A 288,358-nucleotide genomic window follows, 5' to 3' on the forward strand; every position below is an offset into this window, starting at 1 on the left:
ATCCTGATTTGGGGGTTTAAAAAAGAGCCCTGTAAATTGTAGTTCATTCCAAACAGGTTGCCCTACCCATACCCCAAGATTACAGTCCTTTAAACAGCTTACTTTGGAGTGGTTCCATATTAATCCCTTTGTATGAAATGTTTTGGAGGACTTGAGATTATATTAAGCTGCAGTTGGTTTAAACAAATCTGCAGAAAACTCTGGATAAACCTGCATGGAATGGCTATTTCTGATTTTAAATAAGTAAGTAAAGTCTCTGAGTTTAGATCAACTCAAAGTGACTTCATGTAGATCTCTTGACAAGACTGAAGATGCTCACCACTGCCTTCTTCCCAGTCTAACCTATATCCCTAGAGTTTTGCCTTCAAATACAAACCATACTTGATTTGGCTTAGCTTCTGAGAGGATAAGTTCAGCCAGGTGTTGCCACCTGCTGACACATTACAAGACATTCAGCTAAAAAGACATTTCATAACTTGGTTGCTACAGCTTAAATCTTCTTTTCACCTGTTATCAGTCCTAATATCTTTATAATGGGTTGAACTGAAACTATTACTCCAAGGGTTTACCAAAGGGGAAGCTTTGTCAGGCAGAGACCTTACACATCATTAGATAAGGGTATTGTGAAATTGTGCATAATGTAGGTGTGTGCAATTCCAACTAGGGCATGACAGACAGGGATAGACTGGAAAGAAAAAAAAAGAGTATGCTCCATTCCAGAGGAGTCAAAATAGCTCGCAGGAATGTTGCCAAGATCCTCCTACTAAAGACAATTAAAGTAGCCTAGCCAATGTGGAATGTGCTTAGAGCAACCACTGGCTGGTTATAAGGGATGGAAGAAATGCACCCTGATTTTCCTTACTGAAGTTTGCTAGGAGTCGGCACATATACTTCTCTCTCACATTCCATGGAAACAAGATTGTGTTCTACTCCATCTGAAATCAGGTTATATTGACTGGATTCACTCTTCACATTAAGCAATGGCTGTTATAACCACAAATTATTAAATATATCAGAGTTGGTTGGGTTTGCGCAACATGCTAAGCCAGGGTCATGGAATTTCTATAGGCTCAAGGCCCACACCAGGAGATATACTGTGGGCTGCATTCCACAAGTGGGTGAGGCCAGGACCTATTTGGAGAGAGGTGTTTTAGGGGGTATCTGTAAGCTTGAAGTATGTATTTTGCCTCCCAACTGCTACAAAGGACTCAGAGGTTTGACCCCACCTACCTGGAGGGCCATAAAAGGGACACTGGCAGATCATACTCTCTGCACACTTGTAATGAGCCTAAACCATGATTCACAAGTCATAATGACTGGTTTCCCATAACAGGTCAAACCAAAATCATACAAACCACATTGTGGCTGTGTGAATCCAGTTGAATCCAGTAACAGCTTTTGCCTTCTTTCAACAGATCTGAGAGTAGCCATCCAGAACTCTCTTAATGCTGCCTTCATCGCTTTGTTTTATGTGGTTACCAAGTGTGAAAATAATCTATTCCAAAATGCCCACATACAAATTCTGTAATTGTTTTACATTAAATCCCAGCAGAGGCCCTCAGGCACCCGCATTTCCTCGTGGGAAATACACCTGCCTCTTTGTGCTGTGCTGAATCATAACTCAGCAACTTGATTGCAAAGCCCTTAGCAGCAGCAGCAGCGCATTTCCTGTTATTGGTACTTTGTGAGGCCCTGTCACCCAGGAACTGTGTTTTCATCAGCTGGCTTTAGGTATCTCTTAAGAGCTATGGAAAAAATAACTACTGTATTGTATAAGCGAAACAGTTTTAAAACAATGTTTAGTTCACGAGGCCTTATTGAGAGCAGAGTTACGTATTACAAAGCAGACTTGCTAATCTTTGGGTTTTCCTGGTAATGCTGACTTAACAGCCCAAAGGATTTCCAAGAACAATCGGCAGGTGGGAGGGACACTTAACCCTTTTTCTGACCTTTAATTCTCTTGTTCAAAACTGGTGGACTGAACAGCGTATGAAGGCCACCTACTAGATTCATGGCAGAGGAGAGAATTAAAGGTGTTTGTTTGGTTTAGCCACTATATGAAATTAGTTTCCATAATACATTTGTGATTAATGTAACTACAGTTTACTCAGTTAACCCACTTTTCTGGGTTTGCATGAGACAGAGCTATTAACTAAGCTACACTGGATGGATTCATACACCGTAATAGGCTAAAATGCAGCAGGCAAATTTGTGGTTTCATATTAAGTCAGATGAAAATATTTGAAAACAATCTAGGGAAACACAGGAAGGAAGAGTTAAGCACCACCCCAGTCACAATAGAATGTAGGTCTGCCCTTAACTCTCCTAATTTATAAAACAGCAGTAAAACATCTAGCTAACTGTATTCAGAGAACAGATTCCCAGAAGAGAGAGAGAGATTAAAACAAAGTATTTTGAAATCCTTTGTATTTTGGTCAAGAAAAAGCTGATGATGCATTTGGTCCTTGTAAAATTAAAAAAAAAAAATTAGATTATATAAATCTTCAAACTGGTTCTAATTCAGTGCAAATTACAAAACCCATCTACCAGTTGTAGGTTAAAAACAATGTATTTTGTTGTTGTTGTTTATTCATTTAGTCGCTTCCGACTCTTCGTGACTTCATGGACCAGCCCACGCCAGAGCTTCCTGTCGGTCGTCAACACCCCCAGCTCCCCCAGGGACGAGTCCGTCACCTCTAGAATATCATCCATCCATCTTGCCCTTGGTCGGCCCCTCTTCCTTTTGCCTTCCACTCTCCCTAGCATCAGCATCTTCTCCAGGGTGTCCTGTCTTCTCATTATGTGGCCAAAGTATTTCAGTTTTGCCTTTAATATCATTCCCTCAAGTGAGCAGTCTGGCTTTATTTCCTGGAGGATGGACTGGTTGGATCTTCTTGCAGTCCAAGGCACTCTCAGAATTTTCCTCCAACACCACAGTTCAAAAGCATCGATCTTCCTTCGCTCAGCCTTCCTTATGGTCCAGCTCTCACAGCCATATGTTACTACAGGGAACACCATTGCTTTAACTATGCGGGCCTTTGTTGTCAGTGTGATGTCTCTGCTCTTAACTATTTTATCGAGATTTGTCATTGCTCTTCTCCCAAGGATTAAGCGTCTTCTGATTTCCTGACTGCAGTCAGCATCTGCAGTAATCTTTGCACCTAGGAATACAAAGTCTTTCACTGCTTCTACATTTTCTCCCTCTATTTGCCAGTTATCAATCAAGCTGGTTGCCATAATCTTGGTTTTTTTGAGGTTTAGCTGCAAGCCAGCTTTTGCACTTTCTTCTTTCACCTTCATAAGGCTCCTCAGTTCTTCTTCACTTTCAGCCATCAAAGTGGTATCATCTGCATATCTGAGATTGTTAATGTTTCTTCCAGAGATTTTAACTCCAGCCTTGGATTCCTCAAGCCCAGCTTGTCGCATGATGTGTTCTGCATACAAGTTGAATAGGTAGGGTGAGAGTATACAGCCCTGCCGTACTCCTTTCCCAATCTTAAACCAGTCCGTTGTTCCGTGGTCTGTTCTTACTGTTGCTACTTGGTCGTTATACAGATTCTTCAGGAGGCAGACAAGATGACTTGGTATCCCCATACCGCTAAGAACTTGCCACAATTTGTTATGGTCCACACAGTCAAAGGCTTTAGAATAGTCAATAAAACAGAAATAGATGTTTTTCTGAAACTCCCTGGCTTTTTCCATTATCCAGTGGATATTGGCAATTTGGTCTCTAGTTCCTCTGCCTTTTCTAAACCCAGCTTGTACATCTGGCAATTCTCGCTCCATGAATTGCTGAAGTCTACCTTGCAGGATCTTGAGCATTACCTTACTGGCATGTGAAATGAGTGCCACTGTTCGATAGTTTGAACATTCTTTAGTGTTTCCCTTTTTTGGTATGGGGATATAAGTTGATTTTTTCCAATCTGATGGCCATTCTTGTGTTTTCCAAATTTGCTGGCATATAGCATGCATTACCTTGACAGCATCATCTTGCAAGATTTTGAACAGTTCAGCTGGGATGCCGTCATCTCCTGCTGCCTTGTTATTAGCAATGCTTCTTAAGGCCCACTCAACCTCACTCTTCAGGATGTCTGGCTCTAGCTCACTGACCACACCGTCAAAGCTATCCCCGATATTGTTATCCTTCCTATACATGTCTTCTGTATATTCTTGCCACCTTCTCTTGATCTCTTCTGCTTCTGTTAGGTCCTTGCCATCTTTGTTTTTGATCATACCCATTTTGGCCTGGAATTTACCTCCAATGTTTCTAATTTTCTGGAAGAGGTCTCTTGTCCTTCCTATTCTATTGTCTTCTTCCACTTCCGCGCATTGCTTGTTTAAAAATAATTCCTTATCTCTTCTGGCTAACCTCTGGAATTTTGTATTTAATTGGGCATATCTCCCCCTATCACTGTTGCCTTTTGCTTTCCTTCTTTCTTGGGCTACTTCTAGTGTCTCAGCAGACAGCCATTTTGCCTTCTTGGTTTTCTCTTTCTTTGGGATGTATTTTGTTGCCGCCTCCTGAACAATGCTGCCAACTTCTGTCCATAATTCTTCCGGGACCCTATCTACTAAGTCCAGTCCCTTAAATCGATTCCTCACCTCCACTGCATATTCCTTAGGAATGTTAGTGAGCTCATATCTAGCTGATAAAAACAATGTATATACCAATGCATTTCATTAATTAAAATTAATAGATACATATTATAATGTTCTTCAGGCTCATTATACATTTGCCATTTTGTTATTAGCTGTTTATCAGGTTGTCATGACATGGGCTATGGAAGTTTTTGCATCTCATGGTGGCTTTTGCCATTAACCAGGTTTCCTAAATTATATATAGGAGTTTATATAATGATTTAATTTATATAATGATATCCTGTTGGGCATCAGGGTTTTTAAAAATGCTTTTTCTAACTCAGCTTCACAGAAATTGCTCTAACTATACTAAAGTTGATTTCTTTATTAATAGGGCCTTCAACCAAATTCAGAAATGTGAAATGAGCCTTCTCAGGATTCTAACTAGTAAGCCACACAACTCTTCTAATACAATCAGTTCCATTCCTTCTCCCTTTCAGGCTAACTGTTCTGAATTGGAAGGTCAGAAAGATGCTCTCTCATCACTGGATTTGAGAGCCTGCACTAATATATTTTTGTAAAGTTTTTTTAGGGTGGTCACTTCTACAAATTTGGAAGGCCACTGATACCATTGCCTATGAATGGTGACATTTGGCTCCAAAAGAATTTCTGTTTAGAGAACGAATTTGCAATTAGTAAACAGAAATATACCTTATTAACTCATGATCATTAGCCAGAAAACACGACTTGCTCATGTTGAATCAAGTACAGATGGATTTAAGAAACCTTCCTTGAGCTGAATTCTATATAATTTTGTTAATGAGAATTTCATTTCATTCATTCAATTTATATGACCATCCACTCACCAAGTAACTTTTATATATAATATGACTCCCTACAATTATTCTTCCCCCTCTCCAGCAAAACCAAACAGCCATATCTACTACATACAGGAACAAGAGTTATTCTTACTCTTAAGAACCTCTAGAGAATAGGCAATGTGTCACTACTGAATCAACCAGTTTCTACTTAATCAGTAGGATCAATAGCAACAAACAGGAATGCAATCCAAACACTGTTCATTCTTGATTTTCTTCCTTTCTATTTTGCATTGGTCCAGCCTATATTTATACAGCAGATGTGGGCAATCTATAGCTGAACAGATGTGGTTGAATTACATCTCCCAGCATCCTTTCCTACTGGCCATGCTGGCTGGGGACATTGAGAATAAAAGTTCAGCAATATCTGGAAGGCTGTGGATTGGAGCTGCAGTTGGAAATGGTTGTGCTAGGGAACAAGTAAGCCCACTAGGAAGAGAACCTCGAAAAGCTGGGCTGTGAAGAAATAAACCAAGAAAGAAGGAGCAGAACAATGGCATTGTATAGATGAACCTGTAGTCCCAACTCACACTGCACCATAACTCCCAAGACTGCTTTTTAGATCAGGGCAAGAAAAGCTCAGGATTTGAAAACCTTCACTGGAAAGAGTAGAAATGCAACTGGACTAAGCAAATATTTTTTGGTTCATCTAGAGTCAGACTTGCTTATTGGATGGTACTTTAGAGAGGGCAATAAATCACTAACAGAACAGTGACACAGAACATGATTATTTTCAGCTGTCACTGAAGCAATGTGGCTACTACCTGAGAGAGACTCTTGAAGATCAGGATGTTTGGGAAAAGTGCTCACACAAATTGAGGAAAGGCATGTAGGAAAACTGAGATAGCAGGATGGGTGCAAAAGAATTTGGAGTTATGAGCTTGGGAGCATCAGGTGTATGGCTGCCAAGATGAGGTTCTTAAACAGGTGATTTCCTACAAAGAAGGAAAAATTCTGGAGGCAAAAAGACAAGAAAGGAATGGAATTATACATATTCTCCTAATCTGCAGTGTTAGCTTTAGGCTTCTGCTCTTTTTGCTACCATGAAACTTCATAACCTATGCTGTCCCTAGTTAAGTATAATTAAACATATATTAAGATATATGAGTAATTGACTGATAGATACAGGAAACTATTGTGATGAAACAGAGCTCCCAAACTATCAGCAGTGGCTGAAATGGCTGTAGGGAGTAAGGATGATGACCTTGACCATATGTAGGAACTATTACCTAGGCAAAAAGGCTGAAAGTCCAGAATGAGGTAACATTCAGAAATGGCCTAGACAGACACCTCCCTAAGGGAGGGATAGCACAGTCAGACCTGTAATATTGTGTTATTAATGCCAATCTCAATAAAAGTAGTTTCAGCCTTCATGTGGAGTGGATTCCCTGGTCTGGTCCACCTAGTGGGGCTGACAGTGGGCCTGCCATTATTTTGTGGTGGTAACCTTGGAGTAGAGAGAATTACCTACAGTATGTCTGGAAAGTTTCCATGATATGATGTTGAAAGAACAGGGAACTTAACACAGTCAAAGTCTTGCTAAGCATTGTCAGAATGGCTATCCCGATACCTAAATTGAAATGGTTAGCATTGGGTACTCAACTCAGCTCAACTCTTTGGTGGGGTTGCTACTATTACATAAGGATTATAAAAAGTGTGGTTTTGAAGATTAATATTTGTTGTAAATTGTGGCTTAAGGAGCTGCATTTCTGAGATCCTGCAACTTTACTGCCTTGTTGATTTTTTTAAAAAAGGAATGCAGGTTTATGGAATTCGTTTATTTATTTATTTGTTTGTCATATTTCTCTACCGCCCATCTCGCATACGACAACTCTGGGCAGCTAATGTTTATGTCTTCAAACATTACAAGTAAAATAAGCTGTTCTGGAAACAGGATTGTCATTTCTGTTGTTATGGAATAGCTGAAGTTGTAAAAAGGAAAATGATTCTTCCCACTACTGATAATAGGATGTGCATCACATGAGAGACACTTATTACACTACCATTAAAAAAAAGGACCAAAGTAACAGTATTTGCCCAAAGAGCTCACTTAAAGCAACCACCACATTCAAATAGATTTTTCTCTATCTCACTATAAAGTAGAAGATCAATCAGATGGCTTCAGTGCATGTCATTCAGGCGCAAAGTGTTGATGGCCAACTTCCAAATCCCAGCTGTCTGTCCTTAGGAAGATGACATCTTCTTGTGCGGTGATGACAGACTTGACTATTAACCATAGTCAAAACTTCCCGTATCTAGTGATGGAAAAAATGTATTAAGATTACTGTATGGCAGGGTTCAGATACTACCCTAAATTATGAACCATAGTTTATAAAACACAGTGGCTGGATTTAGATTATAGTTTAATGCAATATGAGAAACCAGGAATAGTCAGGGCTAAGCATGCTGGGTTTTCGGCTTCAAAATTAAGTGCTATATGAATGTTCCCTGTTGCTAATGCACTTAGGATATAAAAAGAATTAAGAAAATTAGGATAATCTTTAATCATTGCATACATAGGTCAAACAATACTGTTTGAAGTCACAAATCACCCCAAGCTTTTGCTTACCCATATTTTGTTGTATGAGTTAACAGTTGGCTGGGTTCATACATACACTAAAGCCATAACTCACATCAAGCCAAGCCCAGTGGCTGGATTCACATGTTATACAGGAAAAACAAACCACATTATACCTTAGCACAAATGTATTGTTCAATAGGTTTGCATGAAACTTGTACTATTGTATATTCTGCATAGCAGTTTTCAAGATACACAAGCAGAACTGGGAGGTTTTTTTTTTAAGTGACAAAACCGGTGGTATCTGCAGGGGTTAAAAAATTCAAGATGGTGGCCACAACTGTGCAATCCAAGTCCCACCCTTTTTTACACGTATTATGATGGTTGTGGTGGACACTCCTGGACAAAATTGTGAGAATTCAGTTCCCTAAAACTGGGAGTATATCTAGATCTGAGTATTATTGAGGAAAAAGTCTTAAGAAACTAGTAAGAATTCATTCCAGGTTTATTACTATAAAACTATCTGCTGGGAGACTAGAGGGTTTCCTTGTGCAGTTGGTTGGCCACTGTGAAAACAGACTGCTGGACTAGATGGGCCAGGAGTCTGATCCAGCAGGGTCCTGCTTATGTTCTTATTCCAGAAGACCCTATTTATCTTAGAGTAAGATTACACAAAACTTACATTTCTTCTCTGGGAAAAGAAACAAGACAGTTGTGTTATGTCCTTAGCACCTTTAAGGCCTCATTCAGACTTGATTTCTGATTTCTTTAGAAACTGGGAACTATCCATGACTTGCTCACTTCATTTCCTTCTCCCCACTCTGCCAAGAATTCCCCCTCCTTTTCCTTCCGTAGACAACACTATGGATAAATTACAAATATTTACTCAACCCAACTCTCTGGCTTCACACACAACAGACTGAACTATACACTAAACGCATGGGCTGGATTTGCATTAAATACTATGCTTCAGTGTAGTGATCTAAATTATGGCTCATGCATTGTCCAGCACAGCCAGCATTAATCATGATGTTTGCTTTTATATACATTGAGCTCCACTAAAGGATCTAGTTTAGGACTGCTGCTGCCGAGACACTTGTGTAAAACAATAGTCTCTGGGGTTTTTTTGTGGTGGTAATAATACTATTTGAGACAGGAAAGGGGTAATTCAGTCAAACAGTTTAAGAATCACTGGTTTGTGTTCATAATGTTAAAATATTTCCTATTTGTGCTTAAGTGAAATATGTGTTTGATAAGCACTGAAACCAAACATTAAGGAAGTATCCATGGGTAAACACTTGCTTTCCTTTCTCCTTCCCAGTTTCCATTCTCACAAGTAGGCTCAGTATCCCCTGCCAACAGTAGATCATGTATGGAGAACAACCCATGATTAACTTAATTATAATTTTGTTAACTCAAGTTTTAGTTTGCATGATACACTGAGCCCTAAATTAACCAGGTGAACTTAGTTTGCACAGCATGCTAGTTAAATGTTAACCTTAGATTAACTCTTCTGTCTGCATTTGAACCACACAAGGAACTAAGGTTGAGGGAAATAAACTTTATAAAACTTAGTTGCACATTGTGGTTAAGCCTCTCTGCTCTAGCAAGAGATTCCTATACCATCAGATTGGCTAGACACTCCTTTGTCTCATATCAGAAGCTGAGCAAAAGTCTCTTCATATCAAATCAAATATTTACTGTCCCAAACAATAAAGCTGCAAATCTTAATGTAGCAATTTTCATCATTATCTAGTGCAAAAGACACAGCACTTTAAGTTCCAAGAGCATCCCTGACTGAGGGTGGCTCATTTACAGCTGCATTATAAGAGCCCAGTTGGCTGCCATCTTGCACTGAAGCAACAAAGTTGTATAAGCTTTTCTGTTCTTGCGCCTCATTTTCTAAGCGCCCAATCACCAAATTTCTAATTGGGTTCATATATCGAAGTAAAGCATTGTTTATTCCCATGCTGGTTAGGCATACTGAGAGATGAACTCAAACAAATCTAGGTTCCAGATTAAGAAAAAATGTTTAAGGTGATTTACTTATACTGATCAGTAATAATTATATTGAAGGATTGTCTGACACAAGTAAGAAGCCAATCTTTTTCTCTTAGCTTTTCTTGACTTCTACTGAAATTCTAACCACTGATCATAAATTAACACTTTGTTTACATTTTATTTGGAAAGTTGTTCCACTTTATCCTTGCAGTGAGGTAATTGTAAAGGAATTTTAGCAAACACTTTCAAAAATTGATTTGCATAACAATGAACCACATTGTCCTTTGTTATCTGGTATGCAGTGCTTAGCGCTAGATTTTACTTAATGCACAGATTTTGCTCTATTCAATAATCCCTAATATTTACAACTCTCACTAATATGTCTCTTTGTTACTGCAAGATTGATTCACATTTTCCTCTTATAAGCTTTCCATGGATTTAACAGCGACTCTGCAACCAATTGCGGTTTGGAGCAGCACTATCATGCTTGACAATGTCCATCTTTTCCCTTGATCACATGATGTTGACTTCATTTTGCCTTTAGGGCATGAGTTAAACAGCCTTATGTTTTGTCTGTGTGTGTTTTTTTTCTCTGTTTAATCTGACATTGCTCCATCACGTTTCTAGATGTGTCAAAGCTATAATGCTTTGCCACTCATCTTAGAACGTGGGTCTGATGACCTGTAGTAGGTGTAAGTAGAAGTATGTTTGTGCAACCTCTGCTACAATATTTGCCCTTTCAATGAATGTTTTCTTTCCAACTCTCTCCTGGCAATGGGTTAGGGACAACTTCCACTATTTTATTTGGGGAAGAGGAGAGACTGTATTTGTGCATCTCATTATTTGTGCAACTCTTGATACCATGTCAATAAGGAGACCTTTTCTTTAGCTGCAACAGCCCCACTTTTCCTGAAAATCAGGTATGCTTAACTGAACTTCCCTGATTATTTGCCAGTTTCCCTGTATTTCTCTATTGCAGTCATTTTATTCTTCCTCCTTCCCCAAAGAAGTGTAATTGTCTAGTAGTTGATCAGTTTCCTTTGCTATTTAGCTCTATGAAAACTAGCTAGTTGCACAATTATAGCAAGATCTCTCTCCCTGTTCTCTGGAACTATTAGTGCTTGATATCTCCCTGGATCTCTTCAATTATAAATTCTAATTGTCCACCTTATAATTTCTTTGGTGTTGTTTGTGTGAAAGGTCCCCTGTGCAAGCACCGAGTCATGTCTGACCTTTTGGGGGGATGCTGCTTTTGTGACATTTTCTTGGCAGACTCTAGCGGGGTGGTTTGCCATTGCCTTCCCCAGTCGTCACATTCCCCAGTGAGTTGTGTACTCATTTTACCAACCTCGGAAGGATGGAAGGCTGAGTCAACCTGAGCTGGCTACCCGAGAATTCAGCTTTCGCTGGGATCGGACTCAGGTCGTGGGGAGAGTTTCAGTTTGTTGTTGTTTAGTTATGTTAAAAATGTGTATAGACACATGCTTATGATTGCTGAGAAGCCCAGGCAGAATCCCCAAATTGCAGAACTGTGCAGTCATGTCAGATCTACCCCATTCAGCCTGCAATGCCCTAAGTAATGTGTTTTCTTGCTGGCTGGTGATGCACTGAACGGGGATGACAATGAAGCCAGAGCAGAAAAACAATAATACAATAGGCTAAATTTCTGCCTATGATACAATTATTAAAATAAATATGAGCTCTACTGTCAACCTTCTCTACCCAGCTTTTATAGAGAAAAGCCGTTACTATATACTCCTTGTATTTCCCTGAAATAGCCACCCCTTGGCATCTTTTAAATGCTTCTCTTTCATTTTTGTCAAGAATCCCCATGCACTTCTCGGCATTCTGCTCTGAAGCTGAGTCTCGACATGTGATCTAGGTAAATTTTAAGAATTTTGATTTTCACACAATTTCATACCATTATAATATCCAAATGCCACTGAAGTCAGGATTGATACATCAGGCTAAACCATGGCTGGTTTTAAGGATGATTTTAAAAAATCTTTCCTGAATAAAATAGTAAAATTCACAAGTATTGCTAAGTAAAAGAAAATACAGCGGTTAGGTTCACACATCACACAAAGCCAAAATTAATACATCACTATCAGTCCATTACCATGGACAGATCACTGTCTGGTTTCCCTCCGGCTTGCTGGTGCCCACTCACTCGCGCAGTGTGAATCTGCCCCAGGTAACTGATGGTCTCTGTTGGGTTCCAGAGGGAGCTTGGAGTTTTCCCTGAGGATCTGCCTGACAGCTCAGTGAGATCTCGGTGGCAGCCTGGAATAGGCAGGTGCCTGAGGCCTGGACTGGATTGCAGCTATGTAGCCTCTCTCTGTGCACTGATCCCTAACCCTGCAGATGGTCAATCATGCCCTGGTTGCCTCACAACTGGGTTATTGCAGTGTGCTCTACATGGGACTGCTTTTGAAGACTATCCAGAAGTTACAGCTGGTTCAAAATGCAGCGGTGCAAGCAATAGTGGGCACTTCTTGTGGTGCCCTCATGTCACCACTCCTATGCGAACCTCAGTGGCTACCCAATGGCTTCAGGTAAAATTCAAAATGCTGATCGTTAAAGCCCTTTGAGGTGAGGGCCTGTTTATCTGAGGGACTGTCTCTCTCCCCTTGTTTCTGCCCAGCTAGCATGTTTCGCAGAGTAGGTGTGCTCCAGGTCCTTTCTATTAAATGTTGTGGGACCTAGGAAGTGTGCCTTCTCTGTCACAGCCCCCACCCTCTTGAATAGCATCCCACTGTCCTGGGGTTCCAGAAAGCCCTTAAAACCTGGCTTTGGTCCCAGGCCTGAGGTTAATGTATTGTGGGGGCTGTCATGCTTGGTTTTAAGGCTGTTTTTAGTCCAGATAGTTTTGTTTTGTCTATGTTTTTGTTTTAACTTGGCAATGGATTTTGTAAGCCTCCTGGAATGAGTGGCTATAAATAAATTTAATGAAATAAATAAATAAATAACTACTGTAAATGCCACAGTATGACTTCATATGACACGTGACGAGACAGTGGCAACAACACAGCTTTGTAGGAAAGATCTGTGTGGATCTAAACACACAGACATAACTAAGTATGTATGTAAAGTAGGAGATTGCTTATATTTAACTGGAACGAGTTGCTCTTTTACTGTATCTTACATCTGGGATTTGAGCACATTTTAGATTATATAAGGAATTCAGACCCTCCTGAAGCCTAGACAGAAATTTGCCTGTATTACAAGCTGGGCTATGCTGGGTTGCAAAAATCTAGATGACAGCAAAGGAATTGGGAAAACCATCCAGTGACAGGCTACTTGGACATGCATGAATCTAGCTATGTTATAAGCACAACCCAGAGTTTAATACACTGAGGTCATAGATGTGGTATTTTTGCTTAACAGCAGAAATATTAACATGCTAGCCTGCCCCTTAGTTACTGTTCTGTTTGTGCATGCTCCAGCACAATATTGAATCCTGGCAAAGAATCTGAGGATGAATGCCAAACAAAATAGTTGAGATTGGCGTAAAAAAACAAGACTTCTTACTGCATGTTTTGTCTTGACCTCCCCCATCCTGCTCCCACAAATCAGTTTTATGTGTGTGTCCATGTGTACATAAAAGAACAAAAAGAAGGGTCATTTGTCAAATTGGCATTTGTCTTTCAGCTTTCCCCATTTTTGTGGTTTCACGTTCACTCCAACATAGGATAAGTATATAGGGGGACTATAGGTGTAGGGGAACTCTGATGCCTCCAAATAAATAATAAATTGATGCAAAATGGAGCATGCTGTTTGAAGGAGGAAATACCATGCTGCTTTTCTATCTTTTGCTTTCTGTATCTTTATTTAAATGGTATGGGCTGTGGGTTTCAGAAAAATATGTAAAAAAAAATTAATTCAGCAAAATCTACTGTGGGGCTTCCTTGCACAAATCTTGTGCAAATTATAGGAGTGGTCTTAGGCAGGGTTCCTCAACCTTGGCAACTCTAAGCTGTGCAGACTTCAACTCCCAGAATTCCCCAGCCAGCAAAGCTGGCTGGGGAATTCTGGGAGTTGAAGTCCATACAGTTTAGAGTTGCCAAGGTTGAGGAACCCTGGTCTTAGGTGTATCCTGTTCATGTGAACCAGTCTTTTATAACCTAGCACCCCTCATATGCTCTGGATTCCCAGAAGTCAAGGAGTTGTAGTCCCCATAAATCTGGAGGGCATCTGGTACAGGAAAACCAAAGTACATAGTTTTGTGCAAGGAACTTTTCCAGTCTTTGTGTTCTGATCAAAATTTCTCTTGCACCACCAAGTGAGGAAAACTGCTCCTTGACACCCACTGCCAAAAGGTATATTTAACATTCTCTACAAACAGAGATTAGTTTATGGTTAGGGCTGGAATTCCTTAACAGCTCCACAGAATGTAAAAATGAGATGAAAAACTGGGCACACACCAGGAAGCCAGGGTTTATGATTTGTGAAACCTATATATTAAAAATGTATCTGACCATATTGGGGATGATTTTTATGGGGGCATTTTTTTTCTTAATTACTATGTATATATTCAGCATTCAGAAATAAGTAACAAGGTGAACCAAATGCCCAGAATGTTGGAAGTCCTGGCAAATCCAGCATGCCTCATTAGTATGTCAATTAGCATGTAAATTGAGTTGTCCCACAATGCAACTCTGAGGAAGCTGTTTGTTGCCACTCCCACTTCCTGTCTCCCTCTCTTCCTTCTTCTTCCACTGATCAAGCAGGCAGCATGGATGCTGCTCTCTTCATCAGGGCTATGTGCTCGGGCCTTGATGAAGGATTCAGCCCCTTTCTTCAACACAGCCCTTGGCAGCAAAATAGGGCTGAGGGTTTAGGGCAAAACTAAGTATTTAGAAAGAAAAGAAGAACAAAGGAACTTCATCTTTTCCACTAAGATGGATGTAACAAAAGCAACAATAAAGTCAGTAAGAAATTCTTTTTCTTATCTTAACCTAATCTGTCTAAGCGTGTAATTCTTTATGCTTGGCAGGGCTGAATGTGGAAGATCAATAACCTGTGTTTCTCTGACGTGCTCACTGTAGCTATTTTAAGATAATTTTCTTTTTCTGTGCCAGCTTCTCAACTGTGTTTTAAGTGCTGCTCCATTTTAGTGGCTCTAGCAGGCCACTAAATTGGCTTCACAGAGTATAATATGGGTAGAAAAATACAATATATTTATTAAAAGAATATAATCTCTTCTAGTTCCATGTTTCCCAAAGTAGAAAAACAGATTTTGAAAACCCCATAAATACATCATTACAGAACTACTTATATTATTAATTTCCATTGTGTTTTATATATCTCAGCCAGAAACCAGTACTGCCATCCCATAAGGTTCTTTCCTATTAAAGCTTTTTGACATAATGACTAATATTTCATTCTGTGGCAGCAAATCCCATCAATTAGTGGTTCACTGGCAAAGTTCATACATAGCGTAAGCCATGGATTATTGAATACACCACTATAGTTGTGTTCATACATTGCATGGATTCCAAACTGTGATGGCTCGGTTCACACAGTATGCTAAGCCAAAAACTAAGCAAACCACATTATGGCTTAATGTAATGTATGAAGCCTGTTACAGTGGGAAGGACTGCTTTCTTGAATCAAGTGCATTTCATGATCAATAGTAAACATGAGATCCTCTTGCAAAAGTTTAGAAAAATATGAAAAGGTATCTAAAGTGTATAGCATTATTTTATTTGGGAAACATGTTTAAGAAGCTAGAAGTACTTCCTGAAAGGTAAAATACATCAGGCTTAGCAAATGTATGATTGGGCAGTGAACCTGCTGCCAGAATAGTGGACTACACTACAGGAGAGCTGAATTTGAAAAAAAAAATGGGCAAAAAGGAATAAAATATTTGGGATCATAAAAGATACTTGGTTTCCAGAACAGGCTGAATTTGTAATGCTGCTCCCTCATCCCATCTCTTTCTTCTCTATCCTCTGCTATAATGTAATTGTGTAGTGTATTTCTCATTGGCCAGCCTCACATTACTGGTTGTGGAAACAGACCCAGAGTGATGATGTTGCATCATGCACTGACTTATAACAGACATAGAAGAAACAAAGAGTAAAAAACCATGGACTCTTGCAAAGTATGAGAAATGAAGATTTGCTGGCATTTTTGTAATAATTTAATGAAATTCCTATTAACTCCTCCTTGACATTTTTTAAATACCAAGCACAGCTTCTAGTATCATTCTTGCTTCCTTTCTTAACATTTTACTTACCTGAAGTGCTACTATTTTAAGTACTGCAATAAAGTTCCATATCTACCCAGATTTGTCCATGATCAAAAAAATCAAATTGAGATGGAATATTTCTGAAATCGAGTAAGGCTGTTAACATGTTTTGACTACCCCTCTCCCCCAAACCCTCATCTACATCCATGATTCATCCTTGCTTGTCCGCCCCCACTCAAATGTCTTATTATGACCATGTTGGTAAGATGACCATGTTATTTTCATGGTGAGATCCATATTTGCTGCTTGCCCCATTGCCAGGATAGGCAATCCACTCTTTCCTGAGTGCAGGAACTGACAAATCAGCTTCCACCCACCCCTAGCCTACCACAAATGCACTCCCCATCTGGGTTTTGAAATTCCACTTAAAAATACTGCTTTCTATCCTGAGCCATCTTTTTTTAAGATTTTTTTTATCCCACCTTTATTATTTTTATAAATAACTCAAGTGGCGAACATATTGTACCTAGTGCTCCTTCCTCCTTCTATTTTCCCCACAACAACAACCCTGTGAGGTGAGTTGGGCTGAGAGAGAGGGACTGGCCCAAAGTCATCTTAAGACCTTTCAAACAGTTAGATGAGAACATTCTAATCTAGTGTCATCCCTAATTCCAAGTGCCTATACACCCTCTCCTTTCTAGTGTGTGATCCTGTATAGCCATTTCATCCTGGGTTGCTATGTCAATAGTTTCCTTTTTCTGTTGTCCTTCCAGCTGATCCAGCAATGGCCCATAAGGGCCATGCAGTCCAGTCAAGTCCCCTGGCTACCATGTTTTCCCCACCTGTTCTTCTAGAACATCTCTATTCCACCATTAGCTATCCTACTAGGTACTCTTTTTGCTTTCTGCCCAGGCTGGGTAACACATCTTTTCTTTTTTCTTTTCTTTCCTTTTCTGTGTCTACTATCTTACAATGGCTCCCCCCCTTTTTTAATTCAGTTGCAACATAGGCATGTTAGAATGAAGCTGTGAAGTTTCAACAAATATTACTTCTTTGCTTCTATAAACCTGAACCATCAGTTCTTCATTGCCACAAAGTTTCTGTGGACCCACAGTGGAACATATCCCCTCTGCTGTAAGATAATCATTGTAGGATTGAAGCAACAATCATACAATTTGGGAGGGATGGGGGGAATCAAGCCTGCACTGGCCATAACTGGAATAAGCACCAACTCAGCTGTGTTGCCAACCCAGTACAATCTGGACAGGAATCAGCTTCTGGTACAACCAGGAGCAACATTGGAAACAAGCAACTTAGCCTGCCATGCTGAATTGTCCCATGTGCCTTCTCCCATAAATTATGACTAGAAAACTAGTTTGTCTGGGAATGTAATTCAGGCAGGCCCTACAAGGTGATGTGAAGTGATAGAGGAACTGATGAAGAATGTCATCAGCAAGGACACAATATTAAGCCTCACCTCCTGAGAGTAACCATTTCCTCATGCCAAAGGAAAAGAAATTGGGGAGCTCTATAGCCCTGTGTTCTTTGAAATAGAGCACAACTGTTCATTCAGAATGCATCTTTTTTCATCATGTACCACACAAATTGTCAATATCTGCCTTACTACTGAAATAATTTATGCTATTGAAGCATGGAGGGGGCCGATTCAAAAGTATGCTTCAGGATTTCAGATGATCAGATGATGGATATTTTTCTTTTGAGGCAGTAAAAGTACTCAGTTTTATAATCCTGAGTTATTTCAGTATTAAGGGAAACAAAAATAGGATGCAATGAGAATAAAGGGTGTTCTCAAATTGACATTTGCCAGTGAATCTCTCAAGGTCTTTGAAAAGGTCTCCTTCTTAAAACAAGTCAGGATCACCATCTTCAGGCTGTATTTGACTGAAGAATTCCATGCTTATCATGGTGCACTAAGAGGGAGGCAGGAAGGGATGGTATAAATGCAGTCAGAATACCCACATGTGATCGTTTTAATTAACCTGTTATCTGTTAGAGACAAAACTGCTCAATTAAAGAGAGATTTTGTGTTTTATTATTTTTTACCATTGTATAAGTTCAAGTCTCTACCATACTTACTTTTTTGTCTGAAAAACTAACTGAAATTTCAGCATGGAAAAATTAAAGCTAGGGGATTTTCTTCCCTAGCCTTTCAAGTCTTGGACAGAAGACACTTGGGTGTTGATGGTTGATCTTCAGAAGCAGAAGCCATCTACCACTTTAATAGCTTCACTGTCAGTTCTAAGGCTGGTTTTTGTTGTCATGAGTTTGATCTTCTTTATAGTTAATGTTAGTCCCATTTTTTTCATTGTGCTCCTTGACTTTTATTACTAGAGCTTGCAGATACTTTGCATTTTCTGCTATCAGGGTAGTGTCATCAGCATAGTGCGGGTTATTGATGTTTCTTTCTCCAGTTTTAAAACCATGTCCATCTTCCAATCCGGCTCCCCTTAATATATATTCAGCGTATAGGTTGAATAAATAAGGGGAGAGCATACAGCCTTGTCTCAACCAGCCTGCAGCCAGTCTGCTTCACTATGTTCTGTCCATACTGTGGCTTCCTGACTTGTGTACCAGGTAGTCCTCGCTTAACGACCCTAACTGGGATTGGCACATCCATTGCTAAGCAAAGCAGTTGCTAAGTGAGAAATCATGTGACCGGGACTGTGCTTTCCATTTGGAAAGAGACAAGACTACTCAGTATCACACCTATGGCTTTTGTTTGCCTCCTAACCACTCCCCCGCCCTTTGGAATGCTCGAGTGCCTGCTTACTGTCTTGTACACATCGAGAGCAATGCAATCGCACCAGCCGCCTGGGGCTGGGAGCTGCGGGTGCGCTACTCAAACAGCTTACGGTACTCTCTTGAAATCTCTTCCTCTCCAATCTCTCTGCTCTGTGAGGGGGTAGGAAGAAAAAAAGCACGCAATTTCTATAGGCAATCTCTCCATTGCCTGACCCTTTTCTGCTGCTGGCGGGATGATGCGTACTGACTGTAATGATGATCATGTGACTGAGGAATGCTGCAAAGGGCCTAAATGGTCATAAATGGGCTGTAAAGTTTTTTTTAGCACTGTCATAACTTCAAATGGTCGTTGAACGAATGGTCGGTAAGTGAGGTATATCTGTATAGGTTTCACATGAAGGCAATAAGATGTTCTGGGATTCCCATTTTTCAGAGCACATTCTATAGCCTGACATGATCGACACAACAGAAGGCCTTTCTATAATCAATGAAGCACATACTGACTTCATTTTGGTATTCTTTGGCTTTCTCAATTATTCAGCATGCATCAGCAATAATGTCTTGTGTTCCTTGGCCTTTTCTAAAGCCATCTTGAACATCTGGCATCTCTCTTTCCATGTAGGGCTCTAATCTGCGTCGGATGATCCTGAAAATTATTTTGCAGGCATGTGAAATTAAGAATACAGGTAGTACTCGTGTTACAACCATTCTTTCAGTGACCATTCAAAGTTACAACGGCACTGAATGGACTTATGACTGGTCCTTCAAGTTCCAGCCATTGCAGCGCTGCCGCAGTCACGTGAACAAAATTCGGGCACTTGGCAACCATCTCACACTTAGGACTGGTTGCAGCGTCCCACAGTCACGTGATCGCCGTTTGTGACCTTCCTTGCCAGCTTCCCACAAGCAAAGTTAATGGGGAAGCTGGCAGGGAAGGTTGCAAGTCGCTCGGGTAATTCTCCACTTCCAGCCTTTGCTTGCTCACATGCACTGCGCCCCCCTTCCCTCGCATCCACCAGCGCCCTCCTTCCCTGGGCCTCCCTGCACTCGCATACACCCCATGCCCTCCTTCCTGGGCCTCCCTGCACTCACATGCATGCACACACTGTGCCCTCTTTCCTCCTTTGCTTTCATACATGCACCACACCCTCTTTCCCCCTGCTCACATGCACACACTGCTGTCCTTCCCCCCTTCGCTTGCATGCACGCACCCATGAGTGCCCTCCTTCCCTGTACCCACGCTACTCATGCCACTTGTGCCATTCTGAAACACCCCCTCCCCCAACTTGTGCACGGCCTGTGCCAGGCCTCCTTGGGCCTCCCCCACCCTGCAGCACCCCTGCACTCCTTATCTGGGACTCCTGCTGCTTCTCACTTAGCGACCTGTGCGTCTTGGGTTACGATGGCAACTGGGACTGCCTGGGTTGTGGTTGCTAAGCAATGTGGTCGCTAAGCAATGCTGTCCTGGTCCCAATTGCTGTCATAACTTGAGGACTACCTGTACTGTTTGCACACTCTCTTAAGTCTCCTTTTTTGGGTATTGGAATGTAGATGGACCTCTTCCGATCTTTTGGCACTGTGTCATTCTCCAGATTTGCTGGCATGGCTTGATTAGAACTTCTACTGATTCTTCTTCCGTTGCTTGCCATATTTCTGTGGGTATTCCACCAGTCCCTGTTGCCTTCTGACTTGGTAATGATCAGTGGAAAGGAAGGAGAAGAAAAGTTGGGTCCCTCCCCCCACCCCGTTCCAATTTAAACCTACATCAATCAAGCCACTCTAGGCATTTGATGAAATGAGCCACAGCTCCCAAAAGCTTATGCCTTTTAATAACATCTTTTGGACAGAAAAGATGCTATAGACTCCTGATTTTTTGCTTCCATAGACTAACGCAGTTCCTACAATGTGTTATATAGAGACATAAAAATGTATCCTCCCCACATATTCAGGGAAGACTGGTAAGTACTAAAGTGAATGCACAGAGAGAGATGCTCAACTACTCCCCATATGGAAAATGTTTTTCCAGGTTGGAAGAGGCTTCTATAATGCCATAAAGGTGCATAGTGCTTTATAGATTGATTTCAAGGAAATACCTTGCCCCAGTTAACTTACTGTCCAAAATTCAACCTAGGAAAGTCAATAAAGAATTGAGACCAAAGGGATTTGAGTATCAGCACTAAACAGAAGTCACAGTCCTTCCACACACAAATTCATCTCTAGATAATCTTGGCTTTCTTCATTTCTGAAGTTCATTACGGAGTTCAACTGATGATCCTGGTACCTCATTAGAAGAAAACCTTACTGGGAAACCAGTAAACCCATCTTCTGGTCATCCCTTGCTCAGCAGCAGAAAATCAGAGAAGAAAGTTGTTGAGTTCACATAGTGCAACTAGTCATAGTTAATTTAATCAGCCATAATTTTCTTGGTTGACACATCATGATATGTTTGGTAATGGCTTAGTGTGATACAGGGAGCCAGCCATAGTGTGTGAAGCTAGCCACAATGGCTCATTGAAGAACCATGGCTTTATGCAATGTGTGAACTCAGCTCATAGGTGAGCTTTGGCTTCAAGGGGTTTATCTTATGACTGAACTAGGAGGAAGAGGCTGGGTAAAATGGGCTATTCTTTGTGCTTTAGAGCAAACTGTACAGTACCAGGCATTGGGGTCAGGATGTTAGTATGGGGGCTCTGGTATGCGTGTATGTAATTAGTGGTTTTACTCAGCCTCCATGTAGTTTTATGTGGTTTCTTTTCGTTTAATGGATTCTCTTGTTTTTGTTTTGCCCAGAATTTCTTGGATAGATGGGTGGCCATATAAATTGGATAAATAAATAAATAAATGTATATTAACTGACTGATATTATTAATAAAGGCTTTCTTTAACAACTGTAATTTTGCTCTTCTTTTGCTGTAAGAAAGACCTGGCAGTTAGCTCTTTCTGTTTTGTCTAAATTATATGCTGCTAGTAGCTCTTGGAGAAAGGCAATACTGGGCTTTCAGGCAGGCTTGTTTCAAGCAAGTCCTACTGTGGAGCAATCTTTACCTACCCAATCTCCACTGATGCATGACCAGCGCAGCCATCAATGCTGATGTAATAACCTCCCAAATACAAACACTCCTTTTATTATTGTTAAACAGTCCCACTATTCACTACTTAGGTGGTCAGCCTGTTCCAGCCTTTGACCTTTCACCACAGGCCCCTTTTATTCAATTCATGCTGATACTCTGAATGTCTTTGCCCTCTGTCCAGACTTGGGCATTTAAGTTTATTGTGACGTGCAAGGGTTTCACTGGCATCTTGAGACACAGCAGTCTTACAGATGAATTACTGCAGCCTTCCTTAACCATGGTGCTGCTGGCTGTGCTGGCTGGGAACTCTAGGAGTTGAGATCCAACACATCTGAAGGACCCCAGTTGAGGAAGGTTGAACTACATTCTTTTAAATATAGCTCTGGATGTTATGAATAACTATTAGTTCATAGGCGGACCCAGCTCTAATTAACTCTTGATAAAATAAAGCAAAGCAGAAATCAGACCTGATGCATTTAGTTAAAGCTTGCAGGGTGGATTCCAGCGTACAGCAAATTTCATGAAAAGGAAATGAAAGATGTAAAGTCTATTACAAAAGGACTCAACAATAATAAAAATGTTTACTGGAATAAAGGGCAATTATCCCCATCTCTTCTCTGCTAATAAATTAGAAATTCTTCTGGGGAGTCAAACCAAATTGTTGTGCAAAAGCAGAGTGAAAAGATTCCTTTCATATTTCTTGCTGTGCTCCACATAAAGCATTGTTCATGACAAGCAGCAGATTCATGAGACCAGTAACTTTTAAAAAAATACAATTAATGTTGAAAGCTTCAACTTAGCAGAAAATCTGGTCATTGTTCAACTTTAGGGAGGGGGAAATCCACAGAAGACCTCCCCAGATGGCTGGGCAAACTTTCATGCATTATAATTAGACGTTACCTACCACAATGGCTGGTACTTCTTATAAAACCACTAGCTAACTCCAGGCTCAAGAGGAATATATATTAGGAGGTTGCAGCCTCCAACTTTTAATCAAAATATGGTAATACTTTTGAAGAATGTGTTGAAAGGAGAGCGATCATAAATATAAATATTCCACATGTAAATCTTACATAATGTGGAAGTATTTTTTTTAATGTAGGTATATTTACAAACTTGCATTACTTGATGAACAAATACCCTAACCTGGTATAATGTATCTCCTTTTCTATGAAGCCTATCTACACACTAATGATTTAATTTGCATGCAAAATAAAATACTGATTTCAAATAATGTCTTGGGATATTATTCTAGCCAAGGCCACCTATCCTTCCAAATAATTAAAATATGTACATAGCTATAATAAAATAGTCCCCGATTCTTTGGTAGCTACGTATGCTGTGGAAACTGTGATGGAATAAGAATACAGAGTAGAGGTGGGGATCGTGTGGCCCTCCAGATGTTGCAACTCTAAATCCCCCAAAGCCCTAGCCAGCATGGCTGATGGTGAGAGATGCTGAGATGGGCTGTTCAACAATATCTGAAGGGTTACAGTTTACCCATTCCTGATCTACAGGATCTTTCCATATCCTGAGTGTTGCCTGAGAAAAAAATGGAATAGTTGGAGATACTTGCAACTCTGGCACCAGCCAATTTCAGGCCTTGTCTCCTGTTGGATGGCATGATGATGCCCAGAGAACACCAATTTTCTCCCTTGTGGTTGCCCTCAACTCTGTCCTATGAATGAAATGCCTTTGTCTGTCAGCGTATAGGTTTTCAAATGTCCTTTTCCTCCTTAAACTAATGCTAACTAGGTCCCAGACATAAAGCACTTCCTTCTTGTTGGACTTAAGAGACACACCTTCTCAATAGTTGTGGAACAGCACCCCCCCCAGATCTGTATGTGCCAACCCTCCTCACCAAATCCTGCTCCCACGACCCTGCTCTGCACCTGTGACCTGTTAGTAGAGCTATTTCTACTGAAGTAGTAGTATTCTTCTGAAGGAAGGGTGCACGGTGAAGCAGAATTTCATTTTAATGAAAGCTTCAGATTCTGTAGATGCCTCTAGGAAAACCTGTGATGTTTGATAGTGTGTAAGAACTAGCAACACAGAGCTGGCAGAACCAGGCTCTCTTTTCTTGTTTAAATCGACCTTCTGTACAGCAAGGACCTGCACGCTTTGAAGAGAGTCCTAATCCTGAATTTTAAACAGAGGTCTAGCTCTTAGTGCTTAACCTGTGTGTAAAAATCAAAAGTAGCATTCTTTCAAAAGAGCATTACATTTGTGTTTATAAGGGACCCATGTAAAACGACCTGACAGGTGCTTTGGAAAGTGCTGGTCAGACCTTGCCCGTCTTTGGTGCAAAATGGCCATGGAGGGAGGAGGGGGAGGAAGCATGCCCAGAGCAGCTTAAAGTGGCAAATAGAAGCTGGGGCAGAGCCTAATCTCTGACCATGTCAGCAACCACATGGTTGGTGAAGCATGTCAGATTGCACCCAAGGCAAAAATTGTGTCAGGAAAAGGAAGAAAACTACTAAGGATGACTTTAAGCTGCCTTGGATACCAGCTGGGGATTAGTCAAAGGCAGTGTCATGAGGCCATGGAAGAAAAAAAATGTTACTGAGGCATGTTTGTTCTCCCATTAGGGGAGATGAGGAAGCACACATGGAGTCTGAATGCCTTATTAATTAAAAATTTCTTGCCTGCCATGCACTAAAGAGACCAGCCACGCACTAAAACGCAGGATTGCTGTTCTAGAAAGATGGTCGGACTCTTTTGCATAGTTGACCATGGGTAAGAGAGTATTTCTGGATTTTTTGAGCCCTGGGGAAGTGGAACGAGCTAGCCGGTCTGCAAGGCTCCTTGAAATCGTGTTCGACATTCTCCAAAGACTAAATGACTGACTCCACTACCAGATTTTAATCTCCAAATGTGAGGGAGGGAGATAAACTTGGAAGACTATGAGCAACAGTTAATATTAACTTATTAAAAAAACAGTTCATGTACCACAAAACAGCAGATAATCAGGGCGGTCTTGAATCAGCTGCAGGCACTGGAACTTGTGCTCTCGCCGCCCAGGAGTTTGCATTCCGACGAGAAATGAACAAACCCCGACCCCCTGTATTTTCATCCTGACGTTTCCTAGCTTGGCAGATTGTTTCCGCCAGCGTACTGACGGGGTTCATGAAAACTGTACGAACCAAGGTAGGGAAAGGCTGTTCCGCACACGTTCTGAAATCTGACAAGCACTCTTATTTTTCTCCCTTACTGAAAGCCAAGAGTCTGACGAACCCGCTCGTACCTGCTGCCGCTTTCGCAGAAGCCACGCCCCGGGGTGGAAGGCGCCCAATGGGAGACGGCTCTTTGAAGGGGCCTCCCGCCAAGGGCGGGGCTGAGGAGCGGTTGGCGGCGGCGGCGTTGTTGTTAGTCAGTCTAGCAGGCCGTCGTGTGAAGGGAAAGAGGAGAGGGCGAGTTCAATGGACGGAGGGGATGTGGCAGCTCCTGAAGCTGCTTCCCTTGCCCGCAATTCCGAAGGCACCGACCCCCTCCTCGCGCCGGCTATAGTGTCGTCTCCCCGCCACGCCTCGCCTCGCCTCGCCTCAGCCGGTCTGTCGGGTAAGGAAAGAGCCGAGTGGGCGCGTGGCGGGGGTTGGGTCGGGCGAGTCCGCGAACGACGCCTGTCAACGCGCCCCCGTCCCTTCAGCGGCGCGAGATAAACGGCGGGGGGATCAGAGCGGAGGGAGAGCCTTGCGAGGAGTCGCCAGCTCCTTGGCTCCGAGTTGTGCCTCTGCTGCTTCTCGGGTCGGGGGCAGTTCTTGAGAATCTTCCGCCGCTGGTTTCGGGGGTGTTTTTAACATCAACGCTACCACCCCACCCCGCCGTCCGTCTAGAGGAAGGGGGCGTATTCCCAACTCACCCCGGTTAAGAGTTTTCCGCTCCCCTCTTCTCTTCCCGCAGTCTGTTTAGTTACTACCTGATAGCTTTATGGCTCTTCCCCTCCCCTGCCTTGGCTGAGCGTCTCCTTTCGATTGTATTTAAATCCTGGGCATGAACCGCAGTAGGAGGAGAGGAACGTGCGGTTTGGCAGCTGGCTGCACATGCACAGGCCGGGGAGGGGGCCCTTGACGGCCTGCGGCGGCTGGGAAAAAGGGGAATTGCGGAGGGCGTGCGCGCGCGCGCGCCCGCCCGTCCCGCGAGGAATGCCAGCTATTTCTTTGAAGGGGCGGGTGTACTCAGGCGCCTCCTCCCTTGCTCAAACCGGGAGGTTTACCCCTCGTTCGTGCATATATTTGTCAACAACCTTTTTGCCAGGTTTTCGCTGCCTCTCTTGCCCTTCGTTTAATAAAAGCCCTGGTGCCAGATTCTCCCCTTGTTGTACGGTACCGGGCAGGCACGTTTGAGACCTCGTGTTAGAAACCTTGTTCCTTCAGAAATCTGCCTCAACTTCTGCTTTTGCCAAAGTTACTGTGATTGCGGGAACTGGGAAGTAAGCCTGTGGGTATTGTGAAGAGTCGCGTTGAGAGAACGCATATTCTAAGTAAACAAGCAGATAATCGGTCCGATGCTGATTAGACGTTATTACTTTGGAAGGAATGAAGGCTTTTTCAGTGATGGGCGGTACTGTAGTTGCGTTCCTGGATGATAAAAAGTAAGGGGGATTTTTTTCCCCCCTAAATAAATATACCGATCAATGTCTAGGGCCTTAAAAAGCTAAGAAAAGGGATTATATTGTAAAAACAAAATTGTATTTTATTATAGTCACTGTTCTTGCTTGGATAATTATAGAAAAGTTATTAATATATAATGTAGCTATGGAAATGAGATTCTAAAGCACGTTTGTGTATCTTAAAATTAATTGTCTTTTATAATGTGGGTGAGAGCAGGTTCCAATTAACAAGTATGAGAGGAAGCATTTTAAATATTTTAAAATGAGCGTGATTCTAAATATGACATGCTTCAGGATACAAACCCACAAGAGTTCTCTACGTTTAGCAAGTTTTGCTTGTCTCACTAGTAGTCATTATGCTTTAAAAGAGGGAAATAGTTAAGTGGAACGATAAGATTGCAGAATATTATTCTGGCTATGAAAACAAATAGAGGCAGTTAAGAAATTTGCACAGTTTTTGCACAATATAGTTTAAAGAGAGCTCCTATCTACCATGATCTTCCCATAGAGTTCAGTGCATCAGGATATGATGTTAACGCGGTGTATTTTCATATATTAGGGTATGGTATTATGCATGTGCCTAAGAAACAGGCATAATACCATGCATAAAAAACAAAGATTAAATAAGTGCAAAGCACTTGACATTAAAATGGTCAGTGGAAATTTTAATTGTCCAGAATATTACTTTTTCTCAGAGAATGAGAATGCACATATTCAAGTATTAACTGGAAAATACTTGAAATTTCTATTTAAGCCTCTTTCTCTATAATATTAATTATACATTTGTAACCCTTAAACATTTTAATTGAATTGTAATTTAAAATACTGCCTTCTTGGTAAAACTGGAAGAGTGGCATATTGAAGCATTGTAATTTAATTTGTTACTTTTGTTAACTCAAACTGAATGCCTTGAATTAGAAATAAGGTTTGTAAATTACTATATATTAAAAAATAAAAATATGCTTTATAATTGTGTATCTTAAATGTTGTTTGTATGCTTGAAGATGTTCATAGGAATAAACTGAATTGAATCACATTGGAAATGGGAGAAATCATGATTTAAAGGTTAATAATTTTGTCTTTCATGAAATGTATAATTTTAGGTTTTTGCAAGTGCTTCAAGTGACCACTTGAATGAGTATTTCTTAAACTTTGAGATATGCCTTCTAAAATTGTAATTTTAGAGATATTTATGCTTGAATGTAGAAACACATTTAAAATGGCTTTATAAGGGTATAAGCTGGGTATCACATATTTTGTCAAAATTTTCGATGGGACTGCTCATTGTCTTAAACTGAAAAAAATGTTTTTAATATTAAAGGCTTACCAATAATATAGCATTTTAATAATGTTCAAAATCATCTTTTATTTTTATTCTGATTTTTATAGCTGACTCAGGTTTGTTTTTGTTTTTCTTTTCTCAGGGCTCTTTTGCTTGGCAGATGGACCCTAAGTAACACCGAACGTTAGCTGTGGAAATTTCATAAGCTCTGCAGTGGCTGGGATGTTGCGACAGAACGGTGGCAGCAACAAGCGTGGTTTAGGATTAACTAAACTGTCTACCTCCAATTTCTTCACCATCTCTAATACAGGAAACTGGGGGATGGGGCGCAGCACCAAAAGTAGTTCTCTGAGCAGCATTAGCTCAAACTCTGACTGCTATGACAGCACTATTGTGGACCCAGAATATATCATGCAGCTGGTGAACGATGTCAGAAAATTTGCAGATGTTCTACTTTATTTGAAAGAAGCCATTCTTTCAGAAGGTGTGTCAGCTGCTTCTTGGTAACTTCTCATTTGATATGTACACTTGCAGAAGATGGTTTAGTAAAATTTGACTCTAGGAATGTTAAGTTGGAACAGTGGTAAGCTTATCTTGGGTATGTTTGCCATTTACAGGAAATTGTGGTTTTTACTTTGCTAACTTCCTGTGTGAAACATTGCATAAGAACTGAAAGTCAGCAATGAAGGTTTTGATTTAAATGGATTGCACATTGCTTTTCTTGCTTAGTAGTAGTTTCATATGTGAATGGCTTTCCCTTGGTATCACAGTTTTGGCAGTTTTTTTGGACTGACTATCTTTCTTAAAAAGAACTACTTTTCCAAAACAAAACTGGGTGAGACATTTTTGCCACTTATTACCAGCATATGGAAACAGCAGATTGGTTTGCACAGACTCTCTTAATTGTGTTTTCTTCTTAGGGGGAAGTAGCATATTGTTTTGCTAAGCAGAAAGGAAGGATTTCACACAGTTTGGGCATAATGCTAACCTGTACTTTAGTAACTCGTACAAACTGGGCTATAGGCAAGTTTTTTTTATTTTTATTTTGAAGAATATAAAACGTTTATCACTGGTTAGTTCCATTCTTCAGTATTCTGATGTTAGGTGTAATAACTTAAGTGATAATGCTTCTCTGGGCTTTTGCATGTGCTATAGAACAGTAAGTAGTTTTCCTGTCAAATAAGTGAAGAAAGATGGTTAAATGCAGTCTTTATGTGAAAAGATAAAAACAACCTACAGTAGGAATTTATAGATGTATGTATGTATGAATATAATTCAGTTGTTGAGGCTTCCAGATTGAAATACCTTATTGCATTCCTTGCAAAGTAATTAATGAATTCTTTAGACTGAGCAGTATAAATATTTAATGGAATATAATTTTACTAAGAATATATCCTCTTTGTGCAGCAGGCACCTCACAGGGTTGTTGTTGTGGGGAAAATAGAGGCAGGAGAATTAGGTATGTTTGCTGCCTTGAGTTATATATAAAAAGGAAGGATAAAAATATAATAATAATAATAATAGCCTTTTGTTGACCTTCTGTAATTTTGAAAGGGCTGTCAGTGACCAATAGATTACTTTTGAGCTGTTATAAATTGTCTATTTGATACAATTGTCAATAAACAAAGAGAAATATAATCTCAGAATATGTTTACACAGTGTTTTAAGCTGTAACCAATAGTTTTAAATCTTAGTGGATAAGTTCAAATAACAAATCAAGTTAAATCCACATTATGGCTTAGAATAGCATGTGACTCCTATCACAGCATTTGATACAAATTTTAAATTCCATGGTATAGTATAGCTTTTGCCTGTTACACTAAACAAGACAAACATTGATTAGACAAACGTAATTTTAAATCATAATTGTACGATGTACATCTTAAGCAACTCCGCAGTATCTTTAAAAATATTATAAAAATTGTATATTAGTAAAATAATTGCCTCACTAGCTAGAGATAAGACCTAACAAAATTTCTAATAAGTTTTGACTATGTCCTTGGAGACTGTGTTACTTCTGTTTATAGGATGTTTAGGCTGAAACCAATAGATACCTTGCAATTTGGGGAGCTGTTCTATCTCAGAGAGAAAGTCTTCATGTTGAGGTGAGAATCATAATCAACCATGAATTTTCCATAGAGAAAATTTGAGCCTTTGGGCAAATCTGAATATGGCATAAATATTCAATATTTCTGTGCATTGGTTTCCATGAGGCTTGGATTCTGAGAGGTTTAGATTATGATCCTATATGCTCAGATCAATAAAAATTGCAGACAAAAGGCATAGTTGTATAAAAGGAATTATCTTCTGGATCTAGTAATGGCAAAAATTCAAGAATAGAATGATACATGAACTAATTTGAAGTATATATAAGGAGGTTTTGTGCTAACCCTGGTTTAGTAAGATGAGATTGAGTTGCAGTTAGCTATTTCTCCTTCATATTATATAGCTGCAAAGATTAGTTCAAAAGATTTTCTTTGAATGCCATTAAATATAACAAAAATGCCTGTTGGAAATCTTTTTCGGTAGGCTTATTTCAGATAAACTATAATGAGCATTAACCACAATTTGGTGATATGGATGCTATGAGAAACTGTGATTAAGCAAAAATAGAAGCAGGCATTTCTGAGCAAACCTTTGCAATGAACTAGAAGACCGGAGAGTGTGAGTGCAAACAGAAAGAAAAGTGCAATCAAATTGGTGTGTAATTTAATACAGATTTCTTCAATCTGGATCCCTCTGGATGTTTTGAACTACAGCTGCTGTTGTTGTGGTCAGCATGGCAAATGGTCAGAGATTACTAGAGTTGTAATAGCAGTCTGTTCCTAGTTTGCAAATTTTATTTGTGGTTGGGTATTTTTTTCTATCTTATTCTGCAGTGTTATCTTAAAACATTAAAATGCGCAAAGTTTTCCTAAAGCCATGCATTTTGAACTGAGAATTGCATCATAAAATTTATTAATGTTTGGAATCTGAATATATATATTATTTGAATCCACTATTAATGGACCTGTAGGAGAAATTGCTTTGGTAGTTTGCCCATCTGTGATTACAGTCAAATATTATATATGATGATCCTAACATTATTCTTATGTATATGATTTTGGCAACATTGGCTATGGCTGACTATATCTTAAAAGTATGAAGAAATTTAATGAAGCACTTTGTGCATTTTCAATTGCTAAGGTAAAAGTAACCAACATGATATATATTGAAGTTAGAATTTACCATAGAATGGAAATGATTGCTTTTATAAAGCAAATAAAGGTCAATTTGTGAGAGTGTTTTTTTGGGGGGGGGGTCATGAATAGCAGTATTTTTTCAGGCTAGAAAAAAGTACTTTGGAATTTGTGTTTCTCGTTTGCTGTCAGGGAGCTCAAAGCAGTTCTGCAATTTGATAGCTTTATAAGGTATATTTAACATGGAATATAATGACTTTATTTACTTAAGGCCACTTAGAAAACTTCATAAGTAAATGAAGAATTCAACATTGCTTTCTTATATCCAAGTGGATGCTTTGGTTGGTGCATATCAGTGGTGCTACACATTAGGCCTTTGATTAAGGTGACCAAATAATTTGATAAGGTAGAAAAACTTATAATGGCTTTAACCATTAATTTTCAAATTAAAAAATTAAACATCAGCTTAGTGAAACTAAGTAAAATGTTAGTATGCTTTCAACTTTAACATATGAAGCAAGTGAATCTTAATTTTATACTGTATTAGTAACTCCTTGGTATAGAGTAATACTACTGAACATACACAAATGAAACCAATGAATGTATATGATAACCAGTATATTTCTCCCAGTGTTGTGTTGTGTTTAACTATATTAATATCCTGTGCTAAAAAGAAAAAATATTTGATTTTTAATTTGATTCAGTATTACTACAAACAGTTATTTTTGTTCGCATAGCACTAATGGGTTTTGTTGGAAATTAGAATAATTTAGGCTGGTGATAGCTGCAAGTAGGTTTGCCCTTCTCTACAATTCATTCTCTTCCTCTCATATTCATGGGGAATGAAGGGACTTTCAGTCCATCATTCAGCTATTCCATAGACTGGAGGTTAATGTACATTAATCTGACATTGCTTGGAGAGGTTATCACCATATGCTACTTTCTCCAGGAGACTAGCAGGATTCTCAGCCTGCTGAATTGTAGACATGGAGTAAATGCAACATTTGGTGGCAGTTGTGGAGATGGTATCTTGGGTTCCACTCTATACTCTGTGGTTTGCACACCTGTATTCTAAGTAAATGATGAGCTTTCCAACCTTTTGGTTGTGCTGAATACATTATTGTGAAATGGGTATAAACCTAAAAATATTTTCCAAAGAATCTGTACGAGACAGCAGTATGCAGGATCCCATGTTTCAACTCTCACACAGCACCTAATTTTAAAAATACAAATGGGATGCTGAGAAAACTACCCATGCCAAATTAGTCCTATATGCAGAAATACAGAAAGGTGCATTGCATCAAACTGCATTAAAATAACAAAAGACACACACATATAAACAGCACATGTAGAAAACCTTTGCACATGATAATCCCTCAGATATTGCTTTACAGATAGTCCTCAATCATTCATTTAGTGATGGTTCAGAGTTATAATGGTGCTGACTGGTCCTCACACTTCTGACTGTCGCCGTGTCCCTACAGTCACATGATCTCGATTTGGGTGCTTGGCAACCAGTTTGCATTTATGACCATCGCAGCATCCCAAGGTCACATGATCACAATTTTTTACCTTCCTGGCTGGCTTCTGGCAAGCAAAATCAGTGGAGAAACCACATGATTCACCTAACAACCATGTGGTTCGCTTAATGCCCACAGTGATTCACTTAACAAACACTGCAAAAAAGGTAAAATTGGGTCAGATTTGCTTAATGACTGCTTTGCTTAGCAACCAAAATTCTGGTCCCAATTGTGGTCATTAAGTGATGACTGCCTGTACAGCATGCCAACCTCTAGTTTAAAGTCAGATGAATCAGGGAATTTATTTGATGCCAAGAGGCTTGCCTATTAGCAATAATCTGCATGTGCATCCAACACATTTATTACAGTTGATCTTCATTGTCAGAAAATCTAAGACTAAGGAAACCTCAGTATATCAATTTTTCTGAGGTAATGGAGAACATAATTCTAATCAGAGACAGTAAACAGGGAAGAAGGGTGTACCTATTTCGAAATGGAATCTGTGTGTAACTTGTAGTGGGATATAGCGACTCTGGTTACAAATATGCATACACATTCCCACCAGTAATCTGTTTCATCATCAAACAACAAATATAGAAGAGCCACACTTGCCATTCTGAAGCTGTGATCATGAATGTCAAATCTTGCTGGCTACCCAAGATAATATGTGGCTCCTAACCCTAGCAAACCTTTTTGATTTCTGTGGGGGGGATTATCTGTGCTATTAGATTCCTGTACAATTAGGTAAAATATCATGCTGTATAATCTAAGTTCAGATATTTAAACGATTATAATATAGTCTTTCTGACCCCAAAATTGTAAAAAATCTAATGAGCAGTATTTCAGTGGGTCAGTAAATGTATATGAAAACAAAATCCTGTAAATTAAATGCAATGTATATTTAATTCAGTTAGTAATCTGTATTTCTTTGTGAAGTCTATCCAACTGATTTAAAATTATGACCACATCCCCTCCCCATCACATACTTTGCATTCCTTCAGAACAAATGTTCACTTGTTGCTATAGTGTCAAAGATCAACAGTTGGTTAGGGGTATGTTTCTTGAGCAAGTGCACAGAGCGTTCAAATCAACTACTGTGGAGGAACTTTAATTTTTGTTGAATTTAAAATAGCTTGTTAATCAGAAAAATACGTATTTTTAAATCAAACTCCTCCCTGTTTTTGATTTTACAGTGGACGAAATGGTGGTGGTGATGGTACTAGTCTTTCTCCGTGTCCTATTGGAATAGCATTGCATATTGCCTATATTACATGTGTGGTAACAATTCCCAAAGAATAGCTTGATAACTTAAAAAAGCAGAACATTATATGTAGTGCACTCTAATTATCTTTGGCTTTTTTTTCTATACATATCTATGGGACTTGCAATTTCTGTAAAATACAGCATATTCTGAAACCGCTCAGTTACTCAGTACAGTCAGCTACACCACTGAAATTTATCAATTTCCTGGAAAGAAACAGTGATATGATTTACTGCCATTTTTAGGCAGAAAAGGAATAATAAGTTTAAATATATTTAATAAAGTTGGGGAAAATACCCCTTTCCCCAAATTGCAAAAAAGATAATCCCTGTTTTTTTTTGTTTATATGAAACAATTTGCCTACTGCAGCCCTTGGGTGGCTGGGGGGGGACCAACCTATCCAAAGTGTGATTCTGTAGCCTGCAAAAGAACGATTTTTTGGTTCGAAATGTCCTATCTATCTATCTATCCATCCATCCATCCATCCATCCCATAGTATTAAAATATATTTTATGTATTTTCATTAGGGTAAACAAGGACAATAATATACATAATCTCTCTGAAATATTAGCTAGAGGGGTTGTCTGTGGATATCAGTATATCTGGTTGCAGTATTCTAATTTGCTTACCTGAGAACTAACCCCAGTGAATTCAGTAGGGGTTACTGAATGGGTTGTTAAAAAAATAATGTGGTTGAAGTTCAATATGTTCAGAGTGCTTGCAGAGAAAAATATAAACATATACTTAATTCCCCATTTGAATCCAGTGTGATTTAGAAGTACTTAATTTTAAATGGATTATTCCAATGAATGTTGAATACTAGAAGATGAAATAAGTTCTACTGTACTTACTTTAAATTAAAAAGTAACTGTATACATTATACTAAAATCTTGGAAAATATGACACTGCAAACTTGATATTCCTGCTAAGTATGATGAATTGACATTAATAACATTTGGGTTGTGTGCCAGTTGTGCCCATTCCTGGACAGGGAGGCTCTGCTTACAGTTATTCATGCCGTTGTGATCTCCTGTCTTGATTACTGCAACACGCTCTACATGGGGCTGCCCTTGAAGAGCATTTGGAAGCTTCAGCTGGTGCAGGATGCAGCTGCACAGGTAGTAAATGGTGTTGGATATTTGACATGTGTAACACTACTGCTTTGTGAACTCACTCTCTCTTATGTTTGGATTTGGTTTTAACTGATTTTATGATTGTTCACCACCCAGAGTCACTTGTCTGACATGGGCAGTATAGAAATTGAAATAAAAAAATAAGCAAGCCTATCTTAGATATAACTAAAACCTGAGTATGTTTTCATCCAAACACTGATCAAGCAGTTAATTTCCTGAAAAAAGAGTTATTGGCTAAATATTTGTAGTGTAATTTTTTGCCCCGGATTAGATAGGTAATTGGGAGGTAATTTTATATGTATAATTTCAAAGGCAGGACATGTTGTCTGTCCTGATCTTTTGATAGACTGGACAATATCTAAATAGAAAAGTGGGAGGGCTGATAAAATATTCTATAAGCTATTGATCTTTGTCCAGTGGAATTGAAAATAATGAGTCAACCTTAGTTCATTAAATGTAACTTATCAGGAATATAACCGTGTTTACATTATATTGGCTAACTTTCTTTAGTTTGTAGCAGAATGAAAATCTGAAAATAGTATAAATGCAGTAGTTGTAAGAAGAATTTTATGAAATAAAGTTTTAAACAACTTTAAAAATACTTTAAAATTTTGAAGTTGAGGCTAGTAGAGGTAAATATTTATGATGTTGGTATTATTTGAAATAAATGGGGATAGGTCTCTCTTGTGATACAGCTGCATGTTATAGATACATGTAGCTTGATGCTGCTCCTTCATAAATAAATTATTTGGAAAGAGATACAACAAATGGGGGATATGGAGGTCAGTTATTTTTATGGGTTTTGCTTCCTTGCCACAGATTTCCTTTTCCTAATAGCTTTCTCTCTCTCGAGCACAAGTTGGGAACATGTAATTTTTCAAAAGTTTCTGAACTGCCAACAGTCCCTCACTATTGGCTATGTTGGCTGGGCCTGTTCCAACATATTCAGCAATATTTTCACTTCTGGTCCAGAGAGAAGCCTTTTCCCTTTGTTTGGTGAATGCTTATGTATGCTATTTATATTAAAAAACTTAAGCTGAAATGGAAAATTAAATTGGGGTTGTAGGAGGTAGATGCAGCCTTCCAAACCCAGATGGGTTATTCTGCCTTGGCTTCTTTAGAAAATGAAGAACAAGACTCTTGAGATCTTGGAAATACTGTGTCCATAATTGACTATTGTAGAGTTCCTTTAAAATAAATACTAATATTAAAATGAGCCTAATGCTATATAGCAGAACTTCTCAAAGTGTGGTCTGCAGACCCCATGGGGTCCCCAAGACTTTTTCAGCAGGCCCCGAGGTCAAAACTATTTTCACAATAATCCTAAGATGTTATTTGCGTTTTTCACTCTAATTGTCTCACAAGTGTACAGTGGAGTTTTCCAGAAACTACATGATGTGTAAAGATGCCACAGTTCTGATGGCTAATGGAATGCGTGTTTGTGTATTTTTGTGTTTTCTAGAATTTTCTATGGTGGTAGAAAATTTAGGTAATAAATACGTGTATTTTCAGAGATAACTAAGTTTGTTTAGTATTTCTACTGTGCACTTATTAGGTATCTTCAGTTATACCTTCCATAATCTCTGTAACTTCATTATCATCCAATAATGGTGGTTTTGAAATCCTGAAGTTTTCCTTGCACCTATGTGGAAACACAACAAGAAGTAAAATACTTTGTTGTCTTATTTTGCAATAATATTTTTTTAAAAAATTCAAAAACTAAATTTTTAAATTTGAAGATTCACTTTCTCAACCTACAGCTGCACTGTCTACATCTGAAGATGCTGAAAAAGATGAAACTGACAGAGAGTTCTCTGACTCATGGAAGGGAGGAATCTACTCCAAAGAAACTGGGCAAAACTGTAAATAAGAAACTAAAGTATGATGAAACCTATTTTTCCCTCATTTTATACATGTTGATAATTTACCTTATTGTGTCTTCTGCAACAGAACGTTTTTGAATAGTATTATGATGCAGTTAAGTTGCAGTGTCATTTTGAGATTCAGAGTTTAAAGAAAAAGGAATTGAATATTTTCAATGTAGACATGATGAGCTCATCAAAAGCCAACATTTGTTACAGCTTTTCAAATTAGAAATTGAAAAGCCACTTAAGCATCTTATAGAGTAAGTTACCATATTGTATTGGCTGGAGAAGCATACATAATTGCTGAAAGCCTTGTAGAGTTAATATTGCTGAATGCCTGCTGGATGAAAAGAAATCATGGCAATGCCAATTTCCAACAATACAGTAACTCGTCAAATTAAAGATTTAGCTGCAAACATAAAGACTGAGTTAAATCTAGTCTGCAGAACTATACTTTTGCCTTACAAATGGACAAACCTACAGATGTGGCTGGACTTGCCATTTTGCTTGTGTTAATCAGGTATCTGCACAAACTAATAATCAAAGAAGATCTTTTATATGGATGGCAACAAGCGAAATAGTGCTAAAATATTCTAAGGCTTGAATAATTTTTTTGAATCTCATGGTTTATGGGAAATCTATGTTGACATTTACACTGATGGTGCAAATGCAATAGTGGGTAAAACTGCTGAGGCCTTAGCACAAATCAAGGCAGTGGCACCAAACTATATTATTAGTCATTGTATTCTTCATCACCACACTTGCAGGAAAAAAAAGCTAGTTTCATTTAAAAATGTTCTTGATGAAGCAGTAAAATTACTAATTTTATTAAATCTTGACCCCTGAGTATGTGTCTTTTTAATACTCTATGTGATGGAATGGGAAGTACACATGAAGCACTTCTGCTGCATACTGAAGGACAATGCTTGTTTTGAGGAAAAGCACTTGTGTGATTGCGTTGTGAGCTGAACTAGCTGGGCTTTTCTTCATGGAACATCATTTTTACTTGAAAGAACAACTGACAAACTGTGGTTATTCAGACTTGGTATTTAGCAGACATTTTCTCAAAAATGAACAAAATGAGCCTGTCACTTCAAGGAAAACAGCTGACAGTATTTGTTACTAATGATAAAATTTGAGCTTTCAAGAGAAAATTGGAATTTAGGAAAGCTTGTATCTGCCACTATGAATTTGACAGCTTCCCAACACTTTAAGACTTTTCTGATGACATGAGTGATGATATTATTGGATGTGATTTTTTGGTATGATATTATGAAAGGTGACAACATTTGGAAGATCTGCTTAACTCAGTGAACTAATATTTTCCAGATGACCAATGAATGATGTTACAAAACCATGCACGGATAAAAGATCCATTCAAAGCACAAAATAGACCAATGGATTTTAATGCAGCAGACTATGACAAGCTCATTAATATGGTTTCACATTCCACATTGCAACTAACCTGTAAGAAACTACCACTTGTCGAGTTTTAGTGTAGGATCAGAGAAGAATATCCACAATTATCTGAAAAGGCTGTTAAAATGCTCTCCTCTTTTCCAACTACATATCTGCATGAGGCCAGATTTTCTTCATATATTTCAACCAAAACAACATACTTATTTTACTTATTTTTCAAATTTCTATCACCGTCCATCTCTCCTGAAAAGGGGACTCTGTATCGTAACAGATTGAATGCAGAAGAAGAAATGAGAACCCAGCTGTCTTCTATTAAGCCAGACATTAAAGAGATTTGCAAAAATGTAAAACAATGCCAGTCTTCTCACTATTTCGGGTGTGTGTGTGTGTATTTATCTTGAATTAAACATGATTTATGTTAACATGTAATAGATTAATTATTATTACTTTTAAATGAATAAATAAATATTTCTATAATTTCTCACTTTTGTCAGTCCCTCGGTGCAGACCAGACCAAGAAATCAACCCTGAGCCACTTTTGCATACTTTCCACTTGTTTTAGACTTAAACCATGTTTTTCCCCTTGTTGTTTTGGTGATGGATCTGGCCTATCTCAAAGTCATCTTCCATACACTCTACACTTTTAATTCCTAATACAGTAAATATTGATAGATATAACCCACATAAACAAAAGCTCTTTGTGGTCCTCAATAATTTTTAAGAATGTAAAGAGGCCCTGAGAGCAAAAAGTTTGAGAACTACTGCTATATAGTATTCTCACTCAGGAATCAAAATAAACCTTGCCCTCTAAAGAACACTTTTGTGCTCTAATTCCTGACATGATATCAATAATTGAAACAAGGGTTTTTTAAAAAAAAAAACCCTAATAATCACCTCTTGGTAATAGCGTTATTTTTAAATCTAGATTTTTAATGGTGAAACTGGATTATATTGCTATCTTCCCAAATGTATCTGGGCTAGGTGAGACTGTTACTTACTTATTTTATACACCACCCATCTCACTAATTTCAAGGCTTGAAAAAAAAAGTTGAAGGAATGAAGGACAGAGCATATCGACATTGATTGATGGAAACTGCTTTCTGGCAATGCTTATTTTTAAATTCCAAAGACTTCCCAGCTAAGAGCTACTTCATTAATTTAAATGTGAATGTGTAAAAACTTGCTTGCTGATGTCAGAGAAATTGCTGAAGGAAAACCAAGAATGAATCTGTTTGCGAATGATAAACGTAATACATTTAGGTGGTCTATATGTAATTCTTTATTATTACATCTTTAAAATGTTTAATTATTGTCTTTAGCTGGAATACTATTGAGGAGTTCCAAAGTTTTGATCCAGATAATTTTCTCACTTTTCCTTACAATTTTATATAGTTGTGAAAAAGCAAAATAAATTCTAAATTCATGTTTCATTGCTATGCTTTTAGCCAGCTGGATAGTGCAATGTAACAATTTAAGCAATGCATAACATATAAACATTTTATTATTGATTTGTCAAGTTATATTTTTAATGTTCTTTGTAAGCCTCCCTGAGTCCATCGGGCAGCCCTGTAAAGCAATAAATAAATACAACCTTCCAAAAAGGCCTGGAAATTTATATCATAGATAAAACAGCTAAAGGATATATGATCAGATAGTGTGGAAGTTCTCTTCCTCACATCTCTATGGGAAAAAAAAGACTAATTCAAATCTTAGGAAAATATATCAGCAATCTATTATTGTAAATCAAGTGTAGATTTCTCATTCCAGAGTTACATATTTATTCTAGCTACGTCCGTCTTCTAAGAGTCCATAATACTGTGTGCTTGTTAAATTCTAAATAGTGAGATATAACTAAGGATATTATAGATGTCTTTGACAAAGCTGGCTAATTAATATTGCAACTTCTCCTATTGTATCTCCTCCTAGAAAAATACCTTAGGTGCCCCACATACAAAAACAATTATTTCTGTAGTATTAACCACATTTTGAGATCAAAAGAAATCATTTTCAGAGGTTTTAAACAGCCTGCTACTAGATTATAAGAACAGGACAATCAATTTTGTTATTTCAAAGTTGTGCAAGAAGTAGCAATTTAATTCCTTCAAAATGGTTAAAACGGTTAAAAAATGTTAAGTTACTTAGAAGTTAATTCTTTCACAACCTTTAACAAATACAAGAATATCAAAAGGAGCAATGTAGAAGACAAAAGAATTCAGATATCAAGTGCTTAAATTGAACTTTCTAGCAGCCTTCTTGAGGTAAATCCACAATCCGTAACTATAGTTGGAAAGAAATAAAATCTTATTGATCCAGCATGCCTTAACTGCCATCATTTTCCATATACAGAATACTTGCTGACAGCCAAGTTGATTTATTTCCAGCAAGAAATCTACAAGATTTGGATGCTGAACTCATTATTGTTGGCCTGTATACAAATGCTTATATGATTTCTAAAATGTTTCTTCTTTTTAGTTAGAGGATAAACATGGAATTTCTAATCAGCTTCATTTTGCTATATACAGTCTTCTGGATAGTTCATAGTCTTGGATAGAGATATGTAGCCAGTTATTTCTTCCAGCTCAATATATTAGTGGCATGGCTGAACATACTAGTAGCAATATTAGAATCACCTGCACCAATAATGTAGCAGAATATGGATAACTGTTTGCCACTGTAAAATGTGTAAGTAGGTTAAAAATGTTGTTTTCAATCACTACCTAAGTAAATATTTCAGCAATTGACATTTCAAGTAAAGAAAAGGATTTGAGAAGCCAAGTCTCATAAAATTTTAAAATCTCATAAAATAAAAATAAAATCTCATAAACATTTCCTGCAAGGTCCACTTCCTGAAGATTTCTTTCTGACAATAACATATGTTTGTTTAAGACTTAGGCTGTTCTGATGTTCTATATAACTGCAAGATAGCACTTTCTCTCTTCCTCTCCCTCTCAATAGAGATTTAAGATGTCTCAGCAGGTGGCAGAACTTGGGTGATCCTGTCGGGATAGTACTTGGATGGGAGACCACAACTGAATCCAAAGTTAGACTGGGAAGTTGAAAAAGTCTCAGAAGAGAATACTTCTGAATTGTTGCCAAGAAAATACATAGGTGTATCTATAAAGTCACTTGGAGTTGAGCTTGACTCATGGGGAAGTTTACCTTACCAAATTAAGATTAAAAGAAATAATGTACTGTTTATAATATGACAGACTAAATCATCCTAGTATTTCACACTGTAAAGTTCAATCATGTGTTTTCAGATTTCAAACATTTTCATGGAAAGTTTGGAAATGCAGCAACTTTCTGGGAATTTAGCAAGATTTCTAGAAATAGAGAACACTATGCCTAAACTGCAACTGAAAGATTAATGTATGAAGTCAGCAACAAAATATTGCTCAGACTGTCTGTTGATCTGACTTTCACAGCGATATGTTCCAACTGGAAAAAACATATTCTTAATAACTTGATAATATGTGTAGTGTTTTTGTACTTTAATATTCTGTTGAGGTTTGTTATAACCTTCTTCCCAAGTGGCAGACATCTCTGTTTCATGGCTGAGGTCACCAAATTTTTGAGCCTAGAAAGATAAAGTTTGTTGCTATCTCAACTTCATCTCTACCTATTTGTACTGGGCTGGTATTACCTTTTACTTCAAGCAGAGATTCCTTAAGTCTTCCTCACTTCCAGCCATCAAAGAGTTTATTGAAATTTTCCCCAGCAACTTTAATACCAATTTAAAATAAAATCAGCAATACCAAAAATATTTTTAAAACAAGTAAAAGATTGCTTGGAAAAATTGAAGTCAATTAAAAAAAGAGAAGACAAGTTGGCTATATAAGTTTATGAGAACTGAAAGAAGTGGTTACTGACAGTCCTGGAGAAATGATAAAAAAGTGACTGAATAAGTAAATAACAAAATGAAGTGCTCCATGCTTGCTTGCTTAAGTATCAAGTTTCTTACTTCTTAAACACTCAGTTTTTGCTCACTTCTTAAGTCTTGCTCACTTCTTAAGTACTTAATTCATTCCTTAAGTACTCAGTTCCATTCCTCACCCTACCTCAGTCATTGAGCATCTTTAATACTTCTTTGGGTTTTTGTTTTTTCCTACTTTATTTTTTCCCCCTAAATTTCTTTGTAATTCTGGGCAAACTCCAAATGTTGCTGATTTGCGACTAGTTGGTCTTATATAGTATTTATATTGTTTTAATCACACACATATCTTTTAACTTGGCAACAGAAGGAGCAAGTGAGATCCTAGATATCTAGTTATTACTAGAGCTTATGACTAAAGGGCTGAAAAAATAAACATGAACATCAAAAAGAGAAATTCAAACTTTATCATAAGTTTCTTTTGATTGATTTTTAAATCTCTGTAATGTTTATATTTTAACCAGTCTTTATTTAGTATTTTATAAGCTTGACTTTCAGTATTCAGTATAAGATACGTAAGATGCAAACAACCAAAAATAATCCTCATATGGGAACAGTAAACTTAAATTGCTTTTGTATTTTTATTAGAAGTGTTATTCTCTTAAAGTTTCATACTAAACAACTGATCTTGAAGTAATAGGAGCAATTCTTTTAGTTGTTTTCTTTGGGTGTAGGAGTAGGGATGAACATTCTTTGATTTCTCCGTTGATTTGTCCTTGAGGATATAGCACCTGTAACTTTAGTGGAAATACAGAAGTGACTTTTTAAAAAATGAGATATTTCTGTCTACACTTTTGATATTTTTGTCTTTCTCTGACTGTTCCTTTTTTTAACTACTCCATTTAATCTTTATTGCAATTCTTCCTTTCTTCCTTGCTAACTAGATTTTTGTGCTTACTGAATTTGTTCAATTCTTAGATTGTTTTCAAAGGAAGTTCCTTATTCTACATTTTAATGTTCTAAAATAGTTTTGTACTTCTAATCTTTGTATTCCCCTAAGTCTTCCTATTCCTCAAGTTCTTAATTAATCCCTCTTGTATGTGCTATTGTTTTATTATATACACATGTATACTTTCCTTTGAAGGTTAGAAATGGAACAGAAGATAATATGCTTTGGGAGTAATGATAATGGATTTGATGTGTTGCAGTTTGTCTGTACTGATGTGTCCAAGGCACATTCATATTAGTATTTCTTAACCTCTGCTTGATGCATTGCATGTTTAAAAAGGAAAACATGATTGAGTTTTAAAACCATATAAATTTGATCTGAAGAATAATTTTTACATAATGTATCCATATGTTACATAAAGTCTTTTTTGCAATATATCCTCTGTATAAGGGAAAGGAAGAATGTCATTTCTAACACTCAGACATGCAGAAATGGAAAGATAATGAAATTGACCACTGTAATAACAAATGAAGAATGATATAATTGCAGGAAAATGGAGCTTTAGTTTGCAGTAGATGAATAAATCTGCTTATCCATGACTTGTGGGGATTGTGTTAATTTTCTGACTACTGGAGCAGAGTTCACTACAGTACAGAATCCCTTAACTCCTCCATATTTGCACAATCAAGAAAATGTAGCCAGATATCATAAAATAATTTCAAGGTAAATTAGATGATGATCTAATGTTATACTTGAGAAAGTAAGTCCAGGATCAAATTCATACGACTCTGGAAACTCTAGATCCCTGTCTTCTATGTTATACACTTAGTTTGCAATTTTATGGGATTTTTCTCTTTGATCTTGGCTGTTTCTCCATGAATGATTTATGTAGCAGAATGAGAATGTTTTTATGGACTGTATCATTATAGTAAAGAGGTTTATTTGGAAAGTCCTCTATTTAACGTATTCCATAAAAAGAAGGGACATGTGAAGTGAAACGAGCAGCCTTGTTTTCTGAAATGTTAGCTGCCTGTGTGCTATAGCATTAGAATGTATAGTTTAACACCTACAGCACAAAGTATTTCCTTCTTTAAATAACAATATTAAATAGTGTAATTGGTTTTAGAGAAGTTATATGCCATAATCTTCATGAAAATCATAGTATAGTATGTGTGCCTTCTTTATGCTAGTGTGTGAGATAAATTTGGATTTTTTCCAGGAGATACAGTGTTATCAGACAGGAAAACTTTATTTTTGCTTAGTTTGCATTGCCCAGTGAGGAATTGTTTATGGTTTAAATGGTTTAAAAGCAGAATGCTTTTATGTAGTCTAGTTCAGGGAAAAACGATGGACTCACGGCTTTTGTTTGCATCCATAATATCTCAGAATTATTCAGTTATGAATTTCTTGGGTTTTTTCCCCCCAAATGGCTAATTGCTGCAGTCCATTCTGATTTCTTTATATCTTAAAAATTGGAATGCTTGAAATATAATAGGGATGCACAGCAGATTCAGTCTAATTCTGAATTGAAGTGAGCTGCTTTACACTGATTCTGTCTATATGAGATGAAGCAAGATTCCTGTGAAGTGATTTGATCTGAGATCATCATGAATTTTCTTGAACAATTTGATGATACTGAGTGCTGCTGCAATATAGCACTACTTCCAAGTTTTGCTTCTTCAACATGGGAAGAGGGAGGTGAGAGGCACTCCATTTTTAAACAACCAGAGACTATGCCTTCTTCCTGGCAACAATCAGAAATTAAAACAGCCTAATTCCAAATTCCTGTATCTAATCTTCTATAATGCAATATATTTCTCACAAAAGGGTATTGTTGCACTGTCTGCAATTCTCATAATGTTGCCCCCTGAAAAACAGTAGGGAAGATTAATGAATCTTTTCAAAGCTGGGATCAGTGACTACACAACAGTGCTCCAGTCAGTCTTAAGACTGGATCACCAATTCTGACTGAGGTTAGGACACCTTGCTTAAACTGCAGAATGGGATGCTTTAGAGTCTTAGTGTTTTGTAGACAACTTATCAATTCTTTGTATGCTTGCTGTTGAGTTTCTGAGAAATTTAGCATTCACAGTGAAAAATGAAATAAACATGAACCAACAGTTCAAAGCTGTGAAATGAAATTCCAATATATATATATTCAGATAGCATTAATGGGAGTAACATTTCTTAGGTTTAGGAATTGTTGCATGGATTCTTGGTAAGATAGATTTCAATGTTGCATTCTCCTTCTAGTCTGTTTAAAAATGGTTCGAAATTGAAAAAAACTTCAGAAAAGCTTTTTATATATATAAACGATCTAGAACATTCTGAGGACTTGGGCACTGGTGATTATAAATCGGCTTACAGGAAAGAGGAAATGATGCATAAAATTAATTTACAGATTACTGCTGTTTGTTAGTCAAAAGAAGGACTCAGATTAATTTTACTAAAGGAAACAATGGATTTTGAAAGTCTCTGCATCATATAAAGTTCAGTGTAAGATTTGCAAATCTCTCTTAAAAATGTTATAGATATCTTTTAATTTGCTTTGTGGATTAGCAATTATATTTTGTTTTTCTTTTGTGTTACAGTTACAGTCAATTATGAATATATTTTTAAAACATTAAAAATTTAATCCAAATAGGGATGTAATATTAAAATTAGCATTATACTAGAGATAAAAGAACATTTAGCATTTTGTATTTAGCATTTGATAGAAGTAGAGGGTAAAAGAAAGTATCTGCACATTTTAAAGGCCAAATATTAGAATAGCTTTCATTAAGGTTAATTTACATGGTGGTTTCATGGTTTAATAATCAGATCTGTAATCTATACATATAAGTTCCATAAAATAATTTTTTCATAGAATATTTGAATATCATAAATAGTGCCTAACAAAAGATGACCCTTCTGACACAATACTTTTCTCAGCTGCATATAATGTAATGGCAGGTCATTGTTCTGAAACTGGTAAACTTGATTGTGGAACAATTAACAGTTTTAGTAGTTGTATGACCAGATTCTATAATTGAATAATTGCTAGATATTAATACACATGTGATAAAGATTCCATTCAGAAATTATATGTTTAAAATTAGAAAATAAGTAAATTATATTGTTAACAAAAAATAGAACCATAAACAAAGGGGAAGCAAACTTGGACATCTATGGTTTGAACTGGAAAACAAAGCAGTGAATATTCCTTAATAGATTTTTAATATGATCCATTGTCATTTGATAATCCTTCTAAAATAAATTGTTCAATTGTTTGTGATTAATTAATGAAAAAATATAAAGCCTTTAATTCAGAGATCGATACCTGGAACAGTTCAATAAAGCAAGTGGGATTGATGATTGATTCTTCCAAACAGGAACAGAGATGGTCTTTCAGAGGGATGTTATTATATCTGACCTCCAGATTTTTAGATAGTATATCGTTATGTCTTCCATGTGAAAAAACTATTATTTGTGGAATAGACAAAATGTTAGTAAATTAACTGCCTAATAAAAGCAGCCTTCTGAAAAGACCACCCTTTTAATAGTATGGGACCAAACTTCTCTCTGTAGATTGGAATTGAGTGTATGCTGTTTTATTCCAGTGACATTTTGTGGAATTAAACACTGAGCTGAAAAGCCAAGATAATTTAAAGCTCTTTCTGTGTTATTTTCTCCAAGGAAGTTAACTTGTCCATAAGAATTAAGGGTACAAGAAAGTCTTCCAGATTATCTTAATTTATAAGGTCATACACAAGCCTCTCTAAAAGGGAGACCTGTTTCAAATGCATGGGAATATCTGGAACACAACAGGGAGGTAAAGCATTGGTCTTATACATTTTGTCTGGGCTACTTCTAATGCTCTTAACTCTTTATACAGACAGAATTGTGCACCATAAAGCATTAGGCTTAGGACCTTTGCCTTAAAGAGCTTACTGGTGCAGGGGCTGGCAAATTAAGGCATTGTGTTGGTGGATTTTGTATATATATGGTTTGTTGTTTTCTATTTACAGTCCCGGACCAATAATTAAAAATACATCAAATAGAGCAGATAAAACACACACATAGAGAGATTGTAAGTAAATGTAAGTATCTCAAGTGTATTAGAACATAATTGTTATCAGGATGTCACCCTGGTTGGTACTGCTGTTGTACATAGTTCATGTGAATTAGCTTTTTTAACTGATTGTTGATTTTTGTTCTTGGGAATTGAGTTATTATTATAGGGCTTATTACTTATTACTCAATTAATAATACCTTTTCATCTTTTTTTTAAAATGCCACATTTTAAAGCAGATTTTAAAGAAGTTCAAAATACTCTGCATCAATTTTTATTGTTTGATGTGCTTTTTCAGTTATAAATCTGTTATTAGCTTTCATCCTATTCTGGTAAAAAACGAAATCTTATAACTGCTTTAATTTTCCCCATACTAGACAATGGAAGATTGAGCTACATTTTTCTAAATCCTGTTCTAGAGTCTGGGCTGGATAAGGCTACCTTAGAGTGGGCCAGGCTCTACTGGGTCAATTAAAAGAATATAAATCCACCTTTGAAGTAGGATGGTTGAGTAAAAAGTACTCTTAGTGATATTACAGGAAAGATGCAAGTATGTTAAAATAGGAAAAAGTATCAATGAAATGAAGTGAGGATCAGAATATAGCATTGAACTAGGACTGCTATTGAAAACATGTGATTTAAAATTTTAGTGCTGCCCTGTCTTCAGATCAAAGTATAGGAAAGAGCTTAACTTGATAATTTCTATTGAAACTCTTCAGTATCCAGCTGAACTATTATATGAAATTAATTGTGAGCCCTTCCCATTTAACACACTGTGATCGTTATTTTGATCCTTGATAGATATTTTGAAAATACATTTTATAGAAAACAATAGATGAGAATTTCAGCTTCTGCTGCATTGACAGAAATAATTAAAGTTTCAGTAAAGCAGATCACGTCCTTTCCTGTCTTTTGTGAAATATAAATTGGACACTGAATTAGGTCATCAGGAGATTTTTTAATAAACATAGTGGGCTTGCATTCTGTCAGGATTTGGATTGCTTTATCTTTCAAACATGAAGCTCTGATAAAGTTTAAATATGCTGTGAAACAATATATTGACATAATTAAAATAACTAGGTTTTTGTACTGAAAGAGAAACTTTCTGAAGTTGTCTTTTCAGTGGGGTGTGTGTGTGTGTGTGTAGTTAGATTCCCTGTGCTTTGAGAAGTGGGTTAATCTTTTATTCACCTTATCGGAATATTGAGATTGCCTTATTCTGAATCAGACTCCTGGCCTTTCTAACCTAGTATTATAAATTACGATTTGTAGCAGTTCTGCAACTAGGCAGAACTTTTTCTTATCTCTTACTGGCTGATTCCTTTCATTGAAGATGCATGGTGTTTCCTTGAACTTCTTTGGATGTAAAAAATGTATTCCACTGATGGGCTAAGAACTACTTATATTGCATTCCTGTTTTAAGAACTAGCAAACTCATTATTTCCAGATGTTTTAGAATACAACTCCTATAATCCTTTGTCATTGGCCATGAAGGCTGTGACTTTTGGGAATTGCCCAAAGCATCTGGAGATTTTGAGTGCATTGTATTACCTATCATGGATTTTTTTTCATAAAATTATTCTCTGAAATTGAAAATAAAAGTATTTTATTTATAGAGTATTTGTGTGTACGATGATGCTTTAATAATTGGCTTCTGCCATATTCATGGACAATTCCTACCTGCCTGGAGTCATCATGATATACTGAACAGCAGAGTTTGTCTTTTGGCAATAAACCAGTTTCAGTGTGTGGACATAGATAAACATACATGCACACACATTTCTTTAGTGAATATATGTGCACTGTACTATAGTTACACAGTTGCAATAAAATGTTTATATAATGTATATAAAATAATTTATATCTTAGATGGGGTGTAACAAAATCATGAGTGGACAACCCATAGACTTCATGTAGTCCAAATCCTGTCCTTATTTGCTTCTAAAGTAGCATAGACACAGTCTCATCTAAAAGTGTTAGGTTTAGGTAAAAAGAAGTTGATATATGAAAATACTTAGAATGTTCTGTATTTAAGATTTAATAAGCAAACTTTATAAATGTTATAGAAAAATAGGAAACTGATCTGTTTGCTTTTCAAATTATACCATTTTCTTATCAAATGCTCCACTTGATAACAAAATAGGTCAAGTGCTTGTATAAATTGTTCTGTATGTTTCAATTTCAGAAAAAAATTGAGCAATGGTTACAGAAAGGTATATTAAAAGAATAGTATTCTTTCTGCTGAGAGTTGTGCACTAGGCTTTCGGGTCATTTAAAAGTACCTGGTTGACCATTTCTGGAGACAGAATATTCTATTTGTTCATACATTTAATTTATGAAATGTTAATTTATATCTTGGGTGGGGTGTTTTTGTTAATTTACAGCTTGCCGATTTGTTTCTGGTCAAACTTACCTTTTGAGTGTAGCTCTTGGATCAAAGAAGGTTGCCCATTCAAGAAATAAATTAATCTAGATGAAGAAATAGTTGTCGTTAATTCTCTTTGATTTAATGAGAATAAAATTGATCCCATTAGAGTATTTTTTGTTGAATGATTATAACTAACAATGCTTTTAATTTGGAGAAGAGAGAAAATCCACAGTGGAGCATCTGACATTCCCAAAACTCTCAGTCCTCACAGTAACTGAGGCACACAGTGGATAGACAAGTTTTTTTCTGCACTTTTTGAAGTTTTAACTTCATCACCTCAGGGTTAATATAGTTGGAAGGAATATTGTCTGGGCAAGGGGGCAGAATTTTATGCTTCTGTGGCTTCTCCAGAATGCCTGCTTCTTCAGGCAGTGCGCATTTTCCATTGCCACATGGAGGCAAGAAGTGGCCCTGTGAACATCCATTGAAGAGTTATGGTCATGGCCTAATTATTTATTGATAGGCTTTTCTGGGAGTTTAGGAATCTCCCTTAATAAGTTATTTATCCTTAGTTTTTAAATGCTGTAACTCCTGTCATAATACTTGCCTACCATACCTTCCTTGAGAGTATGAACTAGTTTATACACTCAAAATAGATCCTGTAAGCCTTTCATGTGACTAAGCCCAGATAACAAGGGAAATCATAGTTGGAGCATTTTATATGGATACTACTTAGCTATTAAATACTGTAAAATTTCCTTTCCAGAAAATCAAGTTTGTCTCCATCAAGTTGTTCATGAACGTTTGGGTGAGCTACTTCGTGTATTAAAGGCAATAATTAACAAACATCAGAGTCTCAATTCAGTTGACATTCTAAGTGCTGCAGGAACAGTCATTGCAAAAGTCAAAGGTAAGAAAAATGATCCAATTGTTTTATTGTGACTGTAAATTATGATTGGAAAAGTTTCTTTGTAATATAGCATCAAGCAACACAAATAGTGATGCCGTTGTCTATGTATATTCCTCAATGAATAAATGCTGATTTTTAAAAAAGCAATGGATTAAGCTTAATAACATTCCCTGTTGTGTACTTCAGCATTTATCAGATACTCATGTGGGTGTTTTCTCTCCATTTGATAATTCAGTAGTCATTGGTGGAGGTGGGGGGTGGAGATAGCTAAGATATTTAAGTATAATATTTTTTCAGAAATTGAATAACCGACCCATGTGTCATGAGTACTGATGATGAGCAGGAGGGGGCCCCTATCCAGGGGGGAAAACACATGCGTAGTAGTGAGGAGCTGAGCAGCCATTCAAAGAGACACAGAACAGACCCGCCTTAACTTTTGGGGTTTATCTGTCTGGGTTTTCCCACGATTCTTCAGTTTGTTGGATTTTCTGTCTAATGTAGCAGTAATAAACACTAGAGACCTATTCCTTGTCTCAGCGTGGTTCCTGGCTGTTAGGACACCATGACACAGAACAGTATAATTTCTGGACTACATATTTAAAACTGAAGTTTAGAGAAAGTGACCTTACAAAGGTCATATTATATGTTCATACCTGAACTTGGTTATTAATGAGGATTCCACAGCCATAGGTATCTGAGATGGGGGAGGGAGAGGAATGTCAAATTGTGAAACCTCCAGATTCTACAGATGCCTCTGTTCATGGCTCATGCTCTTAATTTTGTTTTAATACTTCTGTATTACAGTTGAGTTGCAAAATATAGCTTGCTCAAAGCTTTTCTTTGGAGCTCTATTTTTAGTGTCTCAGTTCTCTAGTTTGGAGATTGCTACCACTGTTATTCATTAGATTTATATCCTGTCTTTCTTTCCTAAGCTCAATGCAGCATATACAGCACTCCTTCTCAGATTTCCCCCTTACAGTAATACAGTAGACTCTTAGTTAACCGGAACTCAAGCAACTGGCACGCTCAAGCAATCGGCAGAAAAATTGAAGAAATAATACTTAAAATCAGGCGTGTCCAACCCATGGCCCGTGGGCTGCATGCGACCCTGAACAGCATTTTTTTCAAACTGCTGGTGCCTATTGTTGGAATTGCTGCTCCTGCTGCCACTGCCTGGGAGCGAGAGCCAAGCGCGGCTTGAAAGTGGGAGAAAAAAAGGAAAGGGGGGAAGAGAAAAAGGGGCAGAAAGCGAAAACAAGAGGCAGAGAGAGTGGAGCACAGAGCAAGCCACTTCCCGAGGGAAGCAGGGGAGGGAAAGAACAGCAAGTGGCTGAGCCTCCTCTCCTTGGTGGGAAGCTGCTGCTGCTACTCCTCCTCCTGCGTGCACAAGTTGCCACCAAGCAAGCGGAGGGAAGAGGAAGTCAGGTGTGCAGGTGGGAGGCTGGCCAGGGTGCAGGGCAGGTGGAGCATGCACCTTCCCTCCCTGGCCACTGGGAGGGAGTGCGCGTGGCTGCGGTGACGGCCCTTCAAGCCCGCGCCCACCGCGCTATTATGCCTTGCCCCGTGCACCCGTCCTCAGAGAGAGGCGGCCTTTGCCTGCTGCTTGGCTTTCAGGGCGCGCGGGGGCTGCATCTGGATGGTGGGAGCTGCAGTCCTGTGCATCAGGAGGTATGGGCTCAAGTGTTTTTTGGGAGATGCTGCTGAGATTGGCAGGGAAGGGGGCAGGAGAAGGTGGGGCGTCTGGGGTTAGATTAAAAGGCATGGTCCCAGCTTATTTATTTGTTTATTTATTTATTATCCTGCCTATATTTTATGTGTGGCCCAAGACAATTCCTCTTCACTCAGTGTGGCCCAGGGAAGCCAAAATGTTGGATACCCGTGGGGTATAGTATTAGTTAGGCCTATTTTTAATAGTAACTCTCAAGCAACCAGAAACTACATTTATCTGGCATCTCCAAATCCCCATGGGTGCCAGTTAACTGAGAGTCTAGTGTAATTTTGTGAGGCAGTTTAGGATGAGAGATAATAATTGGCCCAAAGTCACCAAGCAAACTCTCATGACTGAAACTAGGCTTGATCCTGGGTCTTGGTTCTGTTCCAGTACGTAATCATTATGCTACTGGAATTATTCTGTAGCTTGGTCTTTAAAGGACCAATTAAATTGTCTTTCTAGCTACTATTTTAATCAATATTGTATTAGCTTGAAGTATGTCTAGCCATATTTGAGTCAGCTGGCTTGTTAGTAACTTGAATGTATACTGTTGATTTGAAGATATAATTTTATCAGCTTATTCATTTTTATAGTTATTTTATTAAAATTACAATTGCAGCAATAAAAACTAATACAAACTAAAAAAAGAAAAGAATAAAAAAATAGAAAGTGCAGAAAAGAAAAAATAGAAAAATAGAAAAGAAAAAATAAGAATATAGGGAAGAAATATATAAAGCAATTACTTCCCCCTTCATCACAAATATAAACAATTTTAGTAACTTATCACCTTCTCTTAAAATACAACAAATGGTCTCTTTTTCCCATATCCCATCTGTTATCTATAAGCAAATCCTTAAAGCCTCATCATATCAATCCTGATGTCAACAGAAGTCCCTTAAGGGTTACCAGAGATAATAACATATCTATTTTAACCTTGATCAAATAATCCAACTTTATATTCGTTCCTTTTAACAATCTTGATCTTTAGTCCCTTCAAATAATGTCCTAGAACTTGATTTCTTTTCATTTTTATTTTGTCCCTTCTCACAAGATGTGGTGGATTCTGGCTCTGCAGCTGGTTCCCAAGGGAGGAACGCATTCCAGACTGATAAGCGGCTTCACAGCCTGGACTCTGTTACTGGGAAAGTTAAGAGGTTCAGGGTAGCTCTGCCTAGAGCCTTTCTGGAGTATTTTCTCTTAAGTTAGTTGGGTAGCTTTTAGTCTGGCAAGATTCTGTCTATAGGGTGAAAGTAATAAAGAACTAGAGTTGGAATAATGGTTCAGCGTGGTTCTTGCCTGGTTTCCTGACACAAAATTCTTCAAAGCTTTAACAAGCCTCTTTTGTAAATCCAGTATAAAAAAATTATTTTTATCAGCTTATTCAGAGGAACAGTTAATGCAAAATTTTGGGTTCCCTGTTTAAAAGGAAACCACAAAAGCAAAATCTGTGTAATGAATAACTGAGTTATGGAATGGTAGGGCCATGTTTGTCAGCAGCAAAAAATCAGGAGGAGTGTGGTAGCACCTTTTCTAACTAACAAATTTTTTTAAAGACATAAGCTTTCATAAGCTACAGCTCACTTCAGCAGATTCAGCTCATTTCATCAGGTTGGATTTTGAGTTATGGAATGACTCAAGAATGAATCTTATCAACATATATCCCTACTAAGAATCTTTTCAAAGGTGCCATTTGGTAAACATTTAAAGACTCCATTCTGATTTAGCTTGATCTAAGGGACAGTTTTTGGGTTGGGGCACATTCCTTGAATTTTATGAGACTGAAGAGATTTATATAAGTGGTGACAGAATATGTACTAAGGTTCTTTTTTTTTAATAAGAATTTTAGAACAAAGATAAAAACTACAAAAAAGAAAAAAACTGCAAAAAGAAAAAAACTAAAAAAGTGAGAAAACACAAGATGAAAAAAGATTTTTAGAGATTACATAAAGAGGTGACTTCTGACTTTTAACAGCAAGAATATACAACAATTTCCATAATCAATCCCTTACTCCATATCAAACCAAACACATTATTTCTATAAATCATTCCATTAGCACATAATAAAAAACCACTAAATACGATTGCTCCTTCCCCTTATATTAAAAGAAAAATATATAGACCTCCTAATTAGCTTCCCCCCAAAAAACAACCTTTATTTAATTATTTCCTTCCTACCACTATTCTATACATTTCTGTCCACTATAATAAAGATCAGACTGAAAAACATGTAAATTATCTACTCTTATAATTAATAAACTCCTGCCAACCTAGCAGTTCGAAAACATGCAAATGTGAGTAGATTAATAGGTACTGCTTCGGCGGGCAGGTAATGGCGTTCCGTTTAGTCATGCCGGCCACATGACCATGGAAGTGTCTACGGACAAACGCCGGCTCTTCGGCTTTGAGAAGGAGATGAGCACCGCCCCTAGAGTCGGACATGACTGGACTTCATGTCAAGGGAAACCTTTACCTTTACCATAATTAATAAAACTACAATTATAACAATCTTAATTCTGTTAAACCTGAAAAATCAAACTAAAAAGCATATAAATTGTCTGCTCTTATAATTAATAATACAGCAATTATAACAATCTTAATTCTATTAAACCTAAAACCAGCATTGTTTTTATCTTATTAATCTTAATCCAGATCATTAAAAAAGAAAATGAAACCATAAAAGCAATCTACAAAAACATTCTCAAATCTTACCCTACTTCAAAATAGACCAAAACATTCACATATCTCCACGATAAACACAAGGCATTTTTCACAGAAAGATCAAAGAGCCTAAATGCCCTCCTTAAAAACTCCGACTTCTCAGCAAAAAAACTCCCATAGGAATAAGCGTTCTTCTTCCCATAACTTTCCGTCAGAAAAACAATTCTGTTTATGGTTCGCAATTCAAACTGTCCCTTTAATTCCTTCAGCTCCACAGTCTGGTCAATGTCAGCAAAGGCTTCGGTCACACTGTCAGTAGAAACATTTCTATCAGTGTTGAGCTCCTCAGCCTCTTCCACAGCATCCCCAGCCAGACGAAACATTTTAAAGCTGATGTTTTCTACAATGACCCGAATATCTTGCATAATAGCTTGACAGGAATTGAAAAGAATCTCTTTGAAACTCTGTTTAAGCTCACAACGGAACTCTGAGAACATCTGCTTTAGATCCTCCATGTTTCAGGCAGTAGATTATGGCGCCCCCTAGATAATTCACTGGCGAAAGTTGGAGTTAATGAGTTAATGGAAAAATTTCCGAAAGATACTGACACAAGAGAGAGTATGCTAACAGGCAGCTCCCAGGGAAAGTAGCAACAGCTGAAGATTCAAAACAGTCGATTTGATGTGTAGGAAAATATTAAATTCTTCAAATTCAGTACAGAAATAATAGCAGGGAGGTAACAATATTTTCAATCCTCCTTAGTATTTAAATGGGAAACAAGCCAAAACTTAAACATTTTTTTTTAAAAAATTAATCCCAAAAATAACGCTAAGCACCAAGAGAGATAACTTTTTCTTGCTGTAGAAAGCCTCTCTTAGGGTACATGTCCTTAAAAGAAATATATAAATTGGTTGATTAGAGATGGGGTGGCTCGACTTAGTGTCTCTTTAAGGCTACAGCGTGGCTTGGAAATGATGACGTCTCGGCCTCCCAGCGGCTCTTACCCAATTGGCACGAACGCTGTTTGCGATTCTCAGGCTGCAAGTCACCATTCTGGAGGACAGATGGGATATTCCAAGCATTTTCTTTAATCATGAAAATGCTTCTGGGCTTCAGGAAAAAGCCTGCCTGAACCCCCAAAAATCTCCGCATTGTCAGTTCTGTCCGCGGAGCTTGCAGACACAGCTGTTCAGTTAGGTATATCCCCACCGGAAGTCTGACAGAATATGTACTAAGATTCTTGATGGTTTCTTGCAGTATTATTTGTGGAATTTATATCTGAAGAACAGCAGATAACTCTAGAGCTATGCAAATTTGGAAACCCAGCCCAGCCCTTCTATATGCACCTTTCACTTTCACCACCCTAAGAGGGGCTTTCTACAGCAAGGAGAAGTGGGTCTTGCTTCTTATCGTTATTTTGAGGATCAGTTTTTTTAAAAAATTCGTTTAAAGTTTTGGACGTTGTTTTCCATCCAAATATTAAGGAGGATTGAGAGTAAATAATTGTCTCCCTGTTATTATTTTTGTACTAAATTTGAAGATATTAGCATTTTCCTACATGTTGAATCGGCTGTTTTGACCTTTCAGTTTTATGCAAGACATTCAGGACTTGGTGGAAAATATGAGGTCTAAAATGTGTCATCTGGTTGGGAATGTTGTGGATGAAACTGAGGAATTTAACAGTGACAGAAATGTCTCTTCTAAGAGTGAGATTGGGATTTCTGTTGAAATGCTGGATGAAGATCAGATAGTTGAGTTGAAGAAATTAAAGGGAGAGATCAAGTTGCAAGCCATAACTGAAATTAATCTTCTGATGGAACGCCGTGGAAAAGAAGGGGTTATTACATATGGGCGGTCTCCTGAAGAGAAGTCGGAGTTTTTGAGGGGGGCAGTTGGGCTGTTCGATTTTTTAAAGAAAAAAGCTTCGTGTGCATTGTGAGGATATGTAAATGCTCTGGTTCATTTTGAAGTAGGATATGGGTTTAAGAATATTTATCTGGATTCCTTTTAGGGTTTGGCTGATTTCATTTATCTTTTAACAATTTGGATTAAGATTATTAAGTATAATAAAATAAATGGTTTTGGGTTTAATATGATTAAGATTATTAAAATTGCTGTATTATCAAATACAATGGCAGACAATTTATAAGTTTTTTAGTTTGATCTTTATTATAGTAGACAGGAATGTATAGAATAGTAGTAGGAAGGAAATAAATGTTATCTTTGAGGGGAAGTTTATATACTTTTTTCTTCTTTTAATATAAGGGGAGGGAGCAACTGTATTTAGTGATTTTTATAATGTGCCAATGGAATGATTTGTAGAAATAATGTGATTTTAGTTTAATATAGAGTAAGGGATTGATTATGGAAGATTGTTGTATATCCTTGCTGTTAAAAGTCAGAAGTCACCTTTTTGTAATTTTGAAAAAAATTCTGTTGTGTTTCTACACTTTTTTGGTTTTTTCTTCTTTTTTCTTTGTAGTTTTTTGTTTTTCTGTAGCTTTTAACTTTGCTTGAAACTTAATAAAATTCTTATTAAAAAAAAGTTTGAAACAGGAACAGGTAGCATAGAGAATGGAATATCATCTCACTTAGATTTGTGGCCCTATGGTAAAAATGAGGAAATAAAGGTTTGTTTCAAGTTCTAGATATTCCTTAATGCAGAATATTTTAAACTTCATTGGATAAAACACGCTGTTTCACGTTTGGTACAAATTCCATAAAACAGGATATTTTGGAGCTTGGAACTTCTTGCACACCCTATTGGCCCAGCAGTCTTAAGAGGTTAGTGGTGATTTGATGATTTCCTGCATATTCAGCTGGCAAATAACCTTTTGTAGAAGTTACTCCATTCTTACCTGATGTTTGCAATTCAGTACAGATAATAGTCCTTGCTTAACTACAGTAATTGGGACCAGAATTCCCATCAATAAACGATATGGTCGTTAATTGTGACATCACATGACCACGCTGCTTAGCAATGGGATTCCAGCAGTCCCCAGTTACCATTGTTAACCATTGTTAAGTGAGTTGTTAAGCGAGGACCTCATGTGACTACAACTTCCTGCCAGCTTCCCCATTGACTTTGCTTGTGGGAAGCCAGCAGGGAAGGTCCAAATTCACAGGGGCTCTGTGACAGCAGGAAGTTTGAGGATCGATCCTTAAAGTACCACTTATTCAGCGCCGTCATAAGTTCAAACAGTCACTGAATGAGTGGTCATTAACCAAAGGCCACCTATATTGAAAGCTTTACTACTTTTATTTGCTCCAGAACCTAGTGTGCAGATGTTCTTCTCAACGTTATGTTGAAAGTCTTGACTTGTCTTATTATACTAAACAGTCTTTTTGGAGGAAGGCATTCTGTTTTGTTTCACGTGTTTCTCTGTTCCAGCAGAGAATCAATATATTCACCAATGAGTATTTGAACTACTACAGTTGTACGTAACAATCTTTTTGCATTTTATTTATTTATTGCTACAAATTATATGTCATTGCATTTCCAGAGACTTTGAGTAATTGAATTAGTTTTTATTTTTAATCTTATTATATTAATATAATTGTATTCAGTCAATCCAATGTGCCATCATGTGCGGGCAGCATGATCTTATATCAATCTCACAATTTGTGATAAAATTACTTTATTGGCATTTGATTTATCCCAATAAAATTTAATTATTTTGCACTGCCTGCCACCATTTACATTTGCATGTATGAAATAGGTGGAGGAAAAAAATAATGAGTACAAATAACATCACATGGAAGTGTTTCAGTTTGGATTTCGTAAGTGTGCATTGGCATGCATGTAATTACTGTGTAAAACAGAGCAAACCCTGGGAGAGTTATCTGATGGTCGAGAAACTAGATTTTAACTCCTGAGAACATTTACTTCACCATATTAGAAGGAAGTAAATATTTCAGCATTCTGGCAAAGAATCTAAGGCTTAAAATCACAAAGTAAAATTCCAGTGAAGAATCTGGCACAAGAGCTTTCAAGTAGTAATAGGAGGTTTGAGGTTTTTAAAAACATATTCCTGCCACTCGCTTTTGTTTTCCTTTTTATTACTCTCTGCCTGTATCTGCTTTTCCCACATCACATTCTGTTATATGGAATTATTAGGGGGGGGGGGAGAATGCAATAATACCTTGGATTGCAAAATTTGAAGCCTATAAGAATTCTAAGCTAAGGGAAATAAAGTATGATTTCTAGCAAGTAGTAAAAAGAATACAGTATAATACATAAATGTTCAACAGTGTATAATTTTAAATAAATATATATGTATAATTCAAGTTACAATTATATTTTATTAGACTACTAAATTATAAATCCAGAGATGGTGGTTTTAGTTAGTTTTTAATAATAGTGCTTGGAACCATATGTTTACATAATTTTTCCCATCTCTGTTATGTTGCATGCTGGCTTGAAAGAGTAGCTATATAGAGAGCTGCCATTTCCAGACATGGAAACAGTATTACTAATTGTTGTCAGTGCTATTGTGTACAGCCAGGATGTCCTGGGGAAAGACTGTTTAAAGCTGATGATAAGTAATATCAGTATGAAATGGTTGAAAGAAGGCTTTAGCATTCTTTGAATAGAAGTGTTTGGAAATAAGGTAGGAGGAATTAATTTATATTTAAATCACTAAGTACTTATTTTCCAAAATCATGAGTATTTAGGCATTAGAAAAAACAAAGACATGCTCATAAAACAGGAAAGGATTTTGTTTGTTTTAGTGGATAGTATTTCCTTAGGGGAAGATTGTTCAAAACAGTTTAAATTAAACATTTTTTTGCTACTGCTATCTCTATTGTTTTCCCCCTTATTTCCTCTTTTAATTTCCAGTAACATTTTCAGTATACATATTAGAATATAAGTTTATGCCTTATACACTTAACATACAGTGTTACTATGTGCTGTTAAATTGTTTTTCTCAAATTAACAGTACTGTCCCTTTTATGCCATGCAGGATGAGCTAGTGACTGCCTTTGATTTAACTGAACTTTAAAAGTAGTTAATAGTATCAATCTTTGCATTTCTAGTGTTTCATTTTGAAAAAAAAATGGTATGTGTAATTATATTTTACAAAACCTATTTAGTATGAATATAAATGCATTGTTAAATTTTAGAATATAAAATGTAGGGGAATTGGTTTTAAATACTTCAGTCATTTCTGAAGAAGTTAGTTTTCGGAGCATAGTGTACGTGATGAAACCCCTAGCTGTACATTTAATTTACATCATCAGCAATGAAGTCCATATTGAGTAGTTTATTAGTCTATTATAATATATGATACTAGACAGTTAATTTCTATCAGCTTACTAGAAACTTTTCATGTCACAAAGGAAGTCTGATAGAATATCTGGTTTACTCAGTTCATTGCTTTTGTTTAGACACCTGTCAGGAAGATCACCAAGTTACTGTGTTTGAAATTAATTTATGTTTATGATATTCTTATTTCTAGATATAGCTGACTTCTAAGTAGACTCATTTATATTTCTTGTAAATTTATTTTCTTTAAATTATAAGATTAGGATTTGATTAGTTTCTTAATGAAATAAGGGATTGTGTAAAAGTTTTCAAAGGATTAAATGGAAGCTGTTTCTAACTACCTGTGAAAGATGAAGACTGAATTATGAGGAAGGCACTTTTGTGAAGGGAAATAATTGAAAGAGGCAATGTTTAGAGACTGGAACTGGTATTGCCTCCCAGTTTCCTAAACTTCTAGGTACTCTCTGCAAAGCTTTTCAAGAAAGGAAAATGGCATGTCTTAATGCTAAGACTGCTGCAGTTAACCTTCTGCTGCTCTGATTGAAGTGAATTTAAAATTTTCTCTTCTATTCTCTGTTTTGCCCATCTTTTGCAGGTTCAGCTTTTCTACAGTCCAAGATAATAAAATATAGCCCAGTTAAAATGTTAAAATGTAGGTGCAGTCATGAAAACATTTCCTGGCTAATGAAAAAACAAAAGTTTGTAGTAGCTGTATGTCTGTTATTATCTGATTCAGACAATAAAGAACACAGATAGACTTGCGACCCATTCTTAGTCTTTTTGCCAGGGTCCTGAATCTATTTTCCAGAGCATTGAGTGCCAATGAAAGTTGGCGAAGTAATTTTCAAGGGAGTCACTAAATGCCTATTGTTTTTCTTTCAGTGTAGCGTGATCACTCTGAATGATCACATTACACAGGAAACCATAATTAAGCTTAGCAAAAAAATTGCTTCTTTTGGTGCCAGCGGATGATCACTGTCATGAACAAGTTTTTTTTCTGGGAAGGTGTTAGCTCTTCTCTGACATCCCAGATTCCACATACACATAGCATTATGTAAGATGGCTCTCTGGGGTTTGCGGGGCAGGGGAGGTGCTTAGCTCCTGTCTGGAGGCACAGTGTGCTCCTTCCTTCCTTCCTTCCTTCCTTCCTTCCTTCCTTCCTTCCTTCCTTCCTTCCTTCCTTCCTTCCTTCCTAAGCATTGGTCAGGCATGTCAAAAATATATAAATATATGTTCATAATATTTTCCCATGTGTCTGTATCAATGTTTTGATGAATACATTTAAATACTGTATGTATATATTCATATACTATACCAAGCTACGTGGACTTAAAGAACTATGCATGAATTTCTTGGTTCTTTAAGAGTCAGCTTAGGGGTTTCCTCCTTTGACAGAGGATTAATCTTTCTTTCAGCTATATACTTTTCTACTTCTGACTTCTAGGGGAAATTCTATCTGTTTGGTAGTTTTTTTAATAGTAAGGCAGGTAACAGCTGACAGGGAAGAGTCTATGATTTCATCAAGAAAATAGCACAGAGAGAAAGATCTTCAGCACCAGATTCCCTGTTGGTCAAAATTTAAATGTGCTGAAAATCCTGCAAATCACAAATTTCTGTATTTTATAATTTAGCCCTAATCATTTTGATCTGTTTGGATGGCTTGTTGCTTCATATGACTATAGCTTATTTTACTGTTTTTTGAAAATGCTATCATGGGTATAAGTTTTTCTGAAAAGAAATTTATTTGCTTATCTTGGTGTTGTTCCTGAGTAACTTTAAGTGTTTCCTATGTTTAAAACAAAAACAAAAAACTCCTTTTGCTGTGCACTGGTGCTTTCATCTTACAGAATTTTACTCCTGAAATTGTCTTTTTGGTATGCAGATATAGCTTAGAAGAAGAGAGAGTAAAGTTTTGAAATACTGAGAGTATTTGCCATAATTAGTTTAAAAAATATTTGGATGTCTAGGTCTATTTTCAGTTCAATATACAGTATATTGTAATCAATTAGAGACAGACACCCAAGATTATCTTGTATGAACTGAATAAATTACCACCTAGCCCTATTTCTTTAGTTTAAATATGACAGAACTGGCCCTATGGTCTGATTTGAGAACATTACATAGCTATGAAAATTCAGTCTCATAATTTACAGGGCCTCTTTGTTTTCTCTCTTAGCTGTGAACTTTAAGGAAGTTAATGAAGAAAACAAGCGAGAAGTATTAAGTGAAATATTCTCTTCTATTGACTTACTGGCATTCACTTTTGGCAACATGTAAGTTTTAAAATAAAAATAATTGTGGTTTTTTAAAGTCTAAAAGCCTTAGACTTTACATAATCTGAACCAGTAATGTGATCTGTTTCTTCACCCATGTTGTTCATTTAATTTGTAATTTTCCTTTCCTAATGCTACTTCTTTTTATAGGTCTCCTAATGTACCAAGCTTTTCTTGCCATTGAAAAGAAAGAGTAATTTTTATACTATCTGTTTGAAGGTCTTTGCTTCAATGTTTCTTTTCTTGCAGCTGTTCTCTATTAACATTTCTGATTTCTTGAAGCAATGTTGGAGTTCTGCCTGTTTTCTCCAGCAATGCCTTATGAGTCCTGCTTTCTTCCGATTGAGAATAGAGAAGACTATATCTAGGCAGTGCTGGCTTCTTCCCTTTAAAGCAAATGACCCAAATTTTGAAGTTACCTGATGTTCAACATTTTCCTAAGTAGTAAAGTTTTTCAGCAGTTAAGAATTACATATTTTTAAAAATGCTACATTTTATAGCTGAGACTATCTTAATATAAGTGCTGATTATTCCCATACGATATCTCGTCTGAATATTTGTTAGACATTTGTGCCTGTGTAAGCCAAAGCATAATTTAATTTTATTCTGACTCAATACAGAGTTTCAGACTTCCTTATGGGAGATGTGGATAATGGCTCAGGACTGGGTCTTCCTGTACCTCGACAAAATCAGGTGAGATGAAGATGCTCTTGCAAGTTTCAGTATGTTTCATTTTGCAGTGATTGATAATATAGAGTTCCTTAATACTCAGCAAGGAAGTTTAAAACTAAAAACTGCATAAGAACCTAATCTTTTGTAGAAACTACAGCAGTTAGTTTCTACATAACTAGCTTAGTTCTAGATGTAAGTATAAATGGAGGCCTAATAACTGTTGTTCTTTTTTGAGGTATTTTATTGTATTAAACTACAGTCGTTGAGGCATTTGAGCCTTGTAGACTTATAGTAAGAAACTGAAATGAGTTGTCATATCAATTTTGTGATGGATAATAATGTATCTTTATAGAAAGATAAATGTTTACTTCCATAAGCTTTCTTTGTCCTTAGATTATTTTAACAGTCTTTGATAAATGAGCTGGAAAATGTGCTAGTGTATGGATATACTGTAATATGAACAGTTGCATAGTTTCAATTTCACTGTTGTTGTTCTACTTTGATTTTTATCAAAAAGGTTGTTTAGTTTTTTTCATAGTCCTCTTTTTTTCCTTTGAAGTACAACTGTGATCCCCACCATGGCACCTGTGGGCACCAGTGTGCTGATGTATATTTCCTTTGGTGCTCACCTAGCTTTTTGTCTCATTTAACTTCTTACATTTAAAATATATTTTAATTTTAAAAATAGGAAGTTGGATTCCTGTCATTAAAAATACCAATATCCATTAACATTGCTGTGAATGTTTCTGCTCTGAAATGAACCCCATTAGCTTTTTTAGAAAATAAAAATGGAAGGTGATAGCACTTTAGAGCTTTGCTTGGAAGTATATCCACCTAATCAGAAAAAAAAAGGAAAGATAAGCAGGAGTAATAGCACACTAGAGGGAAACTAAACAAGTGGGGATAATATTCTCTTATATTATGCTTTGCAGCTGATTAAGTTCCTAATAGAAAATATTTTTTAGAGCATTTTTGATATGCATTCAGATTCCTAATGTACCTGTCAGCTAAAAACACCTTGGGGACTGTGTAGTACTAATGCATATGAAAACATAATGTTTATAACATGAATAGGGTAGTAGTATTAGCCTCAGCATTCTACAAATGTCACTTGACCTTGACTACAGGTAACCTTTTAGTGTACAGTCTTTTTACCTACTGTCACATTGAGTAGTTTCCTGGTTAACTAAAGGAATATGCAACTGATGCTAGACATGCATCGCCAGTGTAACATACAATGGATTTTTTGGTTTTATGGAGATATATGTTTAACTCATAATCCATATGGCTTTCTTTCAATATTGACCTCTCCTATGGGAAATTTTTCATTTTGTAAACATTGAAATGTCTTTGACTTTTAAGTACAGCTGTTAACAGTTAACTTCACCTCTTGTGCCTGGATTATTTAAAACATCTTTTTAAGACTTTTTTTTAATAGCAACATAATTTTTACTTCCATGTTGTACATCTTGATGTGGCACAGGTTATCTAGCATTTTGAAAAGCAGAGAATGCAAATAAAGTTACCTCAGTATTTAAACTTCTAAATCTTGGGTAATTACTAATGTTGTGGCCTTTCCTTGGTCAAGTATCTGTTCAGGTCTACACCAAGAATGCTTTTTTTTTTTTGTCCCTCTTCTTTTAATTTGAGTTTAGCATCTCTTACCTTCATAACTAGAAATTCTAAAATATTAATGGAATTACACTAGTAAAGATAACCTGTGCCACATAAAGAGGTACAACATGGAAGTAAAAACTACGTTGCTATTAAAAAAAGTCTTTAAAAGATGTTTTAAATAATCCATATTATTGTATGCTAATAATACGATAATCTATTCTTAATATTATTTCACTAATACATAAGTTTGGGATTCTGTATAGGTAGTATAAAAATTAGAGTAAATTAGATTTGATACCATTGGATTATAGTCATCTAGAAAAGTATAGAATGAGATCTTTTTATTTTGTATCCTTAGTTTATCTTGGTATAAGAATTCCAGGAAATTTCCTTAACTAATAAATTTGAACGTATCCCCTGTTTTGCTGCAAATAAAAGAAGATCTAGAAAGGTTGTCCAGGATTCCTTTGAGTATTTGGGCTAAGATAAATATGACTAAGATGAATTTAACTACCACATTGATTTACATTTTGAGAAGCAGTTTATTCCATTACATTATTTTTAAAAACTTACAGGACATTAAGTACATTTCTTTGGCAAGATCATACTGCAAGATTTTAATTAAGCAAATTACAACTATCTGTTTAAAAAGGTGGATTTAACCTTCCACACTTTCAGATTTATCAGTGGGCATTTATTCTAGCTTCAGTTACTGTCTGGAGTAAGAAATGTCAGACTTCAGCTCCTCTTTGGGCTCAGTTGAAGAGTTATTATCTGAACCTGTTAAAATCCTGGCAAGTATTGTATTCCTTATTTGCACATCTGCATGTGCTACAAGAAATATATAGAAAATATTAGATTAGATATTATTAGATAATAATAACAGATATTATTGTGAACCATTTACCCATGAAAAGCTTACATTATTTGATCATTTCAGTTTAATATTAGCATTAAACCTATGAAATATTATTAATGAAGTTTATGCTTCCTGAAGTCATGGGTATTCTATCACTGGAGGTTTTCAAACCAATTAAACAGCTATTTGTCTGGGATAGTCTAAAGTTTCCTGCCCTGGAGAGGGGGTTGGACTAAAAGATGTCCAAGATTCCTTCCGACTATATGATCCTACGAAGTTAAGACAGCAGAAAATTGCTTCAAACATTGGACAACTCAGAGAATACTTAAGGTTTGCTTATAGTTGCATTGCTATTACAGATCCAACTCAGGAGTTAGAAATTAACCAAATGACTTGGTCTTGCCCCATTATTGTCAGTTTTGGGGTTGATCTCAACAGGATTGTTAATATGAATCTGGATTATTTTTTGTGCATTAAAGATGCCTTTGAAGTTACTTTTGTTACTACTGTTATGTGCATCTCTCCTTTTGTTAATTTAGCTTAATAAAATTTAAAATTATCTACCTAAATACGTTTTACCAATAAATACTTCACTATGTCATGATTTCTTGTTTGTCTGGTTTTGCATTCCCCCCACCCTGCCTCATTATGTAGCATATAATGTGTTTAATTTTTTTTCAGCTGATGCTAACAAGTTCTTTTTTTTTGGTATGCTAGTCTTTTGAAAATCTTTGTGTGGATTCTGGAGGATCTTTCCATGAAAGGGAAGGTGTTCAAGCAACAGGTGAATTTTAAATGTAAATTTAAATGTATGATTTAAATGTAAATGTAAATCTATCATGATTGTGTGCCCATTTTTATTGTAAGTAAATCATAATAGAGGCAGTAAATACTAAAAAAGTTATAAACAATAGATCTTCTACATAAATAATGTAAATATTTATACTAATTTAAATATTTAAAGGAAAATCCTCTTTTCTAACCCTAACCTCCAAAATTCTGATGGCTCTCAGCCTACGGGTATTTTGAAGGGCCTTAAAAACCTGGCTGTTCGCCCAGGCCTTTGGAGAGGATGCCTGATGCTCCTTTCTTCCTTTCAGTTCCCCTCTGGATTTGTTTTCTTCGCCATTGTTGTTCTTTTGTCTTGTGCTGTTTTTGTTTTGTATTGTTCTTTGCTTTTAAATGTTTTAACAATTTTAAACCACCCAGAGTTGCTGGGAGTCAGGTGGCATATAAACTTAATAAGTTGTTGTTGCTGTTGTTGTTATATGTCTCATTCAATTCTCAAAAATTGTTTATGCTACTATTAGAATGAATTTCAGCTATTCATATTTTTTCCTATTAGGCCATTACAAAAGTTCTATAGGATTTGCTAAGATATAATTCTGTGAACCTTTAATTTGTTCTAAAAGCTTTGTCAGTTCCATTTAGTGTCAACTAGCATTAAAAAGATTACAGCTGCTTTAGTGTTCAGAGTTAGCTAACGTCTAAAATGTGCTTTTTTACATTTGATATTTTATTTTCAGGGCACCTTAATGCTGAAGAGATTGATAACACTCTCCTAAGAAATGATAATGGAATCAAATCTGCTCTATCCTATGCTAAAGCATGGTCAAAATATGCAAAGGACATTATTGCATGGGTAGAGAAAAAGATTAATTTGGGTGAGTAGCTTTTTCTAGCTTAGGGTTATTGAGAGTAAGGCAGCACTTAGGTTTTGAACATACATGTTCAATAGTGGAACTACCATCAGCCACCTCCTCTACATGGATGACATCAAGCTGTATGCTAAGAGTGAATGAGACATTGACTCACTGATCCACCTGACACAGATCTACAGTGAGGACATTGGGATGTCATTCAGACTGGAGAAGTGTGGCTGGATGGTAGTAAAGAGAGGGAAGGTAGTTAGGACTGATGGAGTAGAACTACCAGCAGGGCACATAGCAGACATACAAACCAGCTACAAGTACCTTGGTATCCCACAGTTGCATGGGAACCACGATGAGAGGCAAGGAAGACAGCAACATCTAAGTACTACCAAAGGATAAGACAGGTTCTGAACAGCCAGCTCAATAGGAAGAAGATACACGCCATCAACATGTATGCCCTGCCAGTCATCTGATACCCTGCTGGTATAGTGAGCTGGCCAAAGGAGGATATGGAGGCTGCCGAGTGAAGATCCGGAAGTTCCTCACAATGTACGGAGGTTTCCACCCCAAGTCCAACACCCAGAGCCTGTACACCAGCTGGAAAGAGGGCAGGCACGGTCTGGTGAGTGTCAAAGCCACTGTCCTGGATGAAACCCATAGTATCCAGGAGTACATTAGTAAGATGGCACCCAAAGATGAGCTGCTGAGAGAATGCCTGAGGCAGCAGAAGACATGGAAGGAAGATCAAGCAGAGGAGACGTCGTGGCAAAACAAGACCCTGCATGGGATGTACCATTGACAGATGGCTGAGGTAGCTGACATTGGGAAATCCTACAAGTGGCTGGAAAGGGCTGGACTAAAAGATAGCACTGAGACACTGATCATAGCAGCACAAGAACAGGCACTAAGCACCAGATCCATAGAAGCAGGGGTCAACCACACTAGACAGGACCTAAGGTGTAGACTATGCAGAGAAGCCTCAGAGACAGTCCGACACATAGTGGCAGGGTGTAAGATGAGGGCAGGGACAGCATACACTGAACAACACAACCAAGTAGCTGGCATTGTGTACAGGAACCTCTGCACAGTGTATGGGCTAGACCTTCCCAAGTCCAGATGGGAGTTTCCACAGAAGGTTGTGGAGAATAACAGGACTAAGATCCTGTGGGTCTTCCAGATCCAGGCAGACAGGGAGGTACTGGCCAGTCAACCAGACATCATGATAGTAGACAAGGATCAGAAGACAGCAATGGTGATAGGTGTGGTGGTGCCAAGTGACAGCAACATCATGAAGAAGGAGTATGAGAAGCTGGAGAAGTACCAGGGCCTGAAAGAGGAACTAGAGAGAATGTGGAAAGTGAAGGCCCAAGTGGTCCCAATGGTGGTAGGAACACTCAGGGCTGTGACTCCTAAGCTGGGAGAGTGGCTCCAGCAGATCCCAGGAACAGCATCAGAGCTCTCTGTCCAAAAGAGTGCAATGCTAGGAACAGCTATGTTACTGCAAAAAACCCTCAAACTCCCAGGCCTCTGGTAGAGGACCTGAGGTTGAGGAAGACACATATCACCCACAGGGGTGAGAAGGGAATTTTTTATAACGATGAAATTCAGTCTATTGTCAGGATTGTGCTACAGACTGCTAGTAGTGTGACTTCTGAGTTAGTAACTATTTGCTGAAATGAATGGAATGATTGCCTGGTTCCTGTGCCTGGAATATTGTATTTTTGTATAGACCAGTTTGGTCTAGTGGTTAAGGCAACAGGCTAGAAACCAGGAGACTATGAGTTCTAGTCTTGCCTTAGGCATGAAAGCCAGCTGGGCGACCTTGGGCCAGTCACTCTCTCTCAGCCCAACTCACAGGGTGGTTGTTGTGGGGAAAATAGGAGGAGGAAGGAGTAATAGGTATGTTCTCTGCCTTGAGTTATTTATAAAAAATAATAAAGGCAGGATAGTAAGTAAGTAAATAAATATCTGACTAATTAAGATTTTAGAAAAGTCTGCTTTTTATTATCACTGGTGCTTCTTTCTACAGAAATGGAGTGTGCTAAAAATCTGGCAAAAATAGCAGAAACTACTAAGACTATTATTGGATCTCAGGTGAGTATTCAATTAAGAAAAGAACATTAAATATATTATGTAAATCATTTTTTTTGATGTTCAAAATTAAATGAATTGCAAGTTCCACTTTATAATTTCCTAATTATTTGGTAATTAAATTATCTCGTATCTTCAAATCTGAATAATTTGTTATAATAATGTATACTCAGTTATAGTAGGATGCAGAAGTTTAAATGGAACAGTAATTTAGGTACTATTATTTTAAAAAACTAAGCATTATATAGCAATTTAATTTGGCGTTAAAGCTATTTAAAACATATTTTCATTTAAATAATTGGAAATCTAAATCTTAGGATGTTTTGCAAAATTACTAGCATTACATTAAGTGTTTTTGCTTGTAGGACTACATGCCATTCCAATCAATATTCATAAACGCATTTCAAAATGATACAGAGAACAGTCAGCTTTGGCAGCAGACAGCAGCAGCTCTCCAAACTAATAAATTTTTACAGGTAAACAAAACTGTAGAGAAATATTTCCATATGCATAGTTCACAGGTATGTGAACTACTAACACGCAACTGATACTTCCTTACATAGTTCATTTTTCTCCTTTAGCCACTCCTTGGGAGAAAAAATGAATTGGATAAACAGAGAAAGGAGATAAAGGAACTCTGGCAACGAGAACAAAAAAAAATGGTGGGTATCTTTGTTTATTATACATCTTGTTTACCCATTTGAATTTCAAACTTCCTTCTGAGCATAAATCATGATGTTTATTAAAAAGGAATGTCTGTTTGAATCCAGCTCAGTTATTGCTGTCATTGTGGACATTCCTATGTACCTTTATGATGACAATACAGAAGTGATTTGCCATTGCCTTTTTCCAAGATTTCTTTTTGTTACCAGCCTAGTCTACGCTCTTGATATTTCTTGATAGTCTCCCCTCCAGTTATTAATCATATGACCCTGCTTTCCTTTTGTAGATCAGTTGAGGTTGATTAGGTGCTGCTCCCTAACTAGCTTTAAAAGTTAGCCTCTCTTGAACTTGACACTTAGTGACATATCCATCTTAATTGTAATCTGTTAAATAAAAATCAGAATTGTGTAACCAACTGTCTACACATCCCCTTTTCCCTTAATGATATGAGGATTATAGTTTCCTGTTTGTCCCATACTCGGATCCCTTTATCATAATTATTAATTTTTAATAAGCAGAAACATGTTTGGAAATTACAAAATCATATTGATTTAACACATCAATATTCTGTGCTACAAGGTGAACATCTTAACATAAAAGGTATTTTTCTTTTGGAATGTATAGCAAGAACTGGAATCCAGTGTAAGAAAAGCAAAGTTATTATATGTTCAGCGGCAAGATGAGTATGAGAGGGCAAAATCAACAACTGTTCGTGCTGAGGAGGAACATATGACCTCCAGTGGGGGCATTACAAAAGATATCAGCAAACTAGAAAAGAAACGTAAACTAGAAGAGGAAGCTCTCCAAAAAGTAAAGTATCTACTTTAAATATGTCACTTACAAATAATTGACACACAGGCTGATGTTGGCTTTTATCTATTATTTGAATAATATGCTTTTGTATGACTTTTTATTATGGGTTATTTAAGGAAGAGGATTTGAGCTATTTAACTGGATTTTTATTCCTTTCAATACTTATTTCTTATGTTTAATTTGTTGTAGGCTGAGGAAGCCAATGAACATTTCAAAGCCAGCATGGCTGAAGTTGAGGAAAAGAGAAATGATCTAGAAAATTTCAAAAGTGATGTTTTAACACAGTTGCGGGAACTAGTTTATCAATGTGATCTCACACTAAAAGCTGTAAGAACATATGATTTAATGTATTTTAAATTAGAAAACATTGAGTGATTTTAAAAACAGTAATATTAGATATTTTGCCATAATGTGAAAAATAAAATGACACTTTCCTTACTATTTTAATTATTATGAAACCCATTAGTATAAAACAATCAGTGCCTTATCTCAAATAATTTTCCTGGTACAAAAAAATGGTAGTTAATTCAAACTTTAAAGTGTGGTCTTCCTATCACCTCCTAGTATTTGAAAGGGGAATATATGAGAGAGGGAAGTGTCAAGCCTACAGCTTGTTTTCATGGCAAGAAGCTAGGATTTCTGTTTGTCTGAACTATTCTGTTAAATACTTCAAATAGCACTATATCTTTTATAAAGTACTTTATTTATACACCCATACATATGGTTTACCCACTCTCCCCATACAGAACGCAAGATAACACACAACACAAAAAACATAAGCTCATAAAACAATTAAAATCAGTTAACTCAGTTAAACTCAGACCTGAAAAACCTGACTGAAGAGAAAGGGGTGTACAACTTCCATTACTTCAAAAGCCATACCATGCTTTTCATGGTATGTTGAGGGCCCCACTAAATATGTGGGGGCTCTGAACACGGCAAAATGGATGTTGGTGAGCTGCATTTTTGTGCCTCTGCTAAAGAGGACAGTCTGCAAATGAAAAGAGACAACATTTCCTGTATGATTGTATCAGATTATCTTTGCCATATTTACCTTTTTTTTATAGCAGTATAGCTTCTGGCATACATATTTGGATGATAGTGCCAATGTTTTCTTTTTCTTTCTTTTTCTTTTGTATACATGATACTAACCAAGGATCTCAGGTTTATCTTTCCTTTAAAACAATCTTTAAGAATTTGAAAGTCAACAAGTGGGAAAAATGCAGCTGCAGTTTAAACTTTGGTTTAAAGCTGTTTTATTTTATAATAGGATAATTATGAAGAGTATGTAAACTTAGAGGTGCTATTTCTAGAGTTTTGGTCTTTTAATTAAAATACATGTATCTAAAATTTTGTAGTTTCTTTGTATTTTGCTGTTTCTAAAAAGTGCTGAGAAACATTTTATGACCACTGATAAGCAACCAATAGCAATATGGCATATGACTAGCTTGTTTCTAAAGTAATTTACAGTATTTAACCATAAATCAGTAATTGGATAGTAAACCAGCAATTATGAGAAGTTTCAAAACCTTGTTTATATGTGAGGTGGGAATTATTCCCCTTTTGTTTGTAATATGCAGATGATTTTTATGTTGATAAATACCAATTGTGAATTCAGAATATAGCAGCCTTAGATAATGAATCTCTCTGGCATAGATTTTTTTTATGCTTCACTGAAGAAACATCTGTTATGAAGTATATTATCTATGGAGCTGTGCTTATTGAACACATTCTTGTAGAAAGTGAAATGTACATTTCTCTAAACGCTGATGATGCAGAGATGAACCAAGAACAGTAATATTCTGAACTTTTTTTTCACTCCTTATATACATATATACTTATGAGTACTCCTTGTATATATAAGGATTTATCCCAGGATCATCTCTATTACTTTGGACTGAATGCTATCCTTGGAAATTATCTTGGGGCAGATGGCAATTGTCATACTGCTAATTGGGTCTTTTGGCCATAAATAAAAAATATTACTATTAATTGCCCCAGTGAAACTGCAGTGCAATCTGCAGTTGGATTGTGAGGCTACACAACCATGAGAACGTTACTTCTTCCATCCTACTTCAGGACTTTAGAGATTATATGGATACATAATATAGAATACACAGTATATTACAGGGAAGCTGGTATATATTGCCTTTTTAAAAATAGAAAATTCTGATTTTGATATTAAAGGACTTTTTAAGATATTCCTGTTACAACAATATGCTGCATAGCAGATACATACACACATAAACACACTAATTTCTTAAATGTGAAAGTTTCATTTTTCAACTTTTTTGCAGATTTTTTTGACTTAAACTTCTTGTGTCTCATCCCACGCTACACTGGATGGTCCTCTAACCCTCAGAGTTAGCTTTTGAGCAGGGGAATAGGGGGATAGGAAAGATTTATTACATGAGTTGCACATTTTAGGTCTAAGACAATATTATTTTAATAGATAGAATTCATACTCTCTTCTTCCTCAGCCATTTCCAAATAGCAGAAGCTAGTTTAAAGTATATACACTTTTTCAGAATATACTTTTATTGACAGAATTTGTGTTTGTGCGTGTGCATGCGCACCCTCGAGTCATTGTTGATTCCTGGCAACTGCCTGGACTAATCCCTGCAGTTTTCTTGGCAAGATTTCTGAAGTGGTTTGCCATAGCCTATGTGTATCCTTTTCTATATACATACAGTAAAATGCAATATACATAATTACACTTAAGGTAATTAAAAAACAAATAACTTACAACAAGAAAAAAAACCCCATAAGGCTGATCACTGATGTATAATGTCACCTCTATGGGATTTTCCCCTATCATAAATAGTCATGTACTTTTGGGGGGGGTTGAATCTCTGCAAACGCCAGTCTGAGCAGTGTGCTATAAATGGTAGAGAAGAAAGGAAAACTATTTCAATGTATGCTCCTTGAAATATCTTAAATTATCTTCCACGTAGGCAACAGTTAACCTGTTCCAGATGCAGCATGCCCAAGTTGTCTCCCTACCAGTCAACTGTCAGTCCCTCTGTGAGAGTGCCAAGCTGTATGATCCAGGAAAAAAGTTCTCTGAATTTGTGAAGAATTTGCCAAAATACGATGTTCCTACTGAGTCTGTCTGCTTTGAAACTCAGAGTTCCCAGGTTGGAGGGTGAGAGCTCAGATACATTCTTGTGTATTTGGCAGTAAATGTGAACAAAATGTTAGAGAAATGTAGATAAATAAAAGCTTGAATTGTTGGAATATTGGTTGGATGCCTATGAAATGGTGGAAACACAAATTGAAATGGGGCTTAAAAGCAGGTGAGCTTGTTAGGTAAGTTAATGTTTTGAATTTACCAAAAATGTGGACAAGTTCTCTGCTTCTGTAAGTTTTCATCCACCAGCTTAAACTGGGTGTTTGGTCAGCTGTAATAGCCATGTTTACTACTATATCTGAGTCATCTTTGCCATATTTAATTATTATCATTGAAAGATCTTATTTATTGCTTTTATGTCCTATAATGTTATAGGGAAATTGATGCTGAATATTTGGATTTCTTGGTCATATGCAGCAATCTTTACAGTTCTATTTCTCTGTTCCAGGTTTTTTTTTTTTAATTAAAAATCATATTTGTCTTTTTTTTCCCATACTACAGCAGTCTTTATTTCCTACAACCTTATTTGTTCAACACTCTTTTTCAAAGATTTTCTACTTGTCCATGATCAAAGCTGCTCAGACAATTACTACTTTTTTCTCAGATTGGTGGGTAGATAAGTTCATAATTCTAGTTGATCAGTGTTAAATGCAGAGCCAAACACTGCCAAAAATTTCAAAATTACAGCCGCTTCAAAAACAAAAGTAGTAATGGAAGATTGAGCATGCTCAGCTCAGTCATAGAATATTGAATGTTGAGTAGCAGAGAAACAGAAAAGAGATGGATAGAATTGTGTGTTGGTGTCTATATAGGATCATAGGATTTTGGAGAAAGCCCAACATTCTGAAGTGAAGCACTTCTTAGAGTTGGACTACATTGCATATTTTATTGTAAACTTCATTTTTATTGACAGGTGTCTCTTGCCCAGAGCCCATGAAAGCTTGGAGGATTGTTCTTCTATTTACTTTATCCTGATATTTGCATATTAACCAACAGCATAAGTGAAGCTGACTATATGTCATTAATGATTCAGAATTGGCTCAAGATACGGGTTAATTTATTAAATAAATTTAAATGTATTTATTAAATAAATGTAAATTTAATTTTGGAGAGGAATTAAAAGGCAGAGAGTGGTAGTGGAGTGCTCCCCGAGGAGTGCAATTTTGGCAGGGGTGTGCACATAGCACACTTGAGTGAGTGGGCGTACTTCTCTGTGAATAGCTGCCCAGAAGTATTGCTCAAAATTATCTAGATTCCTTTGGAGAACGCTGAGCTGAAAAAGTGCCTGCTGGCCATTACGATGAGTTCTTATAGCATCACTCACTACAGGTTGGAAGTTTTTTAAATAAATCTAGCTGAGATCAGAGGCCATGTTTTAGGATCAGTTTGAGCCTATTGATCCTGAGAAATTGAGCAGAATTTGCTGCTAGGTTACTTCTACAATCTGTGGATTGAATCTCTGCCTATCAGGTTGTTGAAAGTCATCAAGGAAGTTTCAGGAAGCTGGGTATTTATGGTTATGGCTCTGTACTTAAGCATTTAAAATCTTGAAGGGAAGTGTAAGGTGTTGGTTTATTCTTAATTGGGAAAACACTGTAATTCCAAATAATGGTTTGTTCCCTTTCACAGGGTTTTCAGTAAACAGTCAAACAATGCCCATGTATCACAAGGAAGTATATCTCAGTGCTCAGGAGATTATCCCATTCAGTCGCTAGAAGATATTACAAGCCCAGTCTGTCTTCGCTCTCAAAAGATTGGAGACAAAAGATCTTCAAGCAGTACAGATATCTCTGGTAATACTTCAGTTGATCATGTAGTTAAGTAACAACTTTATCAGATCACTATGATCAGCCCACTGCCAGTATTCTAATGTATTATTTTTATTGTATGTTATATTTTTGTTGCCTTCAATGGGATATCTTTACATAGGTCAAGATATCAATGAAAGTGAAAGATGATTAAGACTCATAATTTAGTTTTGGGATGTAAGAATTTTAAACTTCAGTTAACTAATAATTCAGCAAACCAGAATGAAATATGAATAGAAACTGAATAGTTTAATTCCGCTCTGAAAAAATGGGACAAAGGTCAAGCAGCAAATGTACAAACATGTTAAAATAAATGAAGTTTAATAACAGAACAATTATGCATTTAATATTTATCCATTTCAGTTTGTTTATTGAACATAGGTGTGTCCCTATAGCTCAGAGACACTATTCTGCTAATGAGTAGCTGTTCAAGAATTGGTAGCTCATGTTTTCAAGCCCTTTTTGTGGATTTCCAGGAGGTATGTAATTGTGGACTGCCTAAATGCAGATGTTGGACTTAATGTCAACCAATTTCAACTTTCCTACAAGCAGAATTTCTACAACTGTGTTTCTGATTTAGTGTTCTGGCTTTGCATTCAAATTCTTCTTAGACTACTTTGTTCTGCCATAGGTATGATTTAGGCTATCCCGCTGGATGGGTGCAGCAAAGCTGCCACTTGCAGAGCGTGCACAACCAGAACAGTGGCTCATGCAGACATAGAGAGGATGTATAGTTTTTACTCTAGTACAATGAAGTGTGCTTCCAGTTTTAATTTTTAAAATGTGTGCATAAGCTGTGACAAGCAGAGTAAAATTTGTTTTATATGGGAAGAACCTGAAATCATTAAACCTATTTCTTATCCTCCTTTAAAGCTGTGCGAGGCCCACCACCTTTCAGATCCTGGTCAGTTGGTAATCAAAGTGGGGGAATGTGCAGTGATTCTGAAAGTGCAGGAGGAAGCAGTGAATCACGATCTGTGGATTCTCCATCTGCTAGTCCAGGTACATATATTCCTCTTAAGTGCTATGTATATTGCTATGATGTAGTGAACTTTGAATACTGTTACAGCAAAATAAACAAAACAGATGGGCTTAAATTGTCAATGTCTTGGCTCTTTAGTAGGTGACTTTAAAAGAAGGCTTCCTCGTACACCATCTACAGGTACCATGTCATCTGCAGACGATCTTGATGAGAGGGAGCCACCTTCACCTTCTGACTGTGGTAATGTAATTCTAAGCTGAATTTATCATTTGTTGTAAGTACGCTTTGCAGTCCTGATTTTCTTTGATACTTGAACTTTGTTAGAAACAAGGATAGATAATGGGCGTGTTTATTTCTTCTAAGCAAACAATTACATTTACTGAGCTGAAAGAATACATTTCAGTAAATACAGGAATTCTCCTGCAAAAATGAATCTTAGCTGTTCAGCTTAAAAGGATAATATATCTGCTGTGTATTACACGTGTTTGATAGAAGATAGAATTAAATAAGCAGAGGTATGTTTTTTTTGGCTTGGGTGATATGCTGGTGGAGATTTCAAAACCAACAAATAATGATTGAGTATATAGAAATGTATTACTTGATTTAACTTTTTCAAGAGTAGAAATATGAAATTGTGAGCAATCCTCCCCCAAAAAATCTAATGATAAAATGATAGGACAACAATCTTCCACAGGATTGCTCAGGATTAGGGACTCATACCCCAAGGAATTAAGAGTCAGACTGAGTTTATTTCTACGGTTTTCTTCATTTCCCAGGCTTAAAACAAGTTTTTGTAACTGTTACCACATAGTTTCTCCAAGGTCATCTCTGTGGCTCACTACAATACAGTATGATTAAATGGTGGCAGTTTATCACTGCATAGAGAGAAAAGGGTCGTGGGCTACTTTTTCCCTGACATGCTTGTTTCCTGTATGCAGTGAGCATTTTATTTTCTGATATATTGTGATCTCATTAAACAGGCCTTCAGCAGTTTCCAGAGGAATAGCCGTATTAGTCTCTTGAAGCAAAATAACGATGAGTCTTGTGGTACCTTAAAGGTTAACCTTGCAACATAAGTTTTCATGGACTAGAGTCCATGAGATACATAAAATACATCTGCAACTTTGGTTAACAATTAATACTTCTGATAATATGGTATCTGGCTTAAACCTCTGTCATAATTGTTTTGCAATTTAAGTTGCCACACAATTGCTTTTTCCTAAATGTGTAAAAGCTAAATCATCTTTTTTAACAGATAATTTGCATAAGCAAAAAATACAGATGGCTTCATTTTACTGAACAAGTTATATGCATTCTTATTAGAATACCATTTCATAGGATAAATAGCTGAATATATTAGAGTGTATTTCTTGCACCTAAAGAGCTAACGATAGACCTTTTTATTCTAAGGTTTAAATGATCTAGCAGCTGAAATTGCCAGTTCTCCTGGACCTTTTCGAAACACTCTCCTATCTAAGGCAGCACAAACACACAAACTTCGGAAGCTGAGGGCTCCATCTAAATGCAGGGAATGTGATAGTCTGGTGGTATTCCATGGAGCAGAATGTGAAGAGGTTGGAAATCCAAACATCTTTTGGCTTCCTTCTAGTGTCTTGTGGGAGATTCTAGTTACTGCGTTCAAATCATATAATTTCATAACCCTCTGGCTTCCGTGACTGTGAGGTGCACTGGAGATGTGAAACTACTAGGGGGAAACTGAAGTGCAAGAAAGAGTGGTGTCAATTTGTTTTACCAGCTTGGCAGTAGATATGCCAAGACAGTATAAGCGGCTTTCCTTCTCCAGTGATTTATTAGGCTTGACAGAAAGGTTTATGGGAGAAATCTTAATTATGTCTCACATTTAAGAGCTGCTTTGGATCCAACATACTGGAATGGCTGTTTTCTGAATTGTATATGCATTGTATACACATTTATTTTTACTATTTATATCCTACCTTTTTGTTCATAGAACACTCAAGCAGCTGGTAACTATTAAAAAAAACTTTTAAAATAGTATAAAATCACTGTGAGCTGGTTTAAAGTAGCTAAATGCTTTAAATAAACATGAAGTTAGGTGATGAACTGAACAGAAGATGCTATATGCACTTGCCCTCTTTTTTAATGTCTTATTTCTTTTGTGCTTCTTTTAGTGTTCGCTTTCCTGTCACAAAAAATGTTTGGAGACTTTAGCTATTCAGTGTGGGCATAAAAAGCTTCATGGAAGACTTCATTTGTTTGGGGTAGAATTTACTCAAGCTGCTAAAAATAGTCCAGATGGTATCCCCTTCATCATAAAAAAGTGTACCTCTGAAATTGAAATTAGAGCCTTAAATGTCAAGGTAAAGATTCATACTGCTTTTCAAATGCCTCTCTTCAAAACCATTAAAATTTTGGTTTCACAAGTAGTTATGACTTTTTCTCATATTTAAGGGGATATACCGTGTGAATGGAGCCAAATCCAGAGTTGAAAAACTTTGTCAAGCATTTGAAAATGGGAAAGATTTGGTAGAATTATCTGAAGTCTATGCACATGATATAAGCAATGTCCTTAAACTATATCTTCGTCAGGTAAATATGCATTATTGTCTTGTTTACTCTAACCTGTTTGTATATTGGGAGGACAAGATTCTTGTGTAGCTTTTTGTGAAGGTTCCAGTATTGAAGTGATTGCAAGGAGGTTTTATCCTTTGGCTTTGTTGCTTGTATTGGAAGGATGGAAAACAGTCAAGTAATAGTTCTTAAAATTAGATTGCTGCTTTTTTTCATTGTCATTGATTTTTGTCAGATTAATGAAAATTAGCTATTTCAAGTGATTAACATGGAATGAGTGGATGGGGGAAATGAGCTGGAAAAAAATGGAAAGAAGTTGAAGAAAATGGGGGGGAACCCATTTTTGAACAAGAAACAACAATCCTTCTTGCTTTTACCATATCCATTTGGCCTCTGACGTACAAAAAATAGTCTAATCATGCTTTAAATAGATGGCTCAAAAATGTGCAACCTACCTTGTGAAAATATAGAATTGGGGCCTAGGCTAATATTGACAGCCAACATACCAGCCAATTTTTATTAATACAGCAACTCTATAAATGTAAAACACATAATACTAAGACACTATAAATAGTCCATTCTGAAATTACATCTCAAATACCTCATTATAACGTTAAATTATAGTGAAACATAAATGCCTAATAATTTTCATATCATCTATTTCTGCAGTGACTAACCTGATTCCCTTCTATTGCAATTCAAGATTCTACTATGCCCTCTCTTCTGTTTTTTCCTCTTAACTGCTTCATTGATAGTCAGATATTACACCAGTCTTACCTTCTTTTTTTTTTTGCTGTTCTTTGTGGTGCAGTTGTCAATAAGTTTAAGATAAATGCCACAGTTCTTACTACTTACACCAAAACAGTGGAAGTTACTCTTTAAACCATGATATTTTTATTCCACGAGTCAAGAGAATTGGCTGTATTCTGAGGAGGCAAAAAGATGGGGCTTGTGAATCGTAATTAACTACATTAACCTTCATGTATATTGGACTTCCATAATCCCTTCCCAGCATTTCCTAAATTGTAATACAGCTTGCAGTAGTGTTTGGTTGCATACTAGCATCAGTTTTGAAAATAACAGTTGCAAAGCTTCTTTTCAGTGAGCACTGGGAAGTACGAAATATTTGCTCTGATGTGATGGTAGCAATTGTGCACTGTGGCACATGTTTAACTCTCAGGCTGTGAGTCTGAATGGGGAATTCATTGGTTTCCTTACTTTGAATCCATTCTTCATTCCTTAAATGAGCAATCGTTTTAGCTCCTGAACTGCACCGATTGCCATGTCAGGATCCAGTCATATTTGTGAGCCATTCACATGCTTTCACTTGCCTTCTCCTCCTACTCAGATTGACATGCATAGTGGCTGAGTTCACCTATTATGATAAGTGCTTCTTTTGGCAAACAGTGATTATTGTTGGACAAATCACAGTTTAGGTCACAGGCTTAATGTAATGCATGAACCCGGTCACAAATATATCTAGTCCCTCTATCCAAGATAATTTTGCTTGCTCACCCATTTGAATTTCAAACTTCCTTCTGAGCATAAATCATGACGTTTATTAAAATGGAAGGTCCCATTTGAATCCAGCTCAGTTCTTGCTGTCGTTGTGGACATTTCCATGTACCTTTATGATGACAATACAGAAGTGATTTGCCATTGCCTTCTTTTTCCAAGATTTGCTTTTGTTACCAGCCTAGTCTACGCTCTTGATATTTCCTAATAGTCTCCCCTCCAGTTATTGACCAAGATAATTGTTCTCTTGCACTGTGATTTAACTGATTAATAACTATTTTATCTATCAGGTGTTTTATTTTTAGGAACTTTTTACAAGTAAATAAAAGTGGTCATTTAAATGAAGCAAAACTTAAGAATACCTATAGAAGTGTTATTAAAATCTAAGCTTTAACAAGAGGAATTCATCAATGCTACATGAATTGCTTGCAGTATGCTAATTATGCAGAGATTGGATGAGATCATTCTGAAAAAAATTCAGACGCTTTCCAGAAAAAGTCTAGACAAATGAAAAGAAGGACATAAGCAAAGTTAAGATAAAATTTCAGATGGATTTCTGATGTTCTTTCCCTCAGCTCCCTGAACCTTTGATTTTGTTTCGACTTTATAATGAATTCATTGGACTTGCAAAGGAAAGCCAGAATATTAATGAGGAACTTGATATGAAGCAGATGAGCCCAAAATCAAAAAAAGGGCAGTCAGTTTGTATTGAATTGAATAGGATCATACTTAAAATCAAAGATCTACTGAAATTACTGCCTGCAGCGAACTATAACACTCTGCAGTTTCTTTTAGGTCATCTATACAGGTAAGAGAATCCAAGTCAACGAGCACCTACAGTTAGAGATTTTCTAGTAATACACGAAGTAATGAAAATAATATCCCTTTCTGTTTAGTGACTTGTTATTTTTACTCTATTAACATTAATTATAAAGTTTAATACAGAGATTTTATTAATTAATTAAAATTGTTATAGCTGCGTACCCCGTATGACTCAGGGTGGCTTGCAGAACCCCAAAACAATAAAAATAGTTAAAAAACATACAGCAACACAGCTTGGACTAAAACAACCATCATAATTAGAGAGTCACAACAACACATTAATCCCAGACCTGAGACAAAAGCTAGGTGTGAGGGCTTTTCAGAACCCCAGGAGAGAAGGCACTGTCTGTTTTTTGGGGGGTGGGGCGTGCTGTACCAGAAGGCAGGGGGTGGGATGTGACAGAAGGCACACTTCTCTGCTGGAACATACTGGGAGGGCAGAAACAATTGGAGATAGGCTGTCCCTCAGGTATCTGGATCCTATTCCATGATTAATGTTAGTTGGCAGTTAAAAACATGTTTGTTTGTACAAATATTTGTTGGTAAACTCAAAACATCTGTGAATTTTCTGTTCTTTTATACAGAGTTAGTGAACAGTCTCATGAAAATAAAATGTCTGCCAGCAACCTTGGCATTATATTTGGTCCAACTTTGATTAGACCACGTCAGACAGATGCCACACTTTCACTATCTTCACTTGTGGACTATCCATATCAAGCCCGGGTGGTAGAACTTCTGATCACTCACTATGAGAAGATCTTTGATGTTGCACAGGAACATTCATCAGCAGCATCTGAATCTGATGAAAATTCTTTTTGTACTAGAAGTATTTTATTAGAAGATAAAGAAGCAAATCAACAAAGGAAAGCACTATCCTTTGGGGCTATGAAGGAAGTGAGTTTCTGTTGAGGAACAATATCTTTTGTGGATTGCATTATACTTGTACTATTTCATTTAGAAAAAAAAATCAAGTCTTATTTAAAAACTTGTTATCATTGGCAGAGTGTCAAGTTGATCCAAAATGAGAGGAATGATTCTGAAACAAGCATATCTCTTGAAGAACCAGATGGTAGCAGAAGGTCCCCCTCCCAGTCTGATTCTTTAGTGAAAGGTTGGTGTTTGTATGTTACAGTATATGGATGCACCAGTGTGGCAGAATTGTCTCTGTTAATTAGTGGGATAAATATTGATGCTCTCTGTGAAATCGATAGAACACTATTAAAATGTTTTAGGCTTGAAATAACCTTATTTATTTATTTGCCAAATTTATATCCCGCTGCAATCATAAATTGATTCTCAGTGGCTCACAAGAAGACAACATAACAAATAACAACAATACTATACTGTAGATGTTTTCTCCCATACAAACTTTAACAACCTCCATGGTGGACTTCCATACCATGTTAGATTTTCCTGTCTAAATGTAAGTGCTTTATTTATTTATTTATTTATTTATTAGAATGGACCTGTGAACTTGAAACAAAACACAGTCTTGGCAAGCAAAATTCCCTTTCAGAATCACCTCCTGTCTCAGTTTTGGAAAATGACACAGTACCTATAAAAGAACCGGGTCAGTCTCATTAACTGTAGAATTTTATAGAGTTATTCCTGCTAATCTTCATTGTTCTATGTCTAAAAACAAAACAAGACAATTGTTTAGTTAGATTAAATTGGTGCCAGGACTTAATTTTCATTAAGACAATTAATGAAATTCATTAATTTTCAGAATTGTCAACTTTTATAGGGCTAATATAACTGGAAATATTTAATATTTAAAGGGCACTTGAATCTTGAGTTAACACACTGCAAGAATATTTCAGTGTAAAAGTGCATTATGATTAATTCTCAAGTGACAAATCTATAATTTTTTTTGCATACTTACAATTGATGATAACTATTTTGTCTTGAGAGATCTGCAGCTCAAAACCGCACAAATATGTACTTTACTAATATAATTTTTTGAAATACTATTTTCTCCATTTGTGTCATATTAGATATTTATAAAGCAAAATCCTGTGCATAAATAGAAATAGCTCAGATTTGATTGATTACCTGCCTTCAGGTCACTGTCAACTCTTAGCAACTATAGAGATAGACCTTCTCCAGGATGATAAATCCCCAGCCTGGTCCTTCAGATCTTCCAATGATGCATCCGTCACCACTGTAATTGAGTCCACCTACATTGCTGTTACTCATCCTCTTCTCTTCTTTTCCTCCACCTTTCCCAGCATTATAGACTTTTCACTTTTGCCCTTACACAATTTTTGCTATGGATATGATCTGGCATTCTTCAACAACAGTGTGGTTGCTGATACGATCCAGTGTTGGGATCTGCACAGCATCTATTGGCTGCTTTAGATTGATGCAGGAACATCCCCTCCACTCTAGGTCTCTGGGAACTGACATGGCCATTTCAGCTTGGACTGCAGGACAGTCCAGACACCTGGCTTCTACTGAGGCATGTGCTTAACAGGTGTTTTGCATTGCACTTCTCCAGTCTTACACTGGCTTCTTATGAATGCAGACTTTTGAGTCCTTCTCACCAGACTTGTGTTTAAAAAAATAGGGTTAGTGCTCTCTTGAAAGAGCACTAGGCCTGTTCTGCAATATCAGCTGGGAAAGAGAAGTCAGGTCCTGCCAGCTGTGTTGCCATTGGATGAATTACAGGTTTTACACTGCTGCTACCAGCAAGAGGTTTTGCTTGCCCACATTTTTTATTGTTTTCATTACTTTTATCGTTTCTGAGAATTCTTTGATGACTGCTACAAAGTTATATGCTGTTCATGTGGTTGTTCCCGGTTACATGTTTCTGTTGGTATGCCATTTTACCTACTCAATTCTGGCTTTGGTGGCACAGGGTACTATATTGATAACTGTTGTTACATGCAGACCAATATTATTTGTGTTCTCCATGGCTGTGCACCAGCTATTTCCAGGTGCTGGCCATAAAATCAGAACTGGACTCCTTGGTGCTCACTGCCAGTGCTAAGATTTTCTTGCAGCATTAGTTGATGGTTTATTTCATTTGTTGTCCATCATTCCAGTTCACCTCATGCCCCTCATCACACCTGTCATCTGGACTATTTTTAAACATGGATTTAATGTTCCATCAAAGATGACTTGACAGTCATAGTGTGGAGGAGAGGTTACATCAAATAAAACCATTGTGAAAGCTTCCTCTTTTTTCACCCCACATCCCCCCCATAACACCTGTCATCTGTTAGTTGAGAACTTGACAGGTGGCTAAGTCTGCCATTCCAAGCACCACCATCTAATCCTATCCTGCCCTACAACATTTTAAGAAAAGCTATTAGTAGTTGTTTTTCCTATTGACATGCGATGCTTGGTGGAAGGGACAGAAAACCAGGTGAATCCACTAATCACTTATAACTGGCCCAGATTAAATCAATAAGGACAACACTATTCACTGGCCTTGTTCCTCTAGCAGAATAAGAATTGGCTATGCAGACAGCACAATTTATGCTGGCATATTTTTCTGCTGGTTTACAGACTGCTGGATAGCACTTAAACATGATACCTGATAGAGCCTGAGTCTTTCCTAAGTCTGTAAAAGTTATCTCTTGCTTGTCTTTTCTAAAAAAGACATCTGATTTTTCCCCAGCTTGATTATCATACTTATTCAATTTTTCATAGTGATGAAATAGGTAAAAGTGTTCAGAATATTTAAATACTGCAGTTCTCTAATATTTTGTTTAGGTTGCCACTTCCTGTCCCTACCCAACATAGTGCTAAATTTGAAGTATGAGAACATCTTTACATAGGGCCTAGCTGTAACAATCTTTCATTTGAATTGTTTTACCATGTTAATTCTGCAATTATTTAGTCTGACTTTGAGCTAATGAGAGTCTCTCTGTGGGCTTGCAGCTGTCAGATAAAGAAATGTCCATTAATTAAAACTGCCTTCTTCAACCTAACATTTCCAGATACTGTATGTTAGGACTGCAACCACTTGAAATTCCCAACAAGTGATTCCGTCTGGAGAATGCAAGGTTAGAGAAGCTTGAGTTAAAAAACAAACACAAAATGACCTTTCATTCTACTAACAAAAACAAGCAGGAGGAATGAAATTCCATTGTGGGTAGCTTCTTGGAGAGTTCCTTCCTTCTGGAATTATGTTGAGGAAGATGAATCATAATAAATGGAACAAATAGAATGAGATTCTGGAGTAGGAGACAGTTGATTGATGTGTCTTTCAGGCATATTTGTCATAAAGCAACAAGGTGTAATTGTCAAGAAGTGACATAAACTAGAAATGTGATTCTCTGAAATCTGTATCTTTTCTAGTTAATATTCAATATTAATACTTTTTGATAACACTCAAAACATCTCTTTCCTTCCTAGGCAACAGAGTGGCTCCAGTTTCAGATCAAGACAATGGGAAGTATGACCTTAAAACTGAGGATGGTGTTAAAAGCAATCAGTTAATAAGACCTAATTGTCAAATAACCAAAGTTCAGTTGCGTTCTCAGAGGACAAAGCCATTTCTTCGTCCTGTGAGTTTACCTTTAGGACCAATGCTTCCCCCCTGTATTTTAAATGAGCGAAACTCCCAAAATGCAAGCCTGAGTCCAGAGAAGCTTGGGAAAAGTCCTGTTATTGAAGAGGTTTCTGAGACACAGTCACTCCCCACTGTTAATGCTGGTTGTAGACTCTCTTGTTATGACCCACAGACTCAGAAAAAAACTTGGGACAAGCAATATAAGCAATATGATATGACTTCAAGGACAGCAATGATTGTGACCAATATATCCCAGGAAAACCTAACACAAGAGTCTGTAAATACATGTGCCTTAGGTATATCTAGCAACCTAGTTAACAATTCAGTAAATGCCATATTTCCTGGTAAGCCATATACAGGACCTGTCAGGGCTGCAAGGACTACAGTAGAAACTCATTCCACAGTCTCTAATCCTGTTGCTACTTTCAGAATGCCAAGAACTTTACAGCCACCACCAGGAACATTTTATAAACCACCACTGAACATTAAGGCCAAACCAAATGATGAGAGTTCTGCACCCAAACCCTATGCATCAATAATCCAAGATGAAGTTCCAGGGCTAGGTGTGAATCCTGGCCTTGCTCACAGCTCTTCAGATTCCTCTAGCCAACATGGAAAGCAACAAAAAACTAGTTCTGAAACCCTTTCCCCTGCAGACCTGAAGCCCACTTATCAGAGATTAAGGCCAAAGCGGATGCAAGAACTGGAACATAGGGAAGCTCATTTTGTATAGGGCAATAAAAACTTCCGGAACTGTTTTTTTTTTCTTGAGGATTTCACCTTGGTGCCATATTGAAAATATTTTTATAAATATCGATACAGACATTTTAAAACATGGAATGAAAAAAGCTGTGAAGAATAATGAAGTTAATTTTTATTATTGTTGTTGTTATTACATTTTTCTCAAGAGTATTTAAATGCATTCCAAATGTAAAAGCAGCTAATATGAAGTGCACTCAAAAACCTTATAATCTACTTCATTTGTGGAATTGTACTTTTTCTCATGGAAGCCTACTTATGTTAGAGTGCAGCAGTGAAAGGAGCCCATATCCAAGATTAAATGGTTTATTAAGACTGCAGAGTATAAAATATACTTAATTTAAGAATAAACCAAAGCTTGAAGCATTGCTGTAAGTGTCTGTATTTAGTTTTTTTCCTACTCTGGACAATTAAATTCTCCTTGGTTAACGTGATCTTTATATATTTGCATGTCATATGTTTTATATAGCATTTTTTGACAATTTATGTTGTCACTTGAAAGTTACTTGTACAGAAAAGATTGAACTTTACTATAAAACTATTTAAAAACTTATAGCAGTTATTGTATAGTTTAAATGCACAAAAATTAACTAGTTCAGTTGCCATTCAGTATAAAAAAAAGTGGAAGTGGTGCAGACCTCCCTAATTATTATGAAGTTAGAATTTTCTCATCACTGAAAAGAGCTTTTTTATTGCTTTTAGAGAAATTTAAATCTAAGGCGTAGTGAAATAGATAAAAATAACCCACTGTTTATTAACTTCATCAAATGGTGTTTTCACTGTATATAAAAATTGCTTTTTTGCGTATACTATTTGCCTTAAAAATATTCATTAACATCCACATATCCTGTAATGCCCTGCATCTTATTCAATACAGAATTTTTTATATTGTTAATATAATATGCTATGAATTATCAGACTAGTATTTTTTTTAAACCATACAGAAGGGTATTTATCCCATATAAAATAATAATATGAACATTTTTCAAAGAAAACAAGATTGAGGAAATTAAGATATTTCAAAATAAGGAGCTATAAGCTTACCTCATAGGAATAGTGAAGTAGTGTATTTACAGAAGTTTCAGCTATTGGGCTATTCCTTTTTCTTCCACTGAGTTCCAGTTCACTGTAACAAATCACAAATAGAAGTACTGGATGTGAAGGCATAATTTGACACTAATAGTCAACTTGGCTGGGACAGGCTGGGGAGTTTTTAGACATGCTGATTAATGTGGAATATTACCAGAAAAAACTCTTTAAGATGAGAATGAATGGCTTATTATTGTTGTGAACATAGCTCCACTTCCATCAAGCAACTGTTTGTGCCACCTTTACAATATTTTGCAAAAAGCACAAAAAGTGTTGCATTAGTTCTCCTGATGTATTCACCTGAGTACACGAGAGTTTGAAAGTGGGGAAAAAAATGGGCTGCTTACACTGGCTCCAACCCATATCTTTTCCAGTCTTGTCTTGTTCAGTTGGAAATTCTGAAGGATTGCTGTATTCCAAGTTTGCTGGAAGACTTCTGTGCTGCTGTATCAGGAAAAACTTCCATTTCCTGGAAACGTAATGTTGCAGTTAAAAAGCCAGAACTCTAATCCACCCTTTATTCCTTCAGAGATGGACACAAAGGTTATGTCCCAGCAGGATCTGTCAGCCAGCCAGCATTTGTGTTTCCTGAAAATAAATATACTCTGATATTGCAAATAATTCCAAATGACTTATTCTAAAACAGAAATATGCTATAATATAAACAGCAAATAAATTAACATAAATGGTGTCAGGAGGGCTGTTGCAATATAGAGGAAGGACAAATTGTTGAAACTTGTACCAGACTTTTCACAGATGCAACAAACCATATCAGATGTGATTTTTAAATTTATTTCTAATTTAGATTTATTAGAGCCACTCAGCTCCAAATTGCACCTAGCCACTCTCTTCTACCAAATGTATGTGGTAGCAAACCCTTTTGTTTATAAAACAAATTAGATGGTGCTTCAGTCACATGAGGTTGGAGCCACTCCATGCACAGTGGTAGGAATTTGAGTCTCTCTATACCAATAATTCATTGTACCTCTGTTGGAGGATGAAAACAGCTTGAGCAGTGGAGATGCTGCTGCAGGAGTGGCTTTGTTTTTGGGGAAAATAGTATGGAAGCTAGAGGAGATAATTAGGCATCCCCACCTAGATTAAAAAGACATGTTGGGTCATATTTAAAGTAAGGTAAGCTTTAATAAACCATGGTTACAGATTATAGTTGAAGGTAGAGCAATTTTTCCATAATCTGGGTCCTCTAGACAATCTATTAAACATCCCAATATGAGTAGTCCTCACTTAGCGATTGCCTCATTTAGTGACTGTTTGAAGTTACAACAGTGCTAACAAAGCAACTTAGTAACTCGTCATTGCATTTGTGACCTTCACGGCATCTCTCTGCTCTTATTTTCACTTGCTTATTTAGCCCATATCAAGATGTCCTCAAAGAACCCCAGTTCAGCTGAAGGAAGTAGCAAGAAGCAAAGGAAAACTGAAGTAAAATAGTAAGCACAGTTGCAGTCACGAGACTTCCACATAGCAACCACTTTGCTTAATGACTGAGTTGTCAGTACCAATTGTGGTTGTTAAACGAAGACTACCTGTATGTAGAAACAGTCAGTTCCCTTTATCAATTTTGGCATCACATTTTAAATTGAGGTGGTCAGATACTGTCCAGGGGCAACTCCACAATGTATTTCTCTAATCTAAACATCTTCCAGCGGGGCAAGGTAACTGGAATCTATCTGCCTAGATAGATCTAAAACAGATTTTTTGAAGAACCATATGTTCCAATACCATCCTTAGGTATTTCAAAAAGAATATCACAGTTGATTGTACTGAAGGGCAGTAGGAGCTCAGTGAGAATAAACAAGATTCATTCATTCCACTGTGATTACCTACCTCAGCAACTAAACCCATATAGGTTACAACTGAAATGGGGCGGGGGATTAGCATCTAGTACTGGATATGCACCAAATATTTGCCTCAAAAATTATTTGCATTCCTCAAACTTGAAGAAAGCCTAAAGGATTCCCTGAAGTTCTTAAATGTAATGCTCAGAGAGTATAACACAGCCCTCCTCTTTCTACTACCACTCTCATTCCCATAAAAGAGAAAAGAAAACACATAACAAGAAAATGCAGATCTGGCAATAACAAGAGCTCTGATGGACTTTGCTGAGAAGTTTAATTACCTGCCACAGAAGAAACCAACTGTACTCCATTTTTCTACTCCTTTACAAAGGTTTTTTAAAAATCTGGATAAGAAGGAAGGGGGAGCGCAATCAAAATTTCTTGAAGTAACCCGCTTAAAGTGAGTTGGGCCAGGATATTTGAGAGTTCATCTATCTCCAATTATCTTTGCCCACCCTATAAGATCAGACAGGGATGGCATGCTCTGGGTACTGTTTATTAAACCTTGCCATCATAGGGGTCCCAAAAGGTGTGCTGTCTCTGTAGTTGCTCCTATCTTCCCATCCCCATAATTTGGATTGCCCCAGCCTTGCTGGCCTTTCAAAAGACCATGAAAACCTCATTCTTACCTCCAGGACTGGGCCGGGATGTTATGTGAGCCATTAGTATCTGTTATGTGAGCTACTGAATCTGGCACTATATGTGTTTATATATGGCTTTTTTGTGACATGTATTTGTTTTAACTTGTTAGCTGCTCACAATTGCTTTGCCATAAGAAATAAGAAATAAATAAATAAGAAAATGCCATAAGAAATCAGTAAGCATGTGAGGGTTGCATGATTTAATGTCCCTGTTCTGAATTCTCTAGTATTTTCATGAACATTTGGAATTAAGCTGCTGTCACATCTTGGAAAAACAAATGTTTTATAGAAGTTGGTTTTGAAAGATAAGTTTATGGATTCAATGTTGGTTGCTGACTATGAGAAGTATATACCATAACAAAAGTAAAGCATATGTGAAAATAAATGGAATGTGGTTCAATGTTGAGCCAAGGGTAAGACTATGACATATACCATACCAAAATTCCAAAGAACTTTGATGATCATGCCCAGTAATGCCCTGCAAATTGTGGGTCTGGAAGGAAGATTCCAGAAAATCCCATATAATGAACACCTTTGTCACTATAAGTGAGGAGCCATTGAAACAACAGCCCACAGCTTCTGTAATGTCAATCTCACCAAGATCTGTGACAGAAATTCATTGTACCTTCCTTAGTTCAATATTCAGGCCACACTAATTCTTTTTATCTCGATTATCTTTTGGGTGATCAGGACAATGTATTCCCACCATATTGCCAAATTTTGTTTAATAGCTAGAATGATTCAACAGGACCTCACTAGGAACAGTTAGCTTTGGTTCAACTTGCTCCACGTTTAGTAATAACAATAACTGTTAACCCTCCTGTTTATCTGTTTCTTGCTATATTTATAATGGCCTTTTCTGAAGCGTATTAAGAGTCTCAGTGTTCACAGTGACCTGAGAAAGTTTCACCTATGTTGGCTGTAGTCATCTTTTACTCCATTTTGTTTTATTTATCTTGTATTTCCATGTTTTATGTCACAGTATGTAAGGCTGGCCAGTGACTGAAATAAAGTACTTTGACAAAGATATGTAATGTCCTCTTGGTTGTTTAATGTATTACTAGATAAATGCATAAGGATTACCTGTGCTTACATTTGATGTGTTATAGCTGGGGATGTGAATGTATGTATACTTTTTCATGTAGATGATGCTGTGTTGTTGGATGAGAACCTGAATAATTTGCAGCAAATGTTCAACAGTATGTCTGATGCAGCAAGGAATGTGGCTCTTAAAATTAATGTACCAAACACCAATATAGTTGGGTCTGATAAGGAAAATGGTTGCTAACTAGATATAAATGGCTATATAGAAATGGCTAAAAGCTAAAGCAGCTAGATGAATTTGTGTACCTTGGCAAAATGTTTTACTAAAGATGGGAAAATGGAGAAATTTAAAGACTGCAAGTGATGGTAGGAAGGTAGTAGGTAGTCTGTGGTCTGCTGCAAGGAATGCATGTTTGTAGACAGAAGCAAAAATCACTGTGGATCAGAGTGCTTCTGCCCAGTTTGTTATAGGGAAGTGAAAGTTACGTCAGGACAAACACACTAAGTTGAATGCCATGGGAGTGGGGTCCTTAAGAATTGTGTGTGGTAAAACAAGGGAGGGGGTCAAGAATGAATGGAGGTTGAACGAATACAAAACTGAGTAACCGTTACAAAATAAGTACACTGAAGTTTGGTTATACAGAGAGAATGAAAGAAGATCAAATTGCAGAACAAATATATGAAGGAAGAGGAAGGGGTAAACCAAGAAAGTTGTGACTGGATGATGTGGATGAGATTCTCATAAAGATAGAGGTGAGAAGCTTAAAGAACAAAAGGCAATGTAGGAAGAGGTATATGTGTGTTTTTGCCATGATAGAAAGGTACAGAGAGGTATAGTGACTGTTGTGGAGTACACTTGGCCATATTTTCCTTTTCCTTTTATGTTTTTACTTTCTTTGGCTTACAATTTCTTACTTTTTTTCCTGTGCTTTGCCTACTGTTATCTGATGGATTTGTCAGAATGTATAGACAAACCTAAACAAAATCAATGTGTTATTATAACTGATCTGCCATTTAAATTTTGTCACAAGATTGCTGCAATAATGAGGGTGCATATTTGTATTTGTATTTAAATACTGTGCCCAGTACAGTACTACTGACATGATAAACACAGCTGGACAGATTGGCATGGTAATTACATTCCATCTAAATACACACTAACATTTGTACATTATTTAAATATATTCAATATACTTAAACTGCAACATCAAGTACTCCCATGGATTTGGCAAAACAGTGGCTTCCTTAATTTCCTAACCTAATTACTTGTAATGCCTGTTTGATTTTGCTATGATTTATAGGACTCTGAAACCACAGCCCTGAAAGTTTCAGACATTTGATAAATGTCAGTTGATAAAATTTCTTGCAAAGGACTATTATATGCTGCATATTTCCCTTCATGCAATGGCGCTTACATTCTGAAAACAAAGCTGCCCCACATCAAATTGGAGGGATTAAAAAAAAAATCTCCTTACAACTGAGCTGTATTATTTGGTAAGTGTTCACTGTTCCTGAGATAAGGCATTCCACTGCGGTCATATTGGACTTCCTTTCAGAAACTCTGTCAGTTCTCATAGCAAGGCAATGTTTTTGTGGTAGATACCATTACAAACAAGGTAAGCTGAAGATATTTTCTGGTGTTATTCTTAAATGATGCAATCTTTGCTCTTTTTAAAAACCCTTAGTGTGGGAATACTGCTAGTTTTGTAATGTGGTAAGTATCAGATGGAGTATGTTGGAGTACAAATGTAAGGTCTTATAAGCCTCTAGGTAATACTGTAGTGAAATAGAAGATATCTCTACTTAAATTACAGTGATTTATATAAAAACAAGACCATTGTATTTTACATTACATAATCACCATAAATGCAAGGTACAACTTTTCAACCAATTCATAAGATTTAATTTGGCAACCAAGTAAAATGATGCTTGTATAGACAAGTGTAGCTAGTTAATGCAAAATGCAACATATCATTTGTGACAGCTGTATTTAATAGTCATAGAATCTCTATAGAGGAATTGGTCAACAGAATTTTTGATTTTGGGAAAGTATTCTGGGAATAAAAGAATTGTCTTCACCGTCTCATCTTTGATCTTATTTGTGTGTTCCTCACCAGTCCTTTAAGACAGATTCCTACCTAGCTTATGGAATGCTTAGAAATTCCACAAATACACATTTATTTCTGGCAAAATATATCAAATGAACAATGCAAAGAATAATTCCCAATATTCTTTTTACCTCCAGTAGGCCTTTTTCCTTACTTAAATCTTGGTAAAGTTTCTCATATCAGTCTTAAAATCATGGATGGCCTGGGCCAATACACTTTATCCATTGAGACACCTTTAACTAAGTGTGCTAATCATGGTGGTTGGTCACTTAAAAGTGTATGCCATTCTCCTAAATGAAAAGTAAATGCATATACTTAATGTATACATCTCCTCAGGCATATCTGTCTGGTTAGCTATATCTTAAGGATAGCCATCTATCAACAAACAGTGCCCTTTGGTCATGAAAACAAGTTGACTCCTACGTTCCAGTTCATAAATGCCTCCTATGTTGTTGGTGTTGCTTCAGCTGTCCAATCTGATACAGAACTTTCTTCTGCAGGAAAAATCTAGGGCCTCAAGAATTAGTATCTCTTTTGTGAGAGAGACATTGAACAACCCTTTGCATTTTTTTAACCACTGAGAGAACTGCTAGTGAAACCCAACCATAACTAATTCTAGAACATACTGCAACAATATTTTTATGCAGTGTGAACCCCCCCCCCCTTTCCCAACCTGTGCCCTTTTTCCCTGTTGAATGGCACCTTTAACACCTGAAAGACAGGTTGGGATGGATGAAACAGTGCAAATAGTACAGCTTTTTAAGCCCAGGTTATTCCTGTTATCTGTAGCATACTGGCTAAGAGACAGAGATGGCATGAAGGAATGAATTTGATAAGCCGCTTCCATCCCCTACACCACTGTTTTAGCCAAATCATAGTCCGCATAACCTTTCAAAATAGTAGCTAAGAGGTTAACATATACACTAAGGGGGAACAAATCCCATCACTGACTGGTTTGGAGCATCAGCAAGAAGCCTTTTGCTCATGCATTCCTCCTCCTCCCTCCTTTCCTTCCCTCATCTTAATGATTTGTTACTGGTTTGATTGAAACACACTTTGCTATTCAGGTGGCAAACTGGATTGAACAAGCCTAATCAGAATTGTCATTCACAGCGTGATCTGAGTTTGCCATAATCTGGAAGTTTCGTTTCTCACCACAATCTGCCTGCTACAATATGGTAGACACTATGATTTTGATAAATCTAAAGTGTTGTAATAAAGCAAACATATAAGCAGGAGAGAGAAGGCATGAACAGGGCCATTTCTGGTCCATGGAATGGAGAAAATGACATCTGAATACAGCCTATCCACCCATTCAGTAATGGGGAAAATATGTCCTGAAAACCCTGTACTGTATATTGCAGGAAGTCGGGTAGATTTAGTTCAGGCTGAGTGTCTAAAAACCAGCATTACAAACTGCTCCTATTTAGATATAGCTCATGTTGGATTGTGATAGCTACAGTAAGTATTTTGGAAGTTTGCACAGATAAATAAAATTAAAACAGAATTTATCAGAAAATAATGTTTTATGCCCTTTCAAAAGTATAGTTAGCTTCCTTAAAATCCCAAGATGTCTACCATCGTATAATTAGCCAATATCTGGAATTTAAATGGTGCCCATTTGTTTTTGTTTTGTTTTGTTTACATTTTTGATAATTAAAAAGATCCATGGCCTGCTGAGCTTAGAAATCCTACCCAAAGCAGAAGTAGGTCACAGACATAGCCAGCAGTAGTTAAGAATAGCAACAAGTCAGTTCCCATATCTTCAAATGGGATTTATAATTTAATTAGAGAAGATTATACAAAATCTAATCCACAAGTCAGATGTCAGTACAGCCTGTCATAAAAGAGGCTTTCTAAAATAATCTTTATTTCTGAGTTACTAACAATGCACTCCTATGTATAATAATTTAGAACTGCATAGAATACAAGGGACATTACTCTTAGGTAAGTCTATATAAAATTGTAGCCTATAAGATTGCAATCCTATATGCACTTATCTAGAAGTAAGTGCCATTTCACTCAGTGGAATTTGTTATGGACTGGTCATGTGGAGGATCATGCAGGAATTATATTGTAATTTGTTTATATCTACATTTCAGAAGTGGCATTTATTCTTCATTGGATATGCAGTCCTTAGGAGGATGTTCAGGAAGAAAATATATTCTTCCATAGTCCAATCTACACTTTGTCTTCTGAAATTTCAGGGAAAATAATCTAAAAAAATAACAAACCCTACAGACTGACATTTTAATTTTTTAATTTTTTTGCCTTTTAATAGTGACCAATCCTCGGGGACTGCCTAGACGAGTCCCTACAGTTTTCTTGGCAAGATTTCAGAAGTGGTTTGCCATTGCCTCCTTCCAAAGGGCTGAGAGAAAGTGACTTGCCCAAGGTCAGCCAGTGGCTTTCATGCCTAAAGTGGGACTAGAACTCACAGTCTCCTGGTTTCTGGCCTGTTGCCTTAACCACTAGAACAAACTGTCTCTCATACAGATGGATATAGGCTACCTAATTATTATGATGCTTTCATTGTATGGCAATGCTATGATTAAAAAAGTGAGGAGAAAATATTGCTAGCAATGAATGAGTTTTAGTACATAAATACATCTATATATTCCCAAAGCTCTGATTCTTCCTGTATTGCTATTCATTGGAGCATGACATTCAAATGTCACCATCCTATGGATTCTTATTTCATACATACCCACAACAACCTAGATAAGATCAATTCATATTTTCTGAAATTTACTGTATTTTAGCCTTTTCACTCCTAATTAAACTTTTGCATTAACTCCACAAGACCATCTTCATTCAGATCTGTTAATTGTTCCCCTTTCTCTTTGTTCATAAACACTTCTCCCTTCCCTTCCCTTCCCTTCCCTTCTTCTGCCAAGCCAACCTAAGCTATTCCTTCATGCTCTTTAGTATTTATTCCTCTTACATGGAAGTCACAATCTTCCATGAATATATAACGGTTGTCACCATGGGCCCATAGTCTGTGACTTTTTGCTGCCCATCATTTATTTATTTATTTATTTTTCAAATTTCTATCGCTACCCATCTCTCCCGAAAAGGAGACTCTGGTCAGTCGAGGCTTTCACAAAACACTTCCTAATAAAATAGATAGAACGTAAATTAAGTAATCAGTCATACCCATGGCACATGCATCATTTCCAAGTATCAGCAAGACACCACCAATCACTTTTGCCATATTTTGGTTAGTATGTGATAAGTGCAACCAAAGCCAAGTTTTACTTTGAACATGCGACATTATTCTATGTAAGCTGGGATCTTTAGAGGTTACCTAGAAAATAAATGTATTGTTGCCTGGATGCCTATATTACACCAACTAGGAGATATGTGCAGTCTCCTGAGACACACTCAGGATAAGTTATAAGGTGGTTGTATATCCTACTTTACACAGGATAGTCCCCTGATTGAATATACCCTATATTTTAGGGAAGGAGAATCTTTTGCCTTCTGGATTTTGTTGGACTCCAACCTTTATGTACCTCAGTGGTCAAGAAGTTGCAGGTCAATAACATTTGAAGGGCCACAATCTCAAATGTTAAACAGTCCAGTTTATCTTTAAAGACCCCAAAGAGACCAAGAAAGCAGAAGCACTTGAAGTGCACATCAGCATCTTGCACCTTGACAACAGGTGAAGCAGATATGGTTAACTGGCCATAGTCATCCCCACAAGGTGAGATGAAATGTATTATGAATTCATTACGCTAATGCATTCTGAAAGCTATCTGTAACATAAAGGAGGTTAACCTATTAACCAGTTGATTATCCTGCAATCTGCTGCTCCCACCAAGCATATCAGTCTGAAGTAATCAGAAGTTGAAGGTGATCCATCTGAGGTGCAGGTGGGTCATCTGGCAGAAGAAAAAAATCCTGCACCAAACATAGCATAAACTATTTTGCATAGCTAATTCATGGGGAAGAATATAGATCAAGAGTAAGTCACTTCTGGTAGCCTGTTGTTTGATTTGTGTCTGGGTTCAGATAGAGGTACACAACACATTTAAAAATCTCAATTCAGCAGTTTCATGCTCATATAGGAACACCTGCTAATAAATTCATTTCTTTTTAGGATTCAGCTGTTTGTGTGAGAAGATAACAGCAACAGATTTCTGGTCTCCAGACAGCAAAAGAGTTTTGGTCTTAAAATTTGGGATGCTGCCACTGCCTAGGAAGAATGAGTTTCTTCAGACAGGTTAGACTTCTTCTATGGAAAAACTGGATACTCCGAAAACGGCAGAAAGTAAGCACTTAATGCATACCTACAAAAGGGAAAGCACATATGCATGCTTCAACTTCTTTAAGAGGAACAGAGTTAGATAAAAATACCTGTTATATTTCACAAATTCAAAATATATAATGAGATGCGCTTTTGTAATTAATTCATTTTGATCATATATTTTAATTTGAAGTTTAGAATAATTTAGAATAGCTCAGTTGTACCAAATTATTTTGTTACTGATGGCCTCCACCAGGAAGAAGACTGGATATACTGGACTTCCTGCATCAATGAGGAAAATTCTGGAGAGATTCACCCCCTCTTGATGCCCTGTTATACATAAGATTTGACTCTGACAGAATGCAGGATTGGAAGATAAAAATAGCCAGTGGACTTTTCCTACAGGAAGCAACTGTCCAAAAGATTTAAATATTTTCAGGTGCTACAGTTCTTCAAAAAGCAGGAGTTTGTTCTGCAAGAGTCTCTGGTCCAATGCATACCAGATCCATTTGAAGGCTATAGATTAAACCATAGGACTTGAGTGAATACGTAAATGGTCCAGTTGGGTAGTTAAACTTATCTTGAAACTGACAGGGTCTTATCTGGATATTTTCAGCTCTACTGTACATCTCATCACCTCACTGAAGTGCATTATAGTAGTTTACTTGTAGTACTTTTACTGGGGGGTGGGGAAGGTAAAAGAAAAATGGTTCAGGAGAAGGGACAAAACTCATGTCATTTGGGCTAAATAACCAAATAGTATTTTTGATTTAAACCACAAAGCAGTGAGGGATGGAACTGGCAAATCCTACCTGGAAAAGAAATGAGGGCAACAGATGCAAGCCAGAGGGAAGAGGGTGGGACTACACTTTTGGATACACCCATACCTGAGGCAATACCTAGAAGCAGAGCATCTCACCTGTTTGCTTTGAAAAGAGGCTATGAGGCAATGCAGATTGTACACATCTTGTTGCTACAGTGAAACCTCCTCAGTTTCATTTTGAATACAAAGTGATGATAGAAAATGATTAAAGTCTGGCTAGCAACTATATAAAGCCAGGATCGTATTCCTAAAAGTGAATATGGTGGGAATATTAGAGCAGTGTCGTGTTGGTTTAAACTGCAAATGGGGAAAAAAAAGTTAAGTATGTAATTTAAACCCCGAACAGCCACCATGTCCAGTTAACCCTCAATGGAATTTGAAGCATAGGATTTAATTTAATGCTAGGTGAAAGTGGCAGGTGCTTTGGGTTTTGATGGCACACTTAGCTTTATAGAAACCATAAAACTTGGTTAAACTAGATTAGAGCATACAATGACAATGTTCATATCCAATCAACCTTCTAGAGTGGGTTAGCACATCATCTACATATGCCCACAGTACTGTATCTATCCTATCCACAGCATACTTCACACTGCAAGGGAAGCCCAGTTCAAAAAGTAAAATCACATCAGCATATTGAACTAAAATGTAATGTGTGATTCTGGCTTAGCATCAGACAACTGTGGTTCATTCAACAAAACTCAGTTAAATAAACCTGGCTTAAAACAGTATCTGAACCAAATCAACAGTGCCGGAGTAGATGAAACTATGGCTCAATTCAATAAAGCACATTCAAGTGTTTAAACAGGTCTTGGAGATCTACAGATGCGTTATGGGAGTAAGGTCACGGCTTCAGTTTAAGCATGTTTAGTTTTTTTCTCTGCCCTACACCATCACTGCTGCTCTAAGCTCATTTACAGCCCATTTGATCCTTGCTTTAAGTTTTTAAAAAGAGGGGTAGATTTAGGAAAAACTCAGATTAACCAAAATCTTTGATAGGCCTCAGCCCATATCAAAGAATGTAAGCAGCACTTTCCCTCAACATCTCTAGCAATCCTCAAACTGCTGGCATCGCCCTCTGCCCCTCCTTTCCAAAAGAACATTTTGAATTCCTGGCCTTGAGGTTTTGTTTCATCAAAATACTCCCCCCCCCCCCTATTTTTTTTTTTGGTCCTGAAAGGTTCTCAGCCTCTGGATCAGACCCAGTTAAGCAATTAATTCACTAGTTATTATATTTTCTTGGCATAGATATGACTGGTCCGTTCAGTACCTTTAACCAGCACTGAAGCTGTTCTGAGCTATGGAATTTGTAGTATGACACTTAAGTTGTAAGAGCTGAGAAACCAGAAGAGAAGAAACTGATTCTGAACAGCAGCAAGCTGAAAACTCTGCTCCTTTGTTTATTATCCTGTAGCATCTCCACCCTTTCGATCAATCTACACATATCTCCACCTCCGTCCCAGAGTCCAAACATCCTGAAGCTTTTCCAAGAGTTGGGTGGGGAAAATTAAAGTCCAAGGCCAACGTTACTGTTCTTTCTTAGGTTTTCTTTAATCAAATCTAACAAACCACCCTACTCTGAAAATCAAGGGCAAAACTTTTTTAAAGTATGAGATGGTTATTTTCAGCTCTGGAACACAGAACGCTGAAGGAGACAAATGTGAATAGTCCAGTCCTGGGCATGTTTATTGCCACTGTCTTCAGCTTCATGTTTACTGGAGAGTAAATGCCCCAAATGCCTGACCTGGTCCTACACATGTTTATCTGGAAATAATTTTTGCTAAGTGTGTGTAGAACTTCAGCACTGAAAAGTCAAGCAGTGTATTAGAGACATATTCTTTCCAAAACTGCAATTTAAGAAACACTCTTTTTGGCATTAGTGGAAAGCTTTGAAAAGCAAAAGCAGCTTCAGAAACATGGTTTCTTTTTACAGTATCATAATATCGGCACAGAGAATGAATTACAAGTCTGTCTTTCCACCTCCTATGGTCCAGATGACATTTGGGCTTCCCAGTTATATACTATTCATAAGTTAAAAAAAAAAAAAAAGGATAACCTTCCATTTGTGCAATAAACATGCCATCTCATTTAATCCATAGACAAAACCAGCACAAAGTCTGGCCACACAAAACTCCTTGGCAGAAGCAGCAGAAAACCTGTAATATACTCTTTTGAGACAGAATCTAGCTCTTGTTCCCAGTTTAAATCAAACTGGGTGTTAGTCCTTTTTTAAAAACAAAAAATGGTTAAGTGATCTTTCAAAAGACACTCACGTTTCAAAAGAGGTCAACTGCTGAGATGGAAAAATTATTGGGGCTCCTCAGAGAACTATAAACCCTAATTTTTTGCAGAGTGTTCTGTACATCTGTCAGAGGCTTTTTGATGAGAATCTCTGTGTAATGAATCAGTTCTGAAAAGCTTGTAATGGCCTCAGAAGCCCAAGGGTTAGTTTGTGGTTTGATATTAACTGATTAATTAGATATCTATCTGTCCTTGCTGACTGCCTCAGAGTTCATTGTGGACCATCTGAGGATCATGCAGCCCAACATATCTGAGAAGAACATCTTGGGAAAGACCAAACAGGTTCATGTAGTCTGCTTGCATCCCTTTTGATCATGTTAGATTAGGGTTACTAGATATCTGAACAGGCACAGGAGGACACAGACAATTAGAAAGGAGGACAAATGGGGAGGAAAGGAGGACAACAAACTATTGACTTTCTTGGCATCCGTGACAAAAATTACAGCAAAAAACCATAAAAAAACTGTATTAGGCCTCCATGTATCTGAAATTACTTTTTCCAGCATCAGTGGGACTGGTTTTTCAATTGCAATATTTTTCCAACAAATTTTTATTTTCAAGAACATATTCTAGCAATAATATAGAATTGATAACAATGTACTTTTCAAATTTCATCATAGAAACTTACGATGAGTCAAGTGATCTACAGACTCTAGTGATCATAGATTTGAAGGGGCTGGATTGAAGCTGATTGCTGTAATCAGGAAATGAATTAGATAATGTAAATCTAGGCTGTCAAATCTGTTGATGGACAAGGGGAAGAAAGAAGCAGACAATTTACAAGGTCATAATACAGTACATGAAAGTTTGAATGACTACTGTTGGGAAAACAATCCAAAATAAAAAACAAATCAAGACACTCAAAAAGTCAGACAATATTTGAGTTTTAGGCTATACCTGCTGGATGGAGGACATGAGGAAAAAAGATGGACATGTCCTCCTTTTGTTGGATGTCTGTTAACCCTGTTAGATGGGGTGAGTGCCATTTTTTGAACTCTGTATGGAGTTAATGCATCTAATTGTTTTCTTTTTCAGCTTCGTCTGCTGGTTGAACTTCTGTGGCCCATTTCTTTATTTCTTGTCTTAGCATGGCTGAGGAAAGTTAGCCCCGTCTATCACCAACATGAATGTAAGAGTGTTATCGACAACTTTTTTTTAAAAAAAAAGGGAGGATAGGGTCCTCCTCAGTGAAGTTTAAATTAAATCAAAAGCAGCTGGGTATCCACAGAAAGTTAGGTCCCACTTTATTGGTGAAAAGAAAGCAGACATTCAGCTAAGAAGGAAGTAGAAGACCAATGCTTCTGCCATTCTCAATCCCAAATTGTAAATTCGGTGGCGGGGGGGAGGGAATCAAGGGCCGCCCAGCCTTTGACTCCCCAGATGGAAAAAGTATAGGAGGTGACATCATCCAGAAAGCATTTCCCTGCTTAACTTGTTGCTGCTTTGGGGATTCATGAAGATGCTAACGTAATGATAATCCCAATTTAGGTTGTATTTTATTTCCACTCTTGGCATGGCCATGCCATGGTTTGCTCCTCAATTCTTCACAAGTCAGCTTGAAGGGATAGAGAAAACTAGGAGTCTCAACCTGCATTCTCTATTCAGCTGATAAACAGGAGTGCAAAAACTATATTGCTCCAGAAGTGGCCCTCCCAGCTGCTGTATGTTTTGGAAACCCCAAAAATCATCCTACCCACCCCAGCCCTCCATTCTATGTATACACATTGCAACCCGCCTTTGTGTTTCCAGTATACACTGAAGAAAAAGATAGCGGTTATAAAGAAATGGCTGGAAAGACATTAGGCTGCTATTCTTCTGTGCAGTTAAGACCCGCCTTCCTCACAGGTTTGTTATGATAAATAATTGAGACCCAGTGCAAGGGAGACCTGGGTTCTAGTCCACCCTCAGCCACCAAAGCTCATGGAATAACTTCGGGACAGTTACTCTCTCCCAGCCCAGTTTACCTCACATAGTTGTTGTTCTGAGGAAAAACTGGAGGAAGAAGTACTATATACATCCCCTTCAGCTCTGGATATAAATCTAATAAAATAAATAAAAATGATAGTGTATCTTCATGTATGTACCCTCAAGCTCTCTAAGATATGGTAGTAGAAAAATACAAGAAATAAAACCACTTGCTCAGCAGTGATGGTGAAATGAAAGTATATCAGCATTTTTGCATCAAACAGACGCTTCTCAATATGAGTAACCATGGCTGCATGGCTGCATCAGTTGGAGTGGAGAAGAGTGAATGATATCGTCCACACTAGGGTTTACAAACTAGGATTATCATAGCTGAACTGCAAAGCTCTGAATGACCACTAGAGTACAACAAAGAGTCAAAATATCTTTTTGCTGCCATCTAGAGGCATCCTCTATTTTTTGCAGCTCCAACATGGTAGATAGCCACTAGGTATGCACAGGATGTTGAAGGTTCCCTGGGGTATTGGTGGATGGGTAGTAAGAAATATTGTCCTGAAAGGTCCTCCTTTAAGAGAAGAGGGAAACAGACAAAACTCCAAACAGCCCCGATCAATCCTGATTGCATAAATGGAATCTGCAGGGTAACCTGCGTTTGCCTGGTCATGTGCAAAAGCATCAGACCTGTTACTGGGAACAATCAAGTCATCAAAGCACCTTTCCCTTTTTAAGGGCCAGTGAGCAGAAGGCCAAATTAGCTGAAGCTTGGGAACTGGGCGGTGGATGAAACATGTCTGGCAGAAAGGGCAAGTTATGGGTCCCGTCTGCTAAAGAGTTCCATTTGATGGGTCCTAGGAGGCAGGCCTTTTCTGCTGTAGCACCTGCCCTCTGGAACATCTTTCCCCCTGAGGTGAGATTAGCCCCGATCCTATTGGCATTTAGGAAATCCCTCAAAATCTGGTTCTTCCAACAGGCTTGGAGATCCCAGGGCAATAGGGAGCCCGTGAGGTGGCTACACTCTGTGTAGGTGCTGGTTCATTCTCCTGCAGTTCTATTTATATCTGTGTTTAAATAGTTTTTAAAGTGTTTTAATAGTTGTAATATATTGTTGTTTTGTATTTGTTTTACCTGATTGTTTTATTATACACAAGCAAGAGTCACTTCCATGAAGTGGGCGACTATACTAATTTAATAAACAAAAAAGAATTCTGGACACTGTGGAAGCTGACATTCTGCAGCACTTCACTGTTGCAAAACCAAAGAACACTTTTCCCTCTGGATTGCACTGTAGCTGAGCTGGAAATAAATCAGCTCTGCTACCGAACACCGATTGTACAGTGGTGTGAGAATTCAGTGAGAGAATGCAATCTCCATTCAAACTAATACCAAATCCTTGGGTAGAATTTCCCTATATGGAATTGGGAAGCAAAGGTTGATGTAGCCACAATCTTTCTATAATATGGAGGTTGAGCCTCAATAACAAATGGACTACTGTACCAGAAAATCCAGTAGTGTGTACTCTGGCCATTAGATAACTTGATCTGGGCTTTAAACGAAAATGGCTTACATGTATTTTGCTAGAGATACTATAATTTAATTAATTTGAATTAATTGTTCTGCTCTTTTAATACCCGCTGCTTCCTATCCATTTAAGTTATTCTTATTGCCATATTTCTTTGCTTTTTATTGGTAAGAATTATTTTCCACATACAAATGAACAATTTTTTTGAAAAAGTAAATACATTTCATGCTAATTTTTTTTTCTGGGAAAAATGTTAAAAAAAGAGGAGATTTAATCTGGATTTAAAAATTTTATTTATTTTAATGAAAAGTCAGTCCCTGCCATTAAGTCTGCAATCTAAAAAGAGAGTTTTCTTTTTGTGCCTTCAAGTCTTCGTTGACAGCTGGCGACTGCCTGGACTAGTCCCTGCATTTTTCTTGGCAAAGTTTTTCAGAAGTGGCTTGCCATTGCCTCCTTCCTAGAGCTGAGAGAGAGGGACTGGCCCAAGGTTACCCAGCTGGCTTCATGCCTAAGGTGGGACTAGAACTCACCATCTCCCAGTTTCTAACCCAGTGCCTTAACCACTACTGTATATCAAACTAGCTCTCAAAAAGATACATACAGAAGGAAAAATTGAAAGGACAACTCTAATCCTCAAGCATCACTCCTTATTGTTTAGTTGTTTATATAATGGGCCATGATAGAATTTTTTGCATAATATACTGTTATTTTGAAAATTAATATTCATGTGGTGTTTATGTATACAACAGTACTTTCCCCACAGCACAACATCATTATCATCAGTAACTCCGGTCTGTCTAAAAGCTGAATCTTTTCTACCCATCTGAATTTATGGAAGCAATTTTGCACACATTTCTGATGTTACAGGTTTAACTTCTGAAGTTCAACCTTCTCATAACTCAAATGTTAAACCATGAATATTTAATGCTTAAGTCAAATTAAATATTTTTATATCTTATCCCCCCAAAGCAAAAATAATAAGGAATATATCCAGTTCTTGGTATAATGTTTCCACTGCAAGTGACTTTAATAATCATTGCTAATGTTTCATTTCATTTGTTTGTTTCTTATATCAAGGTCACTTTCCAAATAAGGCAATGCCTTCTGCAGGAACTCTGCCATGGTTACAGGGCATCTTCTGTAACATGAACAATCCTTGTTTCAAAAGCCCTACCCATGGAGAATCTCCAGGTGTCATCTCCAACTATAATAATTCCATGTAAGTAAAGGACCATCTTGTGTTTTAGGGAGGAGGAAAGATTCATATGTGGTAGACTTTGATATTTTAAATATTATATGCCATAACCCAATGTTGTGATACACAAAAGTTAGCGAAAAAAGGCAAAGATAGACCTTGCATGCATTTTACTTTTAATTCTTACTTTTCCAGATGGAAGTTTGGCATCCATGTAAGATCTGCCCTTCATCCACATAAGCATTTCTCCAATATTATTTCTTTGTTCATTGATTTCCCAACTTTAGGAGTTCCATTTTATCCATCTCCATGTGTTAATTTTTTTTTTGTATTTTTTAAAACCATTTATAATGAAACTGTTCTATCCACTCCCTTCCTACCAAAACTTCTGTTCATCTCCCTTTCATCCCTATTAACAAAAGCACCAAAGCTAGGTCTAGCTGTTGAATAGAGGGGATGTCTATGTCAGACAGTCGTTTGGGGGTGGGGTGGGGGGACAGAACAAGGATAGTTGGCAGAGTGAAAGAGGTATGTACGTGTGCCAGATTTTAGGACAGCAAAACTGCTGCCCTAAATAGTGGGAAGTACCATCTTGTCTTTTGCTTTAGGCAACAATATATTGCCTTGGCTAAGCTAAAGCTAATGATGGCTAGCTTCCAGGGATTAAAAACAAACCAACTTTGCCATAGTTTAGGCATAGTTGCCTAAATAAATGTGAATATTTAGCAGGTTCATGGTGACATATAAAGAATAGCTACAAGTAAAATCTGGCAATATTCAGCCTTCTCACATCAGGCCTTAGGATGGTTTGATTTATTGATTGTACAAGGTAGCTGTTGGGGGAACCTCTCTTCATTTATTTAACATTTAAAATCCTCTTCAAACTCATAGAAACATAGGGCTTTTGCTGCAGCATGTTCTGGAATGACCCTATAATTATGTAGTCACTCAGCTGTGGAAATTGATGAAAATCTATAGAAAATTACCTGAATAGTTCCCCAAAGCAAATATCAAAAGGAAACCAATTTTACCTGCTTAGTCATATTCTCCCAATGCCCTGCAGACTGAGGAAGGCTGATCTCCACAAGATAGTCATGATGAACAACATTAAGCAACCTTTATTTCTCTACCATTGTCCATTTCAGTTTAGCAAGGGTATATCAAGATGCTCAAGAGCTATGGCTTGAAATCCATGAAAGAGACTTGGGTAAATTCTGGGAAGAACTACGTACCATGACCCAGTTTATGGAAACAATGAGGACAAACCCTGAACAGTTTAAAGGTAACTGTCAATTCTGTTCTCCCCTCTTCCTCCCTTAAATACCAGAGGATTAAACAGGAGAGGGAAACTCTCTTGAGAAACAAAATCACACTGGGCAGGTTAACTGCAGGCAAAAAAGTAAATGGATCTACATTAAAAGAAAAAAAAAACTTTAAATTTCTCCAAAATACAAACATCCCATGGGTTCTCTAAGATGTTTAAAAATGCATGGAGATAAAATTATGTTTGGCCTGCTAAAAATCAAACCTCTCCCTCTGTGATGCTGCCTACAACCCCTATCTATTCTAGGTTAAGGGATAAAGGGAATCAAAAGCAAAAAAGCTAAAGAACTAAGCTTGGCTTTAGAGTTGAGTGGTGCTCCCCTTAATTTCTGTTTAAATCATGGAGAGATCCTGGAATATATCCTTATATGAATATGAATTGCTTGGTCCATGGTATTTAATTTAAGATAGCTACCATTTAGCATTGCCACTGGCAAATGATGAAAATGAATGGATACTTATCAATCATTGCCTTCTATTGGAGTTTAAGACGCTTCTTTTTCCCCAATGGTTAAGCAGTGCACTGTTTTGAACTGTGGAAAGTTATTGAAGGAGCAAACATAGGGAAACTTCAAATAATTAAGCCACAGCAGGTGCTTCCATTTGATTAATGAGAGATCTACTTTATTTAGCATAATGATTAATCCAGCTTTGGTCATGAGAAACTAATTGGAAGGGCTCAGGACTCCCTACAAGGCAGCATCTAAAGTGACTGCATCTCTCTTTGAGCAAATAAACTGGAGAAAGAGATTCCAAAACTATTTATTCTTAAGTGGCTGAAAACATACCCACACTAGCCCAGTAACCACTAACAACAGAACACTTGAGCTTTGAAGTTCACAGCACCAGGCCTTTAGAACTTTTTGGTCATCCTTTGAAATCCTGGGTCTGCATCTTTTGAGCATGCCAACTCTTTTCAGCATGCAGAAAAATAAATAAGTGTGTTCCAAATGCCAAGCCTCTTGTGTAATGTGCAATACCACTGTCATTTCACATTCAGATGCTGTTTTGAAGTCTTCAATGCTGCTTGCTCTTAAATGAAGGCAATTCTTTTTGAAGAGTGTTTCCCAAACTTCTGGAATGTTCCATTACTAAATTCATTCTACCTTTTGCCTTTCATCTCTTTCTTAAGTAGCCCACAAAGTCAGCAAAAGGGATTTATTGCACATTAATAGCATGTAATAATCTTCATATGTTATTCTATATGTTCCTAGAGCTACTGCTACTGGCTGTGAAAAGAGTTAACTTCCTAAATCAGATCGTTCACCTAGCATTCCTCAGTCTGGTGTCTTCCAGCTATGTTGAACTGTGTCTTCCAGAAGTACAACTTGGAATTTTTGGGATAGTGGTCCTCATGCATCTGGAGACATCAATTTTGAAAAGGCTAATTCCTCATCCTTATGCACTAATTTAGAGACAGTTTGGTGTAATGGTTAAAGCACCAGGTCAGAAACTGGGAGACCGTGAGTTCTAGTCCTGACTTAGACACAAAGCCAGCTGGGTGACCTTGGGCCAGTCACTTTTTCTCAGCCCTAGGAAGGAGGCAAGGGCAAACCACTTCTGAAATCTTGCCAAGAAAACTGCAGGATTAGTCCAGTCATGTGCCAGAAGGCAAGACTGACTTGAAAGCACCAGAGGAAGAGGATGAGGAAGGTCTATATAAGGCCTCCTTCGCAGCTAACCCCTGTGGAATAGTGATTAAGGTGTTGTATTATGACCTCAATGATCCCTGTGTAACCTGAGGCAAGCACTCTCTCAGTCCAATCTACTTCATAAGGTTGTTGTTTGGGGGACAAAATGGAGATCTCCAAATCAGCCTCTTTTTTTGGTCCTGGAGAAAGGATGGTATATGCATCTAACAAATTATTATGTTTGGTCACACAGTCAGCCAGATGTTTAGGCTTCTGTCCACCTATCAAGCCTCCTCCTCCTCCTGGTTGAATTACTTTTTTGTATTTATATAGTGTTTTTAAAATAGAGTTGAAAGATCTTCCTATACACTGTTTCACATTCCTCGGAACAATCCACAATCCTGTGTGGTAGGCCAGTAACATTAACTTCATCTTCCATAAAGGTAGGAATGGGCTGAGGATCAACAATAGTCACTGAATTTGTGTGACTTAACCACCTTTGTGGTTTGCTTAAAAAATATTTTGCTGCACCAACTCCTAACAGATTTCTTATCATTTCTGTCTTAGGAAGAGGCATACGAATCCACAATATCTTAAAAGATGGGGAGAATCTAACTAAGTTTCTGCTTGAAGATGTAGACCTTCCTGATACTGTGGTTTACCACCTAACTAATGCCATAGTACGAACTGAACAAGTGAGTTGATGAAATTCTGCAGTACAGCAAGCTTTTGTATTGTGTGGGTTCAGATATTTATAGCCTTTTTCTGCTGCCTGTATCCAAGAGTACTTGTGGTAATGTATAGTAGTTAAAGCATAATAATAGAAAACAATGTTAGGCAACAGTTTGTTTATTGAGTTTAAGGCAGGATAAAAATAATTATTTTTTAATAAATAACTCAAGGCAGCAAACATACCTATTACTCCTTCCTCCCCCTCTTTTCCCCACAACAACAACCATGTGCCGTGAGTTGGGCTGAGAGAGAGTGAATGGCCCAAGGCCACCCAGCTGGCTTTGTGCCTAAGACAGGACTAGAACTCCCAGTCTCCTGTTTTCTAGCCTGGTGCCTTAACCACTAGACCAAACTGGCTCTTTTTTAATTAATTGAATCCAACCTGCTTTAAGTGAGGAAAACAGAGAGAAATTGTTTTAGCCACATCTTTGCTATGAGTTATTCAGAACAAATATAACACAATCATAATCAAAGATAAGATGTTTTGAAACCTGCTTCAGTCAGATTTGTGGCCAGTCCTTAGTGATGTTTTGATTGGACCAGGGATGATTTCTACTCCCAGCCCTTTTTATTTGTTTTCTTTAATGGATGAAGGTGATGGAAGGCAAAGTAATGAAACAGGGGTTTCTGTCCATTTTTCCCCATGAGTAAGGGGGTTCTGTGGAGTTTGCTTTTACAGATGCATAAACCCTACTGGAAGTTTAATGTTTCTGTTTTGTTTTGTGGAAACATTTTCCACAAAAATTTCTGGTGTGCTGCTCTTTTTCAACACAACTGTGAATGAAACCAGAAGTAGACCATTCCTTAAACAGAGTGTAGAAGCACTGAGGCAGAAGCACTCGAACTACTGACTGCCTATTGAGTGTCCATTCTGAGAGGTATCATGGTAGGGTGGCAAGAAAAAAAAAAGATACAGAAAACACTAATTTCTGCCATCTAATGGTCATCTGGATTTTTTCAGACCAGGTTTGTGTCAGTCTTGCAAGGTCATCCAGACAGGAAGCATGCCCAGATGAAATAATTCTACTTTATTGTAAAGTTACATTAAGGGTCTGAAAGTACATTTCTCCCCCATCACCTTTACAGCCCAAGAAACAAGGGAGGGTCCCTTCTGAGATGTTTGCCATGCCCACATTCCTGCTATAGACTAAGCTGCCTTTTATATGACCATTGCCCTGGCTGTGGCTCTTGCTCCTTTCCCCCCAAGTCATTCCCACAAACTATTACATCATGGTATCCCTCATCCTTCCTGGACCATTCCTTTCTCTTGGAGAACAAAGTTGTGCGTGTGTTGAAAGTTCTAATAAACCAGTTTGTTGGCCTTGGGTATGATGGAGGAGCTGACCAGATGGACAGTTGAATGGGAAAGGAGGCACTATCATGTCTTTAGACTCAAGCGGTAAAATGCCTTGATCTGGCCCTGAATGGGTCCCAAATCTTTCAGTAAGAGAAATGCTAAAATTCACAATCGCTGCTCTTCATGTCAGCAGGGCAGAGGTGAAAGGGCATTGCTGGGACATTGTCTCAGGTGAATTGATTGGACCCTTGAAAGACAGATCTCCTGTCTTGAATTCACACCAAACAATAGCTGTTTGTTTTCTTCTTTTTAATTCTTTTAGTGGAGAATTGCAGCCCCTGGTTATTCTGAGCCCATCTTCCCCTCATAGATGACTTGTGTGTGACTCAGGCATTGGCTCTTCTGTGGCTGGGGAGCTGTGAAAGGAATGTGGTGCCAATAATTTGAGGTCTGCTGAATCAGATCTGTGGAACTAAAGCCTTTCTTACTGAGGGGAAGAGAAAAACACTGGCTGAATGGCACAATTCTTCTTTATATATTTTTCTTTCTCTTTTTTAGTTATATAATGCTCAGATGTGGGAAATGTGTGTGGTTATTTGTGGCCAGCAGGAGATGGAATTAATGAGCTTGCTTTTCACTCTGTTAGTTTTTTCCCCGCTTGTAGATGGTTTCTGTGACTTTTGTTGGACTGTTCAGCTGATTAGATTCTGACTGGTGCTGTAGGAAACTCCCTAGCAGCTCTTTTATTTGTGCAGGAGAGAAAAAACATATCCTGTGTAACATGAAAGTTAGTAGCAACTTATACCAGCCTAGCTGGTCCACTAGATAAAATTTGATTTCTCATTCTAAAAAATAATGCAAGAGGTACATGGCTAAGTCACCTTGAAAAAGAGACCCAATGGAGCCCCACTGATGAAGCCCCACTGATCATCCTTAAATAAATATTGAAAATCTTTGAAATAGTGATGTATACAAGAGAGTTTCACTGAAAACCAATCTCCATTTTATAAAGAACTTCATCTCAGTTATCTTTAAGTGCTGTGATATTTCTCAACTCTGCACCAAGCTGCTTTCAGAATCTAAATAGGGAAGTGAGGAAAGAGAAGCCTTCATCAGCAGTTGTTAGAATAAAATCCCATATTGCTATTAATACAGATTATAGATCAGGATAGGCAATGTCCCCCTGATATTTTGGATTGACACTCTCACAACTGTAGCCTGTACTTGCTTAGGGAGCAAGCTGTGCCTGCATAAACTGCAATGGGAATTGTAGCTTTAAACATCTGGATGGGAACCACTTTGCCTATGCCTTAATCCATATTGCTAATTCAGACACAGGCAATCAAGAAAACGACTGATGCATTGTGTAGCAGTCTGCTCAAGAGGTCAAGGGTACATGTGGAATAGGTTCCCATGGGAAATATTTATTTTATATATTAAACATATTTCTGTGCTGCCGCAATCAAAAAAGACTCTCAGCAGCTTACAAAGAACAGCTATAGGTTAAAACATCCACAGTGGGAATAAAACAAATACAAAACCAATAAAAATAAAAAAGATTCAATGTAAGCTACAAATAAAATAAATAAAAAATAAAGTTAGCAACATTTATATCAGAGGACTAACTACTTTAGTCTTCAAGAGCTTCTGAAAGACCGACAAAGAGGAACCAGTGTGATCTTCATGGGGAGGCTGTTCGACAACATTGACAGTGCTACAGAGAAGCAGCACTGTCTTGCCTTAGTCCCCCAAACCTCAGAAGGAAAAAAACCCAGGATTTGCAGCCGTTTCTTTCTGGTAGATCTCACTGGTTGGGCCAATTCTGATGGGAGTAGATGGTGCTCGTATTAGGATGTGGCTGAAAAACAACTTTCCCTGTGATTCCTGGCTTTCTGTTCTGCACTGGGTGTCAAAAGAGAGGGTATTCCTCCATATGCATTCTGAAGTGTCAAATGTGTTTGATTTACTGATTATTTCTTCAACTGCCTGGCATATGCTGAGATTCCATCTGGGAACGTGTATGCTTTGCAAACCTCTTTCTGCTTAAAAAGTACTGTAGTATCCTGTTGCGGTCAGTTAATCCAAAGTGCACGGCTACTACACAGAACAGACCTTGCCATTGTCATGGGATGTTCTGATGCTTCTTTGCTGCGGCTAATTATATATCCTGTTTCCTCTTCCAATGTCATTCTAAGGAAACTATGAAAAAGAATGGACGGTCCCAGAAATACTGTTTACAAATGTTTCAGTTTTCTGTAAAGAACTGCACGCAGCTGAAGAACTGACCTCGTAAGCACCCTGGGAGCGCAGGAAATGACACACACTCACACATAAAAGCTAAACCTAATCTGGAGGCCAACTAACTGAGAAAATATTTTGTTTCTCCTCTCAAAAGTGCTTGCTGAACAATGGCCCGCTGATAAAATTACTGGAATTTATTTCTTAACTGCTGCTTTCAGGTTACAAGACAGATAACGGGGCTGTTTCTGACTCATAGGAAAGGCTGGGCTACACAGAAAACTAGATGGGAAGTTTAATGTTCTTCTACTCCTTCGCTCTACAAGAACATTCTGGAATTGGGATTTCAATTAAAGTTCTATGTAGAAATGACATTTTAAAAACTAGTGATCTCTTTCAGCAAATCAGTACTGATGTCCTGTTTCACTGCTGTGTTTTAATATTAAATCCTCTATTGCCCCTGGTTCCACGAAGAACATCCATCTTAGTATTTAGATTGATGCTTTTGCTCCCACTGTTATAACACAAAATATTTTGAAAGGTACCAGAACATCTAGAAATCATAAAACAGAAAGACTCTCCAGATGAGCTTAATTCTAGTAACTGCTTGGGCACACCCGTATAAACACCAGTATCTTCTTGGCAGCAATATGGATTGCGACTCCTTTCTTCCGGGATGTTTCTTGGACATCCTAGTTTAGTCTACTGCCCTGGGATTTCCAGGTTGTCTCCCATCCAAGTAGTAACAAGATCTGCCCTGGTTACAAATTCGTTTCTTGATAGTAATATAAGACATTTGCCCACAAGACAACGGTGGCAGCTACACAGGTACTATTCTAGCTTCTGGTGGTAACTGAACTGGCATTAGTTGCATTCTTTCAAGCATCTATTTCCACTGACAAGGATTTGAAACTTTATTTATTTATCAAAAGGTGAGAATATTGGGATGTTAAGTTCTCTGGCCAGTATTATTCTGCCACATATTCTATATTCTTGCAGAAATGTGGCAAAGTGTACAATCTTTATTTCTGATAAGATTCAAAATGAACATTGGGCCAGATTCCATTTCTCACACTGACTTAAATTGCATGATGGTTTCACCAACTGTTCCCACATAGGGAGGTGAATCTGGGTCAACCAACAACAATGAATTGCCAGTGAAGTGTTATTTACACCAAGATGATGAGAAAAAGATATTCTAAGGTATATCAGAAAATATATTCCAGGAATTGTCTCTACCACCATATCACCCTGGCTTTCGGATTCCATTGGTGTTCCTTTCTAATCAAATATCCATTTTTCCTGCCGTAGAAGCTTGTAGGAAATTGAGAATAATTGCACACCTTTAAGGATATTGGTGTTGAAAATCTGGATTACACTAGGTGGCAGCAAATAGATTTATAAAGCTCTAATTCTTTGCTGCCATCTAGTGGTTATTTGTGTTTTTACAGCCCAGAACTGGTAGCAGCTGGAACTTTTGCTTGTCGGGTAGCCTCCTTCTAAATTGCCATGCAAAATAAACTGCTGGAAGCTGTCCAACATCCCAGGGATCTATTTCTTCCTCTCCCATTAGCAATCTTCAAAGGCTGGATGTGCCTTATTTTGCATTATCAAGGGCCTTCTTGGGACAGCCTTTTGATGACAGAGCAAAGCCACAAGAACCAGCTAACCCTGGGCCACTGGGGAGGTGTTATCAGAGTAATTGTCAGTACTAGGATTACCAGAGCTAGGCTGCAAAAATCCAGATGATTGCTAAAAAGCAACTTCTAAGTCAGCCTTTCTCAACTTTTTCACCCTGGAGGAACCCTTGAAATATTTTTTCAGGCCTCGCGGAACCTCTGCAAATTCAGGCTCAAATATAAGTCAGAAGTTACAAAATTATTATATTATTTCATGCATAGGCCTGTATATATGCATTAACAGTGTTCTTAAACTAAAAATAAAGGATGAAACTTACCTCTTTAATGTGAAGTTGCCTGAATTTGAAATAAATTTTTAAATAAGTCGTGATCTCCCAGGGAACCCCTAGTAACCTCTCGCGGAACCCGAGGGTTGCACAGAACCCTAGCTGAGAAACCCCGCTTTAGGTGATAGCATCTAGTGGTCATCTGGATTTTTGCAGTCCAGATTTGTAGCCCTAGTTTATATCAGGGCACACACAGAAGTTGAGATTCCATCAAGCCCTTAAGAAGACAGCTATGTGGAGATTCAGAGCCAGAAGACTTAGGGATGCAGGAGTGCTCAGTTGCAATAAAGTCTTCTTGGGAGAAATAGAACTATTTGGCAGGAAACCTGTATTTCTGAATAGTTCCTGGTTCAATGCTTAATTCTTAATGATACTGGATGGAGGCTGTAGAAGTTGGTATATAAAAACCTTCCTCTGAAAGCAGTCCAACACTGGAGTAATGTCTGACTTCAGCCAAGGCTGTTGCTTAAGTAAGTAAGTAAGTAAGCAACTTTATTGATTAGTCAAATGACCATATCAGAAAGTTGGGCATCAGCCACTATAAGATATAAAATATAAAATATGATGCCATAAAACAACTAAAATACAATAAAATTAACTAAAATATACTATGGTGCGATAAAATACGATAAAATACAGTAGGGTAAAATGGAGATAAAATTGTAAGATAAAAATGCACGATGTAATAAAACAGGTAATAAAATACAGAAACAATGTGAATTTAAATGAATTCATCACCTTTACATGCCACCCCAATGCGTTCTATAAATTGCGTTCTCAGTTGTACAGCCCTAGCTATAAACTTAACAGTTCTATTAATCACATACGTATTTGTGCCCTGGAGGAAGTAACATAGTCTTTTGTTACGATCCCAGTATGTGGTTCTGTCAATTAGTGTCTGAAGGTACTGAGCCCTTGCTGGGGCATATAGTTGGCAGTTAAATAGGACATGTGCAATGTCTTCCAATAAATCAGATATCATTAAGTATCTGCTTGTGAGTCTGAGTATATCAGGATAGGCAATCATTACAGGGTGATCCACAAACACAAGTCCGCTCAAGGTAAGGCACTTGGTGGAATCGTCCGCATTTGACCATAGAATGTAGTTGCTCAAATCTTGCTCTAGTAAGAGCTATCCTATGGTATTGCGTCAGACCCATTGTCAGGTATTTTTCTATTTGAAAGGACAGTTTATTCTTGGCCAGCCATTTCAATGACCTATTGTGTGCAAGTGACTCAATGTCTGTTTGGGCATTAACATCCAAAACTCTTTGTTTGAATATTGCCTTGGCCTGGTCTCCGGCTGAAAGTAAGTATTGTGATGAAAAGCCGAGAAATGCGATGGTTTGGAGGAGTTGATTGATCCATGTGGTGGATTGAGGTGTGCCCATCTGTTCTTCAAGGCACATTGTTGCTTAAGAATATCCAGGATCTTGCCAGCAGATTTATATGTGCCTGGACCCCTGAACCCATTAAACCATGCCTTCTGTAACCTACCTGGTGTTTTCTGCTCCTTTCTGTCCTCTTCTAACTGATCTTTCCAAGCTCTCTTTTTATGTATTTTTAAATATATTGTTAAATTTAAAAAAAAAAAGGAAGCTAGCATGTTGCAAAACAAAACATTGGCCTCTAACATAACATGCATTTCCAACAATGCCTCTAGGCCCCGCAGAGACTTCCAGAGGCATTTTTAGATAATAAAATGATGGGTGGCTACAATTTATGTTTTGTCTACAGTTTGCCTTTGGCGTCCCAGACTTGACTTTGAAAGATATAGCTTGCAGCCAGACTTTGCTGAATCGCTTTATTATCTTCCGGAGTCCAAGTGGCTTTCAAGCTGTGCATGGTGCAATGTGTGCCCTTTCCCAGGAGAAATTGCAAAAGGTTGAAGATTCCTTATATGCAAATACAGATTTCTTTAAGCTCTTCCATTTGGTAAGTTCCAGCCAAAGGATTACCTTTTTACCAATGGGGATGACAATGGGGTATGTTTTTTTGTTTAAACTATCTTCAACAAACTGTATTTTTCTTAGATGAAGAAATCAAGTAATGATATAATTCTTGTGTTGGTGGTGACTGGAGCAAAGACATAATCAGGAACCTATGGAGTCCTGACACCCATGCCAGAGAAACTTCAATTGAAGAACAAAGAAAAAAATTAGATTAGAAGGCTGTACTCTAACCCATCATTCACGAAGAAGCAAATGGAATCTACCAACTGTATTTTAGCCAATCAGTACAAAGGCTTTGGGAGACTGGCAGGGATGCGCCATTCATGGCAACTTTTTCTCTTAATATTAATAGTAAACACATTTCTCTAAATTTGGATCCTTGTATTGCCAGAAAGGCACTTGCTATGCACAAGAAGCAAATAGCACAGGTTTGGAGGAAAGCCCAAAGTTTACTGAAGTTTCAAAAAACATTTGGGGAAATATGCTCTCATAACTAAAACACTCCATATTTGCATTTGTTGCAAGTCATATCTGGTTTCTGGGTTTATGTATGTGTGATTTAATCTTACAGATAAATACAGTTTAAACAGCCTAAACTGTATCTTCATTCATGACTCTTTTTAACCCAATACCCTAATGAGTAAAATAAGGGAAATATTTATGTGCTTCCTTTGTACAGGAAGCTTAGGGACTTATCTCAACAACAGCATATGTTCCTTAAAAAAAAACACTTCTCAGAAAAGAAGGCAAGGTAGGAGGTGGAACCATCACTGCAAAGTCCACATGGGCAGCTTTTTCCTTTGCTTTTGCATATATGAGGGCAAAAGCTTTCCTCAGACAGATATGTTGGCTGGCAGTGGGTGATGGGAGTATACTGAAAATACCAGGTTAAGAAAGTCCAGAGGATTAGATGGATTGTGCATTATTCACATGTTCCCAGAAAGTGACAGAAGCTTTATTCCAAGGAGATGCACAGTAGAAGGACACATCTGAACCCTCTTCCCTCATATCTTTCCTCTCCTTCCCAATGTCTCCAAACTTTCTTCTTCCTTCCAGCTCCATTGCTCAAAGTGTTTTGACTGAATACTATGGGCATGCGGGATTTCAAAGGGGAGAGTTCTCTAATTATTTTGATAAAGGGATGGCTGCCTTCTTCATTTTCAAACCTTCCAGAAGTGTCTGACTTCATCCTCTGTGGCTGGGTTGGCAAGCAGTTTTGGGAGTTGGTTCAGTGCATCTGGAAGGCACCAAGTTGGGAAAGGCTATGATATGGAATAGCCCAAAGCTCATTTGAGAATTGAGGGACATAAAAGCTTCTGGTCCTTACTTCAACTCTAAAGTGAGAACAGTGATTGAAGGAGAGAATAGGTAAAACACAAAAGTATGCTTCTTTTTTCCCACCGTTAAAACTGGCAAAGGACCAACTTGGATAGCTCTCTTTTATTAAACCATCCAGTAAAAGAAATCCCTAAAACTCTGACACTGAAAGTTGACAGAAGAAGCCTGAGTTTGTACAACAAACTAAACTTTAAATTTGGATCAACAAAATATAATTCCTATATTCACTTAATATGCTTGGTCCAAGCAATTAAATAGGTGGGTCCTACAATGTTCTGAACCACAAACTACCCAATCACTTTAGCCTAATCTAGGATACTGTATGAAGCCAGGCAAATACTGGTTTGCCCCAAAGAAGGAGTTTAATTCCCCAAGTTATTGGGAGAAATAAATTGGAAAGATAAAGAGTTCTGGGTACTATTGGGAATAGAATTCATTTGCTTATTCCTAATCTAGTTCCTCTACCTTTTTGTTTTATATTAAAATAAGAATACTTCTATTGGTACATGCAGAAGAAGTATATGCATTTACCACCCTAAGTTACACCTAGATCACCCTATGTGACAAATTATTCGTAGCTGATGTGGATTTTCCCTCCATTCTTCACAAATCCAGCAAAATAGTTGGAAGGAATGTATGAAATATGTTTAAGAGCTGAACATTTTTTAAAAAATGTTTTTTTAAAAATAATTTTTAAAAATAATAAAACAGGATACAAGGCAAAAAGGAAAGTTGCATCATTGGAACAAAAATTAAAGATGGGTAAGAGTCAGTGTGGTTTTGAGGCCAAAAAGAGAAGCAATTTATAATCAGAAGGTACTGAGATGTGTTGGGGTGGATTGGAAAATTACTAACAAATCTTTTCCTTGAAACAAGTTTTCTTTTTGTTAAAGATTCCAGGAGTGAAGGGAGGAAGATTTGGGGCATGAGTCAAATGGTGGGATGCTACATGACACATTCATTAGAGAATAACAGAGTTTTGTCTGGCAGGGAAAAGATGAGAGCTGAAGGAGGAAAGAGTGCATTTATACTTGTCAGAGTCAGCACATTCTTTAGATTTCCTCCAGAAGGGTTCTGCAGACTGGTACCAGGGACGGATAATGTGGGCAGAGGGAATCAACCAAGCTTGCTCTGTCAAGGTACAATTGAGGAGAAGGGCATACAAGAGTCCCCAGCAGTATTCCAGTATATATTTGAATCAGCGTTTGCCTTTAAGTTAGCTGCATGTTAGGAAACTTTCTGGGGTGAGTCTCACAGTCCCTCTATTCTTCTACTGTAGTTGTAGAAAGTTCAGATAAAGCACCCTGAGTGCCCCAGGGCTCTTTCGGTTGCAGGCCCTTCTGTTCCCGCTATACAATTGGTTTGAAATACCAACATGCCTTTTCCATAAAGCTGTCATTTTGTTAGGTTTCTGACAGTTGAAACATTTTTGGTGCAGTAGAAGCCTTTCTCTGCTTTCATGTCAGCTGGCTGTCAGGATGGAATGATGCCCTTAGCAGAAGTTAGTTCCTCCAGAGGCCTTTTGACCTGCAATCCAATTGAGAGCTGCTGCATTTGCCCCAGGAAATGAAATCTGAATTGAAAGAGTTTCCTTGCTGAAAGGGGGAGAGTGAGAAAGAGGGTATCTATCCATTTGTGGAGAAATTTGGGGGTTTTTCCTGGACTTGTGGCTCCTGTAGGTGGTGGGCCTGGCTAGGAGGGCTACATGTGTGCCAATTGATCCCATTCCAAGACTGGGAGGCACTGCTCATGGTCACTCATGCCTCGGTCACCTCCTGATTGGACTACAGTACTGCAATATGCTCTACACGAGGCTGCCTTTGAAGAGTATTCAGAATCTTCAGCTGGTGCAAAATACAGTGGCATGAGCAATTATGGGATCCTGTTGTTCCATGCATGTAACACCTCTGCTCCACAAGCTGTATTGGTTGCCACTATGCTTCTGGGTTCAATCTGAGGTGCTGGTAGTTACTTTTAAAGCCATTTATGGCTTGGGGCCAGGTTATTTGCAGGATCATCTTTCTCACTTGTATCTACCCATCCTGTTAGATCTAGCAGGAGAGGCATGTTCAGGATTCCGTCCATAAGGGACTGTCTTCTGGCAGGATCCAGGAAGAGTGCCTTTTCTATTGTGGTGCCTGCCATCTGGGACATCATTCTCCCAGAGATCAGAACTGTCCCAACACCACTGACCTTTGGTTTTGTCATTGAGCCTGCAGCCCTGGATGTGTGGCTGAACCCATATCATAGCTATGTTAGTTGTTGTTGGTTGTTTTTTCTTGCCTGCTATATATGTTATTTATGATTTTGTTATACTGTTTTTATCTTATTTTTCAGCATTGTTAGCTGCCCGGAGTCATGTGTATGAAATGGGCAGCCATATAAATTGAATAAATTAAATAAAATAAAGGCTTTTATTTTGCCCCAAATTCTGAGGAACAAATATAACAGCCTGACAGGAAATCCATGTATCATAAGCCTGCTGTAGTTACTCCAAAATGGCTCTGCATTGGTTTCCTATTCTTACTGTTCATTTTGTAGAGCAGCCATCCACAAATTGATGCCCTCTAGGTGTGTTTGATTTCCAAACTCCATTTCTCCAGCCTTCACAGTCAATAGCTTTGTTGACTAAGTCTGATAGAGATTAAAGTAAAGGGAACATCAGGAAATATGCCAAAACTGCATGTAAAAGTAATGAAAGGGTGAAATTTCATTAGCCTGGAGCTCTTGGTGAGAAGCATCAAACAAAAGGATTGGTGACTTTGAATTTATGACCACCTGGCATCCAAGTATAGACAACCTTCTCCTCTGTTCTGGTTTCCAAATATACTGAACTTCAACTTCCATAACTGGAATAGAAATCTCATATATCTGTAGTATACAATGTTGTGTAAGGATGCTTTAAGGCTTTTTGGCTATATTCTATGAAGCAATTGTAAGACTAAGATTAAGACTAAGGAGGAAATTAGCTGAAGTACAAGGACCTTGCCCAAAATAGCATATCTTTGTCACGGTCTTTTCTTCTTTCCTTATAATATAAAGAATCAGCTTTATCAGTTCATGAGAGCATAGTGCCACAACTTTCCCTTTTTATCAGTAAAGGCCAATGATGTGCAGTGTACCTTAATATTTTTGGCTTAATATTCCTGATGGGCAATTTTTAAGTTATTTTCACCTGATTTATCAGTGGCAAGTGCGATGCAAACCTATGCCTGTTGTCTCAGAATTAAGCCTCAGCTGACCATACGTGAGGTTACAGACTTAGAATGGCACAGCGTCACCTATAATATAAGCAGTTTTAATAAATACATATGTATGCTGCCTTTTCTGGGCAAAAATCAAGGGCTGTTAAAAGCTGAAAATGCAAGTCAAATGAAGAATCACATCCAGTTGAGGGATTCTAAAGGATGGTTTAATATTTTAATTAATCCAAGTCACTAGTGGAAAGCTGTGGTAGAGCAAGGAAATGAACAGAGAGCAATACGGATTAGATGAATTCTTAAAATTCCTTGCTTGCCTTGTAAAATTGCTCACCCTACAATTTCCTGGTTTTGCTGGACTTTCTCATAAGTGACAGATAGACCATGAACAAGAAAGGCCTCCCATGTAATCTGTGGTATGTGTGATTCCACTGAGTGATGTATTCTGAAATAATGTCAACAACTCAGAAGGACATACCTAAAAGGTAAAGGGAGTGGATCATCTTCATACTTGAATTATATGTTTCCCACAGTCTGAAGGGTGGAAACAAGCGCAGCCCATGCATTCCAATTTGTCTTGTATATTTCAGTTCACCATCTAGGAAAGAAAAATGCATTCTTTCTGGCTCTACAAATGCTTGATCATCAGCAAAGTTGTTTCAAGCCACTAGTGTTACATCAGAATAGTATTGTTTTACATAAAAAGGATAACTGTGTGGTTGGACAATGAGTGTGAAATGAAGTATACTATTGGGGTTTATAGTCTCAACAAATTTTGAGGGTTCCATGTCACAGAATGTTACCTGAAGCATTGCATGCTTTTAGGTTTTATGTAATTTTCTAAGGACAGCTTAAAAATATGTGGACTCATGAAAAGTTATCACATGTTCCCGTTAAGCAGGATGAATTGTTCCACTGGAATTGGGAGACCAGTGTGATTAGCCCTGAATTAATGTATTGAAAAAGCCCTCAAGGTCCTTTCTTACATACATAAGATAACCTGATTAAGGTACTGTCTGATCCCAATTCCAGCAACCCTGTTAACTTTAGGCTACTGACACAAAATAGCTTTATTTTCCTCTAATCCAAGATTTGGTTCTGTCTAAACTGTCCAAAGAGAATTATCAGCATAAATCCTACAACATGTACAGTATACATATATACATACTCATCAAAATATTTTATTTATTTATTTATTTATCTAATTTGTCCCCACCCATCTCCTCCCTTCAGGGGACTCTGGGCGGTTTACAACAATCGATTAAAAACAATAACCATAAAACACAGAGAATAAAATACAATAATAAATAATATAAATAAAGGTAAAAAAATTCCCTTTTGGGGCAAGCAATGTTCTGCAGAGTGTAGCAAAGGAGAAATAAATAGCATGCCAAAGAAATTAAAGTCATGAGGGAAGAGAAAGAAAAGGAAACAGTTAAATCTAATTCACACCAAACCAACATTATCCCTACCCTTTCTATCCTGGCGTCTACCACATCTATACAGCAGTTCATATATTGCCTTTTGTTTTTTAGACTTCTCAACTCCCTCTTTCTAAGAATCTCATCAACTTCATACAATGAAGACTTTCTCGATCTTCACCTTCCTTTTGACCCATTCATTCTTCCTTCGTATATGCAATGTGATCAACATTCATTCTCTCTATGTGACCTCAATGACCTTCCTTAGTACTGGTCACACACTTTGTATTCAATCAACATTCATCACCCATTCATCCTTGATTACATCTCTTCTTGTATTATCACAAATACTTCTTAAGGAAACCCTTCACAATGTATTCAACATGCATTTATGTTTCCCCTGACATACCCAATTCTCCCTTCCATACAACAAGGATGACAGATGCACACTTTTATACACAGCTGTCATGAGTGCCGTTGAGCTAAAGTCATCAGCGCAATGGCACACATGACAATGACAAGGAAATAGGTGAAGGGGTACAAGATAAGTAGCCATCAACCCACAACGACTAACGGCTAACAAACAATAGCTAAACGGATCACGGAGCCACCCAAGCCATCAGCGGCAATACAACGGGGATCGCCCAGCTGAAAGCAATCAGCAGAGGAATGGGAAACCTGATGATGGGCGATCCCGGAAACCCTCACCCACCGGCAGGGCAACGTATTGGACAAAGGGGGGTGACGTGACCGTGAGCGAGGGGGCGCTGACCGGCGCGGGGTATTTAAACCCCGCACCGGCGCGCTCCTGTCACTCTCAGCTTTTTTCTACCAACGCTGTACCTGCCCTGCAAATAAACCAGAGCCTGATCCGCAAACCAGTGTCTGAGTGTTATTCAGAGGTAGGCAGCGCATGACATAAAGCTGAGAGTCATAAACTCAGCCTCGCCGAGCCCCACCGGACGACAACGAGCCGCGGGAGGAGTAGACGGCGAGAAGACCAGCAAGATGAGGCCGGAGCGGCGCGGGCAAGGAGGGCGAGCCGCGCGGCAAGAGACAGAGGAGGACCGACCAAGGCCAGAGGCACCGCGGACTCCCGGAGCCATGGACGCCCACCCCACCCGACCCGAGCCTCAGCTCCAACCCCAAGGGGAGATGGCGACGGAGGCAACCCGACCGCGGGAGGGAGCAGCACGACTTCCGAAACCAGCGGAGGACCCCGCGCCCCACATCGCACCCCAGCAACGGGCGTGGAGCGACAGCCCCACGGCGGTCAACACGGAGGAGGACGACGGAGACACCCATCAGACGGCGGAGGAAGCGGACCCGCGGCAGAGGGACGATGAACCCCGCCGGCAACCCACCCCCGAGGACGCGCCAACGGAACCGGCCCCAGCGGCGGCGCGGGCTGTGGACGAGGAGGCACGAGCTGAACTCGCGGCCATGCGGGCTCAACTGACGGAACTCCGGACCATGCTCCAGGCGCTCATGCCCCCCGCGCCACCCAACGACGTCCCCGCACAAGCCCACACCCCGAGCGAAGCACCGAACCCACACGGGCCAGCGGAGGGTCAGCAGACGGCACAGGCGGCCGACACCACATCCCGGGAAGCGAGAGGCGGGGCCGCACAAAACGCCCGGGCCCCAAAGGACTTCCCCATCTTCTTCGATGGGACCCCCACAAAACTCTCGTTTTTCGTGACCAACGCTAGGGAGTTCATGGGGAGGCACGGACACTCCTATGACTCCGAGGCCGACAAGATCGCCGCCGTGGCGATCAAACTCCAAGACAGGGCGGCGGACTGGTACGTCCAACTGTACGAGTCCAGCTCCCCCGCCCTCGCCACCTTCCCTGCTTTCATCAATGAGATGAAAAACTACTTCGAAGACCCCCTAGCCAAAGTAAGGGCGAAAAGCGCACTCCAAAGACTTAAACAGGGCACACGCACGGTCCCTGACTACGCCCTGGAGTTCAAAGCCCTCGCGGGGAAGGTCAGCGACTGGTCCGAGACCACCCTGCTGGAAATGTTCAAAAGGGGGCTCAACCGCGACGTTCTCCAATGGGCCCTCTACCGCGACGACCCAGAAACGCTACACGGGTGGATCCACCTCGCGGGGAAAGCCGAACATGCGCACCGCACCTTCCTCATGACAACCACGGAAGACACAAACTATGCCGGGAAAAAGGTACCCGCACCACACGGGGGGATGGCCGGCCCCATATACCCAACAAAGAAGTTCAACCGGGAGCCCTGCGGGAGGTGTGGCAAATTAGGGCACAAGACGGCGGATTGCTTCGCCAACCGACCGCCGACCAGCGCGCCCAAACCCACTCCGAAAATTAGCCCCAAACAACCCAACCCGGGGCCGCCCCCTCACCGACGAATGACCGTGGCCACAGCGACACCAGAAGAGGGCTGGGACGCTTACTGGGGGGAAGAGGACAATACAGACCCCGACCAGCCGGCGGGAAATGCTCCCCGCTTGCCCTGAGACGCGTGGCGAGGCAGGCGGTGGGACAGCAATGCGGACCACCTCAACGAAACGACGAAAGCCCCGTAATAATGGCAGCAATTCAACTCTCTGCCGGCAACGGAGCCACCACGGCCGCGGCACTAGTGGACTCGGGGTGCTCAAAAAACCTCATCCACCCCGACCTAGTCGCCAAACTCGACCTCCGCTGCTTCCCCCTCCCCACGCCGCTGGCATTCCACCAGCTGGACGGCTCTACAGCGGGAGGGAAACCAGCCACGCTACAAACCGAGCCGGTCACCCTGCAAATGGGCACTCACACCGAGCGCACATCGTTCGTAGTCACGCACATCGGACGGCCCATTGCAGTCCTGGGGATGCCATGGCTCGCGACAAACAACCCGCGGATCAACTGGGAGACCCGCACCTTCACATTCGGCGACGGCGAGTATCGAGCACCAGTTCCAGCGGCCAGAAGCAACCCCACGGTAGGACGAGCGGAGGCGACCACACAAGACAACGCCGCTACCACAGCAGACCTACCAGAACAATACGCCGACTTCTCCGAGGTCTTCGGAGAGGCAGAAGCTGACCAACTACCCCCCCACCGCAAGACGGATTGCCGGATCGACCTACTGCCCGACGTCCCCTTACCTAGACCAAAGATCTATTCGATGACCCCGAAGGAGATGGCAACCCTCCGGGAGTTCATCGATAAAAACCTAGACAGGGGATTCATAGAGCCAGCATGCTCACCGGTCGGAGCCCCCGTCTTATTCCGGGAGAAGAAAGACGGGACCCTACGGCTCTGCACCGACTACCGGGGCCTAAACGCGGCTTCCCTGTCCAACAAATACCCCTTACCCCTGGTGAAGGACATGCTCGCCCACCTGTCCACGGGCAAAGTCTTTTCCAAATTGGACCTTCGCGAGGCGTACTATCGCATCCGAATCAGGGAGGGGGACGAATGGAAGACGGCGTTTAACTGCCCCCTAGGCGCTTTCCAGTACAAGGTACTGCCCTTCGGACTCGCGGGGGCCCCTGGGGTGTTCATGCAGCTCATCAATGAGGTACTGCATGAACATCTGTTCAAAGGGGTCCTGGTCTACATCGACGACGTCCTTATTTACACAAAAACGCACGAGGAACATGTAACCCTAGTCAGGCAAGTCCTCGACAAGCTCAGAAGGGCGCAGCTCTATGCAAAGCCTACAAAGTGCGAGTTTCACAAAGAGCGCCTAGACTATCTGGGGTACCGAATCTCCGGGGACGGCATCGAAATGGACCCCGCAAAAGTCGAAGCGGTGCTAAACTGGGAGCGGCCCCGCAACAGACGGCAACTACAGAGCTTCCTCGGATTCGCGAATTTCTACAGGTCATTCGCCCGGGGGTTCGCTGAGATAGCCCTCCCCTTAACGGACCTCCTCAAAACCAAAGGGGTGGGGGACACCCGACGCGCCAAGAACCCAGGCACAGTGCTGAATTGGACTCCCGCGTGCCAGACCGCATTCGACAAGCTGAAAGCGCTGTTCACTACGGAGCCAATCCTCGCGCACCCGGACCCAGAACGGCCGTTCGTGGTCCAAGCCGACGCCTCAGACTTCTCCCTGGGAGCCATCCTGCTACAGAAAGACCCCACGGGACTCCTGAAACCATGCGCCTACCTGTCAAGGAAGTTTTCCAAGACAGAGAGGCGATGGCACGTCTGGGAGAAAGAAGCCTTCGCGGTGAAATCGGCACTAGAGACATGGCGACACCTACTCGAGGGAGCCACCCAACCATTCGAGGTCTGGACTGACCACCGGAACCTCGAGGCCCTACGAACGCCTAGACGCCTTAGCCCAAAACAGGTCCGATGGGCCCAATTCTTCAGCCGCTTTGATTTCCAGCTGAAGTTCATGCCGGGCAAGAAGAACTTCCTGGCCGACGCCCTCTCCCGACTGCCCCAAGACGAAGAGCCCGCCCCAGACACCATTGGGACGGTCCTATCCGCCTCGCAACTGGGGATGGCCGTGACCACCCGAAGCGGCGCACGGAGGCAGCTCGACTCTACGGCGCAGCCGACGGCGGGACAACCGGCGACGGAAAGAAGCCAACCGCAACTACCAGGGGGAATGCGCACGGACCTCGCCGCCGCCCTCAAAACCGACCCCTGGTTCCTGGCAAACCCCGACAAGGTAACGATGGCACAGGACCTGGCATGGGGGGAAGGCAGAATCTACGTCCCGGACTCGCAACGCCAGGCGATCTTGCATAGGTCACACGACGCCAAGCAAGCGGGACACTTTGGGTTCCTCAAGACCCTACACCTAACACGGCGTCAATTCTGGTGGCCCGCGCTCAGGCGAGACGTAAAAACCTACGTGGCGTCCTGCCCAACGTGCGCTAGGGCCAAACGGGCACCAGGCAAACCCGCGGGGCTATTGCAACGGGTGGCAGAACCCTCCCGCCCATGGGAGGAAATCTCTATGGATTTTATAGTGGACCTCCCACCCAGCCAGAAGAAAACGGCCATTTGGGTGGTGAAGGACTACTTCTCAAAGCAGGCCCACTTCATCCCCTGCACGTCGGTCCCATCCTCACAACAGCTAGCCAAACTCTTCCTCATCCACGTGTACAGGCTACACGGATGTCCCGCACGTGTGGTGACCGACAGGGGCACACAGTTCACCTCCAAATTCTGGTGGGCCTTCCTGAAGCTGACGGGGACCCAACAGGCCCTATCTACGGCTTGGCACCCTCAGACGGACGGAGCCACTGAGGTTCTTAATGCCACCTTAGAGCAATTTATACGATCATATACTAACTACCACCAAGACGACTGGGCTGAACTGCTCCCGTTCGCCGAAGTCGCATACAACAACGCCGTCCACACGAGCACGGGGAAAACTCCGTTCGAAGTAGTCTCGGGGCGCGACTTCGTCCCCATACCGGAGCTACCTCAACCCCCAGAACCCCAGGTGGACGCTAGCGACTGGGGACGGAAGATCGCGGAAGCATGGCCAGTAATCACGGCGGCGCTGAAGGATGCACAGGCTGCCTACAAAGAGCAGGCCGACAAGCACCGGCGCCAACAACCGACGTTCCAGGCGGGGGATATGGCCTATCTATCCACCAAGTTCCTAAAGTCAACCCAACCCTCGAAAAAACTGGGGCCTAAGTACATCGGGCCGTTCCGAGTCACGCAAATAGTGAACCCGGTAGCAATACGCTTGGACCTGCCACACAACCTCCGGAGACTCCACCCGGTGTTCCACACCAGCCTCCTGAAACCGGCAACCACCTCCCGATGGCACCCAAGCACGCCACAGCCCGCACCGGTGATGATCGACGGGCAACACCACTTCGAGATAAGGGACATTCTCGACTCCCGCAAGCAACGAGGAACTCTACACTATCTGGTCAGGTGGAAACACTTCCCCCACCCGGAATGGGTGGCGGCGCACAACGTTAACGCGCCTGACCTGACCAGAGCATTTCACCGGGCATACCCCGACAAACCGCAACCAAGGTCAGCAAAACCAAACCCCCCCCCCGCAGCCCCCCCCCCCGCCTCCCGTGCCCCAAGGGAAAGGGCCCCCCCCAAGCCCGCGACTTGGGTGGACCTTCCCCCCCCCGGGACTCACTCCCCCCGCCCCGGGCCCACGGGGTGGTGACAAACGTTCGCCAGCACCCTCCCCCCGCCCCCCGGCCGCGGGGGAGTGGCAAGCAAGTCAACAGGGCAACCTGGGGGCAACGCCCAGGAGACACAACAAAGGCGACGCACTTTAAATAAGAAAAAGAAGGGCCCTACCTGGAGCTGAGAAGCACCCGACCAGCCACGCCTCTCTCCTCGCCGAACTGAGCCAAACAAACAGGGTGTGACTGGAGCATGCGCACGCCAGGTCAGAACCCGAGCATGCGTACCATGGACACACCCTGGGAAGGCACGTGGTAGAGGGAGGAGCAAAGGGAGGGGCGACAACTACTCCGGCGGGAACTTTGAAAAAAAAAAAAAAAAAAATGTGGTGTTTTGACAGCTCCACGGGGAAAACCCAGAAAACCGGGGGAGAACACTATTCGAAAAGGGGGCAGTATGTCATGAGTGCCGTTGAGCTAAAGTCATCAGCGCAATGGCACACATGACAATGACAAGGAAATAGGTGAAGGGGTACAAGATAAGTAGCCATCAACCCACAACGACTAACGGCTAACAAACAATAGCTAAACGGATCACGGAGCCACCCAAGCCATCAGCGGCAATACAACGGGGATCGCCCAGCTGAAAGCAATCAGCAGAGGAATGGGAAACCTGATGATGGGCGATCCCGGAAACCCTCACCCACCGGCAGGGCAACGTATTGGACAAAGGGGGGTGACGTGACCGTGAGCGAGGGGGCGCTGACCGGCACGGGGTATTTAAACCCCGCACCGGCGCGCTCCTGTCACTCTCAGCTTTTTTCTACCAACGCTGTACCTGCCCTGCAAATAAACCAGAGCCTGATCCGCAAACCAGTGTCTGAGTGTTATTCAGAGGTAGGCAGCGCATGACAACAGCTAGTTTTGATACTGCTGCTATCACTATATTTGAACTGGTTTTACAACCCCACCACTCCAAAGCTGTGCAGACTGGGAAAAAATTCAATAGACTTGGGAGGCAAACATCCCTGGATCATCGTGAGTGAGCTTCTAGTAACGTCTCACCAGTCTGTATGTCTCTCCATTTGCAGCTTCCCACTGTTTGGGACAGTAATGCACAAGGTGCTGACCTACCGTTGTGGGGCCGAATATTTTCTAACGTATCTCAAGCAGTGCAAAAGGTAAGTGAGCATGGTTTAAAAACTGATATTCAGATACATATGAAGTTCCATTATTCCTCTCCATTTTTATTTGTTAAATTCAAGGTCCTGTCTGTAACTCACAAATCTTAATTGCATCTCTCTCCAAATGCAACATTTAAAAGACACTGGTTTTCAGCTGACATTGGTTGGGACTGGCAAAGTGAATTGTCCTTCAGGTTGGAATTAAGTCAGAAGGCCAGCTCAATAATTTCACACACTTAAAAAAAAATGTTCTCACTATCCATGACTCACTACATAAACTTTTCTTTTTGTTGTGATTTTTTTTTTAATCATCAAGGTACTTACATATGTGCATTAGTACTACTTTTCCTGGCCATTTCCAGCCAGTTTCCCTGGCCATTTGCAGCCAATTATCATTTGGACAAGGTTGCTTCTACATAAGCAAGAGTCACAAGACCTAAAGAACCCCCAAATCATGCACCAGGTCCATCTGGGGTAGTGCAACCCCATCCAAGACCAAAGGTTGCCATTCTCTATGAACCAAAGGGCCCCAAACCCAGAGCCATTCCATCTTGCCAGGGTTCAGTTTCAACCCATTGCTCCCCATCCAGACCATAACAGCCTCCAGGCACCGGGAGAGGGCTTAGCTCACCATGGGCTGAGATATATGTGTGTGTTTGTGTTGCCTTCTAACGATACCCTGGTAACTGCTGCTTCACTCTGGCAGGATCCTCACTAGTAATTTCTATCATCACACAGCTATCACTGAGGCAATTTAAAATCTGTTGTCATTACTAGTTTTTTGGCACAACAATAATTGGGTGATTCTAGAAAACACAATCAGGCATGAGTGGAAATCTGGCTTTTGCCTAACGGTAGTGCTGGTTCAGAGTGGAGGACCATAGGAGTACAATGTTTGCTTTTTCTTTTCAGCCTCATACCAAGAAGGGGGCAGGATTCCTCATCTATGTTTGTGGTAGTGTACTTTGATTCACAAAGGCTGCACAGGTATCTGATCTCCTTTTGGTTCTTAGTTTAAAACCACTCATTAAGATGCCTTGTTTCATGGCAGTTAATTCAGAGGCCAAGTGTTCGGGCCCTTTTGTCAACGCTCCAGCCACTTCTTCACGAGGAAGAGCCAGCATCCTTACGGCAGCTGCTGAGCATTTTATCGGACCTGTTCTGCGGTTACCCTGAGGGAGGTGGCTCCAGAATACTCTCACTAAACTGGTATGAAGATAATAATTACAAGGCCTTCCTTGGAGTTGACACTACAAAAAAGGAATCCATTTATTTTTATGACAACACAACCAGTAAGTCTCCCATTTGGACCATGACTTCATGTGAGATTGATGGATTTGCCTAGACATTGATAGTGTCACTACCCCATTAGTCATTTTGGCTATTTGGCCTGAACAATTAGTGTTTCATCTGAGTTAAGGCAAAAAACAGCTGGAAACATTAAGGTAGGAATCTGATAGCTGTGTATCTTTTCTGGCAGTGCAAGTGTGCTATCTTGTCTGAGACTGGTAGTGTTTTGAGAACTACCAGGTGCTTCAGAAAGAGCTACCCAAAGACTCAGATGTGGACAGTGCTGGAACTTCCAGCCATTAGGGAAAGATTTCTGTAAAACTTGCAAAACGGTTTTGCAGAAAATTCTTTTGTTAACAAAATGCTTGATATAAAAAGCTCACTCCTACTTTTAAATAACTGGGAATTGTATTCATAACATATGTCATTATATCAGATGCTATTTAAGGCTTGAGAATGGTCTGTTTGGTCTGTTTTAACTGAACTTTCTGCATTTCTGCTTGTTCTCAATGTTGTATTAAATGTAGATGGCCTTTACCTATAGATTGATAATTAAGTTGCATTTAATGGCATCTCTTGCTTTTGATGTTGGTAACAGTTCATCTGATTTCATAATTTTTCAATAACCTTTGCAATTCATGAGCAACGCTTTGCTATGAATATCTTTAATTCTGCATAATTAGCAAGCTACCTAGTTACCATAAGTTCTTTCCTCATTCTCGGGATCTTGATTTGTAAAGAGTTTGAGCAAGTAGAGTTGATCCAATAATGAGGCCACATCTGTAATGAATATTTGAAGGTAGAATTTGAGGTATTCCAAAGCTATTGTGAGGATACAGATGCCCATTTTATTAATGTTTACAGAAATGAAAACAGGTTTATTCCAGGATTGAACTAAAAGCCTCATCACAACTACAACAGTCTGCTGAATGTGGCTGTGTCGTGTGTGTATGATATCTGGGGACTCCAAAGCTAATCATAAAAAACATTTGTTATATTATGGTGTTATGCTTGCCATTTTCCTGTACAAAGACACATTTTATTCTAATGAAGTCCTGTTTATCTTGAAGCACAGAGTGTTTTGATTACAGAGATATATGATGTCGGTTTATTCTATTTTTGTTCTAATGTTATGTAAATATTAAGTTTTCATTCACTTTACTGATTGAACTATCTTTGAAATTTTGCACAAATAAAAAACTAGGAAAAAGTAACCAACATTTTTTTCTCATTTCTAACTCTCCCTTAAAAAAAACACAAAAATAGCCCTGGGTCATGGCCAGTTTGAGTTAACTATGCCAGCTTTCAAGATTTCCAGAGTTATTCATTAGGCAAGAAACTAAAAATACAAGAATAGAAAAAATACAGGGGAAAGAAAAATGTGTCTGCTGCTGAAGCCATGTCTGTTCCACAATACTCTCAATAAATGTATTATTTCTTTTCCCCAATTTTTATTCAAACACTATTCCACTGCTTTTGTAACCATGACATGGCAGATACACAAATGCAGAACAAGTAGTTCTGCTCAGCCTGTTCAGTTCCTAGGGACTGTGATTTTCTTTTAGTAATATGAAAAGATTCTTTCTGGAGGATAGACTCTGCAGGGTGCATTGAACAGTGAAACTGGCTCAGCATTATTTATTTATTTATTATTTTCTATCCCGCCTTTATTATTTTTATAAATAACTCAAGGCGGCAAACATACCTAATACTCCTTCCTCCTCCTATTATACAATGTAAGCTGTCTTTTCTCCTTGTCCCTTTCTAACAGCACCCTTTTGTAATCAGTTGATACAAAGCATGGAATCAAACACTTTAACCAAAATAATTTGGAGAACTATGAAACCACTGCTGATGGGGAAAATCCTCTTTGCTCCTGATTCACCTGCAGTACAGAAGATACTGAAGAATGTAAGAGTTTTTCTCCTCCCTCCACCCCTTTCTGATTATTTCTATAGGGAGTGTTTAAACACTTTAGTAGAAAAGTCCATTCAGCAAAACAATTACATTAATAAAAATATTTCATTCTCAAAGCATCTTCTATTCCTTGTTGCTTTAAACACACGCACACACACAAACACACACACAATCCAGAGTATTTAGGAGTTAGGAGAAAAAGATCAAATATTTTTCTTCCTAATTCAGTGATTCCAAACTTCAGAGAATTACAAAAGAAAATTTGAAAGTATTTATTGATTTGTACCTCCAAATGTGGGAAGTCATAGAGAACTCATTGCATTCCAAAGAATGTCACTTCTTTTTTACAAAGTTGATTTGCAAAATTTAACAAAGTCAACAAATATAAACACCCAATTTTCCTTTTCCTCATTCAATATATTTTAAATTCCTCAGGCAAATTCCACATTTGAAGAACTTGAACGCTTGAGACTCTTGGCTAAAGCATGGAAAGAAGTGGGACCTCAACTGTGGAACTTCTTCAACGACAGTGTACAAATGAACATGATCCGAGTAGGTACAGACGCTTTGCTTAGAATGGAAAGGCAACTAAAGTACAATAATTTAGTGTGGAGCATCAAAGTTAAAAAAATAGATCTTTGAACAAGAATACATCTAAGGATCTATAAAGGCTGGCCCATGTGGCCTCCAGACCCACCTCCAGACCCACTGAATTGTATCAGAGACCTTGGACAAACTAGTTCCCTTTTGATCCCAAGGGTGCATCATAGAAGCAGAAAGCTGGAAAGGGTGTTGGACATTAGAGAAGGTGCAGCAGGTTTGTTCTCTGTTACTCCAGAGCAATGTTTCTCAACCTTGGCAACTTTTAAGATGCATGGACTTCAACTCCCAGAATTCCTCAACCAGGTGGCTGGGGAATTCTTGGAGTTGAAGTCCATACATCTTAAAATTGCCAAGGTTGAGAAACACTGTTCCAGAAAACAGGCCTAAAGCTAATGGTTAAAAATTGAAGGGAATAGAATTCACCTTTGGAGGAGTGATGGATTATTCTTCGCCATAGGTACTCAAGAGGAAGATGTAAATTCATCTGTCAGGAATGCTGTAGCTGTATTCTGCATTGCAGATCCTGGATTAAACAAGAATGTCCAACACCCTTTCCAGCTTTCTGCTTCTATGATGCACCCTTGGGATCAAAAGGGAACTAGTTTGTCCAAGGTCTCTGATACAATTCAGTTGATACTTTGAAACTGGCAAAGATTTACCTAGCAATATGAATAGATTTTGAAAGACTCATTCTCTGTAAACATATTGTAGTAATATAAGCTTAGATTCTAAGTAGGTGGTTAATTAAAGATACATTTCGGCAGGAACTATAGTTCACACTCCTAAGTTTCATGGAAGATCATTTCATTATGACCAGATCTTCCTTCCTGGACATATTGAGAGGGATAAGTTGCTGCGCTAACTTTGGTATCAATTACTGGGTTGTTTTGTTTTTGTTTTGCAGTAACTTATTTATCAAATGGTAAATGGGCAAGCCTGTTTTATTTTGTTTATATTAGGAACAGAAGAGTTTAAAATCATCTGATGTCCAGGAACCAAGAAAGTCCAAACTGCATGCATGGAACACCTGCATTAAAAAAAAAAAAAGCAGGACAAGTGCCGCGGAGTAAAGGCCTCTCTATGTGGGAATAAATGAGATGCAAATGCAGCCTTCTTGTTCAGCATAGGCACCCATCATTATTTACATATCAAATTTCTAGAGTAATCTTCCCAAATTGGTACTGTCCAATTATGGATTTTCACTCCCATCCTCAGCCAGCAAAAGTGCTAGCTAAGGACAAGATGTTTAATACACATGGAGAGGAAGGCTCCCAGAGATGTCTAAATTAAAATCTAAAATGCTTGGCTTTTAAAACACATTTATTTTTTTTCTAAATGTGTTTCTGTTCTTAATGGTTAATTTTTATTGCCCAAACTTAGTAATTTAGAACTGTTGCAATTCCAGCACCAGCACTGAAACAAAATTCAATTAATGACAGTTTAGTGTAGCCATTCATCTTAATCCATGAAGCAAGTAGCCAGGAGGGAGATCTTTATTGCTTCCTTTGGCAACAAATGTGCTACCCCTATGTTTAATTGTCTTTCCCCGGTGCGCTCTGAAACTAGAACTCTTACTGGGAGGGGAACTGGCTTTGAGGCACAGCATTTAAAGTGAGCAACCAGCAGGTGTGTAAAAGATCAAACATTTCCCCAGAAATGCCATTTTCTCCTGAATTCACATTTACATGATAAATAGAATTTGGAAATCTGTATTTGGCAGGTGTTATTCATTTCCCCCTTAAGAGTTATCAATGTTATACTTTCCCAGCTGGACTGCGAAGTTAAATCTGATATTTTACCTATAGGACATTTTGCAAAACCCTACTGTGAAAGGTTTCTTAAACGAACAATTTGGTGGTGAAGGTCTAGCTGTGGAAGATGTTATCAATTTTCTCTATAATGGACCCCCAGAGAAAAGAAAGGATGGTATGATGAACTTTGACTGGAGGAATATCTTCAGTGTGGCCAATCAGACTCTCCATATGGTTTACCAATATTTGGAGGTAAACTTCACTTTTTTTAAAAAAATATGAGATATTATAGACAGTTTTTCTATGATCATGATCCTCAGAGCTTTTATTTTATTGCAGAATGCATAACAGGTATTTCTGGACCAGGTTCTCTTTCCTAAAGTAAACTGCAACTACCAATCTGTTCTGCTACTAGATATTGCTGTTCAGATAATCTGTAAAGTTTGAAGTAAAGATGGGGGAAGATGAGCCTTCCCCCATCAGGGCACTGTCTAGATGTATAAACTTCAACTCCCAGAATTCTCATTAATGACTACTACTGGCTGGAGAATTCTGGGAATTGAAGTCCACTCAGTCTGGAAGATGTTCAGATTGGGGGAGGATGCTTTAGACCAGTGTTTCTCAAACTTGGCAACCTTAAGGGGTGTGGACTTCAATTCCCAGAATTCTCTAGCCAGCATGTGTAAAATGTGTAATAAACATGCAGCAATACATATAAAATTAAATTATAGAAGAATAATCTCCAAATGGTATGCTAGAAGAATGCTGCTTGAGAGACATGAGAAATAAATCATTCAACAGGGAGTAGACAGCACCAAGCAAGACAGGAGGGCTGTCCAAACTTTGTTTCCCCAAATGATATGGGACTTACAGGCAGAAAGGTCTGATTAAAAAAAAAAACTATAAGAATAAACAACCAAAGAGTGGAACTTAAGCAGATTCACAGGCTAAAAATTATAGGAAAAAGGAAAAAGGAAATCCACAGAAGCAACTGTGTGATGCCATGGATCATCAAAAGTATGGCTTTTTTCTCTTGTGTATTAGCATGGTGTGCACTTAGTACTTTCATAAATATAGCAGCATTGCACTGTGTTGTTTTTAATATTTCTAATAGGCCTATGAGCAGCAATTGCAGCGCTTCAAGCATTTTTGAGAAAGTCTCCCAAGGCTGGATTTATTTATTTATTTATTTTTCAAATTTCTATTACCTCCCATCTCCCCCCAAAAGGGGGACTCTGGGCGCTTTACAGTAAAATCAACAATTAAAACCATTCTTGAAATCCTGAAGTCTTGAAGTCCTGAAGTCTCCCAAGGCTGAAATTCTGCAGCAATATGCAAATGTTAGGCAACATTTGTAAAATGAGCCCCCTAGAATTCCAAAACTAGACATAACACTATGGCCACACCCAGTCACTGTGTCACTAGCTGTGGCTTGTGTGATTCTCAGAAGAAAAACTAGACAGATGGGTGATTGATAGAAGGAAAAAGTGCAGCTTCCCCTGGCCAGAATTGTCTGCTCACACTTTAAATAAATGCCATTTCAAAGCAGACCTACCATTTTCGGGGTAAAGTGTCTTTTTTGCTCTTGTTCAGTCCTGCATCAGTAATACCATTGTCTACACTGAATATTGGATCATAACTGATGCTGTGAGGCAGCACGGTTGTCTGAACTCAAAGGAAGATGATCTGTCTCATACACCATGCCAGGCATGCCTCCTTTAATTGAGAGTACACTTTCAGAAGTGACACTGAAGACTCAGGTAGGAAACACTGGGTATGGACATTTTATATAGATTCTGTTTACACACAATTTAAAAGTAAACTTTGTATTATATCATTTCAAGTTGAATCCCAGGGCTTTTACATTTTGGAAACGTCGTTCCAGAAATCTGTTAACAGCTAAACATTTGAGATTAGGGTAGGTATCTAAAAAATGTAAGAGCTTTACAGTAATTCAGATCAAATTCTCAAAAAAACCAGAAAAGGAAATAAAGCTGAACAGGGGCTGCATGACTTGAAGTTGCATCTATAATCATATTATAGGTTGTTTCTCCCGAGAAAGGAAGAAAAGAAACCAGTGTGCTGCTTGCAAAGAATTGTTTTCAATTATTTTTACAGCACCTTGTCTTTTCCTATTAGTCTTCAGCCATACCTGTTAAGGTTCAGCAGCCCTTATCAAGAGATAGATCCCACTGGATGGACAAAAACTAACTTCTGAGAAAGCATGTTAGCAATGCAGTTTTTAATCTTAAGAGGAAATTTTTAAATTTTGACCCATTAGATCAGGGTTTCTCAGCCAGGGTTCCGTGGCACCCTCGGGTTCCACGAGAGGTCACTAGGGGTTTCCTGGAAGATCACAATTTATTTTAATTATTTCAAATTCAGGCAACTTCACATTAAAGAGGTACGTTTCATTCTTTGTTTTTAGTGTAGGAACACTGTGAATGCATATATACAGGCCCTCACGTGAAACGGATATAATAATTCTGTACCTTCTGGCCTATACTTGAGCCTGAATGTGCAGAGGTTCCCTGAAAAATATTTCAAGGGTAAAAAGGTTGAGAAAGTCTGCATCAGATCCAAGTTTGAAAGCTCAAGATAACTAACATAAATAGATTTTAGCAAACTAATTGTTAGTGACATGATTTCTGTTTGCTACAAAGCAGTGTGAAGTTCAAATTATACGACAATTCTGTAATTTGCAGTTCCTCTTCCTTTCCTTTCTCTACTCCCCCACTCTCCAAATCATATGGGTTCAGGAGGAGAAGAAAGGGGTCGTCTTAATCTTCTCTACTGATTTTCCATTTTCATTTCTCACACTTTGTTCATGCTTTTGGCCTAGCTGAGAAGAGAAATTGGTATTAAGATGTATTAATGGATTTAATGAATAAACGGATTTTAATATTAAGACTCAATGAACCATCAATAAAAGGATTCATTTAAAGAAGGGACAAAAAGGGACACACATTTATAAAACAGCTACAGGTGCTAATTTGTATGCACAGATGCACTTTTAAAATGTTGTAATTTAAATAGCAGTGATAATATATATTCCATCTGTGGTGGTTTAAGTTGCTGCCCACTCTTGTATCCAAGTATCTTTCCTTCTACTTATATATCTCTTTATCTTCAAACCAGACTTGGACTGAATGTATCTCAAAATAGAGGAGGGTATTACAGATAGTCGTCGCTTAACCACCATTTATTTAGTGATGGTTCGGACTTACGACAGTGCTGAAAAAACTGACTTATGACCTGTTCTCACACTTACAACTGTTACAATGTCCCCATGGTCACATGCATGATTGCCATTTTTGACCTTCTCAGCCGGCTTCTGGCAAGCAAAATCAATGGGGAACCACATGATTTGCTTAACAACCACTTGGTTCACTTAACGCCCATGGTGATTCGCTTAATGACTGCCGCAAAAAAGGCTGTAAAATTGGGTTAGATTCACTTAATGACTGCTTCACTTAGCAACTGAAATTCTGGTCCCAATTGTGGTTGTTAAGTGAGGACTACCTGTAGTGCCCATATCTTTATTTATTGATTATTTTAGGGCAGATTGCTTTCATGTGTTGGCTCATGGAACAGTTTAAAAATTCATGAAAATAACAGTTACAATTGAATAATTAATTTTAAAAATGCACAGTGAACCAGCAGTTACCATCTTTCAGGCATTATGCATTACTTTAATCAAGCTCAGGTTGCAATTAACATGTCTTCACTGTTTTTTTCTGCCTTATGTATTTCTTTGGAAAAGGTTGTTCCAGGTTTTGCAACCATATATAAAAAGCAGGTTAGATCTCCCACATACAGGTGGGAAAACAAGGAAAAGGAAAGGGTTAAGATGACCTCACCACAAATAAATCTTGTCTGGGAGCATAGTTTAGATTTTAAAAATATAATGCCTGTGTCATTTGAGTGGGAGGGCCTCAGGAAACCATGAACTGAATCTTAATTCCGGAATGACTGGCTACCCTGAGAATATCCTCTCGTAACATTTTGGAATGCTATCATTTTATACTTCAATTGAAGAGGTACAAAATGTGATGAAGGAATCATAATAGTTTTTCAGATAAATATTTACATTTGGCTGTGCTTGGATTTGTGGAGCGATGTTATGTATTTGGCAAAAAGTATAGGACAAACATGAACTTTTTGGCTCAGGGCAGGATGATTGCTCGTTGAAACAATGGGTCAATTACTTCCCTGGGGCTTTAAAGAGTGGTTGGACAAGCCTCAGTGATGACTCCATATCTTTTCTACTGGGGGCTCTAGGTGAGGCAGACTTCAGATGTATAATTAGAGAAAAGTGAGCAATTGTTTTTCAACAGGTCAGCCTGGTAATCCTAACACTTGCATTTTGAACTGTTTTACTGAATATCTCAACTGTCATACTTAACACATTGTGGCAACGTGCTAACGTTTGGCCACTGCCTTTTAATACATACACAGCACATAAACTCTGTGAAATTCTGTGCTGCTGAGGAAAAATAAAACTCAAAACCTTTGGATTTTTAAGTGTATATACGCCTGCAATAGTATTTATTTGATTTGTACCCAGCTTTTCCACCAAGTGTATATAAAGTGAGGGCTTGAGAGTACTGTATTCAGTCCACAGATTTTTCTGGGGAAAAAAATGGCATATTAGCTTGAAATGTGGGGATGTAAGGAAAAAAACAACAACACCACAGGCTAAATTGATAATAAAATCCTGAAGGCTTTCTGGCTTTAGTATCAAGATTACGACTTTCCCTGCCTTTTGCCTTTTATAATATCTTGCTTAGAAACCTTACCTGGGGGTTATTTTCTCTGCAGAATGAAAACCAGCTTGGGGGTACATGTTTTTTAATAAAACAAGCCTTCAAGGAATTAAGATAAGCTACCTTTCTCCTTAATTTTCTGGTCTAGACTACTAAATGCTAAAAGAAAAAAAATCATTTAGTGACAACAATCATGTAATTGTTAGATAAAGGTTGACCTTTAGCTCTAGCAATCAAATGTCTTTGTGTACCTTCAAGACCGTCCTCCTCCTTATAGGGCTCAGAAGCTAAGCAAAGATGAGCTTGGAAACACTGCCCTGCCAAAATACTAGGGCTATAGGCTAGACTGGGAAGTTAAAAAAAACATCCCAGAAGGCGGCAATGGGGGAAATCACTTCCACACATCTGAGAAAAACTGCACAATTGTATCTATGAAGCCACCACAGGAGGCAAGGTCAGCTTCAGGGCATCTTTACTTTTTTACAGGTAGCATACTCCTAGTTTAAATACATTTCTCTTATTGCATCCATGACAAAAATCATACCCTTCTTCCTTGACATCTATTTTAAATGCCAAAGTTTATTTTGGTATATCAGCAGCAACCTGATCTTTTTGCAGACCTCCCCTCTTTTTTCTTCTACTAGAATAGATAACGTTTCTTCAGATGACAAGGCTAAACAAAGGAGACTTTACATTTCAGAGAAATCTGGCTTTTAAATAGCAAGTTGCCTGTGAGGACTTTGATGTACATAATTATTGGTTGTTGGCCTGCAAGAGACCATCAAGCAGATAAGATCAAACAAACTAGCTTTGTGGCATTCAGTGAAGTGAGGTAATTAAATACATTTCTTCCCAGTCAGTTTAGGAACAAAATGTCATCTCCTTACAATAGTTGCCAAGATTGAGAATCTGATAACGAATCCCTCTTTTTGGAGTTAGGAAGCACAAGAAAGATACATACAAATATTTGATTACTTCATCCTTTCCCCAGTTCCTTGCTCTGCAACTTACGCTTTTCTCTGTACAGTAGTAAAACATTGGAACTTGGTTAAATATTATGTCTCTAATGAAGTCTGCTGGCCTAAACATTAGACAGAGTATAGTACATGTCTCAGGGAACAGATGCTGAAAGGAAGAGACTTTGGCAAGGTCTGATAGCAAGGTTGAAGAAAGGGAACTGAACAGATACAGTCAAGAGATGGGATCAAAGCAACTTCTGATATGTCCACAGACCAGCTAGAAGTTGCTACTGGCAACAGGCCAGGATGGAAAGTATTTGTTCCTGCAGTCTTTAGGAGTTGAACCTTAGTTGGTAGCACCTTGTGTTGGACTGCACTTACTTTACAGAGATGCAGAATTGTTAATTGCTAGAGCAGGGGCTTTCAAACTTTTTCAAGCCATGGAACATTTTCGTTAAAAAAAAAAAAATTCCCAGAACCCCTGATCTAAAAAAAAAGGCAGCTATGAATTTTTTTTCACTGGAAAACAAGCCCCCCCCCTTTCGGCTATATCCTAGAACAATGCTTCTCAACCTTGGCCATTTTAAGATGTGTGGATTTTAACTCCCAGAATTCCCCAGCCAGGTTGAGAAACACTGTCCTAGAAAAATGGCTATGGATACCCCTGGTTGCATTCAGATGAACTCCCCCCCCCCACCCTGGTCTTTTGCAGAATACTAAAATTCTCTAGAACACAGTTGGAAAAGCTTAGCCTAGAGTACTTAGAAGTATACTGCATCACAGTATATCTTCTTTGGTTTGCTTTAGGCCTTTACTTATTCAATGCAGTTTAGTCTTGATTCTCTAATTCCTGTATGTTCATATTTAAATTAATTATCCAATGGTAACTCAGCCTTATTTCTCATTCTTCATTTTCATCCATTACTGACTTATTTTTATTTCCCATGCATTTCATGAATGGGGTGATTTCAGAGTTGAGCAGAATTATTGTCAGGCCCATGCAGCTGGGCAAGATGAAGGAGACAAGAACTACACTGATTTCAGTCAGGTAACTTTAATGCTGGTCTAGGATAAATGAAGAATCTTGGAAACGCTGAGAGGACTTTGCCCGTTCTCGTTTATAGTGAATGAATTAAGATGTGATCTCCATGGATGATTTGGACTTCTTTGTTGTCAGCTATCTCTTGATTGCTTAGGTCTACTCTCTTCTATTTCCTCCCCAGGCTTGCAGAGGTTGTTGATACCCTCTTTTCATTCTTAATTGTTTTAGGTTTGGTTTTTCTATATTTTAAACTTTGTACCTGTGATTTATGGCTCTGTAAACTGTAAACAAAGGAGAAGAAAAAGGGTTCTCTGGATTCCCCACAGTCTCTCACAATCATGTACCCATTTCTTTATGCCGTGTTCTCCCTGCTGTTTATGACCAGCCACTTTCCCCTCATTTGAGTTAATTTTGTTTTGCTCTCCCAGGCTTATTTTCCAGGTGATGGGTTCACATTACCTTTCCACCTACCCACCACCCTCATTTATTGAGATGGTTTCAGCTTTGTTGTTCTTTGTGGCTTGTTACCCGGCAGTCGAGACACTTCTTTAATGAGTGATCTTCCAGAGACAATTGCTCCATTCAGTCTCTGCACTACAGGATGGGAGTTATTATAAACCTTAGATGTGGAATATGCCCATGACAGTTTTTGGTCTCTCTTCTTTCAATTTTTTAAGGCATTTTAGCCTGATAATGAGATTAGGAGAAGTCTGAGGAAATAAATCTGGTCCATCTCAGTTCTGCCTGTGTTAAGTAGTCTGGTCTGGCAAGTTTTCACACCATTTGGCTAACTGAAAGAAGTAAACAAACTCACATTTCATACAAAACCTTACCAACTGTACCGATTTTTGTACACACCTGCACTGCAAAATGCGGACAGCTACACAATCTCTTCTGGAGGATGATTGTGTTCCAATTTATATATTAATGCAGGAAGTTGTCAAAGTGCAATCAAACAAAATTTTGTGCATCCATAGATTTAAAATATTACAGATATTAAATGGTTTAACATACTGTGTTTCCGGACCAAAGAATTACAATATTTTTTCCTCTGAAATATTAATCTACTTGAAAAAATGCCTTTTTTTGTGCCTTTCCATCATACTCTTATAACACAGAAACATTATTCGGTGTACATTTATTTCAAAACTGTACCAACGTGGAAAGTTAAAATAAAATTTGGAAGAAAGCAATGGCGGTAACAAACCACTTCTGCATTGTTGCCAAGAAAATGTCATGGAAGTGTCCGTGTAGTCATCAACAGTCAAATGCAGCTGGAATGAATTTATAACTTTCTTATATCCCTCAGCAACTAGAAAGCCTCCCTGTTTTTCTTTTTAATTTTACTTCTTCATTGTTCATAGAATGCAAAGGTTTGAAGGGAATTTGGAAATCATCTACTCCAATCCCTGCCCCATGCAGGAATCCAACAACTATTTCAAAGTGATTTCTTTCTTCCCTCTGTGCTAGGAAGGAGCATGGAACAGAAACTCCTGTACAGGATCAAGATTTTTTCTGAATAAATAATGTTTCAACAGCATTGTAGAAGGAAACTATGGCAGTTAACCCATTGGTCATCCCACTAATTTATTCTGTTAATCTGGATGGGTAGACTGGTTATTGTCTGATTTCTTCACTGCTCCACCTACCCTGCTCCATGTATAATGGTTCTGAAGCTGCATACTCAGGGGAAAAGTACCTTCAGTCTGGATAGAAAGAGTATTCTACCCAGATTATACAAATTTCAAATTAGTTTCATTATATAGTACTGATCTGAATCCAAACCTCAGCTAAAATTGCAAATTCCTCCTACATTGCAAAACCCACCACTTTGGCTCTAGTCACATGCATTGTTGATATGTACACTGATTGATCTTGACCAAGGTTCAGCAGACTTTGGCAGGAAAATGTTCCTCCATTATTTGTTATAATAAGCAATATTTTTTCTTATTAGCGTCCAAATCATATCAAGGTTAATTCTGATCTATATACATAAACACTGCTACTGCTATCTCATTCTAGTATATCTTATATCTCTGTTATCCCAGTGCTTGACCCTTGATAAGTTTGAAGGCCTAGCTGATGAAACTGAGTTGATTCTTCATGCTCATTCTCTTCTGGAGAAAAACAAATTCTGGGCTGCTGTTGTCTTTCTTGACATGGATGCAAGGGCCAACCAGCTGCCACTTCATGTGAAATACAAGATACGCATGGATATTGATGCTGTGGAGAAAACAAACAAAATCAAAGATAGGTAAGGACAGTCTCTAATCTTTAGGGCACACAAGCAGAGCCTAATGAGATATCAGTGACTGGAGAGAGAAAATAAATCAGAACTGCCAAGACTACTCTCCCCAACATGTCATCCTCCAGATCTGTTGGATGCCCCCAGTCATCAAAGGGGTCTAATAGGAGTTGTAATTTATCATATATAGAGGAAAGAGGGCTGGTAAAGTTATGGATGACTGTTATATATAATAATTAACAACATGCCAGTGTGCGACCTTTTAAAGAACCTCAATCAGTGGTGTACTGGTAAATATAAAATGTTATGAGTGCATATACAATCACCCAGAGAGAGGGAGGGAGAGCACATGTACCTTTACAAAGCATAATGCCTATTTATTAGAACTAGCACAAATCCAACCCTGTGCATGAGAGTTACTTGGGAATAAACTCATCTGAACTCTCGGTGGTTACTTCTGATTTTTAAACACCTGAGCTTTAAATAATGATCTACAGCCGGCTAAACTGAAAAGTTGAGCATATAATTAGAAAAACAAATTGCTTTGTGAAAGTTAGCAGTGAATATATTTATAGCCTAAGTTGCCACAAGATTCTTCCTTCTTTCCAATAAAAGGTGATCTGATGACTTTACCTGTGAGATTTGATTGGTGATAGCTCCTTCACTTATCAGGTCACTGGCTGATTCTGCAATTATCAAATGATGAAAAGAAAACTGCACCCAAACCACTGCTTCCAAACTCGTCAGTCCATGAAGTCTAATTATTGGGCTGAGTCAAAGATGATAGCACCTGACTGTTTTTGTCAGAAGCTAAGCAGGGTGAGACCATGATGGGAGGCCATCAGGAAATCCCTGGATGGTAGACTAAACTGGAAAGTTGAAAAAACATTCTAGAAGAAGGCAGTGCAAACCATTTCCATGTTGCTGCCAGGAAAACTAGATTACATCTCCGTTAATCCTATAGTTTTTCCTTAAGGGTATGGTATTTCTATCCCAGGCAACCAATGTGAAGGCCCCATTTTGGTCTGGTCTTTAAACCCTTTCTCCCTTGGCTAGGTCTCTGCTTCTTCTGACAGGAAGCCTAGGTATCAGTATGATGCTCACAACGCTTTCCCATGACTGTCTCTTGTCCTGCAAATACAGTGTGTGAGAAATCTAATCTAAGTTAGGATTGCAGCCCAAGCAAATGGTTAAAATCCCTTAGTTCTCCCACAAGATCTCAGCCAGGATTGGGCCTCCACCCTTGGTATTTGTGAAAGGAAGAAAAAAGGACTACAGCTGAGGGCCAACCAAACCATTGACATAGCATATACAGTAGTTTTCCCCTCAGAGCCTGGTGACTGTCACTTTTACCCTAGTCATATCCCCCACCATCTGGAAGGCTGAATCTGTGCTTTGTCTCTGCAGGTACTGGGACCCTGGGCCAAGAGCTGACCCAGTGGATGATCTGCGCTACATCTGGGGAGGGTTTGCTTATTTGCAAGATATGATCGAGCAAGGGATTATCAAAACCCAGACCCGTGTTGATGTGCCCTCAGGGATTTACCTACAACAAATGCCCTATCCCTGCTTTGTAGATGACGTGTGAGTAAGGGCAGCTGCTGTGATCTCTTTCTGATAAGCAACTGGGTGGCTAGCCAGGTGGCTCTTTGGGTCTTACAAATAACACTGTTTTTGCTTTTGATTGTGCTAGCAGTTCTAGAACTTAAAGTATTAGACAAATTCCCCTCCCAAGGAGTCAGAATTGTGTTGCTCTAATTAAATCTGAAATAAGGAATCTAGAACAAAGAACAGTTATCGTAACAATTTCTCTACATATTGTTTTCTACTTTAAGTTCCCTCTTCTAATAAAAGTGGTTAATTTTTCAGTACCAATTCTTGGGACATGAGCAGGTTAACATTTTTAATATAAACACCATTTATCTATCTTCAGTTAGAGAAATGATAATGATAATAATAATAATTTTATCCCACCTTTATATTTGGTCAATGCAAGGTGGCAAACTTACCTAATACTCCTGCCTCCTATTTTCCCCACAACAACAACCCTGTGAGGTGGGTTGAGCTGAGAGAGAGTGACTGGCCCAAAGTCACCCAGGGGCTTTCATGCTGAAGGGAGGCCTAGAACTCACAGTCTCCTGGTTTCCAAGCCAACACCTTACCCACTATACCAAACTGGCTCTCTAATTAAACTGTATCAGGAAGCTGTTATTAAAATGCTGATCTTTTCCAGTACACCTCTTATTAACTTGTTAAAAACAGTACCGTGCTCCAAAACAACTAGTGCCTTTCCTTTTTCAGGCTATCATTTGGGATTGATGAAATAAAATGAATTTGCTAAAGGCTTTTCTCTGTATCCCGATACAGTACAGGCAGTAGGGCTTTACAAATTCCCCTTGCAAACCAGTGAGCCAGAGTCTGATGCTTTTAATTTTTTGGGCCAGCATATTTCAAAATCGGGAATAAGGCAGCCTTACCCCACCTCATGCTCTCAAGATGTGCTGGAATTATAGAATTCCCATCCAGTTTGGCTAATAGCTGAGAGGCATAGTTCTACCACATCTGGGGCAGCAGGTTGGGCAAGGCAAAACTAAGGTGTTAAGACCGGAACAAAGGAAACTTGGATTTAAATCTCTCCTCAGATGGGCCAGTCTGTGCAAATACAGTGTGGCTTTATTTTGCCCTGTATTTAATTTTTGTTGTGTTTTATTGAATATTATCCTGAGAAATGCTGCTATAAAGTATTAAGAAATACAAAGAAATAAATATTGTGAATTAGGGTCTAGCAAAATTTACAGTGTTACATTCTGTAGCCTCAATCTTCAAATTTCCGTACAATAAGCACTCCTTAGAGTGGAATTTTATCAGTTCAAGGGTTAAAACTCGGGCAGAGGTCTAGTTCTCTCCAAAGGCATCACATTCCTTTGATTTGTCATCAATCATCATCCTCAGGTCACTTCTCTACATACTAAGAAGAGACCTTAAAGTTGTTTTAATTGGTTTTGCTCCATGCTAATGATGCCAAAATCCTTATGTGAAAATGAGAAATATATAGCAAAAGCTCAGCAGTGGGTTAGTGCTTAAAATGTTGGATTATGACTGGGTAACTCAGGATAAAGTCCATCCCTAGCCACAGAAATTCACTGGATGACCTGGGACCATTTACTCTCAGCCCAACCTACTTCACAAGGTTTCTGTTGTGGGGATAATATGAAGTAAATTCTCATGCAAGAGCCTCATATATTTCAAAGTATATGATGGTAGTATACTTGGAGCCAAAGTTGTAACAATTCCGCAGAACTTGCCTTTTTGTTCTGCTGAAGATAGAGAGTCCCCACCCGCTCCATAGTTAGACCCAATGTAAAAAAGTTTTAATATAAAGATGAGGAAGAGGAGGGTTCCAGATGCCATTCTTAAAGGTTGACTTACTACCATAATGAACACAAATCTTCTGGCTGTTCCTCCTCTTCCCTTCCGGATTGGGATTACAGTTCCCAGAATTCCAGCCAGAATAAAAGGGCATCATGTTAGGGAAAGTTGCATGATCAAGTAAGACCTATTTTCACATGTGACATATTTCCCAACTATTTTTGAAGTTTTTTGAAGTTGTTTTTTTTTAATTTATACACTGGTTGACACTATGATGTGAAAGCCTGTTTTGTTATGATTTGTTAGGAATAGATGAGATCTAATTTGGTGTAGTGGTTAAGGCATCAGGCTAGAAACCGGGAGACCGTGAGTTCTAGTCCCGTCTTAAGCACAAAACCAGCTGGGTGACCTTGGGCCAGTTGCTTTCTCTTGGCCCTGGGAAGGAGGCAATGGCAAACCACTTCTGAAAACCTTGCCAAGAAAATTACAGGGACTTGTCCAGGCAGTCTCTGAGAATTGGACACAATTGAACAAACAGATGAAAAAAAATAGGAAAGATATGGACAGTTGCATGGTTTTTACTAGCCCTTTCCTCCCTTTATGAAACTTGGCTCCACATTTTTTTTAAAAAGGCATCTCTGAAGCAACCCTTGCCCCATTTCCAGGAATGTTTCTGGAAAGAAGGCCCACTGAGCTCAATGGGATTTACTCAGTGAAATCCAGATACAGCTGCAGAAACAGTCACAGAACAAATGTCATCAGACCACCATTTTGTGGTTTCAGTATTCTTAAAAATTCCAATCTGAAAGACATTGCTTTGACTTGCAAATAAATTCCTTCTCTGCCAGGAATTACATGACTTTGGTTTATTTTCAAGAATACCCCATTTCTTAGTGATCTGACTTAACAGCTAAGGTGTTCCTTTCGTTTCTGGTTAATGCTACCCTGCTATGATCTTATCTTTGACTCTGAATACAATGCTGCCCCACAGCTTCCTCCCCAGGATAGCCAAAACAAAGATAATCCAACAAACACATGTGATTTATTTATGTCTCTCTTCAATGGCTACCTCTCCATATGGTGAATTGATTATATCAGCATGGAGGCCTGGTGGCCATGCAGGAGGCAGAAAGTGACTCTGTGTCCTCTGAGAAAGGCACAGAACTCTGGTAGTAAGGCCTGGTTGGATCACAGAATCAGATTGTTAATGTGAGTAACGGAAAGTGTGTTTTTTAGGGGTTCCACAACAGTGACAAATTGTTTTGTTTTTGCAAAAGGCATTTCTTTTTCAACTGCACGGGTGGCTGCTTCAGCCTTCCTCAAAAATAAAGCCTCCCTCAAACTGAGCTGTTCTTTGTGACTACTGGGATGTGTCCATGTTGTTTCCTTTCGACAATACAAGTGACTTGCTATTTTTGTTTTGTTTTGTTTTTTGGGAGTTTTTTGCCTTTCCAGTCTAGCATATAGCCTGGGATGTTCTAGTGCAGGGTTTCTCAAACTTTGCAACTTTAAGATGTGTGGTTTGGGAATCTCACACATCTTAAAGTTGCCAAGTTTGGGAAACACTGTTCTAGTGGCTTTCCACCTGCCCAGATTGCTTTCCCCTACATCATCCTCTTTAAATGAGTTTAAAATTGGTTCCCCAAATGGCGAAAAAGAATATTTGCCTGAGCTCTTCAAATCCATTGTGCTTCTAAAATTTACATTTTAAATTTTTTCAAAACCTTTGCCACCTCTGCTAAGCCTGCAGCCTTAAGAAAGGCACAACTGACTCTTGAAAGTGTAGGAGAAATCTTTTAAAAGGAAAACGACTAGAAATGGATGCAAGTACATGTATCCAAACACACAGCCCACTATTCAGGAAGCTCTCATGTCATTTCCCCCACACTGGCTTGGAATTCTGGAAGTTGTAGTCCAACATATCTGGATGGAAACTACCTGAGGAAGGCTTTGATAATATTTCAGTGCTTTCTTAGATGTTCCTATCAGGTAATAGCAGTTGAATTCTCCCAGGAATTCAGGGGCACCTTATTTGGCCAGGACTCTCAGGAGTTTCCTTTTTATCCCTCTCCCAGCTGTTCTCAAACTACAAATCTGGGGTGTCTGGGAGAGAAGAAAGAACAGTGAAAGTACTTAAATCTTAAGATACTTCTCTGATATCTTTCAGAGCAGGGTTGTTTTTCTTTTATTTTTTCCTTGCCTGGCAGCTTCATGATTACTTTGACCCGCGCCTTTCCCATCTTAATGGTGCTGGCTTGGATCTACTCTGCTTCCATGACTGTTAAAAGCATCGTGTTCGAGAAAGAAATGAGGCTGAAGGAGGCCCTGAAGAACAGAGGGGTCATGAACGGGGTGATTTGGTTCACGTGGTTTTTGGACAGCTTTCTTATGATGACCGTGAGCACGTTTCTCCTGACAGCTCTCCTGACGGTAAGGGAGCGGGAAGGTCGGGGGCGCGGCTTTTGTTTTTGTAGTTTCGAGGTCCAGACGTGCTCTTTTACCTTGCGCGCTCGAGGTATTAGTGAGAAACAATAGGAGCTATACATAAAAAAGGAGGAAGCCTGCTAGAAGCCTGGCCTCTTTTCAGCACGTAGCAGCAGGCGCATTTCTTTAGAAGCCCCTTAAGGCAGCATCCGCATCATCACTTGGCAGGGACAGATACATTCACCGAAGGGTTTGCCTTTGTGACGCCTCCGGTTGGATTAGGGCTGACAGGTCACGTTCCTAACATCGCCTTCAGGTTGAGGAGGCCTTGAAAAGGAGGCGTCCCTCCGCCCTCCTTTTGAAAACCTGATGGTGAGGCGTGTTTCCCCTTCAAACTCATTTATCGCTACCCCTCTAGTTGCTTCGTTTGAATACATTATCACTTTGGGAGCTGAGAGGGACACAAAGGCTTATCATTTAAACGGCCTTTCAGCGTGGAGACTCTGGGTTGATATTTAAACTGTCCCATTCAAGACGGATTCATTACGCCCCAAGATATATTCATTTGTTTGTTTATTTATGGGGTTAATGGGAGTTGTGGTCTGTAGTCCAACACCTCTGGGGGTTATCAAATTGGGGACAGTTACCCTAAGTTCTTATATTGTTTTTCTGCTTCCTCATATCATTTATCGTAAGTACCCAAAGCTCTGCTTTGTGATTCGCCCAGTTTTAAGATAATGATAAAGGTGACCCTGAAGGCATGACTCTTTAATACTTGCTAAAGAACAAATATATTTAAACAGTGTTGTGGAAGAGGGCCAGCATTCAGTGAGAAAATCTTTGCTGTTTAATTTCTTTGTATTAGTACTTCAAGTGAGAGTATTGCCATTCTATCTGGCCTACATATGCTGGTTTTGGAGGTATTTTTGATGTCAGTGTAGTAAAGAGTGGTTTTTAGACACCCTGCTTTTCAGTAGCTTGTCATTTGAGGGAAGAAGGAGGAATAGTAATCAGAATCTATTCTGATTTTCAATATTGTATTTTAAGCCATTTACTTCCAGGTAGACAATTCCCATTTGAATTTGTAATTAAAACACCACTGTATTGCAGTGATTAAGACAAGAAGTAAAGCTGCATTGCAGATATGTGAGATTAAGAGGAAGCAGTAGCAAAACTAAGGACTGTATGACTGGTTTCATGCATCATTCTAAGCCAGCACAGTGGCTGAGTTTAATACCAGCTAATCCAAAACCCAGCAAGTCACATTCCTGTTTGTTTATGAGTGAATCAATAAAATCCAACAGTTGCAGAAAATAATAAAACATAACACAATATAAAATCCATAAATAACATCACTACCCCAAACAATTAGAGAGAGAAAAGGTTTAGATTTTACAAATATGTATTTATTTATATACCATCAACTCCTCCAAGGACTCCTGATGGCTTAGAGAAAGCTGAATATAAAATCTGTGAAGCATAAAACATAAGTACACCCAAACCTGGTGTCCAATAAGCAGCTTACTTCATTCCTCAAAACATAAAAACTGTGGAATAACTCAGTCTTAACTGCCATTCAGAAAACTGTTAGGAAGGGTGCTATTTGCATCTCCAGAGGTAAGCTGTTCCACAATACAGGAGCATATAAAACATGGTGGTGTAGCTTTCCCCTAGCTTCAGTGAGGATGAACAAACTAGGTGGTTCTTTTTTTATCTAAAGAAGGCTGTCTTGGAGATACCTGGACACCAAGTAAGAAAGGGTTTTATAGGTTAAAACCAGAACTTTTGTAGTCAGAAGCCAAATGAAAGCCAATGTAGCATTCACGTTGATTTTAAATGGCACAGATGACTGTTGTGCTCTGTACCAATTGGGTAGTCTTCAAAGGCAGCTCCATCTACAGCAGATTTCAATAGTTGATCGGAGAGGTGATGAAGGCTTAGGTAACCATTTCCAGGGCAACATGCTCCTTCACGGCAGAGGGCATCAAAGAGGCATTGACTGTCTTCCAAACCTGACTGCTCACACACACACTTTGTTTACTGAAGCAGCCAGGTGCAGCATGAGTCTAGCACACATGTGGCTACGTTCATTCTGCAGATCACTCAACCTATTTCCTCAGAGAGCAGAAGTCAAAATTAATTCAGATAATATTGAATGATATTACCTGAATAATCTCTTCCGACTCAGTCCCTGTGGGATCCAGGCCAGAGCATATTCAAATGATTTTATTCTCAAACTGCTACCCCACAAAACTCACTGTAACCCTTGAGAAGATATTTCTGCATCTTGCATTCCAAAGAGAGTGGTTCACCCTAAATAGGTCTGCTGGGGCATAGTCCACAGATGCAGTAAATTTGGAGAAGTACCCACACTTCGTCACCCTTATCATCGCAGTGTAGGTTCATGCATTAGCTCGAGGTCAGGAATGGATCCTTCCTACAGCAATGTGGACGGTACACAAGCAGAGTCCCTAACTTGTCCACATATCCCAACATCACAAACAGATATTTATTGCCCATCACCCAGCAGAACTCATGGTCACTGCTGGATTGTCCCAGACACCCATCGCTATCCTGTCTTCCCTACCCTAGGTTACATGTCCTTCTATGACAAATAATCAATATAGAGTAATTGTTGAAGACAGTTCATAATATTCCCTCTTTCAATATTTTTGGCTGGGTTTATAAAACATGCTAAGTCAAAATGTGGTTTTTGTCTTAGCAAGTGGTGGAAATCCAGCCAATGATGGTTTAATCAGTTTATTCCATACTGTGGTTAATCAAATTTTAGCTTAGCATATTATGTGAATGCCACTCTCTGGAAACAGGAAATTCAGGAAATCTATTTGGTTGCATGTATGATGTAGCAGGCTTTGAGATCCTGGGTTAGAATAGAGTTCAAGTCCAGTCTGAACCATGGTGGTTTTAGGATCAGTACCTGTCTCTCAGCCAACATGTCTTACAGAGTTGTGGAGAAATTGTAGAAGGGAGTATCATGTACACCATGTTGAGCTCCTGGAGGAAGCTGAACCAGTGAAGCCAAAATAATGTTAGTGGGTAGACATGAATAAACAGATACCATAAACTGAAGACCCCTGATCTCAGATGAGTCCTGAGTCAAGTCGATGCTTAAGGGAATTTTTCTTTTCTTTCCTATACAGTATGGCAAAGTGCTTCGGTACAGCAATCCCCAAGTTCTCTTTCTGTTCCTGTTAACCTTCGCAGCAGCCAGCATCATGCAATGCTTCTTGCTCAGCACCTTTTTCTCCAAAGCTAATGTGGCAGCCGCCTGCAGTGGAGTCATCTATTTTACCCTCTACCTGCCCCATATCCTCTGCTTTATCTGGCAGGACTGGCTGCCTCTTAAGATGAAGATCCTGGCAGTAAGGATTTTTTTTTCTTTTCTTTCTCTAAGGCTTGTTCCAAAGGTGTTTGATTTACATGTAGTCCTTGGGTGGGCTGGAATTTCCTTTGCTAAGCGATGCGGTCATAAAGCGCAATGTCACATGACTGCATCGCTTAATGATGTCAATTCTGGCAGTCCTGGTTGCTGTTATAACCCGAGGACCACAAAAGTCATTAAGTGAGAACCTCATGTGATCACAACTTCCATCTTCCTGCTGGCTTCCCCAATGTCGTTGCTTGTGGGAAGCTGGCAGGGAACTATGGAAATTGCAACCAGGTGACTGGCTTGCTGCAATATCATAATCGTGAGCTGGGTGCAGGGCCGCAACTGGGGGGGGCACCAAAATGAGCTCCGGGGGGGGTGCCAAAATGGGAGTGGAATTCATGTTTGCCCCGGGCGACACAGACCCTAGTTGCGGCCCTGGCCAGGTGCCAAGTGCCTAAATCACAGTCATGTAACCGCCGGGATGTTGTGATGGCCAAAACTCCGAGGACCAGTTGTAAGTACTATTCATTCAGTGCCATTGTAACTTTGGTCGCTGAACGAATGGTCGTAACTATATAGCTATGTCTAACTTCAACATTTTCTCCTATGCTCATATTACTCTGTTTTTCATCTTCATACATTACCAGTTCTTATCTTCTTTGTAACCTTTCTGCTACATTTTTATAAAATAATAATTTTATATGTAATTTTTTAAAAAAAGAATGTGTTATTACTACATACCCTGTTGTATTTGCTTGTGAAATATCTTCAAGACACAAGAAGGGATGTGTTCTTTGCCACTTTCTCTTTAGTAAATGAGTATAGAATTGTGGGCTAATTTGTGAAGCAGACAATTACACAAAGAGAAGGGATGTGAACAGAACTAGAGCAAGGTGTGCTGGATAACCAGAGCAATAATCCAAGTAATACTAGGAAATGGGTAAAATTTATTATTTCCTATCTCTGTCTCAGTAAGCCAACTGCATGTAGTTGTTAGCTTTGCCTTCTCTAGCTTGGTACCTTCTAGATGTTTTGGTTTCAGAATTCTTAGGCAGCATGCTGGTTCAGAAGTCAGAAGCCTAGCACATCTAGATGGCACCAATTGTGGTGACTGAGGTAGGGCATAGATTGGAACAACGATGACAACAAAATTTATTGAAGGAAAATATGGTCTCTGTCTCTCTCCCTTTTTACTAGCATGATTTGTAAATCAAATTTGGTATCATTAACTAGATCTGTATAACTTTCAGTCCTCACCTGGCTACAGATGTATTAATTCATATGGGCTGATGCACTGATGATGTTACCTAGTCAGGTAATGAAATGTCTGCAAGCAAAGAACCAAGCTCAGAGAGCACCAAGAACTCCACAGGGCTGAAAGGTTTTGAAATCAGCCCCTTTTTTGACTTTCTATGTGCTGCTGAACCTTGTAAAAACAGGTTTAGTGTACAGAATCACTAATATCCATGGCTTATTTGCAATAGAAATGAATTAAATTATAATTACATGTGTGGACACTGTAAATTAAATGTAGAAATTCTTCAAGAACAACAGAAAATAATTGAAGCTGAGACATGGGAAAATAAGGAAATCTCTCCATCATTGGTTTAAAATGAATTTTCATACTTTTCATTAACTTGTATACTATGCATTAATTGCTAAGATTCCACCTCCTGCAGTCAAGATAACTGGCTAGTAATAAACTCAGATCATTTGCCTCTTTCTTCCAGAGCTTCCTTTCACCTGTGGCTTTCGGGTTTGGTACAGAATACTTATCACGCTATGAAGAACAAGGACTTGGGTTACAGTGGAATAATATCCGAAGTAGCCCACTGGAAGGAGATAAATACAGTTTCTTGTTGTCTATGGAGATAATGGCTTTTGATGGTTTTGTTTATGGATTGCTTGCTTGGTACTTGGATAATGTCTTCCCAGGTATGGTCACCATGGCCACCAATGTGGTCTAATTGTTATATGGATATTGATGCTGCTCAAGGGTGAACTCCTGTCTCTGCTGCTTTAATATAAACAGAGGACAAACAGGGCTAAATATCTCATGTCTCATAATTTGTCTAATCAAATACTATGAAGGTGAATGCAAAGTTATGTGACAGATACCAGCTCATTCAAGAGGCTTCCCCTTGTTTTCTTTCCACCCCGCAGTCTCCCATTGCTCTCAGGAATGTTTCTAACACAGTTTGGTTATTTTCAGTATGGTTTCTCTATACCCGACGTAAGTATTCTCTTTGTTAGTTTTAAAAGGAGATGCTAAATATGTGGAATCATATAGATGTGGCAGTTCACATTTTCAGATGTGAACTTATTCAGACATTTCAGATTTAGTCAGAGCCTTAAATCCTAACTTCTGTTCATGGGAAAAGACTTTCCTGCATTTCATTTTAAACACAGCCTCTTTCCTCTTGTGAAAAACCGCTTCAGGTTGCTGAGGACCTTTGAGAACAATACAGGATATGGCACTGAGGATGCAACAGGAAGTGGTAATAGGAAAACAACTGGGATCCTCTCCTCCTCTCCCCCCCACCCCACGGGAGTGACATATTTGAATCCAAACTGTTATGCATTATGCAGTGTTTTGGGATAAAAGATCTGTGTAATACACTCACAGATAAGATACTCATTGAGAATGTTTTAAGTCTGATGGCAAATGCTAGGGTTAAATTTTGTGTTAGCAACAAACAATTCATCAAGATTTTTATACGGTTATATTCCAAAATGTCTTTGTCTCTGATATTATGGTAAAGCCTTATCCAATCTGGTGTCCTCTGTACGTATTGGATTATAATTTCCATTAACCATGGGCAGCATGGACAGCCCAGTAGGCTGGAGAAAGTTGTAATACAATGGTCTTCAAACCATTTGACAAAACACACGAGCTTAGAAGTGCAAGGCTGCCATTTGTAAATTGCAAAATTAGACAAAAGTTTAATCACCTGGTCTGCCAGAAGATGAAGAGTCTTTCAAAATAGATTCATTTGTGTGAAATGAATCTTGTTTCTCCTTTACAGTAGTTGCTGACAAATGCAGAAGCATCTCCTACATTTGGTGGGTTTGATTAGCGCTTACAATTTAAAGAATCTGTGTAAACCTCACAGTAGATTGTTAACGAAGTTCATTTGGCAAGCTACCTTCCTTGCCAATCCATCAACTACTCGAAAAGAGGAGCGTAATACTATGTAAGGGATTCCTTGGAACATTAGTCCAGGAATGTACCAGAGGAATAGAGACTGGTGAAAAAAGAGGGGCGGCTAGACAAAGCACCTATGGGAAGTAATCAGGTCCTTCTGAGGTGTGATGGTGGTACCGCTCCTGATAATTATTCTTTCTGTGTTGTGCAGAAGAGCATAAGAGTAGCTGCAGGGACCACTCCTATACTAGCTGATATGTATTTATTTTATTTACTTATTCAATTTATCTCCTGTCTTTCTAATCAAATGAATGCTTATAAATGTCTCTCTGAAGGATAGAAACTTGGATTTCCCCATAGTTAGAGAAACTTGTCTGGTCACATATTATATGTGTTGAAAAGCCAAAACAAAGACTCACAAAAGATCTTATCTATAGAATGAAAGCTCACACCTTACCATTCACTTTCAACTTAGGCAGTTTTCCAAGACCAGTGTTGGGCGGTTTCCGAATTACAAGCAAAAAGAAAGAAAAAGAAAAGAAGTGTTTAAAAAAACTGCAGTCTGTCACAGCTCAAGAAACACTTGTTTGTCTTTGTGGTAGAAATAGCAGTTGGCTTTCTTTTGCTTCAAAGGCAGTAAAGAGAAAATTCTTTGTAGAGATATTGATGAAGATCACCATTACCAGATACAAGCTTCAGTAGCTTAAAATGCTACCCTGAAAGAAGAGGTGACTCAAGTTTCAATGAACCCCTGAATTAAAATTTGAAGCTAGAAACATTTCTCTATCCCGATTCCCCACTTTTCCTGTCAGGCCCCCTAAACTCCAAATATCTTCCTCCCTTCTCTTAAGAAGAAAAATTGTTGGGACATATTAAAATCAATGAATCAGTTTATTATCCCATAAACCTCCATGTTGATTTTCTACAATTAATACAGCTACCCCATGGAAACTATTCCAATTAAAGCAGATCTCCCCAACCTGACTTCTAACAACTGTATTTTACTGATCCAGCCACCTGGTATTAGCAGTACCAGCTGAAGAGTTACAAATTCAGCACATCGAAAGGGCATCAGGAGGCGAAAACTAATGAAGTGAACTGGGAAGTCCTTATTTCATAGTTTGCCTTAGGTTGACACTTTCTGGAATTTATTTATTAGAGACTCCATAGCTTAATTTTTAATTAGAGTTTAAGTTCTAGAAACAAATCTTGAACCAAATTTAAATGCATTTATACTTTTCTCCTGATGGGAAAAAAAAGCACCCCTCACTGGTCTTGGGTTCTGTGGTGGATGGGAATGCTTTGTTCAAACTTGTAATGTGAGCACCGTTTGATGCTTATGACACATCAAATAATCATTTCACAGTAAGATTTGCCCTGCTGAGTTTTATTGGATGGCAAAATGCAAAGAAGCTTCTGCATCCTACCAACCTGTTTTTATTTCAGGAGACTATGGAATTCCTCGGTCTTGGAATTTCCCTTTGAAGCAATCTTATTGGCTTGGGTTAGGACACCCAAAGGCTGAGAAAACAACAACTGCCAATGGTGAGTTATGGTGGAAAACTGATGTTCAGAAATGTCTTGAGCCATTGATTCATTGAGAGGTGAATGCACTCTTGTCTTTGTTCCTGGAAGCCATCAAAAAGATTAGACACAGACATGTAGTGGGAACATTTGCAGGTGGCTTTGAACTCTTGAGTGGCTAGCTATTCTTAGAGTGTTGCTGGAGAATGAGTCAGACTTCTATCTCAAATCCTTCTAAATTCTGCTGAAATAAACTAGCAGTCTACAAATCATGCCTTTCCTTTTGATTTGTCTGGAAATAGTTGACAATTATGGACTATTATGACAACTGCTGAATTAGTGAATGTGACTTTGATCTTAACTAGACTGGTACCAGGCTAACCAGAAATAGAAATTTCAGCATCTTAGGCAGCTTCTGACATTTTCCCCACCTCAGAGATGAAGCATACTTTCCACTCATTCTCAACATAGGAGCTACACTAGCTCAACTGATAGGTTGGCTGTTTAAAGTTCATGTCTTGCCATTAAACTGAAAAGATAAGTCATGCCCATTTTGCGCCATCTGTCAATTTTTTAATCCATCATTTATCTATCATGTACTATCTCAAATTAGAGTAGATGCTGCCTGACTCCAAATTGATCCTGGACACCTCACAGCATAAAAACAATATAACAAATATGCAATAAAAAATAGAACGTAAAACATACATGGGAGATCTAGTGTCTCTTTCCATTTTTTTCAACAACTGTCATGGAATAGACATCTGTATAAGTTACCTGGCAAGACTTGATGATGATGATATGATACTAACAACAACAACAAGAATTAAGGAAGAAACTAAGGTCACTTGAAACAAAAACATCCGAAGACAATCCAGGGTGGAGATCCTAACGATACTAGATCCCTTCTGAGGGCTTTTTTAAAAGCCAAGTTTTAATGGCTTTCCTAATATGCAACAAGGTGGGGTAGTTAGCTATTCCAAAGAGTAGGGCTGCAACAAAGGGCTGTGCTGAAAGTATCTTCAAAGGTTAGGTGTTTCCTACATGGAGCTGCATAGAAACAATTTGTAAATAATCAGACTCTCTTGGATTTCTTGGAGGTAGAAGTTAACATGCCTTTTCATTGCAGAAACATGCAAACAGATATGGGACATTCTGCCATAATTTTCACATTTGTTCCTATACAGAAATGGTCTTTGGATAGGATATCATACTATTTTAAAAAGCCATAATAATTTATTTATTTAAATTTTATCCCGTCTTTATTATTTTTATAAATAACTCAAGGTGGTGAACATACCTAATACTCCTTCTTCCTCCTATTTTCCCCACAACAACAACCCTGAGAGGTGAGTTGGGCTAAGAGAGAGGGACTGGCCCAAGGTCACCCAGCCGGCTTTCATGCCTAAGGCGGGACTAGAACTCTCAGCCCTGGTTTCTAGCCCAGCACCTTAACAACTAGACCAAACTGGCTCATAATCATGTTGCTTCATTTAAAAAGAAATAAAAATCCACAAGTGAGTAATATTATTAAGATCAAATAATTATTTTGTGCCATTTTAGTTGATAATATCTCCATGCAATGTGTCTAACATTTTTGCAGCCGCTAATACTCAGTACAGTGGAATGGAGGAATTAGCATGTGACTGGTGTATCTCACGGTTTGTCTATTTATCTGTTTAAAGTACTTCATAATCCTCTTAGCTGCCCCCACTAAAAGCTTATAGAGTGGCTTACCTATATAGCTAGTGAAACAGTCCCTCCTTCAGGTTTATAATCTAAAAGACCTAACACACAAGGGAAAAGGGATGGGCAGGAAAAAGGAAAAAAATTCAAGTTGAAAGCCTGATAAAACTCAGGGCTACTACATCTGAACTGTAGCAGCAGTTTGGGGTTTTCTGTGTCTCTTTGCTTCCATTTAGTAGGCATCCAGATTTTTGCAGCCCAGTTATACCAACCCTGTTAAAGTTGCCACTCTTGTCTTGAGCAGATGGGTTGACAACAGATCAGGTAGATTGATGGGATGGCTGTTAACTAAGTGACAGTGATACAATCCAGCTATCTGTCCATCGTTTTAAATAATTGCAGTACTTTTGCAGTCCACTGATATGTTCAAATAGATGTAACCTCATTTACATCCCATGTACAAAACTCTTTCCCTGTTCTCAGTTAAAGAGGCAAAACTTAATAAATATATTTTCATTAAGAAAAACATGCAGTCAGCAAGCCATATTGATTGAGAGTTCTAGTCCCGCCTGAGGCATGAAAGCCAGCTGGGTGACCTTGGGCCAGTCACACACACTCAGCCCAACTCACTTCATAGGATTGTTGTGGGGAAAATAGGGGGAGGAAGGAGTATTAGGTATGTTCCCCAACTTGAGTTGTTTATAAAAATAAGAAAGGCGGGATAGAAAATAAAATAAAAATAAGCTGAGAGCATTTTGGGAGTTGCTGTATCACGGAATAGGTAAGACAATATCTGTTCTTCACATGGCCGTTCTACTCACTGCTCTTACACTGTACTTCAGCAGCCCCTCCAGGCTATTTGCATCTGATTCTCAGCAGATGAAAGATACTTCTGGACCAGCAGAGAGCTAATCCTCTCTGCAAACACTAAAACCTCTCTCCTCAGCACCTTCCCAGACTTTATACATGTTAGGGTCAGACAGAAAGAGGCAGCAACATTTTTCTTTTCAAAAGGATTTTCATTTTGCTGCATTCTCACCTGAGGGTTGTTTTCCTACTGGACATATTGTGCAAGGAAGTCAAAAGCAGAGGATATGTCTGTACATCTCAACCCTGCAAAGTTTTTGTAACTTTTTAAACTGGTATAATTATGATACTTCCATTTGGAATTGTTTTAGCATCCCAAATGGCTAGCTTTGCTTTTTGTGTATCTATTAAATAAGTACTGCTAGCCTACAAATTACTGAAGATGATTTAGCAAAACTTTTTAAGACATTAATGAGTGTAATATCCTTTTTTGCATTAGCTAATTACTTAGAAGTTCTATTTTTTGAGTCTCAAAGAATCTTCATGATTGGCACTAAAAGATTAACTAAAAACATAGTTTAAAAACTCTGCCCTTGAAAAGTGGTGGAAACCTCAGCTAGAACAAATGTGGTGTCCAGGTTGTTGGATGGTGTGCTGTTTATATACCAATTACTGCTGATTCGCAACTTATTTCCCAGCCCCGTTTCCTAGCATTAAATAAACTGGAGCAAGAATATCTGAAAGGCCTCTTCCTATATTAATCTGTCTCTAGTCTACTTAATTCCACAGAAGCTAGTCTGGCATGTACGTAAGACCAAATCTTTTCTGTACTGGTAGGAAACTTAAAAAGCTTGGCACTACCCCTGCTAAAATATAATACATTGTCTAATTCCAAAAAGAAAATAGATAAAAGAAAATACAGTAATACAATACATATTCAGTAATACAATACAATACAATACATATAATACAAGGAGTCAGTAATCAGATGTATGAATCTCCCTTACAGGATACCCCAATTTGTTCAAGGTATTGGGTTCTTATGACCGCTGCCTTAGTTATAAACTTAGCAGTTCTGCATACAATATGCACATTAGAACCCAGAAGGAAGTAAGACTGTCTGTGGTTTGGATCCCAGTGTACTGTTCTTTCTAATAGGGATGATAGATATTTAAGCCTAATGGGTACATATAATTGGCAACTCTGGTTTCTCTTCAGATCGTATAAATCTTTTGCCTTTTGGTTTGTTTTAAGTAAGGAGAGGCAACTTTTTTGTGGTGGGAGGCTGCACTTAACAAGGGCATAGAGGACAAGCAGTGATGCAGAGTAGATGGGGCTAACTTCTTCCTGCTTTGGAGGAAGTATTTGAGGAAGCTTTTTAATTTTTAACAGCCTGTTAAGCTTATTGTAGGACTTGCACTACAGTTTTAACATGTGTCCTACCTCCAAAAGGTGATAAATTGTGCCACCAGTTTTCAGTAATAGAGTTTAGAGGATATGCCAAAGGCCCTAAAGAAGGGACTCAAGGCTGCAAGGTTCCAATCCCTGGTTTTAATGCATGTTTCATGCATGCCTTAATTTTGTTGTGATTTTGTTGTTGTTGTTTTAACAATATCAGTTTAAAGCCTATAATTTAAATACCTTTGAATATAAAAATCTGTGGTTCTTTTGTGATTATCATTGTTGTCCTAGTGCTTAGTTATGGTTACCTTTAAATAACTTGATTCTTAATTAATCTGGAAAAAGGTCCAGCGAAGGAAGGTGTTATTGACATAAAGGCTGAAGATGAAGAGGTGAGAAAAGGCATGGCTGCCGAGCCTGTCATGGGAGAGAACACGACCAACGGCCTGGGGCAGAAGGATGGTAAAGAAAAGAAATGTAAACACAAAGGAAAAAAAGAGTGCAAGAATCAGGGGAAGCCTGGGACAACAGAGGCAAAAGACAAAGATCACATTCCTAGTAAGAAGAGAGAAAAGTGGAATAATCATCACAACTCAGCTTGTATTATGCAAACTTTAATGTACTTCCTTGTTGCTGGTCCCTTTGCTGTTCTGCACCATTGTGTGACTAACTACAGGCAGTGATGGAAAAGCAGAGGCTTTTTTTAAATACTGTAGTATTGTGGAAGGGTCGAATCAAGGACCAAAAAGATTATTACTCAGTAGTTCATATTCGCTTCCAAGCCAAATTTAAGAAACAATTTCATGAGGACAAACATATCTCTAGGCCATTTTGTTTGTTGAGAGGATCATGGAATATAACTTTCCTGGTCTTGACTATAGCTGGCAGGGGACTGGGGGAAGTGTTTTATATTTAAATGATAAAAGTAAGTAGTATAAGTACATGACGGGAAAAGGGCCACCTTTCTGAGAATGACAATAGCTGGTTTCAAAATATAGTTTAGTAAGAAAAGTCTACAGGTTGTGGAACTGTGCCATTTCTCCCATTTTGTGGGTATGTCAGCCAGTTTGGTCTAGAGGTTAAGGCTCCGGGCTAGAAACCAGGAGACTGTGAGTTCTAGTCCCACCTTAGGTATGAAAGCCAGCTGGGCAACCTTGGGCCAGTCACTCTGTCTCAGCCCAACTCACCTCACAGGGTGGTCGTTGTGGGGAAAATAGGAGGAGGAAGGAGTATTAGGTACGTTCCCCGTCTTGAGTTATTTATAAAAATAATAAAGGCAGGATTGAAAAATAATAATAAAAATAATTCATAGTGGTGTTTTAGCATTAAGCGATATTCAACAATGTTCTGTTACAGCTTACCTGTTACTAGTAGCTGTTGTATTATTTTTATTATTTATTGACTAGATCAATGTTTCTCAACCTTGGCAGCTTTAAGATGTGTGGACTTCAACTCCCAAAATTCTGGGAGTTGAAGTCCATGTGTCTTCAAATTGCCAAGCTGAGAAACACTAGATTAGATATATGTAATTATGCCTAACAGTATATACTGCTGAATAAATAATAATAATAATAATAATAATAATAATAATAATTACAATGTTTGTATTTGTACTTTAAATTGAAATTATACTTATAGGTGTTAACGGTTGGGTGCCCTTACTTATGGTTCAGGGGATTCTCTTTTGGCTGGGTTGAAGTTTCTACATTTGGTGACAAGGTGGTCAATCCAACACTTGACAAGCAAAGAATTTCCTTGAAAGTCTTGAAATAAACCAGAGTCATTTTGGCTCATCATGATTTCAGTTGTGATGATGGATGAATGAAAGCAGACAGTCCTTCAGAAAGATCTGCCCTGTCAAAAAGCAAAGATCATTTAACCCAATCTCCTCCTAGCACCTTCTTATCAACTCCCAATGTCTTGCAAGCTCTGAAAATGCTACAGAAGTGGGCCTGCCTCTCACTTGGTATAAATATCTCATAGTCTCCTTTCTCACTGCTGAGCTGTAAACAGCTTATGCGAAAAAGGAATTTCTGAAGAACATTCAGTGAGATGTGAAAAATATTGTCATTTAAGTTTCTTTGCCTAGACTTGCTTATTTGCTTATTTTCTGATATTGAGAGTGAGGAAAGCAGAATCCTAGAGAACTATTTATATTTATAGCATTAAACTACATAGGATCTTATGTAGGTATACTATTGAGATACTTAAGTGATTGATACAGATGACTGATAGAAAGTTAATTATCCATGTTGCATTGCTCCATGCAATTTTGCTGAAATTTAAGCACAGCACTTACTAGTGCAAACTGCACAACTTAAAGAATGACTGGCAGAGTGAAGTTTTGTGCTAAGCCAATACTTCTTTTAATTATGGTTGTTGAATTAGTCATGGTGATTAATGTAATCACTATAATGTAAGCCAAAACCAAACTAACAACCTAAAAGCTCAGACACTGAATTATTTATATTAGAAATCTCTGTGCAATTTGCCTCAATCTTTTTGATATAAGTATTAAATAGGTACTATGAAATTGTTTTAATACTGCCACATTAGTTACTAATACTAGATAATCCATCAGCCTTTTGCACAGAGCGGTAATCGTATGTCTGTTGGAAGAAACAGGCTAGTGGCTTGCATAGCATAGGCCTCATTTGAAAGCACCTGGCTTGTCCTCCTCATTCTGCAGTCCTAATTGCTAATTCATCCCATAGTTCCTGCTCACAACAAACGTAAATGCTAGATTTGAAGCCAGATTGAAATTCCTACTTTTTGTTCAAACTTTGCAACAAGAAGGTGCTCACACTCTTCTCTGTCATGTGGAAGTTTCTTATGCTCAGCATCTAATGTCTTTCATTCTTCGAAAAATAGATAATCCATCAGTTGTGCTGTTCCTTCACTTTTAATTGCATTGTTGTGAAACAATATATGTTATTCTGCACTATCCCCCAAACCATCTTCCCCCTTAGACCTTAACTTCAAATAGCTTTTTACGTTATAAAAGTGGAAGAGTCAATGAAACCTCCAGCCAAGGGCTCAGCAGTAGAGTGAGGCACCCCTAGACCCTTTTGATGCTGAACAAATTAGTACACAACCTTAATAGAAATTTGCTACAAATCTTGAGGTAATTTGGAAAATCATAAGTCAACAAGTTCCAATTTACATCTTCAGAAATACCCAAGGAGATTATTTACTTTAAAGTCTGTTTCTTTGGCTCTGAATAAAATAAAATACTTCCCAGGGTGACATTTAAAAGAACGCTGTTATGAGCTCAGCATTTGGACAGCCAGGATGAAGTGGGACAAAAGGAGAACTCTAGCCTTGGTCCACCCTGCTGTACAACAATGGTTTTCTCGCAGTAAGACAAAAAGGAAAGTGTTATTTTAAACTATGGTGCTTTTGTGCAGTTCCTTTTATGGAAAGAAGAAAATCCATCTGGAGAGATGTCTTGTTTTCATGCCAGGTTCCTATATTGTTACAGATCAGCCCCTGTGTTCTTCAAAGACTGATGCAGCACAGCGTCCATGTTAAATTGCTCTATGCAAAGTTATATGGCCAATTATTCATTTGCAATTGCTTACTACTGCCCAGACTGGACATGTTTCTTTCTGCCTTACTTCATAGCTTTATTTATTTGTTGGCCTTCATGACATGGAGGAAAAAGCCCAATGCCTATTCTCTCCCTACAACTTAGCAACAGTATTTGCAATTTCTCTAATTGTGCCCACAAATCTGCTGTCTAGGGCCGCTTTGTTTTACCTGTGATAGAGGCAACCTTGCTTTCTGTATATTAGCTGTGTGAACTTATTTGCACCGGCAAAAAGAGGAGAATTTCACCAAATGAAATTATTCTATAATTTCCTGGGTCAGAGCTGAAGATTGGCAATTATGCAGCATGGGCTCTTTTTTTATTCTGTGTTGAAACTTAGCCACCATTTTTGATTCCGTTCCCACTTTTGAAGGTTTCTCTAAAAGTACCTTCTAGCAATATCACAGAATTTGAGATGCCCACCAAGCAGAGTAAATTAAACTAGGCTCACCGTTCTATATGCAGTGGCAAAGCCAGACCAAAGGATGATTATGGGATGCATAAACACTGTGTCAGCTGCAAGTGATCAGTGTTAGATAGTACTCGATAGTTACCACAGGCACACACAAAACTGCTCTGTGGCTCTGGTTTCTTTCTCAGTTTTTCAAGCTTAACATAGTACAGTAAAAAAAAAGGAGTTATGCTGTTTTAGGATTTCTAATTCATTGTACTTAGTAATGTGACCACTGCTGCTAATAATTGACTTAGCTGTATAAGAGTTGCAGCCACACATGTCTTTCATGTCTTTCATTTTTTTACGATTTCCTCTTTGTTTCAAGCAAATCTGTACTTCGAAGTAGAGCCTTCTGGTTTAAAGCCTGGTGTGAGCATCCAGAATTTGGTGAAGATCTTCTCCAATTGTTCCAAGCCAGCAGTGGATGGAATGACTTTTACTTTCTATGAGGGCCAGATCACTGCTTTCCTTGGCCGCAATGGTGCTGGAAAGACAACTGTCATGTAAGTCACTCTGGCTTTCAGAAAGATTGACATAAAGCCAATGGGTAAGTCATTGGACTAGAACTGGAGGATCCTCAGCTGTGAAAGCTCACTAAGTGGCTTTGGCAAGCCATTTACCTCTCAGCCCACTCTATTTTAGGTTGTTGTTGTTGTTGAGACTGGAGGAGATCATTATATATAATGATCTGAACACAGGACAAAATAGGTAGGCATAAAGGCAGATACGTACCAGATCAAGAAATAATCAGATAATCTTTGAGCATCTGATCTGCTGAATGTCCATGCTCAGATTTTCATTTAACATTCAGAAGTACTGCATAGCTTCACAGGAAGATCGTGCTTGACTCCTATATACTAGATGATAAAACTGAGCATTATATATTGGGCAGATTCATATAACAACAGAATTACAAATTTGATCGACTTTGCTTGGAGTGATGGGGTTATAAGTTTACCAATACCTTTCTGCTCTGATCGTACTTCCTGCTAATTTCTCTTGCTTTCAAAAGGCTTCCTCATTAGCTGACTTAAATTCTTCAAAAAGGCAAACAAATAACCTAAAAGTCTCATTGCACTGAGTATGCTCAGTTGAAAGCAAAAACATGTGTAAGTCCCACCAACAGAGAAAGTTGCATTTAGGGTCCTGTGTGTACTTGTGGGAGTGTTGTATTAGCTACATTCTCCTCTAAATTGTGTGTGAATGGCAACTGACATATTGATTCAGAACAGTCCTTTCAATCAAAAGTGCTTCTAGACAGCTGTTTGCACTATGATTCAAGAGACATTTTATTCTGTTTCTGTTCTGTCTTTTTCTCTTCAATGAAAGCCTGAAGGATATAAATGGATATAAATTCAGCTAGAAGTGAATCATATCTGGTCCCTTTGTAAAATTAAATGAAACAGATAGGGCTCTTTGCATAACAAAACTTTGGACCCATCCTGACCATAGTGGTCAGGGTGGCCTGGATATTGCAGCCTAGCCTCCTAGTTTGATAATGGGCTGATTTAAATTTTCAAATATATTATAACTTCGCATAGGCATAAAGTTATTTCCTGGAGCTATCTGGAATTTAGATCCAGGAGCAAACCTTTTGAATGCAGATAATACCTTTGGTTCTAGGAGTAGGTTGATCCTGCTCTCCTGTCTCACTTTGAATTATGAAGTCAGTTTATAAGCTTCAGCTATGATCATACTCATTTTAAGGAAGAGAAAAAGAAGAAGAAAAAAGATTACTCCAAAATAAGCAAGGTCCTGGGAGAAGGAAATGCCTAATTAAATATGAAATAGAAGAAACAAAAGCAGATGTCTCTCGGGAAGAGCAACATTTTCTTGGGGTCAGGTCTTGCGCTCAAAGAGATGGAGAGTATTTTGTCTGGAAAAGCTGAAAAAGCAATGAAATCACAATGTTGATATGCCCTTTGGGTCTATGAGAGTTCCAGGTGCATTGCTTCTTAGGAGTCTGGACAAACATTTTTTTGGCTTTAATTTCCCAATGCTGCTAGGTTTCTTCCTGAGGAATTTTGGTATATTGTGGCCAAGTCAACATTTCAAAAACTGTGGACATTGCAGTACAGCTACATCTGTCAGTTTTCATAGGAACATAGAGATAAAAGTAGGTCATCTAGTCCTACCTCTGCTCTTGCCATTACAGTGTAAGAAATCTGTTGGTGCAGCATCCCTGATTGATAGCATCTAGTCTAGTGATGGTGAACCTTTTGGGCTCGGTGTCAAAAATTTGGAAAATGCCTAACATAACTCTGCTGGTGTGTCACCCTCCCGAACAACAACAATAAAAGCTTTGCATGAAGCCAGCAAAAGTACGCCTCTTCACCCAAAGGCACCCCTTCACGCCAAGGTATGCCCCTTAGTGCAAATTGCAAGAAGCTTCTCCAGGAACCTGCAGGTCTTTTCTCCCGAGGCTTCCCTGGGCATGGCAGTTGTTGGGTGTTGGTGAATGCTGGCATGTCACCGAAAACATCATGGTGTGTCACCTTTGACATGCATGTCATAGGTTCGCCATCACTGGTCTAGTCTTTCCTTAAGAGTCTACCATATTCTAAGGTAGTCTGTACCACTCTGAAATTGCTAATTTTTTCCCAGTGTTCTGTCAAAATCCTGTCTTGTCATTTGAGCCTCTTGCCTCAGGTCAAACTCATTTATGCAATGTTAAATAAATCTTCTCCATCATTGTATGACAGCCCTTCAAATATTTGAGGGTGACAGAGTAGCTTTAATTATTCTTCTGGGATTCTGAAAGAAGACTCATGCTTTGGGGGATTTGTTTTGGAGGCCAGACTAAACATCTATGTAACCAAGTGGTCCTAGTCCCATGGAGAATTTAAGGTTGGGAAGCACTTAAAGAAGTAGATCAGTAAAAATGAGATGTTTAACCAGTTCTGTACTGCTTGCCAATTCTTCCAATTAATGCCAGTTCACTCCCTCTTTTTAAAGTGAAGGCCAGACTAATTTCCAAGTTCAACACAGGGAAAATATTTTTTAAAATGCAGAGTGGATAGAGAATTTATTTATTTATTTTAAAAAAACAAGCACCATTAGAAACTTTTTAGTATTAACATTTTTTTGCACATCCCATCTTGAACTTTCTATATGGATACCATCTTCAGCCAATAGGAAGATGGCTTTGAATTAAAATAATTCCTTTCCAGTAGAAAAAAATATACAGAAAAAAGTGTAAACTAAAATTACTATCCAACTGTCCAGTTTTCCTTCCTTGCTATCCTAGGATTGCCATCTCCAGATGAAATAATTTCGGATTATTCTCTCTAGCTTAATAAGTATATGTGCACCTGGCCAGAATCTACACTCACAAAGAGGCCAGAGTTAGGACTCCCCCCCAACCCCAACTACTTAAAAGTTAATTGTCTATAAAATATGGGTCTCCATTTATCAGATGAATTGATCTCTAGTTGGCATGCATACACACACACACACACACACACAAACTTAAATTCTCCCTTTTGTCAAACTTGATTTATGGTGATTCTATAAATACATTCATGCAATTTTCTTGGCAACAATACAGAAGTGTTTTGTCACTGACTTCTGGGATTTTTTTTTTTCAAATTTACCAATCTACCCTACAGCTATGTTTCCAAATACTAACCTGGACTAACCCTGCATAACTTCCAAGTCCAGACAAGGTCTATACACATAAGCTACTCTCACGCAGACACACACACACTCTTACAGAATAATCATAATCATCAAAAGGGAGAGGGATAGTTGCACTCGGAAAGGCTTAAAAGGAAAGCGGGAAGAAAACCAGATGGGAATAAGGAAGGGGAAAAGAAAGGAAAGGCAAGGAAAGGAAAGGCTTTTTATCCACCAAACATAGGCAAAGTGTATGTGCAATGAGGAAGAACAGATGGACAAACTGCTGAAGCATCCTTTCTGCTTCAGTGAGTAGGCATGCCACATCTGGATGCCAGAAATCCAGAGGATTGCAAGATGGGAGCAAAGAGAAGAACGTCTCTTTGCCATCATCTAGTGCTCCTCTGGATTTTGCAGCCCAGACATGGCTTTCTTAACTGAGAAGGTGATTTAGAAAAAATGTGTGTTTGCTTTTTGCAGAAAGGATTGGCCATATATAGTGGTCAGAATAACAAGGAAGGACAGGAGGAGGTGCCATGTCACCTTGAGTTTATGTGGGGAACTCTCAAGAACAAGAAAACGGGATATGGAAATTCCTGCCAGTGGGAAGTAGCTTCCGTTGCAACTGCAAAGGAAATGTCACAAAATTGTCTTCACAACACCAGTGTCAAGAATTCACTGTGGGGATAGAGGGGTGTCACTGAGCAGCACTGGGATGTGGAAAGGGCCTGAGGCAGAAGCAGCTTCTCCTTTTCAATCATGTCTGCCTCTGTTCAGGGAATGTAAGGATACATCTGCATGTTCTGCTTGCCCAGTGTGAGGCTGGCCCAGGAACCATTTCTCAGGGACAGGAATACACAATGTCATCCTCAACTCTCTCCCAATCTACAGCAGAAACAACTTTTGTTCATCTTTTATCACTCTTAGTCAAAAATAGTGCTTTCCTACTTCTACCAGCAGAAGAGGTGCTATGCGGTCTGTCAGCTGCGCTTCGTTTCATTGGAGGCAAATTAATTTAATTGACTGTTGTGCACTGTGATGGAAGAACCCTCTTCCTCCTTTCATTGGTTGCTCCCTCTATTGCTATTTGGTCCTGGGTTGTTGAGTTACCTGACCTTTTCTGAGGAACCCTTTCCCTTTGTAATGGCATGTGGGAATGACCTTGGGAGACAGGAGGAAGAGCCGCAGACTAGACAACCATCATGCAAAAGGTATCTCAGCCCACAGAAGCAAAAGGGGCATGGGAAGTGTCTCAGAAGGGACCCTCCCTAGTTTTCAGGAAAGTAAAAGCAAAGGAGGAGAGGAGTGCTTTCAGACTTGCAAGATTCTGTTACTGTAACCTTACAATAAAGGTAGTGTTAGTACACATGGTTTGTGCTTCTTGTCTGGACTACCTTGAAGGGCTGACACCCCTGGACTTTTTAACAAATGACAAGCAACTGGTGCTTGCTTTCCTGGCACAGGAGGGAGAGGTAAAGAAGCTGGGAATATCACCAATAATTATGTTGGTGATAAATAGGACATTTGTACAATGAAATCTGAAAAGAGTTATGTTTAATGTTTTTTATTTGTAGATGGAAATCTACATCTTACATCTCTATTTCAATATATATTTATCTTTCAATTAATAATATAGCTAGCAGAACCAATGACAAAACTTAAGTAGCTCCCTTCCTTTTAGTGTATTCTCTAATTCTGACCTCTCCTTTTATTTTTTGCTTTTTATTTGTAAGAGTAACTGAAGAGTTTAACATGAATCAAACAGTCCAGTCAAAGGATGTAGCAATTCCATCTTTCCTTAACAAACTTCCTCAGTTAAGAAAAAAAGAATTGGGAAACATGGATGGGTTACATGGAGGAGAAGGCCTCTTTAATATTTTTCCTCAATTTTGTGTCCCCAGATATGTTCAGACTACAGTTCTAGAATTTCCAGGCAACATGTTGGTTAGAAACGCTAGAAATTGCAGTATTAACTTTTATTAGATACAGTACATTTAATAAAATAGATAAATTAGCAAGGCAATTACACAAACCAGAAACATACTGATGCATTCAATTTTGCATTGTGTTGACTTGAATGTCTCCAGAGACCTCAGGCACCAGCTGGTGGCATCTTTGATCTCCAATTAATTTGAAATTAATGGTAAAATAGCTATAATTTGTTATTTGCAGTTACTATATTATTATCATGATTATTAATTATGAATCATAAATATTCTTGATTCAGGTACATAATTCTTGGGGGGTTGGTCTTTTTTTTTCTTTTTGCTAGGTCTATCATTACAGGTCTGTTCCCACCTACATCTGGAACAATACTGGTTGATGGAATGAACATCCAAACACACATTGATTCCATCCAGCAGAGTTTAGGCATGTGTCCCCAGAACAACATCTTGTTCAATCAGTAAGTGCTATTGGAATTTTTTTTTCAAAGTTCTCCAAGAAGCCTTGGTTTTCCTTGTAGCCAGTAAAATGCTACAAGGTGCCATGTTATAAGGGACAGGTCAAAATCTGCGAGATGGCGGATACAGGATAATGATACAAGTCCTGCCCTTTTAGTACATTTGTATGACATCAGGACTTGGATTTGGATCGTGGCACCATGCCACTCTATTGCAGATTTTGATCCCCTGCCCCCTTGATGGATACCCCGCATGATACTATTTTTGAAGAAAGGATGTATTTTCATTCTTTACATATTGCTTGCTTGGTTTCTAGTTATTTTATCAAAGTTACTACTTGTACTAAAAAACTGGTGTTGGCAAAATGTCACTTTAGTATTGGCACTTGCTATCATCTAATTTTAGTCTCCAGTTCTAATTTATCGAGACAGAGGCTGAGCTTCTAGATTAAGAGAGCAAAGTACAGAAGTAGTAAAATAGTAAATAGCTTTTCGGCCTGTGAAAGGGCTCTCCAGAGCTGCAAAAGAGCTTTCCTATACTCTCAAATACTATTTCTGATGGATTATTTTCTCTTCTTTCTCATAGTGAAGAGATATTATATAAGGCAGTTATATATAAGGTATATATAAATAATTTATATTATAAATAAAAGGACCTGGAGAGATTGCTTCCAATAGTGTATGCCTATTTCTTTTTCCCCTGAAGAATCAGATTTTGTACATTTTCAAAGAAATATAAAAAGCAATGAATGCAGCATTCTTTGTTTCCTTTGGTCAACTAAAACTACCAATTTCTTTCTTTAGCCTTACTGTTGAAGAACACATCCAATTCTATGCTCAGTTGAAAGGAAGGAGCAGAGCAGAGGCAAGACTGGAGATGGAAACACTCCTAGAAGACATAGGCCTGCCACATAAAAGGAATGAAGAGGCTCAAAATTTGTCAGGTGTAGAAGTTTGCCCCAGAGTCTTCTGTGTCTTTTTAGCTCCTAAATACAGGGCCGCAACTAGGGTCCGTGTCACCTGGGGCAAACGTGGATTCCACGCCCATTTTGGCGACCCCCCAGCGCAGCGCCTGGGGCACATGCCCCGCTTGCCCGCCCCCCCAGTTGCAGCCCTGCCTAAATATCACGTTTCTGCTGCCGCTGCTCCTCAGAGCAGAATTAAGGATTCATTTTAACCTGATTATCCTGACTGAAGGTCAGGATGCTGTCCCAAAGAACAAAGGGAAGCAACTTCAAACAATGTTAATTGATTGAAGTTGCATCCCTATGTTCTTTGGGAGTAGAACTTTTTTAAAAATACAATCCAATGAACTGGTTTAATTTACTTTATAGAATTGGGAGTTTCCTTTATAGAATTGGGGGTTTCCTACATGTAGATTTTTAAATATATATATACTTATTGGTGGTAGAGATGATTGTCCTTATGTTTCCATGGGTGGTTTAGTCAGAAAGCTGTGAGAATATAGAGTTGGCCAATTTAAGTCACTCCACAGAAATTGGGATATTTTTGTATAATAAGTGTAATTTTTTCAAAGGGCTCCAATAATCTCTTCTTGTTCTGTATTAAGACTGTATTTCTATCTTTAATTTTGTTAGACATTCTGAGTACTTATAAGACAAATGTTGAATATGCATGTTAAATAGGAAATAAATTCCAGAGCAGTGCTTTCTTCATCTGATAGTAAAACCTCACCAAGAGTCATATGTTATCTTGAAGTATAGCATACTTCCTCCTGTGTAAATTTTTGTGCAGGTTAACCCACGTTATCAAATGCTAAGGTGACTATCTTTGAGATTCTACTATGTAAAGTTTGTTTAAATATTTGTTGTAAACCCTGTTGTATGCTTCCCAAAAAACAAACTGCCCTCTATTGAACTAGCACTTCCTTGGGTAAAAATGTATAGCTATTACATTTTAAGATTTTTTTTTCCTGTTTCCCTTATTTAGGGGGCATGCAGCGGAAACTATCTGTTGCCGTTGCCTTTGTGGGTAAAGCAAAAGTAGTAGTTCTAGATGAGCCTACTTCTGGAGTTGATCCATATTCCAGACGCTCGATTTGGGATCTCCTTCTGAAGTACCGCTCAGGTAATTTGATTTCAAAAAAGCAACTCTGGGTTTAAAACGAGTTTATATGGCACTACATAAAGCATGAGCTTGCTTGCTTGCTAATTTATTTATTTAATTAATTTTGCCACCACCCATCTCCCCCCAAGGGGGGACTCTGGGCAGTTTACAAGTTACTTGGTAACTGTTTGGGTGTGTATGTGTACTCTGTGTTGAGTGTATATTGTGTGTTCGGCAACAGCTGCAAAAAAGGCCTATAGATTTCAGACCAGACTGATATCTTATTGTCCATCTACCAATAATTATATTTTCCTTCTGAAATATGTTTCCCATTAAAATGAAAAAGTAGCAGTCATGAAGTTGATGCACTTTATGGTGGTGTGTAAATGCCTCTACATCTTTCCAAAGACACTGAGTACTCTCTGGGATTCATTAGGTTGTTTATCGTGATTAAGGATGATAAGATGACATATTTTCCACCAAAGGGGGTTGGTGGGAAATAACACCTGTCCCTGACATGCAACTTTACATCCTTCATCTTGCTTTATTGGTTGACAAGCCTTTGTAGTCTAAAACCTAAGGCTGTTAAGACATAACTAATTATATATAGGCAGTGTTTTGACAGGTGCACTCGACCCTTTCCTCATTATTACCTAGCTACTCAACCATGGGAGAAACTATTATTTGGATGAATAAAATTAATGGATAATCATACTTCATTTAATAAAAGTGATGCTGGATTAGTATGTAAAGTAATAAACATGTTGGGCACAAAACAGTCACAAATATATTAGTTTCATTATGTCAACTAATAGCTTGTAAATATTATAAATGTTCAGTTGATCTAATGAAGTTATTACCTCTGTGAATGTTCGTGTTTTTATAGCATCTGTCCCTTTCCCTGAATTTAGCATGTACTGCTTGGTTAATTGCACTATTCACATTTTTATACAATAATACACTACATACATTTTCCTCACATGTTAAAGGCACTTTCTGAGTAAGGGTTTTGTGAAGTAATATGTTTCAAGAACCAAGGTGAAAAAGAGCTGGTAGATAATGTTTATAAGATTGATTTCTATATTTTTCAGTGAATTGATTTATTAGTTAATAATTTAATTGTATAACATGAAATGAATATATATGTATGTCTTTTTAAAAAAAGTAACGTGTAAGAGGTGTGGGCCTTTTCCTTCTTTTCTTTTTGCATTTAATAAAAATTAAATCAGAGTTTTTGAAGTCTGAACAAATAAAGTTAGGAACTAGCAAAATCTGAAGTTCAGACAAGGGAGACCTTGCTTTGCTTATTCAAAGAAATAGCTCCAACTTGGAAGACTTTACTAGAAATCAGTCATACGATTTTTGTCATATGATCTACAGTGGCTGTTTAGGTCTTTGCATGGTTGTAATAGAGCTGCCCTTTTTGGTCTATAAATGATAAGTATTTTAAGCTCTCATTGGCATCTGCAGGCCAGAACCCTTTCCAGATCAGCCATGTTCAAATATTCCAGTAAACATTATCTTCTGTATTTCAGTGCAAAATAATGTTGTTTCTATTGATCTATGTACAATCAAAATATTATGGGGTGTTTAGGCCAGGGACAGCAGCCCTTGGCATGTGGGTACCTTTATGCCATAAACATTTTTTGTGGCACCCATTGGATTCCTTGCTTCATCCATATTTAATTTTTAAAAAATATCCTTTATAATTTTAATTAAATGGCATATTTATGTGCTGCGAAGCCTTTCATATTTTTATTTCTAGGCCACCACATGGAGCTCTTGAGCATTTTTAGGAAATAAAAATGGTGGGTGCTTTGTATGGAAGTGTGTCCATATACCCATGAAACAAAGAGAGCTAAAAGGGAGAGCAGATAGCAACCTCACCTGTTTGTCTTGTGGCAATAGATGGCTGCTGTGGCAGCTATTTTTCAATATTGCCAACAATATGCTCTCAACATTCCCATGGTGCCTTCTGGCACAAGAAGATTGCCCACTGCTGATGCAGATATTTAAAAATTGTAAGTACGGTGGGGAGATGGGGACATTGTGCATCATTCTCTCTGCCCTGGCCTCTGTGACAGGTTTATCAGTGTTTGAAGTAAACAGTGAAGTGAAACTAACCATATTTGTTTAAACCCAGTTACAGAACTGCATACAGTTGCCATGCTAGGGTTGTAGACATTCTTTAGATCTTCCCAGTTAGTGTGAAGCAGTCAGGGATAAAGGGGTCCTGCATGCACATCTGTACAAACCCCTGCACCAACCCCCAGGTACAATTTTTGAATGCCTGAATGAATGTTTGACAGATCTGTTGCTTCCTCTCAGGCAGAACCATCATTCTGTCTACCCACCACATGGACGAGGCAGACATCCTTGGAGATCGCATTGCTATCATTTCCCAAGGAAAGCTGCACTGCTCAGGATCACCTGTTTTCTTAAAGAACTCGTTTGGATCAGGCTTTTATCTCACCTTGGTCCGCAAGATGAAAAGGGTCCAAAATGGTCAAAAGGATGCAGTAAGTGGTTAGCTCTGTTTTGCACGAATAATCTGCAAACAACATTTGCCCCCAGATGTGAGTACGGATATTTTGAGTGACACCGTAGTTACATACATTCTATTCAAGGGGGAGGAACCAAGTGGCATTACTAAGTGACAGTTCACCTGCTTGGCCCTTAAGTATCAGGTATGCTGTTCTGTGCTACTTCTGTGGCAAAAATTAATGTGAAGCAAGAGAATGGAAGAGCCATAGAATATTGATAGGGGAATTTCGGTTGATAATGGTTGGGTGGGGAGTGGTAGTTGAAGAGTTCAATTGAAGCTGAGAAGCTGAGGAAGGAATACACTGAAGTTGAAGAAGAAAAGACAAGCAATAAAACAAGTAGATAAGTCACACAGAAGTAGAGGAAGATGGGCAATAGAATGGATAGATTGAAAGGAGAAAGAATTAACTGTTTAACTGCAACAGAATTAAAAGCTAAATGCTTTTTTATTACTGCAGTACCTTGTGCCTGGGTCTACCTTTGAAGATGGTTCAAAAACTTGAACCACTCCAAAGTTTTGCTGCAGATTTACTAATTGGGACTGGCTGATCATATGACGCAAGTATGTATCCAGGCCCAATTTGAGGTTCAAATGCTCCCACCCACTGAAATAAGGTGGGTGGCTATGAGGAAGAAGGCTTTCTGAGTTGTGGGGTTTCACTTACAGAAGGCTCCTCCCAGGAAGGCATGACGGGTACCCATATTAACATGGCATGGGTCCAGGTCCATTACATCGACCTGTCCCACCCAGTCAGGCAGAAAGGGCATGTTACGGACCCCGTCCATGAGGGAATGCCAATTCTTTATACTTTATACTGATATTTATATTTTATGTAATATATCTTGTTTTTATTGTATTTTAATCTTTTTAGCTTTATTGTAAACCGCCCAGAGTCCCTCTTTTGGGGGAGATGGGCGGTGATGAAATTTGATAAACAAACAAACAAATATCATTCCAGCACCAAAGACATTCCTCCCTATGGCACTTCTATAGTTTCACATTCAATTTCATTTTGATTGCCTTATGATAAGCACCTAGTTTTTGATATGGTGCAATAGTGCCCCCTAAAGCATCGGGAAGTTGAATTAACAGAATGCAGCTTTTGTTTTCCAAAAAAGCTGCGTCCCTGTTAATCCCTTTGATAGAGTGGCATAACTGGTGAAAACTAGATTGGACCTTTATCATTCCACCAAGAGTCACTAGGAAGATGGTTATAGACACTAGCAAATTCTGATTAGCTAGTTAGGTCCATGATGCCAGAGCAGAGTATGTTATGTGACTGAGCAAAACAACAGTCTGTCTCCCCCAAAGGATGGCTTTTACTTATCCTCCACATTCTATAAACTGAGAAAAAGAAGAGGAAGAGGAAGTGGGAGGGGGGAGGAGAACCTCCTGTGAACATCTGGGCAGGAAGCCCAGATGATTCTTCACCATCATTCTCTGTGCAGTGAATATGTGCTGAAACTCAGTATCTTATTCAAGGGTATAATGAATATTTAGTTTAGTTAGCCTGACCGCATTGATTGTTTTGGAATTCTCAATGTGTAGCAGTAGCCTTACCTTGCTTTTCCTTGTGTTCCCTTTCCCCTAATAAACTCCTTTTAATCTAGAGATTTGACTTTATTGGTTTAATAAGGGAATTTGTAATGAAAGAAGGCTTCACCATATGGAAGACTGCATGGTTATACATCTATGCTTTATGTTTCAGGACTGGACAATGTTTGTATTCTGTACTTCTAGGCTTTGGACATGGGGATGCAAAACCTCTTCCCTTCTATTTTCTTAGAGCTGATCTGAGGGGAGAAGCCACTAGTATAAATCCTGTACTATTTGCCTCTCAGCTACTAAACCCCATTTAAGCTATTAACATTGACTATAAAACATAAAAGGCTTAGTCCTAAGTATTTATACACCAGCTCACCCAATTACACCTAATCTGAACTCTAAAACCAGCTGAGGAGGACTGATAGTGCGAATATTGGAAAACTTCCCAATATGGTAGCTAGTGTGGGCAGAAGTAGGGCCTTGCCAGTGACAGCACACAAATAATGGAACTGTCTCAAAAGGGAGCAGCCCCCTCCCCACTTTTGTCTTTTAGGTAATAATTGAAGACGTGCCTGTTCACCAGGAATTTGTAGGATAACAAACTACTCTAGGAGCAGACTGCCTTTTAAATTACCTAGTGCATAAGTTTTCAGTTCCTTTCCTAAAAGAACCGCTTTAATTTGTGTAGTTATTGTTTTTAAGGATAGTTGGCTCCTTTATGAAGGTTGTATATCCCACTTTCAAATTTTAAATAAAATAACCCATTGCCGATATGCTGCAACTCCGTAGAAGCCAACTACTCCTTAGAACAAGGGGATAAATTTCCACCAAGGTTGAGGAGAAGGCTGTTCTTCACTTATCTGGAAATGCTCACACTGTGTAACTATATTTATTATGTAACATGAACATACTGAAAATCTGATGACGTTACTTGTCTTCTTTCAGACCTCCTGTAGCCTAGGATCCAAGTGTTCCTGTTCCTGCTCCAGCTGTGAACCTGTGGACAAAGGGGATACTGTTGAGCAGGAACTAGATGGTGAGAACAGGGTTTGTTTCACATGTCCATTGCACAATGTTATGAGATGTAACTGGCTTACTCACTTTCACAAACAATGGCTCTATCAGTGGTTATTAGGCATAATAGGTAAATAGAGCTTCAGAGGACAAGGTGTTTGGAAAAAACATCAGGGAGTGGCTATGATAATGCTCTCCTTGGAGGCCTCTGGCATAAAAGGCTATTTGTGTTCAGCAGGACTCTTGTGCTTCTGGTGTACATATTATGTGATTTTGGATTATTTTTTGTAATCCCAACATCACCACAATTCCAACTTTTGAGCAAATCACTCTTGATCAATAACCATTTGCTTCTATAATTATTAGAATGTATACAATTGGAATCAATTTATCTTCTGTTTCAGTTATTATTAGATGATAATGATTATTTCTCCTCTGCCTTTTTCTTCAATTTGCCTTTTAATTTGTTTTTCAAACAGCACTTTGAATACAAAGTGTTTGTAAATCTTCATTTATAAACATCTACCAAGAGTTGCGATTTCAGTGGAAAATCTTCAGCTGCTGCTGCTTTATGTCTATCTTAATGTGGCACTTGCAGAGAGTATAAACTGTAATCCTTGAGGCTACTTACTTGATAGTGTGATCCTTGGAACGTATTTGACTGAGTTACAAGGGTCATAGTCTATAGAATGAAAGTGGTTATTCTCTCTCACCTCCTAATCGAAGAGAATATCTGTGGCTCAGGGTTGAACTGTGGAGTCCTTGGCAGGGCCGCAACTAGGGTCTGTGTCACCCGGGGCAAACATGGATTCCGCACCCATTTTGGTGCCCCCCCAAGCGCTCATTTTGGCTCCCCACCCACGCGGCGCCTGGGGCACATGCCTCGGTTGCCCCCCCTAGCTGCGGCCCTGGTCCTTGGTGCTCTCTGAGTTTGGTTGTTTGCTTGTAGACATTTCATTACCCAACTATGTAACATCATCAGTGCTCATGAGTGTGGGGTTTGCTCCCTGTTTATATATAGTAACTTGCCATGCCAGTTTTGGTGGGGGTGTGGTTTTCTCCTTGGTAGTTCCTTGATTAGGGTATTGTTTTCTGCTTGATTGTAAAAACCCCACCAAAACTGGCAGGGCAAACTGCTGTATACAGTATAAACAGGAAATAAACCCCACACTCACTCACACTTATGATGTTACCTAGTCAGGTAATGAAACGTTTTCAGGCAAGCTCAGAGAGTACCAAGGCCTCTCATCTCCTTTTATAGATCTAATAATATACAATTCATTTATAATTTATTTACTTTATTTCCTCAACTAGGTGATGTGAATGAACTGAATGAACTTATCCATCACCATGTTCCAGAAGCACAGTTAATTGAAAGTATTGGTCAGGAACTTGTCTACCTTCTGCCAAATAAGGATTTTAAGCAACGAGCCTATGCCAGTCTTTTCAGAGAATTAGAGGAAACCCTGGCTGATGTGGGACTCAGCAGTTTTGGCATCTCAGACACACCACTTGAAGAGGTTGCTAATCTTCAGATATTCAAGCAGTTTACCTTTGTCCAGGCTTTTCTTTCATATTTTGGATGATGCTTCAAACTAAATTGTGTAATAATCTTCTGCTGATATTAAGCCAGCATTTGTGTTTTTGGAGAGGTTGAAATAGTTTCTATAGAGCAGTCATTTTTGTCTGCATTGTAATAATAACTATTACTATAGAAAAAATAATAGTAATAACTATTACTACAAAAATTAGAACTGTCTGATGGCTGAGAAAGATAGGTCGTAATTTAACACATCTGAAGACACCAAACTAGAGATACCTGGTTTAGGGGACAGAGATTGGATAGTTAGTTTAATTCTTTATAGTATAATTAGTATAATTCATTATACTTCATACTATAGTTAGTATAATTCCTTCTATCACCCTGATTTTTTTAGATTTTTTTTTGTACAGTTTTAGGGATTTTTTAAAATGTTAATTAAAAAATAAACCAGAGGAGCAAGATTCTTCACTTGTGTTGCACTGAGTTGGGGGGGGGGATCTGCATAAAGATGCAGATGCTGGCTTTGCCTCCACATAGCATCTTCTCACGCACCTGTCTTTCAGGTTTTCTTGAAGGTTACAGCTGAGGCTGATCTTGGAATACACAGTACAGGTATGCATTCCATGCTCAAATGTCTGAAGGCCAAAGGTTGTATGAAAACTGTTCCATATGTTAATAAACAACAAACTTAAAAGTGAAACTGCTAATTCCAGTATACCTCTTACCACCTATGACATTGTGTTTCTTGTCTCCACTTCATACTATCAACTGCCTCTGCTATAGGTTAGGAAATGAAAACATTCTCATATCAAGAAAAGAGTATACAGTATGTTGCTGGAAGAACCCAGTCAGTCTCTAATGCAGAAAGGATTAAAAGGCCTCTGTAGATATTGGATCTGGTCACGCTGGAGCCCCACAGTTATTTTAGCTGTCATCCTGCCAGTAGTTATAAAGACAGTTCACTAACCAATGTTAAGTCCTTAGAAGTCTCTAACTTGTAGAACTTCTACAAGTTCAGTCTTGAAGAAATAAACAGATCTATGACTTGTGGGACTGAAAATATTTTTCATTGTGCCCTAAACAAAAATTGGCCTGGTCATTCTGATTTGTATAATCCAGGAGCTGCACAGGAGAATGCTTCCACTGGGCAAAAACAGGGAGCCCACCAAAGAGCTTCAACAGCCAGTTGTGCTTCTCAGATACCTCTGGGTATGGAAGGAGATGAGAGCAATGGAAAAGGATCTAGGCAGAATAAAGGTGGCCAGCTTATATTTCAGCAGATTAAAGCTCTTCTCATCAAACGTTTCCATCATACCACCCGTAGTATTAAAGACTTCCTGGCTCAGGTACGTACTTATCTTTTTTTTTCCGAATGACATATATAATGATAGTAAAGAAGTGTAGTCCTAGTGTGAAAGTCCAGAGTCTACATTATAGAATCAGCTATCCCTGTTCTCTATTTTAAGTATTTAGTAATTAAGATGTTGGGCTGGGATCAAAAAGATCCAGATTCAAGTCCCCACCCAAACATGGTGCTCACAGGGTACTTTTGGACCCATCACATTCTCTCTTAGACTAACCTGTTTTGCAAGGTTATTGTGAAAATAAAGTGAAGGGAAATCCCCATATACCTTGCCTTGAACTCCCAGAAGAAAAGCTAGACATAAACCTAACAATAAATAAATAAAAAGTCCTAGAGTGACAATTATACAACACATGCAGAGCTCAGAACATTCTTTTGGCTAGGTGTTCATGTCCATGGAGAGGCTATAGTTTGATAATGTACATACTGTCCATGCAGTGGTGCCAGGTCCAAGAAAGTCTGTTAGAAAGCTTAGAAAGCCACTGCCAAGCAGTGCTAAGGTAGATGAACCAATGCAGCTTCCTAAGCTTCTTTAGTCTTATCATATGTAATTGAGGAGCCATTAATAAGATCTTGTCATTTATGTGTTCTTCAATAACTATGGGAGGATTAAGAAAAAGAAAAAGAAACATAGAAACTGAGATTTACTATGGAACCAATGCCTGGGGTGAATTACAATCAGGATTAGTTGGATTTCCAGCACAGGTATCCACTCTGAATCTTCTTGTATCTATTTCTGAATGGGACATAGACGCTAATAGGATATTGTGTGAAAGCAGGTATCTGACATGTTCCATGTTGCCGGCAGATTGTTCTACCTGCTAGCTTTGTGTTGCTGGCTCTGATACTTACAGTCATCATCCCTCCATTTGGTGAATATCCCAGCCTAACCCTCCACCCCTGGATCTACGGACATCAGTTTACTTTTTTCAGGTCAGAGGATTCCTTAATATGTCTATTTTTGAAGTAACATTGTCACTGATGTTGCCTAAATACAGGCTAGCACAGATGCTGATTAATCCAGTACCTTCTGTAAGATTTTATTTTTTAGATTTCTGCTTTAAATGAGTCTTTACCTACTGCTGGCTTTGCTTTGTTCCTAAACATATTCCCCTAAGTAGCTAAGATATGAGATGCTGAAAATATGCAGGTAAGCAATGGCTAAATAAATGGGAATGTTTGTCATTTGTGACCAAACCATATAATCATAAACATATTGTACTTTTATTGATTATTGTTCTTGTTTCTTGTTTTTTTAAAAAATATTTTTATTTTAACTGTATGGTAAACTGCTGGGAGACAATTCCGATTACTGTGGTATATTGACATAACAACATAACGTAGCACAACACTGTAAATGGAGAAGATAATATATATTATCTGAGTTGAGCCTGATTCCTCATGATCTCATAGGCAAGTTCATGTAATTTTCTGAGCAGCTGTACTCTGCTGTTGCCTTTTTCTGGATGTTTTTTTAACTTCTCAGTCTTGCATACAACTCTGGGGTTTTCTGGTGGACTCCCATCCATGTTCTAACCTGATCTGACCCTGATTAACTTTTCAAGATCAGACAAGATTAGCTAGACTTCGCCATTCTGTTGGAGATCATATATACATCCAACATCTCCCTATCTGCATCGTCGCTAAGTGCAGCCTATGAGGCTTAACATCTCAGTCTTCAGAAGCTAGGTATGCTGTTTCAGGACTGCCCCAGGTTTTCACCTCTCAGGACTTTTTCTTCTATGTCTCTTAATATATGAAGAAAGGAGCTGTCTCTTTTTCCATGTGCAGAGGAACACTAAGTAATTGGAGTTTTGATGAAAGGGACTATAATCTAGCCCTGACCCACAAAGTCATATGAATATTTGGAAGTTTTCCAGAAAGAAGGCTGACTCGTAACCAGAGAAAATGTCTTCACTTTGTTGAGATGTGACATTGCGTTAACCTAAATCTAATACCAGGAACAAGGTGGATGGACTTGTTTACAGTGGTGATGGGTACATGATTGGGAGACCTGAAGAACCAACTTCAGGGCAGATAATTCTGGAGAAGGTCTGTCTTTGTGGTCACTAAGAGTCCACACTGACTCAACAGCACGTAACAAAACAATAGCATTAGATTCCCTGGGGAAAAATGTTGGATAAGCAGGATATGTGAATTACAAATGTTCAGCCACAAATACGCTACTATATTACCTTTTATATAAAACTATTTTCTATTTGTTAATAAGGAATATGCATGCATATCTTTGCTTATCATGTCTTTGAGAAATGAAACCTTTGTAGCAAGCAATAATGTCAATTTTTTTACCCTTCTTGTAATCTTTATGAAATGTACAGGCTCTTCTAAAATTGGGCAGTTTATTAATATCTGCAGTGATTCTTCTGATTTTCATTTGTTGTATTCTTCTGTAGTTAATCTCTTTTTATGATCTAAATCTCACCCAATCTCATTAGCAATGAACGGCCTGGCAGTGAACAAATGGTTTCTCTTAGTGATGCCTTTTTAAAAAAACCAGGATTTGGAAATCGTTGCTTGAAGAGAGAACCTCTTCAGTAAGTTCTTGTGTCCTCTCTCTCCCTCTCTCCAATTATAAAGTTTGAAAACTATTACTGAGTTCCTAACAAGATAAAGTCTTAGAGTATGTTTCCCTTCATCCTACAACATTAAGCAAGAAGCCTATGGAACAATAGAAGGTTTTAAATTAGACCCAGTGGAATGAAAGAGATTTAAGTTAATCACAACTAGATTAAGTCCCACTGATCTCTATTAGTGACTAAATATGGAACTTATCTTATGCACTATATTCTTATCTCCTGATGATTACTGGTTGCCTTATCTATAGCATTACAGCCTCTCTGGGTTTCTTTTCCAATGCATGATGCAAGACTCCTAATAGAAGAACTGCATTAAGGAAGAAATAGTGAAGTCAGATTAAATCACTCAGGCCCACAACTAGAGTCTGCATCACCCAGGGCAAACATGGGTTCCGTGCCCATTTTGGCACTCCCCCAGCATGGCACCCGGGGCACATGCCCCGCTTGCCCCCCCTCCCCAGTTGTGGCCCTGAAATCACTTCGTTATAAACATGTTATAAATGTATAACAACATAATGATTATAGAGCTGACTATGATTTTAATCAATCAGTCTTTCTGGGATTGTTTACAATCAAGAAATAACATTAAGAAAATCTGACTATGAGATACTTCTACTGCATCCATGTGCCTGTCTATTAGAAATAAATCTATTGAATTTAGATGGACTTACAATTAAGTGTGTATAAAATTGGATCTAAATAAGCTGATGATAATGCTGTACGAACTGTAGTGCTAACACATCTGGAAGGCATCAACCTGGGGATAGTTTGTCTCAGAGTTTGTTTTCTACTTCTCTTTCCATCTGTTCATTTTCTCCTTGCGTTGTCTTCTAAGAGATGGGCTTTTGTGCTGCATCTGGCATATGGAATTTCAGCCCACATACTGTAGATTAAAAATAGTGCAACCCATCTTACTGTTTGATGTCCTCCAGGAACAAATAGTGCCTCCACAGGAGTAAACAGTTCACTTTAGTTATTTTGTCTTGGCAATTAGCCATAATAAACAGGAATAAATAGGAGGGTGATAACGCCAGAGAGGTTTGCCTTTTGAATGTTGAGTAAAAATAGTGATCTGAGAAAAATGCAAAGTTGCTAGTGACTTTTGGTACAATAGATATATGCTAGGTTTACAGTTTGTGCTAAGCAAAAAACAAACTATTTTATGGGATAGCAGGATGTGTGAAACCAGCCATTATCATCTGTGTGATTTTTTTAAATGAGTCTAGTCTAGATACACACAAAACAAAAAGTTTTAGAAGTAATTCTGTGGAATCCATTATTCTAGTTCGGAGAGGAGGAGGAGGAGGAGGAGGAGGAAGAGGAAGACACTGCTAATGGGGAATACTGGGTCCCTAAGCAGTTATATTGTGGTTTACTGAGGAAGTTACATAAGTCTAAAGACTCAGGGAAATAGTCCCCTGGGTTACTGTCTCTAAGTATGGAAGGTCACCTGATAGATCAGAGTTGCCCAGCCTAAGTCCTCAGGGTCAGGGTAGAAGTTTTCAGACAGAGACTGTATGGTCATCAGTCAGAGATGGATGGATCATGCAGGGAGCAGAGAGCAGGGAGTAGATGACCTCTGAGATTCCTCCCAACTCCATGATAGTATGTAGCCCCCGAAAAACTTGAATGTGCTCCGCAGAGACCTCCAAAAATTTGCTACCAAATTGTAATTTTTAATGCAGCAGAAAAGGAAGATAATCATATTAACTGTATTTAAATATAAATTTAAATAAAACAAATTATAATTTTAATAACTATAAATGAAATGAGGTATAATTATTTTTACATGGCTTCTGTATGGAAAAAAAGGCACATGCTTGTGATGAATCGAACTGAGTGTCATTTATTTCTGTTTGAAGAATACGTAGGAGGCATTCCTCTGGACTTTCCGTACTGTCACGAGAAGTATAAATACAACAGTTTTGCAGAATCATATGTGACCCCTTTCATATTTACACTGGATTTTGTATCCCTGCATAGTAACTACCCTTGCATTACTACATCAATGGCCTGGAGGACACCGGCTGTCCCTTATCATGTATCTGCCCTTTTTCGGATTAACAAATGGAATCCTGACAACCCCTCACCTGCATGTGAATGCAGCACCGGGGAAAAACTCACTATGGTGCCAGAGTGTCCGCTGGGAGCTGGAGGGCTTCCTCCTCCACAGGTACCGTTTGGGTGTCAACTACTAATATGAAGCACTGTGATTTTTATTGAATTAGTTTCAGTGGGAGGGAAAATCTGGGTAACAGATTCACCAGGCAGGATTATTGATATGGAAGAACAGCAATTTAAAAAAAAAAGTGTATTTGCAAGTAATATAGTGTGTGAAATATATTCATGTTTCACTCTAATAAGCCCAATAACCAAAAGTTTGTTTTGTTTATATTCCACCATTCTTTCAGCAGTTCAAGGTGGCATACACTGCATGCCTTATTTTTTCCCTCAACAATCCAGTATGCTATGTTCAGAGGTAGATTGCAGGATGCAATGTTGTTGTCAAAACGAGTATTGTGCCATTGTGATATAAATTCTGCTTCTTTTCCATGTCTATGCAACTTCATAACATATAAACAAAAGGATCTATGCAACACTCATTTTGACACTGCCCCTTCTTGATCCCTTCCCCCTTTGCAGTGCCTCTGGTTGTGCTAAATTTCTGGCCCATAGTCACCCAGTGAGCTTCCATGGTTTAAGGTAGACTTGAATCTGGATCTCCCTGCTCCTGATCCAACACCTTAATCCAGTGTTTCTCAACCTTAGCAACTTTAAAATGTGTGGACTTCAACTCCCAGAATTCCTCAGCTAGCCGTGCTGTCTGGGGAATTCTGGGAGTTGAAGTCTACACATCTTAAAGTTGTTTTTGTTGTTTATTTGTTCAGTCGCTTCCGACTCTTCATGACTTCATGGATCAGCCCACTCCAGAGCTTCCTGTCAATTGTTGCCACCCCCAGGTCCCCCAAGGTTGAATCCGTCACCTCTAGAATATCATCCATCCACCTTGCCCTTGGTCGGCCCCTCTTCCTTTTGCCCTCCACTCTCCCTAGCATCAGCATCTTCTCCAATGTGTCCTGTCTTCTCATTATGTGGCCAAAGTACTTCAGTTTTGCCTTTAATATCATTCCCTCAAGTGAGCAGTCTGGCTTTATTTCCTTATATCTTAACATTGCTAAGTATAAGTTAAAGTATTTATATCTTAAAGTTGCTAAGGTTGAAAAACACTGCGGCTTAATCACCACATGTTTTGTTTTGTTTTTGTCTTTGACCATAAATCAATAAAGTAAAGTAACTAAGTTCTCTGGGCTGATTATAATGTTACTTAAATACTTTTAGAAATCTTTAAAAGTTTTTTTGTGTGTATGGGTTTTAAGGAAAAACAGAACATTAAGTTAGGGCTATTGAGCTGCAAAATATGGATGACCTCTAGATGGCAGTACAGTAGTAGAGAAGACCTGATAATATTAATTATACTACTCAGATTGTGCCTAAAGTGGTATATTAATATAGAATTTAGAGTACTCTCCAAGACTCCAGTTCAGAAGTGACAAAGAATAATTGTATGAATGAGTACCAGGTTGGAAAAGGCTGTGAAGAGATGCTAAACCATAATAGTAGGGCATCAGTAATGGGAATTTTGATCATATTTTATTTTGATCTTTTTAAGGACACACAGAGATTTTTTTTAGCCTTCTCAATGCAAAACAAGTGTTCATATTCACAGAAATTGTTCTTTCTAGAAAACTGGGATATATTAGGAAACTTTCCAAATGTGCTTTGCAAAAGCTTATACAATAGATTATAAAATTGCTATTACTTCAAAGAAACTAGCCTATATCTCTGCCAATGGAGGGCAACACTGCCTCTCAGTGGTTAAATTCACATCTTCATGTATTTTATTTGCTAGCTACAAAAGAATTTTATATTTGCTCAATTATCACAATCTAGAAAGTTCATTTAAAACTGCAGGGAAAACAACTAGGAGTCCTCTGGCACTTTAAAGACTAATCAGTTACTGAATAAGTTTTTGTGGCATTAAATTGATTAGCCTTTAAAGTACCGCAAGACTCTTGTAATTATTCTCTAAAATTACAAATGTGTACAGGTGTTTAAATAATTATAGCTGTCTCCCAGTAAAGAACAGGCTTTAAATGTCACTTGCCAACATTTTTAGCTCCTTGCTTACAAACCTTTTGGAGCATTCAGCAAAACCAGTCTGGTTTAGTTATTTTATATGGTTTGTGATCAAAATACTATTATTTACCAAAAAAAAGAAGTCTCAAAAGGAGACAAGGCAGCTTTCAGGTTTCAGTAGAATAAACACTCACTTCAAACTAAAACTTTCCTATGAGGTGTTTTCTTGCTTCTGAAGCTCCGAAATACTAAATTATAACCATGAAGAATTTAACAAGTGTTTTCTTTGTCTTATAGAGGGTTCAGCATAGTACAGAAATTCTTCAGGATCTCACTTACCGAAATATTTCTGATTTCTTGGTGAAAACATACCCCACCTTAATAAGAAGCAGGTTGGTTGGGACTTTTCTATTTATACGTTTTTAAATTCAGAAGCTGTATTGGCACATAACACTAAACCGTAATGGGCAGGTTCCCACATCAGACCAGTAAAAAATAAATTATACAATAGTCCTGGGTGATGAATGATTCCAGCCAGGTCTGATTCCAGCCAGGTCTTATACAAATCTGTGGCAGTTTGTATAGATGGAGTCTTGGTGTGGTCCTAAGACTTCTGAATAACAAATCAGCTGCTTAGTTTTCCATGGGTTTTTCTCCACTTGCATCTAACCATAGTACAAATATGCCATAGTAACATATTTATTCTGCCACATCTCCATGATATTGAGAAGAGGGTGTTGTAAGTTATACAGAAATGCATACAACAATATAACCAAAGCTAACCCACTACTTTTTTTTTTTTATGAAATGGATTATTGTTGTTATGCTGGCCGGTTTTCTTGCAGCTCTTCTCGCCAAGGCTTACACACTGGCCTATCCCAAGTATTGCTGGGCTTTCTCAAGTGCATTTTTCAATAGCCTTCCCTCTGCTCTGTTGCAAGGGAGATACTGTAATATTCCTCTATTGTAACTGGTTACGTCTGGCCTTGAGGCATGAAGGAAGGTGAAACTATCACACATGTCCATACAACAATTTTTATTTGGCTTTATGCAACAATTCCAGGGCAGTCAGGGGATTATTTTGTAGCTTTCCTACTAGCCAACAAAAACTTCTAGGTTACCTGTAGTGGTGCTAAGTTTTGCTACTTAGCTTCAACAGTGCAACAGAAGAAATATCAATATCAAGTTTCACCCATATAAACTTTGCATTTATTTATCTGTATACATTTGTTTATCTGTTATACTGGCTTCTGGCCATAATAAATTTTTTTCTAGCTTCCCAAGAATGCTTTTCATTAAAAAAAAAAGGCTCATTGAGGTTTGGTTATGCACATTTATGCAGGAAAAGCACTGAACAAATATACATATGTAAGAATTCTTTTCTATAACTTGTATACTCATAATTTCTGTGCAGGTCAAATGAATGAATAGTGGCCAGGAACAGGGATTAAGGGTACAATCAGACTGCATCCTTTTCACCAATCTTCTAAAGAAGCTTATACATTCCTAAAGTGACATCTCAGTCAGCAAAATAGCCACAAAATCCCAAAGTAGATCCTCATGGCACAGATATAATTTTGTATGTGAAAGGATTTTAATTAATGTAGTATATTAAAGCATATTACATTTTTAATATTTTTATTTTCTTTGGCAGCTTAAAGAGTAAATATTGGGTCAATGAGCAAAGGTAGGACAACTATGTGCTGTACATCTTTTGTTGAGTATTTTAAGTCTAAAGAATTTGATTTTAAATAAATGACAAGTAATAAGATATGCCTAGTCAGTATTGTTCTGTCCCAAATATAAATGGTGGGCTATGCCTGGTTTGGAGACAATACAGTAGTCCTCACTTACCGACCATTCAGTGACCATTCAAAGTTATGACAGTACTGAAAAAATAATTTTACAACCCATTTATGACCATATACGAGGTTCACAGAGTCCCTCAATCATGTGATTGCCATTACAGTCAGTAGTCAGTATGTGTTGTCCTGGGCCTGACCTGTGGTTTTTTCTTTTTTCCCCCTTTACACAGCAGAGGAGAGATTGGAGAGAAAGGAATTGCAAGAGAGTAATCTGTTTGCTCTTCTAAAGCAATGCAATTGCACCAGCGGTCTGGGGCTTGGAGCCACGGGCATGCCACACAAACAGCTTACAGGCACTTGAGTATCCCAAAGCGTGGGGGAGTGGTTAGGAGGCAAACAAAAGCCGCAAGTGTGAAACTGAGTAATCTTATCTCTTTCCAGCCAGAAAGAACAGTCACGTGATTTCCCAGTTAGCGACCTCTTTGCTTAGTGGCGGAGTTGCCAGTCCCAATTAGGGTTGTTAAGTGAGGACTACCTCTGTTTATTTTGTTTGTGCACTTCACTGTCAACATTGAAAAAACAAGAAGCATATTCCTTTCTGTGAGAGTGGTATAATTATTCTTAAGGGAACTTTTATTAAGTTCTTTTTTTTAAAAAAAGAACTTTATTGATTTTCAAAGTATAGTCAAAATATAAACTATAGAGTATCGATAAGACAGAGTACAGAACTAAAGAAAAACGAAAAACTATAAAAGTGCAGAATTAGATGGAAAGCAGAAAAAGAAAGTGACTTCCAACCTTCTCCAATACAGATATACATGCATTTTATACAGATACAATCTCTTACCATTAGTTAAACCTTAGTAACATTATTTCTATAAAATCAGACCAATTAATCATCAAAACCTAAAATCAGAACTTCATAAGCAAATAATCTAAAAGTGGTTGCCGAGTAGAAACAAATCCAGACACGGTATTTTCTCTCATCCACACTGTTAACGTAGCCATTTGGGCCAGTTCCATTAGTTTAAGGAAGTTTATTATGTTCATTGCCTGTTAAAAGTGGAGTATGGTTCTCCTTATGCAATGGAAGGTTATGTCATCTTGTATTTAGATATGGAGGAATTTCCATTGGAGGAAAACTTCCAATACTGCATGTTACTGGAGGTCAAATTGTTGGCTTTGTGAAGGACCTTGGTCAAATGATGAATATAACCGGGGTAAGAAAGAACTCTTGTGTCTGCTTTGTCACCTGATTATGACCCAATCTAACAATTTTTGCTTATGTCTGAAACACTAAAATACATACAAAGAATTCTGAGCCTTTGCTTTCTGCCCTCTAGGGTGACGCATCAATGACTGTCGCTAAAGAAATGTCAGCTTTTCTTAAATATATGGAAACTGAACAAAATATTAAGGTATTTTAACAGTTATTTGCATAAAATCTTGCATCACCCAGTTGATGAATTGTAAGGTCAGTGAAATGAGCTTTAATTCAAAGAGAATAGTAGCTTTTTCATATTAGTTCCAGCACTGTCAAAAAACAACAGCTGGAGAGCTTGTGGGATATAAGGAGGGGGGAGACATTTGTTTTCTTTTCAATAAGGGAATGGAAGAGTAAATAGGAGAAGCTTAAGAAATTAAGTATATGGATTATTATATTTTGGGGGCATATAACATACTGTCCCAATACAGCCCCAGATCCAGAAACATGTTCATTTATATTATCTTTGCATATCTTGTCAATTTTGAAGAGCAGCATTTTAAAAAATTATTGTATGGTATCGAACTATCAAAATTGTTTTTGCAGACATGTGATTACAATATGAGAGCCAGTCTTGTATAGTAGTTAAGGCATAAGGCTAGAAACTGGGAGACCGTGAGTTCTAGTCCTACCTTAGGCCCGAAGCCAGCTGGGCGACCTTGGGCCAGTTATTCTCTCTCAGCCCTAGGAAGGAGGTAATGGTAACTTCTGAAAAACCTTGCCAAGAAAACTGCAGGGACTTTTCCAGGCAGTCACCAGGAGTCAATACTCACTCAAAGGCACAAAAACAAATTATTACAATATAACATTACAACTAAAAAAGGAGAAAAGAAAGGAAACTGAACAATTCTCTGAAACAAAATAACCCCCCAAAATTGTTTGGATTGCTCAGAAGTCCTTTGCCCCTTTTCAACCCCCCCACCCCACTATTCCAGATTTTAACAATCAGCAATACAGTGCTGAAAATTAGGTGTAGATTTAACCTTACAGTACTGTAAAATTCTTTTGTTATATTCTGTGTTCAAAAATCCACAATTCTTGGTAGCTTGATAGTGTATCTCCAATATGAAGAACATACACATCTTTGACATAAAGCAGTCAGTCTAAAGTTATGTTAATAGTTCTGTGTTTCAGCCGTACATTTGGTACTAATAAGTCAAGTAATAAGTAAATAAATATCATTGAGACCATATGCAGCAGAACTTAGTATCACTTCAGAGATGTATCACTTCAGAGATAGACATTCTTCTCTAAGGATTTAATTTTAGTTGTTGCTTCTTTGTAAACTGCATATGCAATAATATGGTTTTGAATAAAGGCCTTTTGGGTTAGCCATATTTAATATAATATGGGTAACCCAAAGGGCCTTTACAGTATTTAAAGCCGTATTATAAGATAGTGTTTTAACTGAGTCCCTGTTTATATGAAAAAAAAATCCTGTCTTCTAATTCCAGCTATGTAATAAGAAACATATCATTCAACAAAGACAATTCAGGGGCCATTTAAACAATTATTTAAATTCTTGTCAAATATTTTTATTTATTTATTTATTTATCTATCATACTTTTATCACCGCCCATCTCCCCCACAAGGAGGGACCCTGGCGGGTTTTGACAATATCAGTTTCACAGAAGGGTAATCTGAAATTGTAGCATCTGTGCAACATGCTTTCACTTAAATACTACAGAATGAGATAGCAAGAAGTAGTTATACGAAAACTTCTCTGTACAGAAGGAAGATTAGTACCCTAATTCATGTTGGAAACTGTTAATGAAACAAATATCCTCTAGCTTAAATCCACGTATGTAATACAGCAAAATGTGACTGAATCTGGAAGTATAATGGGATGGTGGTGGAGGCATTACAATTTAGAAGGGTGCAGAGTTATTTTTTTCTGCTTATGTTCTACTGATGATATCTAAATGTTGAAAACAGTTACGCATTTGTTCTGGATGTTGGACCGTACAGGTTGAGTAATACATAGGTCTTTCAGTATAATAACAAGCAGCTTTTTGGATCTGATGTTTCTTGAACAATTTAAATTTTTAAAAAATCTGCTAATCAAAATTGTAGCACCTCTTGCCCAGTTAGAACCACCACTTGTATAAGCATATCCATCCAAGCTTTCTGTAAGAGATGTTTGTGCTTTAATATGGGCCAGCCATATCTGGATGATCGCTAGATGGGAGCAAAGAGATACAAAAACATTTTGCTCCCATGTAATGTTTGTCCAGATATTTGCACTCAGATCAGTAGGCCTACTTAGATGAATATGACTCTCGTGTAAAAGAGAAGGTTCCATGAAGGAGACCCAGCCAACCCCTTAATATTCCATGTTACAAACAAACAAACAAACAACCTGCCAGAAGGAGTAATTTGTATTAGAAACAAAGAACAAGAAAAATACATACCTTATATCCATCTTGAGAATGCAAGGCACCAATATATGTTCCAGATTAAAAAAAAGCTTGGAACCCTAAGAAAGGTATTATACTTCCAGAACTGCAGCGATCAGACTTCCTGCAAAGCATCTTCAACAACCCCTATACATACACATTAATACATTGTTGTTATTCAAACCCAAAGGAGAAAAAATAAAATTTATTTTCTGCTGATCCTCTTATTTAAATATAAATGTTGAATGAAGCCAGAGGGGGGTGGGGGAGGAGGAAAGCTGGAAAAAAGCATCAAATTGTAGCTTTGAAGTAGGAACTAGAGGAAAAAGGTTTGAAAGCCTGGAACTGATAGCCCTGATTTGTTAGGGGGGGAAAAAAGAGCTCCCAGTTTGCATATAATATTAAATAAACCAGATATGAAAATTGTTTAGTTGCTGTCATTAGCAGCAGGAGCAATTAGGCAACATGCACCAGCATGTTGCTTGTTCCTGATAAAATGAGAATTTTAAAGGGTTCTGGCTGGCTGAAATTTGTAATATTCTCCATTATTCTTACAGGTGTGGTTTAACAATAAAGGCTGGCATGCTATGGTCAGTTTTCTCAACGTAGCCAACAATGCAATTCTGAGAGCCAACCTGCAACAAGGTAAAGATCCAGAAGAATATGGAATAACTGGTATTAACCATCCACTGAACCTCACTAAGGAGCAGCTGTCTGAAATCACTGTGTAGGTAACATTCATTTGCTATTCTGGTCTAGTCTAATTCTAATTAACTCCAGTTGCAGTTTTAATTCTATTCCTCCCTCTCCTTTCCTATTGGCAGGCCTGGGCAACATGGCTTAAAGCTTAGAATGAGTCTGTTGGCAAGCTAAACATATTTATAATATTTTTAAAAATGCATATTGTACATGACACATAACTGGATCCTTGCAATAAACAATCCCAAGCTAGTTATATTAACTATATATACTGCTATATATACCCAGTTTACAATAAATGAATGAATGATGGGAGATGTATGGTTGCCTCTGCAACAGCAGCCCAGTGTATCTTTTACCAAGTCACAACTAGTTCAATAAAAGAAACAATGTGATGTCAAATTCCTTTCTCCACCAGCAAAATAAAGCAGGAGAAAACTCACAGTGTAGCCATAGTAAAAGTTTTGTACTACTAGATTCCATGAGAAAAGCAGAACTGGGATTGCTATCTTCATTGGTGGTTGTACAACCAGCCATGTCTAGTTTCAACCTTGTTGTGAAATATGAACTAACACGGAGTGACTTTTGTGGCTTTTGGTTCTGGCTTATTGGCTGTCCTTAACATGTCTCACTGCAGGCTGACCACTTCAGTAGATGCTGTTGTTTCCATCTGTGTGATTTTTGCCATGTCTTTCATCCCAGCAAGCTTTGTTTTATATCTGATCCAAGAACGAGTGACAAAAGCCAAGCACCTCCAGTTTGTCAGTGGTGTGAGCCTTTTTGTTTACTGGTTCACCAATTTCCTTTGGGACATTGTGAGTTGTTTTGCTAGTAACAGAGAATAAACTATGGGGAAAGACCACAGGTCAGGGGCAGAATAGATGCCTTTTTGCCCAACTCTTGAAATCTCTACAGAGGACTTTCAGGGGTGGGGGGAGGAATCCTGTTTGAATTGCTGGAGATTTTGCCATTTGGTGTAAACCATGAGTAGGTAGTACCAAAGCATTTTGAATTACAGCCCCTGTGTAGTTTGACCCATGTGGTCAAAATGTCTGCATGACACCTTATATGGATAATACAGAACTATAGAGACCAATATTCTGATTCAGTATACAACGTCTTGTGATTCTAGTATTGGTTTATATTGCATATTTTGTGGGATAACATCCAGTAACATTTTATCTAAAACCCTGATTCAGAATAACATTTTGCAATCACTGAAAGTAGGCTTAGTCCATCTAACTTTTTTTAATCTTCAAGTGATACAAACCTCCATTAAAAATGTCCCTATTATGATTAGTTTATGCCGAGCATAGGAAACTGCTGTATACTAAGTCATATTATTTAAGATTCCTAGCTCTAACTTGCAGTGTTCCCCAGGGTCTTAGATAGAGACCTTTTCCAGCCTTAAATGGGATGCCATGGCTCTCGCTGCCTTCCCTTTATATAGCCTTTCCAACCTGATGCTCTTCACCCAACATGGACAACACCCATGCTGTTGGCAATGATGGGATTTATAGCCTTTCACAACTGTCTCCTCCTGACATCTTTAAAAAAATCAAACATTAATTATTTTCAAAAAATCAGATAGGATAAAACAAGTTAATCTCTTTATCTTACTAAAAGCTATCTTTCTGGGTAGCTCTTTAGTTTTTACAAGATAATGAGAATAAGATGCATACATTGAAAATGCTGGAAAAAGCTGGTGCAGCTTTGGGAATGCTGTATTTTTCTTTTCTTTTTCTCTATGCCAGGTGAATTATATAATGAGTGCTGGCTTAGTGGTGGCAATATTCATGAGTTTCAAAAAGAAAGCGTACACATCACCAAGCAATCTTCCTGCACTTATAATATTACTATTGTTATATGGGTAAGTTATCTTCATGGCACAGTGCTGGGTCATTTGCTGTCTGTCTCCAATTATTTGTGCCTGTCCCACACAATCTGACAGGGCTGGCATGCTCTGGGTCCCTTCTACAGTATTAAACAGTGTCATCTGATGGGACTCAGGAGGTAGGCCTTTTCTGGCACTGCATCTATCCTGTGGAATAACATGCCTCCTGAGAACCAGATGACCCCAACTCTACCTGCTTTTCATAGGCATTGAAAACCAGGCTCTTCCCTCAGGTCAGGAAATTGGATGAGCCTGCTTCAAGTGCTTTTTGTGATTAGTTGATTATAAGGTTTGTTAGTTATGGATATACGAGCTGTTTCTGATGTGACATGTTTTAATTGCTCTGTTATATTGTTGATATTTTGCTAGCTGCCCAAAGTCACATGGCAAGAGGGCAGCCACATAAATTGAATAAATTTATAAGTAAAGAAATAAATAACCTTTTTGTAAAGTTTTTGGTCTTTTTCATGGTTTCAAATGTTTCTTGCTAGCTGGCCTGAATAGTACATATGCACTAGAAGGGTGAGATATGAATCTTTATGCAGATAAAGAACAAAATAGCCTTTTTTATTTTATCAAAAGACAGTCTATAACAACTTGGCCATACTTCATTTACCATAGAAGCAATATATTGTTTATTATACCAACTTGGGGGGGGGGGTTATGACTGTATATTTTAATTAATTGAATTATGCCACTTTTGTTTCTCATTGTTCTGCATATAGATGGGCCATAATTCCTATGATGTACCCTGCATCCTGCTACTTTAGCATCCCCAGCACTGCCTATGTTGTCTTGTCCTGCATTAATCTCTTCATTGGTATTAACAGTAGTGCCATTACATTCATCCTGGACCTCTTTGAAAACAATGCAGTGAGTGACTTTTCTTAGGCTTGATTGTAATGAGAGTACCATACTTTGATTATGCTCCATTATGTCAGGAGATGGTTCAATACTGTGTTTAATAAAGTTTAAGAGACACATGGGAGTTTAACAGGAACAGCTGCTGAAATGGAAAGTATCAGAAAACATTTGGTATTCATGAAGCTTTGCACTGTGTCTAAGCGTTCCAGCATGAGATAGTCAGATATTCTGGAGAATTATACAGGGATGTTGCAAATGGAGGAGTCTCTTTCATAGGTTCTATCATGCTCCCTTTCTCAAGAAAAAAGCCCTCTGCTATCCAGATTTCCTGATTTGTGCTCCCTGGTGGCACATCTTCACACGCACAGATGTTGTTATTAATTCAGGACGTAAAATAGTAATCTGGCCTCTCACTCTAAACTCAAGCATTTTTTTTTAAAGTTATGCAGGAATCTCATGAATCTGAGCAAGACTAGCATTTATGTTTGTTTCTCTTGCAGCCTCTCCTAGAATTCAACAAAACTTTAAAAAATATATTTTTGGTCTTTCCTCATTTCTGCCTGGGTCGTGGACTCCTTGATTTAGCCATAAACCAAGCTGTGGTTGATGTCTATGCACATTTTGGTAAGTACAAAACTATGTGAGATTGTTCTAGGATGCCCCATGTTTCAGTAAGCTATGGGCTGCTACTAGGCTAAATCTTCTGCCCTTTATCCATGTTTTGATCAAGGAGGGAAAACATTTTCACACAGCCTTCAGCCTTGCCCCTAGAACTGTCTGCAGTGAACCCTGTTGCTGCCTCCATTTGGGAGGGAGTCCCACCACCACGTTGATTATTCCCTCACTGTGGAATAAGGGGAAAAAACCCACAACCAACCATTCTACAGGATGGGTGGCAAAGTTGACCCTTGGAGCAGCTGGGGAAGGTGGTGACCAGAGGAAGGGGTCAGGGGAGAAATCCCAGGAGATGAAGGTGGGACATAGCAATATTTTCCTTCAATGGAAAATGACTTATCCAGCAACTCCTGAGGAAATGCTGCAAAACTGTCCTTGTATGTTTCCTAAATTGATAGTTAAGTTTCCCAATACCTATGCATTTGTATAGTGTTATCAAGCTGGCAAATTTGCATGACTGTACAGTTGCTTCAAACATGCAATCATGACATATACAAGAGCCCTTTAACACTAAGCATAAAGCATTCTTGAGAGCAGATGCCTTACGGTAGAAGCAGATTGTAGAACCTCAGTGGCTTACCTAAATGCACAGTTTTATTCCTCTTCCCCACAGGGCTGTCAGCTGAAGACAGAGCTCCAATTGCACATTTTTCTTTTCCCAGCTTAAGGATGCATTAAGCATCCTCATCGACTTAATCCCTATCCTTATCAAGAAATAAAACTTTCAGGACTAGCTACAGAGAGACCTTTGTCTTAGGGCTCTTTTTCCTTTCCTCTAGTCCATGAGTTGGCACAAAATTATGCTGGCATACTCTGTTCTACCTTCATGGCTGAGCCCTATTCTGTCTCAGCCATGAGGCCAGCAACTGGTGCTGTTTTCATAGATTTCATCCAGGGTAACTTAAGGAAAGTGTTTGGCAGATTTCTCTGGTGTCCCCTACCAGTGGGAAAAACCACCCCCAATCGCGCTCCCTAGGAGAGGAGGCAAGTTTTGACAGATGGATAGACCTAAAATCTGGGTCCTGAGCTAATAGGATCAAGTACCACTTTACCTGGCAGAATCCAGTCCCCAGAGGTAAGTGCCTGGGGAAGATGCTGCCCAGTAAGGTTGTCCACCCACCTCCTTTCCCACTCTTCTCTCCTGCTTTCGCCCTGGCAGCCTGTTCTGGACCACTGGACACACATCAAAAAGGCTGGCAAGACAAGTGGAGACGAGAATCGGAGGAAATGGTTCTTTAAGATCTAACCAGAACGTATCCACACTCCTGCTTCATTTTGGCACCCCTTGGTCAGCTGTTGTCTTTTTAAATGCAAATACCAATTTGATATTTACATATCAAAAACGAACAAAATACATTTATCTGACACACCTTGATGAGATAGGAGGATACAGAGTAAAGCAGTAGGGCTTTCCCTGCCCGATCTCCGACTGTATGTATCAGATTTGGTACACTTGACAACATGAGGAGGAAATTCTCTATTTCTGGAAAACGCTGCATTATTATTGGGTCATTCAGACTGATTTTTGTCGGTTCGGTTTCATCCTAAAGGAGAAGAGCATGTCTTGAATCCGTTGCACTGGGATTTTGCTGGAAAAAACATGCTAGCTCTGGCTGTGCAGGGTGTGATCTATTTCATTCTGAATCTTCTGATACAACATGATTTCATGTCTGCAAGATGGTATGTGGAAAAACTCTTGGCTTCAGAGGTCTTATACTGACATTTGTTTTAGAGAGTTAGTGAATATTATTGGGGAGTGGGGGGTGCCCATGCATACATACAGCATGAAGATGGGATAAATATAGGCTCCTTTTTAAGTACAGGATGAATTATTAACTCATTTATTCCGAGTTCTTCAGGCTTCTCCAAAATACTCCAGGGCCCATTATGGAAGAAGACGAGGATGTGGCAGAAGAAAGGAAACGGATAATGAAAGGAGGTAGCCAAAAAGATATTTTGAAATTACAGGAATTGACCAAGGTAATTTTTCAGGAGTTATTCTAAAATTTTTGGGTCCTTTAGCTTTGTCTTGGAAAAGGAAGTAAGCTAAATAAGTAATACATGCTTGTTTGAGGCACATTAGAGGTGACTGGGACATTTTGCTGCTAGGCATCAAGGAGAAACAATTTTTTCTCCCCCCATCTGTTTTCTCCTTGGTGTGATGTGGAAAAGCTGACTGGCCTTTTAGCTGTGTGTTTTGAGATGCAGAGTTGTCACTTTTTGGTCTTACAGGATTGGTATGTGTGTATTTATGAAATATGGATAGCATCCCGATTCAGATGGGCACTACAGAGTTTATAGTAGATGAATAGCCAATGAGAATGATCGGTGTGGGGGCTAAAGTAGTTGCTTTCACTAGAATTGTGGGCCCTGAATCCCTGGTGTTACAGCAGCAGGAGAAAGCCTTGCTTTGGCCGCAATAGGAGCCTTTCTTCCATTGCTAAGGGCAGACCTGTGTCCACTTTTCTTCCACTCCTGAATGGGATTGTGGTGGGACACGCAGTGGTCCTGATCTAGCATGTTCCTCATTTGCTATTTCTTTAGCAAATAAATAATGGATATTAAAAATAAGAAAGCCATTCGTGAAGATATCTCTAAGAAAGCATACCGTCTTTTGCTTGTTTTGTTTCTTTTTAGAAGGGACAGTGATATATACACATTCTTTATACTTAACAAAAAATTGGAGTGAAGAGATTATTACACATCACGTTTGGGTTTTTTTCTTTCTTTCTAAGGGCTACCTGATAGTAGTAAATGGGCAGATATCATTTATCATGGTAATAAATGAGAAAGAAATTGCAAGGGGATCTCATCTCTTCTCAAATCCTCATCACATTTGAAGCCCTTTCTGTATACTGGGAACATCTTTATTGTAATCCCTTATTAACTCACTGCTGAGGAGCCAACATTTAAACCTCATTATTTGTGATCTATAAACACTGCCTAATTCCATTAAGTTACCTTCTTCCTGTAAAGGAGGTTCCACACCACTACCATTTCCACTCCCCAACTTCTCAAAAGAGGTTCGAAACCAGTCTGTGATCAGATCATCTTCTCTTCTGCTGTTCTCAAAACTCTGAGAACAAGAAGCATGTTACGTTAGTTAATAATGAAATGTAAGAACAAAAATTACTCACCTCTACTCCACATAAAAGAGGAGGAAAATAAATTGCTTGCGTAGGCACACATCTGTCCAAATCTGATTCCATTTTGTCTGCATCTGTCTGGTTGTCTGTTTCAAAGAAAAAATCTAGGAGGTTGCTTATAGGCGACCTGCAAATTTGACAAGCCACTTTTCTCTTGAAAAGCCTATGAAATTACAGGGCATGAGCGAAGCCTAATAGACAAGGTGAATCAAGAGTTCCTACCAATACAAGAGTGAAATTACCTCCAGCTCTGTACAGCTGCACCATTGCAAAAGAAAATACTGTGTTTGCTCCCATTTCAAAAGGGAAAAAAGAGACCAGCATTAGAGCCAGCATCTCACACAGACTGGACCAGATGGGGAATGCCAATGAAGTCCTGTGCCAGTGCCTGGATGTTATGAAGGCCAGGAAGGGTTAAAACAAGCTTTAACAGTGGATTGTTTACACATTATTTTCTGTTGCATTGTGCTGGTTTTCCCCAATCTGGCACCATCCAGATGCTTTGGAGTGCAGCTTCCATTATCTTTCAGCCAGCCAGCCAGCCAGCATTGTTGTGTACAAGATGGGCAGCAGAGAAATTTGATAAATAAATAATCTGACAACAGTGACTGGGCATAACAGTAATAGTCCAGTGCATCTGGAGACTACCTAATTGGAGAAAGCCATTTATCCCTTTAAACTACATTTCTTTCAACTGTTTATTTCTTCACATGAAGGTTTTTATTGGAAAAATTCTTATTCCAGATATATGCAGGAAGACATATACCAGCAGTAGACAGACTCTGTGTTGGTGTTCGTCCTGGAGAGGTGGGTTGTGTCTCTATGCAATACATTTTAATTATTTCTTTTATTGTAAAGCTCTGGAAGTAACCAGCATGTCTTAAATTATAATTTAGTGCTTTGGCCTCTTGGGTGTGAATGGTGCTGGTAAGACAACAACATTCAAAATGCTGACTGGAGATATTAAAGTAACATCTGGAGATGCTATTGTGGCTGGTCATAGGTAAGTCTTGACGAATGCCAGATCAGTTGAGTCCAAAGAACCACAGATGTGTCTTTATATTTACTAACTGATAATTACCATCACATTGCCCTTACCAATATGTCCTTGTTTGCTGTTTGGGGATGTGGAAAAAATATTTATTCCTCTGTATGTGTACAAGGTTTTTGGTGGTAGAATAAAATACAGCTTCATCCAGCACTTTTGATCTGTAAAGTGCCTTGAGCTCAGCCTGTCCTAGTCTCTTCCTTCATCCATGTAGCAGCCAGGGAGAAAATCAGAGTTGGCAATATTAAATTGGCCACATAGCTCACAGCATGTTAGTATGAATTTAACTTGTTTGGATGGCCAGTTTCTCTCCTAACTGGGGTCTGGTATTGAAGCACTGAAATAGGAATAGCATCTTTACTTGGGTTGTTGGACAAGAAAAAACTAATCCTTGAAGATAGTTTCTCCAACCCAGACAGTCTGGATTTGCACAGTTTATCATGATTAATTTAACCAGTGCAGCATAGTGTCATTTATTTGCTAGGTTTGGGATCTCACAAATATTTACGTGATCCTGAAGTTGGTAGATCTGCCTACACAGATACATGTCTACAGTGAGGATTTCAAACCTCAGAGTGGATAGGAGTATCATAGTATATACTCAGTTTTGCATTGTTTGCCAAGGATGTCATTCTGTGCACATGAAAGAACAAAGTGCTGCATCCACATTGTTTCCAGAAGGTGTATGCTTAGTTGTCTTACTTCATCATATGGTAAAGTGAATAATCTTTTAATCTGAAGTGCTAATTAATAGGGATTTAACTTGATTTCTTTTAACCAATGTGTTATTAATGTCTTATTTTATTTTAATCTTTTAATTGCAATGTGTTATTTTATTAAATTATTGCTATACTTTAGCTGGATTCTTTTTCTCTCTAAAGCTACTGATTAAATATGGCTCAAAGATTTTCTTTTTCTCACTTTCACTGTCTTTTGCTAGCATATTGACCCAAATCTGGGATGTTCACCAAAACATGGGCTACTGCCCACAGTTTGATGCTATTGATGAACTACTGACAGGGAGAGAGCATTTGTGTTTCTATGCCCATCTGCGTGGTGTCCCAGCAGCTGAAGTTGAGAGGGTAGGGACAATTTTTCTTTATTTTCCGTGTGTTTTGGCGGTCGCATCCAAAGATGCCTATTCATAAAAGTGAGGTGGCTCCTGCTAGAATAGATGATTTACATTAAACTTTGTTTCTATATTAAAGGAAAATATGCATTAATCCATATGAAAATGCATCATCTGCTTGCCTATGCACCCTGCACTGCTATTGTTTCTATTTCTGTGTAGCAGTCTTGCACATGGTGAAATCAAACTGCAGAAGAGTTTCTTCAGTCTACAGAATACTTCTATATTATCAGATGTACAGACGTGAAAAGCAAAGTAGTGGACTTGTTCTTACTTTAGTTTGCAGTGGGGCTACCTAAAGGTACAATATTGTGCCGTCACAGCAACTTACACACATGATGTCTGAACTGCATCAGATTGGGGTATGGTAAACGCCATGGCAGTACATTCCAACTAAACCAATTTGTTCAGTAGATATCCATATTCTCCTATATGCATATTGGTCACAACAGAATCATACTGTATACATTTTACTGAGAAGGAAGTGTTGTATTTCTCTAATAGTAATTCATACAAAAAATATTAAACTGACAATGCTAAGTGCATGGGCAGAGCTCTTTCAGCAGTCCTTGCAGGGTGTTAAGATCCCTCTGAGAGGCTGGGTTCACACATTACATTAAGCCACCATGTGGTTTGTTTAGTTTTGGCTAAGCATGACACATGAAACCCTCCATTGTGGTTTGGAAATCACAGTTTATGGCTTAGTGGAAGGGTCAACAACTTCTTTAGGTACTGGGCACCATTGCATGGTGTCATAGGTGTCCAGAATAGAGTCATAAATAAATTGTTCCAAACCTCATTAGATGCTGGCAATCTCATCCCTAAAATCTTGTGAGATACACATCTGTGTGGATATCATTTTTAAGTGCTCCGAGGTTAATTCTAGCTTTTCAGCTCAAGCTTCACTCTATTCTCTTCTGCTATGACTTCCTCCTGTTCCCTTGCCCTCCAGCTCCTTTTCCTTTGGAATATTACCAGAACTTGGCATTAATTGAACATGTATATAAGATGTACCAGAGATTGCTGATACTGGAGGGCATGAGCTTCCCATTCAGTTGATGTCTTAAGTGCTGAAACACAACAAGGAGAGAGGAAAAGCATCCTTTATGACTACTTTCCCTAATCCGATGTCCTCCAGATTATTTCCACGCTATATGGAGATGATTGGAGCTTTGGCATCAGATTGGGATAGCCTGCTCTATGAGAGTCCCAGATACAAATCCATATCGTGGATGGATTAAAACTGTAATATTTTAAGCAGATGTCAAGATCTTGATTTTTTTTTCCACAGGTGGCAGAGTGGGGAATTCAGAAACTTGGTCTCTTGCAATTTGCAGATCAGTTGGCAGGAACATACAGTGGTGGCACCAAGCGCAAGCTTTCCACTGCTATTGCACTGATAGGTTGTCCTCCCTTAGTCCTGCTAGTAAGTAGCTGTGTGACAAGGTAACTATTAATTGCCAAAACAACTCTGCAAAACCGAGAAAGAAATCCACTTCAATAGCCTTTGGGCCCAAAAGCTTCATCCCACCACCGTTACTTTTTGTTTGGAGTAGTTCTTTGCAAATTCTGCTAATAGTCTTTTTTGTCCTGTCTTTCTTCCTCTACTCAATAAACACTGGTAAGCTAGGTCACGACTTCTTACACAATTCTGATAGCTGAAATACACTTTTTCTTCTAAAGGACAACAAGGCACACACCATCCAGACCTTGAAAAATATTACTTTTTAACACATGCAAGAGTAAGCAAGTTAAACCCCAAAACCTGAACTTTATGATACAGTAGGAGAGGATATCAGGCGGCTTAAAAGGAAAATAAAGTCGTCTGCTTTTTCTATTTTTCCTCTTGAAATCCCCCACAGCAATCAGATGTTTGGCTGGAATCCACCACCTGAATTGTTCCATTGCCTGAAGTTGGGAGTCTATTCTGGGGGCTCTTAATAACAATGCTGGAACCCTGAAAATAATACTCCTGTGATAAATGGGGGGACTGCATCACAATATATTCTTGAGAATACATACTAGTTACTGCATTCCTGTTTTCATAGGATGAACCAACTACAGGAATGGATCCTCAGTCCCGACGCTTCTTATGGAACTCAATTGTCAGTGTGATCAGAGATGGAAGAGCTGTGGTTCTAACCTCCCACAGGTAATGTAAGTCCTGCTCCCATCAAGATGACTTGATTCTTACATCCTCATTAGCACTCACAGCTCATTGAGAAGTGATTGTTCCACTTCAGATTTCAGCTGGGAGGCTCCTATGTCAAGGAAAAGGCTACCTTCTCCTTTAGCTTTCTTAATGCAGGAAGGTTCCTCAACCCTTTGTTGATTTTATCCTACCCTTCCTTCAAGCAGTGACTGTCTCCTGGCATTTTATCCTCACAGTAAGACTGTTGAGATAAATTAGGCTGGGAGATAATGACTAGCCCAAGTCATTGAATTAGCTTCATACAGGAGGAGGGGTTTGAACTCGTTTGTCTGGGTCCATTCCAGTGTGCATAACAGTTATACTTTACTGACTCCTTATTTTACTTTTTCAAAATTACAATTTAGTGCCCTGGAAATAATTTCTAATTATTCCACCTGTGTTATGATAAATCTTGCCATTACGAATTCATTTAGGTTTTGCTAAGATGGCTCCAGACAGGTACATAAATTACACAATGGTAGAATCTTAATTTAAGTTTGTGTAAGCTTGGAGTGTACCTGCCCCCCCCCCACCAATCCATTGTAGAAGGCAGCAGAGAAAAGATTGTCTTCATGTCACTTGGGAGTATCAGAAAAGTGGTCTAGTAGTAACACCCACAGTTTTAGGAATAGCTGTGTCATGCTCAGAGAATACAGGGGATTTTGGTCTTAGCAAATGGCTCAACTATCCCTCTAAAAGTCTTGTAGGCGACTTGCATCTGCTTATTTGCCATGTTTAAAAAAAGCGCTTTTGGGGACATTAAACAAAAGTTACTTCCCTCTTTCATTAGAAAAAGGAGCAACAGCATCCAAGAGGGGCTACAGACAATCCCATATTGAATGTCTGAAAGGAATCCTGGCTATGCTGAATAGAGATGATTCAGGAATGGCAAAAGAACCAGAGGCTGATACTTTCCCCCTCAATTCTGGTTCTTCTAGACTGGTTGCACTAAAGCCACCCATCTAAAGGCTTTATGCAGCAAGTTCATGTTTCCACTGTTAGCAGATTTCTTTTCCTGTCTAAAAAAAGCACGAAAGAATGGTGATGGTTAAATATGAGAAGGCTCCAAATGAAAGACAGTAACATATAAATTCTATGAGATAGCGTGAATGTACAGCAAAAGCTTGTTGAAAAGCATTCTGTGTCTTCCCAGTCATCACATGTAAACATTTTAGATTGATGACTGACAGCATTACCAATCCTTCTTTATGGATTTTTTTTTTTTAGAAAATAGAGTAGGTAGCAAAAAAAAAAGGGAAAATGGAAACTTCCCCTACAATGCAATTCCAAGACTATTGCAGTCTAAAGTAGCCTAACCGTTTCACCAAGTTTTTTCCTTTATGGCACAGCTTGGCTCGCAGAGCACAGCAAGACAGTGCAAGCAGTTCTTAGATTTGTTGCTTGCTCTCCATTTTATCATGGATAAAATGCTTGATCATGGGAATGGAGCTGATTATTGTTAGGAAAGGGTTTAGTCTCCTCAGTTCCTGTCTTAAGTTCCTTTTTCGTTAAAGACTGACAGGACAAAACCAAACTAGGTCACTGTAGGAGACATATTTCTTGAAATTAGATTCTTGCTTTGTATGTTAAATTTAAAGTGCTATGTGTTTCTCATTTTACAAGCATGGAAGAATGTGAGGCACTCTGTACATGCCTAGCTATCATGGCTAAAGGGACTTTCAAATGCCTGGGCACCATCCAGGATCTCAAATACAAGTAAGCTGAAGATTGGTATCTCACGTTCATGGTTAAGGGTTTATGAAAGTATGTAATTTAATAATTATGTCTTATCTTTAGTTATGAAATGCCTCATAAAATAAATTTGAGTTTTACTGCACAAATAAACTTGTAACTTAATAAATCATGGATATCTTATAGATATGGAGATGGCTACATTGTTACCATGAAAATCAAGGCACCTAAACTTGGATTACTTCCAGATCTCAGCCTTGCAGAACAGTTCATGCGCCTGAACTTTCCAAGCGGCATACAGAGAGAAAAGCACTATAACATGCTGCAGTACCAAATATGTACTTACTCACTGGCCAAGATCTTTAGGTTGATTCTCTCCAGTAAAGACAACCTAAATATTGAAGAATACTCTATCTCACAAACTACTCTAGATCAGGTAAATGAAAATATTCTGAAAATGGAAATCTTCCACTAAGCAAACATGAACAGCCCAACTACAGAACCATTTCAATACTCTATATTACAAACTGGGGTAATTCAGTTTCCCAATTTGTGGCAGAAGTTCATTTATCTGAAAGTGAGGTTGAGCCACATTCACTGGAACTAATCTTTGCAGACAATTCAGTCAAACGTTTAGAATTTTTTTGTGGTGGCAAAGGAAATTGAAAGGCGTTCCACCATAATCATGGTTTGGTTTCAGATCTTTCCGTCTCTGTAGAATAGTGATCCATTTGGTTCTTATAGTGCTTTTACATGGATTTAATGCAGGCCTTATAAAATATCTTGTTTGCAGAAAAAGGCTTTGTTGGGTATGCCAGCTTTCAGAATCAACCTAACTTAGCATAGTGCTACTTCTGCCAGATCAGCTTGTGAATGAAATTCACTGGGGGAAGATGACATTTTTTTTCACCCAGATCTTGGGGAGGTTAACCTTCTGGAGAGGTTCTGGATTTATCTCCTCACCTAAGTGTCTGCAGAGGAGATGACATGACATCACAACACAAACCCCATGACTTGTGTAATTGTGTCAGATGTCAGGATGCAAGTACAAAAGGCCAGGGTTTGTATGGTGGCATCATGACACATTTTGTCTTTTTTTTTTTTGTCATCCCAATTTCTACCAGAACTTGGTCTCCTAACAGACTAGGGTAATTCTTGCTGTACACTTCTCTGCTTTTCTCCCACAGGTTTTTGTGAACTTTGCTAAACAACAGATGGAGGATGTGGAGATTCCTCTACACCCTCGTGCAGCTGGAGCTAATAGAGAGACGAAAGTGACTCCTGTCTTCTATCAGCAAATAAGCAAATAAAAGCTGTGTGGCATCTGCACCAAAATTCCCAGGTGCTGAAGACCACACCATAGCAGCAGTCTCACAAACACAGCAATTTAAAGCAAGTAGAATAATTTTACAGGTTCCCACTAGGAACAGAGATGGGGCCAATGAGTAGATACTAACCTGGCAGATGTATTGTTTATGGGTGAGAATGGCCCACACCCATAAATGGCCTGCTATGTGATGGCCAAATGTTATGGATGAATGGGAAACTTTTAATTTTTCACTGTCTTGGTTTATGCTATTAATTCTGACACTGTTTAAAATTTTTATTTAGTACAACAAGCAGCACCTTATGTAAGGCCCACTTTGAACAGTTCAAATCTTTAAAACAGCAGCAGCTATTGTGGTGGTGGTATATATTTCAAAGCAAAGTTGTCGCCACTCAAGAGTCTACTGAAGTGGGCAACTATAAAAATTTTAAACAAATAAAATAACAAATTCAAACGCTTGAAGGGGGTCTTACATAAAAGAGGGCAAAGATTTCTGCTACCCTGAGAGCAGGCTAGTTCTAATGGCACAAAGTAATAGAAGTCGGTTCTAGTTGAATATTGGAATGGAATCAGTTAAACAGATGATGGGATTTCTCTAGAGATCTTCAGAGACTGGACAGCCACTGTTGGGAACACTGCAGCTCAAGGTTTCTTGAACTAAGTTAGGCTAACAAGGCATCCCCAACTCCTATCAGTTTAACAAGTTTTACAGATCATTTGAATATGTAGTAGAAAAATAATTATAACTGTTTTCCAAACTACCTTCTCACAGGTACCATCTGCTGTACAACAAAGACTTCAGGGTTTCTGTGTGTGACAATGGTTGTTTTTAAAAAAACTTTTCACTTAGCATTGATGATTGAGCATATTGCTTTTCTGGGTGCTAAACAATATACCAAAATTTGGCCACCCACTGCAGTGGGTCTTCTATTGATTGGTACAGTAATTTGGATGGCCAAGCTGGTTTCTGATGGGGTTGTGGCACCCATGATCACATTGCAAACGTTCGATGGATAATGGAAAAATGTCGTGAATATCGAAAATTTCTATGTGCTTCATCAACTACAGGAAAGCTTTTGATTGTGTTGACCATGACAAACTATGGAGAGCCCTAGCAGACCTTGAGGTGCCACTACATTTGGTGAAGTTGGTGAAATCACTGTATGTGAATCAGGAAGCCACTGTACACACTCAATATGGTGACACTGATTGGTTGAAGATTGAGAAAGGTGTACGACAAGGTTACATCGTGTCACCTTTCTTATTCAACTTGTATGCCAAAGTGCTCATCAGGAAACTGGAGCTAGCTGAATCAAAAATTGGGGTAAAAATTGGCAGAAGAAACATCAATAATCTTCGATATGCGGATGATACAACCCTCCTCTCAGAAACCCAGGAAGGCCTAAAGCCTAGATCGTGAGACTCAGAAGAAAGCAAGAAGTTTGGCCTCTTTCTGAATATCAAAAAGACCAAACTCATGACAACTGCAAAGAATGGAAACATCAAAATAATAATGGAGGGGAGGTGGAATGTGTGGAAGAATTCACCTTTTTAGGATCACTGGTCAATCAGAATGGCAAATGCAGCCAAGAATTAAATGCTGAATCATGCTGGGTTGCACGGCAATGAGGAGTATGAATCAAATTTGGAAAAGCAAGTATGTCAGCTTGATGATTAAGTGTAGACTAGTCCGCACTATCGTGTTCCCCATAACTACATATGGCTGTGAAAGTTGGTGAAAAAGTTGGATAGAAGGAAAATTGATTCTTTTGAGCTATGGTGTTAGAGGAGGCTCTTGCGCATCCCTTGGACTGCAAAAATAACAAATAAAGAAGTGTTAATAAAACCTGACATGTCACTAGAAGGAAAAATAACAAAACTTAAGTTACTTTGGTCATGTCATGAGATCAACATCGTTGGAGAAGGATGTTATGCTTGGAATGGTCAATGGCAAAAGACAACGTGGACGCCAAAGAACGCGCTGGTTGGATGTAATCAAAGCAGACACAGGCCAAAATATAATTGGCCTTATGGAATTGCCAAGGGTTGGATACGACTGAATGGATAATTAGATTCGAATTTGGACCAAGTTTAAAATATAAGTTTCAGTTTATTACATATTCTCTTTACAAATAGCTGAAAAAATGTACATTATTTCTAGAGAAATAAATCAGAAAAATCCCAGGTTCCTTTGTTGTTGGTCTTCTTAAAAATTTAAGACAACATTGCACTGATTTCTTGATACAATTTGCAGAGACTCTTTAAAATACATTGGGCATTTTAGGGAAAAAATATAATAGAGGAGTGTTTAGTATTTCCTTGTAACCAGGCATAATAGTCATGAGGACTGCGGTATATAGGCAACCTGCTGCTATGCGTGTTTACTTAGAAGTCAGTCACCCTATGTTCAGTTCAGATAAGTATGCATAGAATTGAAGTATAAACATAAGCATTTCCAAGCATGAGAAATGCAGGTAGGATATGATGCTATAGCATTAGTGGAAGTATCACTTTAGGTTGCAGGATGGGGTGAAGGTAATGTATGGGATGCATCCCCTATCTAACGGCATCATGAAGGCAGAACATGCTGAAGATTGGATAAAAATCCCTTTTCCTTCATTATCTATTTTTTTACATGCAGCCAATTTTCTTATATAGTCCTTGCTTATAGAACTCTCATTCAGCGACCATTCGAAGTTGTGATGGCATTGAATGAGTGGTACTTACAACCGGTCATAGACGTTCCAGCCGTCACAGCACCCCCGCAGTCACATGATCTCAATTTGCTTGGCAATCAGCTTGCACTTATGATGGCTGCAGCATCCCACATCAGGTGACTGCCATCTGTGACCTTCCCTGCCGGCTTCCCATAAGCATAGTCAATGGGGAAGCCCACAAGTAGCTCTGGTAAGCCCCCCCTCCTGGCCTTCCTGTGCACGCCGTGCCCTCCTTCCCTCAGCCTTCCTGCACTTGCACCACAGCACCCCCCTCCCCCAACTTGTGTGTGTCCTGCACTGGGCCACCCAGGGCTTCCCCTACCCCCCGTGCGCTCCTTACCTGGGACTCCTTCAGCTTCCTGCTTAATGACCCTTGCATCTTGGGGTTACGATAGCAACCAGGACTGCCTGGATTGCTGTTGCTAAGTGATGCGGTCATGTGACATCATGCTTTACGACTGCATCGCTCAGTGACGGCAATCCCAGTCCCAACTGCTGTTGTAATCCGAGGACTACCTATATTGGGACTATTTGTACACGCAATCTCCACACAAACTTATCTTACTAGGTTTAATTGCTCCCTCAGTCATAACCAATTCTGAGTGGCTGATTGGTACGGCCACACAACAGCTGCATCAGATAATTATTCTTAGTGTATTTTCTTTGTGGTCCTACTCTAGTTCCATGTAAAATGTTCATCTACACTAGGGTTGGGAATTGGATCCAGTCCTGGGCTAGTCTCTTTGGCCCAATGGATTATAATTTCAGGATGTGGAGTTTAAAATAGAGAAATAGAAGCTCCTTTTCTGTGCAGGAGAATGGGGAAAAATACTGTTCTCCATCCAGGACTAAGGGGAGTCATAAATCCCATGGAACAGTTTTCCACTGTGTGTTTTCTCCAAGAAAAGCCCCGTGTTGCTCTTGTGATTGTCCAGCATACATAGGCATCCACAGGGGATGGGACAAGAGTGAAGAAATGTGCCTTGCAGTGTAAACTCTTTCTCTATGTACTTTTGTGGGATGTTACTGTGCAAGTATGAAGATGTGGAGCTTGCATTGTGATATCACAATGCATATTTTGATAAGTCACTTCAGCGTCATTATGGTTAGGAACAGATGCTTATGTCCAGCGTGCACATTTCCCAGTCAAGGACAACACAGCACGGGGACAAGCTGGCTGGAGCTGCTGAAAGTCTTCCAGTTTGGGGTTAAGCAAAAGGTAGCTCTTGGACCATTTGTCTGCAGTGGGTCTGCATTTGTTTTCCTGGGGAAGTCATGCACTGGATGTACTTCCCATCAGCAGGGCAGTGGTGGGAGGGGCCCTTGGGGGATGGGGCAGGGTTCAATGCAGGTTAGATTAAGGCCAAAGCCCCGCAGCTGCAACATGCCAGCCAAATAAACCAGATTAGGCCTGTAGGCTGGAGATTTCCCATAAATGACCTATACTACTTGCTACAGCAAGCACCTTCTACCTGATGCAACCTTCATTTTAATTATTTATATTTATTTATCATATTTTTATCACCACCCATCTCCCCTATACAGGGGACTCCGGGCAGTTCACAATAAAACTTTTTCTCTTTTGGATGCAGTATGGATTCGCATGATTTTGTTGCCTCAGAGTCCAATCCAAAGCAGCATCAAAAGCATCTGTTACCTTGGCTGATCAAACTGCAATAAAATCTGAACACTTTTCATGACCCTTAAGGCAATAAGATGAAAAAGAGGAGTCAAGGCTAAAACCCGCATATCAGAAAGGGAAGTGTGGCTTTTGAGCACCCAGAACTTCTCACTGTAGCACAGCATTAACATGCATCTGAAATAGTCAACCTAAATTATCTTCATAGCCTGGCTCCTTTGCCAATAGCCTTCTTGGAGGCCCATCCATTTTGCTGCTTGTAATTCAGGAGGGGGAAAATATGGCTCTTACAGTAAGAAAGGAATGATGGACATTCTAAAACTAGGGTAATCCTTGAACTCTCGTATATAAGTGTAGTGTTTGTCCTTTGCCCAGACTGTCATCTGAATGAAACACAGCAAGGTGAACAATCCCACTGCAAGAGATAGGAAAGTGGTCAACATTACAAAATATTCTATTCAGAACAATACCCCAAAATTTTAAAACCAAGAATGCTATTCACCTGGAACGCACTGAGTCATGATAGTAAAACCAATCCATGTTCCCAGCTGTAATGGCCAAGAAGATTTAGAACTGTTTCACATGATTAAAATTGCTAAAAGCAACTAGTCCCTTTACATTAAAAAAAAAATCAAACATATCTATTTTAGTATCAGTTTGTAAAACAAAAGCAATAAAATATAAACATGCAAATAATTAGACACAACCAATATTTTGGATATGCATTATAATCCAATAGAAATATATTTTAAAAGTCCTTTCTTTTTTTAGAAAAAAATCTATTTGAATGCTTTTGAATCAAATTTTCAATAGAGAAAGACAGGAGGACCTTTTCAGTATTCTCGCAATGCACACATGCTTTCCCCTTCTGAAATTATAACTAGTCTATTTTCAGTTGCTACAGCAAAACGTTTTTCTTCTATCTCAATCCATGATGATATAGGTCATTTGTACATATATGAAGTTCTGGTTTAAGATTCTCCCATTAAATAGTGTGAAAAAATTTCCCACCTAAGATAATTAAGATAAGTAAAGAATTTGTACAGTTCTTAAGTATTGGGGGGAAGACTTAAGAACTCTAACATCTACTAATTGAAGATGATGGAAAAAAGACATACTGCTTCAAGATTTTTATTGTGCGATTGGCATGTCTCAATAGCAGAATTTTATGGGGCGGCGATAACGTTAATACTGTATATCAACTGCCTGCCTTTTGTAATGCTTTTTTTTTTTGCATCAATTCTTCTATCATTTCCCCTGCTTATTAAGGAGTAAAAACAGTATAACTGCAGAATACTTTTAGCTGGTAGAGCTAAGAATCTCCTTCCTGGAAGCAATTTTAAAACTAATAAAATTTTGATTATTTTTAAACAATTAATAATTTCCTGCTCTTCTCCCAGTATATTCAACATAAAATTCACGTTTGGTCATTATGCTAAATATTCTTTTTAGCTATATAATCTTTAGCAAAGTGGAGAATTTTTGGTTGCTTTTGTTATATTACTAGGAATTAGAAATCCTTGCAAAATCACCTAGAGATATCGTAGTACATCAAAATTTACCTCCTGCCCTCCCCAGTTCTATATGAAAAAGTGTGTGTGAAGCTAAAATAGCTTGATGTATTTCAATACTTGAGGCAGAATATTCAAATGGCCCACATAAAGTAAATTAGAAGACTACCTGTCAAAGTTGCTTCTGTGTGATGTGAAAATGTAACATGAAGGCTAGTTACAAGACCTGTTTTGCACAAATGTTCCCATTTATACACATTTCCAATTTATTACTGATTTATAGTAGTTTTTTTCCATTTGCAGTTCTTAACAAGTCTTTACTGTATTTTTTTTTTTCAAGTGTCCTTGAAACTGCAGCAAATCTGAGGTAATATCTCATCTGCAAGAAGTACTTTGCAGCAGTTTCACCTATTGCTTACCCTGGCTACATTTCTGCATTCATTTTTTCTTAGTTTCCCTTCTCAAAGCTTCTCCTGTAGTATTCTGAGCACGCTCTGCAAAGTACAGAATTCTGTGGCTTATCATATACAGGGACATATTTTAGCTCAAGCTAATTCAAGCTTTCAAGTGTTTCTTGGTAAGTGTGTTTATAGCAATGTTGAGCACATATACATCAAGCAAAACCTAATTCTTATAATATTGTCTGATGATTAAAGATACTTACCTCATAGGTATAATTAGGGCATGACACAAAATAAAATAGCCACGTGAATGGATTCTTCGTTGGATAAGGTATCTTACAGGTCTTGGATCCTATCAATTGAAAGATCCAAAAAAATTAAAACTATCTGCTCTGCTTTGAGTAGTTTTTTAAAAAATAAATCCACTATTTCCCTTAAGCACAAGACTTGGAGGAGTAACATCAATAATCTGGATGTAATTATTATTCTCATAAAATTCTATAGTTCATCTGCTTTTTCATTGCACCACCCTATCAAAGACATCTTGACACCCTCAAAGCATTTTACAGTATGAATGAAGTATCTATCTTTCAATAGTCCCACCACTGCCATCCCTTGAAGATAAACAGCCAAAGACTGGGGAAGACCTACAAGCAGTTTCAGAGAAACCTCCTATGCTTCTAAGGGCTGAGAGCCTCACAGTTGTCTCAACAATAAAGATAATACGCTGATCAGAGGTAGCGCAATCACAAAGGAAAAAGGAGACAGCCCTTTTCCCCCATAGTTGGGGCAGAAGGTGAGATTGAAAAAAAAGAGCCTATAACAAGCAAGCATGCTCACTGGACAAGGAATGCTCTTGGGGAAAAGTAGGGATGGGGGTGCAGAACAGATAGAATACAGTATCCTGGAAGACAAACTCATTACAACCCAAAACAGGAATGTTCCACACTATTACATTTTCTTACAGACCATATTTCTCTCATCCTACTTTTCACAGTAGGATATTACAATCAGCCAGATTCACTGAAGAGGTCCTCTGTAAGATCACTCTATTCACATATACATTCATACAAACGTAAGTCAAAAGGAACCGCAACAACATTTAATTAGAAGCAAAATACTCAGCTTTTCCCATCTCTTCTCAGATTACTAAGTGTAACATGGATAGAAAAGTTTCCAGCTTCACATGTCTGCAAAGAGAGAGTGAATTAAAATAAAAATAATGAAAGAATAGGCAGTTTTAAATATAGAGGAGGGTTCTAAATATATTTTTCCTAATCCATCAGAGCTAGTTTTCATACAGACCCATTTGGTGTACTTCAGATAGTTTGGGCTCCCATTCTGATAGTGAATTCACAGAGTCCCAACACATCTGGAAGAAACCAGTTAGGGAGGATTCCTTAAAATCGCATCTACTTTGTCCTGTTTGAAAAGCAGAATCTAATTTCTGTTTACATCATTGTACCTATGGACTGCCTGATTACAGCTTTTTTGGCACATCTTCAACTAAAGCTTCAGCTGTTACAAATTGTTATGATGCAGTTGAGTGTCTTTCTTCTGCTAGGTCATTCCCCAAACTGCCAAGACAAAAAGTTCAGATCTGATTTATCTATGCAAAAACTGATCCATCTTAAGGCATGTGCATTACATTATCCAGGGCTCTGGGGATACAATTCAGACAGCTATTCAAAATCAGAGGAAGAGTTACTTTTCTAGCTCCACTGTCAGCCTCCACGCTGTATCTCAACCGTTCCACTTGGCAGCTGGGCGCTGGAATTGTGCGCTCATATGGGATTTACCCAGATGATTCTTCTAGAAACACACAGAGGCTTGTTTCTGAATTTAAAAAAATCCTTCATTGCTTTAGGAAATCAGGAACAATGCATTGTTGATGAACTCTCAAAAAAAATACTTCTGCAGATGACTCTTCATTGCCCCTATTTGGAAACTATTAAAAAGTGTGTAAAATGCCATAGGCATTTAACAAATTTTATGCCAGGTTTCTTTGAACATTCTGAAAGTATACAGTAATTTGCAAATAATGTTTGCAAATATGCAAGTTAGTAGACAAACTTCCAAAAATCTATATTATTAAACACAGGTCTAGTGGTTAAGGCACCGGGCTAGGAACCAGGAGACTGAGAGTTCTAGTCCCGCCTTAGACATGAAAGCCGGCTGGGTGACCTTGGGACAATCATTTCTCTCAGCCCAACCCACCTCACAGGGTTGTTGTTGTGGGGAAAATAGGAGAAGGAAGGAGTAGTAGGTATGTTTGCTGCCTTGAGATATTTATAGAAATAAACGTGGGATAGAAAATAAATGTTCCCCACCTTGAGTTATTTATAAAAATAATAAAGACGGGATAGTAAATAAATAAATAAATATAAACCAAGTCATTCACTTTAAGCTTGTTATCATGCTAACAATTCATTTTAATTCATATTTTTTTTCTTAGTTCAAAAGATTTATAAGGCTGCCCTTCTCACAATTTGTGACAACTTGGGTGGTGTAGATTTTTTTTTTTAATTATAATACAGCACAAAAACCACAATAACCCAATAAAATCAAAGACATTAACACATAATTGAGAATGCTGATTAAAAAAAAATACACATCACAGAATAGGCCCAGGACAGGGAGAAAACCCAGGCTAGGTCTCTGTGGAGAGCTAATAGGGATCACTTTTTTTAATAAGAATTTTATTACATTATATTTCAAAGTATAGTTAAAATACAAAAACAGAGTACAGTAAGGATAGAAGATAGAACTAAAAGAAAACGGATAAAAACTATAAAAGTGAAAATAAAAAATAGAAACAGAAGGTGGCTTCCGACTACTTCCAATACAGATATAAGTACAATGAAAAAGGATAATCTCTTAGCATTAATTAATCCATATTAACATTATTTCTATCAAAACAAACCACCTAATCATCAAAAGCCACAATCAAAACTTCATTTTTTTCCAACGCAAGCAAGTAATCGAAAAGGGGTTGCCACAAAGAGACAAATCTAGAAACAGTATTATCACTTATTAAAGCTGTTAACTTCGCCATTTGAGCCAAGTCCATTACTTTAATAATCCATTCTTCCACAGTAGGTATTTGTGGATCTTTCTATCGTTGTGCATATAATAATCTCGCAGCAGTGATCATATACAAAAGCAAAGCTCCATGTTGTTTCTCCAGTTCTTTCTCCATCAACCAATAGGGATTATTTTTGATAGGAGGTAAGCTAAAAACAGAACTAAATAAATAGCATGCTAAAATGACTATCTGACCACAGTAATTTTCTTCCAAAATGTCAGAGGACTGGGCTCAAATGGCCTTGTTAAAACTGTGTACCGGGTTCTGAGCTTCCAGTTTCCACCAAGCTGTACTAATTACATACCCGTTACTGTAAATTAGTTCAGGAAGTTGCTAGTAGTATATCAACATCCACAGAATTACTAGAAACAATATCCTAGTATGCAGAAAATTGTGTGGCCTCTGAAACACATGCTTCCCTCCTTTTAAAAACAAAAGGACAAGCTCCACACAAACACGGAAGATGCCATACACATAAGGAATTGTTTGGAGGTGAGTCCTCTGAAACACAGAAGTGCTATACCCTAATTTTATTCTCACAATAACGCTGTTTGGCTGAGAAAACATGAGCGACTGCAAATCAACCAGCAAGCTCCTTGGTCAAATGGAAAAAACTCTCCAGTCCAGTCCAGTCCAATCCCATAACCACTACATCACAGTGCCCTCTTTTGTAAAGCATTCACTTGAAATATACAATAAATGTTTTATTAAGAATGTTTTTTATTTCCATCTATTATTTCACCTTGCTCCTCTCTTTCCTCCCTTCTTTTCACTGCTGGCCCTCTACCGACACAAGCTTCTAATTCAAAACGTATTCACTCACTTAATTTATTTGAAGATTGCAACATATTTTCCACGATGGCACTCAATCTCTTATGTGATGTATAGAGACAAACTTCGTATACCTATTCCTTTGACTATTGCAAAGTGTAAAAATATGAAGAGAATGCTTATTTCCTCAAATCAGGGAGCAGAAAAGCAGATATAAATTGTAAAATAAATGATAAATGACTATTCTGTTTCTGTCCCCAAAGGCCTCCAACCAGCTTTTGAAAAAAAATTGTATGTATGTATGTATGTATGTATGTGTTGGAAAACACCAAAAAGCAAGAGCAGCTACAATGTCCCATCACCGTGGTACCTAATATATAGGAAATGTGTATCTGCTCTAGAACTGCCTTAAAGATATTTTCTCTCATGGCCTGCAATGGGAACAAAAGTAAAATCAAAAGAAAAAAGAAGATGGAGAAATGAAAATGTCTATGGTCTTCGGTTCCTGGCTGTTTTTGTTTTTTGGTGACTTTGAGTCAGCGTTGACTCCTGGCAACTGCCTGGACTAGTCCCTGCAGTTTTCTTGGCAAGATTTCGGAAGTGGTTTGCCATTGCCTTCTTCCTCGGGCAGAGAGAGAGTGACCGGCCCAAGGTCACCCAGCTGGCTTCATGCCTAAGGCAGGACTAGAACTCATGGTCTCCCAGTTTCTAGCCTGGCGCCTTAACCACTACACCAAACTGGCTCACTCCCGGTCTGTTGCTGGCAAAATTTTAGGTTCATCACACCAACATTCCAATATTATGACAGAATCATTCTAACTAAAATATTTGTCTGCTCAATGTGATATTGACAATACAATTATGGATGTTTCTTACCATATTTTTAAAATTTGCAATACACTTACCAGGAACATGATCAGAGCAAAGTTGACTTGTTTTTGTCCATAATCTGCAGAAGAAAACATTTATGAAGGTTCAGCTGAATGAAACATTCAAATGATTTTGACTTATTTTGCTACTTACATGGTGGTGTGTAAAGAGGGTGATTGATATAAAAAGCAAGCCAGGCAGCAAATCCCCAGTAATAGAAACAATTCTGTAAAACAAGTCATTTATATTTGTGTTAATTTTTTACATTAAAGAAGCCTACTGAAAATATATAATATGTGTACCCATGTGGACACCAAGTCCTCAGTTCAAATTCTTTGTCTAATCCTAATGTAAATAAACAAAATGTGAGCAGGTACTACATATTTGGTACTAAAGAAGAATTAGTTCTCAAGCTATATTAACAAAATATGGGGGAATTATGTTTTCCCCATTCTAATAGTATCCCCAGCTTGACTTTTCTCCCAGTTAAGCCACCATTCATTTGGATGGGGAAAATGCTATATTTAGCAACACTAATGTAATTCAGAACATTCCCACTATTTTGTTTCTGAATAAAACAGAACCAAAGAAATAAATATATGTGAATGATGTGCAAGGAAACAAATTATGCTTTCCCCATGTATCTTAGTCTACTTTGCAGTATAGGTCAAAAATTTCAGTTAAGTATTATTTTCTAACAATTTACAGTGTTAGTACTGCCAAAAATAGGTTATATGACAAAATATAAAAGAAAGAGATTTTCAAACAGTAAATGAGATTTAAATGTTTAAAAACATTTATCTCACATTTATAGTAGTACTTTTTAAAAATATACCCCTTATTGTAGTATACTTATTTATAACATTTTGGAAGTAAGCTCACTAAATATGGTCCCCCATTTGGTAATTTTTTAATACAGAATGTTTTAGGCACAAACTTCTCAAACCTATGATGGAAAGTAGGGCAATTTTATTCAGCATAATTATAGGTCTTAAATTCTTCAAGCAAATTAATACCATTGTTCAAGCCTTATTTCAGACTTTAAAAAAACTGTGCTAATATTTATCTATACACAACAGCTGCACTGTTAAATTCAAGCATCAGGATGTTCCAGTATTAATATTTCACTAAGATAACAGGTTAAAGAAATAGGTGGATACAGTCACATCCATAAGGGGAGGTCAATGGGATCAACCTGATAAAAATAGTGTTGTGCTGTAGGCCCCATCCGTTTTCTATTTTGTGACATCACAGAAAAACAAGTGGAGCTTAGGGTGTGATGTTTAACACTAATTTTGTCAATTTGACAAAAGCAGTAGGAGTCTATGGACATCTGTGGGTGGATGAAACCTAAAACTGGTGTGAGAATGTTTACTTTGGTAGCACAGAGGCTTGATCTCAATTCAACTAGCGGGATATAAAGGGATCTGTGAGCTTGTGTAAACAAACAAAATCCTTCCAAGGAACAGGATGAACTTAAACCAGTTTCTAAGTTGTTCTAAATTTTCTTGGTGTTTGTGGATATAGGTGGGTGCAGGTCCTTTGCTCCATCTAACTCTTTTGGAATGTTCTGGGACCATGGATTTCACTTTAGAAGCTGGCAGGAAAGAATTTAAGATTGTGCCTTGGATGTGGAATGCATGGGTGAAATGAATGGCAGACAGTCTAAGTACCAGCATCCCAAACTGAGGAGTGCTTAAAAGCTCAGTGTCAGCATCTTAACTGTGCCCAGAAATGAATCTTATGCCAGAGTGCAGCTGATTAAAGGCTGCCAAGATGTAATCCTACCCAAGCCAAAACAACTTAGTGACCTCATGTCTCATTGTCACAACACTGCCTTTTCTGCCAATAGAACAAAGATCTAAAAGACAAAACAACTGCCTTGTGTAATACTGTTCGTCCAGCACAAACAGCCTTTTATACAACAACCTAAAAGTACCGCAGTGACCTCAAAGAAAAATAAACCTGGTACAACTGAAAATAGAAAAATGTTTTGTTAGAAATCTCTAACAGTGAATAGAGAAAGACAGAGAAGGAACCTTTGGAAAATGAGGAAGCAAGAAAGCAGAGTGAGTATAAAGCAACCTTTATATACTACAGAGATGGGCACAGTCTCTCTTTCAGTGTCATGCCACAAGCCCTGCTCCTTTGAGGCGTAAGAGATGCTGCAACGCACATAGACAGGCATCGCAAAGCTGATTTCCTCAGCCTGACCCCCACAGCCTTCCCCCATCCACAGACACTGGTCAATACACAGAAAAAAAACCAGTTAAGATGCTACTTGGCAATGGCTTCTGCCAATCAAAAATAGGAAATTTACTGTGGGAAAGAACTATACCTGAAAGATTTTTGCCTCTTCACATTCTTAAAGAAAAACTGATTTATTTTCCCCATCTCTTCATATCTGAAGGTGAAAACAGGTCTAGCATGTTTATAAGGTCACTTTTAACAAACCAACGCCATACACAGCACTTTCCCCCCTTTTAAATTCAGCTAAACTAAAACTTGCAGGGCTATAATTCCTGGTTCCGCTCTGTAACAGAAAACACTCTGCTTCCATCAGATGTTGTAGACGCACTTTCAAACCATCTTTACTGATCTTAAAACGTTCCGTCTGTCTTCATACTGTTACTTCAGCCTTCCCCAAACTGAGCTCTAGATCAGTCTCTCTCAATCCTGGCAACTTGCTGGCTGGGGAATTCTGGGAGTTGAAGTCCACACATCTTAAAGTTGCCAGGGTTGGGAAATGCTGATCTAGATGATTACAGGCCCTACCATCCTAAACCAGCACAGACAATTCCCTTGACTGGAGCTGACGAACTGTAGCCAAATGTATCCTTAAAGTACTTACTTAGGGAAAGCTACAAAAAGGTCCTTATTCATTTATTTATTTCTTCGATGTATATATAATAGTGACTTTGTGTGGCTTAGAACAATAAAACTATGTAATATAAAACATAGACAACAGCCAAGGAACCCAACCAAACTAGACAGGTAACACCCACATCGTGGGTTCTAACTAACAATCCAATCTCCATGTTCGGGAACACACCCATGTCTTGAAAGCCTTCCAAAAAACCTGCAGGGTCAGAGCCAACCTAATCTCAGGGGTAACCGTGTTCCAAAGGGCAGACATAGCAACAAAGAAAGTTCTTCTCACAAGATGATATTCTTGACTGACAGGAGCCACAGCTATTCCTCTCCTGCTGGATCTAATGTACTGATAGAAACAACTGGGAAGAAGCAGTCCTGCAAATAAGTACTGCATAACTACAGGCCACACACACCCAGATTACAGAATCTCTTTAACAGTGTTAATTAGGCAGAAATTAAAAGGGGATTTTCTTGCATCATGTCCTCTGAGACAATAATCTAAACAGTCAGAAGAAAGCCATCCCTGGAGGATGGCAACATTTGTCTTCATTAATTCTGATGTTCTCCAATGGCAGCGAAATGCATGTTAAAGACCTTATCTGCATTGAACAAAATCCATCAGTAAATGCTCTAATTAATGCAAACAACCAGATGCAAGCGAAGCACGTTTTACTTCAAGAACATAATCCAGGTCAAATAGTAACAGCCTCTACAGTAAGTGGTCTTTGTTTCAGCTGAGATTGAAAGAGCTAATGAAAGAACTGGCCAGCTGCCACTGGATAGTTTATTCTTCAGGCACAGCATCATGAAATAAAAATCTTAATGAGAACTGTGTGCTAAGAGCACTTAAAGCTCTAAAGAATTACATCTTTGCTAGGATCACAGGATTTTCAGTTTGGAACTGTATCCTCTTCCCAAGAATTCTATCTCTAAAAACTAAGTGGAAAGTAGCAACTGTTTACAAACAGTATAATCTGGATATACTTTATGTGTAAGGACAGTCAACATGCTATTATTTTCTGTGCATCTCCCAGCAAAGGACAGAAAAATGACAGAAGTCCAAAATCCATGTGGATGACAACCATTCACAGGCACCCTATTTATACTTTTTAAAAATGCAATGTTTACATAAGTGTGGTAGAGTAGCTAAGATTTTGGAATAGGACCCAGGTTCAAGTCAATCCTCATCCATAGAAGCTTAACTGGATGAATTTGGGCCAGCCACCATCTCTTAGTCCAACCTACCCCACAATTTGATGTTATAAGAAAAAAAATATACAGGACTATTATGTATACCCCCTTGAAACTCAGAAGGAAATACGGGATACAGATCTAGTAAATGTTCTACATGTAAAATGCAAAGACAAAATAATTTAAAAAATCACGTTTCACCATTATAAAGAGTAACTACATTCATTAGCTACATTGTTCTTAAATCATTCACTACCTCCAGAAGTGCCCAAAGGAACACTTAATTTAAGGATCAAATTATAAATTCAGAAACCATCTCAGAATACAACTATTTTGGCCCAGTGTAATTTAGAACTGAGAGAGATCATGTGATTGATCACTTTGCCACTTTCAATAAAAAAACAAACACATTCTGTTCATCCAGAAAGCCAGGGAGGAGGATTTTATCCTTATCTTCAATCTACATTGTACTTTATTTCCACCTTCAAGGAATTTTTAACATGGCAAAGGATTCAAATCAACCCCTCATAAGCATTCTGAGTGGTTCAGTCCCAGGAGTAGGTACCTTATGTTACATTTTTGCAGATAGCCCTAAGCCCAGAACTTTTCTACAAAGGCATAGCTGTAAGTGTGCAACACTTCAATGAACCAGAAACGCCATTAAGTTGGAGCTGAAGTCTAGGAGAACATAAGAAAAATCTGTAAACTATACCATGCTATTGTCAAGGTAGCTGCAGGCCAACATCAAGTACAGCCCCTGTAATTCTAATAAACCCACTGACTCCATAGTCTTAACAGGAGAGCATGTCCTTAGAGGGAAGTTGCTCTCAAGGAGGACCTTCCAACTTGACTAGAAGAAAAAAGATTAGGTGGATATCGCAGTCCCAAATTTTGCAGCAGTAATTTGGAATGGCAGATTTCAGTAGCACATGTTAATGCTAACAGAGAACAGTTCCTCATTTTGAAGAGCAGCACTGTGGCCCAAAGTTGTATCACAAACTGGGCTTCTATAGCACTGCAGGGAGTGGCCAGATTAGATTGCATACAAGGGCTGCAAGTAGATTTTGTGACAATTTACCTTAACAATATTCCTCAGTGGCATAGTCCCATGGGAGAACCGATGAACAAATATTGTTTCAATCAACCTTTTGATGTAGTGGAAAGAATGGCAGATACATGCCAAGCTAGAAACAGCAAGATAAAAGTGTTTCAGAAAACTAAAAAGACAAATTGGGCAAGACATTTGGAATAAAGCTGTGATACCCCAAAATAAACACCTCCAGCCAAGATGCAAGACTTACTTAACTACTGGATGTCGGCTTGAAGTAAATCTGTCATCCAGGCCATAGATAAAAGGCATACGGAAATAAAACACAAAATAGATGAACAATGGGCCTGTATATTCTATCAAAAATACCTGCAAAAGAGAGAAAAGCTTATTAGACGATTACCTTTGGTTGCATGGAATATTGCAAAGCTGGAGCGTAGCCCAGCTCCCTCCATCAACACTCATGCAGTTCTCCCAATCAGAATGGATGCTGAGTGACCACTTGTTATATCCAATGCTTCAAACCAACATTTTAGCTTCCCAAGGCCCATGGATGTGACAAGTCTACCAAATTAACCTTAGGATCTAACACAATTTGGAGGCCAGCAGGGAGATGGGAATTCAACCTGTAATGGAAATATGCTCTGCGTTACCAGCCAAGCAGTTCTCCAGTCACTAGAACTGAACCCCTGAGATTGGGAGAGGAGACTGTAGAAACTGGTGAGAAGTGTGTATCCAGTCTTACATTTAAGCACTTACCTGTCTTCATCACCATAGGTGACAAGAGAGCAAGTTGCTAGAAGAGGACAGACCATCCTCCTTTAGCAGGCCACTGTACTGGTGGCCTGAAGATCTTCTACTAGCCCACTTTACCATCCTACAGTTCTCACTTGAGTGCTTTCTTTTTTAAAACCTCTTTTCCCCTATCAGATTTTGTTTTCATTCTTTTAGCAGATATGACAGGCAGAAAGCCAATCCATAAAAGGGGCACATTGCTGCATCTTTGTGCTAGGAAACACTTTACCTGTTTAGTTTCTGCTGGCACTGAAGCTCAGAGAACAGAAGACAAAGATGAAATGTCAGAAGAATGGACTCTGTTCTACCAAAGATGGCACAATTTCATGGGATTGGATCAAATGACTAGTTTTCTTCTCACCCTAATTTTGGAGGGCTGCATCCTCTCCCTATTTCTTGTTGCATCCCCTAATATAGACATTACACAAGCTGGGTTTTGTCAGGTTGCCAAGCAACCAGTGCTGCGTTGCTATGGGCTTGCTTCCCAAGATTTTGTGGCAATTGTATTTTTCCCTTTGCATCCTTCATCCCACCATCTCTTAAGTTTAGAAAAGGGAGGAAAGGGGGGGGGGCTCTACCATTTTATATTGGAGAAAAACCTAAAGAACATCATAATGCAAAATATTACTGAGATAAAACAGCAATTAGTCAAAACACATCGAGCTGTGAAGCTCACCATTGTCCATCCAATTTGCGGCCCTAAATCTTTAAAATACAGAGTAGCAGTTGTGCCAACTGGGAGCAGTTGGAGGATTTCCTCATTCTTCAGGGATTTTCCTTCTGAGGATGAGAAGAAGTTGTAATATGTAATGTCAGAACAGGAGAAGTGAAATACACAGTTCCTCATCAAAGCTTGCATTTTCCACAGGAAGCTATTCTTTCCTATTTACCTCAGAGAGTCTTGGCTGGCATCAAAAGCTTTCTTCCATTTAAGAACATTTGAAAGAAAAGAAAGGAGGCATCTGAAGAAGTGGGAAGGGAAATATGTAAAATGAATCTACATAAAATTGTCAATATACAGGAAACTGAAGCAGACCATGGTCCCACCTAATCTGTATCATCAATCCTGATATGCAGCTGTTCTCCCCTTTTTCATTCTCTGCTGATATTTCTCAGGTCTATCACAATTTCTTATGATGAGCTACTGTATATTGGCAATATTTGGTACGCAAAGCATGAGCTCACAGTCTAGTCTTTGGGAAACCAAGGTGGTAAAAAAAATCACAGTAAAAAATGCTGTACACATGATTTTCTATCAGCACTGTGTCTCAATAATTGGATGAAGACTGACTTCAGAAAAAGATGGCCCTGGACCTTTGCTGAATAGCCCTGCTCTTCTTACTCTGCAGGGAGGAGAGAAGGAGAACAGCAGCCAGGAGGAGACAATTCTCATTTTGATTCCCTGTTTCTCTTAGCCTCAGCTCTGTCTATGGCTACAGGAGTCTAGATCTCACTTCACAGAATCCAAAATGCTGAGTTAATAAATAATGTTTCTGCAGCCACTTAGACATGTTAGCATAGAACTAATTCTCTGAAGAGATTTTAACACTGTAATGTGAATGAACTGCTTTGATTTAGAGACAACTGCAACGTTTAAATTAATCACACGCACACAGATGCACACACACAGTACTTACTAGGGTCAAGCCTTATAGATTGTCTTGCTGGATACCACTGAGGATCTAGAGGGAAAAAAGAAATCCACAATTAAAAACAAAATTAAAAACCTTCCAATTTATTTAGCCCTCTGACTTTCCAGCAAAGAATCTCAATTCATGCAAATCACTTCTTTACTCGTTCTATATTTTGGCTGTTTGGTTTTGGTGGGGTTGATTTTTAAAGTGCTATACAACACTACTGGCAAAGTGAGTGGCATACAAACAATAGAAATGGTAAACATATATAAATATGCTTATAAATAAAAACATATATAAATACAAATTATATAAATGGTAAACATACATATATAAATTCCAAAACAAGCATTTTGGAATTTTTCAGGCAACTGCCTTCTGCTTTTGCAAATGAGCTTTGCAAGATCTGCACTTCTGTCTCACCCTAGAATGTCCTAAGCCAATCTTCATCAACTTGATGCCCTCGAGCCATGGGACAGCCATGGGTCTAACCTCTGGAAGGCAATGGGAGGGAGAAGCTATAGACATAATGCACCTGAAGAGCATCACTGTGAAAAAGGCTGGCTTAAACTTTCTGCAATTAGTAGGAAGAATTATTATCTGAACCTTGAGAAAGCTTATGTCATTTAGGAATTCCTCTATGCTCCTCACAATTATGTATAATTCAATTAAGCACTGACATCATTTTTAAAACAAACTTGAAATGTAGATACTCACACATCTTGTGGAACATCACTTGGATGTCACTTATTGTAGTGTGTGGCTCAACCTACATAACAGAAAACTGTCTATCAGGAAGCAAGCAGTTGTTGTTGTTTTTTTTAGGGAAGCAAAGGATGTAATGAAGGAAGTGCCCACCTACAATAAGAATGTTATACTGATTTATCTTGAAGGCTTATTTTATGGATGATCGAGAAAAAATTTCCAAAACGCTCTGAGCACTTAAAAAGTGATATAAATGTGATTATAAAAATTATGGTTACCAACCTTTTCCAGGAAGCAGAGCTGTTGTTTTGTCTTCCAGTCAAGAATTTCCACCTAGCAAAAGAAGTGGATAAACCATTTCAAATGATCTCATGCTGTTAATTGCTGCTATTTACATAAGCAAGAAACAGTTGAGCTCAAGTATCAAAGGAAGTCATGCCTTAACATTTTTTAATAAAGCACACTTAGCTGGGTTCATGATTCACAGCCTAAGTCATGGTTTACAAGCTACAATTGCTGCATTTATTCATTTTTATTCTAAAAAATTGTATGTTTTTTTTAAAAAATGGTTTCCTCATGGCAACTTACAGCACATTAAAATTACACTGTATTTTTAAAAACCTATAAACTAAAACAGCATTTAAAATATATATATAAAAATATAACTGCAGGTAGATTAGTTAACGATTTACTCAATACATCTTGCACGAACCAAGCTTTACAACTACACAAACATATCCATAGAGTTTTCTTGGCAATGATGTAAAAGTGGTTTACCATTTCCTCTTTCTGGGTTAATTTTTTATACTTTCAAGTCTAGCCTTCAGCTCAGATATTTCCTTTTGGTCTCCCATCCAACCATTAACCAGGTGTGACCTGGCTTAGCCTTTTTGAGATCAGCCAAGGTCAACTAGTCACATACATATAAAATGTTAAAATGGTAACCTATTAAAAGGCCTTGGAGAATAACTAATTTGCTTGGTATAAAAAGGCCAAAAAATAAGCCATTGGAGAAGGCCACCACTGAGAAGGCTTGCCTCTGGGTTACCACTGGCTTTACCTCAACATGGAAGAGTACTGTCAACAGGGCCTTTGAGGATGATCTTGAGGATATGTGTAGGAGTGTATAGAAAGATGTGTTATCTCAGATATTGTGGCCCTAGGGCCTAAAAACCTTTATATATTAGTAGTTACATCTCAAATTAGGTCTGGAAAAGAACCAAGAGCCAGTTCAGATCATAGTCTCTATGACAGCCAAACAAATCACATTATGACTTAGCATAATGTGTTCTGCAGATCAGGCCAACAGTTAATAAGCTGACAGATTGTTAAACCCTCTTCTGCATGTAAAAGTGTATATTTTGATTTATAGATTAAATGTAATTCCCAAGTCACTGCAGGAAGAAAATAGAAGAGAACCAGCATGGCTCCTTACGAGATGCAATTGAAATCTGCCTGTACATTCTATTCGGCTATGTATCAGCAATAATACAATTAAGAGATAGGGTTAAGGCCTGTTTGCACTACAGTCCCAGGACAAGAGGCATTTGGTTTAAGGAGTTGCAGACAGGTGCCACAGTTGTATCCCCTGCACTCCCAAAACACCTTTGTCTTCAAATCCAAAATGCTGCATAGCTGAAGTTTTATTTTCACCACCTCTACACAGTATTGTACCAGCCCACAGTGACTATTTTCAGCATAATGGCACCATTGTGTCCCATCTATCACCACCTTCTGAGACAGCCCAGAAAGTCAGAGTAATGCAGTGGCTGAAAGTATGTTTACCAGTTTAGGATTACAGGATAATTAAAGCTATGGCTTGATGTTGGTAACCATAGTTTCTTGAGAACCTGGTTTTCCAATTCAATCATACCATGCACAAAGGGAGGCCTGAATAATTTGCATGTGCTTGGAAGGCTTATTCTGTTCTTGGTTCAGTTATTAACCCAGCTCAGTGGAACTCGCTGTGGGTAAATACATACAGGCGTCAACCTGTCACTGTATTATCAAGAAAAACAGAGTATGAAAGGGACACAATTTTTATTTGCCCATGTGTGCATCTGTGAATACACACTGATAAGAAAACAAGAAGGGATTTATATTAAGACAACTCCACAGGTATAACATTTAGACCACAGCCAGCCCTACTACTAGGGAGAGTATGTGTAAATCTGGTCAACACAACTAGTGTTTATAGGATGGTTTTCTAATACAAAACATGTTCCATCTATGAACTATGGTATCCTGAGAATATATTGTCACAGACAGAATATAAGTAGCATAATAAAAATAAGTCTCCAAAGCCTGTTTAAAGCCCTTATCTAGGGCTGCAGAAGAGCAGTTTACAAAGCAGCTGTGTGAGCCTGGGGAAAAAAATTGTCTGCTTTAATCTGCAGAGAAGTGCTGTTTACATTCTCCCATGTCTGGCAAAGTACCACTTTTGAAGGACTGCGCAAGCCTCATTGTAAGGTGACTGAGAGAAACACTTCAGGGCCCCTTTACCACTTCTAGAAGTTTGTGGTTGCTATCATTCCTACTTACCACAGCGTTTTCCTGTTGCTACTCTGTTGTGCTTAGTTGTTCTGAGCGAATGCTCTAATGATTTTTTTAAACATCATTGACAGGAAAATTATTCCTCTATATAAACGGGAGCTTTGTAAAAACAGTGCAAAAATGAACTCACCCCTCTGGTGCTTGTGTAAATCAGCTTTCTTTTGATTCAATTAGGGTTGGACAGTAGTTTCTTGTTACCTTCTAGCCACCAGATTATTGCTTTGCAATACAAGGGCAGATAGTCCTCGCTTAATGACCCTAATTGGGATTGGAATTTCTGCCACTAAGTGAAGTGGTCATTAGGTGAAACATCACATGGCTGCACTGCTTAGTGACAGCAGTTCCAGTACTCGCAGTTGCAGTTGTTAGGCCAGGACTGCGCCATTGTTAGGCGAGTACCTCATGCTTCTCCTGCCCTGCCATGCTCGCCTCTGTTTCAACTCTCCCCTGCCTATCTCCCCCCATCTCTGCCCTTTTGGCCACCCTGCACTCTGCCACCTGAATGAATGGTATTTACCAGTCCTCAACATTATGGCCATTGCATGCCCCTGCAGTCACATGATCAAAATTTGGGTGCTTGGCATCTCCACCTGCATTTACGACTGCAGGGTTCAACTCCCCTCACCTATCTCCCCCATCTCTGTACTTTTGGCTGCCTTGCACTCCACCGTCCCCTGCTGCCCCTAGCTGACCTTTGCCAGCTTCTTCCTCCCACTGCTGACCAGGCGTGCCCGGCCTGGTCCTTCCCACAGCCTTGGGAAGGCCTCAGGCAGCCAGCATCTGCCCCGTGAAGGGCCAGTCCAGGTGCACCTCATCAGCAGTGAGAGGAGGAAGATGGCGAAGGTCCGTAGGGGGCAGCAGAGTGCAGGGCGGCCAAAAGGACAGACATGGGGGGAGACTGGCGGGTGGTGGGAGCTGAAGTGCACCCTGCAGTCGTAAATGGGAGTAGCAGCTGGAATGGAATCCGAGATCAATGAAGTGGATTCAACTGGCAACTCATTAGAGGTGAATGCAGATCTGTCCTTAGTTGCAAAAAAACTGTCTGCTTACTGCCCACAACATACATACAGACAGTCAGTCAGTCATTTATTTGATCAGCTGTCAGAAGCCTACAAAAAGCTAGAGGAAATAAAAATGCTCGTACAAGAAAGGTTCCCTAGCCTTGTAAAGGAAGGTGAGACAGCTGGTGAGAATGGCTATACAGGGGAGAAACCTGCCCACCCCCAAGTGTGTGAGCATTATACCATACTCTGGTACAGCTGATAAGCAAAATTCAAAGCTTAGCACTAAAGGACCATGTGAAACATACCGTATGTACTTCAACTGAGGAAAGTCATGTTATATATAGAATGATCCACATAAATAATCAAAGATGGAATATGAAAAGGGCCATCCTAAAATCTGTCACAATTACTTAGGTGTAAAGTAACACCGACCGAACTGATGGAGATAACATGGCTTCCACACTGCCAAGGCTTTAAGATGCTTGTGCTGTCGTTTCAACAACCCCAAATGCTCTTAAGTCTCAAGCACTTTCTACAGAGCTTTGGAATTGTGTCAACTAGAGTATTTCAAAATACCTGTGCCCACCCGCTCCGGGCTCCCGGGAAGCTTGCCAAGGCAGAACAGGAGGATACATCCAGGTCTGTTTCTGATTAACACCGCTCCACGTAATATTCTTCAGAAAAAAATCATCAGGCTGAAGGAGGGAGATAAATTTGACTCTCTTACTATGCCTTCTCAGGAGAAGCAAATAAACTTAATATAGGACCTTGATTGATATCAAATCAAGTTTACAAAATGTGATAATAACCACTAATTCATTAAAGGACATTCTGCCCCTGCATACAGGAGCAACACCCCTGCACTCAAATAGTCAAACCTTGGTATCTGGATCCTCACCATGTTCAGCTGAGATTTTTCCACTAAGCAAGAAGAGGAGATGCCTCAGTATAAATCAAGGAAAAGCTGAATTAAGATTCCCTACAGAGTCCTTAACTACAAATCATGGGGCGAGAAAAGGATCTCCTGCAGAATCACCCGTGCAGTTCAGCTTAAATCCAGATGCCCTTGGTGATGAAGAAAGCCACATGTCTACCCCTAAAAGTATCTCCATATCATAACAAGACCCATATGGAAACTTCCAACATGTTCCCTTAGTAGATCCTGCACAGAATTATGATTCACTAACCCCATATTCAGCGACACTGAATGAAGCTGCCACAATGCAAGTATCATTGGATGATGCCAACTTTGTCACTAGAGCATTGGATTCCTATGAGCTGCCACAGGATTTGTTTGAACAAACCTGGGCCACATCAGAGGTGAAGCTTCTTTTCAGCCTTTAAATTGTAATTCTAAATCCACGGAAATGTGACATATAGAAGCGCAAATGTCCTTATACTGATAATCATATACTGGATATTACAATTCTTTATGCCATGACTCCCTATACTTTTCAATACCTAATTAGGTAAAGTCTAGCAACCATTGGTAATAATTGCTATGTACTTATTATTTTGCAAATTGCTTATTAAATTCTCTAGTTCTAGCAAGAGTTCTAAAATACTTAGGACTATCAGCCCATGACTAGATGTCAAAAGGTGTTTTAACTAAACATATGACTACTGTGCATGTTTGGGCAAATAATACTTACACAGCAATTCAAAAAACTGTCATATCTAATCTTAGTACTTGATCTAAAGTTCATGGTGTTTGTTAATAAGGGGTGGGCAGCATTTTGGTTTCTAGAGGCCTCGTTTAATGTTTGAGGGAAAGCAAGAAGAAACAATATGGAGGAGTCAATATGACAGGAACTAGATTTTTTTTTCTTCCTAGCATTTTCCCACAGGTGCAGGGTCCACTTTTCCAATCAACTGAATATTGATCTGTTGGTTGCAACAGGAATTGACAGACCGGCTTGTCACCTGAGCCTGATGTCATGGGCTGAGAGTGACTGGCCCAAAGTCACCCAGCTGGCTTTCATGGCTAAGGCAGGACTAGAACTCACCATCTCCTGGTTTCTAGCCTGGCCCCTTAACTTCTAGACCAAACTGGCTCTCTATGATAGGAGCTAGAATATTGTTTTCTTGGGACTGGGGAAAATAGCTTGCAGGGAGGGATGGCATTATCTTAAGCATACAGTACATCTTGGGTTTTATGTTTTCTACCTCAAAATGACAGGAGACCACACTGCTGATAGGAACTCTTTAACTTTTTGGCATTTGACAGCTCATTATTTCCTAAAAGATTCTGCTGGGCCAGTTAGATAATTCTACTTGAGAACTAGGCTGAACACCATCATGTATGTGATGCAGTGACTGCCCTTTCTCAGTGCCTGGGGGCTGTGGGGGTCTGGATGGGGAACAACAGGCTTCAACTGAACCCCAGTAAGACGGAGTGGCTGTGGATTGATGGCGCCTCGCTTTCCGGGAAATTGTCATCTTTAGTTCTGGATGGGATTGCACTGCCCAGACAGACTCAGTGTGTAATCTGGGGGTTCTCCTGGACTCACGACTCCTGCTCAAAGACCAGGTGGCAGTCGTGGCCAGGAGGGCCTTTGCGCAACTTTGGGTTGTGAGTCAGTTACACCTGTTCCTGGAATGAGAAGCCCTCCGAACAGTCACTCACGCCCTGGTCATCTCCCATACAGACTACTGCAATGCGCTCTACATGGGGCTACCCTTGAAGAGTATCCGGAAGCTTCAGCTGGTCCAGAATGCAGCCGCGCGGGCCATTTTTGGTGCCCCTAGGTTGGCACATATAATATCATTGCTGTGTGAGCTGCACTGGGTGCCAGTTCGCTTCCAGGTCCAATTCAAGGTGTTGGTTATCACCTTTAAAGCCCTACATGGCATGGGGCCAGGTTACCTGAGGGACTGTCTCATCCCCATTACATCGGCCCGCCCCACCCAATTATCCAGAGAGGGCATGTTGCGGACCCCATCCATAAGAGAATTTCATCTGGCGGGGTCCAGGAAATGGGCCTTCTCTGCAGTGGCCCCCGCCCTTTGGAACATCTTGCCCCCGGAGGTGAGGCAGGCCCCTTCACTTCTGACCTTCCGGAAGGCCCTGAAGACTTGATTCTGCCGTCTCACCTGGGGCGGGAAAATGAGCAACCATTCTTGGAGGTGGCTCGCACCCTAGATCCCCTCCCACCAGCTTGGATTTTATACCCTCTTGGATTTTATATTTATTATTGTATTTTATAATAATTGTAATGTGTCTGGTTTTATGAGATTTTAATGTTTATGATCCAAGTTTGATTTTATTGTAAACCTCCCAGAGTCCCTCTCTTGGGGGAGATGGGCAGTAATTAAATTTGAATAATAAATAAATAAATGTACTATTTTAATGGAAGTGATTCAATTTCTTTCAACTTGTCCTCAGCTCACACCCCAGAGTGGCCAATTGTGGCCCCTACTAAGATCCACAAACTCCTTTCATAATTGAAAAACAGCAAGATAGATGGGGGAGATTTAATTCTGGCTGAGTTTTTGAAAACTCTGACTGATGGGTTTCTTTAACCGCTTCTTGATTCATCTCCCTTGACCATTTTCTCCAGATCCCAGAGGACCTACTTTATCTATCACAGTTCCAATCTTTAAGAAAGGAACTAGAAACAATCTGATTAATTTCAGCCCAGTTATCCTTCTAAGTATTCTCAGCTGTACCCACAGCTTACTGGAAGCTGACTGACTGGTTGATCCAAGACAAAGTTTGGGCTCAGGAGCAAACCAGATTTAAGTCCAGGTGTTCTACACTAGATTATCTAGTAGAAAAATATTATTAACTACCTCTTTGATATTAAGATGCTGCTTTTATTGATTCAAAGACAGCTTTTGATTCAATTTACAGAGATAGGTTCTGGGCAAAGCTTATCACATCCTTTAACCATGAAGGCTTCTACTTGAAACGTCACAAAACCAATCAAATATTTACCTGATTGTTTATTTAATCATGCAGTTGATCATTTTTGTTGCCTGGATCCTTCACTACTGTTGCATTTATGAATTTTAAAGGATTTTATGTGCATATGCTGGTCTATGACTATAATAAAAGCTTATTAAAAATATTTTTGTTCAAGTATGCATTTTGGGTTTTTTTAGGAAGGAATGGGAGCCATATCAGTTTATAGACTGGTTTCAGGGGGCAAAAAATCTTTGTTCTAGAACTACTTTCTGAATGTGCTCTGCAGAAAAACCATCTGAAAGAATCTCAGTTTTAGATAGATAACCATTTCTTAAAAGCAGGTCATAGTATGATAAATTTGGCTGCATCTTCATTTTAAAAGCTGTTGTGGAAAATACATTTTTATTTCTCCCCTGTAAAAATGAAAAGATGTTATTTATTCCCGAAGCTACACGACTCAGCAAAACTGTCACTACTAAAACTGCCATGCATCTACCAGCTCTAAACTAGTAATGACAACAAAGGTTTTCCAAATTACTCAGCAAAAAAATGAAACAAGACTGCTAATGTTCGTTGCAAGGGGAGAGGTATAAGCATAAATGATTCATAATACAAAAGCATACTGTATTCATATAACTAGAACCATGTTTTTGTTTGAAGAATGGGGGATAAATCATAGAATGACCTGTTTCCCAGGTGCTCCTTACACTGGTAAACTGAGCGAGTGGCTACTTCAGGCTGTTGATTCTGAGAGTTGGTACGTTGTTGTTGACACTGTCTAGCACTAAAAGTACAATGACAGACATTGATGGGATTTTCTGCCATTGACCCAAACTAGCTTGGCCAACCTGTTGGGTACTAAGCACCTTGATTGCTTTTAGAGGGCAGGACATATATTGTACTACTGCACCTCAGGCAGCAAAGTGGTCTTGTCTTGAAGGGTATGACTATTAAATTCCTGTTTACTTAACAGTAATGCTTTTAATAACTTATCTTTGGATTCTATAATCATTTTGTGACCAGCCAAATCAGAACACAGCTACATGCCATGCCTGGCAGTCCAGGAGAAACTCAATGAACCATTTTTAATGCTTGCCTAAGACTTCCACTTCATAGTTCTAGCTAAATATCCTTCTAGCTAATCTCTGATTAAAGACAGACATAATTTCTAAGCCTTCATGGCTGCAAAATTATTTCAAGCCTCCAGAATGAATGCTGTAGAGCTCACAATCTTTTCACACAAAAATCCACTCCTAATTACTTCAAGCTTTATTCACTGCAACAGCATAATTTAAGTTATAAAGGGAGTCTTTTGATGCTGTTATTGTCAAATAAATATTAGGTCCTTCTGTTTTACTGTAAACCCACCTAAATATGTATCAACAGACCCAAATTACTTTCACCCTACTCATGCTTCATGAATTTCACCTTCCCCTTCCCCAAATTTTGCAAGTCAGAGACTGTAAATACTGCTTAGTCACAAGCTTCAACTAAGATACTGGTTCAGTCCATGAAAGCTGATCTAGATAATGCTAAAACAATTACAATTAAATATCTGGGATTTGTCAAAAAACATGAAGCTAGACTCGACCAATACAAACAGTCTGGGATCAATTTCATAATAAGTCAATTGAGTGAATATGTGCCAAAACAAAGATGAGATGAGGGGCTACATAAATTAATTCATCCAAGCTTTTTCTGAGGAAAGTATTGTACATACTCTACTGAACATACTGTTCAAGAAAAGATCTAGGTGCATAGTGTTAGTACAAATTGTAAAAGGTCTCTTGTTCAGTGTAAGTTACACTTATCCATTTCCAGATTTAATTACAACTCAGTGAACATTTTTTGTGAAGGTACTTCTTCTTTCTCATACCTCTCCATATATACACATCTATTATGAGCGTAATTTTCTGTAGTGGGCCATTTTTTTGGACAAATCTGTAATCAATACGTCTGAGCTGTATTTGTACCATGGCCTAGAATTGCTAAAAAATGGATACGGTATTATTTTTTAGTCAAAGTTTTAAAACTGTATGTTTCTGCCGTGTCATGTTAGACAAGAAGATAAAAATACACCTTTTGATTCAAAACTGGCCAAGTTGAGGATACAATTCTACAATGCCTGGAGAAACAGGTTGCTTATGTTCTTCCTCTCCAAGACCTTAGAGAGGAGAATCTAACTTGGATCCTTCCTCCTACCTCCACAACAATGTTCACTGCAAGTGTGTTCTGTGCCAGGACTCTTAAAAGTAGCATAACTGGAATGATGTGGGAGAAGCTGAAAGTAAAACATCCTAAGTCCCCTGAATCTGGGAAAGGGGAATTTTGACCAGCCATCTGCTTATAAAGGCAGGAAAAAAAATCATTTTAATAAATGAGAAATCCAAACATCATTCCTTCCTCGTTTCTGCACTGCTGGCCTATAACATAGAGGGTTTGGGGTTTCCTAGATAACTCTTGAGGTCAAACTGCTTCAGTGGAAGCTCCTGTCAATCATTTCAGCCTATTAAGTTGAAGTACCGTATAGAGCCAGTTTGGTGTGGTGGTTAAGGCATCAGGCTAGAAACCAGAAGACTGAGTTCTAGTCCCCGCTTAGGCACGAAGCCAGCTGGGTAACCTTGGGCCAGTCACTCTCTCTCAGCCCCAGGAAGAAGGCAATGGCAAACCACTTCCCAAAAACCTTGCCAAGAAAACTGCAGGGATTTGTCCAGGCAGTATCCAAGAATCGGACAGAATTAAATGGATTTTTTAAAAAAGTATTGTATGCGACACACATGTCATGAGCACTGATGGTGAGCAGGAGGGGGCCCCTATCCAGGGGGAAAACGCATGCATAGTAGTAAGAATGTGAGCTGTTATTCAAAGAGACACAGAACAGACCCACCTTGACTTTTGGGGTTTATATGTCTGGGTTTTTCCCACGCTTCTTCAGTTTGTTAGGATTTTCTGTCTAATGTAGCAGTAATAAAACACTAGAGACCTATTCCTCGTCTCGGCATGGTTCCTGACTGTTAGGACAACACAACCTAACAGCTGCTAGAATCGAAACATTTCACTGAGCATCTACTGTACTCCAAGTGATCTGAAACTTAACCTAACCCTTTATCAATCCTCATCCACACAAGTTCCTATACAAGCAACAGCTTGTACTTAAAAAGGCATATCCAAAAAAATGTGGAAGTTCAAAAGAATATGGCAGTTTGACCATTTTGCAAAACTGAACAAAAATAGCAATGATTATACTTTTTTCTCTAAATAGAAAAACCCTCCTTAAAGCATTCTTATGCTCTGGAATATTTAAAACATTCCAACTGCTCTAAAGTTAAATTCTCAGGAAGATAGAAACAAATGTGTTAAATATAAGTGATGGAAATAGTTTCTAGTAGCTTTAAGTATTAGAAGAATACTGAAAGCAATTCAGAAGTGAGTTTCGATATACCTGTAAGAAAAAGTCCAGAAACAATGGCTGAATATAGAATAAAGCATTTAAAACAAATGTCTTCGGCCATATAGGTTTGACTTAAGCAATACATATTACAAGGCAGCCAATCTAAATGTAAAGAGTAAGCTACAATAGGTAAAGGTAAAGGTTTCCCTTGACATGAAGTCCAGTCGTGTCCGACTCTAGGGGGCGGTGCTCATCTCCGTTTCAAAGCCGAAGAGCTGGCGTTTGTCCGTAGACACTTCCATGGTCATGTGGCCGGCATGACTAAATGGAACGCCGTTACCTTCCCGCCGAAGCGGTACCTATTGATCTACTTACATTTGCATGTTTTCGAACTGCTAGGTGAGCAGGAGCTGGGACTAGCAACGGGAGCTCACCCCGTCACGCGGATTCAAACCGCCGACCTTCTGATCGGCAAGCTCAGAAGCTCAGCGGTTTAACCCGCAGAGCCACAATACACACACATAAATTGTACCACTGAACATTCCCCTTTCTCATTCCTCTGAATAATTCTTGGAAATTTAGTTTTTTTGGAAGTGGAAAAAAATCATCACCCGTGTCTAGAACCCGCTTTAACAAAATAAATTCCCACATACATCCAAATGATTTGACTGGTAATCAAGAGGCACATTACACACAGATTTAACAGCCCTTTTTTTGGCACAGCAAATTGCTCCATATTTGTGCATAGCTCTGCACAAATTGGCGGCAAATCTGACCTCAGGCACAGGAAACATATCTTACATTAGTCTCCAGTATGTGCCTGTCTGAAGTGGGTGGCAAGCATGTCCCTCCCGTTGGAATGCACTGCTTGTGTAAGTGCTCCTATCTCCTCTGTGTGCCTCAAGAGGAAGTGGTCCTTAAGTACTCTTTTGGGGGCAAGAGGTGGATTCGAGATCTATCGAGATTGCAGACTGCTTGCTACCTTAAGGATGATTTTAAGGCAGTGCTCCGAAGCAACCACACTAGGAAGTATGTTCCGCGGTCAGAGACTTGGAAAGCAAAGTAAAGGCTTATTATGCTTAAGAATCGCGGCAGCAGCCCTTAGCGGATGTCCTCGTTAGCTCCAGCGCAGGCGAGCGCTGGCTGGAAAGAGCGATTTCCCGCTAACTTCCTTTCCTGCTCCCGAGACCTGGCCACTGAGTACCACCCAAATGGTCAGATCCGAAGCAGGGCGCACTGGCACCCCGAGGATATTCCCCTCTCCAGACAGCTCCGCTAGCGCTTCTTCCTTCTCCAACACCCCCCTCCCCAGGGGGGCTCCCAGGTCATCCCATCCCTGCCGAGACACCCACCTCAAAGAAAGTGATTCTGCTTCCCATTCTGCAGGGGATCTCGTTGCCTGCCCTCCAGCTCCAGCAGCCGGTCTAACAGATGCGGCGGGAAGCAGCTCTCCCTTCTCCCAAGCTTCCTCACAGCTCCGCGGCTGCACTTTAACTGGGGGCCCGGCAGGTCCTCCGGCCAATCAGGAGATTCCCTACGCCCAGGAGGTAGCCTTGCAGGGAAGGAGGACGTGCTGTGCCGTCTCGCTTCCCTCGCCGTCATTCCCTCCCCGCTCCTCCCACGTTGGTGCTGCGGCTGGATAGAGCCAGGAGGCGCCGACTTCAGCCGCGGCTCCCGAGGAAAGGGAGCGGGAATTGGGACCGGCTCGGTGCACGAGCGTTGGTTGGTTGGTTGCTACGCGGGCCGCCCGGAGCCTGCTTGTACCACGTGCGCGCAGATACACGCATTTTCAAGTAGAAATGAGAATCTCCCCACGGGGGACCAATGTGCGCCAGGCGAGGTCAGTTGACAGCTGCTTGCAATTGATCGGAGCGGCAAATACATAATAATGTATGAAATTGTTTTTTGCAAGTCAGTTGTTTTAAAAGACAAACTGGCAATAAACTGATCTAAAGTATTGATATTTCTTTAAACGCATAAACTCTAGAAAAAAGTATTTATCAGCAATCCTCAGGGTTGGATTGTCCCATATTGTCAATTTCTCATGATGGTTAGGGTCAGGTTTGAACTTCTCCCAAATAATTCAAAATATGAGTTACAGCTGTTAATTTGCAAGAAAAACACTTGAGATATAACTAAAACAGGTTCCAAGTTCCTGCTATGATATTACAGGAATAAGATAGTAACTTTCTAATTATGTCCATAATGGTTTTTAAGACAAATCTTTTAGATCCCACACTAAACTAGAGGTTAGAATACAATTAATTGGAAATCAGGAAAGTAAAAAATTCCATCCTCATTTGCCAAGCATAATTTAAAAAAAGAAAATGTAGGGGCCTGATCATCTCCCAAGAATTTTCTCAATGTCTTATCAATCTGATTAAAATACTTAAGAGGTATCAACATGAGAATCACTCTTAAATATTACACACACACACACACCCCTTTTGGAGTATCATTCATTTTGACAACATTCTACACTGTAGGCTCAAAGTAATTTTATTTGCCATCATCTGTTTATGTTATTATTGATCTGAAATAAGCAATTAAAATATTAACTCCACCAACTTAGAAATCATTCGAGGAATGGTGAATCCAAGTTATTTAAATAAGTCCAAATAGTATGTGAGAAGGCATTTTTAGAAGCATCTATAGAAATCTTAGAACTTGTAGAAGCATGTTAGATTTACTCTAACAATGGAATAATGTGACAATGCTTACTAAAGTGGGGTACAATATCCATATTTTGGGGGGTAATAAACATTAGTAATTAACTTTAAGATTAACCCCAAATACAGGAACACAAAAAGTCGTTTTAAACAAAATCCTTCCCTCCCTCCGCTTTCAGCTCCCTCAAATGCTTTGGTGGATACCTTAACATGAAGAACGGATGGGGCTGTATGATCCTGTTACTATTCTGAACCATCTTTAAGGGCAGCTTGCACAAAACATGCTAACACAAGTGAAGCACCTCTCCTTTTAAATGTGTCCCTTGGAAAGCTCCCATGCCTAGTTAAATGCTGTGACCAGTATATAGTAGCCAACATACTTGTATTAGCTAGGTGTTAAATCATATTACATCTATTTATGTTTGGATGACATTTAATGATTTGCTATTAGCTTTTAGTCTGAGCTGGTGGTAGCAACTAGCTGACTTTAATCTCAGCTAATGGCAGCGCCTAACCTCAGAAGTTAAGTAGAGTTGGATAGTACTTAGAGACTGCCTGGGAACACCACTGCTATAAGGTAGTTTGGAAAGTCAAAGATACATCCTGGTAGAAAATACTGGTGAACCACTTCCATACTGTTGCAGAAAAAAATTCTATATAGACATGTCCATAAAGTCACTGCGTGTCAAGCCTGACTTAAAGGAGACTTGACTTTATTAGGTTTTAATACCTAAATGGTTTCAGACTAAGTTATCTGAAGAATAGCCTACTTACACCCAACCTGTTCAAACCTCAAGATCAGCATTTAAGGTGGCCATGCACTCTGATACAGCAGTAAGAGTTAAGGAGATTTTGTGATAGAAATTTTTCTATGGGCATTTTTGGAATGCCCTTTCTTGAAAGCGCACAGTGTCCTTGTTTTGCTAATATTCAGGAAGATTTTACATTTGTAGATATTATCTGCATTTGATTAGTTTTAGAAATTACGTTCTTTGAACTATGTTTTCATTTTATTTCACTTGTTAGAGTTTGGTGTGCAATTCAAGTTATACATTATTAGCTAGCAATTACTATTTTTAGAATTTGATTACATACTTTGGATTTTTATGTTGGGAGGGTTTTTGCTCTGTAAAGGTTTTCACTCTAAAAAGCAGAGTGCCCACTCTATGAAATATTAACTGTTAAGAATTAATTCTCTTTCAGTGTTAGTTACCCTTTCCTCACAGCAAGAGTTTGGTATGGCTTACAGCCATAACATCCATTATCTTAAATCAGCACACACATATGGACATTTCTGCTTTTCTCCACTCACTGCACATTTTGTTTCTCAAACTTTAAACAAAACCAGACATTAGTAACTGGGGCTGAGGCAGCATTTGACATTGTGGGATTGATCTTCCCCTAAGACTAAACCAAGAATACATCGAAAGAATGAGTGGGAGCTATCACTCTCATGATACAATGAGTATCAAATTCAATAAGCAAGGATGAGCAACTAAGCAGGGTTTTAAAAAAAAAATTGTTTTGGATTAGTAAAGAGCTCTCAGTCTTGAAGCAAACTTTAGAAATAAAAATACAGTTTTTGATAAGCGGACTCTTTTACTTCATCCTCTGACCTTTTTTTTAATTTTTGAAGGAGAAAATCACCTTCAGTTATACCAGGAGTAGGTAATTTACTAATATGATAAATAAATAAATCAGTTTAGCAAAACCCCCAGCAAAAATGCAGTTTTACCAGAATTGTTAAAATCCAATCCCGCCTGGTGGGCATTTGTGCTAGTCCCTCTCTCCATTGCCATAAATCATTCTTTCCAGATTTCAAAAGAGTGGCTTAATTCCATCCAGTCTGATCCCACAAATTACTGCCCTATAGTATCTTATCTGTAATTACATGCCAGGTTTTTATATTATAAACTCTTTGACTGGATGCTTTCTGAGAACATCCTGGCCCCAGAACAGGCAAGGCTTAGACCTAGCCATTCAGCCATGGACCAATGCCCAATAATTACATCATCTAGCCAACAAATACTGTAGCCTTCCCAAAGGCGGCTCTTATGCCACTTTCGTAGACCTAAAATGTGAGAGACTCTGGAGAAAATTAGCCACATCATCAATTGATTGTTGCCTTCTTAAATTGATAGTATCACTGTATTCAGATACCATCATACAAGTTAAGGCAAACTGTAAAGGAGGTCTAACTGTAAAGGAGGTCTAACTGAACCTATCCCTACCCTTAAAGGTGTAAAACAAGGCTGCATTTCAGCCCTATTATTGTTTAATTTATATATTAATGATAGGGTTGAATCTTTGCTAAACCAGAATTTCATTCTTCATCACATGCCCATTGCCCTGTTCCCATTCTTCTGTATGCCAATGATGTGGGCATTCTATTTATAATCCAGCTGGGCCTATGTTGATGTCTTGAAGCATTGCCTTGCTATTGCCATAGGGAACACTTTGAGATCCATTACGCCAAAACAAAAGGTTTAATATTCTCCAGAAAGCATTTTAAGTCCCCATTTAGCAGGAAGATTAATGGGAGATCTGTAAAGCAACTCATAACCTTTAAGTACCTAGGCATCCACTTTAAGTCATCTACTCACTGGATCAGTCAAGCAAAGGACTTTCTTATAAGAGCCCAAAATGCATCCTCTGTGATTTTTAAATGCTCATGTCAATGTGGTAACAGCTATGTACCAGCAGCTGTCATATTATTCAAAGCTAAAGTACTGGGCTGAATGCTATATGGCACCCAGTTATTTATAACGATGCTTCTAGGTTAGAAGCTATCCAATCCAAATTTTTAAAGGCCATAACCCGGGTTCTTTATTCCACCCATAACTCTCTAATCCAGTTGGAATTAGGTTGCGTCTCCTTAGGGGCCCATCAGAGGCTCTGTTGCCTCAGATACCAGTTGAAGCAAATTCTTTGGGGAACATCTTTGGTCCATCTCACCTTATTTGATACATTTGAATCTTCCCTAAGAAGAGGAATCAATCTTAATCTGGTTTACAGTGGCTTTTCCAGCATTAGCTCATCTCACCCCTGATAAAGTCATAGTTACCCTTCAGTGAGGGAACTGGGACCTAGATCTCGAAACTGATAGAACCAGAGCTTTCCATCTCCATTACAGCCCAGTAATTACCATTCTCTGCTGCATTCCCAGATACTTTTATAACATTTGACATTTTTACATAGGAGACTCTTCACCATGGCCCAAATCAGCGAATTGCCTATTATGATGACAACTGGCAGATACATTGGTATCCCCTACAAAAATTGCACTGTATATATTCTGAAATAGAAATCAAACCTGTTTCACATATTCTTAGCATGTATTGTATAGAGTGCCCTATACAGTAGTCACCAATTGTTAGAAATCTTAATTGCTCCTCTGAGCAGGAGGTTATCATTTTTCTCTTAGGTGATCAGCTGTTTCCAGTAAGGTTGCTAAATTTTTAGCAATAGCCATGGCTTGTAGAAATCATCTGGTGCCTCCCTTACACTACTAATTGCTTTGGGCTTTTCTGTATTTTTTAATTTTATATTGTTTTATAGTAACATTTTACAATATTGGTCTTGGACAAATTTAGATTGTGTCCAAAAATACCTCGATGATTATCATCACAGGAAGCATTTTACAGAAGAGAAATAGCAACTAAGCAGAAATGGTTAACTTACAGTGATATATTAAATTACTCACAGCCAGAATTAAAAATAAAATCAAGAGATTTGACATCAGAAGGATATATGTGCCAGTGGTTTTCACATGTACAATTAACAGAAAGACTTAAAGTTGATAAAAGTTTTTTTGGTTTTGAATGCAATAAAACTGAATTTGAAATTGAGTTATGTACTAATGATGAACATCTTATTGCTAAAATGTATAAGCTCTTGTTGAGACTGAGGATGAACAAGTTAAAGATTGTATGATAAAGTGGGCAAAAAATGTTGGGTACAATATACAAATGGAACAATGGGAAAACATGTGGATGAAAGGGCTGAAATTTACATTATGTTATAACCTTAAAGAGAATTTTTATAAAACCATGTATCAATGGTATTTACCACTGGAAAAGTTGTCAAAAATTTATAATGGGACTTCGAATATTTGTTGGAAATGTGAACAAGAAGGGACTTTTTATCATCTTTGGGGGACATGTAAAAAACCTAAAAAATTTTGGACTCAACTACATGTATCAATCCAGAAGATTTTAAAGATTAATATACAATCAAATCCTGAGAGATTCCTTTTCAGACTGATGGATAAACAATTGGAAAAATCATATGGAACTTTGTTTTTATATATGATAACTGCAGCAAGATTTTTATATGCTCAAAGATGGAAAGACTCAATCTCACCTACAATAGAAGAATGGATGGTAAAGTTGATCCAGTTGGCAGAGATGGTGAAATCGACAGCTTTGATTAGAGAAAAGACATTGACTAATTTAATGGCAAACTGGAAGACCCTTTTGGACTTTTTGCGTGAAACAGAAAATAATTATGATATGTGGATTTGATGATTAATAATATTAGTTGACAATAGAAAAAATGGATGTTATGTTGTAACAGAGTAAGAGTTTAATTTTACTTTTAGCTGTTGTGAAAGAAGTTGGGAGTTACTGTATTCCTTTTTCTATTACTGTTCTTTCTTTTCCTTGCACTTCTGTTTTGTTTCTCTTTATTAGTTTGTTAGATTTTATCTCTCTGTTCTAAAATTTAATACAGTTATTAAAAAAATAAAATATTGGTCTTGGACTGTAAATAAATAAAATGAAATCAAATTCTCAAGTAAATTAAATTAAAATTTAAAAGTGATAAGAAAATAACCTTGTTGGCTTCAGTGATTATCAGGTGTTCAAAGGTTCATTCTTTCTAAAGATCTGGACACAATGCTTTCTGATGGCTTGCGTCCAGCAGTTTCTGCTATATACCCAGCCACTCCCTCCCTGCCTGGTGACTCCACCCCTAGGAGTCATATGATGGGAGAGCTCCTACCAGAGGCTTCCCATAATTCAATTTTCAGATGGATGGAGCTTTGGTGAGAAAGCTGGTGTATACCTTTCAGGTGTTCATTTTTGCTGCTCTACTGCAAATGGCTTATTAAAGTAATTATGGCCCCTTTGTTACTCTATCCAGAGCTACCTAGGTGAAAACAGTGTTTTGATATCAGATCTCTGCCTCTTAAATGGTAGTTGTATCAAATCACAGATCATTGCCGTGCCAGTGTTTGTTAAGTCAAAATGTCTTGGCGAGTAAAACACTTGTGAGGAAATCACAAGTCTGTGCTGTGGTGCTAAATTCATAGCACGCACAATACAATGGTATGAGTATCTTAGGTATTTTTAAAAGAATTTTAAGTGCTTTTTTTATACCCAGGAACTAACCTGAATATTGTTATTAGATTGCTTTATAGTATGGTAAACTGCTTTGTGATTGTATAAATAGGAAGCATGTTACAAATGTCTATTTAATAAAATAAAAAATGTTTACAGCAGTGTATCTCAAGTTCTGATGGTGTAAGATCTTACAGATCTGTCAATGGAACTCACCTATAAGATTGCAACATACATGCATAAATATTCTTTACCAAACAGCTGAATCCCAATGTTTTAGTTATTTGGGCAGGCTTGCCTTTTGATTTAGATGGGTGGATACTGGAAGGAGAGGCCTTCTTGGTGGTGTGTGTGTACCTTCGAGTCAGTGTTGACTCCTGGCAACTGCCGGGACAAGTCCCTGCAGTTTTCATGGCAAGGTTTTTGGAAGAGATTTGCCATAGCCTCCTTCCTAGGGACTGGCCCAAAGTCACCAAGTTGGTTTTAAGTCTAAGTGGGGACTAGAACTCAGAGTTTTTTGATATCTAGCCTGTTGCCTTAACCACTACACCAGACTTGCTCCCATCTTGGTGGTGGTGGTTATTCGTTTAGTCGCTTCCGACTCTTCATGACTTCATGGACCAGCCCACGCCAGAGCTTCCTGTCGGTCGCCAACACCCCCAGCTCCCCCAGGGACGAATACATCACCTCTAGAATATCATCTATCCATCTTGCCCTTGGTTGGCCCCTCTTCCTTTTGCCTTCCACTCTCCCTAGCATCAGCATCTTCTCCAGGGTGTCCTGTCTTCTCATTATGCGGCCAAAGTATTTCAGTTTTGCCTTTAATATCATTCCCTCAAGTGAGCAGTCTGGCTTTATTTCCTGGAGGATGGACTGGTTTGATCTTCTTGCAGTCCAAGTCACTCTCAGAATTTTCCTCCAACACCACAGTTCCAAAGCATCTCTCTTCCTTCTCTCAGCCTTCCTTATGGTCCAGCTCTCGCAGCCATATGTTACTACGGGGAACACCATTGCTTTAACTATGCAGACCTTTGTTGTCAGTGTGATGTCTCTGCTCTTAACTATTTTATCGAGATTTGTCATTGCTCTTCTTCCAAGGATTAAGCATCTTCTGATTTCCTGACTGCAGTCAGCATCTGCAGTAATCTTCACACCTAGAAATACAAAGTCTTTCACTGCTTCTACATTTTCTCCCTCTATTTGCCAGTTATCAATCAAGCTGGTTGCCATAATCTTGGTTTTTTTGAGGTTTAGCTGCAAGCCAGCTTTTGCACTTTTTCTTTCACCTTCATCATAAGGCTCCTCAGTTCCTCTTCACTTTCAGCCATCAAAGTGGTATCATCTGCATATCTGAGATTGTTAATCTTTCTTCCAGCAATTTTAACTCCAGCCTTGGATTCCTCAAGCCCAGCATGTCGCATGATGTGTTCTGCGTACAAGTTGAATAGGTAGGGTGAGAGTATACAGCCCTGCCGTACTCCTTTCCCAATCTTAAACCAGTCCGTTGTTCCGTGGTCTGTTCTTACTGTTGCTACTTGGTTGTTATACAGATTCTTCAGGAGGCATACAAGATGACTTGGTATCCCCATACCACTAAGAACTTGCCACAATTTGTTATGGTCCACACAGTCAAAGGCTTTAGAATAGTCAATAAAACAGAAATAGATGTTTTTCTGAAACTCCCTGGCTTTTTCCATTATCCAGAGGATATTGGCAATTTGGTCCCTAGTTCCTCTGCCTTTTCTAAACCCAGCTTGTACATCTGGCAATTCTCGCTCCATGAATTGTTGAAGCCTACCTTGCAGGATCTTGAGCATTACCTTACTGGCATGTGAAATGAGTGCCACTGTTCGATAGTTTGAACATTCTTTAGTGTTTCCCTTTTTTGGTATGGGGATATAAGTTGATTTTTTCCAATCTGATGGCCATTCTTGTGTTTACCAAATTTGCTGGCATATAGCATGCATTACCTTGACAGCATCATCTTGCAAGATTTTGAACAGTTCAGCTGAGATGCTGTCGTCTCCTGCTGCCTTGTTATTAGCAATGCTTCTTAAGGCCCACTCAACCTCACTCTTCAGGATGTCTGGCTCTAGCTCACTGACCACACCGTCAAAGCTATCCCCCGATATTGTTATCCTTCCTATACCTATAGGTCCTTGCCATCTTTGTTTTTGATCATACCCATTTTGGCCTGGAATTTACCTCCGATGTTTCTAATTTTCTGGAAGAGGTCCCTTGTCCTTCCTATTCTATTGTCTTCTTCCACTTCCGCGCACTGCTTGTTTAAAAATAATTCCTTATCTCTTCTGGCTAACCTCTGGAATTTTGCATTTAATTGGGCATATCTCCCCCTATCACTGTTGCCTTTTGCTTTCCTTCTTTCTTGGGCTACTTCTAGTGTCTCAGCAGCCATTTTGCCTTCTTGGTTTTCTCTTTCTTTGGGATGTATTTTGTTGCCGCCTCCTGAACAATGTTGCGAACTTCTCTCCATAGTTCTTCCGGGACCCTATCTACTAAGTCCAGTCCCTTAAATCTATTCTTCACCTCCACTGCATATTCCTTAGGAATATTAGTGAGCTCATATCTAGCTGATCTGTGGGTCTTCCCTAATCTCTTTAGTCTGATCCTAAATTGTGCAAGAAGTAGTTCGTGATCTGAACTACAGTCAGCTCCAGGTCTTGTTTTTACCGACTGTATAGATGTCCGCCACCTTTGGCTGCAAAGGATGTAGTCAATCTGATTTCGGTGTTGTCCATCTGGGGAAGTCCATGTATAAAGCCGTCTCTTAGGTTGTTGGAAGAGAGTGTTTGTTATGCAGAGTGAGTTGTCTTGGCAAAATTCTATCAGCCTATGTCCTGCTTCGTTTTGTTCTCCCAGGCCATGCTTACCTGTAATTCCAGGTGTCATTTGACTGCCCACCTTAGCATTCCAGTCTCCCGTGATGAAAAGAACATCTTTTTTAGGTGTGTTGTCCAGTAGGTGCTGCAGATCCTCATAGAACTGCTCTACTTCAGCTTCTTCAGTATCTGTGGTTGGGGCGTATATTTGGATCACTGTGATGTTAAATGGCTTGCCCTGAATTTGAATTGAGATCATTCTATTGTTTTTTTGGATTGTATCCAAGCACTGCTTTAGCCACTTTACTATTAATTATGAAGGCTACTCCATTTCTTCTGTGGTCCTCTTGTCCACAGTAGTAGATCTGGTGGTCATTTGATGTGAAGTGGCCCATTCCAGTCCATTTCAGTTCACTGACGCCCAAAATGTCTATCTTTAATCTTGACATCTCAACCAATAACCACATCCAATTTGCCCTGGCTCATAGATCTTACATTCCAGGTTCCAGTGGTGTGTTGATCCTTAGAACATCGGATTCGCCGTTCACCACCAGCACCGTCGGCTGCTAGCCGTCCTTTCGGCTTTGAGCTAGCTGCGTCATCACGTCTGGGGCTAGTTGAACTCATCCTCTGTTCCTCCCCAGTAGCATTTTGACCATCTTCCGACCTGGGGGTCTCATCTTCCGATGGTATACCGATATATCTCTGGTTGTACTGATCCATTTAGTTTTCACGGCAAGAATACTGGGGTGGGTTGCCATTACCTTCCCCAGGTCTTGCATTTAGTCTGACCTCTCTGTCATGACCTTCCCGTCTTGGGTGGCCCTTCACGGTTTAGCTCATGGCATCATTGAGGTGCTCAAGCTCCAGCACCACGACAAGGTAACAATCCTTTGCTGAAGCATCTTGGTGGTAGCACCCAAAAATCTGAAACTCCAGCCTTAAGTATTTTCAGATGCCACATACCATCCCTCCTATTCCCTTTGTCTTTTAATGGAATCAGGTACTGCCTTTCCCAGCTAATGATGGTAAGTTTTGTTGTTCTTGGCCTCTTGATTTGATGAGGCTTGTTGCAATGTTCAGATTATAATAACTCTGGTGATTTTCTGCTGTTTCTTTACGTTATTAGCCTCTCTGAAACAGACATAAATAATCAAGTTACAAATTCTAAAGATGATTAAAGCAAAATTCTGTTTGATATCTCAGGACTTAAAATCACTTCTACTATCAGAGGAAGGGGGACCATATGCCTTTAACAGTGCAATTGATCACACACATTAATGCACCAATATAAAACTTTGAATGCAGGGGTGGAAAATCAGTGAGATGCATGTGACTTCCAAACCTTATTTTTGCTCTCCTCCCTGCCTCAGTTTTTCTGACTTCTGATGGGCTTAATACACCTATCCACATTTGTAAAAGCCAACCACAAAATGAGAGAGAGAGAAAAGCAGTCTAAATATTCTATCTCTATCCCCTCTGATTACATCATCATATCATTGCAATTCCCCTGTAACTTTACACCACTGGGGGAAAAATGATTTAAAAACGGTGTCTCCTGGCTACAAAAAAGTTTCCCATCTTGCTTTTAATACATATAGAAAACTGTACTCCATGTTCACTAGGTAACTCTTTTATGTTGCTTCATTTTTAAATGAAAGGCTAATATTAAATAACAAACAGCTGGTATATAATTAGAATGAGGTGCCATCCTCTCACCTTGTTGTGTTCTTGTTAATATATTCACTCCATTTTTACTGCAGCACTCTGGGAAGCAGCCAAGATTTTGTTAACCATTGTCAGAGACCAAATAAAAGCCTGCAGCAGCAAATTCCAAACTTCAGAATACCTCATTTGCATCAAATACACACAAAAGGGGGATTACGTATTCCAAATATCAGATAGAAATAATTTGCATTTTATTTTAATTTCATACAGGCTGTTATATAATTGCTCCCATTCTTACAGCTGAATTTGTTTATTATATTAAATAATAACTTTTCTTATAGAACCCAAAGGACTTTAATGGTAATTACTTTTGAGTGGAAACTAAGAGTATACAACTACAGTCTTGAATCTTTTCTGTGCCAGTTGTACAAATGATATATCAGAGCGTTAATGATTAGACAATCAGGCAGTAGTTTAGCTTTGGATTTATTGGTACATATCCTATGAGACGTGTTTTTGAGTTTTAAAAAAGCTTGGTTGTTTGAGAAAAAAATAATAATAAAGAGGTGAGGGAAATTTCTATGCCAGGGCAGGTGTTTTCACTGCTTATCCTGTATCTGTGGACTTGAATTCACATACTATAGAAAAGATTTAAATAGTATTGCCTGAAGTTCTGATACCTAAATCACATTTTTAAAAAACAAAACAAGGGTATAGTTCTGACAGTTGGAACAGTAACTCATGCAGAGTTGAAATGGAAAATATTTTTAAGGGTGAGGAAGAATTCAATTAGATAATCCATCTCACCCAACAGAATCTGTTGGAAGAAGGTCAGGACACTACATCATTCAGAGATGCAACAGGCAACCATCTCAGATTAGTGCTTTTCATCCTGAAGCAAATTTCAGGACTGCTGGGAACTACCACTTCTTTTGAAAATGCAGAGTTAAGGAATTAACTGCATCATGTCAGCCCTACTGATATATTCTGAGTTACACAGCAATGCAAATTACATTGCCTCTAAAAAGAAAATAATGACTTAAATTTGCCTCTAACTCTGTAATTATTCAGAATTCATTTTTTTTAAAAGGCTGAGAAATGAAAACACTCAGAAATGATCATTATAGTAAACAAAGCTGGGCAAGTTTTGAAAGTTCATGAGATACAGGAGTTATCTAAAACTAAGATATGCATGTAATCTAAGTAGGAACAAAACTTACAAACGGGCACTTGGATCTTTTCATGTCTTTCCAATACAGCACATCCCCGGTTTACAGAAAACTCCTAGTTAAAAACGGACTTCCATAAAAACTATTAAAAAATCAAGTTAAGTACGATGTTTTGGGTTAAATGCACAATACTACTTTGTGTATTGTTCTGTTTAAGATGTTTTAGTGTATTTGGAAGTGTTGTGTTTTATATATATAGAAAAATAAAATATACACTATATACTAAGACAAACATTTGATTAACTGATGCTAAATAACTGTTCCATCTTACCTACAAATTTGACTTAAGGACTTAGGAATGGAACTCATTCTCAAACCAGGGACCTGCTGTATTGGTAATTATGTCCGATTCTCAGAGACTGCCTGCACGTTTCCTTGGCAAGGTTTTCCGGAAGCGGTTTGCCCTTGCCTCCTTCCTGGGCTGAGAGAAAGCAACTGGCCCAAGGTCACCCAGCTGGCTTCGTGCCTAAGGCAGGATAAGAACTCCCGGACTCTAGTCTGATGCCTTAACCGCTACACCAAACTGGCTCTCAATATTGGTAATACCACGCACCATATTTCCTGCAAAGTCAAACTCTCCCACCCTTACGTGGGCTGGATGTAGAGTTACGTAAAGCAGATTCCTCAAGGTTCTTGATCGGATAAACAGCACAAGTAATTGCTAAGGTATGAATAAATTCAGATTCTCGCATGCAAATTCATTATAAGAGATGGGGTAAACCATGCACGCAAATAACACATCGAAGTAGTGAAATGGGGCTCTGGAAGAACATTCAAAGGATGCCAAAGGTCTTTCTTGAGGTGTCGTTTCTCTTCTAGGATTAGGATACTGGAGCGGAAAGGTAGGAGGACCAAAAAGATTACTGATGAAAACGAGCACAGAACAGAAGCAAAGCAGAAAGGGTCTCCACAACGCCTCAACACTAGACACGCTCACCCGGCGCAGACTTAAGCGAAGGGCGGCGCTATTCTAAACCCTTTCCGTTTCCCGGAGGGCGGCGCGAGCTGCAGCGATCACAGCACATGCACGTGATGTTGAAGCATGCGCCGATTGCAAAACGTGGTCGGCGGTAGGACTGCAGTTTCTCTTGGGAAGGATTAAGCAAGGCGATCTTCCCCGCGGCGCGGCTGGGTCTTGCCGTCGCGAGAGCGCTATCGCCGTGGCAGCCTCCGCTGCTTCCCTTGCCCTGACCCGTCGCCTGCCCTTATTGTCCCCAAGCCATGTGACGGGGAGGGTGACAGAGCACTTTTATTTGCTTAGTCATCGCTCCTCAGCCCTCTGAGAAAGCGACTCGGTTATATCCTTCTCGCCCATCCCAGCCAAGCCCGGCAGCACACCACCTCCTCGCCGGAAGGGAGGCGCAATCTGGACGCTGGCATGGGGACCCAGAGCGGCCGGGCGGCGGTCTTGCTGGGGCAAGCGCGCACCCTCAACCTGCAAACGGGCAACCTGCTCAACTGGGGCCGCTTGCGGAAGAAATGTCCGTCCACCCCCAGCGAGGAGGTGAGCTTAAAGAAGAGGTCTGGGTGGTGGGAAACGACGACTAGAAAGGATCCATTGATGCCTTTCCGACGAGAGGTAACCTGCCTTCGATGGTTGGGCGGAATGACATTTTCTTGCATTTTGGCTTTGCCATGTGTTGCGTGAGGGCGGATGGATCTACGGCAGAGTCAAAGCTCGTATTGTGACTGACTTTACTGCCGTCCTATAATAAAGACTGTTTGGAGTCCCAGACTGTAGGTTCATTCCTTTCACTGAGGAGCGAGCTAGCCAAGTCTCTTAAGCCTGTTCTAGCAAACCACACATATAAAATACTGCCTTGCAATACAGTATCTTTGTTTTGGCCTTTCCCTACCAAAAGTCAAAACATAAGAAACTGTGGGCTTAACTGTAACACAAAAAGTCTTGAGCCTGTAAGGACAGTGGGGTAGAGTTCAAAGGTAAGGAACAGCTGCAAAATTGCTATAAAAGCAGAAACTCTGAAAAGCTATGGTATGAACTAAAATTTTTAGTCAACGTTCAAGTGATGAATAAAATACATACAAATTATAATGTATATCTGGTATTTATATTTATGGTGACTGTTGTGTAATAGATGCACAGAATTTTTCCAAAGTTCTGACTCTAGTATTTGTCAGAATAATTGGTTCTGAATGGGTCAAAGTAAAACTTGTATGGTACCACAAAGATTAATGTATTTATTATGGCATAAATATTTGAGGAACAGAGTCTACTTCAGGTTCATACACTAATTACAGGACTCTGTGAGTACTTGTGTGTACACAAGTGTTTGTGGAGATGGAGGGATGATAAACAGGTCAGAAAATAAAATATATAGCAATAATAGTATTTGCTGCGAATGCGGCAATATTCAAACAAATACCCATCTTTTTTTACAGTGCCCTTTGGGACTGACATGCACACAGAGTGACTTACTGATCAGAAACACCTCTGCCATTAATGTGGCCTCGCATTGGGCTAGAGTTATATAAATTTTATATTTTTATTAAATGTTTTTAACTTTTTAACTTTTAATTAATATTTTCCCCCTTTCTATTTCCTGCATTTCTGACACAAGATGAGATGAGATCGTAATAGTAGTAATAGCCTTCTTAACAGTAGTCATCTGTTGTGTGGTTGTAGAGCTGATTGCATGGGGTGTGATTAAAAATAGTTTGTCCCTGTTCAGGTCACAAGAGATAGAGCTCAATCTCTTGTTAAAACGTAGTGGGGCTATTCTATATCGCAGTCTCCCTGTGAAACTCTTTTGCTCCAGCATGGCATCCTTAATGTCAGTGACAGATGTTCTCAGAGGTTTGAGGTTGGTGTGAGTTCTAGTCCCGCCTTAGGCATGAAAGCCGGCTGGGTGACCTTTGGCCAGTCCCTCTCTCTCAGCCCAACTCACCTCACAGGGATGTTGTTGTTGGGAAAATAGGAGGAGGAAGGAGTATTAGATATGTTCTCCGCCTTGAGCTAGTTTATAAAAATAATAAGGCAGGATGGAAAATAAATAAATAAATCTTGCAGTATTGTTGATAGAAGAAATACATAGACCTGACATCTGGCACTGCTGCAGGACTGGCAGAGGGGGTGGTGGTAGTTGTAGCATGTTGCTGGTAGTTGCTATAGGATGGACAGCTTTGCAAGTGCAACCAACCCATTACTCATGGTGGGGTGTAAATGATTGCTGCATGAGGAAACATTTAAATTATTCTAATTGGGAATTATAGTACCAGCTTCCTCTTTTTGGCTTGTCCTATCATAGGTAGTTGCCAGGTACTAATCTGGCAACTATCTACTACACCATCTACAAAGGCGTGTGTGTGTGTTTTGTTATTTTAAGAAACATGTTACAACCTGATGAATTTTTAATATTAGTTGTGGTGATCTCATTGAGTTTGTGGTATGTTCTGGAAACAAATCAATATGAATAACAGTTTTCTATTAGGTGATGCTTGGCAAAATAAGAGTCTACAAAGTCAACATGTTCCATAGCTGTGAAGTAAAAGTTCTAGTGAAACTTAGGCAGTGCTTTCCTCCATGAGACAAGACTACAATGATGCCTTCAAGGTATTTCAGGTAAAGGGAGACGCCTTCAGGAAGAGAAACTAAGAGAATTTTCATTCAGCTATGGAAATGGTGGCATGTTATGGATCATACAAGGGCCAAATTGTTGATTTAAAATTTCTATTTCAAGCCAGGAATATGAAGGGTTGAAAGTTTGATCAGAAGTTATATTGAAGTTAGGAAAGTCTGCCTTAAATTGGGGCTGTAGAAACATTGCCAAAGACAACTACTAGCACCATTCCCCATTGACTATACTGTTTATGGCTGCTAAGAGTTATGCTTTAATTATATTTGGAGAAACACAGGTTCCCTGCCTTTTCTTTAAGACACTGGTCTAGATTGTTTACTCAAAATAACACCTGCAAAGATAAACTTTTCTGTTGGGAATCAGTTGTATTTTTCATTAAAAAAATGATCTAATGTACCTCTAGCTTTATATAAAATGTGAACAGCTTGAACTGTGTAGTAGTTTTGTTGTAGCACATATCTGCCAAATATTTTTGCCTCACTCTGGTTATAATTGCAGAATGGGATCCTGGTATAATTAAAACAGGAAATCACATTACAGTCTCAGGTCATATGACCTACCGTGAGATGCGAACACTTGAGGTTTTTTTTAACCACCTAAATATGGCATCTTACAGTTGCAGAACAAAAGCTGCAAATAAAATTGGATCAAAGTTACTTGATCAAATATACTCAAGTATCATATTTACAACCAGACTTCCTTTTGCCCAGGTGTTTAAAACTGATTCATTAAAGTTTGGTTTACTAATCCAGGAGATTTTAAGGTTCTTATTTCATAATTTTAGTACCATATATATACAGTGGTGCTTAAAAGTTTGTGAACCCTTTTGAATTTTCAATATTTCTGCATAAATATGACCTTAAACATGGTCTGTTTTCCACACAAGTCCTAAAACTAGATAAACAGAAACCAATTAAACAAATGAGTCAAAAACATTATACTTGTTCATTTATTTATTGAGGAAAATGATCCAAAGCTACATATTTGTGTGTGGCAAAAGTATTTGAACCTTTGCTTTCAGTGACTGGCATGCCCCCCTTGGGCAGCAATAACTGCAACTAAATGTTTCTGATAACTGTTGATCAGACCTGCACTTTGGCTTGGAGAAATTTTAGTCCATTCCTCCTTGTAGAACAGCATCAACTCAGGGAAGTTGGTGGGCTTCCTTGTATGAACTGCCTACCTCAGATCCTTTCACAACATTTCTATAGGATTAAGGTCAGGACTTTGACTTGGCCATTCCAAAACATTAACTTTATTCTGCTTTAACCATTCTTTGGTTGTATGGCTTGTGTGTTTTGGGTCATTGTCTTGCTCATAACTCAGTTTCTCTTGAGCTTCAGTTCATGGACAGATACCTTGACATTTTTCTGTAGGATTTGCTGGTACAATTCGGAATTCATAGTTCCATCAATGATAGCAAGGTGTCCTGGTCCAGAAGCAGCAAAGCAGGCCCAAACCATGATACTGCCACCACAGTTTCACAGATGGGATAAGGTTCTTATGCTGGAATACAGTGTTTGCCTTTTGCCAAACATAACACCTTTCAGTCAAGCCAGAAAGTTCTATTTTGGCCTCATCCATCCACAGCACATTCTGTGGATGGATGAGGCCAATCTTCTGGCTTATCTACATGGTCTTTTGCAGACTGTATGCAGGCAGCAATATTCTTTTTGGAGAGTAGTGGCTTTTTCCTTGCAACCCTGCCATGCACACCATTGTTGTTCAGTGTTCTCCTGATGGTGCTCTCATGAACACTGACATTTACTAATGCAAAAGAGGCCTTTAGTTCCTTAGACATTACTCTGGGGTTCTTTGACCTCCTGGAGTATTACACGCCTCTCATCTTGACCTGTAATATGCAGCCATTAGGTATGTTCTCTTTTGGGTGTGTTCTTTCAGTTCATGCAAGCTAATAATTAATGCCAGATGCTTTGTCCAACTCTCTTCAAAAGCTGAGTGTTATCCTGGAATTGTTTTAACATGCTGAAGCTTTTCAGTAAATGACTGTATGAATGGGAGTTTCTCCCAAACTCTACACTGTGAAATTCTCCAATCCAAGCTGGCAGTATTTTCAACAGGAGAACTATCTAATACGTTGAATTCTGTGGCTATTGATGTACTTTTTTCTGTTTAGAGACTTTGTAAACTAGTGCAGAATGGAGTCACATTTCTGAGGTGGGCATCTATATAAGTTTGAGAAATAAATAAATAAAATCCATTAGAGCCAGTTAACACAAGGGTGGACATGTCAGACATAAGCCAGACGTTTTTAAGACAGTAGAGATGTTATTTATTTACTTACAATATTTGTAGATAAGTCTGGGCCGCAAACAACAAAGGAGGAACAGCCCCCAACCAGTCTTGCACACACACCTTCCCAAGGGACTCCTCTACTCATCCTAGTCCAAGGCTTTGGGGAAGAACGAGGTCTTCAAGGCTCCCTTGAGGACACGGTAAGGGCCATTCAGATCTCTGAGGAGATGGTGTTTCAGGCAAGAACTGCAACAGAGAAAACCCATGAGATGACATTGTTTAATGGATGGTACCCAGAGCATAACACTCTATCTGAACAAATAGGATAGGCTGAAAACATGGGAGACAGATGATATCTCAAATAACCCGGGCCTATGCTGTCAAGGGCTTTATAGATAATAAACAGCACCTTGAATTGCACCCAGAAGCTTACTGGCAGCCAATATCACTTGCAAAGCAAAGGGGTTACATGGGCACCCATGCCCATTACTGCCCATGACACCACATTCTGGACCAACTGCAGTTTCCAAGAGTCTTCAAGGGCAGCCTCATGTAGAGTGCATTGCAATAGTCCACATACAAGATGACCAAGACATGAGTGTCCACGAAGAAGGCCTCCCAGTTCAGAAATGAGCACAACAGTTGCACCAACAGGATCTGTACAAAAGCCTTCCTAGTCACAGCTGTCAGCTGCTCTGAGCAGTAGCTGAGAGTCCAGGGAGAGCCTGAAGTTGTGCACCAGCCTCAAGTGGAGAAATGCAACCCCATCCAAAACTAAAGGTGGAAGTTCCCAATACCCATTATGTCAACAATCAACGAGCACTCAGTTTCAAGGCCATAAAGTACAGGGAAAAGCATGGGAAAGGCAGGAAGGAGAAGCAATAAATTAAAACTGCTGTGGCTTTAAGTACTGTTTACTTGCTTCCCATCACAGAACTTATAGAGCCCGAAGTGCCACCAATAAATAATGAATAGGCAAATGTGCTCTTTAAAATTTGCCCTCCCCATTATCAATTTACCAATTTAAAGCTTAGGATTTACATTGGATGTATTTATAGCATCTGTAAACTGTCCCTTTACAACAAATAAGAGTAGCAAGATGAAGTGACAGGTCTTTCCCCACTTTTTAAAGAGAGTGTCACAGGTCATTCTGGCCTGGGCCAAAAGCTGTCCTGTGTCTCTCAGCAGAGAAGAGAGTTAATAGATTTACCTTTAACAAATAAAACTCATCTTGTCTTCTGGTACTCAGCAATTCTGGGGGGTGGGGGAGTTACTTTGGTGGGATCTAGAAGGGTAAATAAACTAGTTGGCTGTGGCTGATGAGGTTAAGGTATTTCTTATATTCTTAATAATACCTTAATATAAGGTATTTCTTATATTCTTAATAATACCTTAATATAAGGTATTTCTTATATTCTTAAGCAAGAATGCATACTTAATGCGTAAATTCAGACATTGTGGTTAATCATGATTTATACAGTGAACATTCAGCTTCTACAGTTTCTCCAGTATTACAGTGAAGAAGAGATCAAATAATTTCAGTTCCCTGGTCGTTTGTGTTTTGATAATTTGGGTGTTTTTTCTGTACACCAAAATTCATGAACTTGATGGAGACTTTAGGAATGAAATAAGAGCGGTAGTGGATCAGGCTGATGGCCCATTTAGTCCAGTATTCTGTGACACCCATAGCTAACCAGATGTGTCCAGGAAGTTCACAAGGAAGGCTTATGGTTGGTAACACTTCTTGGGGGCAGCAGTGGAAGAGCGCCTCAGAAGGCAGCTATACATCTTTGATTTAGAATGTAGTTCTCCAGATGGACAGTTTACTTACTCCCTTCAGTAAAGTCTTCAGTCAAGCTCAGCCCCTTGTAATTTCATAGATGTATTCATGCCATTTTTTGGCAACGGTACCTAAGTGGCTTGCTATAGCCTTCCCCAATGGTAGATACCCTTGTTAAACGAAGAACCCTGGTATTCCCAAGTGATTCCCCATCCAAGTCCTAAGCAGGTACAATACCTGTTTTAAGATTAGTCAGAATTCGCTAAGCGCTGCCCCAATCTGGCACTAAACACCCACTTTATTAATAAAGCCTATGAAGAACATTTTAGAAGTGTACCGTTCTTCTGTTTGCCATCATGCTGGTTGTGCTATATAAGTTACGACATTCATAGCTGATACGCTTAAATATATGGGAATGACAAAAGGTGGATAGAAGGGAATAAATACTGGAAAGTTATTTCTCCACTGTTTTCTGTTTAATTTATTTCTTATGTTGCATAACAGAAACCAAATGTTAATACCAGAATGTTCTTTACAGCTGCGGGATTGCATTCAGAAAACCTTAAATGAATGGAGTTCAAAAATCAGTTCTGATCTGATGCAGGTGAGTGATCTTTTCATATTTCTTTAGTCATTATCATCAATCTTTACTATAGGCATTAACCAGCACAAAGCAAATTATGAAGCAAATAAAGATCTTTAGGCCAGACAGGTAAGATTAAATTAAATAAAAAGGTAACTGAAAAGAATATTAGGAACAGAAAATGTTAAGACGAGCAAGTCAGAATAATATAAAAATGAAACTTAAAAAATTAAGATAACTGCCACTAAATAAAGCAGTAAAATAATCTTAAAAAGATTTAAAGATTGTAGACTTCACTTACAAATAAGCCTCTGCCAAAACCAGCAAAAATATAATAACTAATAAAATAAGAACAAAACAAATTACAAAAAATTATTAGTTGAATAAATGACATATCACTCACTGGGAATCAAATAATTTGCTTTTTTTTTTTAACCTAGTTCTTCCTCAAGTTGAGATGTAACTCAAATCAGTTTTGAATTGTTTTCAGTTCAGGTCAATTGAGATTTACATGATAAAACATAAATACAAAGCACATAATTATCCATTGCATGGTAGAATCATGCATGAAAATAGGTCTATGCTTACTATTTATACAAACATATACTATATGTTTACAGCAGTATACACCCTGAAGTAAAAGTAAAATGAAAAATATCAGATGCATGCTCCTGGTTGTCTCAGAATTGTTTGAGTGCCTATTGAAAGTAAAATGCAGAACATCAAGTCTGTGTGGAGCAGGGATTTGCTCTTTTTCACATTTTGAACACTTGTGCCATCTGGATCTTTTTTCCCTTCTACCAAAACAGGCCAAAGTTTTAAGTCATTAACTCTTACTGGATTCTGAGTTTTACAAATAGAACAAAAAATCTGCAAAAATATCAAAATCTCATGAGATTTGATGACTTTGGGAGATTACATTTTTAGTTAATGGGGAGGTTGTAGATTATTTGCAGTGTGTGTGTGTGTTTGTTTTGGATACTTTAGTTCCTGTGGGCTCTGTCTGTTGGTATCCTACACCATCCCCATTTAAAAAACAAACTTGTGAATGGATTTTAGGGATGTTCAAGGTTTTTTCGTATTCGTTTAAAAAAAAATACAGATCTGTAGACAGTGTTTTGAAACTGAATAGAAGTGCAAGAGCCAGTTTGGTTCTAGTGGTTAAGGCAATGGCCTAGAAACCAGGAGACTGAGAGTTCTAGTCCCGCCTTAGGCATGAAAGCTGGCTGGGCGACCTTGGGCCAGTCCCTCTCTCTCAGCCCAACCCACCTCACAGGATTGTTGTGGGGAAAGTTGGAGGAGGAAGGAGTACTAGGTATGTTCGCCGCCTTGAGTTATTTATAAAAACAATAAAGGGATAGAAAAATAAATAAATAAATAAATTATTGAAGAGGGGGATTGTTGCTAATTTACAGTACTGCAAGCCTGTCTTCAGAGATGAGAATGAACATATGACCTGTAGATTTTGTGCAAGTTGCTGGCTTTCAGTCTTCCTCTTCCTGGCCGATAATGTCACTTTCAGATAGGAGCATGAACAAATTGGAGGTTATCCCCCTTGGAGTAGGGGGATAACCTTAGACCGAGAGGAGTCATAACTTTTGCCTTGGATATCCACTTTATTTTTAAAAAACTAAAAATAGAATGAAAATATATTTTGAAGTGCCATTATGCTTTTTGCAGCTGAGAATGTATTGGGAATACTTAGCTGTCCCAAGAAGAAAGCTGCTCATGATTATCAAATATTTATTGCAGGAAATTCCAGATATTCTTGACTGTACTTTCACACAAGCAGTAGAAAAGATTAATTCTGAAGAAAGAGAAGAACTGAAAGTTTCAGGTAAAAATTAGTTTTGTGCTTAACGTTGCAGAAATATGAATAATCAGACCTAGCTTAACTTGTAAACTCCTTGGATACTGAGCATCAAAACTTGATTGAAATGGATGTTCATTTGGTGAATGGGAATTCTGTTTGATTTAGTTATTATGTCTAGTAATGTGCCTACAAACGATTTGCATTTCCATATAACATTAAATCAAAGTATAGGGTTACAAAATGAGCCTGCAAATGTCATCAGAACTGAAAATGATTTTGTTAAGTCCTATTAGGTAAAGGTAAAGGTTTCCCTTGATGTAAAGTCCAGTCGTGTCCGACTCTAGGGGGCGGTGCTCATCTCCGTTTCTAAGCCTTAGAGCCGGCGTTGTCCGTAGACACTTCCGGGTCATGTGGCCAGCATGACGACACGGAACGCCGTTACCTTCCCGCCGAAGCGGTACCTATTGATCTACTCACATTTGCATGTGAGTCCTATTAGTAGGCTGAAAACAACAGAATAAATTTTAACAGAGACATATACAGAGGAAACAGATGCATAGGTATTGGATCGGGTGTGTCCAAGTTGGTAACAATGTATGTGAAAAGGATCTTGGAATTGTAATGGATCAAAAGCAGAATACACAAAATGGTAGTCAAAAGGGCAAATGTAATTCTAGACTGTGGCAGTAGAAATACAGTTTCCAAACTATGAGAAGTAGTTGTTCTGAGCCCACACTTTGAGAAGAATTTGGACAAACTGGAACAGGTACAAAGGAGGTTAGAAAAAATATCCTAATGGTATATGCAGTTTGACAGTGGAACCAATTATCGTTGGAGGTGGTTGGCTTCTCTTCATTAGATATGTTTAAGCAGGAACTTGATCAACATTTGTGAAGGATGCTTTAATTTATATTCCTGCACTGAGCAATGGTTGCATTAACCCTTTCAACTCTGTGACTCTGCAATTCTAATTCTTGGCTCTAAAGAGCCAAAGTTTCTGCTTCCTTATAATTTACTGCAGTATGTAGCCAAATGCATCTTCAGAATAAGCGCCAGAGGTAAGATTAACTACAGTTTATTGCTTGAATGTGATACAAAATGGTGGTAAATTAAAAATATATTTCTGATACCTCACAATTATTTATTTATCAGATTTTTATCACAGCCCATCTCCCCCACACAGGGGACCCTGGGCGGTTAACAATAAAAACAATTTAAAAATCGATAAAATCATAAATACTACCAATAATCAATCAGTATAAAATGCAATGAAGTCCAAGCCATGGAGGATCTGATTCAACCCACGAATCAGTAGTACAATGAACACAGTCTCAGGGCTCACACTGGCTCAGTCTGATAATGCTAACAACTATGTTTAACTATGCTTGGAAGCTACTGAACTTAGATGATCTCATTCAGCAAGACATAAGTTCTCAAAAGAGAAGATGACATTTCTTGGGAATAATGCAACCACAGTAGAATAGTGCAGCAGACTTAGAATCCTGTATTAGTGTAATTTTTAAAAAACCAAATGTGTATTTATATCTAAGAAACTACATCATCCGTTGTAGCTGCAGCTGTTTGGGACTTGTTGACACAGTTGCAGAAAATAATTTTGTATTTGCTGCCTATCTGCTAGTTAAAAACAAGGCTTTTTAAATCTGTGCTGATAAGAGAATCTTAAATCAACATCACCAAGTTTTAACTGATGATTCTGTAAATTGATCTACCATCAAAATATCTGATGGCCATCATAAGTGAAAACAAAAAATATTTCTCTGTGGCTGTGTTCTAATCTAGATATAACACAGGTTGGGGAAAAGCAGACTGTTGTCTAGTGCTGTTGTTGAACTCTTCAGATGTTTCAGAAGCCCTCTGGCAAATATTTCCACGGCTTCACATTCACAGAAATAATAATTAAGCTGCTTTATTACCAGATGGATCTGAACTAACATGTCATATTAAATTGCTTCAAAATCTCCTAACACTCCTATTAAATAACTTTGTAATAATGGAAAGATTGCCTAAAAACCTGTTTGGAAACATCTATAGCAAGGAATGTGCCTTTTTTCATACCCAAAAGGAAGGTAGCTCTCTGTTCCAGGTACAGGAAACCTTTCCACAATTCGTTGTCATTGACTACACTTCCCAGGGCTGATGGCAATTAAAGTCAACAACACCTGGAGATTCTAGGTTGTCTGTCCCTATCTTATATTAGAAGTAAATTTGGATAAGAGTGGCATTAGGAAATGGTTGTTTTTGAAAAGCTTAATGATAAACTGCTTTTGCTCTAGATCTCATGGCACAAGTATTGGTTGGGTGTAAATGTGCAGCACTTTAGTTTCAAGGGCAAGGGTGCTCACATAGTAGCTGTCAACAACTCCTTAAAGTAGCGTTGTTTTCCAGAGATGGCTTTACAGCACAATCCTGGGAAAAGGCCTGTTCAAAAGATTTAGGAAGTTGTAGATGGGCTGCCTGAGCCCTCTTTTGTATTCCAAGGCATGTTTCTGCCTTTGAATCCAAAGCAGTGCCCAGTCCTACTAAATGTTACGTGTACACAAAAACAACTTCAAGGGGAGGGAGGAGCAATCCATATTGTCTTGCTGAATAGTGGCTTTTTCAGCAGAGTGTTTATAATTGCTGCAAGATTTGAGAGAGATGGTGGCGGAGAACCAAAAAATCTGGGCTTTTCTCAACAGACTGTAAGAAACCTATTTTACCTTTTTAAAGGATTTTCTGTCATGATACTAAAACGTTCTGTAAAGTTCTTTCTAAATTGTTTAAAAAGTATATACCTCAAATGTAAGCGGGTTGTTATTTCCTTAAAACAAGTGGTTAATTATGTTTATCTACAGTAGCTAGCATACATGACAGATAAAACTGCATTTATCTAGGGACTTTTTAAAAAAAAGATAAGCTTAAAATGTTGCATCGTGCAATATATAGTGCATTATAGTCCTTCCTTTCAAAATAAAGCCCCATTCTTGCCCCTCGGTAGCAACTTGAGTAGTCTTTTTCCCAAAATTAATACCATTAGTAATTTTTGCTAGTGTTATAGTCTAAGAGTAGAGCCAGTCTGGTGTAGTGGTTAAGGCATCAGGCAAGAAATCAAGAGACCGTGAGTTCTAGTCCCGCCTTAGGCACGAAGCCAGCTTGGTGACCTTGGGCCAGTTGCTCTCTCTCAGCCCTGGGAAGCAGGCAAGGGCAAACCACTTTAGAAAAACCTTGCCAAGAAAACTGCAGGGACTTGTCAAGGCAGTCTCCAAGAATCAAACACGATTGATAGGACAATTGGTTTAGGATGCCACATCCTGCCAGACATAAACTCTAATTTGAAAATCATAATGGTTAAATTAAGGTATTATATTACCTAATGCGGCTTGTCTGGCTTCTGCTTATTCTGTCGGTGAGACTGATCATCTGTTATATTTTGCTGGGGTGAATTCAGATTTGCTGGTTTGGATTCAGATTTTTCCCCTACCTTTCACTGAAGATGCCAAGAACTTTTTTTTTTAACAAAGATTGTGATATGCCACTGAAAAATATCCCTCAATACATCTTGAGCATTTATTTTTAAATAGCCAGAAAAACATGATCTTGCATTTTGCCTGCCTTCCTTGTTAACTGTAGCCTTTTCATTTTCAGCAAAGCTCTTTGTCACAAGATCAAACTCCTCATCAATCAGAGAAGCAGTCAATATGAGTAAGTTCAAAATCTAAGTTTGAGTGACTGCCCAATTATATTTTGTAAGTCTTAAAAAAAAAAGCTTTTGCAACTGTAAAACAGGTAAGAAATTTATTTCAAGGATTATTTTTTTTAAAAAAAGACTTCCATGTCCTTTCATTTCTGCCCTTGAACTACAGCTGACAAAGAACAAAGATAGTCTTTTCGTTCAGGAGAAATAAATGCAAGCTTATGTCACCAAAGGAAACAGAGACTTCGTAAACTCTAGTGCTGTTAACTTGCAAAGCAAGTTAGAAGCCTCCCGTGCCCCTTGAAAATAATTAGGCTTTTATTTTTCTTATAGCATGCTGAAAGTTACCTTGGGCTACTGAGGAGAAAGGGAGGCTGTAGGAAGGGGAGACGTATACAAGGGAAAATACTGGATGCCATGTACCTCAGTTAACTTTTAAAGTATTTTTTTGTTTTATAGCTAAATTTTCAGAGCCTATTTATAAACTCTAGTTTTTCCTGACCTTCAATATGTTTTTCTCCACTTTGCAAACATACTTCATTGTAAGTTAAAATGGTTTTATTAGATCTTCACAGTTCTGAAGATCTGTAGATTCACAGGCCTTCCCTATGGTAGCACCTGCAATCTGAAACATTTTACCTAAAATTTTGTGACATACCTGTTACAAAGGCATCCCATAGGCCATGCCTGTATAAATGCTGAAGGAATGTGCAAATATTGTCAGTTTGTGAATGACGTATTCTCAAGAGCTCCAGATCATTTTGCTTGCCCTCCAGACCATGGTGAACCCCCATGATATGAATGGAACATTCTAGAATTCTCTAGAATACTCAATTCCTGAATTAACAAATTCTGCATACTACCATACATGCTAGATGCATGTATCTCTTGGTTTTGTTTTCCTGTTCCTCATATTTTCAATGTTGTTTTAATTTAGTTTTAATTTTTATGTTTTACATTTTCAAAATGCATTGCGTGATGTAAAATAAATATAAGGGACTGAATAAATGAATTACAGATAAGTAGTTTCTGCTTTTTAAAAATCTTTATAAAATTGTTCCTTGTCCAATTTTTTTTTTAATTTTTAGCATGTTCAGCCCTTGGTGTTGACCAGTTAGATTCTGTGATCATTGCTCCACCTCCAACTGAAGATGGAATTAACCTTTCTTTAGAATATTTACAACCATACTGGGCAGAGCTTGAAAACTTAGTTCAGAACAAAAAGATTGTTGCTATAGGGACTTCTGACCTAGATAAAACATTGCTAGAACAGCTCTTCATGTGGGCACAGGTAAGAAAAAACCTGTTCATTATGAATTCATCTTTCATTAAAAACACACATTTTATTACATACCAAGGAATGAAAATATAGCATTACTAGGACTACTGAATGCTTTTTTTTTTTTAGGTGAAACCAAGTAGTAACCAAGTGAATCTTGCTTCCTGTTGTGTAATGCCACCAGATCTGACTTTATTTGCAAAAGAATTTGATATTCAGCTGTTAACTCATAATGACCCAAAAGGTAAAGTCGCCTTAAGAATCCCAGGCCTACCTTGTTAGATTAAACAAGAATAATTCTGTTAATGGGCCTGAGGACTCCAACTTTTCTAAAACCTTCTGACTATGAGTTGGTTGGATGTAAATGAGGCCTGGACAACCTAATGGAAAACTCTTTTGTTCCCATTACATTGGGTGGGAGGATGGGGAAATACTAGTCCATTAGGTGAAACATAATATATTACATGAGATGGTATCTATTATGCGCAGTGTAGAACTTGGAAAGCCCCAGCAATGCTCTTGTGATCTGATTATGTTCAGTTACAGGACTCCAACCTCAGAAATCTCAGATGAAGTTGTAACATCTTGAAAGTATCAGCTCTGTTACCAAGAATTCTGCCACAATTTGGGGGTGGGGAAAATGATATTAATTTTAAACACTTAAAATAATAGGTAGCCCAGTGTTTTATGAAGAGTGTGTTTGGGGATATACTTCCCGTTTCATCAGGTAATACTGGTAGCACACATACTAAAATACTGTTCTTATGATCTGTTCAACTCTTAGAATTGCTTTGCGGAACAAGTTTCCAGGAAACTCTTCAGGAAAGTCTTCCAGATTGCCAGGGGCATGAATGGACTCCCCTCTGGCTTCTGCGATATTCAGTCATTGTTAAAAGCAGAGGAATTATCAAATCCAAAGGCTACATCTTGCAAGCTAAAAGGATCCCATCATCTTAAGACTGATCTTGACAACTGACAACTTCTGAGAGACCCTATCTCTACTAGAAATTAAACCTAGTAGTTTTTTTATTAACAAGTTATCAGTAAGACTCAGATTACATAGTGGAGTGGTACTCTGATTCCATTCTCTCCATTTCATTTACTTTCACATACTGTATGGTGATCTGTGTTGACATCCGATGGCTCACATACTGTTTTTCATTAAAATGCTTACTAATTTAGAGCTATTATATGTAATCTTTGGAATTTTTGATGACTAATATAAATTTAAAATCTAGCTAGCTATATTATGATTGAAATATTTTTATTTGTACGGCATAAACTTTATGGTTGCTGAGCTGATAAGAGGACTAAATGTACCATGTCTTGGGGGAATAAGCAGTTGATTTGACCAGTGGTAAAAATAAGTGTATGTGAAATATTTAATAGAGTCATGAATTTATATTCAGTTCACTCCCCCTCAAACATCACTATCATAGTTTGATGTAGCTCTGCACAATTTTTATTATGTTTGTTCAGTACCATTTTCCTCTTGGCATATGTCCAGGAGATTTTTTTTTTAACTTGGAATTAGATGGCTCTAGTGAAGAGTAGAATTAACTTTTTTAAAAATTGTTTTGCTGAAGTTAAACATACTTTTATTTTGAAAGTCATAAAAAGATGTATTATATAAATTTCAGCATTGCACTGAGTGTAGCTTATCAGACATTTTTAGGAATTCTTAAAAATAACTGGAGGTGCAGTTAAGTTACTTATAGGAGTTCGTGGTTTCTTCAAAAGAAATTTGGTGCATTCAATGCTGTTAAGCACTTAATTTAAAAAACTGCTGCAGTTAAAGGATATTTTAATTTAGATTAAAGAGGCTGGCTTATTGAGATTTCTATAGTCCAACAATGTACATTTTTTTCTATTTGAATGTATATTTGTGTGTTCTAATTGCACAAATGAAAGGTAAGAGATGCAAACTTTATCTGGAGTCTAAGCTTTTAATTTATAAATGAAAATAATGTTATAGGCAGCTTTACTAAATGTTTTATAATGTCCATCATACCATATTCACATACTTGGATCCATTCCAGTGGGTAAACTTCTTATGCTTTATATTAAAACAATTTTGCATGAGAGGGTTCAGCACATGGTGGTGTTTGGGTTCCACAATATATTAAGCATGGAAAAAACATGCTTGATTCAAACTTCAGCTTTTACCTGGAATTAAGATTCCATTGAGATCATTGGGGTGTTAATGATAATTAATGCAATGAGGCCATGTATTGGGTTACTTGGGAGGAGTCCTAAAAAATTGAATACATTAACTGAAATAAATTTTATCTGACAACATTCTGGAGTAAATTTTGATGTGCTGCTTTAAATAAATAAAGACATAAAAATAGCTATTGGATATACAAAAGTATTGTTTTTGTAAGATTTGGGTTGGAATATGAAGTGCATTGAACTGTAGAAAGCAGCTGTTTTCTGTAGTTTTTCCGATCTTAAATTTCTATAGTGAGTAAACTTAGTAGTTTGCAGTTATTATGGATTAAAAGAAATCTTGAGCTTGATAAAGAAAAATACTGTTTGAATCTTTATAGATTCTGTGGGGAAAGATGGGGAGATTTTTTATCTAGTTTTCCACAAAAAAATTTCCTGGCTGAAAATTTCACATAAAATACAGTTCATTAATTACTATCTTTGTAATCTGTTTTAAAGTACACATTTTGTTACCTCAAGAGAATACACTCCACTGCAATAGTGAAAGCAGAACATGTTCCTAACAGGATTGAGGGAGAAAGGGATCTTTTTCCAGGCAGAATTTTTTCAAGCAAAGGCTCCTGTTTCCAGCTTATGGAATAGGAGAAATAACTATATTGTTGAATTTAAAATTAACTTCATAATAGTTTTTCTGAAGAATAACCCGAAGCAAAGGTTAAGAATTGGGCAGCTTTCCCGCATTCTTTTAGCTCCTTATAACGCTTAATTGCAGTCCAATCATCCCCAGCCATGCTAACTGGGACTGAGGAGGACCAGGCTGCGGAAGACTTTACTCTTTCTCCTCCCTGCGTCGTTTCCGCCTTTTTGAGTAGGTTTCATCCGCCAACCTCCGAGCAACAGCTTGTAGCCGACTCTGCCAAGAACTGGGCGGAAGCAGGGCAGGAAGTTCTCGGACGGAGCCCTTTCGGAAACGCGAAGCCACCTGGAAGTGAACCAGAACAATTGCTTCCTTCTGCGCACGCTGGACAGATGGTGGCTACCAGGCGGGTAACGCGACGGAGTCAGTCGAAGGCAAGGAGCCAAGCTCTCCTTGCGGCTGCAGAGGTGAGAGGAGGCGAGGGAAGCGCGTGGAGCCGGCCGACCCCCGCAGCACGTCTCCCTCGAGTTCGACTCGCGCACGCGCGTGGAACTTCAAATGCTCGGCCATTCCATTCCCGAACGTTCTCACCGTTCGGGGGCGCGTATTGCGTCTGTACTGTGAGGTTGGGTGCCGTGGCTTTAGAGCCGTACTAGGGCTGAACGCTTCACGCTCGGGAGTCTTTTCTGCCCGGGGGCCGGGGCGAGTGCTATGTCTCGCTACCTTGACAGGGGATGCAATGCTGATGGTGCCTCACCCTGAGCATTTACGCTGGCTGTGGAAGGAGGAGGGCAGGGCAGACTCGGAACGCACCCCGCCGGGTCGGGTTGTGATGGTGAATTCTTGTCAGGCTCAGCGTGATGAGACGCTCTCATTGCTGGTTTGGGCAAAAAAGTGGGATGATAGCACCCTCGACGCCGTTTTCTGACCTGGTGGAAATCGTAGAGATCTCAGCGTTCAGTTAAGTTCCTTTATTCCTTTTGAAATAAAGTAGTGGTGGAAGTGGAAACTTGTCTGCATCGTGGACGTAGCACTGAGATATATGGAACAGTCCGTTGGACTACTCTGCAATATTGCTATCAACGTAAACATTTTTTTTCTGTATTTAATTTTGTCCGGAAATCATCCTTGCAAACTCTGAGAACTGATGTCTCTATGGGAATCTTGAAGCACATTGAAAACATTTCAGAATAGCTGTTTTTTTCTTTCAGTTTAATAATGTTTATATAATACTGTTCTACGGAGAAGTATGAAAGGTTTTTTCCCTTTGTTGCTTTCTGCCTGCCTTTCTCCTCTTAGCCACATTTGTTTATAGCTTTGTAATGTTTTCTCTATTTCTTAATTAACTGATTCTGTTGTGCTTTTTGAAATAAGATGACTGATTGAGCATCTGCTTTCTCTCTCCCTCTCGTCTTATTCACAGGTTCCCTTTCTTAGAAATAACACTGGTAAAATTCAGAGGGCACAGGGCTTCTCCAGCCGCAATGTTTTTCTATCATACTGCATGTGTTCATCAGTACAGCAATTACCTGCCTAACATCTCAGCTACCTGTGCTTCTGTGATGAATCAGTTTATCAGTGCCAGTTGCAGACTTGATCATTTATCCATTCATTTCAGAACTAGGTAGAGATACTTACCATTGCAAAATTTGGATTAGTAAAACTTCCCCTCTTTAAGTTTTTTTTGGGGGGGCAGTTGTCTCGGGATGTAACATTTAAGTAACATGTTTCTTCTTTTACCTTTCCTTAGTATTTCTTCCTCTACGAACAAGAGTTTTTCTGAGCCAAGTCACTATTTTTTCTTCCATACAAGGTTGTGATTTGAGTTAATCAGCGCGATGTTGCGAGTGTTTGTGGGGGGGCGGGGATATTCTCTCTGTGCTGTTTTGGGAAGATAATCTTTACAGAAGAGGCCGAGTAGCAAATGAAATGCTTAGGTTATGTTTGGAAATATGGGTAGTAAAACCAAATTTACTTTCCCTTGTCTGTGGCAACTCCTGCTAGACTGTGCCCTACGAGCTGCACTGGACACCAGACACCTCTCATTATAGCTATGAAGTAGGAAAAAATAGTTAATTAGTGAAAAGGTGTTAAGCTTATCTTAATGTTTTAAGTCCGGCAGTATAAAATCTAGACTGCAAGGATGTCAGAAACTAGTACTACTCATAATATTCATGGTTTTATAAACAAGCTGAGACATAGAAAATCAACTTTGTGATGACAGGCATAGCATTGTTTCTTGACTGCAATGGTTAATTAATTTAATACTTCAGAATTTGTGAATTTCTCATGGAGCATGGATTTATTTATTTGTTTATTTGTTTATTTTCTTCCTTCTTGTTTTTTGCTTGTTACCTGACATTCTTTTCATTCTTACAGCAGACTGCAATGCAAGACAGCCCATCTGCGAGGACAACTAGGAGCAGAACAAGAATGATTTCCCATACAAAAGTCATTTCTGAATCTCATCCTGCAGAAACGAAAGCTTCTGAAACAAAATTGGATGCAGAAGAGCCTTTAGAAGCACGCATAGTCTTGAGTAAGGGTAAATTTGGGTGCCTAGCAGATTCAGCAGCAGAACCGCAAGCTGATGGAAATGTTTCAGAAGCAGAATCAACCTGTTCTTCTGTGTCTGGTCTTCAGACACCATTATTTATACGAATAACAAGAAGGCGGCAAATTGTAATTCCTTGTGCCCCGGAGACTTCAGCTAAAAACAGGCAAAGCAAGAAAGCGGTTGCAAATGAAGGTAATAATTGTCAAGACAATGATGATGTTTCTGAAGCAGAGTCATGTTCTTCTGCTGTATCAGGAACAAGGACCCCAAGAACTGGAAGGAAGTCTAGGCACCGACAGCCCAAGGTTAATATAACACCAGTGTGTGAGCTTCAAACTGAAGAGGTTTCTGATGCTGAATCGTGGTGCTCAGGTATTTCCTTAGAACCTTCTGGCCCATTTAAACGAGTGACCAGGAGTATGCGACTAAGATTGCAAACAGAAACAATATCCCAGACTGAAAGAAAAAATGATGCTTTAGGAGAGGATGCAGAAGCACCGGAGTGTGTAATTACATCCCAGACAATAGTAATCTCTGATTCGGAAGAACCCACCATTTCTGATTTAAATGCCAAAGAAGCACCTTCTGCTTCTTCAGACTGGATAAAAGAGCACCTTAGCCCCAGTAAAACGAAGTGTCTTTCTGAGTCTGTTGCCAGCAGTGATCCAGAATGGATTTTCCCAAGCAGTGCTGAAGAACTAACAAGGGAATGTAATAAAAATTTGTCTAAACAGGAAATGTTAAAGGACAATGATTATGAATTGGAGCAAAATGACAAGCTTGTAAGGGAATCTGTTTCAAAACAAAAAGTGGATATAAATGAAATAGTTGAGAGTCCAGAGGGAGTATGTGATCAATCTTTGGAAAAACTCAGAAAGGTAACTGAAAACCAGTTGCCTTCAAAGAATTCAAGTATATCCCCATGTGATCCAGGAAACCTTAAGCAATCTAATGAGTCCTCAAGAAAAGCAACAGCAAATAAAAACCAGAGGTTAAAACCCAAAAAAGTTAGTGAGAGCTGTTTACATAAAAGAGAAGGAATACTAGATAGAGGTGCCTTTTCTGAAGTAGGTAGCCCCACAGACAAAATTAGCTCATCACAGACTGTTAACAGGGATGACTGCAGACCTTCTGTTTCAAGCATAGACAGTGATGGAAGCCTGAAAGAGGCAGTTGCTGAACCTTCTTCGTGTGCAACCAAAGCCAGGGGAGATAAGAAAGATCTCTCTCTGTCTCTTCTTATATCTGAAAACAATGACTTAGAAAAACTGAAAAGCAGTGAAATAATTACTGGATATGTTGAAGGAAGTAGTGAAAGCATCCTGGGAGGAGACAGGTCAAACAGTGAAGAGCTGTTTGTCATTGATAAAACTCCTGGCTTAGGTTCTCACAAAGATTATTATTTTGAGGAAAAACAAAGTGAAGACTCATCAGAGGTGGAAGAAAGTGAAGAGGAGTTCATGGATGAGGATGAAGATGAATTAAATGCAAACAGTGGACTGTAAGGGACTTTATATGCTTTATAATTTCTTGGGTGGAGTGGCAATGTCTGAGCAGATGGAAGGAAGCAAGGACAGTCTAGGTTTTGTCCTAAGGAGTAGTAGGGACAAAATTCTAGGTCCTGAAGGCTTAGGCTGTCCTACAAAAAGGCAGTTGGCAGCCTGAGGGTTTAGAAGTGTGTCTCTAATTTCCAAGAGCCATTTGCATCTGCCTCAGGATTATGAATTTGATAATGAATGAGATAAGAGCTTCATAAGCCTGTGCCAGTCCAGATATTGTACTAAGATACTCAGATATTAATCACATTTCTAATAAGGCTCAGTTGGCTGGCTTCATATTGCACGCTAAATCTCAACTCTGCTTACGAACCACGGGGCAGGATTCCAGCAACATACTAACCAAACCCAAACAAACCACGTTCTATTACAGTGCAACATGGGAACCCAGCCGTAATGTGATTTGTTTGGCTTCAGTTTGGTGTGGTATGTAATATTAGTCACTGGATAGAAAATGGTTAGAGTCATTTGCATGCTTAATTTCTGTGTGAAGGAGTTAGTGGATATATGAACGTAAGTACCCTGCTTTTAAAATTTGTTAGTGTTTGATTATTATTATTTTTATGTAATGTGCTTATAATAAATAATAAATGTGTGTTGATTGGGTTATAAGTATTTTTAGGTAATCAGTTCTTTCTCTTCTAGAATATCATTTTCAAGCAGCATTGATCCTGGCCTAAACATTAAACAATTTGGAGGCTTATATATTAATTTTGACTCAGGAAAGCAGAACCCTGGATCCCATGAAGTTCTACCGCTGAAAGAGAAAAAAACAGATGAGGTAAATTACCAAAAGATTGCAATAAACTAGTATTATTAGTAAATCCTAAATGCCATTATAGCACCATTGTAAATACATGAACTATTTAAAAAGCAAAAATTTTGTAAGATCTGAAGTTTTCCTTTTGGCCACAATTCAGTGCATTTATATGATTTTTAAAAAATTTTTATTTAATTTATATTTATTTAATTTAGATACTTTTGTTTATATATCTTGTGACTCTTGGTACTTCACATCAGTTATACAACAATAAAATGTTCCCAGCAAATGAATATTAATTTAAATATAATTTGAATAATATTAATTAAGTTAAAATTGCATAACACAACCTGATAATGTCATGATTTAAACCCAGAGGTCTCCAGAATAAATCAGATTTCACTAGTTTTTGGAAGAGACTTCCAAAATGATGGCACAGCCTTGCCTCTAAGGCAGTGTTTCTCAACCTTGGCAACTTTAAGATGTGTGGACAACTCTCAGAATTGAAGTCCATGTATCTTAAAGTCATTAGGGTGGAGAAACACTGCTCTAAGGGGTGGAAAAACAACAGCTACAGGCCTTGGCCCCCTCTCACTTCCTGGAAATAGGACACTACTAACAGATGCTTAACATGAGTCAAATCTAACCAGAGGAGGCAGTGCTGGAGGTACTCGGGTGCCAAGCCATGGTTAACTTATTAGTAGTCCCAACTTCCTCATTCACCCTCCACCTCAAAATGGTGACACCATTACTTGAACAGCTTCTCTAATCTACATTTTCTAATCATTTTTGGAACATTTAGGAATCTGATTGGTTGTCCATACGTAGCGGCACCCTCCACATCAGATTCATTTTGTGCTGCTTTGTTGGCATTTCAGTACATAAGTGGCTATTCCCACAGTGCTCTTTATAATCTGGGTTTTCCAGACACTCACCTAAGTGTCCCCTAATATGTGTGTCTCAGAAATCTCAGCTTGCAAGCAACTTTTCCAGAACTACTTGGGACGTTGGGCATTTTATTGAAACTCCATGTTTTCCAAAGGCCTGTTGGTGTTTGCATTGTACTGTGTAGCTGTGGCACTAGCTTAATCAAATACTTCTTGGCAGCTTTTGCAGAAGAGTATTATAACTCCCGATTTTGAGAAAAAGGAATGTGTTCCACCTTTAAGAGAATCAGCCCATCAGTTAAAGAAGCAACGTAGGGTAAGTGAAATGCCACTGCAGTATTGATCATGCGATATTTAAAGTCTGTCTGTAAAAAGTTCTCTGCAGGTGTGTGTATCCACATGCATCTACTTGCATGTTCCTCACTTTACTTGCCTCATGGATCGTTAGGAGTATAAAATGGGATGATACCATATATGGTGTCCTGAGTTTTGTGGCCTTTTGGAATGAAAGTACAATATAATAGAGATGATATGTTAGGGATGATATGAAGGAAAGGGGAGAGGGAGGGGAGGGGAACTCTGCATTTCCAGTTTCAGAGTTTCTGTTATAACAACCAGTTAGAAGTGGTTCAGCTAATGGGATGGAATGTCCAATAGGGATGAAAAAGAATCCAAGACTGCTAAACTCTCTGCAGTCATTGGAATAGTAACTCTCCCCCTGAAGTTGCTTCTCTCACATGAACTTGCTTTTAGAGGAGCTGTTGAAGAAAATAAAATGTTCCTTTTATAAATGCATTTGGATACAGCATGTGATTTCAAAAATATCTCTTCTTGACTTCAAAATAACACGACATCATGGCCTGTCAGGATTTCCCTGGTAAAATTAATCTATTTAGGCCATTCAAATCAGTACAGTTCCTTAAAGTACATTTTGAAATGGTGAAAATATTTTACATACTTTGAAAAGTATCCTACTGTATAGGATGTAAGAGTTACTTTTTTGGGGGGGTGGATATTGCCATCTGTAATGATGGGTCACAAAATTTGCTCTCAATCCACTGGTTTTATGGCATAAAAATTGAATAATCCTGACAAATTTTGAAATAATGGTTTGTGACTTTTTCCAAAATAGGCAGAGCGAGCAAAAACAACAGGTGATGGTTGGTTTGGTATGAAAGCTCCAGAAATGACTGAGGAATTGAAAAACGACCTTAAAGCTCTGAAGATGAGAGCAGTCATAGATCCTAAACGATTTTATAAAAAGAATGATAGGGAAGGTCTCCCCAGACACTTTCAGGTAAGAATGTTGACCCTGTTTAATGCTTTGCATCTAGGGGGCAATCAGTTCACCACTCAGTTGAATCTTCTTTATAGTTGCAAGACAGGGTAGATGTTTTAGTTTGTTGCATCCATACAAAAAAAAAGAGACATCAGGCTTGTTAAAGATGAACACGTTTATTATTAAGAAGTTTCTGTGAAACCCAGCCAACTACATCTGATGAAGTGGCTTGCAATCCACAGAATTAAAGTGTTTAACTAATTACTACAATTTTAACTACTACTTGAAAATGTAGTAATAATTGTGGCAGTTAAAAACTAACTGCTAAAAATAACTAATTTTTTTTTCTTACAAAGTCATATATACTTGAAAACATAATTAGTTTTAATTTATGTTTGTTAACTAGTAAGTTTTGCTGGTGTTTTACTTTTGTTATGAAAGCCCTCTTGGAAATACTTTACAAGATCTTGGAAAATTTATCATGGTTTAGTTTTTATTAATTGTGCACCTGCTTACTAGCTCTGATGCACAGCTTTGTACTTCTAATGCCCAGCTCTTAAATTATTTGCTGCACAGTCTCTGCTGCTTCAGTAATTTCTTGTGTGCATCTTTAACTCTTTTAATGCAGTACGTGGATTGCATCTTCTTCTATAATTGCTGGAGAAGCACTAACACTGCAGGGAAATAAGGGCATTGGTTTTAATCAATCAGTTTTTTTCCATCTGTACCTGCTGAAAATATGTCCTGGAGAGTTGGGAGACCCTCCAAAATACTATCAGAGGCAGGTCAGGGGACCTCAGGAGGAAGGTAGAATGGATCCCAGTTGTGTCATCATCTTCTCCTGTAGGTTTTAGGCATATTAGTATTTTTACATCAGTTTATAAACATGTTTAAAGGTATGCTAGATTTATGATTCACCACTTTAGCTAATGCTACTTAGAACTGTCTCACTGTTCTGCATTCATTTCTGTTTTGACATTTTCTGGAAATGTTAAGTTCTTTACTGTGTTTTATGTATTTAGGAATTATTTTTGATACCTTAATATATAGCATGGCAGTATGGAGTACTCCTGCTCAAGATAATGGTTAGTCATGTTTTCTTTTAGAACAGGATGTGTCAGTTCCTATTTTTTCTTGTCTTTTTTTTCCTCTCAGTGGTAAACGAGGAATCCCTGGCCTCTGGGTTTCCTCACTAAACTTTGTTTTGAATCCCCACCCCATTTTTGTGTTCAAATTTAGTTTTTGTTCTTCTGCAGCATTGCTGAAACTCTTTTAGGTGAATAGGGCCATTTTATGGTTCTCTACACTAAAAGGCAAGGATAAGCACTCCAAATTAATACAGTATTAATAGATAGGATCCTTGGATTAATTGTCCACCTTTTTTTTTCCCTCTGTATAAATAAAAATAAAATCATCTTGCATTTTCATTTTCAGGTTGGAACTATTGTGGATTCTCCAGTAGATTACTATCATGCTCGTATTCCCAAGAAAGAGAGGAAGAAAACAATTGTGGATGAACTTCTAGCAGATTCTGAGTTTAGACGGTATTTACAATTTCACTTGAACATTTAGTGTGGTCATTTTGGGGTTGTGAAATATGGTGTCCCATATGATTCAGTTCAGTACTGAAGGCTCTGCTATATGTTGCAGTGCCTTTAAAAGCATGATTGGGTTACAAGATACATTTTTTTTCCCATTGCAATACTCAGATTAAGAAATGCTTTCCTAAAGCACCATGGTTAGCTGCTTCTCTTTCCAGTTTTAGATGTGCTGTGATCTGCTTGATTTCCCGTTAAATTTAGGTGTGTTGACCTGTTTTTGTTCATATTATATGAAGCTCCCTTTGGTGATCTCTGGATTATTTTTCTTATTGCCTGATAGATAGTTACTGTGTATGCTAAGTGCACTCATATATGCAAAAGAAAACAAATCCTTTTCTCATTCATATGGTATGTAGGAAATGTTAAGGATTCCAGGTGTTCCTGTTTGAATGTACTCCTGTTCTCCTGTTTTATGGCATTATATAGGAAACAGGGGAAGACAATCTTGTATTTCCTTTATTTTATTTATTTACTTGCTCTCCTGTTTTATGGCATTATATAGGAAACAGGGGAAGACAATCTTGTATTTCCTTTATTTTATCTATTTACTTGCTGGACTTACTAGCTCACTCCAGCCATAAAGGACTGATACAATAATTGGATTGAAAACAGGAACATTTTTTTAAAAATCCAAAATAATACACATACTGTTGATGCCAACTCACATGTACTTGTTTCCTTTGCTAGGAGGATCAAACATTAAATCCAAAAAAGTTCATTTTTTATAGTTTTCCAGGCACTCAGGAGTGTGGGGGCTGATCTAATTTTTGGATGAATGTTGTTCAAGAGAGGAGGGGCAGTGACTAAGATTTGATGTGACTGCACAGCTGCGACCTATACAGGCACTGCTTTTCAGCAACTGCACCATTTCTTTGGAACAGCCTCCTGGTGAACATCCAGTTGGTTCCCCTCCTGTCTTCTGGAAGCTATTCAAAAGAGCTCTTCTGGAGGGCATTGGGGCCTTGATTCCATCTTATTTGGTTAATTTTATGTTACGTTTTCATTTGTTGTGGACCTTTAATTTGTATACTTTTCTATATCATTTCTTATATACTTTATCAGAAAACAGCTAAGCGTCCTTAGGGATCTGGCAGTGTCTCAATGTAGTGGACCATGATGATAATAAGACCTGTTGGCAAATGTTCCTTAAGTTAAAAGGAAACAGTGGCTTTGCCTCCTCTGAGCTTGAGAAACAAGTTATATTCTCAGTACAGGTAGTTCTCACTTAATGGCCACAATTGGGACTGGAAATTCTGTAAGCCGCCTGGAGTTACTGTGAGTGAGTTGGACAGCCTTATAAATCTGTTTAATAAATAAATAATATATTTGGTTGCTAAGCAAAGCGATCATTAAGTGAATCCAACCTGATTTTATGACCTTTTTTGCAGTGGTCATTAAGCAAATCACTGGGTGCTAAGCGAACCATGTGGTCATTAAGTGAATCGTACAGTTCCCCACTGATTTTGCTTGCCAGAAGCCAGCTGGGATGGTAAAAAATGGTGATCACATGACCACAGGGAAGCTGCAACGGTCATAAGTGTGAAAACCGGTTGAAAATCATTTTTTTCAACACTGTTGTAAATCCAAACTGTCACTAAATGAATAGTTGTTAAGTGAGGACTACCTGTAGTATTTCAGCAAGTGCCCCAAAATGTTCTCTCTAAATGCTCTAGTCATGTAGATAATCTTGTGTTCATAATTAATAACAGTGACCTTGTTGGATTGTACTAAGTGTCTTTCTGATTTAGTATCTTGTTTCTGACAATGGTCAGGCAAAAAACATACGTGAATGGCATAAATCAAGAGACGTCCTGATGTTTGTTCCCTGCTTCTGGTTTTTAGATTCACTATCATTTAGTAGCTACATTTAATTACCATGATTAAATTTCATAGTGCTGCTATGGAATTAAATTTGTTGAATCTTTTAAACAATATTATACATGGTTTTTTTCCTTTTTTGGATTCTATGTTTTGTTTCATTCATTCTTCACAAAAATTGTTTCTCTTGTTCAGATACAATAAAAGGAAGTACCAAGACATAATTGCTGAGAAAGCGGCCCTTGCAGCAGGAAAGAAAAATCGGAAGAAGAAGAAATTTCACAAATAGATTTTGACAGCAAAATGCTTTTTAATGGTGAATTTATGAGTAAAAATTTTGCACAAATAGTCAGCTAAGATTAATCACATTAACAACAAGAGGACAAGGAATGGTATAGGGCTTTTTCGAATAATATTTTGGAACTGAAAAGGAAATCTTGTGTTAAGAACTGATGAAAATATGCAACGGAGGATGACGTTAAATTTTAGAAGAAAAAAGTAATCCAGTTTACAATCAAAGTGTCAATTTAAATTAAAATGGCAATTAGTGTAACATTAAAAATCATATAAAATTATGTTTGAAATGTGGCTGCTGTAGAAGTATATCCTCTTTGTATATCTATTAAAATACTTTTTAAAGAATTCATAGGCTTTATTTAATATATATAGTTTATTAGTGTTTTTTAAAAAAATAGTTTTCCAAATGATGAGATAGGCTGGAAATAAAATTTCTAGAAGCACCCATGTGTGTCTAAAGGTTAAGAGAATATCCTTTTGGAGGTGTGCAACTATGTTTAGTAAGGGATAAAAATACATATTTTAAATAAGCTTTCAGTTCATCTAAGACTCTTTAGCTCAAAAAGGAATGGCTCCTATAGAAAATGGGAGTTCTCTAGCTAGCAGGTTCGTTAGTATTTTGAGAGCTAGATTCTATACCTACAGAAAACATTTTAACTGTAAAAGTTATACATTCCATGAGATTAAGAAAAATAGCCCCTGTTGTTCTTTAATCTGAATGTGTTTGTGTGTGTATGTACATGTGCACACACCAGTCTTGCTTTTGTTTTAACTCCAGAGAACATACAGAGAGGTTTCTTTGAACAAATCCCAGATATGGGTTGGGTTCTTATGTAGCATTAAGCATAAACCCTAGCTAACAGATGATAATGTCTGTGTTCCACAGCATGGTAAACTGAAACTAAACAAACAGCGTTCTGGCCTAGTGCACACGCAGAATAAGTGGATATGGAGATGATAGTTGGGAGTGCCAAACTTTTTCCAAGATTGATCCTTCACATGTTGATTGAATCTACATTTACATTTAGAGAGCCAGAGTGGAGTAGTGGTTAAGGCACCAGACCAGAAACCAGGAGGTCCTGAGTTCTAGTCCCACCTTAGGCACAAAGTCAGCTTGGTGGCCCTGGGCCAGCCAGTCTCAGCCCTAGGAAGGAGGCAAGGGCAAACCGCTTCCAAAAAACTTTGCCAAGAAAACTGCAGGGACTTAGTCCAGGCAGTCACCAGGAGTCATCGGTGACTTGAAGGCTCAAAAACAAGAAAATTAAATTGGGAACAGCAAACCTATTAAATTACTGTCTAAAATACCTTTTAGGGAATAAATTTCATTAGATACAGTGGGGATTGCTTCTGAGTGAACTTGGCTTTATGCAATCTATGAAAAGAAAACATAACCAGCTCAGTTTAGGAATCTCTGGTCCCTAAATCATCAATGAACATTAAAGAAAAAATTAAACCTTAACTCTAATATGTGCTAAATATTATTGTTTTTTATACATTTACTGGTTTATTGAAAAGCGGGAGTGGTATATTTAAAAGTGGTATATTCAAGCGGGAATATAAATGAAGGTTATAATCAACTAGCCTTCCCTAGTCTGGTGTCCTCCAGGTGTAACACATGTTGTAGAAGTAACACAATACATCGGGATGGTTCCCATATTGGGAAAGACTAATGTAAACACTGAGCTAGAGAAAAAGCTGCTACAACAATGCCTCTTTCAATCTGGGCTTTAAATATGATTTGCGTAATGTATGCATTTCCTAAATTAGGTGAATTCTGCAAAATGTGGCAATATCAAAGAAGAAAACTTGCCAGTGTTAACCCTAAATTGGTTTGACTTTGGTGCGTTGATATTTTCTATAACATTAAACCACATTTTAGGCTGTTAAAGTACTGTAACGTTAATGCTTACAGAGGTACTTATCACAAACCAAATGCTGATTGAAGCTGTTTATTCTGCTGAAGCTTGTTGAGGAGGAATGACTTGGGGAAGGATGGGTCGAATTATTTCTACTGCAGGACAAGTTTGCTTCCCAGAATTGATTCAGTGATGTACAGTGAAGCTGGGATGATAAATCCTTGATGGCTGGGTGCATTCCAGGCCCCACCATTCCTTTCTCAGCTAGAGGCCCATTCTGCCACTCACAAATGGCAAAACAGGCAACGGTTGAGGTGCTTTTGGAAATAGCATTGATAATTGTGTGCCATCCCCTGGCGGGCAAAAAATAAACCTAGGTCAGAAATCATAGAAGCATGTTGATATGTCTAGTTTATCATGCTGAAGAGTTTTAATAGGCATTGTCTATGGAACATCCTACCCTTGAAGACCACCCAGTAGCTTCAGCTGGTCCAGAGTGCAGCGGTGTAGGCAGGGATGGGTATGCCTTGGTATGCCCATGTAACACCTCTGCTTCGCAAGCTGCACTGGTTGGCAGTTTGCTTGCTGGTGTGATTCAAGGTACTGGTTGCTTCCCATCTGTGGCATAGGGCCTGGTTACCTGAGGGACTGCCAGTCTCCCATAGTATTTGCCTGGCCGGTTTGACGTGGCAGGGTTGGTGCGCTCTGGGGTTCCATCAGTGAAACAATGTCATCTGTTTGGACTCCGGAAGTGCGCCTTCTCTGTAGCAGCCCCTGCCCTCTGGAATGAGGTTCCCCTCAAAATTGGAAAAGCTCCTGGTATTTCAAAGTGCCCTAAAGACCTGGCTCATGGACCAGGCCTTTGGAGAGGACGACTGATGCCCCTTGCTTCTTTTTGTTCCCCTCCGGGTTTGTTTTCTTTGCCATTGCTCTTTTGTCTTGTGCTGTTTTTGTGGTTTTTGTATTGTTCTTTGTTTTTAAATACTTATAACAATTGTAAACCACCCAGAGGTGGGAGTTGGACAGCATGTAAATTTATTATTATTATTATTATTATCATTATCATCATCATTATCATTATCATTATCATCATTATCATTATTATTCCATATCAGAAAAAATGCTCCTTCCTCCACCTTTTATTTTTAAAATACTTTAATTAACAAAACTAGGATGCTTGCATGTGGCAAAATGAGTCATAACTCTGTAGCATCATCTTTAATAATCCATCTGCACTCACAGAGGCCATCTTAGAACATAGGGTACTTTGCTTGGCAGTGTGTCCGTCTGGGATTCTGCGGGTGAAGAGGCTTGGCCTTATTATTTGCTTCACGCACCAGATAAGGAACAGACACCTTCACTTTGGTAACCTGCAGGACCAGGGTACTACCCAGCAATATGGCTGAAGTACTTCCTTACCCAGGACATGCATCCTAAGCTATCATCATAATACCATTACATATCAGTCACTAACTATTGTGAAATAAATGCCATTGCTTGTCAATCAAACATAAAATACTATGTCAGGCTTGCTGCCAAATGAATTGTCAGATCTTGAAAAATGTTGATTTACTGGTGTAAAATATTTGAATGTTTGTTGGCTAAGCAGCTCAGGCATAGGACTGGTTGTAATGTATATTTCAGAGTGTGATCAGAATAAATTGTTTCACTGCTGCTGGAGTTTGGCATTACTGTGAACATTCCGGAAGGTAATACTAATTGCTGCCTGCACTATTTCCACCCATGAGAGCCTAGACTGTAGATGAAGACCTGTTAATTTGCCTGAGCAATTCTGAGGCAGTCTTCCCCGACCGTGTGCTGTCCAGACTCCCATAATGCCTTCCTGGTCTGTGGCCAGGCCCGCTAGGGGTTCTGAGAGTTCAAGGGCACTTCGTCTGGATAGCAGACATCAAGCAAAGCTAGGACGAGAAGGAAGAAGCACATTCAGGAGTTTGGATGCCTTGTTTCATTTTGCTATACGTCGGTGTTCCTCATCCTCAGCAACTTTAAGATGTGTGGACTTCCCAGCCAGGGAATTCTGGGGGTTGAAATCCACGCATCTTTATTGCTGAGGTTGAGAAACACCGCTCTATCTCTCACGGGTACCATCAGAGACGCTGGGGAAGATGGTCCATCAATCACTGTCGTCCTTCCCGGTTAGACCCGCCCCTCCAACATGTGCCCGCCCCTGAGACCCGTGCGCCTCCCTGCCGAGTCAGCAGGCGGCGCGTGCTGAGGGCAAGAGCGACCTTGCCAACGGGGAGGTTCCACGCTGAGCTTTGCAGCGATTAAAATCGCCGGTTTTCGGCATTCGGCAAATATTGACTCTGGATTCGGATACTACAGGAAGCACTTTTAAAAATAAAGGAAAGATTATAAAATTGGGGTTCCCGACTCCGCCGGGACTCGAACCCGGAACCTTTGAATGTCTTCACCCTCTAGAAGTCCAATGCGCTATCCATTGCGCCACGGAGCCACCTGTTGGATTCTTGGCACATTTGCTATACAACTCGGAGATCGACTTTCGCCCTGTTCCGTGAGCAGAAGGGATCCTTCGAAGATTCGGCTTCAGAATTATGAGCGCTGCTCTTTAAAGTCTTCCGGCTCGCTTCCGGCAAAAGCTGTGGAGAGGAGAGACTGCTTCTTCCTCCTCGTGTTTAGCGCCTCTCAAGCTTTTTCTCTCATTTCACAGCATCTTCAATTAGAATGGCGTTTTGCGGGTCTCCTTGCGATCTTTTAAAGAGACGACGCAGTCCATAGTTCAGAGGACTGAAATCTAGAGGTTGCATTCACACAATTCGGCAAGGCAAAAGCAAACAATTATGGCTTAGCATGTTCTGGGAACTCACCCTGTAAAAAGCAGGAGGGCACATCCCTCTTTAAATTCTGTGCACGTTTAGCTGGGAGTAAGCACCATTTTATTCAGAGATAAAAAGCTCAAAGAGGCAGTGCCTTTACTAGGCCAAATGAAGGTTTACAGATAGTTGCAAGCTTTTGAATTTCCAATAATTCTTAAAATATTGATTGACTGATTATGTGCCATCAAGTCGTTTTTGACACCTAGCAACCACATGGATATTCTCCATGATGGTCTGTCCCTAACCTGGTTCTTTAGCTCTTCCAATAATGCCCTCATCCTTCATTCATTGCCACTGCAACTGAATCCACCCACTGTGCTGCAGGTCATCTTCTTCTTCTGTTTCCTTCCACCTTTCCCAGCATCAGAGCCTTCTCCAGAGAGCTGGGGCTTCACATAATGGGCCCGAAGTAGAATAATTTGAGCCTGGTCATTTGTGCCGCAAGTGAGAACTCTGGGTTGATTTATTCAGTGATCCATTTCTTTGTTTTCTTGGCTGTCCACAGTATTCACAGGAGTCTAATCCAGTGCCAAAGTTCAAAAGTGTCAATACTCTTCCTATCCTGCTTCTTTGAAGTCCAATTTTTGCTTCCATAGAGTGTCACAGGAAAGATGATCAGAATCCAGAAAAAAAGGACGTTGCAGGACTGTGGTGAAAATTTCAGCCATGTCTGTACCACAGACAGTACAGGTAATTAGTCATACCGAAACATCCCTTTTGAAGAAAGACTGTGCCCCTGTGGCAGAGGAATAATTGAAATGAGGGAACACATCATTTTGTATTGTCCTTCTGTATAGATGCTCACCAGGAACTATCATCTCCATTCTTTACTAAACATCCAGGTCATTCAGGTTCATTTTATCCTAAGTTGTTACTATCAGACCAAATCTGATTTTATTTCATTGACCACAGCCAAGTATTGTTCTACAGAGTGTACAATACGCCACAGTATCTTTTCTAATTTTTCTTAAATTTTTTAGAATTTTAAGAGTTTTTCTAATTAGATGTGAATCTTCTGTTTTATCTGCTGGTCTATGACTGAATATGAATATGGTCTATGACTGAATAAAAATTGATTTGATTTATACAAGTAGTCCTCATATAGCGACCACAATTGGGACCAGCAACGCAGTTGTTAAGCGAAGTGGTCAATAAGTGAAACAGCTACTGCGCTTATGATCTTACTTCAGCTTTCCTTTGCTTTACAGACCTGCAAGGGTCGTAAATGCAAAGATTGGTCATAAAGTTACTTTTTCATCACTGTTGTAACTGTACAGTCACTAAATGAGGCAGTTGCTAAATGAGGACTACCTGTAATAAATACCTATTATAAAGTTATCTGCTTACCTGAAGTGCTTTTAGTAATCCTTCCCTCTTCTAATGAATAAGAGATTTTTCCTTCTAATGTGAAAGCTTGCTTCCTGGTTATACCAAGATAAAATCAGGAAGTTACCATTTTATAAACTGTGAATCAGTGATTTGGGGGGTAGGGGGCAATTGAGTTAAGGCTACCAGATTTGGATTGCAAAATTAAAATCATCACCAAGGGGTAGAAATGTTTTAGATTTTCTGTACCTCTCTGATAGCATCTGATGTTATCTGGATCTGGTAGCTGTACTTAGACTCATTAGGTATACCATAATGCTCAAGATGGTCTTACAGTGAAAGGCTTGAATGAAAAACTTTGTTCAGGATTTGGGCCACCTAACAGTTGTCTATACTGGGTCCAGGGTGCTGATACCAACAATAGAGTTGGTTTATACCAATCTAGGCACTTTATGTGTGAACTTTAGCTTCCAGAATCTTCAACACTGATGTTGCTACTGGCTGTTCAACTCTGGTAGGAGTTGAAGTATTTAAAGACACCGAGAATACGGCTATCAGTGAATCTGGTTCCAATAGCTGAATGTTACCTTCATTTCATTTCATTACTTTCATTTTCAGTATACCTCTAAGTATAATTTCTTTGGAAACATGAAAAATAGGGTGCCATTTTTTATTATTATTATTCTTTAATCT

The 288,358-nt window shown here is 38.7% G+C and overlaps 5 protein-coding genes and 1 non-coding gene across 9 annotated transcripts; 4 read left to right on the top strand and 2 right to left on the bottom strand.

The window, feature by feature from the left end:
- Window positions 1-25,332: 25,332 nt before the first annotated feature.
- ARHGAP29 (Rho GTPase activating protein 29) lies at window positions 25,333-91,397 on the top strand. Of its 3 annotated transcripts, none has more exons than XM_063298294.1 (24): window positions 25,336-25,560; window positions 28,036-28,377; window positions 50,276-50,419; window positions 62,231-62,327; window positions 62,948-63,020; window positions 66,193-66,259; window positions 67,002-67,139; window positions 69,157-69,221; window positions 69,584-69,694; window positions 69,800-69,880; window positions 70,506-70,691; window positions 70,884-71,021; window positions 73,649-73,839; window positions 75,454-75,617; window positions 76,506-76,634; window positions 76,756-76,854; window positions 78,025-78,188; window positions 78,765-78,953; window positions 79,045-79,182; window positions 81,255-81,487; window positions 82,086-82,395; window positions 82,504-82,612; window positions 82,961-83,071; window positions 85,864-91,397. In XM_063298294.1, exons 2-24 carry the CDS (start codon window positions 28,116-28,118, stop codon window positions 86,751-86,753), a joined length of 4,089 nt encoding a protein of 1,362 aa, XP_063154364.1. In that variant the 5' UTR covers window positions 25,336-25,560; window positions 28,036-28,115; the 3' UTR covers window positions 86,754-91,397. The 3 variants fall into 3 exon arrangements, with proteins under 3 accessions (XP_063154366.1, XP_063154364.1, XP_063154363.1); XM_063298293.1 differs by having other exon boundaries at window positions 25,337-25,560; window positions 76,753-76,854; XM_063298296.1 differs by lacking the exon at window positions 82,961-83,071 and having other exon boundaries at window positions 25,333-25,560; window positions 76,753-76,854.
- Window positions 91,398-97,727: 6,330 nt separating this feature from the next.
- On the top strand, window positions 97,728-209,611 carry ABCA4 (ATP binding cassette subfamily A member 4). The gene is made up of 49 exons (XM_063298291.1): window positions 97,728-97,793; window positions 101,929-102,022; window positions 105,413-105,554; window positions 106,676-106,812; window positions 109,052-109,179; window positions 116,455-116,652; window positions 129,810-129,899; window positions 130,954-131,194; window positions 132,964-133,103; window positions 133,545-133,661; window positions 135,518-135,715; window positions 144,279-144,484; window positions 145,883-146,059; window positions 150,052-150,274; window positions 153,430-153,651; window positions 155,390-155,594; window positions 158,251-158,348; window positions 162,561-162,780; window positions 166,591-166,768; window positions 172,153-172,284; window positions 173,086-173,225; window positions 174,232-174,369; window positions 176,677-176,867; window positions 179,384-179,474; window positions 180,767-180,972; window positions 181,559-181,607; window positions 182,118-182,341; window positions 183,167-183,291; window positions 184,815-184,913; window positions 186,939-187,128; window positions 189,390-189,484; window positions 190,747-190,779; window positions 192,012-192,117; window positions 192,241-192,315; window positions 195,115-195,284; window positions 195,894-196,071; window positions 197,011-197,126; window positions 197,876-198,023; window positions 198,515-198,638; window positions 200,240-200,369; window positions 200,549-200,669; window positions 202,580-202,642; window positions 202,732-202,838; window positions 203,824-203,965; window positions 205,304-205,438; window positions 206,061-206,164; window positions 207,827-207,919; window positions 208,082-208,331; window positions 209,083-209,611. Exons 1-49 carry the CDS (start codon window positions 97,728-97,730, stop codon window positions 209,203-209,205), a joined length of 6,978 nt encoding a protein of 2,325 aa, XP_063154361.1. The 3' UTR covers window positions 209,206-209,611.
- Window positions 209,612-212,249: 2,638 nt separating this feature from the next.
- Window positions 212,250-240,914, bottom strand: LOC134493611 (very-long-chain enoyl-CoA reductase-like). Its single transcript, XM_063298292.1, has 13 exons — window positions 240,671-240,914; window positions 228,746-228,796; window positions 228,476-228,527; window positions 227,762-227,806; window positions 226,801-226,904; window positions 225,583-225,698; window positions 225,360-225,465; window positions 220,370-220,442; window positions 220,252-220,295; window positions 216,617-216,680; window positions 215,754-215,842; window positions 214,081-214,126; window positions 212,250-213,993 (listed from the first exon to the last, which is right to left on the bottom strand). Exons 1-13 carry the CDS (start codon window positions 240,695-240,697, stop codon window positions 213,866-213,868), a joined length of 945 nt encoding a protein of 314 aa, XP_063154362.1. The 5' UTR covers window positions 240,698-240,914; the 3' UTR covers window positions 212,250-213,865.
- A 13,201-nt stretch (window positions 240,915-254,115) lies between these two features.
- GCLM (glutamate-cysteine ligase modifier subunit) lies at window positions 254,116-270,412 on the top strand. Its single transcript, XM_063298300.1, has 7 exons — window positions 254,116-254,567; window positions 261,234-261,299; window positions 263,031-263,115; window positions 266,737-266,793; window positions 267,874-268,076; window positions 268,194-268,308; window positions 268,849-270,412. Exons 1-7 carry the CDS (start codon window positions 254,442-254,444, stop codon window positions 269,019-269,021), a joined length of 825 nt encoding a protein of 274 aa, XP_063154370.1. The 5' UTR covers window positions 254,116-254,441; the 3' UTR covers window positions 269,022-270,412.
- An 815-nt stretch (window positions 270,413-271,227) lies between these two features.
- On the top strand, window positions 271,228-281,968 carry DNTTIP2 (deoxynucleotidyltransferase terminal interacting protein 2). 2 transcript variants are annotated; one of them, XM_063298298.1, is made up of 7 exons: window positions 271,228-271,337; window positions 273,253-274,928; window positions 275,629-275,764; window positions 276,851-276,946; window positions 277,763-277,927; window positions 279,344-279,453; window positions 281,524-281,968. In XM_063298298.1, exons 1-7 carry the CDS (start codon window positions 271,263-271,265, stop codon window positions 281,615-281,617), a joined length of 2,352 nt encoding a protein of 783 aa, XP_063154368.1. In that variant the 5' UTR covers window positions 271,228-271,262; the 3' UTR covers window positions 281,618-281,968. The 2 variants fall into 2 exon arrangements, with proteins under 2 accessions (XP_063154368.1, XP_063154367.1); XM_063298297.1 differs by having other exon boundaries at window positions 271,229-271,337; window positions 273,250-274,928.
- A 3,904-nt stretch (window positions 281,969-285,872) lies between these two features.
- TRNAR-UCU (transfer RNA arginine (anticodon UCU)) lies at window positions 285,873-285,957 on the bottom strand. Its single transcript is given in 2 exon segments — window positions 285,873-285,908; window positions 285,921-285,957. It is a non-coding gene; the product is annotated as a tRNA-Arg (tRNA).
- Window positions 285,958-288,358: the final 2,401 nt, after the last annotated feature.

The sequence above is a fragment of the Candoia aspera genome, chromosome 3 (assembly GCF_035149785.1).
Source record: "Candoia aspera isolate rCanAsp1 chromosome 3, rCanAsp1.hap2, whole genome shotgun sequence".
Lineage (NCBI taxonomy): Eukaryota > Metazoa > Chordata > Lepidosauria > Squamata > Boidae > Candoia > Candoia aspera.

Bases quoted from the DNA above. Each gene is read 5' to 3' on its own strand.
- LOC134493611 (XM_063298292.1), bottom strand. From the start codon at position 240,697: ATGGGAAGCAGAATCACTTTCTTTGAG. The intron at 228,528-228,745 runs GTTGGTAACCAT...TCTGTTATGTAG, and splicing joins AGCTCTGCTTCCTGGAAAAG to GTTGAGCCACACACTACAAT. The intron at 220,443-225,359 runs GTAAATTGTCAC...CTTGTTTTACAG, and splicing joins CACTGAGGAATATTGTTAAG to AATTGTTTCTATTACTGGGG.
- DNTTIP2 (XM_063298297.1), top strand. From the start codon at position 271,263: ATGGTGGCTACCAGGCGGGTAACGCGACGGAGTCAGTCGAAGGCAAGG. The intron at 271,338-273,249 runs GTGAGAGGAGGC...TCATTCTTACAG, and splicing joins CTCTCCTTGCGGCTGCAGAG to CAGACTGCAATGCAAGACAG. The intron at 276,947-277,762 runs GTAAGTGAAATG...TTTCCAAAATAG, and splicing joins AGTTAAAGAAGCAACGTAGG to GCAGAGCGAGCAAAAACAAC.
- GCLM (XM_063298300.1), top strand. From the start codon at position 254,442: ATGGGGACCCAGAGCGGCCGGGCGGCGGTCTTGCTGGGGCAAGCGCGC. The intron at 254,568-261,233 runs GTGAGCTTAAAG...TGTTCTTTACAG, and splicing joins CGTCCACCCCCAGCGAGGAG to CTGCGGGATTGCATTCAGAA. The intron at 268,309-268,848 runs GTAAAGTCGCCT...TTCAACTCTTAG, and splicing joins AACTCATAATGACCCAAAAG to AATTGCTTTGCGGAACAAGT.
- ARHGAP29 (XM_063298293.1), top strand. From the start codon at position 28,116: ATGTTGCGACAGAACGGTGGCAGCAACAAGCGTGGTTTAGGATTAACT. The intron at 82,396-82,503 runs GTGAGTTTCTGT...TATCATTGGCAG, and splicing joins CCTTTGGGGCTATGAAGGAA to AGTGTCAAGTTGATCCAAAA. The intron at 82,613-82,960 runs GTTGGTGTTTGT...TTTATTTATTAG, and splicing joins GTCTGATTCTTTAGTGAAAG to AATGGACCTGTGAACTTGAA.
- ABCA4 (XM_063298291.1), top strand. From the start codon at position 97,728: ATGAGTTTCTTCAGACAGGTTAGACTTCTTCTATGGAAAAACTGGATA. The intron at 195,285-195,893 runs GTAGGTAACATT...GTCTCACTGCAG, and splicing joins CAGCTGTCTGAAATCACTGT to GCTGACCACTTCAGTAGATG. The intron at 200,670-202,579 runs GTAATTTTTCAG...TTCTTATTCCAG, and splicing joins AATTACAGGAATTGACCAAG to ATATATGCAGGAAGACATAT.